Raw genomic sequence first — 211,415 nt, 5'->3', positions numbered from 1 at the left:
ATCCAGTCTGCTCTGCTTTGACATCTTTCCTTCTCTCCCTACAGCAAGAGCTTGGGACCATCTCACAGACAGTCTAGTCTGTTCCTGTGAGGTGTCTACCTCTGCTGTGACTACAACACACATCATGAGGTCCCTCAGCTGTAACTTTGACCCATGCAGTCTTCTTCTGTGGGCAGGCACCTGCTGTTGTAGGTGCTGGTGGTGGCCTTTTGTATAATGCTCTGAACATTGGAACCAGTGCCCCAAGACATTATTCTGAGTATTGGTGCAAATAAGGAATTGTTGCCATGACTAGAAAGAGTTGGGTCATGCTGGCAGGATATCAACTTCTGGTGTGAATGTGATTTTCCAGGCTCTTTATTTTTGCCAGGTCCACAGAAACTGTTCGAGCAATTCTTCCCAGAAGACTTGGCTAAAGCCTTAACCAAGGATGTTCAAAGTGTCCTGTGTCCATTGGGAAGTAGAAACCACAACCTCAGAGTGTGTCCCAGTGACTTGACTAAGTCATATCCATAGGGGCGTTGCCACTCCATCTAACTCCTGAAGGCAGACATGCAAGAGACAGAGAGCAGACAAGATTCATCTGGCTGAGTATTCAGCCATGAAAAATCCAATATGCTCAGGATAATGTCTCTGTTCCTTTGTCATGGTAGTCTGCTGCTCAACGTGGACCTAAGGTCTGAGAGCCTTGATTACCCACCTTCTCAATTAGATTTCCCATTGCTCATTTTCTATGTTGTTCCAATGAGTCTTGCTGGCCAGGGATAGGCAAGGGATGCAAATGGGACAGTTGGTGCTTTTGCTGTCTGACAACTTGATGATTTTAGTGTCAGACTGGGGGTTGTTCAAGCAAAATCTGTACTCTAATCTTCCTGCAGAGCAGAGTAAAATTCAACAATACAAGGTACTTCTGGGCTGCAAGTGAGCACTGAAATCAAATGCTGTCTACTGTGAAGGCTGTTTCTCCTCTCTCTTTTTCAGCTTCTGTAGTGCTGGAGATTGAGCAGATGATCAGTCTTGCAAAATGTTTGCCTGATATGTTTCAGAAGGCTTACTCTCAGCTGCTAAATTTGGCTGATTTCCTTCCTAGTATTTAGTAACAGTATTTTTAACAAATGCTAGAAAAATGAAAATTCCCACATTTCAGAGCTGAAGGCAACATAACAACTGTTATGTATCCTTTATTCATAAAAACATAAAATCATAGAATATTCTGAGTTGGAAAGGACCCACAAGAATCATCAAGTCCAAATCCTGGCCCTGCACAGGACATCCCAAGAATCACACCATATGCCTGAGAGCATTGTCCAAACACTTGAATACTGGCAGGCTTGGTGTGGTGGGGAAGCTGTTTCAGTGCCCTGTCACACTCTGGGTGAATAATCTTTTCCTAATATGGAACCTAAACCTCCCCTGACACAGTTTTGTGGTGTTCCCATGGGGCCTATTATTGGTCACCAGCAAGAAGATAAAAGCTCCTGCCCCTCCTCTTCACCTTATAAGGAATCTGTAGACCACTATGAAGTCTCCCCCCACTCTCCCCTTCTCTAGGCTGAAGAAGCAAGTCACTTGAGCTCCTCCGCCTAAGTCTTGCTCTTGAGGCCATTTACAATCTTGGTCCCATTCCTCTGGACATATTGTAATAGTTTGATGTCCTTCTTATATTATGTCACCCAAAACTGCCCACAGCACTTGAGGTGAGGCCCAACAGTGCAACCCCACTTGGTCAGCTGGTGATGCTGTGCCTGACACCCTCCAGGATGGGTTTGACCTCCTGGCTACCAGGACTCACAGGTACGAGTCACTAATATGAGTCACACTGCAGACTTATATTCAGCTTGCCACTGACATTTTCTGTGGCGCTGCTCTCCAGCAGAACCTGACAGACCTGCAGTTATCAGGGTCATCCTTCTTGCCCTCCTTGAAGCCTAGGACATTAGCCAGATTCCAGCTGAGTGGGATGTCTCCAGATTCATGCTTGTGCTCCCCAGGGGGCTCCTGGCTCTGTCTCATGTTGAGTCAGCCTCTCTTGTGCAAGCTGCTGGTTCCATGTAAGCCTCTCTTGGGTTTCCCCTGGTTCTAGAAACTCGCCCTATTCTTCACACTCTGCTGTGAGATGTGCTTGTACCAGAGCTGTTTGCCTCAGTGAGTAATGGTTGAATGCCAATGATAAATTTGGCCTCACATATGCCACCCACTACTCAGGACATACCAAGACCTAAGATTCTGGTATGAAGAGATCATATTGCCTGCAGGATAGATTTTTGCCTGGGACAGACCTGTGGCTGTTTGTCCAGCCACAGCATCTAAACTACTCTTCAAAGGTAGTTTGCATCCTACTGCGTGTTGCAAATTGCATGGTAGTAGTACACACACACACACACACACACACACACAGACACACAGACACACAGACACACAGACACACAAAAAAGTCAAGTACATTCCATGCAGCTCTCCCCTTCACATATGCATTTTCCTTCTGTCCAGATATTCCAATTTATGTGTTTAGACTGTCCAGTTCCAAGCACAAGCTTCCTACTATACCTTCCTTCTGCTTTATGGGAATAGCTGCTTCTTCTTTCTTCCCCATATCTCTCTGCTAGGGTCTTTCCATTCCACATCTCATCTCTCCCTGACCTTAACATATCAAAGAGTGAAAAGAGATTAGGAGCAAATTTTCAGGTTTGGCCTCCCTGGTCACTTGAGTGGATCACGAGCTGGTGACATCTGTTGGAGAAGGAAGAAGCTATGGCTTGCCAAAGAAATGTGGTCTTTGGAGGGCCATGACTGAATGCAGCTGTGATGTAGGAGGTGTGAAGATGATGGGGAGGAACTGGTGTGGCACGGCTGCTGAGCTTGCGATTGGGTTCACATCATCCCAGACTCAGCATGTACTCAGCACTGGGTTGGCCAAAGGCAGGCACAAACTGTTCCCTGAGGTCCTTCCACAGGGGAGTCCTTGCTCCTAGGAGGTCTAAGCTGTCAGGATGCTCAGTGTCCTAGTTCTTGTTGGCCTGTCCTCCCTGGCTGACTGTTTTCCCAGCTGCTATCCTCTCCAGTGGAGGAGGTGACTTCGTGTGAGTCATCCTCTTCGGGAAAGAAACCTCTGGGTTCTTCCCCCATGGTGTGAGCAGCTGAGGGGAAGGTATCCATAGCTATTTTATTTTCAAGGTCTCAGCTGGGGGCAGGAAGATTGGAAAATACAGACTTAAATTTGTATCTTAGGGCGTAATTTATGAACGGGAGTTGAACAGACGCGTGCAGGAAATATTCTCACAGACTTTAAAGTTAAACAGTTCTCAAGTTAAAAACAACATCAACTTCTTTTTTTTTTTCTTGCACAGGATGGTCTGGTGGGACATGGGAGGTCTGAGTTCTATTTGTGTCTTCTGTCACCAGCTTCCTATGACCTTGAACTAGCTGCCTAACCTCTCTATGCGCCTCCATTTCCTTCTCTGTAAGAGGGGGATGATCACATTTACCTGCCTCATGCAGACATTCTTGTGACTTATTTCATAGTATAAAAATATAGAAAGGGCCACAGTGGGTCAAACTGAAGACCTGACTCATGCAACAGCCTTTCTTCTGGCTACACAGGAAAAAAAGTGGAAACACAGGCCTTGAGTTTTGCTGTCATGGGCTCTCTGCTGATCTTTCACGAAATAAAACATATATGGGAAACGTGGTATGTGCATGGGTGGGGGGAGAAATGTATTTCCAGCGCTGCTCTGGATGTTATAGACTCAGTGAAGGCCAGCAGGGGAGCTGGCAGGGCAGACTCCCTAAGCATCCTTAGCCAGTGCTGCCCCTTCCTGGCTTTCCTGCTCTGAGCGCTCTCAGTGCTGCTGGCTGGGGACCCGTGGTGGTCTGGGTCAGGCCCCGCACAGACCGGTCTGCCCCGCGGCTCCTTCTCCCCAAGGAAGGTGGGGAGAGGACTCTCGGGCCCCTGGGGCACAGACAGCGCTTTGGGCACTCCGAGCATCGCGCCGGGCAGACGGGAACGGCTGTAAATGGCCCCCGCCCGACCTGGCACCCGGCTCGGAAGACGGTGGCGGGACGTGCCGCTGTCGAAGTTTTCCTGCGGAGCAGGAGAGGGTCTCCGCAACACCGGGACCCCACCGCTCAGCATTTCATCCAGGAATCGCAAGTCCGCTTCATCCCCTGCCTAGAGGAGCCCGGCGACGTGCGAGCGACGAGTCCCGCAGCCCGCCCCGGCAGCGCTGCGGCCGCGGCGGCTGGAAGCAGCCCAGAGCCGGGCTCCGGCACGACGGCACGGCCGGGCTCCCTGGGGGCCGGGGGTGTCCGGGACTGGGAGACCCGCGGGGCAGCGACACCGTGCCCGCCGAGCGGGCGGGGGACGCGTCCCGGGGAGGGCGTGCTCCCGGCGGAGGATGTGGGCGGGGGGGCGGAGGGGTGCGCGGCGAGGGGTGGAGAAGTTATAAATCAGCGAGGCTGGGGCTGGCGGGTATCTGATGCCCGCGGGAGGTGAAGCTGGCAGGGCGGCCCGCAGCGGATACTCCGTTTCCGCAGGTCGGGCCGGGCCGGGGCGGGCGGGTAGGACTCGGGGGCTGCTGGATGCGGATTCCGCGCCTCGCTTTGCCGTTATCTCCTCCACCGCGGGAAGCGGCCGGCACCGAGGAGAGCCCGTCGGAGCCCAGCCGGCGCCTCTGCCCCTGCCTCGCTGCTGTCGGCAGGGAAAAAGCCCTGCGCTCCCGCAGGCAGGACCATGCCCCGCCAGCTGCTCCCGGGGACCGTGCTGCTGGGAGCCGCCCTCCTGCTCGCAGGTAAGGGACCGCTGGTACGCGCTGCCCCAGTCAGACCCCGTTCTGCGCCGAGCTCTCCGCGACGGGCCCCCAGTGATGTGCCTCGTCTGCTGCACCTCCCGCGCCCCTGACCGGTCCCGCCACACCCCGCTTGTCGGCTGGAGCCGTCAGGCACCTGCCTCTCCTTCGCCCTTGTCCTCTGAGCAGGGCCGGGGAAGTGATCCCTGCTTTCCAGGGAGTGGAGAAACGCCGCATCCCCGAGCTGTCGTTATGCTCCGGATCCCCATCGGCGTGCCCGGGGAGCAGCTCCCCAGACGGTCCGGCGGTGCGGAGCCGTGGTGCCTCTCCTCCTCCATCAAGGCAGTGGTGGCGTGGAGGCCAGTCTCTCCCAGGCACAGGGCACCGCCGTACATCATCGGGAGTTGTCCGAACCGGTGCATCACGGAACGAGAGCATGTCTTGGCTGCAGGGCACGCTTCTTTCCTCCGCACTTTGTTTTTAAGTGTCCCAGCTCTGCCCGTGAAGCGGCAAAGTTGTACCTTTTCTTCGCAAAAATCGAGGTCCTGCTGCCTCCCGCCCGAGCAGGTCGGCGGAGTAACCCGTGGCATTCCCTGTGGGGCTGGCTGCCGGGTCTTACTGGAGAGTGGGATGGAGCTGCTCTCCGGCGCCTGCATCCCGCATTGATGGGGATGGATCATTGCAGATTTGTTGTTCTTAACTGAGTTTTATTTTACTTTGAGACAAGAGCCAGTCCCCGTGGGCTGGAGCGCCGCGGTGGGCAGTGTGTCCCAGCGTTGTGTGGCAGGTCACCTGAGAACAGGGGTGCGTAGTGGCCGGGCAAAGGCCGGTCCCGTGTGGGCTCGTCGCTCGGCAGGGCCGGTAACCTGCGGGGATGCCCCGCGGAGAGGGGCGGATCGGCGCTCCCGCAGCCTGCCCGCGCACGGGCTCCGCGTGTCCCGCCCCGGGGCAGCGCGCACGGCCGCGGGCCGCTCCCGCGGGGACGGCGCTGGGCAGAAAGGGGCCGTCGGCCGGCGGGGAGCGAGAACAAACCCCGGGTGGGGAAGCGAAAAGCCGAGCTCCCCGCGGAACAGCCGTCGAGGCCAGCGTTCCTGCGGTCAGCGGCGCACCCGCCCGGCCACACTGCCCCTCGCGAGTGGCCGGGGGCTCGCTGTGCTCCGCGCCGCTGAGCCCAGGGGAGCCGTCCCGCTGCCTGAGGCTGCCCGGGAGGAGAGCTGGCGGGGCTGCTCCGACGAGACGTTTTCCTGCTCGGGAAGTGCTGATTCATCAGCTTTGATACAGATATATAGGTATTCTACTTTTTTCCTTTCTCTTTTCCCCAGGAAAGTGCTAATTTCCCCACATTATTTGTCTCTGCCTAGGAGGTTCTTATGCCCAAGATGAAATAGGCACAGGCATGGGACACCCACCCTGGATACAGGAAATGTGGATTCAGATCCTTGCCAGGCTTCCTTCACAGCTTGAGTCTGAACTTCAGCGTCCTGCTCCTGCATGGGCTCCTGCAGTGACCAGCTCCGCTAGGGGACTGGCTTCCTCCTTCCTGTCGGAAAGGTTTTCCATTGTGCAGATCATGGCAAGCCCACTGCCCAGGGAGAGGGTGGACTCTCTGAGCCAGGGGCGGTGAAAGAGACCCTGGTTCACCTTCCTGTTCATGTGCACCCTAGACCAATCCCAGTGGGAAAAGCTTGGCTTGCTTAGGGGACAAGCAGGGGCTCTGGGTACTGGGGACAAACATCCCAATGTCTGGCTCAAGTGCTGTAGGCGTTAGAAAGTTTCTTCTCTAGTTTGGCTGGGTGCCCTTACAACCATTTTGCTGGAAGTTCATATCTTCCTCATGTACAAGAGATTGTACTCAAATCAGAATTTAAATGTTTTCAGACTCATTGGCTTTCTTGGGTTTTTTGTTTGTTTCCTAGAAAAGCATTCTTGCTCAGCTTTGTTTGGACATCTTAAATAGGTTGATCATGCTTCTTCTGGACCACTGGCAGAACTCTTCATAGTTGCATTTGCATGGAGAGTTTGAAAGTTATTGTTGAAGTGGTGGGATGTTTTGTACCATACATCTCTCTGTGCTTTTCCTCCTATTTCACCCTCCTTCACTGCTTATTTACCTACATTTCTTACTCAGGCTGCCCAGCACTTTCCATTTCCAGTGCTCTTGATGAAATTCAATTAATCACTGGTCCCCTCTTGTAATTCAATCTCTGCAGGTGCCTGCTGAGCTTCCATTTACTGACAGGTTCTAGGGGAGATTCTCAGAAATAGTCAGTGGTTCAGAAAGAACGTAAAAAGACCTCCACAAGGAGGAGACAGAAGGAGGTCTTTCAGCCCATATAAGTCTACTTAATAATTTAAAATTACCCAAAGCACCATGCAGCCTACAAGCTTTGAGAGTACCCATTTGAAAAATAAGATTAAGGAAATTAAATTCATTTGACATGTGAGTGTTGGGCACTTCAGCTCTCTTGTGCACACACATATTTTGTTAACTTGGGAAAGAACAGTACTTTTTTTTCTGGGTTTTGCATAGAAATCACATATGTTTTCTTTATATCTTATAATTATTTATTCCACAAATTGTATTGCATATGCTTGCTAATGATTATGCGCATAACAGTCAACATGAATATGTGGTTGCTGTATTCAGCTCAATCTCCCAGTCCTCAACTTTATTACCATAATTATAATTATTACTATAGTATTGCTATCATTTTAATCACTAGCATTTGGGATTGTGAAGGACTGTGTTTAAACCCTGGAAACATCAGACTCTGCAGCCTGGATCAAGGCATATGAGCTATGTTTCCAGAAACATAAACTGATGGCTTAGCTGTATTTCCGGCTTTCCACACAGAAGTGGAATCTCACAATTTGCAGTTAGAAGGAGGTAGACTCTACTACAGTCTTATCTGTGAACAGCACTATATGATCTCACTTTTATTTCAGTTGCAACTAGAACATCAAAATCCCCAATGGACTTTTCAACTTCATGGCCAGCTGGAAAAAGTGAAGGAAGAAATTCCAGGTCAAATCTAATCAGTGCTGAGGTTAATTTCTTGCAATGACTAACCTGACTTCTCTGAAAGTGCTGTTCAGATGGAAGTTCATATATTAAGGTTTCAATTTGATTTGAGTACTTGCTGAAGCAATGACACAGATGGAATGGTCCGATTTGGGATAAGGGCTGGAGTTATTAACAAAGTTGAGAAAAACTGGCTTTCCCACTTCTTCATAGAAACAGGGCTCCCTAAAAAATTCTGAACTGTAGTCACATAAAGGAGAAGAGTTAGAAACTGTAATATAACAGGGATTTAAAAAAATGTATGGCATGTATGGGGTTAAAGCATCAAACTTTCTGACATAGTTAAAGAAAATCACTTACACAGCTAACTGATGTTTTACCAGACAGATGTTTTGCCCATGTGCTCCACACAAAGCTAGATTTCATTATCTTACAGCTGGTGTAAATCTGGTGCAACTCCTTTGGGCTGGGTAGCATCTTCTAGATTACACTTTGTGTTGGATGAAATCAGGACTTGGCATGTGCTGTAGTAAAGATCTTCATATCCAGAAGCACCCAATATATCTAGAACCCTAAAACCTTGCCTTTGAGGAGATTTGAGAGGCTTTTTGGTGGTGTTTGGAGGTTTTTTTTGCATCCAAACAATGACAAACAAGCTGTCTATTTTTTGTCAGATGATTCAAAGTCTGAAACCAATAGCCTTCCACACTGTGTGGGTATATAGGACAAAAGGAAATTGTCCAGCTTTGCAGGACAGTTGATAAGTCCTTACACTTTTATGTGGTTTGGAAACTCCCAGCACTTTGTTTATCACCTTGCTAGTTTCCATGTCCAACTAAGATTGGGAAAGGAGGAATCTCGGCAGAAGCAGATGAGGGTTAAGGTTTGGTGTTTCAGAAATCTGTGTCCAGAGGGGCTGTGATGGGACTTCAGTGGCAAAATTGTTCCTTTGAATCCCCCAGAGTCAGGGTTTGAGACATCCCGCTGCAGGCCCAGAGGGAATGGAAAGCAATACTGCTGCAAGAGTAGGTTTTGCATGAAATGTCCAATCACAGTCACCTCTGCTCTTGCAGACAAGTCTCTCCTGATGGTGTGAGACCTTCAAGGAGCAAACTGCTCCCTCCATGACATGCTTCATCTTTAGATCTCATCCCTGCACCCAGTAGTGTCTTTTTTTCCCCTTTATCAATATTTGTGAGAATGTAGAGAAACATTTCTGTACATTTTTGTGCATGAATTCTACCCACAGACAGAACCAGGCTCTTCTCTCTTTGCCCTTGTGATGCATCCTCACTGCATATATTCCTGCAACTGGGAAGCAACCTTTCCCAAGCATCCTCAGCTGGAAATGGTCGGACTTCTTGATGCATCATGGGAAACTGCTTATCCTAAAATTGATCCAGTGATTGTCAGGGAGGTACCCACACAGTTTTTTCTTACTGAGATGCAGAAGTTCAATTTCATTCTCCTATGGTTGGAGATCAGTACTGCATAAATCCTGATGCTTAAAAGAAAGAACTGTGCTGCAAGTAGGAGTTGGAAAGTGAAAATGCAGTCATTAGTGCTCACTCCAGATCCAGGCATAGCTTAATATCATGCCTTTGTGACCAGCATGATGAGCTCATGATGGAACTAAGTAAAATGCTAACAGATTGAGAAACCAACAACAAGGGCAAAGAGATTTGAAAGTATAGATTTCAGAGGTACTTTTGTCTGAAACTTAAGTCTTGAGCCATTAAGATGCATGGAGAAATTTGGACAGGGAATGTGGACTGTTTCTTCTGCATTAAGATATGTTTGCATTTGGGGTGTTTCTTGTGTGGCACAATGAGTGTAGATGTACCAGACTAAAGATGAAGAGGAGGATGATTTATCTTGTGGTGCATCAGTGTATTCAAGACCATTATAGATGTTTATGCAATAGTTAATAGATTCATTAAGCATCTTTCTCAGACTTTGGTTTGTCTTGTGTTAATGCTGAAGCCAAAGGTTCATGTTCATGGTGAGCTGGTTTTACTCTCTCTGTTGTTTTTCCCTCAAATCACAGTTGATTTTTCATTACTGAAATCCATGTCCACAATGTTGTTACCCCAGTAACATATTTAGAGCATAATTCAGTGAGATGTTGTTGACACTGATTTCTCCTGGCATGACTTTTCTGGGTGGTGGGGCTGCTTTTCCAGCAGTCACTGGTATGTGGCACTAAGCACTTGAACTTCTTTTTCAGTTGTATTCCTTCTTTTGGAGTTATGGCCTTGAGACAAGGTTCTCTTTGCTGTTGGAGCAGCTGAAGGATGGGCAAGGGATTAGAGGGTAGTTGCTTCTAGGATTTCAGTGGGTTGAAGATGCTGTGGCAATGCGGTGCCATTATTCCTACTCCAGGGCTGGAAGTGGGTGAAGCAGGCAGGGCACAGTGGTCCTTGAGAGCCAGGGACCTGTGAGCAGATGTCTCTGCTCCTCAGATGTTCTCTCAGGAAGCCAGTGCTCTGGGAACAGACCCCCTGCTTAGTGCGTGGGGTGCGAAAAGGGATGAGTGCGAGGGCATTTCATGAGAGGAATTTCACAATTTCACATAGCTCACTTAAGCGTCCTTCCTGTGGGATTCTTCCTTGACACAGAGTGAAGGAATTCACCCCTTTTGTTCCCATTGTCATTCCTCTATGGAAAAACCTCTCATCAGGATCACCATATACTAATGTTAACAGAAGCGTGAGAGTTGCCATCCTGGATCAGACAAGGGCTTTTTTAGCTTTATGTCATGTTTTTAGTGGTGTCCAGCATCTCATCTTCAGGAAAGGTTCATGAAGCCTTGCAGGAAGCAGTTATCTGATAAAATTCTTAAGAGGGATTTTTTTGTTTTGTTTTGTTTTGTAGTATGATCTAAAATTGAATAGTATTTCATAAGAAACCATGGGATTGAGGGGCAAGGAAAGTAAAATTTAGTTGTAGTCTATGTTTATGCAAGTGATATTACATAGTGGAAATAAGTCACATTAAACTATATAAGGCAGAACTTTTTTGTTCTGTTGTGCTGGAAGTGTTTGGGGCACCTTTCTTTGTCTCATGCAGTGCTGCAATTGACAATCATCCTAATCTATCTTGTAAGCATGAATAATTGTCATTTCCCAATGTAATTGAGCCATAAGCAATCTTGCCAGAAGATTTCTGCATGTGCATCTACCTCCTTAGACTGGGTACTTTAGATGTTATTTAACAGCAAAGTGGGTTTTGCTCCTAAGACATTGCCAGAGATTCCTCTATGCAGACTGTTCCAGTTCTTCTCACCTCTCTATTTTAAATTGTTGTGCTGCATTATTTACTTGCTCTTGTTTTAAACCCAGGGGCTTTACTTATAGCTCTGCTTTATAGGTTTAAGTGGGGTGGATAGAAAGTTGGTTCCTGACTTTTCTTTTTGTCTTGGAGCACTACAGGACAGTTCAGCTGTAACAATGGAAATAATAACCAGCAGCCTTCAGCAAAGTGTAACTCCTTCAACTTTGCTTTACATTTTCTTTTAATAGTTCCTAATTTGTTTCTGTGCTTTACAGCTTAGTGATTACTACAGCCTCAGATGAATTTGACAGGTCTGTGTTGCTGGCTGAGCAGGTAGATTGCTGGCAGGTAGGCAGTTTGCCTGTCTTTATGAAAGTCTTCCAATTCAGTTTTATATTGCTTCACTTGTCCTGCCAAGTAGTCTGTTACAAATTTTAAGTGTCACACTGGTGAATAAATTTAGTTTGGCCAAGAAAATCTACACCTTTACTCTAAATGCCTAGGAATTCTAAATTGTTTTTGTGTCAATTTTAGTGTACTTGCTTTCTCTTTATACCATATCAATACTTTTCTATTCACTTATTAATGGGATAAACTTTTCTGAAGAATATTGAACTGCTCATTATATACTAGGTTCTGTCACGGTGAAATTAGAGCAGAGGCACCATGGTTGCTGACACATGTCAGCAGGTAGATTTAATGACTCACAGGCATAGTCTGGATGGGGCTCTCTACACTGTGTGAGCAGCACAGGCTGAATCATGTGTGGAGGCATGAAAAGGCACTCCTGGGTGAGTGCCGCTGGCTGATCACATGGCGTCCCTTTGGCTGGGCAGATGACAGAGTCACAACCACTCCTCATCTGAATGGCCTGAGCAGGATCTCCATGCAGGGGCCAGGACAGGCACACCAAGGTGGGGAGGGGTATGAGAGCCACGTGGATTTGTGCTGAATGTGGCTGTGAAAGTGTTGCTATAGGCTAGCTCTGGTGTTACCAGCCTCAGCTGACCTGTTTTGTTTTTAAGCTGGGCATTTACTCCGTTGGAGTGAAGACCAGACTAAGGTGGACACAACTGTGGTATTTCTCTTCTTGTCTCAATGCACATCACATGTATGTGTGTCTTTTGCCTTCTGGGTGTGGTTTACCAAAGTGGTCCCACGAGGCTTCATAATGGAGGTGTTAGACTGTGCATTTGGATATCCATTTTCAATTCCATGTCCTCAGTGGGAAAGAAAATGTTTGCACTTATGGCTGGTTTTATTTCTTCTCTGTAAATATGTCCTCCTTATATAGTTGATTAAAAGAGCATTTTTGTTAGGCTAGATATTGGCTAAGAGGCTTATTTCAGATCCTATATTTCTAGAGATAGTTAAACTTGATGGATACAACAGGAAACCAAAATTATTTTTCTCTCAGATCTTTGTCTGTTAAATATTGAAATTTATTTTTCATTGGTATTATATAAAGTGCCTATGCTCATGCATGGAAGTTACCTGGTGAGTTTAGGGCAAACAAGGCACAACCTTTTGATGAACTGGTGAAGCAAGGGCCTTCAAGTGGGTCTTGTGGGGCACAAAACATGGAACTGCATGGCCCTGGTTGCCCAGGTATGATGGGAAATGTCAATGATTTCAATTGGTAATAACTGGAATGAGATTTATGTCAAATAACCAGCTGAGGTTTCAGTTTGTTTAATTTCTACATCTAATTTTTTAAATGAACAACCCCTCCCCGCTCTTTGTTAGAAAGACTTCACCACAAATGTCTATAAAACCAACCTGACCTAACTAGGGCAAGTGTTGACAAAACATTTGACAGTTATTGGGGAAATATATATTTGTTTACATTTGCAGCTATTTGCTATATTGGCATGACAGTGTCTACTGCTCACAAGTGTTAATGAAGAACAGAACTATTGCATTATTTTTAGCAACTGGATATTTTGCTTTGGCTCTATAACATTTAGTCTTACATCAGTTTGTATAGTCATCTAGGAACAGCAAATTCATAGAGAATAAATAAATTATAACTTGCTCTGAGATCTAGAACTAAAAAGGAAGGGACACACTTGTTCAAATACCTTTCTATGCCTATGAAGGCCTCTTTTGGGCAGTTACACATCATTTTCCCTACTGGCTGATTTTAATTCCACAGCACAGAGTCATGGACAAGGCTTTTAGTCTGCCCAGAGATAATTTAACCTACTGTTACCAACCTTATGCTATTCAGATTCTACTATGGTATTATAAAGCATTCCAGCTTTACCATCCACTAACCTTTTTTTTTTTTTTTTTTTGCTGACTCTTATGTCCTAATTGTACTTTAAATTCTTACATTATAATTGAGATTGATGAAACGTAAGCCTTTGATCCAGAAATCACTTGGCATGTGTTGCAATGGAATATCTCTTTTGGACCTGAAAGGGATGAACCAATGAACTGGTAATTTTAGTGCCTCTGTGTGTACATAGTAAGTAAATAACATCCAATAGTTTTCTTGGTCTTGAATGCAAAAGAAAGGAAAGTTTCAGTCACCACAGGGATATGTGCAAGTGATGGCTCTGTTAAGAAGTGATACAGCTTGAGCTGTTGCTTCTACCCTGAGTGGGTTTCTGTCTGCTAGCTGTGTACACATGGTGCCTCTCTTTGCACAGGAACCAAGAGGAAACAAGTACAAAACTACCTCTGAGTCCAGGGACCCGTATCTATTAACACTTGTAAATCCCCATGGTGCTTAATTGGCATGCAGATTTCTGCTTCAATAGAAATAGTGGTTACATTTTGCTGCTTCAGATCATGAGTTTGCTCATCTGCCCCATTGTCAATGTCAGCTTGGGACAAAGTCACACCTCCTTGCTCTCTCACAGTTAGGCTGCCCTAGTTTCTCTTCTGCAGGCTTCAGCTGTGAAGTTTGGATTTACTTCAGAGAAATGCTGTGAAATTAGATGACTGAATTTCCTTTAGAATGGGGACTTAGATGGCATCTGAAAGACCTGAAAATACCACTTTGAGTCTCAGGATGGCTCATGGTTTGGCACTGTAGGTCTTTTCTGGAGCCTGTTTCTAAGTACAGGCAATGGAGAGGGTGCTTTTACCCCTAGGAGCAGGAACCAGGCTGTGTTGACTTCTTTACCTGTACTTGAGCATCAGAAACCCAGGTGACAGATGAGATGGGAGCTATTGATGCTATGGGGACAGAAGGGTGTCTCCTTCCAGCAGCAGTTCTTCCTAGCCACCAGCACTCACAGAAGCAGAAAGCTTCATTATCTAGGGTGGTCCCTTCTCCCTCTAGTCCTGCAGCAGAACCAGGCCAGACAGTTACACATCGAACAGGAAAACAAAATTTTCTTTTCTGTTCACCACACAAGTTTTAAAACAATTCTCCCTAAAAGTTCTCCTGTCTTTATAAATGCAAGTATTAATGCTGAAGAGAGACTCAGTGTTGATTAAACTAGAAGGACCTGTAGGTCTAGACTTCTTCATATGGTCAGATGTAAATTGAAACTTTAAGTGGCTCTTAAGAGTTGATCATGAGTTTTTCTTCTTTATATATACCTTTTTCTTTTTTAATAGAGTGAATTGGTGTAATGATGTAATTGCAATTATTATGGGTAGGTACAACTGTTTGACAAAAAAAATATTTATATTTACTTACAGAATGGATTGAAGAACCTTGTAAAGAAATGGTAATACAATAGCTTGTCAGGAATAGCTCTGAAAAAAATAAAACTACTGATATCCCAGGTTTCCTTACAGAATGGAATAAACCCATATACTCCATTTGAGGTTAGCTAGAGGCCATGCTCTGGTTAAAGTGCTGCTGCAAGGCAGAGTCAGCTCATTTTCACTGGAAATGCACTAAATGTCAACCCACTGGGTATTGTCGTGTTCCTTTACCTTTTGTCTGGATTCTGCAATTGCTTATTAGTTGTACACATGTGGGCATTCCGATTCCCTTCAGTGGATTGACTCATAGGGAAGTGCTCAGAAGCAAGAGTAAAGTCCTGGGATGCACCTGAACTGAATGACAGATGTTTTAAGCAGCACAGAGAGGTGGAGACCCTGTTAAGAAATAACTTGCCCTCTCTTTGTAGAGTGTCCTCTACAAAGTACATTTTAGCTGAATGTTTGAATCAGCAGGAAATTATATTTGATGGTAAAACCCTCAAATACTCAGTTATGTTTCACAAGGGGTAAAACGTGCAAATCCAACAGTGACTGAAACAATTACTTCATGATGGATAACTTCATTGCCCACAGATGGCACTTTAAACCCAGAAGGTCAGATTCTTTGTACACACTGAAGTTGCAAAGATAAACTGATCATTCTCCTCAACCTCTCATTGTGCAGGTGAAAAAAAGACTAGTCAACATGTTGATGATAACATGAGTGGCTGGAAGACAGCCACAGCCCCAAATTATGGAAAAGATGTTAGGAAGTCATCAAACCTGTTAACTTAAAGGAAATTTATAATAACTTCTAATATTTTAATTTTAAAATTTTGATCTTAAAACCAGCTTTTGGATTTCCTTTCTTTAGTCAAAGGTAGCAGAAATTCTCTGAGTATGAAAAGAAATTTAAAAGTAGAAGCTGGGAAAATTGGAATGGGAATAATAACCCAGATGATGGTCCCAATTTTGAGTTCAGCCAATCTATCATTTTTAAGGGAATCCAAGATTTAGCAGAAATCAGTGGAAGGTTCATCATGTGTACATGGTTACTCATTTGTCTGTAGAAGTGGACACATATCATATTGGAAAAATACATGCATGTTCATTTATTTTATCTTTCTATCATGACTTGTGATCAGAGGGGTTTTTGGTTATCAGTAGTTCATATTTTTCTTTACTTGATTCAGAAGAGGATCAGCTTTTTCTGCAGGGCAGAAGTTAATGGAAGAAAACTTTCTTTCTTTTTTTTTTTCCCTTGAAAATCACAGATTACTCTCTGCTTTCATAAAAAAAAATATTTGTCCTCCCCTTACTTTACCTAGAACGGCTAACTTTTGCAATCTAAATTAACATTTGCTCATTAATTAAGCAACCCCATCGACTGACTTGCACATGCATCTAATAAGCCTTCCATAACAAACAAAATGGGTCCGAAAAAATCACCCCTTTCCCCATGGAAGGAGATTCCTCAGTTATCAGGATTAATTAGTTCTCTTGTTGTCACATGAAAAGAAGCTGCACCCCTCAATGTAGGTCAGTGTGAGGGTAGGCTGCTGATGGTCGCTTAGTGACAGGCACAATGATAAGTGAATGTGTCCTGTTGAGCCATGACCCTTCAGAAAAGACAGTGTCAAGTAAAATGCCCACAGAAGGTACATAGAAGGCATAATCTGCTTCTAAATATTGACAGTAGGAATTTCCCTGCTATTCTCCTTCCTTTTTCTTTCCTGGTAAACACGTCAAACTCTATTGCATTTGTACTCTGCATTGGTTTTGAAGCATTTAAAAATGTAAGGAAGCTAATGACCCATGAATAGATAGGATGTCAAATAAAGCTATTTTTCTTCAAGACATAGCATCTTGCTGGTAAAAGCATTGTGTCCCATACTTGTAAAAAGCAACAATATTGGCTTGAAATAGGACTTCAGCTTTTTGTTAGTGAAAAACTAAATAAATTAATATATAACCTGACTTGTATCTCTTGCCAAATGCACTGACATTAAGTCTTGAATGTGAATAATACAATTAACTACTGGAGTTAAGTGCCTAAAATCTACTTGAAATCAATGATGAAATGCTGGCTTGTGTCAATGGGAGCAGAGTTATACAAACACTAAGCACTCCTTAAGATCCCACACACAATATTTATAAATACTGTGCTGTCTTTTAGATATATGTAAAATGTGTAAAAGGGCAAAAGCTTGAATATGTGTCCAGTATATTTGGGGTTCTTTTTTGCCTACAAGATGGGGTGAAAAGGTAGATGGTTTTGTTATTTTTTTTCTTTGATTTTAGTAACTCTGAGGCAGATCTGACATACAGGCTTCCAGGCTGACTTGTTTCATATGCTTCATTTAAGTTAGAGCTTAAGGTTTTCACGTCTTTGTTTGTATCACTGTAAAGTTATGAAGAGAAAAACCTTGTAACATTTATGATGGTTTCTTGCTCATCACCTTTGGCAGACCTTGAAAACAGCAGCAGCCCACATTCCCAGGGCTGGTCTCAGCATGGGTCAGGTGTGGGCATGATGCTGCAGGACTGGCTTTGCTCCTGGGCACGGTGCAGTGCCAGTGCCGAGCAAAGCCAAGCCCTCAGCACTGCAGGCATGACCAGGCACTGAAGACTCACTCTCCTGTCTTGCTGTCAATACCTGTCACTCACATGGATTTTTCCACTTTCCCACAAGTTTTACATAGGAAACAACCTACATGTTGCTCTCTAGCAACTAGGTTGAGTGTTGCAGCTTTAGCAGCTGGGCTTTGATCCCGATGGTTTCCTCTGGCAGACCATCACTGATGTTTTTTTCATACATATTGAACTACTTGTAAACACTGTTGCATGCTTTCAGCTTTTCCAGGGCCTCAAATAAGGAGCAGTTCAGGGAAGCTTGAGGTCAACTTTTCCCCGAAGTAAAAATCAAGATTCATGAAGCTGGATATAAACTCTGCCTTCTTGGGAGAGCATCTGACCCTTCAATTCTGGGATGACAAGAGGAATGCAAATGAAATTAGGAAATGTGGGAATTTCACAAAACCATCAGATTGTTTGGCTGGAGGATGTTGACAAACCCTCTCAACCAGAGTGCCTGGGTTGCTCTCCAAGAAGCTGCCTAGGCTGTTGTAACATCTTATCTCAATTTCTCAGTGATTAGCCTCAGAGGCATTGTTTCAGAAAGGTGAATGAGAAGACTCATAGACTGTAAGCATCTATGGGAGACTATCCCATAAAAGCACAGAGCACTCTTTGGGGGAATCAGCCCTTGAAAGTTGAGATTCCTAAAGGCCAGGCATGAGAAATCTATGTTTGCAATGCATATCACATAAAAATTACTTCTTCAAAGATTTGCTACACCTTTATTCTCCCCTCTTTTACCAGCTGCCAGAATATATTAATTTCTAGTTAGAAATATGATTGTGTAGACAAATCACAGAGGAAGTCTGTGTATACATATAGTCTCACCATTCAAATCTATGGTGTTATTTGAGGTGCAGTCCAGAAGACCTCTTTATTCTGAGAAGTTGTTATGCCCTTGCTTGCAGCTTGTGCAAGCGAGCTATAATTTTGTTTATGTCTGTGTTCAAGTGTACCCTTTAAATCTTGTTTTGAATTGGTGCAGATGATAGAATATATTAAAATCTACTGGACCCACATCTTAAGTAAGATACCCAGGGCTAAAAAGAAAACTTCTGAATTTGGAGCAGCCATTGACTTTGATGTGTTTATACATCCAAATTTTAATCACCAATCTCAGCAGGAACTGGTGTCCAAAAGTTCCTTCTCTAGTCAGCAAAAGAGGGAGGTGTTCCTGATGGGTGATATGTAGCCCCAAGAAAGATTCATGTATTTCTACTATGTTCGGTGCATACAGCTCTTCATACTTGGCTGTGGCAGGGACCTCTTGGTAGGACTTAAAATAGCTAAGCTAAAACTGTACTTGACTGAGTTCTAGAAGAAAAATCTGCATTACCCTTTACTATGAGATGGGGTTTCTCCCATAGGTTGACAAGGTTATACTTTCTCTTGGAGTAAAGTGGTTTGGGGTAGTTGCTGTTGCTCTCTCTCAACACTGAAATCTTTACAAATTACACTTGAGTTCCGATCGGACTACAACTGGTTTTCAGCTTCTAACTGTTTTGAAATACAACTTCTGGAACATTTTGCTGTCAATGCAAGGGCAGTGGGATGGATCAAGCAGTGCTTCTTCCCTAAGGCATGTTCTTCTGTCAGCTTGCCATGAAAGCTTTTGTGGCCATAGCCTATTACAGGGCAAAGATAAATCATTATGTCTTTGCAGCCAGCACCTCTTGACCTGATGAGAGGGAAGATCTCATATTTTTCTGGTTTTCTGACCATGGGGCTTTTTCATGGTCTTCTTAAAAAATACCTCCATGTAGACTTTGCAAAGCCCACCTGGATGTTTTCAACTGTCCTAAGCCAGCTCATGTTATACTGACACCAAAGGTTTCACCTATGCCAGAATGGCCTGGCCACAACAACATGCTTGCTTTCTCAAATAAGCAACAAATCTGGTCTGGAAGGTGTCTTGATCTTGTTCTCAAAATTTACTGTAAAGCTCTACCTTTTGACATTACTTTGTTGACAGGAAGCCCACAGCTGGTGAGGGACCATAAGTAAGTGCGCTGTCACCTTCAGTCAGAAAGGGAAGATCCTTAATGCATTTCACTCCTTCCACATCAGTTTCAGCTTTGCAGCAAGTTGTTTGAGTGGGATTTCGGTATCTTAGGAGTCAGTACGTGGCTCTTGCCATGGGAGTGGCTGAATTTACCCTTCCCATTGAAGGGGCTGACATGGCCGTGTTTCCTGAGGAAATGCAGCCATGTGGTGCTGGGGGCACACTTCCTTGGTTAGATGCGGATCCATGAGGTCCTTAAGTTTCTTCATGACATGTTCAGTGAAAAATTTGAGAGCAAAGTCATTGACTGATAGCTTTCAATTCTGTTTTCTTTCCTGAGTAATGCTGCTGGAAGGTTATTTGAGTCCTGAGTCAGGGCAACAGGACTTTGCTCAAAGGAAGAGAGTATGTGTGATGAGAGAGGCACAATTTTCTTTTTTTTTCCTTTCCAGTATAACAGCATAAATGCGAGCGGACTGGAAGCAGAATTATTTGACTTTGTTAATGTTTTGTTTTTTTTCTTTGTTTTTCTAGGATCTAGTTCAGGATCAAAACTAAAAGTTCCTCAGCTGAGTATAAATGGCATACAGCACATTGTTCAAGCTGGCCAGACTTTAAATCTCACCTGCAGGTAACCAACTGAGTTGGATTATGATAATTTGGCAGGGACTTTATACACCTGACACTTTCCTTTTTTTGTAACTGAAATTAGAAAAAAAATTAAACCTTATGTTGTGGGGAAAGGTGGGGAGTGAACTTCAATGGCAATTGTTTAATAGTTCTTTGTTGTTTCTGTTGTTGTTTTTGGAAAACAAGATAAAAGAGAACCCCATAAATAGCCTGATATAATAAAAAAGAAAGCTTGGGAACTGGAGCTATATAATTGCAGCCCAACATAATTGTTTCTGCTTCCTTATCTGTGTTTGCAGGGGGGAAATGGTTCATTCATGGTCTTTGCCTGAAACTCTTAGCAAGGATAGCAAAAGGCTGAAAGTAATTAAATATGCCTGTGGAAGGAATGGGAAGCAGTCCTGCAGCAGTCTGACCTTGAGCAGAACTCAAGCAAGTGACACTGGAAATTATAGCTGCAAATACCCAACAAGTCCAGCAAAAAAGAAGAAGGAATCTACAGTCTATGTATTTATTAACGGTAAGATTAAGTTTTTTTTAACACTTTGTGGTACTTGCTCTGCAATACAGCAAAGTGGAAAAGGAAGGCAGTTCAGCTGTGGCTGCATTTTGAATGACATTTTCAGCCTTGCATAATGTTAATTTGCCAATTAATGTATAAAATCTGCTTTCTCAGAACTTGCAAATACAAATGGTAGTCTTTTATCTGTTAGAAAAAAAATGAAGCAAAAAAACAGACCCAATCCATCCATCTGCCTAGAGAAAACATGAGTCCAGATGGAAGTGGACTACAAGCAAATATGTGAAATAGGTATCAGAAGCCATATCCTACGTGATGGGGTGGGATGTGATTTCTAGGCAGCTGAAGGATGCTAAAGCTGTCTGTCAGATCACAGACTTGCCTCAGAAAATGACTATTTGCATGTGAAGTCGTATTTAAAAATGTCCTCTGTAATCCATGCCACACAGATTGAAAAAATCTAGAATAAATTGAATCAAATTAAATGTAGAGTTGTGTTCAGCAAACAAATATTGTGTAATGTATGGGAAGTGCTGGAATTAGGTCAGTTAGACTATAAAAGAAACTTCTTTCTGATCCTGTTTCCTTCCAGGGTATTAATCAGACACTTCTGAGAAAAGTTGAATTCAATAGACACAACAATAAAAGAACGAATTATTGACACTTTATGGATTTAATTATCACTTTAGTTTTTCCTTATTTTTACAGAGTAAAATTAATAGATTACTGTAGTATTTCAGGACTCACAGATTTTGAAAGCCCATATAACAGAGAATGTGCAACTGGAAGTTTTCCAAATTCTGGGTCTGCTGCATCTAATGAGTTCACATCAGAGTGAATTAGCCTTTGTTTTCATTTTGTGATATGAAGAGTGAGACAGGCGCTGTGGAAAAGCAGAATGAAGTGGACCTCTCACTACACTGATAGAAAATAAGATAGCTCTCCACATTACTGTGTGTTGCTTTATTGAGCACTATTGGCTGTTCATGCTGTTCATCCTACTTTCCTTCATCTGAAATATGCTGCAGAGTGTTTTCATCACCCAGCTCTTTTCATATAATTCTCTGTAAATCCAACAACAGATGCATCCATGGAAGAATAGCTAAAATAGGATATTCATTTAGTGACCAACAGCCTGCAGGCTAGGGAAATGTACAATTTCCTTGGATGCCTTTTGCAAGTTTTCCATCACGGGACCTTCTTGAACCTCCCACCTTGGATATCATCCCTGTCTGAGACCTACCCACAATCCTCTCCACTCACTGCACGAGAAGGACCTCTCTGCTAAACTGAATTTACCATACAAGGGTTGCCTTTTCATTCTCTTGGTCTCTTACCTGTTTGAAGAGTTAATTTTTCTGGATCCTTAATTTTTACAAATGAGAGACACAACCAGTCTTCTACCTATTCACTGCTTCCCAACTTGTATGTGGCTTCCCTGCATCTAAAAGGCACCTTCAATCAGATGACTGTAGTAAACCAAGGTTATCTGCAGAATTCACATGGCGATGGAAGAGAAATGTATCATTGCGGAAATTGTTTTAGGACAGTCCCACGCCAATCCCTGTCCTTCCATCCCCTCTAATCATTTAAAGAAGGCTGCCTAAGTGTCTTGGTTTTGTTGGTTTTTCAAGGACATTCAGTCAAAAATCTTGATGTTACTGTTGAAGAGAAGGCTGGATTTTATAACTCCTCCTACCTTAATTGCTAAAAAAGTAGTAAAATGTTTAAGGAACAAACCTGTAGCAACCTTAGACCACTCTGGCATGTTAATTTTCTGAATTTGACAATCATTTTGATTGAAAACCAATTTCTTAACATTGAAGTGTTAATTGTGTCCCAGGGTAACAAAATCCTCTGTGAAGACTTTCTTTCCTGAGTTTAGTTTTACTTCGCATTAATTTGTGGGTGTTTAGGAAATAAACATTTGTGAAATTTGGGTCCCTCCTAGTTTTGTATTGTTTCCTGTGACAGGACGTTGTGTCAATCCATTTCCCATATTAGCTCCATGTGGATCACCAAGGTGCCTGTTTCCCATGTCTTAGCATGCTGCAGATGAGAACAAATAGTTGCTATTTACAAACACAGAATCTGAATCAGGAAAGTTGATATTGTTTGTACAGGAAGTCATCACTTATTGTTTTAAAAATGTTCTTCATTTCCGTAATTGGAGTGATACTGAATATGAACTGGATTTAAAAAAAAAAATAAATAAAAGACCCAAAGACGAGACCACAATAAACCCAGTAAAGTAGTTTCGTTCAGTGATGAATGTATGCTACAGCAGAAAATTATCTGGAATAGACAAAAACAAGATACAAGGCAATGAGAAGGAGACTGCAAGTCCCATAGGCCCCAGGATGACTTGAAGCATTTCTGAAGTCCTGCTTTTGGGGGTCAAGGAGAAGCAGGCTGGTGACTTGCCTTGGAGGAGCTAGCCCTGACACCACCCTTCTTTCAGCTGGAGAGGTCACTACTGAGTTGCAGAGGGGAGTGAGTTCACAGTGTCTTGGCAACTCTTGACCCCACACGGCTCAGGAATTGAGACATTAAGCAAGGGAAATTAATTCTCTTAAGAGTCTTCATCTTTGCCTCAAGAAAACTGGTGGCCTGACTTCCCCCACAAGCCATGGGAAAAATCTGAAATGAAGCAAAGCCTCTTTGCCAATTTCTCCACTGTCTTGGACCCAAAACTGCTCAGAGCTTTGTTTTGTAAGGGAAAATATGGCCTAACAGTAAAAAGGAAAGATTTGCATACATTGCAGTGAGGCATGGGGAATTTTCTGCTTGAAAAGAGATAATGATGGAATAAAGACATTTAAGAAACACCAAATTATCAGCAGGCTGTTCTGAATCCTATGTAAATTTCCCTGGGGACAATACTAAGGGCTTTTCTTTCTGTCTGCTTTGTCCCAATATCTCCAAGGCACTTTTCAATTGCTGGAGCTCATTCACTGTCTTCAAAAATGTGTAGTACTCTTAATTCTCTACTGTCATAATTTCTTGCCTTTGAACAATTGCTCCCATTGTATGACAGAGGAAATCTTGTAAGTTCAATTACATTGATATATCAAAGTTAGATTTTTGCATGAATTTTAGCAAACTGTGATTCAAGTTGAAGTGTTGCTATTTTCTGTGATGAAGACCACTTGTGGCTAGTAATATACAAGAGTGAAATCTTAATTCTTCTGCAACAGAGAACAGAATTCTTCTCAAAGTAAAACTATTTGGCTTTAGGGCAGTAGCTCATTTCCTAGTCAGTGTTCTCCCTCTCCTTGTCTTTTCTCATAATCCTGTAGTATATGTCTTCTGGTTACTTACTTTTCCTTGCAGAATGAGACATGTTTTAAAATCAGACCTCTAGGCTGGGTTAGTTGTCTATTCTCTTTCAATACTTAACAGAGAACAAAAGAAGCTTCTGGTATGTACTGTTCATCACCTACTTTTCAAGAAAACTGTAGAACAAGCTTAGAATAAATTTCTTGCTTTGAGAGGATTTAAGCAAGGTGAGGCAAATCAGAGCTGTATAATTAAAGGTACAGGTCCTGAGAGTCCTTGTGCTCAGCAATGCCTAGAATGTCAAATATGCCCACTAGTTGTATGTATTTGGTTTGATGTGTGTCTTGGTCTCAGCAGTCCAAAATGAAGGGCTTTATCATTAGGGAATTGTTCAAAATGTAAGTCTTTGAAATCCCAAAACATCTGGGATTCTGAGCTCATTTACAAAGACTAAAGTTGTATGCTGCAGATTTTGAGTGTATTACAACTTCCTGGGCACCTCCCTGGGAGGTCCTCCTGCTGACAGATAGCTGGATCCAGACCCAGAACTGACATGCATTTAGAGATTTAGCTTGAATGGATTGACTCCTGTAATCCTAAAGATACTATTGTTGCAGAACATGGAGGGTATCCAAAGAGTTCTGCAAAAGGGTCTCTTTAAATCAGAAGCATCACAGTCAAAATAATTCAAAGTGTAAAAAAAGCAGTAAGACAAAACACCCTGAGAGCTAGCAGAAAGGGAGATTTTTCTTCTTTTTCCTTTTTCTTCTTATTTATAAATAACACACTGATAAAAGAACCTGCTCAGGCCTGGGAAACTCCTCCTCTCCATGCCTTTTTTTGTCTTTGCTTTTGGCACAGTTTTAACATATAAGCGGTATGGTTTTGGCTTAAACCATCGGAGTCAATACTATGATAGTGCTTCTGTTATGAAGAGGAAACTCGTTGGAATTAAACTATGTTGCAGCTGTATCAAGTATGCGGACACATTTTTATTTCCTAATGAGGTTCCCGTTACAAAACAGAGACCTCTAGGACTTGCTGACGTCAATGGCCTATAATTGCCGCGCTTTTGTCATTGCGTGTACATGGACTCCGTATCACAGGACACCGTGAGGAGTGGAGCATGTGCAGACACTTTGGCAGCATCCAACGCTCTGCACTGACCCCTCCATGGTCCTGCTCCCTCACCAAGGCTCATAGCTCCTACTGAAACAAACACTTTTCCAGTGTGATCCACCACAATGGAGGGGTACATCTGAAAGAGCATTCCTAATATCCATTAGCCTTTCTAGGGATTGCTTGCTGAACATAGTAATAGCTCTGTTGTGGATTTCCTGGCTAATATGACTATTTTTCCTGAAGATTTTTAACTGTGTTTTATTTGTGTCATGGTCCTACGTTGACGATAGCGTAGTGTAACTAGTCTCAAAGTAAAACAAACCTTGCCTAAAAATTGTTGTACAATTGTATTAGGAATTCTTTGTGTCAGAATGTGCCCTAGATATAAATTAATAATCATATAAGTCCAGATAAAAGAAAGAAAAACAAAAAAGGAGGTGAATACTTTATGTCTCAGGTTTTCTTTCAACGTTTATACATACATTGTATTTGAAGAGTGTTATTTAGCAGGTGTACAAGAGGCAAGACTGGAACAACCTTTCTTCTAGAATAAGACATACAAAATGGGATTATTTTTCATTAAGGAAATTAGGCATATGAGCCAGTTCAACAGACACATTTCCTAGGGCATGATTCATCTCATGGTAAAGCAGATGTCTAAAACAGGTCAGATGAATCCCATTGCAAAATTCCCCTTTTCTCACCAGGGACAACACTAATGGTTTGGCTCCTAGATCAGTGAGAAATGTCTGCTTTGTAGATGTGCAAGTGAGGCTGGAATGACTCTTAGTGTGCAAAATTCTTTTGGAATTTGTTCTGAACAGCCCCAATAATTTATCTGGGATAAATAAAGTTAAGGAGGTTTAATCCCCTCAATGGAGAGGGAATGTGGCAATTGGCCCATGAACTTCAATGAAGTCTGCATGTCTGTTCTTTACTAAAGACTGTGGTCCTTTTCACATGAGGGAAAAGGCTGTTATGTGAATATGATGAAAATATTTCACCTCTTTTAGCTTGAAAAGAATCTTAAGGATGAGCCAAGTGTAAGCAGGTATTTTGGAAGAACTTCAGAGGATAAGCTTTTAGAGATTTCAAGGAGCTTAGATTTTCCTGCAGAGACTTTTTTTCTTGCAAATGTATGTGTAAGTCCTCTGACTTACATAGCTCAGATTATTAAAAACAAAACAAAACCAAGAACAGTAGCTGAAGCTTGTGGAAAGAAAAACCCTCTCCACCATTTCTGAATTTGGCATCTTGGTGTTGGCTAATTTAGTTGTTTGTGCAAACCCCATAAATAGCCTAGACAGGTTACTGATACCAGACATAATATTGCTTGTGCTAAGTCTCTTATCAAGTTTTTATCTGGCTGCCAACCAGCTTAGCAAAAAAAAAAATCTGCTATTTATGCTCTTTAACAATATAGCAAATGACCTTCATGGATTTTGTGATTTCATGAGTGCTCTTTGTGGTTTCATGTTGATTGCAACTGAGAGATATTGTAAGGAACACAGCCAACCCAGCACACAGTCATTCATTCTAAGCATAATTTAAAAATACACTAAACTGATTTTTTAAGTAACCTTTAACATATGTAAATATTCTGGCTATCCAGCTTTCATTTTTCTAACCTCGCAGGCTGCTCTGAAGAAAAAAAAAACCTAACAAAATAAACCAACAACCCAGATCCATAATTCATAAAAAAAAGGTCAACCTTTAGATCTTCCATTCGAAATCCCAATGAAGCTGAATGTGTAACCTGGATGGGGTCTTCAAGATAGGTCTGTCTGTGATCTTCCTTTCACATCTAGAGCTTTCTGAACATAGAATTGAGTGGAGCTGGCCCAAAAGACTGCTGGTGGGAAATTAAATCATGCCAGATGTGCTGCAAACCAGCTGTGTGGAGAAGGTTCATTTACCTCCCCTCAGGAAGAAATTGAGAGGAAATGTAGTGGGAGCTAATGGCAGTAGCTGGTGGTGTGATGGGAAGAAAAGAGGAAAAGAAAAGGCAAGGAGAGCTATTGCTTGGGGGACAGAAGAATTCCATGTTGTTGGCAAACTCTGCCCTGGTACTGCTGTATGTTCAGCTTTGCCTGATCCAGACTGGTAAAGGCTGCACCAGATTCTGATCTTGAGGCACCAAGAATATCCCGTTAGGGCCTTTATGATGGAAGGAGAATAAAATCAAAGGGAATCAGGAAAAGCCTCCACGCTCATTATGAAAACAAAATTGTGCTAGGAAACATGATGCATATTTCTTTTAATCAAAAGCAGGAAGACATTTGGAGCACTTGGGGCCATCAATTGCCCTCTGGCCCATGGCGGAAGTCCCCGGTGATGTCAATGGGAGCTCTGCACGCGAATAGCGGGGGCACGGCGACGCCTTGGCGCACACGGCAGGGAGTGTACCAGGAGAGGCTGTGACCAAGCCTTGGAGCCCACCAAGGGCAACCAGAGTGCTTTGGCCACTTTCATACAGCACTTTGTTGGCTTCTTCACACGTGGACGTGCATTTCCACTGAAGAAGAAAGAAAAGTGAAACATGGTGTTTTATGCTGGTTTCCTGTCCCTGCCTTTGGATGGGCAGGAATCCTGCGAGGTCTGAGCTGCACAACCCCCACTGCCCCGATACTGGCATCAGTCAGTGGTGATGCTGTCTGCAGACAGCACCGGCAGTCTCCAGAACGGGCTCTTCCTCACACTTACAATGATCTGGAGATTATGGTACAGGAAACCACTTTGCAAAGCTTGCTGGTTTTGGGCAGAAGCTCTTAATTTTGTGACAAAGACAAATGAGTCTTCGGGGAGTTTTGGTCATGTTAAGGGGCAGGTGACCTCTTCTGTGGCTGCAGTCCCTGAAACAAAAAAGGTTCTTTTCCCTGTGCTACAAACAGGTTAATTCTTGGTCTTTCCTTGAATCGTCCTGCAGAGGAAACGTCAGCCTAACAAGTCCTCAGGGCATTTTTTATTGCATATGCATCCTCTATTAGTCATAAGTTCCTTTTGCTATCTCAGTGAACCTTTAATACCTACTATTAAATAATACTTTGTGGGTTTCATTTCAGAAAGTTTGTGTAACAGTTTCATTAAACCACTTTAGCAAAACTTTTTCTGTATCCTGGAGTACATTTGAGATCCTCTGCCTTAGGAGTCTCACTGGTATAAATTAGAGCAGAATCCATTTGTCTTCCTGTTTGATGTCTCGAACAAAAATATTATTGCATATAGTAAGAAAAGAGGATCCTAAGGGCAGAACATTTTGATGACCCTGGGAAGTGCATGTCATACTTTTGAAAGACAAGCAAAAGTAACTTACTTGAAGAACTACTTGAGTGAACATAGGTCAACATGCAGAAGTTTGGGGCCAGAACACTTAAATCAAGTGTTGTAGTTTGAGGTTTTACAAGGGATTGGTTCTTGCTAACTTTACTAAACTCTTATCCAAGAAAGATTTCCATTGTTATTTCTAAGATTTTTGACTGAGTGAAAATAATGGGATTTGCCTGAAAAAACATTAGAGTTGTAGATAAGCACAGAATTAAGATCTTAATGTTCTGCTTTTTTTAGGAGTTAAAAACCAAACCTTATGTGAATTTGGAGGTAGTCTATCTGCCATATGAGTCAAACTGAAACTTCAGATCTGAACACCTGCAAAGAAGATTTGGAGCCAGAGCCTGTGGCTTAAGCCCCTCTTTGTTAAGTGGTCCAAACAATAGCTGCAGCAATGTTCCCTGTTCCCAGCGCAAGCTATTTATGACAATGCCCTTTGTTAAAGGGATTGTTCAAGGGACGGTAAATTACTCTGCCAAGCTTTAGCTTTGAGTCAAGAGGAATTAATGTTTTCCTGGCATTTTCATTTACCTTGTCACATAAAAAAGAGACACATAGGTATTGTGATAGTGGGAAGGAGGAGAAGAATTAACTCTCTCTAGTCCATATTCTCAGAGGTGAAAAAATAGCTGGATAATCATGATAGATTCTTTCCCCTGATGGAGTCAGTGTGAATTTTTCCTATCAATTTATTTGCAGACAGACAGAAGATGTGCTTTATAGGGTGTTCCTAATAAGTGAATTTCAGCTCACTTCCCATATATTTACTTTTCCTGGTGCTAAAAAGATGCAAATGCCATGAAATAAGAAGCACATATCTCAGCAGTAGAGGTGTTGCTGTAATGGAAAAAATGGACTTCAATTGTCCTGAAATTTAAAGAAGATTTCAAAGTACTGATACTGTTATTGAATGATACATATATCTTCAAATACTTTGTAATAGTTTGATGAATGTGTTTAGACAAAAGTAAATGGAAGATTGATTTCAGGACTTTGTTTAGCTTTCATTACAAACAGGGCTAGTCTGTTTTTTTATGTCTGTATGCAGTGTTACAATTCCTGTACACTGCCTTAAGATTTCACATATTAACCTTTATTTTTCTTCTTTTGCAGATACAAGCAATCCATTTGTACAGATGCACAGTGATATCCCTAAAATAATAAACATGGCTGTAGGAAGAGAAATGATTATTCCATGCAGAGTCACAGATCCAAACATTGCTGTTACTTTAAAGAAGGTACCTCTATACAAACATGTTCTGAAAGTGTTATTGTGGATGATGTTTTTCTTTGTTTATTTACAGCTATTGTCATGCTTTTGAAATATTTTAACAATTTAATATTTCTTATGCAATGTTGCTGGGTGTCAGTGTGTTCAGAAATATTTCAACCCTTCATTTTGAGTCTCACAGAAGGGCTTCATCAAATCTCCTACAAAGGGTGGGATTTTCTGAAGAAACTTAAACTTTTCATACTAATTCATTAAATTCTCACTGGCAAAGGTTTCTGAAGCCCAAGAAGGAATTTCTTGTTAGGAGAAGAGATTTCCTCCCACCTCTTCCCCTGCCCTTCCTCCCTTTTCCTCTCCTGTCCTCTGGAACAGCCAGTGAGTCCCTGGGGACTTGCTGTGGCTGTACAAGGACCTTTGCAAGCCTTTGCCCTACCTCACTCCCACTAGAGACTTCGCTGCTTCCTTTTACATATGAGCACACTTAGACAAGGCATGGCTTTTCTTTGTGGGAAAACTTTGCAGAGAAACTGCAAAGTTTGATGTGATGGGACTAGTTTTAGGGGAAAAAAAAGACATTTCCATGTTTTGGGAAAACATTTGTCTCTTAGATGCCTTAAGAGTTACATGAACAGCTAACTGAACCATATGTACATATTACCTTTTTTTGCTGAAAAATTAGGTGGAGGTGGCAAAGAAGTTTTATTTCTAAATAAAGGGAGTTATGTACATAGTGGCAATGAAAGTTCATCACTGTTAAAAGGAAAAGAGGTTTGTCTCTTTATAGAATAGCATGCAATTGCCAAACAATACCACTGTAAGATGCTTATCTAGTGCAACACAAGTCTTTGATTATTCTTTGACTGCAGAGCTTTACACCAACCACAAATTTTATCAATTCTTTCAAGTGCTGCTTTGCTAATATAGATACTGATTTTGCTGCTCGGTTTTCACCTGTTAAATCCCATGAAAGAGAGCAAAATACAGAGAAAAGAAAGTGATCTGACCCAGGATGTTACCCTATGTGTGTAGGTACACACACACACAAACACACACACAGTTCTCCTGCAAGAAGATGCACAAGGCTGTGTGGCAATAGAATCAAAAGCAAGTGAGACTTAGCTTTCCATAGAAGGCGTGTTGTAAAGTGGGAATTTATTTGGGCACCTTAGTGTTGCATCTGAAATCTCAGCATATTAGATTTCTAGCTGAGAAAATTCCTGTCAGGTTTCTCTCATTAAACAAAACAAAGCAAAAAATTCTCCTTATTTGTAGAAGATTGAAACATAGCTACTCTCTTTTTTTTCATATCAACTTGCCTTTAGCTTGGGCTTGTAGTGTAAGGCACAGCTTTATACCATCAAAAACAGATGAAATACTCTCAGAAGGAGAATGAGGAGGTAGAGCCAAGTCTTGAAAGAAAGGATTGGTTGCTTACATGTTTTGCATTCCAGGAAAAATAAATGTGTTCCCTAATTAATCCTAGAATTTCCTGAAGCATGTAAGCTACAATGCATTACATCATATCTTACTTTATTTATCTTCTATGACACCCTTATATGAAGATTCCAGCACAGTTTTACTCACAGAGCAATTAAGAGAAGTCTTAAATGCATTCCACAGCTGCAGGCATACTACTTCTGGAGAAATGGCAAGAGCTGTTTTGTGTTTTCCATCAGTGATAAAGGAAGAATTTGGTGTCCCCATAATGCAGTCCTCTGGAATTGGAAAGAATATACCAGCTTTAATGTCATCTGCCTTCTATATTGCCAGGAAGTAAAAATACAAAATATTTTTTATAATCTCTCTCTTCTGGAAGGACTCCCTACAGTTGCACTGCCTCTGGCATTTGTTTCTTTGCAGTGCTACTTCTTAGTTTTAGTGAACCAATGTGGGAAATGTTTATTATCCATCTTCAACACTACAAACTATTTTTTTAACTCAAACTTCATCTTTACCTTAGTCAAACCTTTTTAGATACTGTCTCCATTCATTTTCAGGCTGAACATCTGTGCAGATTGTATTTTATAGCATAGCAATCATATAGGATGGGGGGTCTTCAAAAATCAAGAAGCTAATAAAATGTGGACTGGGAAATGGGGATGAAGCTTTTAATTCCTATTTCAAATTCAGCCTTCAAGTCCCAATATAAACTTTATCTGCAGCAGCTGATGGCCTTTTCCTTATCATATGAAGAATTGTGAAATCAGTTAATAGTTTTGATCTAATGCTTAATAATTAGATATTCAGAGCCTCTGAAACCATCATTCCTATCAATATGATTCTGGCAGCCTCATTCAGGATCCATAAAATAAGATAAACCTTATTGCAAATAAGCTGTGCACTTCTCTTACCTCTTCATTTGCTCTTATCTTGATAAATGGAAAAAGTATCACCTTTTGATACAATGATTTAATCCGTTTGCTTAATGAGAATTCTTTTGGACTCTCTCTCATAAAAACAATGATGTTCATAGGAATAGAAGCAAATAAGCTTCAGTACAAGGAATAAAAAGTGTAAAAAAACCCAAGGGATGTTGTAAATCACATAGGCAGACAATCTGAATTCTTAATAATGCCACCTCATCCTTCCCAAACTGGTGGAAGGAGAAACCTGAAAGAAAAGCCAAACATTCAAGAAGCTAATGTACATTTTTATTAAACTTTTAGTTGTCTCTTTCCAATACAATCTGCCTTTGGAGATGTGGGGGACCACAGCTTGACTATAACTCTTGACCATATGTATATACACAGTATGTGGCTGTACTGTGTTAATGCCACCAGGTACCAAAAACATTCAGCAAAGAAGGAGGCACAGGCTATACCAAAATTGTTGCATTTGAAACAAAGTACAAAGAAGGTAAAAGGCCAAGAATGCACTGGGAGCCACAGTGATATGGTTCACACAGATTAGTATGCAGACAATAAATTCCATGTTTACTGCAGCCGGCGCAACAAGCTGATTCTTTGAATGCCTCTGACTCACTGATGGTTCTCATCTGAAAGCTATTATTGTGGCTGAATTTATCTTCTGCTATTTCAGTGGAAGTCTCACTGTTACAGCACGGTGTTTCTTCGTAGGTTTTCTACTTCTCTCTGTGATGACTAAATGGCCAAGATTTTTGACAAGGCCTTGAACTACACTCTGTAGTAGGCCGTGCTCTGCACAAGGGCAGGACCAGATGACCTCTGGAAGTCCCTTCCAACCTAAATTACTGTGTTAGTCTTGGATCCTCTGTCTTGTACTATCCACGCAGTGATCAGCATGGTGATGACAATACCATGTTTCTAGTTGGTGGTCTGAAGGCTGGTTTAGGGCAGAGCAAAACAGCTGTGGTTCTCTGAGGGTGGGAAACAGGTAATCTGAGCCAGTGAGGTCGGCAGAGAACGGCATGGAGGATAGCTGTGTAAGAAGCTGAAGCAAGCAGGGAGAGAGGGAAGAGCTGTGAAGGGCTGTAGGCTGAGCACTCAGCCTCCATCCATCTTCTCATCTGAGACAAAGTCCTGGTATTTCCATCCTCCAAAAGGGACTTGTTGCAACATCTTGGGTTTTTCCCCTTCAACAGATTTGGTCAGAGACCAGCTATGTCACAGTGGTCTTTTGCTAGTCAGAGACATCAGTTTTCTGAAGTTTTCCTTCATGTAACTTAGTGTTGTGTTATGCTTTCACAGGTCACTGGGTGTAACTTCTTAGTCTCAGATATGCAAAAAAAAATATATGAAAAAGATGTAGCTCTAGTGATTTTGAGGAGTGTCAGATGAGTAAACTGTACCAGCAAATATTTGCCTCCAGGATAAGTAAGCCTAGTGGATATCCAGAAACCTCACAAAATTGCAAGTTGAAAATAGGACTCTTTTGGGTGTTTTGGTTACTTTTATATTCCTGGAGTAAGGCTAATAAAAAGTCAGTAATACATCAATTAAGTAATGCATATGCAATGAATGCATTCCATGGGAAATACCAGTCTAGGAAGACTCTCACCCTCTGGCTTCACTTTCTTCATGAAAACTTGTACAGAAATATGCTCAGAAATAGTTTGATTTTCACCAAAGCAGGAAGAGGATAAATCCAATTGAAGCTCATGAAAACATAACTAAGAACTAGTTACGCCAAAGTTGAAAATGTGTTTTGTTTAGAACAGGATTGGCAACAGAGCTCGTAGGGACCAAGATATTGTTGAATGGTAGCCAGCAGGCTGTAACGTATTGAGCTTTACTTGTGTGTGTGCTGCACACACTTCCCTGTGATTTGCATGCTTATTATAGCATCTTATCAGCTGTTGCAAAGATAAGGAGTTCTACCACGTCATTTTGTGCTCTGCATTTATTGCTCATTTGATTCATCATGAACTTAGTTGTTTTGGAGGAAATGGCATGAGATGAGCGAATGTGATCTCAAGGGTGTCTGTCTGTATAGGCAGAGCAGGCAGCATCGAGGGTGCCCTGTTGTAGGGAGAAGCTGTACGGGAAGGAGACAGACATTCATGCTTCCCCCAGCCTCTGACAGCCATCTATGCTGGCCTTGCTTGTAGGAAGGAAAAGGCTGTCCAGCACATAAGTCTTCTGCTCAAATAAAGGGGAAGAAAGAGATGAAGGGACACAGTGAGACTGGTGCACAGTGGGAAGTGATGGGCTGCAAGGTGCTTAGTTGATCCAGGGATCTTTCCTTATGACCGTAATTCATTTAAACTGTACTCTGTGTTTCTTTAAAAATATCTTATTTTTACCATTAAAACAGGTGTTGTCAAAGTAGAGTCATATCCAGGCTTTGTACTCATGGCTGATCTCTGTTCTATCCAAATGGTGGTATTTATTCCATCAGTAAGGTGTAACAAAATAGCATGATCTGAAAATGAGAGGTTTTGTCTGACCTTCAATGGCTATGTTAGGCTTTACTTTTTCAGGGTTTTCTTGATACCTTATTAAAATGGGGCTTAAAGTGCAAAGGATCATAATGTAAAAGATAACTCGTGCTGCTGACAAAGTGAACGCTTGATCCCACATGGCAATAATTTTTTTGTTTGTTTTTCAAGTCTTTTAGGCAAAATAAATTTGACATGCATGGAATTGAATCCTGGCAGGAATTTCTTAAAGCCACAAAATGACAGCAAATTAAGCCCATTTGTCATCTCCATTGAAAAGTGTGTATTTGTTTCTCTGTGTTGAAACCAGGATACTTAATTGCAAAGGTTCCTGGAGATGAGCACTTTAGCTGCCAACCAGGAGCCAACAGAATAGCAGTCAAACTGCTGAAGCTAATGGTAGTGTCAATCTATTGTGTCATAAATTACATCCTGTTATAAATAATGAAATCCTGGAAACAAATGCAAGATTTGCATTCTTCACCCAGGTTTTTCATCTATTTTGTGATGAAAATGTGACTTGAAAAACCCACATCATTAAATGTCATCCTTTTCATGTTGATTGGCGTTCTTTTGGGATGAGCTGTTTTCCTGATGTGTGTTTGGCGCTTCCAGATTCCACGAGAAACCCTAATTCCTGATGGCAAGACAATAATCTGGGACAGCAAGCAAGGCTTCAGAATACCTAAGGCAACTTACAAATTCATCGGGCTCCTGAGCTGTGAGACAACTGTTGGTGGGCAAACGTACAGCACCAAGTACCTAACGCACAGAGAAAGTAGGTGGCATTCTCCACTCCCTGTCTCTCAGAAAGCACCGTGCCCTGCTGGCATTATTAATTGTTCTCCCTCTTTGTCACACGCAGCCAACACCATTTTTGATGTTCAGCTAAGCACCCCACGTCTTGTCAAGCTGCTGAAGGGAGACAGCCTAGCAATTAACTGCACTGTCACCGCAGCCTGGAACACCAGAGTGCAGATGACATGGACTTACCCTGGAGAGGTGAGTGCTGTAGCTGGAAAGAAAAAACCAGAGGTTTCCCATAGATCACGCTGCATCTAGCATCCCAGGAGGAATTCTGCTTTGGAATGCTTGCCATTGTTTGCATTCCATCATTTTGACCCTTGCTGACATGTCTCTTAAGGTTTCTTTTTTTTTTTTCCTTCTGATGCTTAATTTCATAAGTAAACATGTTTACACAATGTGCTCTGGTTATATTGCATAATCACAAGAAAACGCTAGAATTGTTTCATCTCAGCGAGCTTCTTTTTGACCTGATGAAACGAGAAATTTATCACCCTGTCTCAGCCAGGGGCTCTCTCTTGTGACAAAAAAGTTTTCAGTGAGGTTGTCTTCTCAATACATTCATTTCAAAGAATGGCAGACAGTCAGGCACCCGATTTGAGCATGTTTAGAGAAGATATTTTGATTTAGCTAGCCAAAATCTCATTTGTTACATGTCACACGAACAATCCTCTTGTTTTGACAAGTACAGGAATGATCTTGAATGTGCTTCTCCACCCCCCACATTGGGAGCATCCTCATAAATAGTTGTCACTTGCAGAATAACTGCCAAGGAGTCCGTGTAAAACTGATAAGAAATTTGACATTAGCTTAAGGTTTACAACTCCCATTCCTTTCATGTCAGTTTGATTTATGCTGGTGATTCAAGTCAAGATCATTTATTATGTCACTCATTGTACCTAATCACAGGCTGAAATTATGATTGCATTATATAGGGAAGATTAATGCAATTGTTTATTGCTTACTGTAGCCATTTTCCCTGGCATTTTTTCACCTCAGAAATAAACAACTTAGCAACAAGAAATGCTCCACATATATTATATTGCTCGTTGCTGCCCTACCAAGCCCTATCTGGGCACCACACTTGTGAAATTGTGCTTTGTTTTTATTTAGATGGTAACTGAAGGGTGCTCAGTGTTTATAAGACATCAACAATGTCCTGGGTTAAATAAACTTTGAGGCCAAATGCTGAGGGGGAGTTGCAGGAAATAACTCCTCTAAGTCACATTATCTTCAGTTCCACCCTGCTATTCCCTTGCCAAATCTAGTCCCTTTTCCGTCTGTAGCGTTTCCAGAATTCTCCCCTCCTTGTGTTAATGTCCTTTTCTTCTGTGTGTCTGTTCCCTATGGCACTGAATTCAGGCACCAAACTATGTGCTGCTCTTCATATCATGGCTTCAGGGATTTTTAGGAGCAGTGCTGGACAATGGCAATGGGGAGCTGGGCATGTTGATATGACAGGCTATACAAAAGGGAGGATCTTCCTCTGGAAAGTACTAGTTTGGATGCCATGACACCTTGGGTGAACACAGGGATGAATTGCCCTATAAGGTTGTTTATATTTTTTATTGTTGACCCTCTGGAAATGTTAAGCATCTTTTGCTTATCTGTGCTCTACAAAGACATCTGGGATTTTTTTATTAAGTTATGGTGGCAGTACAGGAAAATAAAAATCCTAATAATAATGAAAATTGGTTTGATTAAACTCTTTGTTGTTCATTTCTTTGGCTCTTATAGACAAGGAAAAGAGGTTCTGTAATGCAGCGTATTGACCAGAAGAATTCAGAGGCCAACATTTTTTACAGCATCCTCGTTGTCGACAGAGTGCGGGATATTGATAAAGGCCAGTACACCTGCCACGTGAAGAGCGGGCCATCCATCAAAGCTGTCAACACAACAGTCATTGTTTATGGTAAGAAGTGGTGCATGTTTGTGGAATATTCAGTGCTCATGTACCAAGGTCAGTCGTGTGATAGCTTTACATTGTGACACAAAGTGGAAGCCATCATGGGCAGAAAAAGACAAATGAGGGAGGGACGCGCTCCAGGAGGGAGCGCCTTCAGTCTTCCATGACTGTTTTCTATTGTTGGCAATAGACATGTTAATGTTCAATTTCATCACTTTTGTATGCTAAATATTGTGATGGCGCTGTCCTCGGTCAGTTTTAGCAGATACAATCAGTCAAACTCTAGTTTGGGGGGGAAAAAGAAGGTGCAAGCATAATTTAAATAGAGGAAACCCACTTCCTCTTCTATGGTACTTATGCATTTCTATGACAAAGTAAAGAAGAAATAAATACCCTAGCTCTACATGGATCTAGTAGCTGGTAGGCCATTCAAAAAACGCAAATCATTAATATGGTTTTACAGCAGGACCCTTGATCAAGTTCCCTATGGTTTGTCTGGGTCTTCTGTGAAATCTGGAAATTTCTGATATTATTTCAAATATATATGATTAAGGACTTTTTTTGCATTGGGACTCTTTGGGAAGAGATCTTCTTTGGGACACCCTGTTACAATTAGAACTATCCAGGATCTTTGGAGCACCATCGGTGTTAAAGAACAAGTGACTGGTGGGTGTCCTCTACAACAGATGACTCATGATCAGAATATGCATTTATTACATATTTTCAGTGGCGTATCTTTTCTTTCCTATCTGGAAGTGTGGACTAAGCACTCTGTGTTCGTATTCTTAGAGAGAATTTCAGCTCGGTTTCTCTGTTTAAGCTCTTGAATAAGGCACTGGGAACATAGGATGAATCACGATAACCAGTTACTGTATCTTAAACAGATAAACCTCATCTTTCAGAAACTGAGGTTTAGATGAAAATTAAAGTCAGAGAAGTTGGAGGTTAAAATTAGAGTCAGAGAAGCTGGGACTGTTGAAGTCATCCTGCATTCACATAAGCAGACCCATCTATTGGAAACCCATATTAGAAAGAGCCTGTATAAATAAAGGTTTGCAGAATCAGGCCTGTATCTTTATAACATGACTCATGTAATTAAACTACTTGTGTTGTGCATATTATTTTCAATGTGCATGGTAAGTGTGATTAAATGTTAAACTTATTTAATGGATGTCCATCATCCTTGTGCAATTCATATGAGTAAACACTGCACCATAGGTACCAAAAAAGGACACACAAACATGTTTTTTATACTTTGAATATTTTATTTTGCACACTTTTATTTTATTTTGCAGGGGAGAAAGAGATATTTTCCAATGTATTGTATGAATTTTATGGTTTTTTGCCTCTGGTAAAAGCCATCAACTTGGCAGAGAATTGGAGATAGGAGGCAGAGCAAATGGAAAAGAATGAATCCCAGCAGGTTGCTATCATTCCAGTGAAGTGACAACGACTTGTTGGTTTGATGAAACAGCTGTTTACCAGTGATACAGAAAGTTTCTGCCTTTTCCTTTGCTATTTCTCTGAAGGTCCCTTAAATCCTCTCTGGAAAAATACTTTCTTTTGGAACATTCATTGATTCTTGGCCTGTAAGAGAGGAAAGGTCATCTGATCATCCTCAGTTCAGCCTCCCACATACTGCAGACCACTTTATATCTTGTGACTTTTTTTCTAGCTGGATACAATGTGAATTTGGCTAGAGTGTATCTTCTCCAAGCAGATTCATGCCCTGGGAACTGCCTCTCCATTTCTTGTATACTTGTGGTATTCCTTTCTACTTTATAGATCTCTAGGAGATTAGGCTCTATTCCTGCTGTTAACATGTGGGAGCATCAAAATTACTAAAGATAATTTTTATTTTTTACATTTTTTTTAGTTGAGATACTCATTTTGCAGGGTGAAAATCAGTAATACAGAGCACTTTTTTATTTTGTTTAAGATAAAATGTTCATTAATTTGAAACGTCGAAGAAAAACTGCGCTGGAGGCTGTAGCTGGAAGAAAATCCTATCGTTTGTCAATGAAAGTGAAGGCATTTCCCTCTCCAGAGGTTATATGGTAGGACAACATTTACTTCCACAAATACATCCTGGACCTGTTTTTATAATAGAGTTGGGGAGGATTTCTTTGAAGTTTCAGAGCTGCCTGGGGTTCTAACAAGTTATGAGAACATTACTTCCATTTCGCAAGTGTGAGAAAGGAGATATGGAAAGTTTAAAGCTGAGATCCTCAAAGAGGTTGGATACATCTCCTCTTGAAATCCATGGATGCTCTACAGCTAAATATCTCTACCAGCTTTGACTGAAGTGTTGCATCCAGCTTTAGTCAGACCTAGATAGGAAACCTGAACTTGCTTTTCAGACAGTAAGAGAAAGAAAAGAAGGCTTTCATTAAAATAAATTATTGACTTGAATCATACAGACATGCACTATTGCAAAAATATGGAAGTTGGTATTATTTTGCAGTGATCTGCAGGTTGTAGACCTACTTCAGCACAGCATTCACTGCGTCATTCATTTTGTCTCATGTAAGTTGTGTTAAGAATTTTTTGGAGCAGGTTTTTTTTTATTAATCCAAACCACTTTCATATGCAACCATGTTATCTATTCATTATCTCAAGGGTTTTATTTTTAAAATAATTTAAACCACCAATAGTTCTGGCTCAAGTAATTGCACTTTAACAAAGGGTCTATGACAAGACTGATTAAGAACACAAACCATACGTACATGAACAGTGGGAGTTCAGGTTACAGCCAGGAATTAATTTTGCTCCAAAAGCATTGTTTTGTTTTACAAACTTTTACACTTATGGCTTCATATAGAAAACTGAGGGGTGAGTGTGATGCTGATGCCAGCCATTTATACATCATTTTCTGGTTTTCCAGTGTTTGGGTTTATTGACTACACATATAGATCCAAAACTTCTGAACTAAAAAAATCTTCAAACACTGTGACAAATTTTTAATTTTTTTAAATTTAAAATTGAAGTTGGTCAAACATTAGAATAAATAGTCCAGAGTGGTGGTGGAGTCTCCATTCTTGGAGATACACAAAACCATACTGAAAATGGTCTTGGGAAACCTTCTGGCCTTGCTTTGTATAGGACATTAGACTAAATGACTTCCAAAGGCTCTTTCAGCTGCAGCTATTTTGTGGTTCTGTAAAATACACATACAGTGAAGTGCCTAAATCCATAAGTCCTTTGACCAAATTTTAGTGCTCCTCTAATAACAGTAGGAGTTGTTTCTAAAAACTTACTAAAAGCTGTGAATCATTTAGATCAAATCCATCATCCTAATGAATATGTGTTGCATCCTTCTACTAGCATCATGTTAACCTTCTTGCAGCTTGTTAAAATTCACTTTACGCTGTATTTTAGACTTCGAAGAAAAATCTTTTGCTTCAGGAATCTGTATGTGAGCAACAGTTAGTACTTTCTATGTTGATTTTCTGTTATCTTTAAAAACATTCACTTGATATCTGGTTCTTAAGTGCTTATCTAATCTACTTACTCTTCCTCTTCCTAAAATCACAGCTGTGCTTAGGGTACTGTAATACTTTGTCCCAGGATGTATTCTGAGGTCGTAGAGAAATGGCCCATGAAAGATGACGCAACCTTTATTTCTGTGACCAACCCTTAGCCAAAATGGTTGTCTTTTAGACTAAATGGCGGTCACAGCCATGGACAACTGGGATCTTCAGAGATAGAGTGGCAATTTTCAGCAACTCTCAAATACCATAGAGCCCCCTCAGATTCCTATCAATTTTAAGATATAGAATAGTATTCTCTAAAGTGGTTTACAAATATCAGCAATCTTATTTGAAAGGAAAGGACAAGCCTGTGGTAAACAGAATCTCAGACTGGAAATCTCTTCCCAAAGTTTGAAGGATATGATGTAACATGGGTGGTTTAAGCAGAAATATTTTTCAGAATTTTGATTTCTGAAATTCCATGAAACAGGTTAAAAGATGGGCTACCTGCTGCTGAAAAATGTGCCCGGTACGTGGTTAAAGACTATTCGTTAGTCATCAAGGATGTTGCTGAGGAGGATGCTGGAAACTACACCATAATACTGAGCATTCGACAGTGGAACTTGTCGAAGAATCTTACAGTCACTCTTACTGTAAATGGTAAGTTCTCAACATGTTCCCATGCTTCCCCTGAACATGTAAATGCTCAGTTTTCTTTGAGCTGGATTGTCACCAATCTTGCACTGACTTCATGGAGCCAATTTTCTTACTGACTTCATGGACCCAAACCCAAGCCTCAAATGTAGGGTGAAAGACTCATCTTTGAACCAGAAGATGGACGCTGCCTTTCATTAGAAGTGTTTCTGTCCTCTGCAGCCACATATTTGCTCCTGATGACTTAAATGTGTTACTAACCACTCATAGGACTGCTGTTTTCCTTTGTTCTCCTGGGGATTTTTCTTGTTACTCACACTGCAAGAATGTAGTATTTTAATAATAATGCAATACATTGGAAATAAGCTGGCTTTAACAGCTTTCCAATTTTTACCCTTTCCAGTGAAACCGCAGATATACGAAAAGGCCGTGTCATCATTCCCTGATCCCAATCTGCATTTACTAGGCAGCAAACAAGTGCTGACATGCACTGTGTATGGTATTCCTCCACCTAAAATTATGTGGATGTGGTATCCCTGCAAACAAAACCATTCTAAAACAAGGTAGGACAACGTCTTTACTTTTATTTAATATGTCTTCTTTTACTACTACGCTTAAATGTTTTTTGTAAGAGTAAAGCTTGTCTACTTTTTATCGATATATTTTTCAGTATTTCTCCGTCCTTATTTGAAAATGGAGGACAGACTGGTTATTTGGTATTACTATTTGGGTTTATTTACAGTTCACTACTATTCATGCATGCAATATTAGTCCAGAAGTGATAATTGCTTCTGCATTTTCATGAGAGAAGACAATGTCTTGCAAAGTTCACATGCTTTCACATGAAGTTTTCCTCCATGCTTTTCTCCATGCACAGTGCCTCCTATGTGTGGTTTCTTTTGAAATCAACAGAAAACATCATAGAAACTTCTTCCATTATGAAGAAGTGATATGTTTAGTCACAAATTCAGTTTGTGACTGTTCTGTGATATGTTTAGTCACAAATTCAGTTCAGCAAGCTAAATGTGCCCATCATTCTCCAGATGATATTTAAACAGGGTAAAGAATAAATGCCACCATGCAGGCTTACTTGACGCTGATGTGGTGCTGAACTAATCCTGTGTTTACATTTTGTTTTCTTTTGAACTCTGTTTCTTATGATTAGGAGTTTATGTTGACTCACTTATCCACAGCTCTTCCTGCATAATGAAATCTGACACAAACTTAATGATTGACACTCAACCTCCACAACAGCATTATCATTAATTTGCTATTGGAGGGTTCAAACAGGCAAGGTACTTGCCTTGGATCACAGCCCAGTGAAGATATTTAAAAACCCGACAAGTTTAAGACACAACATTTTCTCAGTTCCACAGGATTTCACTTTTTTAATGCTTTCATAGAATTGGGATTTAGCACCAGGCAAATATTTAAGTACATGCTTAATTGCAAGGGTACAAGACACGTCCTTCAACTAAACACGACATCTCAATACTGAGGGTCTCAATACTAAAGATCTCAAACTAAGGATACTTGTACGTGCTTTGATATCAGTGAGAGAGTGGTGAGCACCTCCTAGAAGCAGGAGTTATTTTTCCTGCTATGTCCTTGGGATTATGCTAATGACTGTCTTTCTGTGCCCTTCTCACCAAGAGGTGGCACTAGCAATCTCTCCTCTTGCTGGAATAAGTATTACCTGAAATCCTCCATTTCAAGGACAGGTGAGAGCTGCATTTCCTCTGTCTGGTATGTTACCTTGCAAGGACAAGTTGCAAAACTTATTTTTGCTAATAGATGTAAGAGAAGAGAAATCACAACATCTTTTAACTAGAGAAACCTCGAGAAAGGTATATATGAAAATTTTCAGTCTTTTAGTCTTTCAAGAGTTTATGCAGCTATGAATAATCTGGTTTGAAATCCAGTACAGCACTGAAGAAACTGTTGGTTCTTCCTTGGGAGTCGAGGTGGTGTTCATCTGTTGTCAGGTATTTCCTTCTGTTAGCAAGCACAGGTCTACACTCCAGCACAGGACATCGAGTCTTCAGAAAGAGGAATGGACTTTTGCATGCAGGTGTTCAGTAATGTGCTGAACTGTAGACTCCATTAAATGCTAATTAGGAGTGTGTTTGAGCAGGTGATCAAAGGAGAAATGTAACAATTTGAGTCATCTATTGGCTCTGTTACAATGTTGTTTCCAGACTGGCTTCCAAATTGCCTTCATAATTGTTCTGTGATGATTCCCTTTAACCCTCTCCCCTTCCTTCTCCTTTAAGTACTCATTGAAGAAGTAGCCTGGAGAACACCATTTTTAAGGCTTTGCCTAAAAGGAGTGTTTCCCTCTGAATAATATGACAATTAACTATTGCAGAAAGGCAGAAATACATGAGTAATTACATTTTGTCTCCTGCTTCAGATAGGGAGCAGAGTGGAGTACCTCAGCAGCTGGCACACTTTGCTCAGGCTGATGTCTGTGCAGGTTCAGGTTTTCTCCCTGAAGAACAGGAAAACCCTTTAATCCCACCTATTTCACTATACTTCCCTCTTTGTGTGATGGGAAATTTGCCTATACAACAGATTTAATGTTCATGTACCTTGTGCAGGAGATAAGAAACATATCTTATTCTGCCATTACAGCATTTTTTTATATTTATCTGCCCAACATTAGGTTTCCAATACTAAAATGTTGCTCTATTTGTGCTCAAGTAATGCTTGTTCCTGTACACAGATAAACCTTGTACTTTAATTCAATGAACCCCCATAGGCTGCCCTTCAGTGTGAGATTCTCAGGAAATTTCTGAGTCCCATGTCATAGACAGAGTGTGCACTCTGAACAAAAAGATGCTGTTGCTGCAAAGACCTTGCAGTGCACTATTGGCTCCAAGATCTGTTTGCTCTAATATTTCTTTATATGTGTGCTTAACTTCACACCACTTGAGCACTGTCACTGGGCTGGGGACTGACTGCTTAAGTTAGATGCTTTTATTTTTGAAGGACTGTTGCCTATGGCCTCCTTTATTAGCCACCATTAGGTTTTGTGGATACTTCTTTCACTTTACAATTGCTTTGCTTAAACCAACTCTTGCCATTAATCAACCTTTTTAGCTAACTAGGTAACTAGCTAGCTCGTAGGTGGAAAGATTATCTTCTGATATTCACCCAAACAAGGAAACATAGAAAAGTCAAGGAAATCTGTCTGGGGCAAAAAAAGCACAATATTCTGGTTTTTTTTTTTTTTTTTAAGCTTATGCAGAGCTATTAAATTTAGAGATGGCAGTCAAAAGACAGTAGAAGACACAATGCAAAATAAAACTAAAATTCATTAAAAAAAAAAACCAAAAAATTAGTCTTTCTTAAGTGATTGAGAAACTGCTTTTTCAGGGCTATCTTACTGCAGTGTATGCTGCTGCTCTGTAGCAGACACATTCCCAGGCTGGGCAGCCGCAAGGTGTTCAGTGGATATAGAAGAGCACAGCCCTGTGGGACACTTATCCTGAAGTGCCCAGCAGCCTCCTTAGCCACTTTTCTACCACTCTGGAGCCATCCTATCCATCCTGAATTTGTCTCAGGCTGGGTTGTCAGCAGAGGTGTATGGGGGCAGACAGCAGCAGGACTTGCTGAGAGTCTCCAGAGCCAGACAGGCTGGGATCCACCTAAAACAGATCAGTTCTGAGGCTGCAGAACAAGCATCTGCATGCAGGGAACGTGCTTGATGTTAATGGTTCTTGACCTGAATCTCTTCAGTAGATTTTGTTTATCTTAAACTGACCTGGCAGAAATTGCCAAGAAAGGCATGTGGGATACTGGTATTGCTCACTGGAAGCACTGGCTTGCTCAGCAGCTGTGCGATGTTTTTTGGGGCCAGTTTCTCTCTCTGGACATTTCTATGTGGGTAGTTCAAGAGAGATATTCAACCTCTGCCCAAGGTTTGACTGATTGACCCTTCAGAAATGGCAGACAGTTGCAACACTGAAATTTTATCACGGGTGTTTCAACTCTCCCATCACCTTGCTGCCTCCCTCCTCTTGAGCTATGAGTTTTGTTTAGCCTCATACTGAATGCTATGTTATTATTTTACAGCCCTGCCATCACATCAACCTATGGTTTTTTGGCTTTTGTTATTTTTTGGGGGTTTTCCCCCTCTGCATGTGTTTGCTTGAGGAAGAGAGAAATGTAACAGTACTATGGAGCTCCTTACAAAAACAAAGTAGCTGGGAACACTGGTACATCATTCTCTGCTCTCCTGACTACAGTGTCAAGATATGAACTTTACTTGGTAGTAAAACCACCTGATGGTGGGATTGGAGATGGAGGGCTGAATACATGAAGTATCTGAGAGGAAAAAAACTTGAGGTGTTCCTTGAAACTTCTGCAGAGATACAGAAAGACTGAAACTATCATAATGACAGTGCATGGCCAGACTCCCAGCAGCTTCTGTGAAAGAGGAGGCAGGCCATGTTTGCATAGCAGTCTAATTGCATTTCTGCCTTGCTTGTGTCAGGGTATTAATAAGGGATTGAAAGGCAGAATCATTAGGATGTGCTTGGATAGATGATCAGGGGAAACCAGATTTGGGACATCAGTGAGGTGTGTAAAATGAACAAGTAAAGAACAAATGTTAATTGTACATAATTAGGAATGTACTGAACCACCCACATTTAGTTGTTGGGTGTCTGCAAACACTGATGCCCATTAGCTTGTCCACAGCAACTGGTTTTGTTCCCTGTGCCACCTTCTATTTTCAGGAAGGGAAAGGCTGAGTCTTTGGAGCTGGTATAAGTAGACCAGATGCCATTAACAAACAGGTAGTTCTAAAATGCCTTTGTTTAATTTGACATGTGGCTGAATCCTCAGCTCTACCTTCACACTAGCTGAGGATCTCTGGCTGGTGGCCTTTGTTGCTTCCACCCTGTGCTACAAGAAAATCATCTTACAGCAATCTAGTAATGTAAAGGTACTTATGGGTGCAACAAAAATCATACTAGCTATTCCCTTATTTTGGTTTAGTTGGGGAAATAGATTAGTATGAATAAAAGTCAAACCCCGTGGTTTTTTACATAACCTTAAAAAATGCATAGGAACTGTCACAGGTATGCGTTGCCGCAGCATGGACTTCCAGGGAAGTTGAAACCAAAGGAAAAAGAGGAGTGAAACAGCATCTGATCTGCTTAAGCCTGAGTAAGGAATATGCTCAAGTATCTCATTCTGCACTTTCACTGGGAGCCAAAAGCCAATGCTTGCTTGTGAACACATTCTTTCCTCTGAGTAGAGCTAAGTCCTTGTTTTCAGTCACTATTATGGAATTTATAATGTTTTATAATATTTTGTTTGTTTAATATTTTGCTTGCAAAATGCCTTTTGAATAATATCTGGCACATCCATATGTTTACATAAGCTTGACAAATACATGCTTTATACTGAGTACAGTTTGCCCCAGTCTGTCCAGAGGGTTACTCATTGATGAATTTATTCTGCAAGTATAAATTACTTCATTATGGATCTTAGTTGAATCAGAACCTTAAGCTTTCAAGTTTCAATATTGCTAGTTTTCAAATCACTTTAAATCATTTTTTTAAAAAAATTAAAACAAGAAGCATTGTATTATTTATTTTGTCATTGATCAATCTTCAAAGAAGAGCTACAGCAGGATCCAGATGGTCAGGGATACTCTGCTTAGTACCACGCTTTTATTCTCACTTGCCTATGTTGGGTTTTTTTCACTTGCTCTTTCTTCCTTTTATTTTTTTCCCAGTTTCTTTTTTTTTCTTCTTGTTGCCTTCACAGGGTGGTCTCTTGGCTTTACTATGTGCAGTCTGACACCCAGCCTTAAGGAAAAACACTTAAGGGTCACGTAGGTGGTGGCATGTTTCTGCTTGATCTTTTGCTCCGTGTGGCCCAGCCCATACGAAACAAAGTGTGTGACAGGCTGTACGTGGGGACTGCACGACGTGAGCGAGGCCCCGCACGCTGGCGGTGTCCGAGCCAGTGGGGAGCCCCAGCCTGTAGCCAGAAGCCTGCTCCTGCACTAGCAGGGGCTCCTGGCCAAAGGAAGGCACGGGGTCAAACTCTGTGTGTGCTTAGGAGTGATTATGAATGGAGTACTATTACTGGATCAAGTACACCTTTTACAAAAATATACAAACTTTAGTTAGCATCCTCTTTCCTTTTATGTGTATGCCTTTCAAAAAGCCTTTGCAGAAGGCTTTGAACAGGCATGTGAGGTAGGATTGTGCTCAGAAAAAAATACTCCGTTAAAAAATAGAAAACAGAGGTTAAGAGGGAACAACCAGTTCTTGCAGCGTAGGGAGGTGATCAGTGAAGTTTTTCAGGAGCTGGTGCTGGGGTCTGTACTTGTCAACACATTCAGAAATAACCTGGAAAAGGTGGTAAGGAGGTGACAGTGTTTGCTGATGATGACAAGTTATTCAGATTTGTAAGGATGAGGGGCTGATTGCAATGAAATGCAGAACTCTATGAATCCAGGTATCTGAGTGAAAAAGTGTCAGGTGAAATTCACTGGAGATGAATGCATATGATATACATAGGGAAAAAAAAATCTTGCTTTTGTATGTAAAATACATGTTAAAAAGCTGTTGGCTGATCATTACTACTACAAAGAGGGATCTAAGTGCTGTGATAGATGAGTTTGTGAAAGTGAACAGCACCTTGAACAACTCAAAAAGAAAATCAAATGTTGGGAATTACCAGGAAAGAAACAAAGACCACAGTACAGAACACCATGTTAACTCCACAAATCCATAAATTATCAACATCCTTTATGCTATGAGCATTTCTGATCTTTTCATTTCAAAGGATGCAGCTAAACTGGGAGGTACACCAGGAACAGCATCTAAAAGGATCAAAGGAATTTCAGAGAATGAGAGGAATGTGTGAAGGATCAGTGAGGAGGGAGATCAAGACTCTTGCAGACTGAAAAAGATGTGACTTGGGTGCTACAGGATAGAGACTTACAGACTTGTGAAAGGCACATGTCTGAGGATCAGTTGTGTATATCTTTTTCAACTCAAGAGGTAGGGGCCATTAGATGAAGACAGGAGGAGCAGAATTTGGAACTGAAAAAGGATATAGCTCTTCATGTAGTGGATAGCATATCTGTGAATCTCCTTGCCAGAAGATTTTAGGGGATTGAAGACTTTCTACAGTCTTGGAAGAGAAGTGTAGAAACAGTCTATATTGCGGGAAGTGCCTGAGCTGATAATAATTGGTGACTGGGGGAGTATTAGAAGGAAATATCTGAAGTTAGTCCTGCTCTTACTCATCCCCAGCCATCTGCATATGGTCATTGTTGGGACAGGATATGGGGTAGATGGATCCTTGGTCTTACATCCATGCCTGTCAGTATTTTCCCTTCCTGTTTTCCCTCTAATCAACTCCCCTCTCTCCTTAAAAATGTTTCCCTCCATTCTTTCTCGTCCTTTCCTTGTTTTCTGCCTGGACTTCAGTCATTCACTCCAGTCAGCCCAGAGTTGCTCCCAGACCCCTACTTGAAGAGAAGTTGAAAACAAATCACCTTGAAAAATACAACCTCAGTGGATCAACAGCTCCTCTGTCTCTTGCTAATCACTGGAACATGGAAAGAGTGAGAGTTGTGCTTCCAGCTGGTCAGCAAGATGGGCAGTGAGAAGGACTGTGTAAATAGGCTACTGAGGAGTTACTCCTTTCTAGAACCAAGAGGATCCAGATAGGATGGAAAAGGGAAAAAGGGGAATTTTGGCATTCTGAGAAGGAAGGAGTTGTGGATACATGGATCTCGGAATATAATAGACGTAAGGTTATGTCTAGAAGTTGAGTGAGCTATTAGAAGTGAGTTGTGCAAGGAAAATAACTTACACTAGAAGGGTCTGAACAATATCTTGGACTTTATTTATAGGGAACATAAATTGGAAATAAAAAGAAACTGAGTGCAAGAGTGGACATTGTATATAGCGGTTTTGTGGACTTTCTCTTTAGGATTCTAACTGTTCAATCAAATTGCAAGACCTCTTCCTTGCAGTACTACAGACTCTCAACATCAAACACTTTTTTCCCCTGAAAGAAATTTTAGGTGCTTGTGAAAATCTCATGTGATAATTCTATAGTTCCAGCCAACATCCTGCTTCTCAGTGCAGGACATGGTGTTTGCTTTTGCGCAGAGAAAGTGGAGGCTGAATCACAGTGGCTTCATGGGAGTTGAGAGTGAACACAGTTTAGTAAAGGAGGGAAGAGAGTAGTGTAACAAGGAAGGAAGGTAGGTTTGGCTGAAATATGTGATGGTATTCTGTGTCCATGAAGAACGTTGAGCAGTGTGAAGCAGAAAATTAAGGATAAAGAAGCAAAATATAGTTTTCTGATAAGACAAGGTGAGAAAATTTCAGGTAACCTCAGTATGTGTAGACACCGGAAAAATGCTGTTATGTTCCCTAGTGGTCAGAGGTTTCAAGTAACGGCAAAGAAATTGGAAGCAAAATGTGTTTTTTTGGTGACCCTCAGCCTCAGTCATCTGCATTTTTTGTTGCGAGTAACTGGTGTTGCCGGGTGCTCAGGTGGGCAGTTATAGAAGTGATTTTTTTCCTGTGGAAATCTGAGTGTGGGCTGATGAAATACTGAAAGTTGGGGTAGATAACATTGCTGTTGATCTTGCTGCTTCTTTTGAGATAGCTCAGATCAATCAGCTTTCCAGGCAGCAAACTGGAATAGTTAAGGGCAAGTCATAATGTTTGAAAAGGATGAGTGTGAAAGAGAAACACCATCCAGTTATCTAGTTGCATATCAGTAATAGCAAGAAAGGCAATGTGCAGCTATCAAAGGCTTCCTTTTTTTGATAGAGCCATGAAAGTACACAACAAAGCTCTAAATGCCATCTACCCTACTCTTTTCAAAGATATGCCCCCCAGGAGAATGAGGCTTTTGGAACATCAGGGACCTGATCCTAAATAAATAAATAGAAATAAACAAATAAACAATGTAAAATATATTCAGTTCCTCCCACCTGTAGTTTTCCTCCTAGCTCCACCAATGCACATATTGCATTGGGATGAGCAATGTTTGGGATGAGCTCCCAGCTGCAGTTTTGCCAGTATTTTGAGCTCTAACTGATTGGTTTTGACCTAGAGCAGGAGCACCTGGACCATAGCTTCTTAGAATCATAGAATCACATGCATAGACAAAGCTGGCAGGGGGCCAGCACATGTTCTCCTTCCCCCACCCCCATTAAGCACGTTTTACAAACTGTACATGCTCCCTGCTACTATTTTTCCTCTCAGTTTCCTGCTTCAAATTGACTCAATATTCCCAAGGACACGTGGTTACACCAGCCCTGTGCTATCAATCACACGACACTGGACGCTGAGGCACAGAGCAGCCATGGCCCATGCCATTCAGATTTTTTTTGGTAACTTGCACGTAAAAACCAGTTCCTATGTATTCTTTACAATTCCAGGAATTTCCAGAGTTCCTGTCTTAATGTTAGTGTCATTGCCATTGCCTCTTAAAAGATATGAGTCAGCCCAACTTGAATTTGTAGTAACATTGCCCTCACGCTGCTAGGAATTGCTGCCCTAAAAAAAGGATAGCTGCTGAGAAAAGTATAGTGCCTGCCAATAATCACTCTAAAAAATGGGCACTGTTGGTGACAGAATGGTTTCCTCTCCCTCCCAATAAATACTACCCCAATGAATGAGAGTGTGAGTGAGGCTGCCAGGGGCTTTGCCAAGAGGAATGCTTACTTAGAGAGTTGTATGAAATGTTACACGAGGTAATGATTGCAATGGCCTCTGGAATCACACAGGAGGGCTTGGGACAGAGAAGCTGGGAAGACAAGGAGACAGAAGATGGGTATTTTTCCAACTGATCTGTGGATTACGGCTCTTTCACTGATATTTTTTGTTGCACTGCTTGAACTGAAAACTGCAGTACTGTCTTTGTCATGGGGAAGATGTGTCTGGATGGGCTAGAACTGCGGCTTTCAATCAGAACTGACTGTCATACATGAGGTCAAACCATCCTATGAATAATTGGACGAATTGCTTACCTCAGCTCCCATGCTCTGCTATAAATTATCAAGCAGCTTTTCTTCTGAGACCAGTAGTTTCATCGTCAGGACTTTAGCTTGGAGCTGGTCTGTAGTGTGATTTCAGTGAAATACATCAAGATGACATGAAGTACACTCTTACCCTGGAAACTTTTCCCTGTTGATAGTTATAAATACACTATGCTATTGTGCTTGGCATGCTGCATGCTAACAGAAGTGAGGGCTCTGAAACTCATTAGGAAAGGGCCGTGGAGCAGAGTGAGGACAGTGTGAAGCGAAGGCTGATCACCACAGCCTTGTCCAGAATAGGCCATGGGAGTTTTCTTATCTCGCTTTGGCAGGAGGTGCTGCTCGCTTCCTGTGCGAAATCACGAGCATATGCTGCTTTCCTCTTGTTGTTTGGCTTCCTCCACTACACAAGACGGTTCCCAGCACTGTGATTATCTTTGCATCTTCAAACATGGCACACTCTGCTTCCTCAAGGGCTTGATGTGTTCTCGAGTATCAGGCTGCCTCCCCTCCCCCCGGCCATTTCTCCAGGGCCCCCACGGGTGCCAACTCCGCACATCACAGACCTTTTATAAAGCTGGACTTACTTCTGGTTGCATAAACCTCCCCCAGCTTCTCCAAATTTGTGTAAATTCACGAAGCTCTGGGTGAGGAGCAGGTCTGACAGCAGAACTCACCCTGCCACAGGCAGAGCCACTATCACCCTCTTTCCCCCTGTGCTGGGCTTCTTTGAAAATCTTTCAGAGAATTAGTGGCTCCTGTTTTTACAAAAGAATAACCTTTTTCTCAGGCTCTTGACACAAAGGCCGATGTGTGCCTGTGTGGGTGCACACCTGCAAATGTGCATGCCAGCACGCATGCAGGCACATGGGAAAAACTACTTAGAGTGTGATTAACCGGAGTGCTCTGCTTCTACCAGCGCTCCACTAAGGCAGCGGAGTCTGATTGCCTCACTTTGAGGTTGTGTAACTTCTATAAACTTAGGTTTGTGCACACCCCCGTTAGCATTTGTTATGTGGGATCTCTACACATGCAGAATTGCACCCACAAAGTAGAAATGTGAAAGGGTCTGCAGGGACACAGGTGAAAGAAACGCGTAGAAATGTGCTGGCAGAGATCAGCTTGTTTATCAATCCCTGCGCACGCTGTGTGCTCGTTTGTTAACCCGGCAGTAACCCTGCTCTAAGATTTCCTGAAGATGCAAAGCACCGAGGCTCATCCCACAACAAAACATTTCAGGAATTCATGTACTCTGGAGATATCTGGAGTAAGATTCAAATACCTAAAATGCAGTGGGATTTCCCTGCAAACACAGACAGTTCTTGCTAAAAATGCAATACCCTTGTTATTTTACTGAGTGGGTAGTTTGAAGAAATTGGTAATTTGCTTGAAATCAGAAAAATATGCAGCTGATGTTATGTGAGGACACTCTCTATGAAAGATCAGTCAAGTTAACAGGAAGATGATTGCCTATTTTGGTTCCAGCCAGTATGATTTTTTCTGTTTTCATTTTTCGCTCTTTCTCTCCAAGCATCTGTGCTTAACACAAACATTTAGTTTGATGATTACATCTAAGTTCAGCAGAACCTTTTCTCTTTCTGTTACAAAATGCCAGTTGTCAGAAGCTGAGGTTGGGTTAAGAGGCAGGATTTTTGACTATTTTTTCCTATCTCTACCTGATGCTGTTGGCCTAGGCAGCATCTTTCACATGGCACCCCTGGCAGCAGTAAGAGGTAGGATGACTTGGAGTATTAACCTGAGTAGCCAGCTCAGGATAGTGGACACACCTCGTGTGTTGTCCCTGAGCTATTTTAGTGTATTTGAGGTTAAAGTGAAGGGATTTGGCAGCTGATGAGAGGAAGCATCTGGTTCTGCATCCAAAGGGATGAGTCTGAGTCTTGTCCCAGACTCTGCCTGGCAACCGTGCTGCAGCTGATCCGTAAACGTTTGCTGATCCAGCAGTCAGTGGAGCCGATGCTGTGAGTACAACAGTACTCACACCTCCAGCTGTGTGCTGTTGGATGTAGCATTCTCAGCTCGATTGTAACTCCTTTTTTATTAAAACCATGGACAACAGCTATGAAGTGTATTCGATTTTCTACTCTAATTGCATTAATGTTGTAATCACCAGTTTGGATACAGAATGGAATGTGATGTCCGTAGAGTTCACATATGTGCCTCCAGGGCTAATCTAATACTTTGCATGTGTTTTTCTTGTTATTGTGATGTTATTGTAGTTATGATGGTGGTTTGCATTCTGGTATTAATGAGTAATCAGCATCTCATTGTGCTAAGCATCAACAAAGACATAACACTTTCCTCATCCCTAAGACATGGCAAACTAAATATATACAGTCTTTTTAAGGAATTGTGAGGAAAAGTATAATAATAGCAACTGAGTCCAGAGGCTCCAGAGCTGTAAGAAAGGAAATTGGAGATGCTTTTCAGAGATGCCCAAGCAGCTTCTGAATATGCCTTATGCCTTCTTTCTGTTCTTTACCAAAATATGTGTAAGGACCTCTATGGTAAAAAGTACAAAATTTCAGCACTGTAACAAAGAAACATAAATGCATTCTGTGGGGATAAGAAAAAATAAATTAGGAGGCACCTTCTAATACACATGAAGTGGGATTTTGGTCGCTGTTTTCCTGTACAGATTGCATCCAGTCACAAATGTGATTTTAATACTGCTTGTTTGTATGCCTGGCATCACAAAATGAGTTTTGATACCTTCTATGGCATGAAAATGTTACCATCTTAGCCAAATTATCATGCCTTCTGTGTTTTATTCTTGTTACAGAGCCAGACTTCTTAAAGCTTTAAATGTGCCAAGTAAATGGCATCTACCTTTCTGAATAATTTTACCCATTTTTCCCCATCTGAGTGCAATAGGTGCCCTTATTAATGCACCTGTCTTTCATTCACTCTGGTATCAAAAAAAAAATTATTAGAAGTTGGCCTTCAAACCACCATCTGAAAGATGTGGTTGTGTAGATAGGGCTTTCCTGCCATGCTCTCGCTCTCTGTCCTCTCTCCATGCATGAATCTCCATTGCCTTCTCCTGGCTTTTTTTTTTTTTTTTTGTCTTTTCAACACACTGATCCTTTCAGTGCACATTGTTCAATTTGGGCAGCCCAAGTTAGTTTCCATGTCATTATTTCTTTAAGCTGTAATATCTGCTAAGTCATTGGCCAGTTTGACGCAAAGCTACACAATTAAAAACAAGCATGTAAAGTTGGTGTACCATTGGTATTCTAAACAACACAACGTTTACTGTGCAAAGCCAACTGCACAGTTGGCTGAAGGGAAATGAACCTCAGTCTTTGGTCAGGATTGCATCATATTCTGTTTTTCAGTTACTGAGCTTTAAAGTTCATTTCTCCAAACAACTGTTATAAAGTCAGAACTATTTGATTACAGATATGACAGCCATTATCTTTCAAATCCAAGTAACATAGTGTATTTGAAAGAACATCATTAAGCTGAAGGGTTAATCTCTGCCAATGATGCTGGAATTGAACAAGCAACAACTAAATTCTGGATGAAAAACTGAACTAGATAGTCTCAAAGAACAGGGTCAGGCAGCACTTAAGAAGCATTCCAATGTGTTTATATCCATGTGTACCAAATCAGACTTTAAGAAACAAATTATCTCTACCATGACCACACCTGAATGTTCTGATTACAAGCCAATTTGTTGCATAAGGCAAAAACATTTTTCCTCTGGGACTTCTATTCATTAAGATGCATTTGATTTTCTTCCAGTAAAACAATCATTTAAATCCCTTTGTCATTTGAGTATAATTCTGTTTAACTTCATTTTGTTCATTTGCAGGATTATGCTTATTTTTATTGTGTGTCTTGTAATCATTGAACCTCAGTATTAATATCTTACTGTTTTGTAAATTGAACTAAAAAATATATTCAGAAATGAAAACCAGCATAATCTTTTGTTAAAACAAAAAGAACCTGCACAGAGTAAAAGAGCATCCAATGTGCTATGGAATGCATCTTGAAACAAATATAATTTGAGTTAAAGGCTAAAAATAGTATGAACTCATGTTTTGGCCATGTCTGAAAACAGGAGCATTGGAAATGGTATGTTAGTCTTGTATAGATCTATATTTAGGCTGTGACTGTAAATTCTGGCCTCACAGTTTGCAGTGGCTTAAATGTGAACATTTACTCCAGAGAGCTAATACTCAAGGAGTAGATGTGGAAGTGAATCCAATTATCAGGCACCAAACCTCAAGATTTAATGAAAAACAATTACACTTTCCTGGTCATCACAGCACCTGTAGTTTTCCTGACTGATCACTGATTTCAAAACAATTGTTTTGTCTTATGTGTTGAATTTCTATCCAATTTCTATCACCAAATCAATAACATTTCAATTTTTGTTGTTTTTAGGCATGGATTTTGCTTTTATACTGAAGGATCTTTCATCCTGAAAGCTGGCAGCAATGTAGGAAACAGGATCCAGAGCATCACTGAGAGAACAGCTGTAATAGAGGGCAAAAATAAGGTATGATTTGTAGGAGCAGATAACCTTTTCTTGTGTTGAAAAAGCACTGTAAGATGCTATCAAGGTAACAGAGAAGAAGCCAGCATTTTTATACTGTGTAGATTTGAGGACCTGCATGCTTGTAGATAAGTTTCATACTTGGTATTTATCTGCTGAGAGTATTTTTTTTCTGGTGACAGTCATATAAAGGCAAGTGACATGCCAATAGAGTGTATCAGTGGGATTCGCAATATCTGCTCTCTTATCCATGCTCTGAATATCTTGGGGTATCTCAGGAGCATGGGGCAGGATTCCAGGCCATCTTTGCCTCATTTTGTGCAATTGCACAATGTCATGTTGTTTTTCCTATGAGAATTAAACTATTTACATGCATTAGTCAGTTTATTCACAGATGTGGTCCTAGTTGATTAGATGGCCATGTCTTTTTTGGAATAAATTCTAAAGAGCCAAAAGAATCCAGATTATGGAAGCAAAGTTTAAGAGAAATATCAGTCAGAGACAGCAAGACGGGATTTATCCCAGCAGGGTTAGCCATCTAAAATTAGGTGTTAGTCCAAGCCAAGCATCCCTTTATGGGTCATGGGGACATACAGATAATTCTGAAGGGCATGTGGGCCTGTTACCTATTGGTGTCTAATGTGGAAGAGAAAGCCCATGAGATTAACTTGCCAAGGGCTAAGGAGGTTTGTCCATCAGTTAAAGCATCAAATCAAGGATACCCTAGGTCAACTGCACTTCCCTAAGATAGACATGAGACTGATTTGGTGTGGTTGGGTGGCCTGTGCTATAGAGCATCTCAGGTGTCATAACACCGTCATAGTCTGTTTTCACAGGCTAGCTTTGTTTGTGGCAGTAACAGCTAGATAGATTATAAATTTTAAAGCCTATCTTACTCTAGGCTGTTCATTTTTAATGACACCAAAATGCTTTTTGTAATTCTAAGGGCGCTGGGGTTAAAGGTCTCTTTTCCTTGATGGCTGCCTTCAGTTTCCTGCAAATGAAAATGGGTATAAACTGTAGTTATTCTCATGTCAAGGCCCTTTCACACACCACAGAATAAATAGGGTTTTACGTGCAGCCAAAAATCAGATCTGGGACTGCATTTTCTCCGGTTGTTTTACTATTTAGAAAGTATCACAGGTGTCCATGGCACCATTCCAGCGCGTGGGAACAGGCTGGATCCCAGGGAGACATTTGCTCTATTTAGCTGTCCTGCTCTACGTGCTTAAAGATCAAGGCAAAGATGGGAGCTAACAGTTTCCTAGGGTACACTATCATAAGAAAGCACATGAAAAATGAAACATAAGGAGGGATTTGAAGGAGGAAAGGGAAATCATTTCAGGCACAGGAAGACACAGTCTATTCCACAGGGGGAATGATGAACAAGATGATAAGAATCAATTATTTTCCAGCAGTCATATAGCCGTGCTATGAGTGCAGTCCTACCTGAAGGAGCTGTCTAATGACCAGATCTCATTCTCCTTGTGTACCGTGCATTTTGGAGACAGCAGAAGAGGAGTGGCTAGAATATCAAAGCAACTTCCAGTCAACAGCAAATAAATTCCTCCCTGGAGGAAGATGCTAATAATGGGTCCTTGCAGCAGAACTGCAAGTCTTTGGCAAGCAGCCCTTTTTAAAAATGTGCCCAGAAATGATCCAAGGAATGGTCCTCGCATGGGAGGATTTGCAGTGAAACTTACTGGTCCTCCCTGGTATTCCTTGTCTTTTTGTTCTTTAGTTCAACTAAGAAAGGTCTACCTTGCTTTGCTTTACTCCTCCTGGTCCCTATGGGGAGGGGGAGGTAAGTGAAACAAACTCTGTACTCATCTTTTTCACAGCTTTTCTAATGTTTCTCTATTTCTGCTGCTCTTCCGTAGCTTTTCAAGCACTGCTGGACTGCTATTGTAAGTAAAAAAATACTCTCTAAGCCCAGGCTCCTGGCCAAGCTGAGAGTTGCATGATTAGTGCACACACAGCTGCTCTAGAGCATCCGGGACTGTTCTTTTAAATCCATGGGAGTCTATGGCTTTTCACTCTTCGCAGCCCAAGACTCATTCTCAGTGTCCCTGAGAAAACTCAAAGAGACAGCTCAGACAGAACCCGTGCCCATCTGCAGTGATATTGTCGGAGCGTTAATAGCACTGAGCTCACTGAATGCAGCACGTCATCGCAAGTGTCTGTCTCTGATGGACTGCTACTGTGAGCAGTTCTATTCCTGCAAGCAGCTGTGAGCAGCTCGTTGAGGCACTTCCACATCGGTGGTGCCCTGCTAAATAAACAGTGTCTACCCCACTTCCACATCCCAACACAGCAAGAGTGGTAAAAACAATCTCAGAGCTCAATGGAAACAACAAAGATGTAGGAGACAAAGCGGTAGGAAATGAATGAAGAAACTCAGAAAGTTTCACATTTGGGTTAGCATGAAAGGAGAAATGCGTGTGGTCACAGGATGAGATTATTGTAAGCAAGGAAAGAGATGAACAAGGAATGATCAACAGGTTTCTTTAGCAATGAGGGTAGCTGTTTTCACCTTCCTAAAGACATTGTGCCAGTTCCACATGTTTCCTGTATGTGCAACATCTAAGTGCTTCTAGTTTGGCTCTTTGCTGTGGTAGGTTGTTTGTTTGTCTGTGGTTATCAAGGTAGCTACAAGTATATTTTAAAGTTAGAAAAAACTCAAGCCCTGTGCCTGTGCAGTTAAAGTAGTGCAGGAAGCCTGCACTATGCTATTCTTTGGTGACAGAGAAACCGTGACAACAGTGTTTTAGTAACATTTCCGCTAAAGCCTCTCTAAGCAGACATTGAGAAACTTGAGTGGTACAATGGAAGAACTTCGTAACATAAGCCATAATACTTAATCATAAGACAGCTCTTGAAGTGATTTGATTCCCCCACCCAGTTTTGATTCTCGTTTTGTTGGACATCTCAGCAACTTCCTACAAAGTTGCGCTATTCTTAGGCCTATTGTGTAAACAGGTCAGACACTCTCCTGTCATTCAGCTAACTAATGCCCATCACTTCTCAGTGTTTCCCATTAAAGCTGACTGCTGGGTCTAACTGAGGGCTGACACTGATTATTACTCTTTGCATGGTCAGTTTTCATTAGAATGTCAGTCAGTCAATGACCTGCAATAATAAGGTACAAAGAGCTGGTGTGTTCATTGTGCCTTTGCATACAGTTGTTAGCGGTGCATGCATTCAGTGTGTTCTGTCCCAGGTGTGCAGGCACACACTGTCTTATCAACAGCTTTGAAGGCACTTGGTACTCCTGCTACAGGGGTACAAGGGACAGGGCTCTGTAGGAGAAGTCAACAAGGATCTTGGGCATGCAGCACTGTGCTTAGAAGACCACTAAGAAGGCAAGTTCAGATGAGGGAAAGCAAAAAGTGTGGGCCAAGAAGAAAGGATTATAAATCCAAGGGAAGAAGACAGTAGACAGGAGGGCAGTTGAGTACAAGGAAAAGTTGGTGGGAGTGAGACAAAACCCTCTTGTTTTTGGGAACTAACCTACTGAGAACCTGAAATGGAACAGAATGTCCCTGACTGCCTCATGCCTCTGCTGCTAGTATATGTTGGAGTACCACTGACCAATAGCAGGTACCACGAAAGCTGGGTCTGTGTCACAGGGTATGGTGTATAAGGTATGGTGTATAAAGGGTAATAATGCATGAAATTGGAGCTTACCATGCATATGTGTGTGTGTGTGTCTGTGTGTGTGCGTAAAAGTACATCTATATATGTATGTGTATACATACATATATATATATGTATGGCTTTGTTTTCCACTGCATGAATACCTAACTGACACAGGTTTTTAGTGGTTCCAGCACTAGTGAATGACAAAGCCACTTTGCTTCATGCGAACTGGAAAGTAATGGCCCTGTAACATGATTCTGGAAGACAAAATTTAGACTCACCCTTGTGTATCTCTGGCTTGGCTGACAAAGATGGGTCAGACTGACTGGTGGTAGTAATAAAAAGTGTAACCCTCCAAAGTGGAGTGCTAAATAGTCAGAAGAGTCAATCCTTCCTGGACATGACTGATAAGTGTAATCACACAAAATAAAAGAGTTCCATCTCTACTGCATCTTCTATGCCAAGCCCTAAACATTTACCTCTCTTCCGAGTTCCCACATTACTGATAACATGGAGAAGCATGTGCTGTGTCTGCTCTCAGTCCTGACACATGCCAGCTGTCTGGCCAGTACATCTGTGCAGATTGGCCATCTGGAACCCAAAGAGGAAGAGAAAGCTGTTTAGCTCACTACAGCAGCATCTTGATCTTTCTCCTCTACCCAACAGCTGGTTTTCATTAAATGCGTGAGATCTCATAGGCTTTGAGTTGTCAATAAATCTTGGTTGAAACTGGACAATGGATTCAAAAATTACTGAGCACATGGAGGAAGAGAGGATACTGGCAGACAGATGGACAGGCTAGCAGACAGATGAACATAAGGACAGTAAGATCTTCTTCAGAACCCAGGCTAAAGATAGCCATGGGAGCCCCACTTGGCTCCTAACAGCACATTGTAACTTCTCCTGGAGCCTTCCCAAGTGCTACTAGAATTGGTGTCAACATTTTTAAGTGAATCTTTGGGAGGTACCAGCAGAACCAAGCCCTTGGTGAGATTAAAACCATCAGCACTTGGGGCTTGCTGCTGCTGAGCTGAGGGACAGCACGGGATGCAGAGGGAAAACACAGCTCAGTTTGATATACAGCAGCAACTCATAGAGATTTTTCTGTCTGACCCCAGGAGGAAAGTGGGTGCTCTCCTGTGTGTACTCATGTCCTCCCATTGATGGTACTTTGGTGGGTACAAATTTTCAGGTACACATGGTGGTCCTGAAGGTGAAATGTGTTGACCAGATGTTTTGCACTGCTGTTCCTTGCTAACATGTGAGGAATGCAGATTGTATGTCTTTGGCACAAGCAGACCAATCCAGCAGTGCACTACCAAAATTTAGAAATGGATCTTCCTAAATGACATTCCATTAGACTAAGATAAACCCAAGAGCGTAAAGAGAGCGTATTTTTATTTATTTCCTTTTTTTTAACCAATAATTCTTCTTAAAAGCATAACTAGAAGAGAATCAACAATAACTGACAGACTTGCTCTATGTTGAAAGGGCAGTATTTTGCTTCTTAATACATGGGTTGCTTCAAGAAGTCAAGGTAGCAATCTCTGAACATAGCAAGTTCATGTCAGTGTCTTAAGAGGCCTTCTGGGAGTCACATAAGAGCCAGGTTGCCAAACATTTTCTGAAAACTTATTTTCCTTCTCTGCCATCAGCTGGAGCATTGAGAATCCTCTATCTCAGCTGCTTTGAGAAGGGAGAAATTTGAGCAGACCCTCCAGGGGAAAGACCAGCCCACCGTGGCTCCGACAGCAATGATCTTGTCAGCTGCTTTGCATTCTCTTTGCCTCCCCAGCCTTTTCCTCATCAGTTTCCACCACAAACAAATCTGTGAATTTCTCTTCCATCTCTTAGTATTTCTGCCTTATGCCTCTTTTATTTGCCCAGCAAAGCAGCAGCAGTGTGGGACTTACTTCCCTAGCCCCTAGCTTTGAGATGAGCTTGTAACATGGTGCTTCAGCAGAGATGATGGGAGTAAAAAAAAGGCATAAAGGGCCAAAACTTTGGTGGTAAATGGGGTTTGTGGAGAGATGATGCTGAAGATATTGAGCATGCCAGAGGGATTTGCCTGTTCTGTCTGATCCTGCCAACTCACTTTAGACTTTCTGTCTATAATGTAGTTGCAAATCCAGGGACTGAAACTCCCTGTTGTGATGCCAGATGATACAAGATTGTGAAAACTTTTGCTTGTTTTGTAGTAATAGCTGTACAGAGGGACCATGCTGCACAAACTGATCTCAAACAGCCATAGTTTCTCCATAAACAATATGCCAGGCTTCGTTTTGTACACACTGTTTCTCTGGTGGGTTTTGGCTAGCATCCACAATATAAAACACAGACTGCACCACTGGAGGGCTCACAAACTATTTAAAGAGATGTTATCTTATCCTTGTGACTAATTTATAAGCTAAAAGATTTATACAGAGACGTGCTGTCTCTAAAATAGTCTGTTCTGTTGCAAAGGCAGTCTTGCTTCCTCCTCTGCCTTAGTAGAGTAAACATACCAGCGTGTGCTCTCCAGCACTAAGGCCTCCTGTGTTCACAGCATTTAATTCCCTTGCCTTCCAAAGATCCATTGCTTGCATGGGAGTTGCCTGTTGGAAGGGATCCTTGGCCCATGCTAAAGAAGTATTTGGGACAGTGTAAGTTGGTCAAAACCAAAACACTGCTAGAGGGAAAAGCTGGCAATTTAAATCACTGGCTTTCAGTGCCAATGAATGCTCTCTCAGGCAATTTAATACACAAGAAAAGGCATCATCCGTAAGTCACTGCAGTCATACTCCTTTAGCTTAACTCTATGCACCATCCTCAGTGTGACAACAGTAATAATGTCACAGTGGGCTGAGGCAGTAAAACTCAAGATAGTATGCACAATTTTCCGTTAAAAAGTAATACCTAATGATATAAGGACAAAATGCAGTCTGATACTTCCAAAAACCTTTCAAACCTTTGGAGTAGTTGTGGGAGGAATAGTCAGCACATGTTTTTCAGGCTTAGAAATGCTCTGCCTTGGTGTGTAGTAAAGACAGGTGTAGTGTAGTCACAGAGCAAGAGCTTCATTCTCCTTCACAGTGCGTGTTAGGTCACAGTTGCTTCCTGGACAAAGTTGCTGTGAGGTAATACCAACTGGCAGAAAAAAAGCTATTTTTTGGTGGAAAGTCTGGCATAGCAGAAGCAGTTTTTAACCACCCACATCAGCCTTCTGTGGCAGATATTGTGGGACTTCCTTCTGGTCTGAGTTAGTGTTGAAAAAACACTATTCAGGAATACAGGAATCCTGGTGCTGTGCTCTGTGTCCACACTTTAAAAAATTGTGCTTAGAACCTGGAAGAAATTTAAAGAGAATTACAAAATATGGACAGGGCTGCACCCACCCTTTATAATTAGAAATTTGTAGAAGTCAGCCTACTGAATTTAGAAAAACAGGATGATTTTTTCCTAAGGGCTGTAATTATCTATCCGGTATTACTGATCCTTTTTTAATCTCACAGAAGATCCAAAAAGGTAATTTATAAAAATTATAGCTAGAAATATTGTGTAGTGTGTTAGCAAACAGGTAGTTGACCACTGAGACAATTTAACAGGGTAGAGGTGCTGTTAGCATTACTTGTAGGGAATTTACCATAGTGAAGTCTTCTAAAACAAATAAGTCAAAACCAAATTATTTGCCTCAACGGTGTTTGCTTGAGTAGTAGGAAAAGTAATAGGCTCTTTCTACTAAAGAATGATTTTGGGAAACCAGAAGATCTACGTCATTTAGGGGCTCAACAAGAGTTTGGGGATAGCTATGCTTTCTCCCAGCAAGAGACAAAAGCAGTGCAAATGTTCAGTCAGTGTTTATGTAAAAATGTAGATAACTGGTCCTTATTTATTACTGCCTCACCCTCTTGTGCTTGTCTCTGAACTCCAGCAATCAGGCAGACTTAAAAGAATGTATTAATTGCACAGAATTTATTTTTAGGGTTTTTAGAGAAGCCAAATAATTCCAAACAGTGGAATTCTGAAGCCCCACAATTTCTTTTCATCACTGTCCCAGCTCTGCCTGTAATTCCAGCCAAACCATGTTTTACTGAGCAAGTAAAATGGCAACAGAAAAACAGAAAATTAAGCTACCAAAATGTAACTGGGAGCACATTACACTGATTAAGTCCATGTCCATGCCTCATGTCTGAGCTCCATAACAGAATTACATGTCATTTGTTTCTGCATAACTTTCCTCTTCTGCCTAGTGCAAAAGCCCTTAGACAATGGCTTTCCATCACCCTAAAAGTATAACTCTTCTTATTACAGTGGTTTTTGTGTTTCTAAGTGCACATTAGGTGTTTTTGGTCCCTGGTCTTTGAAGGTCTTATCTTTCAAGTTATATAATTCTGAGAAAATATTTAGTGTGCTGGACCTCTTAAGATGGTGATAGAATATAACATAAATAAAACTGACATATCATTATTTAATAATAGAAATATTAACTCCAAGAACAGAGAAGAGTACAAAAGAAGATGAGTAAACAACTCTTTTGCCACTGTTCTGTCTCACCTGACACATATGTGGGAAAATGAAAGAAATCAAATTAGTTGAGTGCTAAATTGAGCTACTTTTTCCCCCCAGGATTGTCCAAATGCCTGAGGCATGCCTCACCTATTCCCTTTGCAGTCTGGCTCTCCTACAGGCTGCTTATCTCCTTGTGTGAAGCACATTGTGTCATGTTTCATGTCTTGTAGCTTACCATTACATCACCAGTGAGAGAGAAATCAATCTGAAAGAGATGTTCAAAGATTTTTGGTCATGATGGCTTTGATGATATAAGGGTCACCCAAGGAGCTTGTTTCCTGTTATTCTTCTATCCTTTGCAAAACTGTTTATAGTGACATCTCTTTTAAATAGCCCCAGAGGTGCCCATCACTGATGGGAAATGGAAAGAGTGGATCATGGGACGGCCAGTGGTGACTTGGAGAAGGCAAGTTTAAATAAGTTCTTGTGCCAATGAGAACTAAACCTCTTCTTTCTTTTGCAGACTGCTAGCACTCTTGTTGTAGCTGAAGCCAAATCCTCAGGAATCTACAGCTGTGTGGCATCCAATAAAGTGGGAAAATCTGAAAGAAATGTCAGTTTTATTGTAACAGGTAAGATCTACTCCTCTATAGAGTCAAACATGTTTCCTGATCCTGGAATTATAACTGTTAGGTTGTTGTGGCTTTTTAATATACCACTGTTTCAGAATTGCTGTAATGTATGCACTTGTAAGCTCATACTATGCTTTTGGGTGATGCTGGTAGGTTTCACAGCAGCTGGTCTGGATTTCTAGGGATGCCAAATTGTTGAATGATTCATTCCTCTCTCAAGCATCAAACATGACAGAAATTACTCACAAATACAGCAATGAGTAATTCCCCATTTTGGTTCATCTCTGCAGTCATTTCATGCATGAAATTTTAGTGCATTTTCGCCCACCAATAAGCCAGTTTCATGTGTGACATTGACAGTGTCTACAGCCTCATTCTGTTGCCCACCAGGATATCTCACAACACAGAACCTAGAACAGTGTCAGTGTCTGCAGGCAGCAGGGTCTTAGAGATGTCTGGAGTACCTCTCACAGATCTCAGGGAAAACGGCAAATTATGGGTGGAAAAGTGTCAGGATACAGACTACAGAATTTTGTTTCCTCTTCTGAGAAAGACAGCCTGGAATGTCATTTGCGCCATGGCACTGAGAATTCCTATCTTGTTATCTTCATGTATGAGTATGCTTTCTGTTAATTTTGCATTATGAGATGTGTTTGGAGTTTTCACAAACAAATGACTTAATGTTTTACTTCGGGAATTACTAAAAAAAGCCCACAGTGTGGTTTTGGGAATAACTACTGCATTATTCAGTAACATAAAGTCTGCATATGCAATTACAAAGCATTTGTTTTTTGTCAAAAGTTTGTTTTGTTTATAAAGCAGTAGTTTTATAAACTTAGGCTGTTGGCAATTTTCAGGGTAGATTATTAAAGAAATATAATTCATTCAAAAATATGAGAAAAAGCAAAAAAGCTAAAATATTTAGATGCTTTAATCCCCAAATCATAATCTCTGGGGTTTTTATGTTGTCATTCTCTTGCTTATAATTCTGATGAGTAATTTTAGAGAAACTCATTCTATTTCTATCTCTATTCTACAGATATCAAAAGAGAATAGACACACACTCACTAGACCTGGTTAAAAAAAAAAAAAAAAAGCTACTTTAAAAAATGTTCCATCTCCCAAACTTTGTATTTTTAAAATATTCTGACTAGCTGAATCATAGAATACCAAGTTGGAATATCTGGTCCAACCTGTCCTGGGAAAATCACAGCATCTTGTGCAGATGGATCTTAAAAGAGTCCAGTGTTGGGGAATCCACCACTTCCCTGGGGAGATCATTCCAATGACTGTCCACATAGTGAAAAATTTCTTCTGGTGCCCAATCAGAATTTCCCCAGGAGTAACTTGTACCCACTACCCCTCATATTTTCCATGTGTCTCCTTGTAAAATAGGAGTCTCCAGCTTCTTTGTAGCCACCCTCTAAATACTGGAACACGTTGATAAAGTCTCCCCATAGCCTTTCCTCAAGGCTGAACAAACCCAATTCTCTCAGCCTCTCCACATACAGCAGACTTTCCAGTCCTTTGATCATCTTTGTGGCACCTCTGGACCCTTTCCAGACTTTCCACATCTGTTTTGTATAGAGGGGACCCAAACCGAATGCAGTATTCTGGAAATGGCCTGACAAGTTCTGAGTAGAGTGTAATGACTTCTTTATCTCTGCTGGTGATGCCTGATGCCCTTGCTGTTACCCCAGCAGCCTGTTGACTTTTATTTACCACAGCAACAGCCTTTCCATTCATGCTGAGCTTGTTGTCCACCACAGGTCCCTTTCCACAGAGCTGGTCCCCAACTGTGTAGATCTGTTGACCCAGATGAACTGGTTTTGTGCTTCCAGGAGAGTGCCCTTTCCTGTAACTGGTAAAAGAGAAGAAAAGATAGCTTAGGCATCAATACCTTTTACTGGCACCTCCAGGATTTTGTAGTCTTCCTTGAATCTGCCCAGATTCCATCTGGCTTCCATCCAGCTTGCGGTATCACTCCTGCCCACACAGAAGAGTAGCAATGAGTAGTAGTCAGTGCTCTTGACAAGTTGTGGCACTGTCTCACCAACATTTCAGCTACCAGAAGGCAGCATAACTCCCTATCACGCCAGCAGATGGGCACTACTGCAAGCACTTGCCATTTCTTTTTTAGGTATCCACTGTTGTGCTTCTTGTACGGTTTCACCTGGCAGACTTCGTTTGTGGGTGTCTACAGCTGTTAAAGCTCCATGTCATAACACACTTTCACATTTAGAAAGTTCCACTTATCTATAAATACAGAAAATTGGTATGAAGCATGAGAAGTATAAACAGATAAGTGATACATAGGCAGGTTGTTTGTTAAAGTACAGAAACAAGAAAGATGTCTCCATGTTCTATTAATGGAAGTGACAAGAACATTTGCCACCTTGAAGATGACTCTTGTCCCCACTCTCAGTTTTGCTTTCATCCCTATCTTCACATTGTGTGTGTTTGGACAGAAAGCTGAACACCACATAGTTCTCCATAAATTAACATGCCAATGAAAGTTTCATCTTTGTGTGGGTACTTCACATGAAACTTTGAGAAGTCACTGAGAATCATTCACTGAGAATGCTGCTCTTTCAATGTGCAAGATGCTGAATTTGGCCTTCTTTAACTCTTACTCCTCAGTTTTCACAATATGACATGGAAGATCCTGAAACCAAATGAAGCTGTACTTTGATGGACCCCATTCACTGTATCCAATCCCCCTTTCAAAGTTTTGAAGGTGGTTTCAAGTATTTTAATGCAGTGGCATGAAGGATGTAGTTTTCCTATTTAGACCTAGCATTCTCAGATCTTAAACAAAGATGGAAAGAAATCCTTCTCCTTGTTACTAAAACTGGCAGGAGAACATGAAGAATGTTATGACTTCCCTTTGAAGAATCTTATATTTTCTGGTGTTCAGAAAGAGGAGTGTCAGCTTTATTATGTCTTGGAATTTCTTAACATCTTGACTATTGGTAAACATTCTTTATAGGGTAGTGGAGTTGAAATGCATTTGTCCTATGAGTTCCTGGAACTGAGCACTTCAGTTGCATGACATGGAAAGTCCTGATCATCCTCTGACACTCACTTGCATTGATTGAAAGCAGTATAAACAATACTGTTGTTTGGTCCCTACAAAAATCAGTTATACTCACCATAATTCTCCTCCATCAGGCTAAGACCAAACTGCTGTGGCTTGCTACAGCCTGTGTTTCACATCAAGAAACAAACATGTCCAGAATGTGCTGAAAAATGCACTGAGGGAGTAAAAACCTGAGAGCTTTACATGCTGATGGATGTGAACAGGACACTGAAAAGTATTTCCTTCTGATGAATCCAAAACCAATACTTCAGGGTTTGTGTGACAGCTTAGGGCTAGTTTATCTTATGTTGTTGAGTCTGCTGGCGCCATTTGAAGTCAGCCTGAGCACAAAAAAGTATCTAAAAGTAAGAGAAGTGTCTAAGCAGGAGAAGATGATTCCTTGTAGGAAAAAGAGCTGCTGCCCTCTGTAAAAGGGACACGCCAAAAATTACACTAAAGAGCAGATGCAGGCAAAGACTGTTCTGAACAGGGAGATTCCTTTGCTTGAAGACAATTTCCCTCAGCCCTTGTCCTGGGGAAGAGAAATTGCACATGTTCCAGTAAAGTGGAGGCAGTGCTGTGAAAGGTCTCTTTTTTTGTAGGCAGAAACCATTAGGAAGGTGGTAGAAGGCAGAACATGACCCAGCAGCCCTAGTTTGGAGTTGACAAGTTCCACTCCTTTAGGGAAAGGTGAACATAAGGAAATTAGTGTCAACAGAGAGAACCTAGGAAGAACAAGCACTTTCTTTAGTTACTGTAAATATCATTATTTCTGGGCCTAAAGTGAAATCTGCCTATCTTTTCCTAGGAAGTTTGAGAGTAGTATACATGATTTTATACACTGTGCCTGAGGGTGTATGACACAAAGACCATGGACTTTGGAGTAGTATTCCAATGGCTTCTGTCAAATAAAGGGCATTTTTGGTGTATTGTAACTGTCTTAAGTCTAAAAGCAAATCATTGTTCAAGACCCAAAAGTAGCCATGAAACTTACATGTGATTTCTGAAAGCTCTCCTGCTCACTGGTATGGAAGCAGTCTCTGTAACAACACCTTTATGCCATATTTAATTGTATTAGCACCCTTTCCTCTAGCCTGCCCCTTTCCCTATATTTTGGGCTGTTTTGCTGGCACACAGCAGGCCTATGGGTGTGTTTGCAATTACAGAGGGTGAAACAGGAACAGCTCTGCCTTATCTCCCTGGTTTCCCAATGTCACTAAGCGCATTTTATTTTGAGATTCCTGATGGTGCTTGGCAAAGATAAACAAAATCTTCCATCAGGAAACCTGGGAGCTATTTCCACAGGAAGCTTCAAATCACTAAAGTAAATAAAACCCTTTTACATTATTCCCAGCCATGTTATTTAGCTAGCCTGAGCCTGTAACAATTGGTGAGATAGGTGTCATATATTAGAAGGCTCATAACCTTTAAAAAAATGATTATTTTGGAATCCTGTGCATTTTGCTTCTGTTCCTAGATTTATTCAGAAAATAGTCTTCACTGAAGGCACACTGAGGAAGAGCTCCAGACCTGACAACATAAAAGTAGTTGTAACTGTATTATTCTGTTGGCATGCTATCCTTTTAAGCTAAAAATAGTTCATTTGCCTCAGTCCCCAGGGATCTTTAGTTTCATCTTTAGAGTTTTGCTTGGCTCTTCATAGCTTTTACTGATTACTGGCATCTTCAAAAGGAAAAATTACCACTATTCCTAGCCAATACCTGGCTTTCCCAACACACATCAGAACAATTTGAAATGTACTGTGAGTAAGATGCAGCATCTTCGTTCTTCCAAGTACTTATCCATATTCAAAATGTTGGCCATCTGATTGTTTTTAAGTGTGTCTGAATTTAATGCTTTTTAACAAAATCAAGTATAGGATTCATGTAATCTAACTTTAATCTTGCAGTTAGGTACCTAAGCCTAAGCTGATCATGTAGGATCTCTTCATAATTAAGTGTGACGGATCAGGATCTCTGGAATTTGACCCATCTTAAAGGGATGGTTTGCACTGCCCTCTGGAGAAGCCTGTGTCACCCCATGGACTGTAAACGTTTGTCCACACACAGAACACAAAACATCTATATTCAAGTAGATGTCTCCATTTTGGCAGCTGAGGCTAAATATTATGTATTCAATGCATGGAAGTGTTTCATCTTAATAGCACTTCCAGTCAATATGATCTTAATTAAGATTAGAATCTGACACCACACACTCTTACGTATCAGTCCTGATGGATCCTGATGGTTGTCAGTCAGAGATGTGTTCATGGAGTTTGAAGGTTTTCTTATAGCTTTGTTTGCCAGAGAGAGAAAAGTGGTACCCCAATGGAACGTAAGTAGAACAATTTAACCCCTAGGCTTTAATACCCAGTCTAATATTTTAGTGTCACTGCCTCCACTAGGTTGATCTTTGGACTGCACCCCTGAACTACAGTTGATGACAGGCACACACTTTGCTCCCACTGCAGAGGCACAATGAGTTCAACCAGCAGAAATCAGGCCTCTCCCTGGGAAGCATCTACTGTCAGGAGAAATTTCAATCCAGGACTAGCAGGAGCTCATTTACCCTCTGTTTAACTCAGGACTAGATGTGGAAAAGAGGATGTTAAGGGGAACAACTGATGCCAGGCTTCCAGTAGGCAGAGAGCAGTGAGCAGGTTATGCTCATGGTCCCCTGGAAGATAAGGCAGGTCAGTTTGCAATGTGAGGATTTAGGAAGAAGCTTTCTGATTGATTGGTCAGTCAGTGAGAGAGGTTAATGAAAAAATATGTGGGATATTATTCACTTGAGAGGTTCTTTTTACACATTCCTGCTGAAATGACATTAAACCTGAAGCAACACCGGTAAGAATGAACTGAATGGAAGTCAGTGTCAAGCTGTTCATGATCTGAGAAACAAGAAAAGAAGGTATAATTCTCCCTTATGAAAGAAGAAGCCATTCTTAGGATTTCAAGTCAAGTTATTATGGCCAAGTGCCGTAGCAATTAGTAATGAAAGAACAATTGAAAATGGCCACAGTCTATGTCACTTGACCAAGAAGAAGGAAATGACTTTATCAGAATATTGGCTACAAATAAACCAATAGAGGCTGCATTCTAGGAGCAAAACTTGGAAGTGCTTTCTCTCAGGAACTTCTACTTTCACTGAGGTCAGCGGTGTAAGCGCCTCACTGGAGGGATGAGCCCCAGGTGGAGGCAGCTGGGAGGCAGCTGACACCACCACAGCTTTGCACCACTCTCCAAGTGGAGGAAGTTGCAAGTGACATTACAAAAAACTGCAAACAGGACCTATTCAAGTAGGGCTTTCTACATTGGTGGCTAAAATACTCCTGCCTGAACCATCTGCTATGAAATGCAAACTTAACCCATGTCTACACTTAGTAAATTAGTGCAATGATCTTTGGCTTCTCTCAGGTGAAAATATTTTTCATCTGTGATAATGCCAAGCCACCTAAACAAAATACCTTCATCCTAGTGCTGCCCACACACAGCCGGGTACCCAGGACAGTGGGTACTGCTTCTGCTTACCTCTTGGGTGGCTGGTAGGCTTTAAATGCAGGGAGGGTAAACACCTCTGCTCCAAGGGAAATCTCAGGCATGTGATCACAGATGTTGTAATTTCTCAGGACTAGAAGCATTTTTAAGAAATAGACATAATTTGTCTGAATACTTGTGGATCATAAGAAAACAGTACAACCAAGCAAGTGATGAAATGCGGTATTTTTATACTGCCCTCTTGAGATTCCTTTTCTCTTATACAGTTCACAAGCTGAAGCTGTGATCAGAATATTTCTCCTTTTTCATAGTCCCTCTGTGTTGTCTTTAAATAATTCTGCTTTTGGTACCTTGTCCCAGTCTGTCATAACTTGGCATAACATTTATACAAACTCATTACTTCCAAGAACAGCTCAGTTTACACTAACTGATGTCTGAGGCCAAGTGTATCATAGCTCCAAGAAAAATTGTAAGAATAGCTGGAGCTGAGTGTGTGAAAGATTACACACCTGAGCAGGAAGACAATGACATTGATTAGTTCAAAGGCTTCCTGATAAAGGGGGAAATATATGCTGTGTTAATTTTGGCTCATTAGTTTCATATAAACTAAAAAGTGTTCTTGACTTTTGACAGATGTACCAAGTGGATTCCATATTAGTTTGGAAAAAATGCCCATTGAAGGAGAGAATTTGGTATTGTCCTGTTCGGCCAACAAATTCCTGTACAAAGACATTGCTTGGATTTTACCTAGGACAGTCAACAATCAAACGAAAGCAAAGAAGTCTCACAACAGGGAGTACTCCATCACCCTCACTCTGACCATCAAAAACGTTTCCCTGGCACACTCAGGCACCTATGCCTGCCGAGCAAGGAACATATACACGGGGAAAGAAGTGCTTCAAAAGAAAGACGTTACAATCAGAGGTGAGCACTGCAACAAAAAGGCTGTTTACTCTCGGATCCTCAAATATAAAAGCACAAGGAATGATTGTACAACACAAAGCAATGTAAAACATTAAAGGACTCATTAAACAGTAAGAGATGTCTCATATCATCTTGATTTTTGTATTACTGTTGCTACCTTTCAAGCCCTGAGGTGGTGCTCATTTCCCCATGGGTTGGAAATAGGAGGAATAGCAAACAAAATCCTAACGCGTGAGCTTCCAGTTGAGTTCAGACGGGTGTTTTCTGCTTTGAAAAGGCACGTGGAAGCTGGGGTTTGGAAGATCCCCCGTGCTACATTTTACATGCCGTTATTTTTTCTCTTGCTGTCTCCTACTGAGCAAAAAGGAAAACTTTGGATCAATCTTTTCTTCCGCTTTGATATCAGCCTCATCAAAAGTGTCAAAGCTGAATAAACTGATTAACTTTAAAAACTGCTGTTTTCAGTCAACAATGGACATTTAATAAGCTAACTTGAATGTGCAGAATGAGCACAATTCAGTTTGAGATTGACTGGACTACATATTTTTTATTTTAATCTGATCTTGATGGACTTATAAATATTACCTGCTGAGCAAGTTCTAATACTTATTTATTTGAAATTATTTTCTACACTAAAGTACATTAATCTTAAAAAAGTATCTTCTAAAAGAAGTATGCAGGGAAGAAATAAAAATGTTGATATAATGCACAGACCTATCAGATCATTTATAATAATGATGATTTTACAACTGACAGACATGAACCATGTTTCTCCAAATAAATCCAGGTAGACTTCCAGTTGTTGTGTTGGTCAATTTTTAAAGTCAGTTCTGCACTAATGTAAAAACTACTGATAAAAGTGTGAGTGTTGCTTCTGGCCTAAAGATTCAGGAGTTTGTAATGTTGTAATTATTTTATTAAATGAGGAATGTTACACTAACATGACTGACAAGGTTTTAGCCAGCACAGTTAGTTAATACATTTTTAAAATACAAATTCAAAATTGAAGCCATTAAAAATATTCATTGCTTTTGGTATGCAAATGACAATTGGATTTATTATGGGGATTAAAAACCAGCAAAACTGCTGAAGGACAATTAAGGGCAACCTAAGAATTCCTTGTGAGCATTTCCCCTTTTCTTTTCCTTTGTCATGATTTTGCTATGAGATGTTTCTGTGTGCTATAAGTTCTGTGTAAGGAAAAAGTTACTATTTTTAATAGATCTGATAACTTTATTTTTTTACAATTACATAACTTTTATTATTTTTGGTTTCATTTATGATTGATCACTTATATAGCATTTACATAAGCCATAACAAAACAGACCACAATGACCAAAATAGCTACAGCACAGGAACAAAGTGGCTGTGCTTTTAAAATAGAGGGTGACAACATGACAGTTTCTTGCGCTTGGGAACTCACCAGACTATTTCCTCCTTTAGGTATTGAGACCCTGTCCCACGGCTAAACTTGCCTTTCACGTGGGAATTGCTTTTGTCAAGTGTGAAAGGGTAAACAATAGCATTTCCCCATAATGCCAGTTTCATGGAGCCTAAAATGCTTAGAAAACAATTGATAACCTGGAAGTTGTCAGAGTAAAGAAAAGAATAATCATTTATATCTTGAAATGTCACCTATAGCCTGCTTGTATACAGTTACTCTTTTGTTCATTATTAGCATGATGGCTTCCAGAAACAATGTGTTCTTGCAAAGGGATCAGGCTCTCTTTTTTTCCTAAAACATGCCTAAAATGCAAGTGAAGTAGTTGGCTACTGCTTAAAAATGGAGCAAGCTCACTCTTTAGCATTTGCAATTCTTCAGAAAAACTACAATACAGAATCCCCTTTTTTCCTAGGGTATTTTGTGGGAAGACATTTGATGGTGAGGTGGGCGGTGATGACAGGACATTATGAATTTTCCATGGCCTTGGGAGCCAAAGCATGATGATTTGTAGCAGCCAGTTGCCAGGCAATATGAGTTTGGGTAAAAAAAAAAAAAAAAAAAAAAAAGGAGATGTGTCAATTAGACTGCTCTTCTGTGAAGTTGTTGTGCATTGCAATGATGTATGTCACTGCTGAGTGGAGGTCCCACCAGCCTGGGCTCGACCAGCACTCAGAGGGCCACGCTGTGCAAGGATGTCCTAACATCCCAATGTGGATGTCCGTGTTGGAGGGCACAGAGAAAGCTCACTGGAAACCTTTGAGGAAAGCAGTTCTTGGTGGCAGGATAAAAACTACTGATGTCACTTTTGTTGTCCTTGGATGACTGGAGAATCTCATGGGTTTGGGGAGTTTCTCTGCCTTCTGTTGTGTAATATATTATTTAGGGAGAAAGGTGTGAATTATATTTTTTCTTTTTTTTTAAGTGTTTAAAATAAAGCTTGTATTTATATTTTTGTACTGATTAATAAAAAATAAGTGAACAGACAACATAATCCTAACAAAGGGCAAAAATGGATGGAATACAAATGTAAATCCAAAAATTAACAAATTGTAATATTTTCCCTTTGTTTGCTTTTAAAAATGCAAATTTCCCGTCCCTACCACTCCAGGTCAGACAAATACTCTGATACCAGTGTCCTCTTCTCCCCTCTGCGACCCCCCTGTCACTCCCCTGGACCAAATTCTGCCTACAATGAAGTTCCTCAGAGTAACTGAGAGCAGAGTTTGGCCATCAAGGCAGCATTTGTGGGCAAGCATGAAGGCTGGGGTCACATTTGGGGAGCTGCCCTGGGAGCGGAGCCCCACACCGTGATGGTGGCCAGGCTAGCCCCTCAGCTTTGGAGTGAGCAGAATAGGACATTGGAAACTGTCCCCCTTGGCTTCACTGCAAAAATAAATGGGAGAAAACAGGTGGTTTGCAAAAGAGAATAATCCTCAGGTTGACCAAGTCCTTGAAAAATCAGCTGATTGTAGCAGAGAAATTATTGAAAGTATGTGAATGATGACTTAAGTTTTAAGCAAAAAAGTTTTTCTTAATATGAAATCCCATCTTTAGTGTATGGCTATAAACAAATTAAAATTAATCACAACTCACAGAACGTGTGATTTGCCTTTGTTGTGTCATCTTGTCCGCCTTCATTTTGGATGTCTGGGCTGGGGTGTCTGTCAGGGACTGCTGAGAAATGTCGAGTTCTTCTCATCATGTGTATGTGGACACGCCTCAGACTGTGCCTGTTCATAGTGTTGTGAAAAATTAGAACTGAATAAAAATTGAGGTGAGCTATCGAGGAGAAGAGGGCAGTGTTCTTGGCTGCAAGGCAAATATAGTTGACTATGCCATTGTGTAGGTGTGTGATGAAGAATTTACAGTGCCTCTCATAAACAATGCTGTTTGGGAAGAGAGAAAAAATTGTCTACCAGGCTGTAAACAACAAATATCATTGCCTGTAAAAATTACTGGCTTGCAGCTCAGAAAAGCCCAAAAGCCATAGTCATTGCACAGTCAGGACTATGTTGGAATTAATTTCAAGGGGTAAGGGCATTGCAAAGATAGCCCACTTTAAAGGTGTTTTTAGTGCTGTGGGGCTCATGAACACTGAAAAAGTTGGTGGTACATCGGGGTTTAATATTTCTGGAGAGTTTTTTTTTATGGCTGGTAACAGAATAATTATAAAGATGGAAATGTCTGATGGCCAGTTTTTCTGTAAGGATAAAGAACAATCTTCCAAACACAGAATATCAGAAATTCAGCTGATACTGAACTTGGTGTATTGGTATCTGTTGCAGCTTGAAAGAAAATACTTGCAAATTGTTGGTTTCTGCTTTTTTTTTGTTTTGTTTTGTTTCATATTTGGAATCTGTGTATTACCATGTTAGTAATTGCTGATTCTGGCAGTGTTCTGGAAGGGAAAGATTGCAAATAATTGGAGAGGGAGTCTGAGAGTATTTGAGGGAGTCTGCAAAGTATTTCCACCTGTGACACTGCTCAGGAGCTCCCTGAATTCTCTGTGACTACTTTAAATGGACCAAAATACCAAAAATAATTATCTGAGAGTTGCACATGTGAATGAAAGATGTTGCCATATAATGTGCATAAACGTTGTAAATATCTTGACGTTTGTTAGAACAGCCTTTGGCACTGTATGAAATGAGGGAAGGAGTGGCAAAGGGTTGAATTAATAATGAGATTGTTTTGTTTCTTTCAGAGATGACTTTAACATGATGTTTGTAGTGTGTTTTTGAAATGCTGTGGTGTGGTTTGGCCAGGCCTGGTTATGTTCAGCCAAATATGTGAAATGCAGAAGTGAAATAATTTATGAAGGCTTTGGTACAATGCTTCTGTGCTCCTGATTACTGGTTTTTGATTATGTGAGATTACCAAATATGATTTGTAACTGTACTCTTTAAAAGAAGTAAATTATCAAGGTCATATTCATGGATATCACGGTGTCCAGAGCTGCAAAGTGCTATCAGCGACACAGAGATTCTCTGCTACAAGGGTGTTCTGATGATTCTTCAAATCTTTGGTGTCACACTTTGTTTCTTTTGATGATGAAACACTGAGCTTTCATAGAAAGTCATTGCTTTCAATATAAACAAACATGATTGGTCATAGAATTGAGAAAATCTTTTGAACACTGTCATCACTGGGTCACCATAGCATGCTATTGCTGAGTAATGGGAGTTCTCTGCACACACCAAACCCTCCTGAGCTAAGCAGAACAGTAAATAAAATCAGTGAAAAATGAGCTTGGTAGAAGAGCCATAGCAACCTCTAACACCAGTAAAATGAGTGTAGGGGAGATAATTAAATCCCCACCATTACAAGAATGTAAAACAAAGGTGTTGTTTTGTCTTATAGCTCAAGAGGCACCAGCCCTGCTGCGGCAGCTTACGGATCAGACAGTGAACGCCAGTAACTCTGCCATGTTGGAGTGCCAGGCTCGTGGTATTCCTGAGCCCCAGATATCCTGGTTTAAAAACCATGAGGAAATACAGCAAGAACCAGGTGAGAGCTTTGTGTACTCACCTACCTCTTACAGCAGGCTTTTTATTTACCCATCTGCCTTAGGTAGCCATTAGCAGAGTCATTGGTCCCAGCACCTAGATGTAAGGAAGGCAGGCAGCAATCCAGGTGCTCCAGGTAATTCGGTCTCACTCCAAAACATGAGCCAGGCTGGAGATCCAGACACAACAGGTCTTTATGGAATCAGTGAAACATTTTTCATCTTAAAAGAGTAATCTCCAGAGAAACATATTTCCCTCCATTTGTTATAGAGGGAGGCCAAGGATCAGGTGTCTTGGCCAGCAGGTATGGAAGTACCAGCAGGAGTCTGTGGTCAGGCACTCAAAGTCTGTTCATGAGTAAAAAACTATCCAGGAGACTAAATCCATGTCTGGGGTGTCCAAAATCCAAATGCATCTACGAGTGGCAGAGGAATCCATGTCTCATGCAACAGAAAGGAACAGCTTCCCAGGTGGCATGTTGCAACAACAGGAAAACTTTGGGAGCTGTTTACTGATGTTTCTGGAATGTGGCTTCAAAGATCAGCTAAGGCTACATGTCCAGCTGCTGGCACCATGGTCATGGAAGTGTTCCTTGGATATTTCAAATGGAAATGAATGATGGAGGAAAAGGCAAAACCTTTCTCATGGGAATTCATGCACATTTGGTTCAGAAGCACACACTGAGATAGTGTTAAAACACTCAGCAAAGATGTTCAAGGAGGTCTGGTCCATAGGAACTTGAACTTAAAAAAAAAACTTGTTCTCTAGTCTTCTAGAGAACATTTTAGAAAGTCTGTAGCTATGATTGTGTCCTGAATTATTGGGAATTACTATAGCATGAATAAAAACAACTGGAAAAAATTCTGAGGATTTCTCCAACTGAATTATAAGCCTGTGCAGACTTGCAGCCCAGGCACTAAGATTAATCTAGAGACAGATTCCATAAAGCTTTACAGTGATCACATTGCTGCAGTGTGCATTAATAACACTATCTTCCAAAATGAACTTTATGCGTCTAACTTGGGTGTAATGCAACAGATACAATTGGGAGCCGGGGAGATGTCTCCAGAGGGTAGGTCAGAGCACTTCAGTTAGGTGCCTGAAATAGATGACGGGAATACATTTTCATGGGACTGTGGTTCTGATGGAGCCAAACACAAGTGTGTACTTGACTGCACATTTCCTGGCTAGAAGGTGCCTCAGCAGCAGTCCTAAGGCCAAATCTGCTCCCTGCCTCTTCCTTGCTTCTTGGAATATTGTCAAGGCTGTCTTCTGGGTTGACCTATCTGGAATAAACAAGATGTTTAAAACTTCAGGTAACTCCTATGCTTTAGGATACCCCTCATGGGCATTCTCTTTGCACTATCTGGAGCCCCTTTGCGGAGGAGCCCATCGTTCCATGCTACATGGGCAGGTGAGATTTGGAGCAAGTCTGCTGCCCATAGGGACAGTCTGAATGGTTTTTGGAAGGGCTTTAAGCTTCAGCTGCTTCTGGGACAGACCTGGGCCTGTAAGTGCAGTAATCAGATTATCCTTTTTCCAAAAGCTGCAGACATGCTAAAGTGCTCACCTGGATGAAAGCATAGGCACAGTGCTATCAACATAAACAGTACCAAGTACTTCCAATATTATTCCCTTAGGCTGAGCTTTTTGACTTACACAAGTGCTTTGTAAACACTGATTTCCAAGAGACTCACAAGGTGTCCAAGTGTATTTGGCTTTCCTGCAAACAGTCTATGGCTCAGATTTCTTTTGAGAAGAACTTGAAGCAGATACTATTACACAAGGGCCAGGTTTTGTTTATATCCTGGCTCCCTCTCATTGCAAAATATTTCATTTCACAGGAATAATTTTAGGGCCTGGAAGCCGAATGCTGTTTATTGAAAGAGTAAAAGAGGAGGATGAAGGACTTTACCAGTGTATAGCCACCAACTTGAAAGGGTCCGTGGAGAGTGCGGCGTATGTCACGGTACAAGGTAAAGCACCACGCTAAATGGGAAGAGCAAACCTTCCAGAGTGATGTTCTTAGGCTGGAAGGGCAGGGCTGTGACCTGGGACTCCTCTGGTAATCTCTGAAGCAATTTGAAGGAAGTCCTAGCAAGGGAAGCATACCAGGTTGGAAAGGAAGCCCAGCAGGAAATGCTAACTCAGAGTGTGTTTACACTGACCTAAAAAGAAGAATTGCTTCAACTCAATAAAGATCAGGTCAGGGTAGAAGACAAATGTAAATTTAGTATCATCAAAACAAACAGAAAACAGAGTAAGTAGCACTCTCCTACCCACACATTTTCCCATTTCAGGTTAATTCCATAGAAATTAGAGGCCTGGGATATTCTCATTTGTTTATTTTTCAGTGTAAAGTGAACTGCCAAATCAGACTGGAAGATTTTAGCCTAGCAATAGCTACATATGCAAAGGTACTACTACAAGGAAGTAGTTTGATTTAGTTGTTTCTGTAACCATTACTTGAGTTATCATGCTAATAATTTAAATGTCCAGCATTGTTCTGCTTTCTAGCAATCTCGACTCATGCCTGTGGTAGTGAAATAAATTAATTATACATTGAATAAAAATAAAGTTTATTAAGTGACCTTTCAATTTCATTGAGTACCCTTTTGGCTCATGAATTATGAGATTAGAGAAATAGGTTGACATTCTCCATATAGGTCAGTGTCGTGCATGTATTAAATTTGACATAATCTATTTTACTGACCTGGTGTTAAGTAAGTAGTCCTAGATGCATTTAGTTGCTCCTTACAGAACACAATCTGACCATAACCAGGCCTCTTAGGCAGAGATTATATGTTTGTGGATATTTTCATATAATTGTTAAATGTGTCTGAATACTTCTCAGTATTTGTAGCATCCTGCAGCACAAGACACTTACAACCAGTATTGATTTTTTGCCATGAGTGTGTTAGCAGTCTGAGTTAATAGTGGTGATACAATGATGTTTTTGCTTTAAAAGGTCAGGGATAAGTATATGCACGTGTGGGCTGGACTAACTGGTGAAATTGAGCAGATAAAACACCTATCCCCTTATGAATAATTATAGAATCATAGAATGGTCTGGGTTGGAAGGATCATTAAATATCCTCTAGCTCCAGCCTGGTCTAGTGGAAGGCAGGAGCACCTCCACCAAACCGGGTTTCTCAAAGCCCACTCCAACTCATCCATGAACACTTCCAGGGATGTGGCACCCAGGACTTCCCTGGGAAACCTGTGCCAGGGCCTCATCATGCTCAGAGTAAAAAATTGCTTCCTAATATCTAATCAAAACCTGTCTTCTTTCAGTGTGAAAGCATTCTCCCCTGTCCTATCTCTCCATGCCCTTGGAAGAAGTGACTTTCCAGCTCTCTATTAGACCCCCTTTAAGTAATGGAAGGCTGCCAGATGATCTCCCTGGAGCCTTCTCCTCTCCAGGCTGAACAATTCCAGCTGTTCTCAATCTGTTCAAAGGAGAGGTGCTTCAGCCCTCTGCTCATCTTTGTGGCCTTCCTCTGGACTCGCTCCAGAAGATCACAACATTCTTATGTTGGAGGCCCCAGAGGTGGATACAGCACTCCAGGTGGGGTCTCAAAACTGTAGAGTAGAGAGGCAGAATCACCTCCCTCTAAGTGCCTTGATAATACTAAGGCTTTTACAGCTGCTGTAACAGCTAAATGAATAACTTGTGCCAGCTGCTTGCTGTCCAAATCATCCTACTAATTCATAGTCCTGGACAATGTAATTCATTATTGTATTGATTTTTAGCGTAATTGAAGCTTGGCTGTTTATTACAACCGCAAGCATTCTGTCAGAGGGCTTCTAGGAAGTCATATATCCTAGTCCAGAGGAGAGGAAAGAGAGCAGCCAGGAAGGCTTCTTCTGTGATTATGTGTCCTGAGGGACCAGGAACAATGTTCTTGTACGACTTCTATGGGAGCAGGAGATGAAGATTACCACAGTAAAATTTATGGCTTTGAGACTGGATGATGAAAAGAGAGACAGTTTGTCTTATCTACTACAATCAAGGAAAATGTCTTTCCACTCTTTTCCTACTACATGAAGGGATGTCACTAGAGGTTTTTTTACTCATTCCTACACTGCTCTGGAGCAAGTGTCCCTCTCCCAGGAAATAGCAGCCTCCCACCTCATTCCTGAGCCTGGAGGGACAAGATCAGAGCTTGAATGTGTGGCTTTCTCTAAGTTTTGCCACTTTCTTGTCTCTCTGAGAAACACAGGCCCTGTGCCTGCTGCTGTGAGCACCAAAGCCTTGCCTCTGTCCTGGGACTCTCGGAACACGGGGCTGCAGATCAAAGGGAACAGAGCAGTGCCTCATGACGATGGCCATGTTTAGCAAATTCAAAAAGTAGTTTGTGAATGAATCAGGAAGGAAACTGTCTGCTCTCTTTATTTCCTCTGAAAAAACATTCTTATACTCACAGATAAAACAATGTGTTATTTTTGTGTCCAAGATGGATGAATGGATGGTGGAATCAAAGGGCCTTTTTCAAATAATTGCAGGCTGTGCTTGGTTTGGAACCAGGGGTTGCTGAGCTCTCTGTGGAGAAGGGCCACATCTGTGGGCATGTCAGAGCAATCTCTCTGCTTACTCTTGGCTGGGGAACCAAAGAGACAGCCTCCTCACCCCTCTGCAGTCCTGCAGACATGGGGTGGTGCAGGGGGGCTTTTGATGGGGCTCAGGGGAGAAAGGGGGCAGCTGCTTGGGGCAGTCAGGCAGATGGGACAGAGCTGCACACAGGGAAAAAAAAGTCTTTGTCTAATGAGATGTCTGGGTGAGTAAAGCTCTGGGATGGAGGTGTAAGGGGATGCCTGAAATCTTCAGCTACCAGGCAGAGAGAGGGATTTAGTACTGATTAAATCCTCACCAAACTCTGCTAATCCTAAGGCCTCTTCTGAGTGTTTCTGCCTGTTCTGCCTCAAATTAAACCTTTTTCTACCCAGCTGAGAGACACTCAGAGAGCTCTGACTTCAAGGCTTTCAGCAAGACTAGGACTCTGGCATTTGATAACCCAGCCCAGCTGGAGAAATGCTTTCTGGTTGCCTACATTTGCTCCAACATTTCAAAGACAGCACCTTTGCATCTCTTTGCTGGCTCCTGGGCAGCTGCTGTAGTGGTTAGAGGGTTGCTGTCTTCCACCCCAGGCCTGGCTGTACCTCCTGGGTGTTCCGTGTCCTGCCCTATGAAGCTGTGGCAACCAATGAACCTTCAGCCCCTCCAGGTTTTGCTGAATAGATATCAGAAACTATTATCTGCCATCTGCAGGAGTGCTGCCCAGAAGCAAGTGGAGACTATCTATATGTAAAAGGAAATGCTGATGCCAGAGAGTAGGCAAGCTGCATTAGGCTGTATTATTTATGCTATCACTATATTCTATATCTAAATCAAGTACTTGAAAAAAATACTTGTGAAAAGAGAACTCTCTTGGTATTTCTGGAGACTATTGTATCTCCATTCATAGTTGCAGTCATGTTTTTCCTCAATGAGCTTTATTCTCAAAGCTCCAAAATATGATATGGGGCATTAATACAATCTGATTATCTCATTTTTAGGGAGACAAGACATTATGCTAATAAAGCAGCACATCCTCTAAACAAAGCTTTGTAGCCTTTTGTCTAAAACCAGTGCAATCCCTCTGGGTTACCCAGTAAACTCACCAGTGAGACACACTAACACCTTTTTCATTTGTTAGGAGTAACACCAAGCTGCCGGGTTCTGAAACTCTGCAAGTGCAGTTGACAAAACTACTGTGAAATCATGTTCAGAATTACTCCTCCTTCTCCTCTCATTTACCTTCTCTAGAGGGTATATCAGAATATGAGGCAGGATATGATGGTTCTTTTTGTATTTTCTACCAATCAGATGGAAAACATCTTGTGGGAAGTGTAGGATTTTGATGCAATCACAGGATTTGCAAAACAAACTGCCCTGAAACTATTTTACAGATCCCTAAATAGCAGTCTGAAATTGGTTTTATTTTGGCATTTTTAAAGATTTGTCAGTGGGCTCTAATACTTTCCAGATTTCTAATGTTCATGCTGCTTTCTTTTCAGTTGTTGATGGTTTTGTTTTTCCCTTTCTGTGCTTAATCAATTCCCTGGTTTCTAGAGCTCTCCCAGCTCCCTGCCACCTTGGTTCTGTGGGGTGCTGCTGGGAAAGAAGGGGGTCCCGTGTTCCCTCAGGGAGCCTGGCCATGTGCTGCTGGTGTTACTGGAAGGAGACCTGAGGCCACAGAGCCTGCCAAGGGAGCAGTGGATTGGAGGGAGTTCTAGGCCATATGCCCTGGATTTCTGCCCAGTGGGAATGAGGGTCAAGACCCTGGTACCATGCTGTGTATGAGCTGAGCCCCTAGATCAGATCCATCCAAGCCATGGGAAGACAAGCTCATGGAATTCTGCTGGCGGCACCATGAGTCTCCAAGAGAATCCCCAGGTCACCCCCAGTGATGGCTTTGGTGAGGGCTGGAGGGTTTACAGCATGTCTGGGATGGAGGTGCAGGCTGCAGGGCTCAGCTACCAGCAGGGAAGAGCTCTCTGAGAAGTGGATAAGGAAAGGCATCAGGTCCTGGACAGCAAACCCCAAGCAGCAGCACTGCAATGTGCCCTGGGTGACACTTGGAGTCACTGGTGCCTACACCAGCACAAAACCCCCCCCAGGAGCTTCTCCTGCATGTTAGCAGCAGCTCTCACACCACAGTACCGCCTGTGGGAAAGGCCCAGCAGAGTCATCCCCTCTGTGCAGCTCTGTCCTCTCCTGAGGCTGCAGGAGACCTTTTTTTTTTGGCTCTGTGAGCCAGTCCAAACAGAGATTAATACCCCATTGAAAAGAGCTGGTCCTTCCTGGTATTTTATTTTAATGGCAAAAAAAACCCCATGAAGTTCCCTTGGTTTGCAGGTCATTTTCTAATGTGTTTCCCACTTGATTTTCCCAGGCAAATCAGAGAGGTCAAACCTGGAACTGATAACTCTGACCTGTACCTGTGTGGCTGCGACGCTGTTCTGGCTCCTGTTGACCCTCTTCATTCGCAAGCTGAAGAGGGTAAGAACAGACAGGGATCTATCTCCCTGTGGTACCTGCCTGCCTCTCCTTGGCAGTCCTTTGCTCATGTCAGAAAATTTTTCCCAGGCTGCTGGGACTGCCGAGTCTACCAAAGAAAAATTCTGTTTCACTTTTACAGCACCAAGTCTGCCAGAGTTCAAGGAGTGTTTGGACAACCCTCTCAGGCACATGGCATGACTCTTGGGACTGCCCTGTGCAAGGCCAGGAATTGAGCTTTGATGATCCTTGTGGGTCCCTTCCAACTCACAATATCCTATGATTCTATGATGCTTTGATACTGCTCACCCTTGTTCCTAGTGAAATAACCAGGCTGTTGATGGATGCTGGAGAACTGTGACTTGCAAGCCTGAGTATGAATAAGCCAGAAAGAAAAGCCCGGGTGGGGACAAGGCTCTGAGGCTCACAAGAACTTGGGTGCCTGACTCACACCAAAGGCATCCTCATTCCCTTATAAAAAACTGTGGGAGTTTGGCATCCTAATGTCTTTGAAGATCTGAGTGAGTGGGAATGACAGATCTTCACAGAATGTGCTGGGGTCTGGTTTGCACAGTGTCTGGTATAATTACATCACTTCCAAAGTGATAGTTTGCTGAAGGAGTTTTGATGGTGCAGCTTCTAGAGCAGTTGATCGTGTACCAACATGATAAATTTAACTGCTCCTGCAGCTGACCCTCCTTCTTGTCCAAGGCTGACTGTGATGGTTTAAAACACATTTTTGCTGACAGCACCCTGTCTGCATTGTATGGTGTGTGCAGGCTAAGCCATGGCAGATTTGCCGAGCACACAATACAACTCCTCAGTCATGCAGGAAGATCTCAGTGTCACCTGCAGGAGCAGGAGCAGATGGATTTGAGGGAAGGTATTGGGGCACTGCAAGACATAAGCTTGAGAAATGGCCGTGTGCCCCCTGTCCTCATTCCCACACCACCACCAGCCCAGGGGTATCACAGCAGAGCACCACAGGGATCTGCTCACAGCCACCACAGCTGGGTGTGTCCCAGCTGGCTGAGGGATGGTTGCTGAAAATCCACTGCAGCCTGACAGACCATGTCATCTCAACCTGCATTAAGGCCTGCCAGTGTCTTAGGCTGAGTACTAAGAAATGTTATTGACTGGTGGGAAAGCAGCACTAGACCTGCAAATCAGGGCAGTGTGGCAGTGTGGCGCTGCCTGTATTCCTACTTTGGCAAGGAGAAATGTGTGGGAGTTTGGGGGGAAAGGAAAGCAGAGGTCAGTTGAAGCTGTGGAGAAACTTCATAGCTGTAAGGGAAATTACAAGGCAAGAGGGACCATTACTGAATGCTCAACAGTAATGATGAAGCAAGTCATAATGTGACTGCAAATCTTGGGAAAAAGTAAGGTTTAAGTGTAGCAAGGGGTTGCAGATCTTTTTTATTTTTTTATGTGACCAAAACTTGTTAGATTGTTAAAAGATAATAAAAATATCATCAGATAATAAAAATATCATGTAGAACAAGGGACTTTAACTAAATGACATGTTGAGGCAACTTTCCAACTAGTGTTAGTCTATGTTTATGATCTTCTCTGTGTTTCTCTTATAAACCCTTACTCTCAAAGATTTATGTCTGGAATTAGCTCTGAATTAAATTTTATATACAAATTATGTTGCCACAACAGAAATAAAATATGCTCTCCAAGAGCATTTACTTAAAACCTCTCTGTGATGCACACAGGGACAGATTATATCCTTAACAATTTTTCATCATTGAAAATGTTGCTTCAAATCTCTGTTTGTGCCAAAAATTTGATATTAAGTGCATCTGAAGAAAGAACAGTGGGAAACTGCCTGAATTTTCCACTCCCCTATTGCTTTTTCTGGGATGGATCCACTTAAAAACTCTTCTAATTTGATGGGTAGGAGCACTCTGGTACACACATCTCTAGCTAGAAATGTCCTTTCTGGACCACCACACAGGTTTCTGTTTCTACTCATATCCCACTTATCCATGTTCTTTCCACACTTAGTGGATGCTTTGGAGCCAGGCTTTAAGCCTCCTGACTTTTCCCCAGGCATCAATGCATCCTTCTTGGGAGAAATTTTATGGGTTTGGGGCAGATGAAAAGCAACCAGAACAGCAGTTGTTAATTAATGTAATTTTAATCTAGTTCTGTTTGTAATCAAGGCATGCACTGCTGGGAATATCCTTCTCAAAAAACATGCCTAGAAATGCAGGTATTAGGGACATATTTCCAAGTTGTAGGGGAGGGAAGTTGAAAGTATGAGGAGGCAGTTGAAGCAAATAATAGAAAACAGAATATGTGGTTATATCTGTATGTTTGTGGTATCTGTAAGTCTTTGTCCATGTGCTACTTCCACAAGTTTAGGAAAAGTAACACCTTCAGGTTCAGTTCTGCAGATTTGCCATAAATTCCAACTAATAGCCAGGAAATTATGGCAAACATTAGACCTTTTCTATAGAAAGACACTCCTGTGTCAAGAAAAGTCCAGTGGATTAGAATGGAAATCTTGATGCTCTTTGAAGGAACATATATTGCAGGAAAATTCCAGATCAGATTCATCTTTCTTTATGTTTCTCACATGAAGTGGATAATCCATTTGCCCAGGAGAAACTAAACTGGCAAATTAATTTGAAATTTTATGGTTTAAATTATGTGTTTGAGTCCAGCTGTTTATAAATTCCTCCAGACTCAAATGGCTTGAGCAAATTTTTCAGAAATTATATCAAAGAAATAAAAAATCCTATAAATTTGTCAGCATTTTGTTAAGTGTACAATGTCCAATGTCCTGACGACTTGTCTTGCACAATTTCTAACCACATATGACCTATCTTTGCGGGATATATGGAACAAATAAACACTGGCAGTAGAACTCCATCTGTTGCATGTGGCCACTTCTTCCTTTGCACAATCATGAAGGAAAGTTATTTTTATCAGCAGTGTTTAGTCACTTGCTGAAAGTATTTCTCCTGACTGTGCAGAGGGCCTGTGTCATAACACCATATGTTAATAGAGACCCACATGGATTTCATTGAAGAAACTGGTATGTCCAGATGGGAGGAAAGCTAGAGGAAGGAGTTTCTTTTATATAAAAACTCTTGCAATATATAGAAAAGCCAAAGGGAACTTAACCAAACCATCCAGTGTGCAGTGAAACACGCAGCCTTGTGAACAGAATTAACTTGGAGCCCTTGACCCAAACAAGAAGATGCTGACAGATACTCTAATCCTCTTTTTCATTTTGCAATCTCTTTGTTTTCTAGCCTCGTTCCTCTGAAATGAAGACCAACCATTACCTGTCAATCATAATGGATCCTGATGAAGTCCCCTTAGATGAGCAATGTGAACGTCTACCTTATGATGCCAGCAAGTGGGAAATTGCAAGAGAAAGGCTAAAACTAGGTAATATTGGAATAGTTCATAGAGTTTGGATTGATTGTATCTGTAACTATGGGTAAAGAGGAGCTGGATGTGTTCTAGGCACTCAGCACAATGTACTGCGAGGTTTGGTGTGATCTGTTCCACACTGAGAGTGCTGATCTGTGAATGCGTTACAGCCTTTAGGACTGGCTGACCATGTCTACTTGGCTTTTGACATGTATATTTGGACTTCATGTAGGAAAGAGAAAATAGAACCACAAGATCATTTAGACTGGAAAAGACTCTTAAGATGAAGTCCAACCATGAATAATCTACCTGTTCACTCCAGGAAAAAGCTGTGGAAGACAATGACAAAGGCTTTACTGAGGTCTGGGTAGACAACATCCACAGCCTTTCCCTCATCTATCAAGTTGGTCACCTGGCCACAGAAGGAGAATATAGACAAGAATGATGCATTCTATATTTTGGAAACTGATTTACTTAAAACATGACACAAAAAGAGCAACCAAAGAATTCCAAATCAGACTGACAACTTTGATGTTTCTCTCTCTAGACTCAGGAACCTGACCTTTGGCATTTACTGTAATTTTGGTGATTCACTATAATAATGGTGAAGGGTCTGGAGAGGAAGCTGTTTGAGGAGCAGCTGAGGTCACTTGGTCTGTTCAGCCTGGAGAAGAGGAGTAGAGAGGAGACCTCACTGCAGTTACAACTTCCTCGTGAGGGGAGGAGAAGGGCAGACACTGATCTCTTCTCTGTGGTGCCAGTGACAGGACCTGAGGAAATGACCTGAATTTGTGTCAGGGGAGGTTTAGGTTCGATATTAGAAAAAGGTTCTTCACCCAAAGGGTGGTTGGGCACTGGAACAGGCTCCTCAGGTCACAGCACCAGCCTGACAGAGTTCAATAAGCATCTAGACAATACTCACAGGCACATGGTGTGCTGCTGGGAATTGTGCTGTCCAGGGCCAGGATCATCCACAAGGATCATCCTTGTGAGTCCCTTCCAACTCAGGATATTCTATGATTCGATGGTTTTCTTCCCTTTCTTCAACCTGGAAAGTTGGAAAAAAGCCTGTGCAGAAATGGGTCCTCATAATCCATCTTGCACTCCTTCCCATTTCTCCCTCTCCTTTTTTTCCCAGCACAATCTCCTTGTTTTCCCTCTGTGCTGCAGTTTTATAAATATTCTGTTATTGCACCATAAAGAGCAAGAATGTGACATGTAAGTCCACACATAAATAAATAAATACCCTTGAAAACTTTAAACCTATAACCAGTTCCTCAATAGATGTCCCAGCAAAAGGCATGGGTTTGGGACCATTCTTTATTAAGCCTAGTGTGGGGCTGATGAGAAGGGAAGGGGGAAAGGGATCTTATTTTGAAGTTGATTAATCCATCCAGAAGCCACACAGATTTTAGCAAGAAGGTCAACATTAAAATGTCAGTGATAAGCTCAGCCTCGTTGCTATAGTGCTGTTTGTTCTTTCAGGCATGCATTACATTTGTCCTACAGCAAGGTCTAGAAAATCCTTTCATTTTAGTTAGAAGCTGTAACAGATTCCTCCTGTCTCCCGGGTATCAGGGATAGAGCTTGGTTAACATGTGCAAAATTAGGACCACACTTAATTTGCCTGCCAGAAGACACAAAGTGGCCAGATGTGGATAAGCACAGCTGAAATACATTGATCTCGATTTATAATTGTCATACATAATTCTGGGAATGCTGGAACCTTGTGCTGGAGTGACTTCAATCTTCAGACAATTTTCTTATAGCGATGGACCAAGAGCCCAATGTGCAGACAATGTGACCACTGGGAAAAAAACAAATATAAATGGAATGTAAACACCAAGGGAAAACCCATGCCTTTCAGGGTTAGTGTTTGGAGTCCAGAGGTGATGAACGATGACCAGAGAATGAGTTAAAAGTGGAAGAACTGGTGTAAACAAATAAAGAATGCTGACAATGAATGAGAACCAGACTTGAAGAAGTTGTGTATGTGCAGTATGCTAGATTAGCTCAGTGCAAGTCCTGCTTACATGGCAGTTGGCTCAGTCTTTGAGTAACCTTGGCAGTCTCTGAGGATTAGTGTCTCACAAGCACAAAATGTGCTTCTATGGTTTTTAAAAAATATTTTTACTTAGAAATGCAACCCTTCCAGCATCTGATGTGACTGTTTTTCTCTTCCCACTTACTTATCCTCCAGGACACATATTTATTATAACTTTTTCAAAGAAGTCTCTCCTTTCAGCCCACATCCCTTTTGCTGTGTGTTTCACAAACTTGCATACACACAGCCCACGGCTGTAATGCAATGCTTATATAACAGGACTCTCCCTTCGTCTGTAAGAGGTACAGACATTACAGGAAATTTCATATGGGCATCACTGAAGTCAGGGTAATTAACATTCAGCTTAGATTAGTCTCACTGAGAATAAAATGTCATCTTTTCATTAGGCAGAAAACCGCTGGTGCCATAAATCACTGTCAGTGTGGTCGGCGATAACACACTGTGTTAGCTGAGCTGTCACGCGTTTCTCCCCTTCCGCTTGGGCTTGACCTTCCCAATCTGGAGAGGTGGCACAGTGCTGATGCCAGGATGCAGAGCCCGGGGAGTGTGGCTGCTGGCTCCAGCACGGTGTCACAGGTGCTGGTGGCAGCAGGCTTCCCGAGCCCGCTCCCTCCTGTGCACTGCAAGCCCACGGCGCTGGCACCAAGCACAGCACTTCCCACTCTCCTGCACGTGCACAGCTGTCCTGTGAAACATAATGGAAAACGTGAAGCCACCCGTGGGGAAAACCCAGATGACTCAAACAGCGCCAAAGAACCTGAGAAATGAGCACACTTTCGAGCCTGTGCCTTCCCACAGACATGGGGTGCGGTGTCTGCAAATGCTTTTTGCTAATGCTCCAGCTCCAGCAACTGACATGCTTGAAGGACCCTGCTAAAATGGGACTGAAAGGAAAATCTCCTGATCCAAAACTCCTTGACTGAGGCGTATGTTCACTTTAATGCATTCTGAGCAGCCCAGTAAATCCAAGTCAAGTGTGGAAAACTTAAGTAGAGCACTTTGCTTCACTGGTCTGGATCTAAATGCTGCAGCATTACATACCTGAGCATTACCCCAAACATATCCAGTGTAGCTGCTCAAAGGCTATGGCAAACTGACTGCTCAGACAGTTGGGCAACTTAATATTACTCTGATTAATAATTTTGTAGTTACTTTGTATGTCAACAGAAGGGACTTTTGCAAGAACAACCACAGCCACAATTGCATACTAAACTGTGGAGTTTTGAGCACGTGATGTAAAGTTAAAGCAGCCCTCTCCTGTGCTACTATTCAGCAGGGTACAAACAGCAGCAGAGCAGCAAGACTGAGCGTTGTTGCAGTTTCCCATTGAATCACACCACTGTTTAGAGAAGGAAGTGCTGTTTCCAGAGCTCATTCTCCTTTCTGAAAGGTTAGCAGCTTTGTGCAGCTTTATGAGCTGGTGTGTTTTCCAAGTGGTGACTAAGTAGGTTATCACAATGTGGGAAGTGAATTAACAGCAATGGAAACAGATTAAAGCTACGGATTAAACAAAGGTATGGCGGGTTTCATAGGACCTCAAACTGCAAGTTCTTTGTGTAGAAACCATGGAAGGTCAAAATGTTAAGGACTAAAACCATCAATTCACTAAGAAAACTGCGACCTGGGTCTTAATGATGCTTCCCTTACACATCTGCTGAACGAAGAATCTGTATTCAGTAACTGAAAAAGGTGACAGTAGGTTTTTAGATGCACACTGATTCATCTGTATTTCTCTATCAAACACTAAGCCCTTCACAAACCAAGGTCTGTTTGTTAATGCTTTTCAGTCATGTAGATCAAGTTATTTGTGGTTTATATTTGCTGTAAAAAAATGACAAGGCTTTTGTGCATCTAGGGTGGAAATAATTTTCTGGGTTTTTTTTTTGGCTTAGCATATTCCACTTCATGTTTCCATTGCTTTTATAACATATGTTATTTGCTTCTACTGACAGACATACTGAGAATTACAGTTTAGATACGACCTAAAAGGCAGTATTGATTTAAACTATTATAGACAGCAGCTCTTTTTCTCTCCTTGCAAGTATCTGAGTGGGATTAATCTCTCACTCAGATACCAACAAGATAGATGTCCACATGAGAGCTAGTCAAACAGGTGTTCATCATAGGAAAAGGAAATTGTCCTGTGGAGATGGTCATGCCACATGTGCATATCTGAGAAACAAATATATGGTACATGTGATACTTTGTTTTTATATGAAAAGCTAACTGTTATTTTCTGCTCTTCTCTACACGGCAGATCCTGTTGCCATACTCTTGTTAGCCACTTTGGTACCTGGGTTCTGCTGAAAGTGAAACACAAAAGCAATCTGAAAAGCTACTTGGGAATAAAACTTATTGCTAGAGCTGATATATTGACGAGATCTCCCTGACCAAGCCTTGACAGCCTCTGTAGCAGGGCAGAGGCAGCCAGAGCTGTCCATGTGAACGCATTGTAAAAGGGCAAGTGGGTCTGTGTTATTAAGGACATAACTGGCAGCACCACAGGCTGCTGCATGGTGCAGTGTGCTCAGGGAAAAGAGGAGTTAAATCTTTCTCTGGCAGAGCTAGACTGAAAAAATCAAGTTTGAAGCTAGTATACCTCCACAGTATGGTTGCATTTATTTATTGACATTTTCACTCCTATCACTTGCTCCCTCTGATGACACTGTCTCCTAGTTTGACTGCTTACTTTTTTAAAAAAAACCAATAAACCAAAAAAACCTAAACCAGCTATATGTTGGAAATATACCTACGGGATTCATTGGAAAGTACGTTTTTCAGTTCATCATCTATGAAGCCATTTGCTGATGGGATTCCTTTTTTTTACCAAGATGTCTCTCCCCACTTTATTCTCTTTACAGGAAAGTCTCTTGGACACGGAGCTTTCGGAAAGGTGGTACAAGCATCTGCCTTTGGAATTAGGAAATCACCAACGTGCAGAACAGTTGCTGTGAAAATGTTGAAAGGTATCTTGCTGCAAAGCTGCATTGGAAAAAATGATGCCCTATATAGTGGGGCATTTTTTAATACAATTCTGCCAAAAGCAAAAGCTTTCCCCAATAACTTTTTGAGGCCTCCAAAATGTGTATAAATCAAGTTGCAGGACCACCACAAATGAAATGGCAGAACTATGAAATAAGAACTGCATTCTCAGTAAAATATCATACCATTATGCATCATACCATTATGACTCTATACCAAATGCTGTAATTGAAATTTAGCTGGAGTATAAGGTATCCACCTTGATGTAAAGACACTTGGATAGAAGCTTTCATATTTTCCTTGGTCATTCATTCCAAGGAATGATCATCTTACTGTTAAAACCAGATGCCTTATGTCTCATTCACATATGACTGACTTTTGCGTCTCATTCTAACCTTCTCCATTAGATTTTATAATGATTTTCCTTCATGAAGGCCCTTTTATTAAGCTAAACACATTAAGCAGTTTAAATCTTGGTGGTGTTGTGCAGCTGTGTCCCCTCTGAACCAGCTACAGGCTCATCACACAGTGCTTCAGATGCTGACACCCAGGTTGTGCAATGGATTTGCCAGCACTCTTTATACACCAGTGCTCATCTGAAAGTAAAATTATCCCCCAGCTATTCACTGCCACCTTTCTCATTGGAGCAGAACGGACAAAACCCCCTCGTTAATTTGAAGAGGGCGCTTGGGATGTTAGCAAGCAGGATGATATTCAGTCATAGCCTGCAGCAGCTGTAATTGAATTCCCTAACCCAGAGTCCTGGTGGCATCCCTCCTATGTCATCCCTCCTATGAAAGCTAAGAAGCTTTCCCTTCTTAATATACGTAAGGATCAGAGCAGGATTTTTTTTTTTTTTTTTTTTTTTTTTTTTTTTTTTTGCATTGTCCCAGGAGTTTATGCTGCTGCACTGCTTATCTGTCTTAATCCCTGAATCCTTTCTGGTGTTGTTTCTCTGCCAGGACACATCCCCTGTTCTGCCAGTATGGCTTGGAACCCCAATGCTCTCCATTGGCTCTGTTCGGGGGTAGTTTTAATGAATCCATCTCAGCCAGTGGCTCCCAGCTTCACATATGCTTACTTATCATTTGTCAGGAGATGTCTACATGTAAATTCTGACCCTTGGAGTGGACTGTTGGGTTCAGGATTTCTTTATATAAATCAGCAGGCTTCTTGTGCCAGCCAGCACCACCAACAAGCAGTGGGTGCTCCTGGAATGGATGGGAGCAGAAGGCAGCTACCAGAAGTCTTCCTGATGGGATTCGCATGTGCATGTGCAGAGTAGATGCTTGTATCTGAGTCAGTCACTCAAATGCCCTTCATTGGCAGGGGTGAGAGACAACAGCTCATCCCAAGGCAGACTCCTGTATATGGGGAGCTGAGTCCTGTTCAGCTCTGCTGACAATGAAGAGAGCCAGTGGTGACCAGATCCTCTGTAGGTATCTTTAGAATCTCACCTAAAGCACAGGGAAATCTGCCTCATTCCTTGTGTCCTCACTAGATTATCCAGGAACTCAGCAGTCATTCATTAGGCCTTATCCTCACAGAATTCCCATGTGGTGGAGGAGATGTGTCACCACCCATACAAGCAAATAGTGGATCACCAAGTAGAAGACAAGTTTTGTCTGGGACACCAAGAAAAACTGTTTCCATTCAGATGTTGAAACCAAGCCCTTTAAGATCCAGCTCGAGGGTTTTTTCCACAGGACTGTTCTTGCTCTTGGTGTCACTAAACTGAAGAATTCCTTTTGGGTCTACACAAAGCAATATGGTTTTTTCTTGTTTTCTTAACAAAATCAAATCCTGCAGGAAAAAAATTTGTTCAGGGGGAATGAGAAGTTTCACTCAACACTAAATAGAATGTTTTGGATCTATTTGAGGGAATTCTTATGTAATTCCTATTATTATTGACCATGACTGGTAAGGGTGAGATGCATTCACTTCATTTTAACCAGTTAATATTTACTTTCCTGGTCTATCTCCATGCTTCCTACATAATTAATAGAACCAGGCAGGCATCACCCAGGGGTAGTTCATCTTTCCCTTATACAGATAGCTAAACTTGATGGCTGCATCAGCTTCTGGAAATACTTTGCTCTTGCCACTGATCCCTTAAAATGTTGATTAGTTAACCCTTAGATAGCTGAAGTCAGGTCAAATGAAACCAATTCTAGATAGAATTAATTACCATCTTGAAATCCCTTTTTATTTGTTCTTTCAATTTGTGGCTGAAACGTCAAAACTATTCATGTAAAAAAAAAAAATCTCTCAGTTCTGAATAGGATAGAGTCTACTGGGAGGAAGTTGAGTGCCTGACTCTTTTTATGGGTTTAATTGCAACCAAGAGGATGCTGAGCAGGGAGGAACAGAGAGAGAACATCAACACAAGAAGTACATCCAGTAACGGAGATTATTTCAATGGAAAGTAACGAGAAGTGGTAAATCTCAGCAGGACCAGTACTTTGCTTTTTCACATTGACTTTTTATTTTGTATTTACAGAAGGGGCCACAGCAAGTGAGTACAAAGCACTGATGACAGAGCTGAAAATCCTAATACACATTGGTCATCATCTCAACATTGTGAATTTGTTGGGAGCTTGCACAAAAAATGGAGGTAAAAAAATCTGCACTGCTCTGAAAATGGGTTTGGATTATCTCCCAATAACAGCCAGCGACCCACATTGTTTTTCATCCAGAGGCCAAGTTAGGAGCTTTTATATTCAAGCTAATCCTGTACTTGGTGGAAAAAAACAAAAAAAGAGGAAAAGAAAAAGAGCTTTTCAGTCATTTAATGAAGTGATTAAACATTTCCACTCTTTAAACTCTCTTTTAGTATTAATATATGAAGTGTGAATTTAGAAATATGCCACTTGCCATCCTTTATCTCATTCACTCCACTGCTCAAGCTCAAGTTAAACATGATCTGGAGAGGCTGGGAACAAGGGATATCAGCTGCTGGCCCTGAACTATGAGTCACAATGCAGCTGTTGTAAAATCCTCCATGATACCACACTAAGAAAATCAAAAGACCAGTATGGGATATTGTTTGTTTTAGATATGTCACCTATTTTAGTTCAACAAGTGTGTGTGGGCTGTGAGACTCCAGTCTGAACTGCCTGAAGAGGAAACAGAGTGTCCCTCAGGACCCAGACTCAAGACCCAGCTTTCCAAAATTAGGCCCTGCCCTAATTTCCAGAAGCAGTATTGTTTTGATTATGTGCAGTGTCCTTCAAGCAGCCTTCTAGTTCTTAGGACAAGTTGCCAGTTATTCTGGACTCAAGTTGTAGTTATGGGCATGTAGTTATGGGCAGTTCTCAGAACTGATGACACCTTTTATTGCTTTATGCTGCTTAAAATGTTTTGGTTTTTTTTTTTGTTTTTTTTTTTTTTTTCTTTTTTTTAATTTAATTTCCCAGGGCCTCTGATGGTGATTGTTGAATACTGCAAGTACGGGAATTTATCAAACTATCTGAAGAGCAAAAGGAATCTTTTCTGCCCTAACAAGGTGAGGAGGCAGATGGTCTTGGTAGGGTTCATCTTGCTTTATGTAAGTGGTGGTAATGTAGATGTCAACTCTGAGCTAGTCTCCTCAGACTCTCTTCTACCAAAGGAGAGAAATGGCTTTTGGATGAAGTTCACCTGACCTATATTAATATTTGGCGTGGGATGTGTTGTGCCAAGAAAGGATTCACCTCTCCCTCCCTGACTGTGCAAGGAGACTGCTGTAACTAATTTGGCTGGAGCCATCTACAGCGAGGGGAAGTGGATCATATCCAAAGTGTCCCCACGTGCTCTTGCCCTGCTTTTGATGAACCCATTCCTGGTGAGCTTGAGGTCAGCAAAGACAAAGGAAGTGGTTTTGCCCACTTATTTCAGTACTGCTGGGAGCACAAACAAAATTATACCAATTAAATCTCATGTCCCAAGACACTCTAATATTCAGAGATTTACAAGTAATCTTATTATTGTGTGAGGAGAAGAGCTATCAAGAGGAAAAGAAATTAGAGTTTTGTCCTCACATCCCACAGCCCTCTGAATCAAATTCATGATGGGTTTCTTATTACAAACCTAAATCCAAATGCCCCAGAAAATTCAAATTGCTCCAGAAAAAATCCTCCAAATGATCCAGGGCTCTGACATGAGACTTAGGAGCCTGGATACAGAACATCAGGTCTCAAAACCTCTGCTCAGCTGTGCCAAAAATTCAGCAGCATCTCAGAGATTTTTTTTTCGGGAGGGATCTGTGGGAGAGCTCCCTTGAGAGGACATCCCCCTCTGAAAGGCTGTCCATGTTGTACTCCACATGAGACACAGCAACTGGATCCTCCTACATGTGGCTGTTGGAGTGGGATGCTCAGCAGGGAGCATGGCTGGGCAGGGTCCATGCTGAGTGGAGTCATTCCCAAACCCTGTTCCCACACCCAGTGCTCCAGCACCCTTGGGAATGTTGCCTGGGCAGGAAGGAGGTGGAAGTTTGGCTCTGCACCAGCATGCACAGGGAATACAGATGGTTGCAGGACAAGAGGAAAAGTAAGAGGGGGCAAGAGTATGGCCAGGCAGCCAGGCTGCTCTACAGGTAGCAGTGAGAGAGCTTTTTCCAAACAGTGTTGCATGTGTTCCATTAAACCATCACAAGATTGTCCATAAGAAGGAAGTATTGGATTAAGGCATTGAAGAGAGGCAATCACTTCCAACAGCAGCTGTTTCAAACACCAAGTGCCCTTGCTCCTCATGGAAAGGGTTTACAAGCCCATACCAAATCCTGTGCAGGGACATAGAGACAGGTGTCTTAAGCAGGTTGGGACCAAAAGCTGCTGATGTTTGAGAGGTCTGCGATGCCTCCATTGTGGGCACAACCTTCCCAACCCACTTCTTCATGCTCCTTCTCTGTCTGCTGGAGAGAAATGGGCCCTTCCAGATGTCTCATTTCAGGCTGAGATGAGGCACAGCTCAGCAGACAGGCCCATCCATACACCCTGCAAATCCTCGCTGTGGCAGAGATAGCCCGCTGCCCTGGTTACCCCAAAATCATCTGCTGGTGCTTCCAAGTCACCAAATTTCTGCCCTCTGGGGATGATGACCTGTGGAGCACAGCTCTGCCACCAGCCCCTGCATGCCACAGTGGCACTGGACACCCCTGCCCATGAGAGATGTGACCACCCATGAGAGAGACCACCAGCCTGGCAGAAGGGCATCAGCAGTCTGACTCAGTTCCTCCCCACCCCCTCCACTGCTCTGATGTAGAACCTCTTCTCTTTTTCTTTGAAGGACTCCTCTCTGCAGGGAGAGCAAATGAAAGAGAAAAAGGATATTGAGCCAGTGGAAAGCAAAAAACAAAGGCTGGCCAGTGTCACCAGCAGGGAGAGCTTTGCGAGCTCTGGGTTCCAGGAAGATAAAAGTCTGAGTGATGTGGAGGAGGACGAGGAGGGTAGGTATTAATTCCTTCCTGTCCCTACACGGACTGTGATATTTTTACAACATACTGTGAATCCCTGAAATTTTTGTCCTCATTTATCACCCTAATAAACATCCGTGGGAGATGCTCAGAGGGTCATGTCCAGAGGGTAGAAGATTTAAAAAAAGATTATTTCCAGGGTTACTAAATCTGACAGGAAAATGTGTGATTGTTTGTTCTGACTGCTCCTTATCTGTGGGGAAAACACAGCAGTGTCCAAAGCATGGGGTGTAAAGCAAGCACTATTTTTGTTTTCAGTGACAGTGGGTTGACCTTCAAATACCCCTCCATAAAGACTGAATTTATGGGAATAATGAGGTCTGTAAGAAAGGGGGAAAACAACTGCCTGTGAGCTATCTTTGTTACAAACCCTGCTTTCCACCTCTGCAGATGCTGATGACCTGTACAAGCTGCCTCTCACTATGGAGGACCTGATCTCTTACAGCTTTCAGGTGGCCAGAGGCATGGAGTTCCTCTCCTCCAGAAAGGTGAGTTTTGCACTGAGGGTTTTTCACTGCAGAAGGACAGGATTCAGAGGTGAAATCATGTCTACATTGTAGTGACACCTTCCTTGGGAGAGGTCCCAAAGGAAGAGCTGTTTTCCTCTTGGCATTATAAATATAACTGTGTTTATCCAAGTATCCATAGTCCATAAACACAGGATCATGACTGAAGGCAGTGGGTCAAGCTCATTCATTTGGGCAAGATCTTTTGGGTGTGGTAGGTTTTTCCTTAATTTCAATATATATTAGGGAGCTCCAAATGATTCAGCTCTTTCCCTGCAAATGTCAAAGGGCTTACAAATTTGTCACTTTCTGGACTTAGTAATTTTTTTTTAAATAATTACTGCTGTTTACAGTAACTTCATGTAAACTGCAAGCAACTTCTCTAAAAATTATATTTATTAATAATAATAATAATAAAATTTTAAAGGATATGGGAGACAGGAAATTTGTGGGCAGGAATAAGGAAATGCAATTTGATTGTGAAACTGTTTTATTATAGTGCATTCATCGTGACCTGGCAGCCAGAAACATCCTTTTATCTGAGAACAATGTTGTGAAGATCTGTGATTTTGGCCTTGCAAGAGATATTTATAAGAATCCTGATTATGTGAGAAAAGGAGATGTAAGTCAAGATGCTGTTTATTTACTCAAATGTTTATAACATGTCATTTCAAACTGTCCACCAAAAATTTCTGTCAATGTTCACATTTCCCAAATTTAAGAGCTCAAAAGCTGTCATGGTTTTTATGTGAAGACAAGCTGTCCAGATGTGTTGTGGGTCTGGGAAGCATTTCAATCCTCAGCCATAAGGCTTAGACATGCTAACTGCTTCACAGCTTTGCCCGGTTCATACTTTGGTTTTAGACATTTCTTGGCTGGCTCACCATAACCCCCTTACTCCGTAAACTTCCTTCAAGGAAAACAGCCCCTCCAAAAGAAGGTGTGTACCCCCCCAGTGCTCGTGGTACCCTTGTGGAGCAGCTGAGCAGGAATTGCTCCTCCAGCACCTATTTGTTGTTTTTTTGCCCCTGCTGCAGAGAGCAGGCAGTGACTGCCCTGTCAGCCCTGCTGTGAAGGGCTGGGCCAGCAAACTGCACTTGCACCCAGCCATGCCATGGGAATTTGGTGTAGACATTGCAGTCATGCAGAAAGTCTCTTTGTGGAGGTCTCAGCCACCTGCCAGCTATTCCCACATCTGTAAATAGCTTCCAGGGTCTACAGCATTGCAAAATAGCTGGGAAATGTTCACATAGCTTTGGTACTGCTCAGGAGACCCTAACAAGCTGTGCTGAGGGGGTTTCGAGGGTTGCTGATGTGCTCCTGCAATTCTGGCTCTGAAATTTTCCCCCAGAATATCTCCAATATCATTACAGAAAGTTGGTGCTTGGATGCAGGGCTTTCTGCCCTGTCTCTATGATGCTGGCAAGAGACCACTGCTCCTACACACTCCCACATCCCTGTAAAGAAAAGGCCTGGCCACAGGTTTCCAATGTCTGGTGTTTTGTGCCACATGTTTTTTAAAAACAGTCTTTTACTCCAACAATTTATTAAGCGTATGAATGAAGGTGGGTTTATCTTGACTGCCTGTAAGGAAATCCCACAGGTTCCTGCCTGAATGGTAATTATTTACATAACAATATATAGTTGATTCATCTATGATTAAAATCTTTCAGGCTTTGAAAATAATAGTCAGATTTGTCCCTTTTACTCCAGGCTCGACTTCCTCTCAAGTGGATGGCTCCTGAATCCATATTTGATAAAATCTACAATACAAAAAGTGACGTGTGGTCCTTCGGGGTCTTGCTGTGGGAGATATTTTCCTTGGGTATGTTAACTCTGCACCCCAGGAGCTTGACAGGAGTGGGGACTGCAGCTTGGGAGAAACATCCATTACCTTCAATGATCTTTTGGCAGGTGTTTCAGAAAGACCTAAATCAGAAGCAGAGGGATTATCATGCCCCTGTGAACTAGAAATTTTGGTGCTTTTAAGAGTGCTGAAAGCTCATTTGCCAAGCTGAAAGCCTCAAAGGATAGCACAGCTGTCTGAGAACTTTACCAGTTACTTCTGCCATGGGCAATACCTAAGCTTCTCACTTTTCCCTGTAGAAAGCCTTGGCAGAAGAAGCAGAGCAGCATAGCCAGAGCAGTCACAGTGCTTTGTCTGACTGATGGCATTAGCCAGGAAAATCAGGCAATTTTAAAGCATTTTAATTGAATATGGAAACCTGTGGGATAACACAGAGCTGTGATTCTGGGTCACCAGCTGCCCAAGACCCAGGCACCACCTCTGTGCCACAGACAGCATTCAAGACACCGAGTGCCATAAGCTGAGTGCTCTCTCAAAAGCTTCTTATTCCTCTTGTGGGAGCAAGGAGGCCAAACCCACAGTTTGCATGTCTCAGATCCTGTCACTCCCCTTGCCAGCCTGAGTCCAGGAGGTCCCCCCAGCCCAGGAGGGATCCAGCACCCCCCTCACCCAGGCTACTGGACACAGCAGGCAAAAAGCATCTGCACTGATGCTGCAGGATGAACTAGAGCATGCAATCTGAAATTAAAACCTGGTGAAGCCTTTTTTTCCCCTTTCTTTCATGTGGAAAAGGCAGGATACAAATGTACACTGAGTGGGAACAACAATGACTGTCAGAATAGAAGAATCTTAATTGAGTTCAACACAGAGGCTGACAAAAGAGGCAAACAGTAGAGGAAACAATACTATACAATTCTCAGGACAATCAATCATTTATTAGTTTAAATACATGTTGTTGGTCAGCCTGCCAGCTCTTGTGATTTTATGGTCAGCCTCATAATACTTGCTATTTTTTTCTTAAAGCCCCAGCTCCTTGAACCTGGTAACTCTCTGACTCTGTGAAAGGTCCTTTTTTATCCCCCTTTCGTTTTCCCTTTTCCTGACTTTTTTTTTTGTCTACAGAAAAAAAAAAAAAACCAATACAATCAAGCTGCATCTGAAAAAACACAGAAAATAGAAAAGCAATGCAAATGTACTGTGACCTCATTTAAAACAATTATTTCAATTTTTTTCAAGGTGATTTTGGGCATTTGAGGTTTGTTAATACTGTGCTAACTAGAATTTGGAGTTGTCCAAATTGGCTTTTCAAGGGATAGTGTTCAAATCAAATTCATGTGCGTTTCTTCTATTCAGGCCAGGAAAGAACCACCAATAGCTGTGGTCTTGATCTTACCCCCCCTCCAAAGACTGGGGCTTGGAGCACAACCAGCAGTAATTCCCTGCCTGTGGCAGCCAGAAGGGCCAGACCCTGCAGGGGGGCACCCCCTGGCCCCCAGCTCTGCAGCCTGATGAGGCACACCCCAAGCGATTTGAGGGAGATGCAGAGGGCCACAGCGAGGTCACAGGTACCCAAGGCATGTATCTATTCTCCCAATGTCACTTGCAGGAGCCTCTCCTTACCCCGGAGTCCAAATAGACGAGGATTTCTGCAGCAGGCTGAAGGAAGGCACAAGAATGCGAGCCCCAGAGCAAGCGACTGCAGAGATGTAAGATGTCTTTGCTTGCCTTGTGTACCACTGCCCGCCCTCCCGGGCTGCCCTGCTGAGGATGTACCAGCCTCTAAAAGTACCTGTGCTAGCCTAAGGAAAAACAACCCAATCCTCCATTGATATCTTCTTGTGCACACCCCATCCTGGCCCCTGGCTCTCCCAGAGGGTAGGAGAGGGTAGGGGGCAGCAAGAACCTGAGCCCAGCGCATCACTCAGTGCTCTGAGGGAAGCTGAGCAAGGAGGAGGAAGAGGAGGAGGAGGAGGAAGGTCATTCATTCCTGGCTAGGTTTAATATTTACCAACATGCACAGAGATAAGTGCTGGAGGAATGTGACATTATTAACATCATCTTGACTTAGGAAGTGACAGTGGAGGCTTCCTCGCAATCACTCGGGTAATGAGGGTCCACCCTTTCCTGTACACCGTGTCTGATGGCAGAGGAAGGGGACGGGGACCCGCAGCCACCCCGCCCGGGTTGTCTGAGTCCTTACTGCCACGTCAGCCGTCACTCCCTGCTCCCCTGCCTTCAGGTGCAGTCTCAAGCTGCTACTGCATGGCCAACACCTTTTTGGAGACCAAGGTGGACCAGGACAGAGCACCTTGCCTGGGAAGGCACATACAGCACACTGAACATTCACCCTGTGATACAAATCATTGAGGACCATGAACATGTCCAGGGTATTTTACCTCCGGAGGCAAAATCAAGTACAAGTGGGTGTCTTGGTGTCCTCCCGAGTGCTATGTCACGACTCTAAATAGCAACACTTACAAAAAAATAGTTCGAGCAGAAGAAAAGGATGCAAGCCAGCCATGCTTATCTGGGAGTATTGCCCATTGACTAATTTTATTATCCTAGTGACAGTAGATAAGAGCTTTTTTTTTTTTTTTTTTTGTCTCTTCCACATATTTTATTGCAGGAAGGAAAGCTCGGCTCAACCAATACAAGGAAGTGACACATCTATATAAGTCATCTTAGGATGCCTTTAGGATACTTTAACCTAAACATTGCCAGTTAATAGATGTTTAATACAAAGGTTTAATGCTTAATTAGGAATGAAAAAAAGGAAGTATGACTGGTTGGCTCAATTATCCTTTTGATGTGGTCTTCTAGGATGCTGCAGGAAGGTTTTCTTTTTTTGTGGAAAGTTTACTGCTTTCCTTTTAGGATGAGTGCTCAATGGTGTCAGAGAGAATCTTTGTAAAACCAAGCAGGTTGAGGAGTGACCTACCTATGTCTGTCTATCAATGACAAGATGTCAAAGACTGCGCTGCCTTGGATCAAACAGAGCTGTAACCCCACCATGTGCTCACTTTGCTGTTGTCCTCACAGTTACCAAATCATGCTGGACTGCTGGCAGGGCAATCCCAACGACAGGCCACGGTTCTCCGAGCTGGTGAAAAAGCTGGGCGACTTGCTGCAAGCAAATGTCCAGCAGGTATTAATGTCACAACTGCATGCTGTCACCGAGGTAGGGGCAAGTAGCCATGTGGATGCAGGAATAAGGCTTTTATTTCTTGTTTACGTTTAGGAAGGTAAAGACTACATACCCCTCAGCACAATATTTACAACAGAAAGTGTGACTCCCCCTGCATCTGATCCTTTGTGCAATGAAAATTTTCCTGTTACAAGCTCAAGTTTTGGAAGCACCGAAAATGTCAGGTGAGATCAGCAAGATTAAGACTGTGTTTGTTGGGGGTGGTAGCTCACTGCATAGCCCAGTTTGGACCTGGGTGGGAGAAAACACTCAGAGACAGCCCACAGGTGGCCTGAGTGTCCCACCAGTTACTGAGTCACCCACTGCTGTGGCTTTTTGGAGTGCCCCTGCCCAGGGGGACCTGCAGGTCACAGGGCACAGGCACTGTGAGAAGCACAGCTGTGCGTACCCCGGGACTGGGGAGTGAGATTTGGGTGGGGTCTGGTTAACAAGTCCCTTTTGTATGACCTACCTCAAAGATAGCTGGGAACTGCCTAAAGAAACAGAGAAATACCCAACACTTCCTGCTTGTGCACTTCATACTCTCACCAAAAATTGTCCTCCTTCTCTTGTTGAACAGATACATAAACACTTTCAAAATAAATCCCCCCCAGCGTATAAAGACATTTGAAGAGCTTCCCATGAAGGAAACGCTTGTATTTAATGTAAGTGACTCCTGGGCCAAATGATATACCATGTATTTTTTATTTATGTGACAGATTTATACAGGGATAATCAGGATTGGGGGGGGGGGGTTTACTGCTTTGTCAGCTCTAACTGATACAAGGTGCAGGATTAGCTGTACTTGCAACAGGAGGTTATCCCACTACCCTACAGATTAGGGTCAGAGATCCTTGCTGGCCATGTCATGGGCTGCAAACACTCCTTCCCTGACTCCTTCCCCTGAACTCCTTCAGTTCCAGTAGGTTTGCAAGGTATAGCTACCAGAGTCCCACCTGTATCTCACTGGTGTGGGAGAGACAAAATCCCTTGGATCTGCATTTTCATCTGAATAGTACTGCACAAAGGAGGACTGTGAGTCCCTTTTCCATCAGAGGATTCTTGGTAGGAACAAGACCTGTTAGCAGATGGACAAGCTGGAGCCATGTCTAACAATGGGACAAACACCTAGTCCTGGTAGGGACAGGCATGGCTAAGAGGCTGAGGCAAGCTTTTAGTCACTCAGTAGAAGGCATCAAGCAGCAGGAGGTGAGAAAGGCACAGTGGTCCTCACAGGGTTGAACTGGTGGCTGGCCACAGCCTCAAACTGCATATAGACACTTTTCTTCTAGCACCCTGGATCTGCATTAACATTACCTGTCTGCTGCACCTCAAGGCACGGGTGGTTTGGAAAGGCACCATTAAATACCTGTGCACTGTTGTACACAGAGCTGCTGTCTCCTGGAGCTATCTCAGTATCAATGACCAGAAGGATGCTGGAAATCAGACCAAAGAGGAACTGAGTCCTTTGTAAAATACAGTTAACACCTAACAGGACTGCGTCTATCTTTTTTCTTCAAGGATTATCAAGCAGACAGTGGGATGGTGCTGGCTCCAGAAGAACTGAAACGCTTCACATGGACAGGCAGCAAGCAGAAATGGACACTTTTTGGGTCTGTATTTTACATATCCTTCTCAGGTTTTAGACGGCAAAGGAGAAGTCAAGGTCCTTGTGCTAAATCATGCCTTATGAAAGTAGCTGAGGTGGCCCCAGTTCCTGCGAACTCTTGCTGAGGTGTGTCCTGCTTGGTTTAATCAGTAGTCAATCATCTTCCACACCTATGTGTTTGAGGAAGCAAATAACCCTCAACCCCTTTGATGCACATCAGCAATATGATTTATTAGCACTTATTGATCCGGCTAATGCTCAATTTAATGCCAATGTCAGAGAGCACTGAACTGAGGTAGGAGGCAGGTAACTGTAGGAAAGAAGTCCTGAATAATAGGGGAGGAGGAACGTGTGGCTGTGAAGGATTTGCAGTTGTTTCTGCAAGTCCCAAGGGCACCCCAGCTGGGACAAGGCCCCCTGTGCTTGTTTTTGCCCTTCTTTTCCATGACTCAGCTAAGCACGGCCCATTTAACACCCATGGGCTCAGGATGCTAAAGTGGCAACTTTACAATAGATGGATGTGAGGGCCTCACTTCTCTTCCTGCCTTTAAGCACTTGAATATATTGGCCATCTTCCTCCACCTAATTCCTGACAGCTGCCCAAGCAGGGAACTAGGGCTGCTCTAAGAAATGAGCTGCACTGACATGAACTCTCTGTAAATGGGAAGTGTTTATTTTCTCAGTGCCGGCGCTGTATCAGTTCCCAGTCGCTGTAAGGCTGGCAGTGTCCTGCTTTCAGCTCACTGCTTTCAGCCAGCCTGGAGACTGCCCAGACCCAACCCATCGTTCATCTCATGCTGGCAGGAGGTCAAGGCCAGCCTGCCATCCTGCCAGCGCCAAACTTGTCAGTGCCTTGCAGCTGGGCAGGCTGGGAGGTGTAGCATTGTCTCAAAGAACAATCGGAGCTGGCTGAAACGTGCAGTCAAGGCAGAGAGGCCTCGCTTCACGAAAAATTCCAGCGACTCAGAGGGCGTTGGTTGAACGCACAGAAATACGTGTAGAAGAGCGCGCACGCTCACAGGACTGGAAAGCACGGCTGGGTAAACGTGTTGCTGGCAGCAGCCTGCAGCGGCAAAGCTGCTCATGTGTGGCAAAGCCAGGGTAACACAAGCCACTCCAAACAAATCTGGGAAACTCTTTCTCCTGCCTTGACCTTTCAGAAAATACACTCCTGAGCAGTTTTATGGTACTTCAGCTCTGTTGTGGCATGCTGTCTTTGGAGGAGCCAGAGACTAGAAAGCTTAGAGTGTGTGGATATTACAGGGCTCCAAAGGATGTAATGTTCCCTAGAAGTGGTTTAACTAATTTTTTCTCTATGTATTTCTGAAGGCTGCTGTCAGCCACACAGACAACTAGGCAACCTCCCCAGACAAAATTTATGAAATGCCTTTTTCTTTGCATGGCACAGAATGCATGGTGCGTGTCCCGAGCATCCCTCTGGAAGTGCTTTAAGGGGCATTGTCAAATGCAGAAGGAAAAGGAATGCTTGGATAAGAAAAAGAATTGAACTGAACAGTGGCTGCTAAAATGTAAATCCTTGGGAAAACAGAGTAGTTGACTGAGATCATACAAGGTCATCTGGCCTGCAAGCTAAACAAGTGGCACTGTAGCGCTGTGCCAAAAGGCACTCATGGATGTGAATGCAGGCAGTGACTCTTCAGTCTGCACACATTCCTAAAAGTGGTAGCATCTTAGCTAAGAATCCTTTACTTAAAATTAATTGGAGCAGTAAATAAATATCCCTAAAATTTGTATTGAGCAAGGTGGAGCCTGGAGGGGTTTGAGACATGGAAACTGATCTAAGCAGATGTACAGTCTTGCTTCTTCCCTTGCATTGCAGGCATCCTGCTCTGTGCTCCTGTGCTCACTCTTGTGCTGACATTTCGGCTTGGCTTTTCTTGCAGGGAGCTGATTCAGGTTGCCAGATTGTCAGAACAGTTTCCGAGTGAGCAGTAGCCGCTCATGGTCAGGGCTGCTGGTGCCAGCACCAGGCTGAGGAAGGATTTCACCTCCCTTTGGCAGCAGCTTACCTACAGTTAGATCCCTTCGCTGTAACAAAGCATTGGAAGATTCAGACTGGGCAGAGCTGAAGAACTGCATAGTGTGGAAGGAGCCAAACCCAGACCACCCTACCTGTCTCCAGAAGCACTCCCAGGGTTTGTGTCAGAGGAAACTGATCACTTGACTGCAGGAAAGAGCCAGCATGTGCAGTAGTGCTTGCTCAGTGTGACCAAGCTGAGAGCCAGGCCCAGGGCAGAGCAGAGCAGGGTGCCAACCTGAGAGTGCAGGGGTACCCCACTGACCCTGGCAAGGCACCTCCTCTTGGGCTTCCACTTCTCCTGCCTAGGGAAAGGCACTAATGCCAAAGCTGGTGAGCTCCTTAGGCCCAGATGGTGGCCAGGAGCATGAAACAGAAATGGTTGCAACGTGTCTTGGACTTGCTAATGCCACTGAGATTAAAAATTATATTCTGAACAGCAGGAAGAGAAGTAAGTTTTTCCTAATATAAGGCCTCAGGTAAAAGACCCCAGTAGAAAGATTTGGGGGCAGTTTTCTGAGCTGTGCTCTTTCACAGGTAGAAAGGATCTCAAGTTCAACCCTTTTCTAGCTTTTCAATAGTGGTGAAAATGCCCAACACAAGTAAGTCAAAATCCTTGGGCTAAGGCAAACCCTTGAGTCAGTGTAAATTACAAAGCCAAAAAAACAGCAAGAATTCCACCTCCTGTGAGCTGGAACAAGCATCTCAAGAGCTGCAGCCAGCCTCTAACCTCTCTCTGGTCCTGAGCATGGCAAGAAACCAGCAGCCATTTCCTCCAACAAACAATCCCAATTAAAGACCAACTAAACAGAGTTTCCAATTTACACTCCTAGATTGGCAAGAAGATAGTCCACAGCTACAGAAGCCTTTACTGAGTGTCAACTCAGACTCAAAATGAAGCGTGACTACAGATGCCAAAACCCTTTGAGCTCCCTCAAAGTTTTTTGCGGGAATGCATGCCCAGGTACAGCAGTGCACTCCAGATAAAATTAATAGATGAAGCTCTACCGGTATAAAGGTTTATTAAAGCAGAAGCCAAGTCTAGCTCACAAGAAAAATCTCAGGATGCTAAAGCCTGATGATGATGAAAGGATCAAAGCATGACAGTTTTTAGACTTACAACTTGTCATGCACACTCCACTTTTGCCAGCTCCTGGAGACTCACAATTACAATGTAAATCACAGAGGCATTTCTCTTTAAACCCATCACAAAAAGTCCACTGCATCTGTTATTAACCTTGTCATAGTTATAGAATTTATCCCAAGGCAAGTACTTCTCCATCTGCCAACAGACGCAATATAAAAATATGAGATGCAGCTGCAATCCTCATCACAAGGGCTACTCCTCAGGAACTCCATTCATCTACTAATAAATGTAATGGGGTGGTCTTCTTAGGGAGACCTTCCAATTTCCTACAGTAGGACAGAAGACAGAGACCACACTCCTTAAAAAACCACAAAGGCTTCTGAGTTAAGAATTTGAGAAACTGTAACATCTAAGAGGAACTTGTAATCACAAGTGGTCCTGTGCCACTAGTTCTGTAGTTTGACTAAAAGCCGTAACTGTGCAAAATAAAATGAAAAGCAAAACTCTGGGCTCTGCAAGCCTCAACAATGCTCCGCATGTTTTCTCTACAATTCAAGACTAGGGCTGTCAACATTTCTGACCCTATAAATGGAAAGGAGTGGATTGTCCATGAACTTATAAAAATACAGGGGAGGAAATCTAATTTTAGACACTGTGGTCCAGCATGTTTACTTTAGGAATTCAGATGTAAACAGTAATGGAAAAATGCTCTGGCTTGTCCTTTATCTACAGATAAATCTTTGGCATCCAATTTCCATGGTGTAAAAATTGTCTTTGCCCTAATCTTCTTCATTACTGAAAGAGCCCTTTTAAGCACTGTGATCTCTAAATATGGGTGAGAAAGTACCGTAAGGCAAACAATGCCTTTAAAAGTGGTTTTGCCCAGAAGACATTAAATCCCTCTTAGTAAAGCATATCTTATAAAAGGCAGCCTACAGGGTAACTGGTCCTTTTAAGGGACAGGAAAATTCTAATTCAAAGCATCAGTTCATGGCAGCTGACAAAGAAGCCAAAAATGTCGGAGTCACCCCCAGATTGGGGTGACCCCGGGTGGTGGTAAAGTCTCTCCTCTAACCTGTGCTTTTAAAGAAAGACTCAGTAGTCTTCAGTCATCTGGTCTCAAGGCAGTTTATTACATGTTATTTCAAGGCAAACAGACTCCTTGGTATTCTCTCTGACTCTTTCTCCTTCTGCGTCTCTGTCTCCCCCGCCCAAGGGGCTGGTGCCATCTTTAATATCACACATTACGTATTAAATGTTTATAGTTTTTCCCTAATGCCTACCACTTATATTGAACAGGGACTTTCTACTCTAAACTAATCTGTGAGTGCCAACATCACCATGAGCATTGGGGTTAGGAAGGAGAAAGAAGGAGGACAGGGCACGCCCAAATCCCTCCATCTTAGAACTTCTGACCCCCATGTACAAAACTCAGATCCCTCTGTACAAGGCTTAAAACTCCCCTGTACAGCACTCAAAAATCCTACCTTTTACTTTGTGATTACTTCTATTATAATATTTAAACTTTTGTGATTTCTTGTTCTTCCTGCAAAGTTGGTAAATTGTTCCATGGGTCAAATTCAAAACCACAGGGGTTTCTGGCTGCCTGCCAGGGTCTCAGAGGCTTCTGACCTGGACCCGGAACATCCAAGAGTGTCTGAGGGACACCTTGGGTTCCGACACAAAAAAGAGCAGATAGCCAGACCTCATGCCCTTCCTCACAAACATCAGCCCTTTGTATTAGAAGGTCATCCCAGCATGAGGCTTTGGGAACACCTACACTAGTAGTTTTCTACTTTCGCCTCAAGGTTTGAGACCTTCCATCACTCCTGCTCAAAACCCCCTGTTCCCTTATGAAGAAACATTAGATGTGGGGATACAGTGCCTCAACACCAGCAGAGCTGCCAGACACTCCCCACTACTCCACCTGCAATAAAGTTTCACTCCCCAGCATGTGCCACAAATGAGCAATTAGAGCTTAGGCTGAGCAACCCAGTACTCCCCTCAAGCAGCAAGACTGATACAATGCATGAACACTTCTAACAGCACCTGTTCACCAGATGTTCACTCCCAGCACCTCTGTTTAAAGGGGACTTACAGGGAACACAGCAGGGCTCCTTCATTCCTCTGTTCTGCACTCCCACTGAGCGAGTCCATCGGCATCGGTGCCCTTGCCACCATGTAAGAATTAACTTGTGACCTAGCTTTGCTCAAGTCACTAAAACAAAACATGTTAAGAAAGCTCACAATCACACTGTTCTATTACAGCATTAAAGGTGCCAGCAGGAGCAAGGAGTCAGTGCTTTCTGGAATAACCAAGCCAAGAAACTTCTGCAGTTTCAGCTGTGACCAGCTCAGTGACTCCAAGCGAAGACACACCTGTGGTTATGCAATGCTGGAGAAAATGACTGCCAGCCGTTCTCCTCCTCCCGACTACAATTCTGTTGTCCACTATTCTCAGCCACCAGTTTAAGTACTTCTAGGCCAAGATCTAAACATGCAGGTTCTCATGAAACACTGTCAGTTTAAAAACTCTGACCCAAATTATTTTAATTATCATAAAACTTGAACAGTTATCATTGGCTTAATCCCAGTGATCTGCTTTTCTACAGACTGCCGCACACATATTTAAAATACAGCAAAATATTATTGCTTAAACCTTTACTTTCCCAAATGCTCAACACCAATAGCTTTCGCTAAAAATGCTGAGTGCTTCTGCATCCAGGAAAACCTGGAAGGCCATTATTATAGCCTCTAGTCAGACTTCAGTCACTTCTGTCCTGACTGGGAGAGGCAGCTGGGAGCCCTAGAGAGCCGGGAATCTGCACCAGGCACTGAGGTATTTGCATCTCATGGCTGGGATATGTGCTGTGCTGGAAAATAAAGGAGCCTTCAAGAAGATAGAAACTAGAAACAGACCACAAACTGTATTTTTTATAAAAACTACTTTGTGAAACTTGTGGGAGGGCTGATGCTCTAGGGAAGCTCAATAAGCTAATTGGGGATGGGGCATTATATGCATCTTACTGCTCCAGATGGCAGACGCAGTAGGGAGCCTTGCAAGGCAAGAATTTAAAATGTGTTGCTAAACACAACTGGCAAGGATAGAGAGCTAAGACCAGATCCAGGGCTGTAACAACAGGGAATACATACCAACTCAGTTTGGACAATCCTGCTGAAATCAAGTAAATACTGAAGTTTTGCACTTTTGTCAGTAAGCCAACATGCACACACTGGAACCAAACAACAAGGTAGATAGGTTAAAGCCAAGCTCTGTCCACAAAACCTCATGGACCTTCTAACACTACACTGATTATATTTTATTTATGGAAATCTGTCTGAAAAGACAGGATGGCTAGACTGCACAAACTTTAATTGATCACTACAGAGTTTGAAGACATTAGTTAGAAATTACAAGACAATCGTAAAGTTAGGGCGGCTTTTCTATGAAGACGCCTAAATTTCCATTTTAAGTTACCAGTATGTAGAGGAATAAAAATGTATAATTCATTTGCAGCAGACTTTTGTATAGCATCTCAGAAAGGTCATGAGTGTTCTTTGCTCAAGAAGCATTAGGATGCACCCATTCCCTTTTACCTCTGAATGCAGTACTGAAATGGGAGTTGGACATTTAACACAGTAGCACTGATATCTGCCAAGTTAATTACAGCCCAATGTCAGCTTCTTGTAGTTCACTAAAATATGTATTAACTCAAATGCTACATGTTATATGATCTCTTGTTCTCTCAGAATTCAGCTAAAGAGCCCACTAACAGACTTTAAGGCAGATGACCTTTTGCATATTTACAAATAAAAACTATCTTTGATATTCAAGCAAAATAAATATGTACTACTACTTCTGAGCTAAGTATCTCTGCACAAGAGATCATCAGTTTTAGGTATCTATTGCACTGTCTCTTGTTGGTAAAGTACATTTGACCTTGATCAAGACAAAAGTTTCAGTACTCTTTTGTTACTAGAACTGAGTGAGAATAGTTAGAGGATGATGCATCTCAAAGGACGTGTTTGCACAGTGTAAATATATAAATATGCTTTTGTGCATAAATATTTAAGAAAACTGGACTACTTCTGTATGAACCCCCAAGTGTCTTCAGATGTGAAGAATTCCTATTTTGTCTTGCATTTTCTGTCTTTATATAATGTGTTTGACTACTAAAATCAAATAATAAAGTTTGCTTTTGAAAAAAAAAAAAAAAATCAGAGTTCTGCCAGTGTCAATGACTGCTGTGGCACACAAGTTAACACTGGGCAGCACAAACATCTGGCACACATCCATCCCACAGGCTGATTTTGTAAGCAAAGGAGAACATGGAATAATCACACAGAAAGAAGGCACACTTCTTGCACCACAAACCAGCTACAGTGACACACACCTGTCACTGCTCCCTGTGTGGGTGACATCCCCTAGGTTCAGCATATTTAGGAAGAGCTTACTGCTGTCTAGAGACAAAAATTCAACTCAGCCTCTGGGAGAGGCAAGGTTTCATGGTGGGGGAAGACAAAACAGCACATGGAGACAAACGTCCACCCAACCACCCCACCATTCCTGGTTTCTTCAGCAGCTAGAAGATGCACACCAGAGAAAAGGACAGCAAACAGAGCTAAGGTGTCCCCACCAAAGCCTGTTCTGAAGCTACTGTGACAGCAGGCAGCAGCTTAGGCACCTTAGGGACTCTTTTCTTCAGAGAATCCCCACATCCCCACTCCATCCATCCGAAGCTGGGGATGCTGCCTCCACAGAGATATTCCATCAAGTGTTCTCTGCTAAACAGCATTCAGGCATCTGAGGGGCTTTCCAAGTGCTGGAAGGAAGTGGAGATTAAACTTTCTCTGGGAAAGTAGAACACAATGGGATCATCAATTGCTGCAGGAGTTCTGTAGCTGTTGCTGCACATTACTAAGGAGGAAACTGGAGACTGGATATGTGCATCAATCAAACAATGCAGCTTATATAATAACATTCCTAAAACACTGCAATTTCAGCAATAATGACTCCATGTTAAATACTTGCAGGGATTATTGACAATCCACAATATATTACACAAAATTACATCTTCCATAAGCATGGTCAGCATTGGATGGATACAGGAGACTTTATCCCACCAAAAAAACATTGAACCTTTGCTGGTTAAAAATCCGGAAAAATATTCTGTGAAATGAAGTTATTGTGACTCCATGTGCAAACTCTCAGAGAAATTAATACACTTTGTTACTGAGCAGAAAAAGCTTAAGAAACATGGAAGTAAGGGTACTTGAGCAGAGTTTTCAAAAGTAGGGCTTGTCGAGGAGAGCAGACCTGATCAAACTGATGCAGATGGGATTTGACTTGGGAGTTATGGGAATATGCACTAATACAATTCTAGTGAACAATATATCTCAGTTTTAAGACATCTGATACATTTTAAGTGGCAAGCACTAAACACAATTTGTGACTCCTATTTGTTTAAACTCTGCATTGCAGACAGAATGAATACAAAAGAAATATGAGACAGAATGAAATAAAATTCCTCCACCAAAGTTGAAAAGCCCTGCATCCAAATTCAGAACTTCACAATGTCAAAATAAGGCCACGTTACTTCTGGTATTCTTTATTAAAAATACTGCTGTACACATGAACAATGAAAACAGGATTAAAGATGAGTAACACATACTGGGATCATGACATTAGAACTTAACATACTGGTGCTTTTTAGGGGAAGCAGTTGACACCTGAATTACTGAAACAAGGGCAAATCAAAAATACATAGGTACCCTCAACAAAATATTTACAATATAGTAAATACAGAAACAAAATTTAAAACAGGTACAAAAATTAAAATTACCAACATCAGATGATTTTAAAGGTTGTCCCTTCTGTGCTTTTAGCTGTAAAAAATAGGAAGGTCAGAAATAAATTTCCCATCTGGGAGGGCACATCCTGGTGACTCTTCTTTTAAATACAGTTACACGGTTCTTCCTATGAATGGATGAAACTACAACTTTAGGACAACCTTCTAAATGGAATTAAAATGGGGTAGAAGGGCTCTCCCCAAAAAAACACCCAAGCTGAACTTCAGACTGTTCAAATCATTCCCAAATACAGACCAAATAAAATAAATAGAAAACAAAGCTCAACTTCTTTTTAATTTTATGTATTACCTGACACCAAATATTTTCTGGCTGACATTATGTATGAAAACTTATTAGCTGTCTACCTTTTTATTTTTAAACCAAGTCCTGAGGTTACTAGGGGCTGAAGCAAACTGACATTATGCAAATACATACAGGTTTGCAATTTAGACATGTCTTGCAGAGGGTGTGCTGGTCTAAAAAGGATGAGAATTCAAGCCCTATTTTACCCCCGTCTTACACTCCAAAAAATATTGGTCCACAAATTAAATTTTCAAAGGTTCCCAAACCCCACAACTGAACAGATGATCCCCTTTCATTTTCAAAGAAAACAATACTGGAAAAAACCTCAGCCCGCTTATAAATTAAGCATTCCATATTTCTTCTAGAATACAAGTACTTCTTTTTTTGTACAAAAGAATTACAATATGATTTGTCAAAAAACATAGAAAAGACAGCTGCTCTTCCTCAAATACATGAGCTAATGATAAAAGACTGTTCTGCATGTTCACTTTTCGAAGTTCCTGTTCCTTTTATATTAAAAAGAACATTCTGGCAACTGTTATCGTTTGAATATTAAACATTATGTTCCTTTTAAAATTGCAACAATAATTGATTTTTAAACTCAACAACTGATGCTACTTAATGTGGATTCAACCACATTTTCTAAAATGTGTAAAGCATGTCCCTAGTCTTCAAAGCTTTCGATGTGAAGAGAGTTGCTTTTTTCTTGATGCAAGTCTCAAGGCGGAGAATCATTTTAAAGCTTATAAAAGTGGACAGAGAAATATTAAAAACTTCTCTGAAAACTACAAATATTGAGAATCATTAAAATTGATGTCAGTAACATCAGTTGCAAGTGCTTAAGAGTCTGTCCTGACCTTTTGAGTTTCCACATTTTCTTCATGGTGAGCACCCAGTGCTATTAAAACATTCAGTGCTGGGAAGGATAGATACAGTCTTCACTACTGCTTTAAGAAAGGAAATTCCTACATATTTGGCAGTCTTCAGTATCAAAGTGTAGGTGTTTAACTAGAAATCCCATGAATACCCAAGTTTGGAGACAACTGCATGTCCAAAAATTAGAAAGGTAATTGAGGAGCAAAATTCCAGACTTTTGAAACTGAATTACTTCAGGAATATTCATGTGTTGAGTATTAGTAAAAGTAATATTACTTTGGGCTAAGCAGTGACTGCAAAGGCACAGCAGATCATTATCCCTCCAGATTCAGGCTGTAAAACTTGAAAAGCTCTTGATGCCAGACAACTGCTGTGTTTAGTTAATCTTCTTTTAACAGTGTCTTTGTATCTGTATCCAGTGTAGCGTACCATAATAAAGCTGTGGTTCAAAGAACAGAACTTTATACAAAAATCATACTGTAAATAACCTAAAGTAATACACTCCTGAAACTTCAGGCATTTAAACAATTTCTTTTAAAAAAAAAATCTATTAAAAAAATTGCATAAATGTAAATGCTTCTGACTACCAGGAAAATGTACAAACAGTTTTTAAAAGGCGCTGGTTGTGTTTAGAGCAAGTTTGATATGCTCCTTAAATTAAAGATGTTTCCCATTATGCTGTTTTCGTCACTTCGCTTAGACAAAGTTTAAATCAAATGACAGGGGACTTTCTTTCCTTTTTAGTCAATTCACCAATATTTCAGTTGACTGGTTTTAAAAAGTTGGTTTTTTCTCATATTTCTTTGAACTAACAGTGGGTGGCATACAGAGCTTGCATACAACACACTTTTACAGAGGTTACGAACTAAACGGTCATTAATAGAACACAATTTCTATTAAATTATTTACCTGGTCCTTTATGCTATTCTGGGTGCAAATAATATCAAAAATGAATAAATTTTGCTATATCCTCAGTGACAAAAATGTATCCCAGAAATGTCCTTGCAAAGAGTTTCCCTTAAGTATACAATGTGGCAAAACTTCAGAGATCAGAAAAGTCTTAAAAAAATTAAAATTAGTGCATATACAAGTGGAAAAAATAAAAGTAGGAACATCATGCACCTGATGTGTTCCTTAATCTAAAATAAATTCTTCACAGATAAAGCCTCCAATGGCAGCCTTAGCTCTAGGATAAGTGAAACATTCTTCCCTTCAAGTAACAGTGTACCTGACTGAAGTGCAAGCAGCTTTGCTCATCTCCTGTTTGTTTCCCAAATGTGAAATGAGATGACAACAACAATTCAGCTGTAGTGCAATTTGCTATAGGTTAAGTTCCTCAGCAATGTCCTGCATGCTTTCAGCAAATACTACAACTGACCATTTGCGGCTGCAATCAGTTCTTGAAAAGTATTTTCAAAGCAGCGTTTTAAATCGCTGTAAGTTACCACAAGTACACTCTTCTCATCTCTGGAAATGAGGCTTATTTTTTCTGGCACACCAGCATCTAACTGTAACAAGAATGCAAAAGATAAAATAAAAGAAGTGTGAAAGAAATGGCAAAACATTTCCCCAACAACAAAAGCAATCAATTTCTTGGCAAGTACATTGTTATAGTGCAGTTCAAATCCACTAACAGGACACAAAGGAAGAATCTGAATTGCACCACAACAACGTCCTTGCCAAAAAATCGAGACATTTTGGTCTTAACCTGACGGACATTCCAGACCTTAGGACTAGATTATCATTGCTTCCTTCCCTTTCCACAAAGCTAGTAATCCTGTAATGCTATACTTCCCTGTGTAGAAAGCCTGGCAATTTTTTCATGTACTTCCTGAAGAACAAAACTAAATTTGACATTACATTTGCACATATGATCCACAAGCCTAAACGTCAGGTAGGTAATTTGACAGTAATTTACTTCTTGTCCACACCGAAATGAGATAATGGATTGATCAGCCCCAGGTAGCCTGAAAACTGGTAGAAACCCAAACAAACCTCACATTTTTGACAGTACTGGAAACAAACTAAGCTGTATGGTACATTTAATCCCTGAGAAATAAAAAATTACTTTGGTATAATCCATAACCAAATGGATAATTTGGGGTAGAAGATCAACATTTGTTCCACATTTCTTCTCATGGCTTGTTCTGACTTCTCAAATTCAATATGCACTTTTTTTTAATATACCATTAGATCCTAATTTCTAACAGAGGAATATCCTGCTTTACATGCTGAAGCCTATTACATCACTGTTTCTTATATTCTTCTCACCGTGCAAGAAATCTTCATCAATAGAGAACTGTCAGAATCTCTTATTATGCAGAATTTTTTTAGTTTTGTTTTAGTCAATATGTTTATAGTTCCACCACAGTCTTTCTTATTCCAATACAAAAGGTGGGGCAGAGATAAGTGAGATATGACACTACCAATCCATTCTTTGGAAATACAACCCCAGCAGGTTTATAATTGTTTGTAATATTGTACTGTTATAATATTGTACTATTATTGTATTATAATATTGTACTGAATAGAAAAACAATGAAATTCGTCACAGAGATGTTCCACTAGCTGCTGTCTGGAGCAACACAGCAAGTTAGCATTTTCTTGCATTTCTCTTCTAAAGTAATGTTTTGAGTATAACCTTGAAAGTTGGAACCGCCACATTTTAAAGCTGCTTTGTGAATGGTTTCAGAAGGACAAAAGCAAGCCAATTATCCTCTAATTTTGTAGAGTAGGATAAAACCACCAGTGTCTTCCAACACCCATTACAAAATCTTAATACAATTGAGGTGTTTGTGAAATATTGTCCACCGTTCATTCCCATTATCATCATACAACAAATCAATGAATAATAGAAGGTCTTCCTAATGGAAGATCTGTATTAAGAAAGCCACACTGCTAATTATAAACATCAATATTTATGGCTTTCTTTCCTCCTGTGGATGCATAAATCAATATTCTCAGCTGAAAAGATGCTCAAAACACCACATTGAAAAAGAAAGTTTGTTGGTTTGGTTTTTTTTAAAACAACAGAATAGCTTTCATTCAAAAGGAATGTGTTTGGCAAGTACCAGTAAAGTCCATATAACTCCTACTAGTACTTCTACAGTTTCTGAAGTGCTTTTTAGAGTGTATTTCCAAAGCAGAGTTCTGTAAGTCTTACATTTTTTGTGTGCTGAGCCCACAACCACAGAAGAGAAGAGCCTCTGTTTAAAAAGGTAAGCCATGAACATTTATAGAACAAGGCATTCTTTGACATTGTCTCTTACCTGACCTATGAATTCAGGACTGTCCCCTCTTGCTACAGTACTGTATGAGTCACTGCTTTCAAATCATGATGGCATTTCAATGCCTACTTGAATGTCAACATGCTTTCTTTTTGATTTAGCCTCAATCCCTTTAATGTCCTTTTTAAAGTGATTACAGACACCAACCAGAAAGATAAAAAGGAGGTTAAAAAATGCACAGCAGTGGTCTAATAGGAGGTTAGAAACCCTGACAATTTTAGAAAAATATTTAACTGCATAGTTATTACACATCAAAGGATCTGAACATATTCTACTTTTCTTGGAGGAGAAAGTTGACTGTCCTAGTCCTAGAAAATACTGGGCACTACAACTGTGTATTGTCAGTGTCTGCATCACCATTCTCTACAGAGCAAGTGAAATTACCGAGCAGCTACAAAAGCAAGAACAAAAAAAGTTGCAGCGTCTTAGTCTCCCATGGATTATTGAAGTTTGGCAAAACAATGTAAAATAAGTTGAAATCCGATCTACCAATGAAAAAAATAATCAGCTCACATACTTTTTAATTTATGGAGCAAGACAAGTTCTTCATCTACTGAAGATCTTGTGGTCTCTCACACATCTCCTGCTATTAATCATGAGAGTGCTCAGACAAAATTCTGCTAGAGGTGCAGCTCTTAGAAAACTGCAAATAGCTTTGTTAAGTCAACCTTTGAAAACAAACGGCTGGAGAGGCTAGGGAAGTTATTACAGAAGTGGACTTAACATATTAAGTCACAGAAATTTTCCAGCACCGTCCATGGCAAAGATTTTGCACAAATTTCTGTTGCAGTTTCCCTCCTGTCTCCTACTCGAGTCAGCACAGTTTAGGAATGGATCTTGCCTTATGACCATCCTTTGTGATAACTACCAGCAGAAACCTCCCCCAGTTAAAGGAGTATTATGGATCCTTTATGCTGTGTTGAAAGACCAGAGTAGCATAAAGGGACCAGCATTGCTTATCCACAGTAATCAATGCATTCTAGGATGAAAAGTTAATATTGTATCGCACACTATATTAACAAATTTTTAATATTCATGTACTAGTTTTATTTAAGATATCCATAGATGTTGGAATATTAGCTTAGTGAATACATGGTTTTAATCCAAAATGGGGAAAATAACCGGCAGCTAAGCCAATGGCATTAATTAATGGCACTTCCAGTGCCAACTTGCTTTGCAGTGGAATACTCTTTTAAAGAAAGCTAACCCAATCAAATGTGTAAAAGCTAACTGAAGTACAGTGTACCTTGTTAAGACATGAGATAATGTGACTGAGGTCAATCCAAGGAGTACCCGCTTCTGTCACCTGATGGAAAAGGTGATCTCGAAAGAGCTTTAGTAAATACCTGTCTCCAGTTTCTGACCACGTTGGGTCCTTCTGAAACCTAGTGAAAAACAAATTCTCATATTAAAGCTCAGTAAGTTAAGTAAAATCAAACCCCACAGATATGACACTTCAATCTCAGATGAGTAATCTTATCGCACAGCTAATCTACCTGCTATGAATTGCAATTAAATTAGTCCCCCCCACCATAAACAGAAGATAGCATACACAAAAACATTCTCAGCTGCTTGAGCCCCTAAAGCTAATGCCTTCCAAGAGCCACCAAAAATAATGGAAGAAAGCAAAAATTATCTGCAACAAGTTTACCATGTAAAACACATGTAGAAACCTGCATTATAAACATAACTCTAAGTTTATGCAAAAGGATGGAAAACAGACAATGAATACTTCATTTTGATGTAGTTTGTGAATAAAAAACAAGGTGAAAACTCACTAGCTTAAAACCAGTATCTACATCCTTTGCTTCAGTTAAAGCAAGCTATGGATTTTGTCCAAAACTACTGCCACTCACAAGAGAAACCACACTAAATACAATGAAACAACTTCGGCATATCTACTTGTAGCCTTCTCCTGTCTACTTAAAGATTTGGTCAGAGCTGCTTATCTGATTTTTCTCAAGTCTTCTTAAATACTCATTTCTCTATGGGCAAATATAGGGGAAAAAATTTAGCTTAAATCTATAAAGGAAGAAAGTGCATTGCAAACTGTGTTTTACATACTCTAAACCACAAAAATAAGTATTTCTTACTCTGGCCTCTCATTGATTGTTCCCAATTTTGCTAGGAGCCTAAACAACCTTCCATTTTGCACCTCCTAGAAAACAAGAAAAAGGTTATTAAGAGTCTCTGAAACAAAATTTAGATGTTTACTTGCAAAAGATACATGGTAATAATGCCAGTGAACCACTATGAATTACAAAGACTTATTTATTCAAAGAAGAGGGTATAGTTTTTTCAGACAGAGATCAAATGCATTGTATTATGTATCAGTAGTCCAGTGTTCATTTCAGCACTTCAAATTATAATGTGAAGATTCAGCAACTAGTGATACCTCTCTGTCCCAGCAGGATCTGGACCAGGAAATCTATCTCTTTGTGGAAATGTAAATCTAATCTCCTGCCAGTCTATACAGGTATGCTAAAATACAGTAAGTTAGACAAGAAGAATATGGGTTTTTTATATATACACACACGCACACAGAGTTACCAAGATACACAGAAGTATTCAGTACACCACCTTATTTCAAGTAAAGAGGAGAAGAAACAATCTACCAGATCTGTTTTTCAGAAATGCTTTCTAGGCCATTATTAGTAAATATTTAGCAACAATATAATTGAGCTCAAATGATAATTGATTGCAAAACTAGTTTTGAAACAAGTATTTCAAAGCAGTTCAAAGTCTTAAAAGAGCTGAGTCCATAAATTACATAAATAAAGCAATGACAAATGAGGTCACACAGAGGCAGAACATCAAAATTATAGTTGCTTAGCACACATGCAACTGAAAGTTGCTTTAGCGTGTTTTTCCACATCACTCAGGATGCAGTAAAAACAGTAACATCCTAGCTTACAGTAAACAAAAAATTAATTCACAGTGTAAATCAAAGTTGTCAGGAAAAGATCCTCTCTAATATTATTGACATTCTCCAATGGCTCAGGTCTACAACATTATTCATGCTAAGATGCATCTAATTCCATGCATGATCATATTGATTTCAACTGAATTTAGTCTGGAGTAGATTACTGTGCACAGCTAGGTAAATAAAGTGGGTCAAGGTGATAACAGCCTGACCTTGGACAACCTATGGGTTGCAGAGTTCTATTAATAGTCTAAAACCACACTGGAGAACAGCTTGTACCACAACAGTAGCTGCACTTAAAGAGACTGACATGGAAAACCAACCCTGTCCAGCTAGCCAAGGTCTACTATTTGGTCTAACCACCAAATTTATTTTTGGCATGTGGTCATACTCAAAAGCCAAAACTACATCTGTGTTAAGTTCACTGCCCTGCAGATTCCCAGTGAATGGTGACACAGCTGAGCAACAACACAGGCACTAAGTCTCCAAGAGGCCTCCCAGCAGGCCTAGTAGCCTGTAAGGAGGGAGATACTCTCCACAGGGCTTATAAACTGAGGCTTGGACTGCTATTACATCAATATGATGAATGTAAAAGTGAAGAAGGAAATGAATAGAATAGGGTTACTGCTGTGTGAAAAGTGATTGTTACAAAGATATTAACTACATATAAACAACTTCCTGCATCAGAAGTCCCCAAGCTACAGACAACTCCATGCCTGGAGAATATGAGAAAAAAAAAACCCACACATGGTAGTCTTTTTCTAATATTCCCACTAAAGCATTTGCTTTGGGACAAAAATGAACAGAGGGTACCAGACTAGACTTAAGGGATATTGTATCTCTGATGTTAATGGAGGGGAACTCATAGTATGAACAAGTTACAGTGTGACAGCTAATTAAGAAGTGGTATTTATCACTGTCAGTTAAACAGCTATTGCCAAACTGGGGGCTAAGCAACAACTTGAATTTGTAGTACCTCTGCCCACCTGCCAGCGATAAGCAACTGCTCAGACAATGTGACTAAAAATAAAGAAATTTTAATGCTGATCACAGGGCGGTCTCCATCTTTGCTATGGGAAAGAGTCCATCTACTCAGCTTTGTGCAGGCACATAGGCCACCCTAACAACAAATGATCTCAAACATCTCTGGAGAAGAATTAGTAGTTGATTCTGACAAAGTGAGCATCCAGCATCTAGAGGTACAACAGATACTGCCTGGCTCTTCTACAGCTCCTTGCTTCTGATAGATTTCAGCATCTTTCATCAAGGAGGAGAAAACTGTTCTCCAACAGGACAATACTGGAGAAATCAAGAGAACCGAGTCCATCAGAATCCCAAACACTGGCCTACTATCTCTTAAAAAGTTCTCAACGAGGGGTTATAATGGAGTAGAATCACAGGACTTGATTAAATCCTTGTGTAATACCCTATCCCACACATTTTCAGGGCCATGAAAGCATTCCACAATGTATCTCAGTCCTGGTAGAAACCATGCTGTCAGTCGCTTCTGACTAACAGACACTCCTTCCTGTTGAACAAATACACCCTGACTTGATACATAGTACATATTTCTTTTATAGCTAGGTACTTGATACCTTGACTGAACACCACAGACCCCCACACAGCAAGAGTGCACACTTAGAAAAGCTGAACATGGTATCTCCACGAATTAGAATTCATTCAGAAAGGAAAACATATGAGACCAGGGACACCAAAATCCAAACCTAAAAATTTATGGGGTTTTAGCACACATTACATGATCTACGTGACATACTTTACTCAGAATGGTAATTTTAACCATGCTACAAAGAACGCAATTTCCCCAAAACTACTGGTTGAAATGAAGATGCTACTTCAATTAAAACACAGCTGAGGACATCTTAGAACTAGGAATTCTTGAAGCTTTGGAGCTTTCAAAAGCCTGAGCTTAGAGTTGTCAAGCCTTCAGGCAGATTACTTAGGTTAATAAACAAACAGAAGGAAAAAAAACCCAGAAACAGAAACCAGTAGAAAACATTCCCTTTTAAGGTACAGCTCTAGGAATACTGACTACAGATCTTTCTGCAGGAATTACTACATGATTTACCTTTGCTAGGTCTTCTTCTATAACATCATTTCGCATCTGAGCAGCATCCAACTGAGTATAGAATCGTGCACCAATCATAGGCATGATATCGTTTACACTGCGAAGTCTGTTTTGGTCAGTCAGCAAATACCTGCCAAAATAACCCAACCACCAAAAGATTACTTTCTGCAAATGCCAAACATTATATTCCATTATGATTTTATAACTATTTAACTTTTTGTATTTAATAGACAAAGTTGACAATTCTTATGTTTCTCAGAATAAGATACCATCAAGAAAACACAATTAATTTGCATGTATACATTGAGTCAGTCATTTATACAAGACAGGAGTATACTTCCACGAAACTATGCAGTTCACTCCATTCAAACAGCAAGAACATATACAAGAAGAGAGAAGGATGCAGATTCAGAGGGCAATGCAATTGTTTTTCAAATGAGTAAAGGAGAAAAGGAGACTTCTACTTTTCCCACTCAGGCTGCAAGGGGGAAAAAGGCTGACTATATTGAAACAACACAAAAAGAATATGCAGCCAGAAAAAGCTAGCACTCAACCTTTCAGCCAAAAAGTCAGTGTGGCTATTTCTCAGTACCTTCTGAAACTGTAAGATAAGACTAGCATACTGCTATTGCAGAGAACATGCAATGAAGCCCAGTATTGAAGACAACCTAAAATGCTTGTTTTGTTTACACTCCTAAATCTTAAAAAGAGCTTTACCAGCATTATATAAAAAAAAATTATATCAATGTTTAACAGTGCACCGATCATGAAGACAACTCAACAACAGTAGATTTATCTGTAATCTTTCTTGCCTTTAAAAATACCATTTGACTTTTGCATTTGCATACATAAAAAGCGCTGCATTTTCCTTTAAAAGATTTATTAAACAAACTTACAAAATCAGATTCTTCAGATCAGAGGAATAGTTGATTGTCACCAGTTCCATTGCTTTCTGCAAATTCTCTCTCTGAATTCCTGATAAAGAATTGCAAGCCAAAGCCAACACAACTTTCCCCAGGGAGATCAGATCTGCTTGCTAGTAGGGAAAACACACACAGGTAAGATTCTTAGTATAGACAAATACTACCTATGATACTAGATGGTGTTAAAGAGACAGTTGTTCAATAACCTTAGAAGAATTTGAGCACCTAAAGTAAGTACTATTCAAATCATAGTTCAATATGATTGTTCAAGTTACAGTAGTTAAAATGTACAGAAGAAAATCTGTCCTGACACCTAACAATTTTAAAGTACTATATTTATCTTTGAATTATTAAAATTTACCTATTTTTAGCTTAAGGACAGTACCAGAGAGAACTGTGTACTGAGCAGAAGCTCTGTAATGAGGTTCTCTGAGCCACCCACCTGCTCAATCCTGACAAGTCAAGGAGTTGGTGGTAAACAGAACACATCTTCTCAATATGAGATGTAGAAATAAAAGGATTATTTGTTAAAACTGAAACCAGCATTTTCTGTATTCGTATCTTTTCAGTCTAGCCATCCAGTGTGAATTCTATACTGGGATCTATACCACATTCATCTACATGATATCACCATTTTAACAAATTGCTCAAATATTTTTGTATCTGATGGACAGTGTGAAGAGATCTGAACTGTGCAAAATAACTAGACAGGCCTGTATGGCTGCCAAACCAAACAGCATCGTGTGTTATGAAGAAATCTTTGCATCACTCAACACTTTTGTTAAAAGCAGAACTGCTCTTAAAAGACAAATGCTGGATTATAGCCTGCTTTGCCATAACAGAAAATTCTGCCAGTATTAATAGCCAGCCATGAGAAATGATTTTGAAAAGCTGTAGAAGATTTTAAAGCCCACTGCTAAAAGCAAGAGCTTAATTTAGTAGCAAACGATGACATTCATAGGAAAAGTTAAACTGATTCTTTCCATGGAAAGCTTTCAGCTGCACACAACTTGGCTAAACTTAAAAACACCTGCAGCCTTCCATGCTGGACATGTCTCAGAGTGAATTTAACAGTCAGCTATAGATATGAAATTAGAATTTTCCTGAGGTTTTGGTCTGGTTTTTTTTGGTTTTGTTTTTTTTGAGAAAATAAGATATTTTTACAAAAGTAAAAACATAAAAGCTACTAGTAATTGAGAATGTCAGTTCCATAGCCTAGAGCAAGGCCAAGCCATTTAGCAGAGAATGCAGGCATACCAGGAATCCACGTTCTGTCATTTCTGTAAGAAAGGCTAAAAAATCTGGCAGCATTAAAAGTTCTGGTTAGAATTCAGCAGCTTTAGAAAAGTGCTGTGATGGTGAACATGCCACAGCTCCTCACAGCTCTTCCACCCAGAGGCATAACACACCTGCTGCCTCTGGCTGCAGTAGCTGAGCAGAGCCTTCCCTGAAGCCGCATCTCCCAGGTGCTGAGGGAAGGGAAAAATACCAAACCTTTCCAGGTCTCTCAATGTCCCTGCTGTTCCTATATCAAGTATGATTAAGCAGCACAATTTGAACATGGATACACAATACATCAGAAGTTAAGAAGCTATTATTCTTGTAGCTAATGAAGACAGAAACAGGATGTGGAAAATGAGACAAATAAGGACAAAGTGGTCGAAAAGGACGTGGGACTGGCATATGCTAGAGTATTTCCTAAGCAACACAGAATTTCTGAGTATTAGTATTCCTTTTTTCTCTAGTAAAGATACATTAATCAGAGCAATAAACCCCCTTTTCAGTGTGAACTTGCTTCCACTAACAAATAGTGGATTTCAGCAGCAGGGAACACTGCTATGGTTCTAAACAGAGGATTTCTGCTGGTGCAGTATCTAGAAATGTGTCACCTGAGACAATGGCATTTTCATTATGATTTTTTCCTCCAAAAGGTCTTGGAAGAAATATGCATTTGCATTAACCACAGTTGTACTTCTTTCTGCAGTCCTCTACTTTACACTTAATATCTTTCAACTTTTAGTCATTCATAAGGATATATCCTATATAAATTCTAAATCATCACACAACCCTGAGACAATGAAAACATACAGGCAAGATCCTATGAAAATTCTGTCTTCCTTTGCACAGGTGCTTTCATAATACAGATTGCATTAGATTTTAGAAATGACTGAGAAAGTCTTACATTTAACATCAGACAGGAAATTTTAAATTCTAAATTTGTGGAGTTTTGAGCATTTGACTTGCAACCTTAAATTTTTCTTGTTTCACAAATTTTGTCTACCAGAAGAACTGGCAGAGAGGATACCACACCCCAATGCATCCCCAAACACACAGTTTTCAAATTACAGCCAATGATTAGCTTGTTTTAGACACAAAAGTGTCTTGGATTCATCCCACTTATTTTAGGAACTTCAAGCATTCAGTCAAGAGACGGATCAATTTAAGACACAGCTGTAATTCTGTAAGACAATTCAGATTTTGAGTCAGATGAACTGCTCTCTGGAGGCACTTCACTATTCACTGTTAGCTGAAACCCTGAAAGAAAATGTTATCACAATACCCAATGTTTTAAGTTTTACAGGGGTACAAAGGTAATATTCTTCCCGTGTGACTGGAGAATCAGAGTATCACAAGCTGGAAAGATCCCATCAAGTTCAGGACTTCTGAGAGTCAGATTACTGTTTTAGAGGCAACTAAACTACCATCTGCTGACCCACTCTGTCCATTCAGACATGACTTCCCAGGAGCTGTAAGGAAGCAATCACATATGCCTATTAAGTCCTAACCTATCTTCAGAAAATATCAGCAGATTCAGCTCTTACTGTTCCTAGGCAAAGAAAGGTTAAAGAAGGCACGCAAGAACTACTAGACTTCCTTGCAGCAGGAACACCAGAAATATATTGTTCTGCATTCCTGTAGTAGCCTTGCCAGTGCAAGGTACAGATCTATATTAGGTACAATCATTTCCTTGTTTATACCCTCTGTTGTGTTTGCATGCTCCTATGGATCACTTAAGTTTCTTTTGCCACAGATCTGACAGAAAACTTCTGCTATGGTTAACTGTCAACAGTGACTATGAAGTCATACTAAGTTGATTCTTCAAGGAAAATCTTTACACCTTCTAAGCTGCAGTAGCCTTTTGTTCAAAAATGCACCTTGCATGCAATTAATAACCATTTAATTAGTAATTCAATTCATAACTGTAACCTGTACCAACTTATTTTTTTTTTTTTATCTCTTGAAAGCTTTGTAAGGATTTTAGCAGCATTTAGTTCATTGATAGAGCTATTAAATAACATTCACTAAAAACCAGCACTAGGGGATAAACTCAGAAACAGCCCTCTTCATTAATGTATCCCTGTTACCAAGTCAATTTCAAGCATATCAAGTGAGTAATTTAAATGTTAATTGTATAGGTACCCTTTCTTTTTTTTTTTGTATTAATTAGGTATGTGCCACTATGCCAAATGCCCTAGAGATACCTCAACATTTTATATACTTGATTTTACCAGCCAGATATGTAAGCTATTCAAATAAAACATTTTTTTGACAGGATCCATTTTCCAGAAACACTTTGAAACCAACACTACTTTTTTATTTTGCTTTGTTTATCCTGATCCACTGCCATGCTTGGATCAGTAGCAGCTCATCCATACTTTAGTTCTGTGGATTCACATAAAAGGATAAGCTCTGGAATTGTCCTTAGAAGTACCTTTAAGTTCCTACATTTTGGTGGGTTTTTTAGAGTCAATATTAGTACTTGAGACATCTCTTCAAAGTAGTTTCTTTAAATTTGGGGAGGTGCATATGAAAGTTATTTTGGTTTGCTAAATTGAAAATATTTACTTTAAGCAAAAGTAACCTTATAGCCCTTGTTAAAACAGTAAAACTTACGTTCTCTTATATTTGTAAAGGGGAGGACTTACATGTTATTCCAAATACAGAAGTATTTATTAAATATTTTTACTGTTTCCTGTATCACCATTTACCTTTCCCATCTGTACCTTGCAACTGACTGACACAAGCCTTATGGACTGCGGCAGGGCAGGAAGTCACGTGCTGCAGTTTATCCAGGTTTAACCCCTATTTCAATGCCATTCGTAGTTCATTTACTTCTTTTTTTCAAAGTTGCCATTCGTAGTTCATTTACTTCTTTTTAGCTTCCTTTATTGTTGCCTTTATGTAAGTCTTAAATAACCGTAGAGATTAATGAGTTTAACACAGATTGTAAAGAACAATTGCATTCCTTTTACATAGCCCCTCACTGTTTTGGCCAAAAATCTCTCTTTATATAATCCATGGGAATAGCCAGAAAATGGCAAACTCTAACAAATATAGCTTTCTCCATTAAAGACAACAACAAGGAAATGCATATTAGGTGGGCAGTAAACCAAGAGATAACCTACATTTTTAACAGCCACAGGAGTCCCAGAGGAATTCAGGAACTGGGTCATAGATCGAAAGGAAAAAGGATGAGCAGCTGCTGTTATTTTGTAATTTTATCTGGCTAGGGCAAACAAAGGTAGAGTATGAGAAATGACTCCTAAATTTCAAGGAATGGACCCAGTCTGGCACCTCTGAAGGAAGAAAATGGGCAGTGAAAGCCTAGCCCTTCTAGAAAAAGCAACAAAAGAAAATGCCATACTGTATTTACTAATCACAGTTTAGACCTTCCAAACTAAGTATTTAGGAGTATTTGTTTTCTGGTTTAGCAGAGCAACCTAAACAATTTGAATATTAACAACATATAAAACATGAAAAGCCATTCCCCCTAAAAAAAACTAGGCATTATCAAGCAAGTCAGCTGCCATGTGTTGAGTTGCTATGGTGGTAAGTGCTTTTGACAGACTTGTGTACCTGCAAGTATTTTTAGGTTTGTATCTTCAAGTATTTTAAATGTTTTTCTTTACTTGAATGTCAAAATATCTCAGGAGGATCCCTTTCCAAGCTGAAATTAAAATAGAGAAGTACTTAGATTTAAAAAAAAACCCTCGTTACATTTTTAGGCATGGAATCCCTTACTTACATGTATTTTCATCTTCTCTCAACTGTTTTCCACTAAATTATTACCAAAAGCCCACTGATACACAGCTGAGTGTGTGTGTGTGTGTGTGTGTGTGTGTGGGAGCATGAAATCCTTTGGTGTACTCCTCAAAGCACACTGCAAACTGCTTTACTGTATCATTAAAAAAAAAAAGTTACGTTCTAGGACTCCAACAAGTTAGTTTCTGCTGGCCAAAGTTCAAACATTTCAGTTATTACTTAAAGACTGAATAAGCAGTTCTCACAGTGAATAAAGTCAATTAATGAAAATAAATTAAATCCAACTCCCTACTGTAGTCTTTCACTCCCAGTACAGACAGGGTATGTGATGACTGCTGAAGTAACGTACTTTACCCTGAGGGGAAGTTAGGGAAAGAGGCACTCCTGTACACAGTGATGCTCCAGATGACTGTGGAACAGTTTTTGTTAAGTCTAAAGGGGTTCTTCATAATTCAGGAATTATGCAGAGTCCACGCTTCAGAGAACACCAGGAGAGCACGGAAAAACTAGGAGCCCAAAATAAAGATACACTAGAATCTTTTTGGCACGAGGAGAGGGTCTAAATGCAGTTAATTGAAATATCTTACTCCTCTCAACAGGTATTCAACACTTAGTTATTTATGTTAAAATCACAAAAGACAGAGCAAAAACTATTACTGAATCATTATTTTTTATCTCTAACACTAAATGTAGGATTTTTCTTCTTCTTCCTTTAGAAAATTTTATTTCCAGTCTTTTCTGACTTCAGTTTGTTAAATACTATAGTTCAACCTGTTCGGTGAGCTTGTTGAAATTTTAGAGGCAGAAGATATCAAAGTGAGCATTTACATTTATAAATTACAAGCAAATTTGAATAGTGTATGGGAGAACCAAGACCAAATCAGAATGAAAAAATACAGTCATTTACAGATAGATACACTGGACTACAGTTTAATTAAAGTACTTGTCTTCCAAAAGGAATCACACTGGTTTGCAGTAATCCCTTTGCCAAGCCACCAACCTAACTGGCAGTGTTGTCATACCTGAAACTGAGCCATTAATGCCAGTGGATTATTTTGACTGTTGTCAAATGTCAAAACGTCAAAGATTCCAACACAATTAACTCGTAACCTTTAGGAACAAGAAGAGAAAAGGAAAAATTGCCATTAAACTTTATTGGTTTCTCAGTTTCCCTCCAGCATTCATTGAATTGTTTGATATGATAAAAGCCATCAGTACTTAGCAAATTACTATGCATCAGAAAAGACTGATTTTACTATTTGATAAAATGCACAGACAGTATTCAGTTTACAAATAAATAAACAAATTCTTAAACTGACAGTAGTGGGTCTGATCTGTAGTTTGAGGATAATGTATAAGTCTTCCCAAAATATGTTTCAGAAGACCTTTAAAAAACTGAAGTTACAATCATTAGCACACTGCCTCAGGCCGGTTGAGAGAACTTAGTAGCTCTTTATGTATCAGGGGCACAGACAGCAGCTGCCAGGAGCACAGAGCACAGTGAGACTGAATGCTTTCATTACCTTGTTTTGCCTGTTACCAGAATCTTCGTTGGATCCATAACTCTGCACGCCAGTCCTGCTGTGTGAATGGTCCGTAAGGCAGAGCTGAGCTGCACAATATATGCCCATATCAAAGACTCTGGAAGCAACCCCGCATGCTGCCGTGGCAGAGGTCCATCATGCTGACCTAGAACCAAAACATTGTGAGCATCAATGGAAGGCTGCTGTGCAAAAAGCAAAGTACAACATCTTGAATCATACAATTCACTCACATACTCATTTCATTTAAGAGTCTTTGAAAGACACATCTATGTTGCTTTAAAGGTGAGATTGGAAATAGATTTTTCTTCATTGGTTGGTTTCACATGTGGTTTTTTGAAAATGCTGACAATTCATTAGGCATTATTATTTTCATTCTCATATTCAGGGAAATGATGTTTTGAAGTTGACAATGAGCACTGGTTGGAAATTGCTCAAAGTAGATGGTACATCAAAATATGCAGCTACTTCAGAAGTAAAAACACCAATATCCTGAAACAAAAAGTATGTACCACAATAGCTGCAACATTTTACCTCCTTTATTGCAGGAAGGCTTCCCAATTAAACATTTTCTATCATCTAATAAGATAAAAGCAACAAGCTAATTTCAACTTACATGAGCCAATCAGACAAAGATTTGGAGGCTAAACATCACTGAACACAACTTCACTTATGTTCTGTTGTGACACAGCTCCCTAACAAGTCATCACTGCATGACCCCTATTCCATGGGTCATATGAAAGAAATGCATTACTCCCCTTCCAAACAGATTTGTAGTTCTCCTTTCAAAAGTAAAACTCAATCTTTGCAAACACACACTTAAATCCTACATTGCAAACAGTTTGAGTAACACTGAGTCACACATGAAAAAATGAAGATATAGATAACAAATGTTATTTTAAGTATGATGTGTGTAATTCAAGTAAGCTGGCATTGTTTGCCTTGCACAAAGTTGAAGCAGAAGAAAATACATCCAGAGTAAGACAGTACATCTCAATTTAACAAACCACAAGAGATATTTCAAGAGGTTGCCTAAGTACTGATCTTGCTTATTTTGAGACGATTAATATCATCAGTATTAAGTAAAATCATGTAAGCATTTGACTGGTTTCGCTGTGAACAGACTGCGCTCTTCTCTGAACATTAATTTCTTTTTAGTTTGATTTTTTTTTGTTTGGGGTTTTTGGGTTGTTTTGTTTCTTGTTGATTTTTTGAGGTTGGGGGTTTTTTTTCCCCTTTTCCTACACGACCATATCAACATCTGTGCATTTCATCAAAGTAAGCATGTGTATACTTGCATGCATACACACACACAAAATATATGCACAGTAAAAAAAAGTGGAACACATTCCTGATAACTTTTTACTTGGAAATTTTACTGACTTTGGGGTGATGGGCTGGGAATGTTACAAGCTTTCATTTGTGCTTTGTTTTGTCCATTTTCGAAATTTTAGTTTGCTTTTCAGGTTTAAGGTACTTTGGTTTAGATTATGAAGATCAAAATGCTGACTCCTTTAAAAAGCAATAAGCTTGGCATGTCTACTGAAAGCTGAATATAATGAGATATTGTTTGTTTTTTCTGGCCCCCTGATGAATCATTATGCAAATTGCTTCCCACAAAAAACATCATTCCAAGTCTCATGTAGCAAACTTTTCCTTCATAACTCTCTCTTCATCAGAATGACAAAAATTATAATATAAAATGACTGAGAAGATACAATCTCCTGTACTAGTTGAGAATCTCTTTACTACTTGCTGTAGAATGCACTTTTTATCTGATGAACAGCAACATGAGTAGTAAGTTTAACAGGGATGTGTATGGATACTGTAAGAAAGTTACGTCTGTACAAAGTAAGTCTAAAACAGAAATGTTGCTATCATATCCCAAAGAGAGAGAGAAGCTGAAACTTGTCAGTTATTTTTGTGCATGTATAACAGCACCTGCCCTTTGATTTTCAAATTAAGGCAATGCAACCAAGAAAATATCTAATATACACTGAAAGACCACAATTCGACACAGCTTCTCCTCATCTATCAGAAAATCTCAAGCAACATTATTTTACTACTGCAAAAACTTACTTGAGGCTACAGCCAAATCTAGGCTGCTGTTTTCACACCACTTGGCTGCACCCCACATATACCTACGCTCAACATACAAACTAAAGCATGGGAAGATTCAGCTTTGAAATGCCCTCTTTCATATCTATCTGTACATATCTATCTGTACATATCTATCTGTACATATCTATCTGTACATATCTATCTGTACATATCTATCTGTACATATCTATCTGTACATATCTATCTGTACATATCTATCTGTTGAACAAAGACCCAAGGAGATGAGACCCAAAAGCTTGCTCTTCAGGAGAAACACACAGTTGGAAAGCTTTCCAAACAGTGCTGAACACAAGGAAAAAACATCAGAAGAATATAAGTAAACATCACCCAAATATTCAGAGTATTACTTGAAAAAGTGTTTTTTTTTTAAGAGATGCCATGGTTGATTTGCAAAGGCTTCCCACCACAGGCTGAATCTATGACCACAACAAGCAAAATTTCAGACTGTGTTCTTCCCACCTACTGCATGGCAGATTCACCTCTCCCAGTAATTTCATGTCTGTGATGTAGAACACAGTCACTAATGGAAAAGATTAAAAATTTAAAACCGGCCATTTCAAAAACACAGGTTATGCATTATTTTTCCTTACCACATTGGGATAAACATAAATAAGTAAAAATGCTGACACTTATTTTTAGCTCTGTGGTATGCTGTTGACAACGGAACAAAAAAATTACCTTCTGCACCGGTGTGCATGTGTATGTTAAGTTTTTGCTAATTAGAAAAAGCATTCAAATGAAATTCTATTCTCCAGAGCAAGTATGAATCCAGGAATAGTCCTCGGGTGGGAAGTAAGACCTGGGAACACCAGCAGAAGGACCTGTTTGACATCATCAGGAACACTGAAAGTGTGCCAAGAAACAGCAATTCTCACACAGTTATGAAGAAAAAAAAAAAAAACCCAATGAAAGATTCAGCTGTTTACAAAATTGAACCTCTCAGGCTTGTAAACCAGTCTTTTACATTTAGACTGTGAATTGTTCAGCGTTTACTTGGTGTTCCTAAGTTAAAGTACTGAAAACAAGAGAAATGCAGTAGGCCTTCATCTCTCCTTCAGGGAAACTTGGGGTTTGGTTTTACATTTCCCAGTTTTCAATATACAGGAAAGTTCTGAACTACTAGTGCACAGCAGTATTTTTTTGTGAAAATTCCAAAGCTACTGAAAATTCAAGCTTACTTTGAAAAACTTGCAGCTTTTGGCAAAGGTATATTAGGATAATTATTAGTCAGATACTTTGTCTTCAAAAACATCATGCTGACTTTCAATATTCATATATTCTTACTCCTCATCACACACTATTCATCTACTCATCACACAACTTATTTCTTTTTCAATGGAAGGGGTATTTTATGAAAAATCATTCAGCACATGGGGATGCAAAAACTGTGAAGTCAGCAGTGAAGTCCATTTTTGTGCATGACATACTACTATTAATGTGTCAAAAGCAAAGCAAGTTTCCCAGACCGTGCTTATCTTTATCAGAAAGTACTTGTTTGCTGAAAAACAGACTGTGCTGCTGAAAACTCCTACTAACAGCATGCACATCAGCATTTAATTGTTCAGTGTTTAAAAGCAGACCAAAGGACATAACAAAGGCATGCTTATCTCTGCCAACCACAAAAACTCATCAGGACAAACCTTTCTGGCAGCTGTCAATAGTTACTGTTAATTTGCCATGATTTTCTGGCTGTTAAGTTTTAAAGTACATACAGTCAGAATTTGGTTTACCATTCAATTATTGGTCTGTTAAGAGCAACATTTCAGTACTTTTGGGTTAGCTTGCTAATGCAAAGAGAACATAATTTTGGCAGACATAAATGCACTAATACGTGCTATAATCTGAAGCTAAGAAATATAAGAAAGGTGGAAGAAAACCAAAAAGTTCCAGAACAACAGATTTAATGTTTAGAGTACAAAGAAGTGTTTTGAGGAAATATAAGAAGTGAGAATAACATAAGAAGAAACTTTTCAAATAAATGTACTTTGAGTAGCAATTAACTGAAAATTCAGATTCCTGATTTTAAAACATGCAAATTTAGTAAAATATGACAGAACAATGTTAGAGTATCACACTGTACCATCTGAAGGAAGACTAGGTATCATTGAATAAAGAACACAAGCAACAAATTCTACTGCATTCAGAAGTTAGAGACATTCAGAAGCATTCAGAAGTTAGAGACATTAGTTTACAGTATAAAAATTAATGTAAGCTGCTATTTTTCTCCTCCACACCAAATCTCTAGCAAAGTAGTCCTGTAACAGGATCTGTAAATAACATGGCAAGAAGAAAACACCCAAGACTGACCACATTGACACCAGTGACATGCAAGACAGCCATGTAAACCATAATCCTCATCTTTTAACTATCAAGGTCTCATGTTGCCAACTGAAGTGTTCAACATAAATAAGGTTGCATACCTGAAATCAAATTCTCTGAGTTCACTGATCAGGTTCACAGTGTTGTGCCTCCTAAAACCTTTATAAGCAATTGTACTAATCTGGGCCTCATGCTGCAGAGTACCCAACTTCCATCCATTCCCCTGCTTCTCTTGGGAGTCTCCTCTAGGCAGGCAGACGGCCAAGAAACTCTGTGAGGGGATGGAGAAAGGATCCGTGAAGGCAGGCAATTCTGAGAAATCAAGTTATAGGTATGCAATCTTATTTTTCTCTCTTAAATTGCTCTTTCTACTGAGGACCAGACTAGAAAGCAGCAGTTATCAAAAAAAAAAAAAAAAAAAAAAGGCTAAAGCAAAGATATGCAGAAAGATCTGGCAAAATTTGGGAATTCGGGTGACTTTTCCCCTAATTTATCTACTGAAAATATTGAAAGAGCAGGTAGTAAGTGCCACAGTCAGGAGACAGTTATCATCCCTACATATCCCTGTAAGTTATGTTGCAACAACTCAATTAAGTAATACTTCGGTTTGAACAGACATTGATGTCTTATTTCCAATTTCCCATAATATTCCTGCCTATAAAAGGAAGCTGAAGTAGGCAAAACAAAGGGTCCAGATAACCCATGAGCCTGTTTCAAAGACACATACACGAAAATCAGCTTGCAATGAATACTGAAGTGTATAAACATAAACAAGTAGAATATTCTATTAGCCTCCAGTGATTTGCATGCCTATGCAGTCCCCAAATATTTCTCATCCATGAGTAAGCCCACTTCCCCCCCTTGAACCTAGGCAAATGTCCACAATAATCTGTGAAAGTTCCATGGCATAATTATCGTTACATAGGTTTTGAATCTGCTACCTGTCTAGTTTCATTGGTAAGTCCTTGGTTTTAGGCTGGAAGAAATAAAGTTTTTTTATTAATTTCTTCATTATTCCAGATGATTTTTCAGGACATATTTCGGTCATTTTTAACCCAATTATATTCCTTTCCATCTTTAAAAGCATGAAAAGCATTATTCCACTCTGCTGCTCTTCATCCAGTTGTTCCACAGTTTTGATAATCCCTGTCACCTCATCTCAACTTTGCTGCTCTTCTACACCCTTCAAAATGCATGAGGAGGAACACAGCTACAGATAGGAGTCTATCAGGCACACACATCTTGAATACAATGTCTACCATTTCACTGCCCTTTTCTTAATAAGCTACATCAACCTATTTCCAGCTATTCAGCAAGAGGACAGTACTTTCTTCAATCTACTTAACTGTGGTCCCAGACCTACTACTGAGCGGCAACAGTCACAACAGAGGCCATCACTTCATGTTTAAAGCTAGTTACATTTTTCCTTTGATCACACTGGTTTACATTACATCACCTGCTGTTATCAGTAGGAGTTCCAGTCTTGTAAGATCCTTCTGCAATCAATCACAATTGGCCTTTGTTTTTAACAATCCAATATTTTTTTGCTTGTATTACCAGCAAACTTTGACAGACCATTTATCTTCAGAGCAAACAAGTGAATGTGTTAAGAAATACAACTCCCAGGACATCTTCTTGTGAGACCCGTCAGTGATCTTCACTGTTCATTCTTTCTGTTTCCAATGTTCTAACCAGGCATTGACCTGAGAACCTTCTCTGCCACGCAACTACTTAGGCTCTTTTAAAGACTCTGTTGGACTTCATTGAAAATTCCAAGGACTTATCTACTGGATCTTCCTTTAAAGAACTTGGATAGATTAATGAGACATGATTGCCCTTTATAGGACCATAACTTAATTGTTTTCCAGTGTGACAAAAGAATGCGTTCCAAAGAATTTTATTGTAACTCCTATTATTTTACCTAGAACAGACATCATTCTACTATGATTCTTTAGTGAGATACAAAAACATAACAAGGACTGATTCACATGGAAATTGAAAACCTTGACTGGGAAAGGCTCAGAAGTCTAGTCCTGCACGTAACAGTCATTAACCTAGCAGTAGATCTTCCAGTTTTATCTCACCAAATTAGTTTTACATCAGGCTCACTGAATCTGTAATTGCACTCTGATTTGCCACAGGATATGACACAGCAAACTAGGATTTCCTCCATCTGAGATATTACCACCAAAATCAGTGGTGGCAATCAAGCTCCATCTGCACTTATAATGGTCAGCTCAGTGCAAAGTCAGTGGGAATTATGCAGTATATAAGGTATCCACAAGTCTTTGAGCGTATATAAGGTTTTCTTCAAGCCTTTGAACATATTCACACACTACCAAACCACTATACTCTGATGTAAAAGATAGCCAAGTGAAGTTCTAGATCTCAACTTTTGAAAGAGTTTGAATTCACAGCTAAAAGCTCTAATTTCAAAAGATATGAGAAAGAAAAAAACCTTAGCTTCTGTTTCTCTTCATATGCTGGCAGCCTAAAGACATTTAGGGAAGATCTTCTCTAATTAAAAAAAAAAAACAGGCCTTGTCAGAGTCATCTGGTTATTCCTAGTGCTGGATGTAATTTCAGGGCTGGTCCTGCATCAAGAGAGAAGTTGGTCCAAAAAAGCCCCGCAGGGTATTTTTCTACCTTAAGTCTTTCTGTGATTCCATTCAGCAGTGACCACCTCTCTTTCTCAGCATGGCACTGTTTGTGTTGCAAACACCTGACTGCAGCTTGTAAGACTGCAGGGGTCACGAACTGGTCCTAACAGGAAGAATGATTGACAGCACACTGCTTTGGAGAGGAAAAGGCTTTAGCCACAAACATATGAGCTCTACTGGGCTACTTGCTGAGCCACAGACCATTCTGTGACAGATCTCATTTAAGAACATTGATGTAGTTGTAGCAATTCCATTGAAGCTATGTATAAACATCATAAAAAACCAATTCAGACCTAAGATGTGAAGTTGGTGTCTGAAAAGAATATGGTACATGGATTTTTCAATTCATTTCTTGTCTGAACTAGTACTTCACATTTTAAATCATCAAATAAAATACTGTCTAATTATTCCTCATAATACACAGTGAGGAAAAAAAACAGAAGGGTAGGACATCTAAACAGTAAGCATCAAATCGGTATAGCTTATCTTTTGAATTTTGGAATCATCACCATTAAATGTTAGGTGTTACTTGGTGACAGACCTGCAATAAGGACACTAGAACTCATGGCTCCCAATTTTGTTCCAACTTATTTTTCTTTCTAAGAATTTTAATTCCCTTACATGCTGACATCAATTTTATACTTATATGACAATTTTAAAAAATTTTACAAATAGGAGGTGAAGAAACTCTCTCATATCAATCAGCTTGCGGTATGACAGAACTGATTAACCAAAAAAATAAGCTAAACAACTATTTGTGACCAATGTTTACTGCTGAAGTATTGGAAACAGCATATAGAAGTATTACATCATGGTGTGGTTTCCTTACCCCATTTCCGTTTTGTGAAATAGGAATCAGCACTAGGGTCATTGAAGTGTCTGCTCATCATAGTCTCTCCTCCAGCATGAAAATCATATGCAAACACCAGAGCTTAAAAATAGAAACAGGTGATATTTACTAACTCAAGCATATTTGGAAAAAGTATCAACACATTAGCTAAGGGGAGTGGGGGGGAAAGGCAGTGGGAAAGAAAAAACTTACAATGTTCTCCAAAAGCTTTAGTGGTAAACACTTCACGCAGAGTTACGATATTTGAGTGCTGAATCTTTTTCCACATGTCAACCAATACCATGCACTTTGTGTTAACAAGACGAAAACCTAGGGAAAAAATGAAACTCATGGTTTAAAGTATAATGTTTAGAATGAGATGTTTTTGCTTTAGCATTTCATCTGCAACTGCTGAGAAGCAACCAGACACTAAAATATGACTGGTATGCTTAGGAATGCTAGTCCTGCTGAGACAACCCAATTTTTCTCACCATGTATCCTCCGAAGGCAATATGGCAGATCATCTTTACTATTTACAGCTTTATAGCACGATGTGATGTACCCAAAGTTGCTCGTTTTCTGTATCCGATTGGGTGGTGGCAGTGGTTCCAAAGGAAAGAGACTGTGGTAGCTGTCCACTTCCGCAGGAACTGCTAAAATACACAGAAACACATGAGGCCTCAGCTGACTTTGAGAAAATTACTGAGTAGCAGAGAAAATTAAAATGACTTTCACTAATATATAAATTATCTCCACCAACTTTTAGATGCATTTGAAGTTAAAATTCACTATTTTTGCTTTAACAACAACATATTGGTAGGTTTCCAGAAATTAAGTCTCTGACCTAAAATTATTGCCCTCAGAAAAAGTGTTACACCAAGTAAAATCAACAGAATAGATGCCATTTCCATTCCATCTGCCATTTTCTCATTTACCTTAGAAATTCACCCTTACAAATGATATTTCTTTGGTGTTTTTCCTTTACTGATTCAATCATAAGCACCAATTTCCATGCAGACTTCATACCATAGTAAGAACCGCATTTTCATCAGAAAAAAAAGCAAGTATCAGTCTTATGTGTTTTATTGTAGTGGTTTATAAAACAGGGAGAGAGAAGTGCTAAAGGTTTTCAAATCAGATTAAGAGATTACCCTCACACTAAACTGCACTATTTTAACTGCATCATTATCATATTATGCACATATTTGAGAAGATACTGCAAACAAAAATTGTTTACATCAAGCTGAATAATGTAAATTCCCCAAAAGCCAAATCACAATATATAGTATATGGTTCTTCTGCCTGACAGCTAGTACAATACCTTCTCTGATATAACAGCCAAGTCACTTCAAAACAAACAAAATGTTTACATCCAACATTTGAAAAATATATGCATCATTTAAAGAAGTACCTAATATCTACAAAGTAATACAAAACTCTTCTTCACAAGGCTTAACTGTCTTAATGATTTTTCCTTTCTCAACAATTTGAACTATTCCTAACCATTATGGAGTTTCAAAACAGAAGAAAATTACAATAGAAGACAGAAAGAATAATTCATATTTCTGAAACACTGCATTTGGTTAACCATGGCCCAGGCTGATGATTAAAGCTCCATGAAAAAATAAAAACAGGTGGCAGTTTTTGCAAGAGCTTGTTAATATAGATGAATGTACATGGTTGCAGAAAAACATGATCACTGTTTAGAGCTTTGAAAAACACTTACTTACCAGGAATATCAGCCTGATCAATCTGGGCCATAGTTATTAAGTGTCTGTTGATGAGTTCCTGAAGAAAAAATTAAGTTAAGTTTTGAACATTGTAATTCAGCTCATTATTTTTGATAATTTAAGAAAACACTGTCTTTGAAGTTCTAGCTACATGTATTAAAATAGAGAATTTATGTGTCTAGGGCAGAGAGGGTCAGAAGATCAATAGCTTCAAATTTTGAATGATAAAATACTTAAATTGTTGAAGGAGCTTCAGAAGACATTTGCTATAGCTGGCACTACTATAGTAAAGCTGAAATTAATAACACTCACAGCGAGCCTTGAGATGATGAACCCTGAGAAGAGCTCTTCAACTAACACCTGCATACACTTCCATTTCAGTGGAAGACTTTAAAACTGAGTAGTATTTCAGCTTAAAATAATGCTACGAAAATAAACCCTTGCACACCAAAAAAAACACATCAGTAATAGTACTGAGCAGAATAGTAAATCATGGCATGCAGATTAGATTGCAGTTATATATGTTGTAATTCACCCCACCCTCTGTTGTATTCCACCTATTAAAAGATTTGATTTTCCAAATTCTCCACAGGGAAAACTGACTGCACAGATTGCAAGTGTCTACTTCTGTTCTACCATTAACAATTTTCTATTTTTGGCCAAGATATTAAATTTTCCTTTAAACTCTCTAACATCTTACCTGTCTGAGCTCATCTGCCATGAAGAAGGAAGGTGCATTTGCTTTTGGCTGCATGTAAGCAACATGAGGTGCAGCTGGATGGTAGATGTGGTAGTTTGGAAAAACCTAAAAATAAAATATTTCAAGAAGTTTTTTAAAGTCCTTAAGGATAAAGTAAATGAAGAGTTTTCTCACTCTTTCAGTTGAAACTATGAAATCCTCACGTACCATACGAGTTACAGATATATTGTCAGATATGTTACCATTTTTTATGTAGTGTTCACTTCTAAAGATTTCAAGGGAGGGGGAGGTGTATGTGTATATATGTATGTACATAATTATTTCCATAGTTTTCCAACTGCCTTTTCCCCATCACTGAAAATATGAGTTATTTAACCTATCAGAAAAAAAATCTGACTTTTTGATGTTTTCTCGTTATGTATGTATCCACTGAGACATATAGAATGCTTTCTTGCTATTGCTGTATTAAAACCCCAGAAAGCTCTACACAGTTGTAGAAATATATAAAAATTTCTCTGGTCCTTATATTTCAGTGATTTTTGGAGAATAACTGAAATAACTAAAAGGCCTCATCTTCATACAGATTAAGTGGTTTATAGTATTAAAAATAACATCTGTAGTATCAACCAACTCAGCACTTACAAACTCCAGACAGCTGTGTATTGAAAGCCAACATACCATTCCTGTGAGAGGTGCTGGAGTCGTATCAGTGTAGAAGTATGTTGTTCCACCCACTGTTTCCTTCTGGATCACCTGGCCAGTAGATGGAGGCTGAGAGACAGCATTAGCGACAGACGCAGAGGCACTAGTAGGCACCATATAGTTTGCTGGGTTAGGAGTATGACTTCTTCTTCGAGGAGCAGGAGATGTATGAGGAGTTATTTTGGGAGAATGAAGAGGAGAAGATCCTGCTGACAGTGACATTCCTTAAAGAAACACAAGACATTCTTGATCAAATCTATCATCAAAAAAATTTAGCAATTTGAGAAAAGCAGCCTCCACTACCAACAACATTCTGAGCAGGTGAGACACTTAACTCTTCATATAGATATAAAAATCCTTGAGAGATAAAACAGTAAGAGCATGACTGAACAGATATCTTTTCCCCAAAATTTTTGCTTATTGTAGGAAACAGGGCTTGGGAACTTACAATAAATACATGAAGAACTGAAATGAAAAACCTAAGTAGCTGAAAAAGGAAGACAAGTCAAAATAAATGCTGTGTCTAAAAGATAGTTCATTAAACTGTAAAAAGATAAAATATTAATGACTATGTGAGTGTTTACTTAACAGTTACATGAGCAGTCAATGGAGTTTGCTTAGCTGTAACTCACTTCACCTAATTATGTATGTACCTTTTATTAGAACTCCACAGCTATAAATATCTCCAGTAATACAGCACACAAATAAGTGTGTTAGTAATACACAAAATGGTACTATTAATAACTTCAGGAGAGTAATTACCTATTTTCCTGCAATTATTAAATTCAAAAGTCATCCTCCAAAAGATCTATTGGATATGTAAAAATAGGTGACATCTCATGATACGAAGTCTATTAAACATTCCTGTTGGAATTTTCTAATTTATTTGAAATTATTTTATTGGCTGTTGTTCACCTTCAACATTACAGGGCCAACTCCGCTGATGCCTAAGAAACTCTGCTTCTAAACAAAGTGCACCAAATGAGAAAAACAAGGGCAACTTTTTTGCATACATACTTTTTAGTTACCAAACAGTCTAATTACTTTAAGAGTTATTGCATGCAGAATTCTCAGATTTGCTTACTTATAAAAATTAGGTGCAAAATAGACATTCCAGGGTGCTGCTGAGGAAGAGAACCCTTCAAAAAAAACTTCTAGAGTTACTTACTAGCAGAAGATCTGACACATTCAGGTGTTCAGATTAACACCAGGGAAAACATCTTTGAAAGGTATTATTGCTCAGTTCAGACTGGGATGTACTTTCTCATCTATATAGTCAGAATTGTATTAGTCATACTAAATCTTTTCCTTGAAAGGATAGAAGGTACACAGTTTTCATATGTAACATTCTATTGACAGCTGAGACTTCTTCTCTCATTAAGAATTGTTAGTTATTACTCAGATACTTGATTAAATTAATTATGTAAACTCTAGTAACCAGAGCAATTTAAGCAAATATCCAACTAATGAAAGCAAGAGGAACCTTTTTTGCATACACACTTTTTAGTTACATAAACCAGTTTATTTAACTTCAATCATGAGTTACTGCATGCAGAGTTCTCAAAATGCATCATCAGTAATGTGTAGGAGTGATTTCACACTCGTATCGTGTCCCTAAAGTAATCTCATCCCTCCTACATTTCATTTTTTTCTTTTTTAAAACAAAAGCAAATAAGTTTCAGTATTAACAAGTAAGCAGTACCTTGGGAAAAATTACTCTGAAGCCATATTATCCTAATGATATTAAAAGAATATTTGTACCCTTTCATTTAGTTCCTCTCATTTACTCATTTGATATCTCAAAAACCATGTTTATTAATTCAGCAAAATTCTCTTTTGTTCCTCAAAAGTGAGTAGTTCCAACAAAATGAACAAGACTTTTTAAAATGTAACTCTGGTAAGATCATATGCCTTTCTTTTTAATTGTGTCTTTTAAGTCATTTACTCTTTTTATAAAACTGTGAAATACAAGAATATGAAAGAAAAAAATCTGCACTTTTGTAGGCTGGAACATTTCTTTGTATTAATACACATCCATGTGTGTACACACACCTTGTAGATAAGCAGTATTGTAGAATATTGCTGATCAGTGCACTAACTTAAAAAATGAAGAATAATAGGCACTGCTAAATGGTAACATAAGTAGTCTTCTAAAAATCTGTATGACTCTAAAATGTTACATATTTTGATAGTACCAATTTATGCTACAGAAGAAAAGTAAGTTTTCATTATGGTAGAAGTTACCTTAAGTGACTGAGTAATACGTCAATATTTCAACAGCTCTGTAAATATTGTTACATTGTTAACAAAAGACTAAAACACAAATGTATTCTTAATCTACTGGGGGAAAAGATCAATTTCAAAGGAAACAATGTATTAGTATTAAAAACTGAAGGATTACTAACGTGGCCATTAAACTGAAGCAACTCTACAGTTTATGATAACTAAGAGTTCTCTTCATCTATGGAAAGCTACTGACGTCTTTTTCACTCTATTCCAATAAAGCAGTTAATAAACTGAAGTCCTCGCAATCACATAATCTCAACCCAGACTAAATGGCTTCAAGAGTAACTCATTAAAACAGCCAACTGTAAGGATCATGAAATAAGAACTCAGCAGCCTTCATATATACTGATGTAAAATTAACTGAAGACCTGTCTGCTTTCAAATAAACACTATAGGTACAAGACAGTAATATCGTACAGAAAAGTGAAGACTTGCAACTCGCTAAAATTATACTGTGACCTTCTACTACAAGTTTCCCAGAAGCAAAAAGACCTCTAGTGACTTTTACAGATACAATTTCAAACAATTTCCACTTCAAGATTTACTTTTTTAAAAAATTGATTCCTGCCAAAGAATAGTTACACACATAAATCCTTAACGTCTTTGCACAGGTATCAATGCAAGATTGAAAGAAAAAGATCACAGCATTACACAAATCCTTTCAGATGGCCTTCCAGTCTAGTTAGGTCTCATTTTAAAAGGACATTGAGAGTTCAGTGAAAATCATCTGGCAGGCAGAATATATGGCCTCCTCATTTGCCAATATGCATAGTGAGTTCAGGAGATAAAAGAAGCTTGACTAGAGTTTGGTATTATTCTACTAGAACAATATATTACACATGCTACAAGAATTTTGCTCCTAGTGCTGTAGTGGGTACAGACAGTTTGAGACAACAAATATTGAAGGTGACAGATTCTTCTGAGAGACTTGCATTACATTCTGCACAATCTAAATAACTACTGAAAGCCCAGCATAACAACAACAACAAAAAAGAAAAACTCTTAATACAGTGAAACTATGCATATTTAAGTACTTCAGGCAGCTAATAGAGTGCACAAACTCAAGCGGATATCACCAACTTCATTAGTATTTCAATCAGTTAAAAGCACTCTAATAATAATATTTAATCATGACAAATGGTATTAGAGGAAAATAAAAGAAAAATAATTTCAAAAACAAGTGATTATATAGTCCTATCGACTCATACTCAAGAAAAAAGATGCTACTAAACATACAGTAGTAACAACAGAACCAGACCTTACAGAATTAGGCTGGTTTTAACAGCACAGTTTATATAAATTGCAATTCACTTAAGGGCCTAAGAAAAAATGAGCTTTTAAAAATCTTCTTATGATTTACATATATATATACACACACATATACATATAGATACACATGTATATATATCTCATTCATATCAGTGATCTCAATAAATAATATTAAACTTTCCCTACAACAGGGTTCAAAATTCCCCTGTATTAAAATTCAAATGCCAACAGGAATACTATGACAGACATCAAAAGCCTGTTTCAAATTGTCCCTCTCCATTCCTTGTCTTGGGGAATCTTAATACACTTAATAAAGCAGTCAAATACAATCTTAAAAGATGAACTGCAAGGGGAAAGAGCTTCTTTCACTTTTCTGTCTAAAAAGAGGTGCCACAGTACGCAGCTGTCATGGTGTTGTCACACCAACATGGAAATTGTGGGATTTGAAGATCCTTTCCCAACATTCACAGTGAATGTGCAGGCTACCTACACACACCGGCAGCTCCGAATGCCTTCTTATTCTGTAAAAAGAGAGATCATATTTACATATCCCTCTTTAGTCTCATATTTTCATTTATTGCCTTGTTTTTTATTTTTGAAGTTTGATTGTGACTAAGGAAAGGGAAATGGCAGACTTTGACACACATTTGAGAGAATGCCCAAAGATATTTTATGAGATTAATGTTTCTAATAAAGCTTTGTAGCACACAGTGTATTTGAATTAAAACTAGGTTGTATTTTGAATCTGATAATTCACACAGATAATCAGGATCAAAGGGCATTAAGCATGATTTCTTAATGACTCAGTATCAACAACTTTTTGATTTAATGAGAATTCACAATTCAGTGAGGCAGGATTTCATTAAGCAAGCTCACATGTATGCAAATCAGCTGGCCTACAGCATTACAGGCTAAAAAAAGACCTTCAAGTTTTGCCTGCAAATTTACTAGTTTACAACCATATCCCTTATGCCTCTAATGCTTGTAACACATTCAGAGGTGAAAAATTAACACTTAGCACATTTAACACTTTATCACTTTAATGTTCTGTACTTTAGAGATATCTCAGACTACTAGGCAAATTTTGAAGAATGACAAAGCAAAGTAAATTATAATATCAGATTATTTCAAGAACTTAAAGTAGCATCCTTAAATTCATTAACTATTTATTTTTATTGTAAGCTTTCTATCAGGTCATTAGCATTGTAGCTGTTTATTTTCAAGTTAATTAAATCTGCTTCATTCCCTAAACAATTTGAATCATCAATTCTTCCTCTTCAGTTTCAGTTGGAAAAAAACATAATTTTAGAGTCTCTTTGCCTTTTTCTGTTCTTACATTATTCTGGAATGGCTGCAGAACTTCCTCCACACCATATTTGATCCAGGAGGATGGAACAAGCTCTTGGGGTCTTCAGCCACACAAACCACCTCAGCTGAAAGTGCTCCATCTCCAGATGGGGCTGTGGGCTCTGAGAACTACAATCCTGCAGCTCATCACAATGGAGATGTGTCAACTGGACACAAGCACAACACCTTCGCACTCGTGGCTCCTAAGCCTGCAGGTTCACAATGGCAGAAATGGGATCTCCTACATTCTGCATAGCTCAGAACCTGACTTGGACTAAATATAAAAGCAACAGCAATTTGCTGTCACTTCTATCAGTGACAAAGGCATCATTCTTTAAGCATAACCTAGACATTTTTCACTACTAGAGTGGGGGCTATACATCTGCTCTCTCTCAAGTTCAACACAGCAATGATGTCTTATCACTTTGATGACATTCATGAATTTCTTTCATACACTGTGTTGCATATTTTAATCATGTTAATACTCTAATACAGCTATGCAGGACTGGGTAAGATAAGCTTGTAAGCAAAAGTGCTATTTGAAGTTTGTCAACTTCTTACTAGATTTCCCACACAAATGACAAACAGGGTATGTTTGCTAGCAAGGAAAGGGAGGAGCAATAAGGCAGTATTCAGGTGAGTTTATGGAAAAAGAGTTTGGAAACAGTAAATGAGATCTGTTTACAACTCTTCAGTGAAACAATTTTCTCCCACCACTTCTGTAAATTGCATTTTATATCACTCTATTTCCATACTCTATTAAAGGCCACCAAGATGAACATGACTCTGTGTTGAGATTACCCTAGAAAGCACTTAGATAAGTAAACATCTGAATATAGGAGTAACCTTCTTCCACGCTACATCCTAATTGATATGTCAAGCATGGATCCAACAAGTTACCCACTAAAGCACTTGAGGTTTCCCCTGTCATATTTTTCACTATTTCTGCAATACTGTTGACAAGACAGGCAGAACAAATATTTTCCAAGGACAAGAAATGTTAGATGCCAAAAGTGGTTTTAATTTGCACCTACCTTTAGGGAAATCTCAGAAATTAGATATGTGAAAGAACTTACAATTTTCATCATCAAGAAGAAAATCAAAGGACTGTTTTCATAATTTACCTACTTTGTTATGGGTGAATAAAACTATGGAAGTCTTAAATACTCCTACTACATTTCCTTAATACTCATGAAATTTTGATTGCCTCCAGTACCCTCTAAATTACAATAAGCAATCTTAATCTCACATAAATACTTAAATCCACAAAGTTATTCTACTGGAAAGTATGCACCCTTTAACTATAGAAGGAGACTTATCTTTATTCAAATTAAAATTCTTATAAACTCTTTATATGGCTTTTATTTGAAACTGTTTTCACTTATTGAAACCTAACATATCTCAACAATTTTTTCATGACAACTTCAGAATTATTTATTCTGTTACCCAGTATGATCTAAGTGGTGAAGTTTCCCCACATGAAGATACTGCTTTCTTATTTAAGAGCTTAATTTTTTAGAAAGACCACCTCCTAGCTGACTTTGAGGTAACAAGAATTTCTGTGGATGGAACCTGTTGACAGCTTTAATGTTGACTTTTAAATAAAAATAAATGTCTGTGAGTAGTATTTACATAGGACACTTAGGTTCAGAGAATTCTGCACTCAGTGAGAGAAGAAAAGCTTCTAGAAAAATTCAGAGAATCCAATCAAGATCACAACTTTGAACTATATTTTCATTTTAGTTATACAGGAAGAGCAAGGGAAACAAGCCAACTCTGCCTGAAGTTACCGCTTATGAATACTCCCCCATCCCTCTTGTCCATAAACAAACAGTAGTATTTGAGGCTAGAAAGTATGCAGCATTGGTATCTATATTTATTTCTAGGAGCTGAAATTGTTGTGTGAACTTCTTTCATCAGTGTTACTTATCCTTTCAAGTATTACTTACAGATAGTAAAGAAATTGGACTGTGAAGGATCCCTCTGAGACCCCACTGGACACTTTCCAAAAGTAGATCATTTTACTGTATTCTATTTAATCCTTTACACACTTTTCAATCCAGGTGACAAGGCTGAGAGGCATATAAACACAACAGTTTTCCAATAAGATGGTACAGCACAATATAGGATCAAGCAGACACAGTTCCACAACATGTTCATTTGGTCAGCAGAAGTATCAATCACTTTCCTAGCCTGCTGTGCTATGTTTATACATGCAAGTTAAATGCTGGCTTCTTTCCCATTGACACTGGCATCAAGAAAGAGTGAAGTTCATTTTAATAAATGGTAATTGCCAATAGATATTTCAAAAAATCATTTATAGCATTTGTCCATCCACCTTTTGGCAATTACCTAATGCTTCTTGGTAGCCACAAGAGACTGCTGGAGGTTTAAGTACATACAGAAACTCATTAAAGAATCTGCAGTGTGAATATCCAGATTTGCTGACGACTATATATTAAAAATACTTTAATTTTATTTAAACAAAATTATTAGAATTAAGTTAACATCTTAAGATCAGAAGACTAAAAGATGCATGAGGGACTTGAACTTATTAAATGTGTAAAAAAAAATCTGTCACTCAATTATATGACTGCATGGAACATATTTCAGAGTTTTAAACCTGGGAAATAACTACAAATTGGTCTTAAAAGTGAGATTACACATGACAGATACAATAAAATTAACACTATTTTGCAAGGCACAGTATTATAGAATTAGCTTGTCTTCTACTTCGTGTTTTTAATCCGCATTTTTAAGTCCTCATATACACTCATTAATACTGAAAAAATTACTTCTACATCACACAGTCTAGAAACAAATAAAAAGAGCACATTGGTGTGTAGTAAACCAAGATCACATGCATTGTACACTACAATGCATTTCTAGACTATGGGTAGTTTAAATCCTTTTCAGGTACTGCTCTGGCAAGAACCACTTAGGACACAGTATGTGATAACTCAGCAACGCTTTTCCCCAAAAAGGGCAAAGTTGTTAATTTCAATGCTGCTGTGGCTGAGGAGATTTCACAGCCTGCAGTGTGATTTCCATACTACTGGAATATAAATCCAAAGTTCCTCTGCTTTTTAATGATTGTCTTAAAATTATGAGCTGAAGTAGGAGGTAGCTACATTCATACCCGATAAATCTGATAACTATATATATATAGGGTTATGTTTGACAAAAAAAACCCCACTCTACTATAAATCATTACTCTCAACTTACCTGGTGCTAACCCAGCAGTAGCAGGACTTCCCATGGAGGGGTGAGAGAACAAGGCTTGAGAGAAGGCAGACATACTTGACTGGGATACATTACTCAGCCTGGAAGTTGATCCTCCTTTAGGAATAAACTCACTTGCAGAAGGATTTGGTGTCTGTTTAAAAAACAATAAATTAAATGTTTATTTCGAATGAGAAGGGTTTATTTGGTAGAAAATACTTTCTAGACAGGCCTACTAGTACAGGGGGCATTTTTAAGGTACATACAGCTTGCTGAAGAGAACAAAGAATACTGGAAGCTGGTCTGCATGAAAAAATTAGACGTGTTTTTAGCTTATGTCTGAAGTGTTATAAGCAAACTTTCCATATGAGCAGCTAGTCTACAAATTCATTCAACATTTTGCAAAAGGCTTTCCATAAGCATTACATTACAAGTTGGAGAACAGACTTGACACTGAGAAAGCTTTGACACAGCTGCAGACTGTTCCCCCGTGACTTCAGCAATTTCATCTCAAACTAACCAGCAATTTCAAATTAAAGGAGTAAAAATTATTCCTACTAGAAAAGTCACCCCTGCCTCCATTTAAAATAGATATGTTATGTTCAGTTTCTTTGTGAAAACTACTGCTTTAATTACCCGTTTCATTTACCCAGCACCCTTAATAATAGTCTAATTTGGTGCAATGGAAAAAAATATAAGCAGAATGATGGTGAAACATACAGTATTTGTTAGAACATAAAATAAACACATGAGCAGTTTTTAATTTCTATTAAAATCAGTGCAGACAGTTTTGTAGTTTGGGATCGTGATATTTGTTTTGAGGGTGAGGTTTTTGTTTGATTTGGGGCAGGGAGAGTTAGAAAAAGAAAATCCCAGTTAGAGCTGAAAAGGCTAAAAGCTTATCATTGAACAGCCAATTACAAATGATAGGAGTGGAACAAAAACTACATTAAGCCAAGAAATAAAATCAGTTATTACATGAACACACCAAAAATCTTGATGATTATTAAATTGCAGGATTTATTTTATTAAGTAACTTGCACAGTACCTCTCCAAAGTGTCTAAAGTTAGGTAAAATAAGAAGACAGCAACAGCTCCCAATAGACAAGGGATACTGTTAAGATAATCCATAATGGTTTTCTACAGAAAATTATATTGGACTACTTTGGTTTCAGGCAGTTTTAAAATAACCAAATACATCAACTGTTAGTTAAATTACCAATACTGATTTTACCAATATAAAGTGGCATCAGAGAAGTAAGGTAGAGCCAAATTAAAAGTGAAGCGTAAGCATCAATTTAGACAGTGAAGAAAGTATTTGAGAAGAGTTTCTGTTAACTGGGTTTTAATACCTTTATTTGACTATTTCTGCCAAATATCATAGTATCAATGTATTTCAATACACTGAAAAAGAAGGTTCTCAAAGTTGTAAAATTGAAGAAGATGCTCAGGTTTAAAAGCAAATAGCAAAAATATTCTACCTTTAATCACACAGTGAATTTTAACTACCATCCACTTTATGATATCAACTACCACTTTATTTGTCACCTTACATGTGCATGTTTCTGAATATTCAAGGAACAGCTATAAGTAAATATGCAGATCATGAAGTAAAACATATTAAAAGGGTAAAGAGTTCACATGAATTTTTAAACGCTTTAATCACAGTTAAGGAAAACATGTTAAAATGTACACTAATACAGCAAAACAAATGATAAGTTGAATTATACAGACTGAAAACACCTAACTGACCCATTTATACTCAAAAGGTAATATTCTGGACTTATCTGAATTTAGGTGCAGGAATAACTAAGAGAATAGTGTTCCTCTACATAAAAACTAGCATGCAACCATTCAGCAAAATCTGCACTGAAACTGGAAAAAATTGCAAAGGTGGTAAAGTACAACTTTTCCAAACAGTGACAGAGCTAAATAGTCATCAAACAGAACAACTGGGAGTGAGGGACAGAATTTGTATCATCTTGCTAAAAGAACTTAATTCCAAGGAACCACAAGATCTACATTTTTCCACTGCTAAAAGTAGCAATGACACATCCACAGCTCTATCACATCTAAATACTGTGTCAACCAGGCAACAAGGGTGGGACGTGCCATTAGAAGCACACAAGCACAGAAAAAGACACCTTCTGAAAGGTAACTCAGACTTCCTAGAGCAACTGAGAGAGTTCCCAAAATCCCATCCACGGTATTCTGGCTAAACTCTTATAATTTTCACCTACTGATTCAAACTCCTACAGCATAGAGATGCTTCTTATTTCTAAATGCATTCTGCAAATTTTCATAGACCAGTTTTCGTGTCTAAAAGTTACTTACTTACTACAATGTTACTTATTTACAAAAAGGTACTTTCTTACTAGAAGTTACCTATAACCATCAAAATTTTTAAATGCAGCTTCACTTTAAGAAAGAGCTCCAGGTTAACTGGTGTTTTAATTTATCCAAGTGAGAGTCAAACCCAGTAATCAGCAAGGACTGATATGGTTTATGCTGTAGAATTACAAACAGCAATGGGTCAAGTCTGATGGAAATTCAGTTTCATTCAATTTTTTGATATCACAATTCAGGATGAGCATCAAAGCCTAATAAGATTAAGCTGTTTTTACATAACTTTGATGAAAATGTTGTATATGAGTAAACAGCATTGATTTATGAAGACAGACCCTATACTCTGAAAGCCTGTTTTACTTCTCTGTGATGCTACCAACATGAAGCTGCAATCCAAGACTCTTCCCACTGGTAAAAAAAGTGATTTAACTTTTGGTTATCATTTTAAAAGACCCTTCCATCTTCAAGTTGCTTTCTAAATACAGAAAAATACTCAAGTTCCACAGTCACTAGCCAGAATAAACTAATCAAAGTGATACAGCCAATTCTAGTGATAGGTGGTCAAAACTAGCAAATATTGTCAGACAATTTGAAGCTTAAGCCCCAAGCCACATTTAAATTCATTACAACTACATGAATCTGCAGTTCTTAAAAACTTCTATGCTTTTGAAAATATTTTATCTGAAGTAAAATATTCATTTTTCTGCAAACAGTTTTCTTCCATGAAAATAATTAAAATAATGAGGCTAGATTAAGTGACTAAACCAAGTGAGGGAATGTAATATTACTATTAGCTCTTTAATACTTAATATCTTAATTAGTTTTGAATCTTTGTAGATAACTATTTTACAGCAATGACCACGCAAATATGCCAAAATTAGAAAGCCATATTCTTAGTGGCCAATGATTCAAAGTATTATATCCTTGGCTTGAAAAATATCCTACTTTCACTCTGTCAACTCATAAAATAAAGTATAAATTCGAGGTTTAGCTTTACATTTGGATCAATGGTAAGCTTGAAAATCTGTTTAAATGGTAACCATGCTTTAGAACCTGAGTATTCTTACAGTTTTTCCATTAGAGTCCTACCAGACTTCCCAAGATGACATTAAAAAATTTAAACTTTTATAAGAATGAAAATAATCTAGATCATCTTAGTGAAAAACATTTTTTTCATTCTGTATTATGTTTAAATTTTGCACAAGTACAGCTTTTAAACATATTTCATTTAATTACTAATTAATTATTCATCTCAGAATAAAGTAATTTATTCATGCTAGATGAGGCTTAAAATTTGTAGTCAGAATAAATCAGGATTGGTATAATACGTAGAGAAAATGGGTCTTGAAAACGGTTATTAATTTTCAAGAGTAACCAGAAGAATGGACATGCAAGAATCACGTAACAATTATGCAATACTGTGATGTCAAAAAGCAGCAAATGTACTTCTAAACCCAAAACAATAAAAATAAGCCTACTAGCACTGTCTGCACTGTGTTAAATAAGTCTAATTTCAGTTTCAAATGTACATGTTCCATTAAAAGTCACACACAAAATTTCAAAATGCTAATAAATATGTTTTCAACAAACAGCATAAAAGAGAAGGAAGTATAGATGTGTCAGCTACATTATGTATTTCTAGCAAACCACCTACGGTGACTTCTGATACCTTTGCTAAAATTGCCATCATTCCCTTTTCCTCTCAACCTTGCCAACTGAAATCTGATCCCCCTTCTTCCAGTATATTAATAAGGATGTGTCAAACTAAAGCAGTGATGCAACTTCCCTAATTATTACCTGAATTCCTATATCATGCATTCTCAGAATGATTCCATGAAGAAATTTCATCTACATACCCTGTTCTCAGATTATTTATGTCCATGTCTCTTTTCAGACAGCTTTGCTAAGAAACTTCCAAAGACAGACCACAAAACTGAGTCCATGTAGCTCCACTTACAGAAACAATTCTTATATTTCTGTACATCAGAGTGAAAAAAACCTTTATAAATACAGTCCAAATGAAGGCTGATTTTAGCCATGATGCAATTACTAAGGATGGAACCAAAAAAGTACAAAAGGAGGCCAGGACCATGAAATTACTCATTTGTGTCACCGATTTTGTCTGGTGGCTTTTTTGCTTTTACAGGTATTAAAAGGAAATAAAATTAAAATACAGCATGGAGGGGAGGAAACAAAATATTCTGTGAGTATCACAAAAAAAAACCTCTCCAGAACAATTCAAGGGTCCTTAAAAGAATGTACAGATGAAAGCAAAGAGCAAGTTTGAGCAAGAGCAAGGATCTAAGCTGAAGATCATCACTGGAAGGACTACACAGCAGCATGTGGCCTTACTGTATGTTAAGGAGTTGCACGTAACAGATTTCTGTAATCCAGAAATAAAATGAAAATTCCTGTTTCATCAACTATAAACTTTGATACTCATGATCTGTCTTTATGCTCCTCAGTGATAAACTTGTAAGGCCTCAATGCTGCACTAATTAATAAGGGAATCCTCAAATTGCCTTTAAAGTACAGAAGTGAGCTGGAATACAGGGATGTACAAGTTACGAAGCCTTTGGAAAGCCATGCAGGGATCCCACAGGATCTCTGGAAACCACTCTTCTCTCACATTTCTTATTCAGCATCTCTCAACACAGCTGTACAGCAGCAGCTTCAGAGGCTGCAATAGTACTTCAATAGCTTGGTTCTGGTTCCTCATTCAACCAAAGCATGCTACCTAGCTCAAAAAGTAGGCCAATCTCATTTGATTTCAGAAGGATGTGCTAATGTACTTAATATGCTAGAAACTGGATACAAGCTTCTTTGTTCTCTTTTTATGCTTCCAAATTTATGCTGATCTGTTCTGACATCCCAAATTACATAATCGTGTAATGGTTACAGAAAACCACCACTAACCCACAACCATGCTATAAAACAGGGCACTCCTTTACCAGTTTATTTTTGGCACAGTTTTCATAATATCTCTTAGGAATACAGAAACATGCAGAAGTCTTTCTTGAGCTTAACATGTTATTGTGTTGTTGTTGGGTTTTGGGGTTTCTTTGTTGTTTTTTAATGGGCAGAGGTTCTATATGAGGAGAGCCACTTTACAGAGCATTGCTGCAATTCCTCCAAGGATTCCTTGCGAGCCATGACATCAGGAAAGGAGTCATTTTATGACGTCAGAGCAACCCAGAAGACATGGGAGGTCACCAAGGATTTCAAAGCAAATCTTTCTATCCCACCACTGAATTTGTGTAACATGCTATATATATAATGTATCCTAATATAAGGTAGGATACATCACTATAAAACAAACTTCGATTTGGGGTTTTTTTTTGCTTTTTTAATGCACAACCCAGAGTACAATTCACTCTGCAGACTTCACTTTTAATCATGTATGTGTAACACCATATTTAAACAAAACAGATTGGGTTTATAAATTCCTAGCCATTCAGGAGTAACAGTTAAACTATTTTACAATGCAAGTTTTAACACCTTTGCTTCTTCAGTCTTGCCAGACCCCACAGTTGCTCTTCAATCCCTCCTGTTTCTCCTCCAATTCTATTTATTATGGCTGGCACATCCTTCTGTTCGTATTTCCACCACATGTGCATATACATGCTTTGTTAAAGCCCATATCACCATGGGAAGTTATGCAACTGTAATATGTAATATAGAATCATAAGCCACATATACTTTAAATCAATTATGTAGCCAGGATTCTGTTGCAATAAAGGAGCCTGGAACTGCACTCTTCAAAAGCTATGTACTCTGCAGCCAGTCCCAAACACTGCCAACCTCAGAAAGCATGGGGACCTTGAGCTTCCTTCCCTGTGCCACACTTTGAACACTACTCCAGAGTGCACAGGTACTGAGAAGACAACTGCTCCTGGCAAGAAGCTTCAAGTTTCAGGCTACTGCCTCTCCAGACTCCAAAAGCATTAAGTTCTTTTGCTTCTAATCTAAATGGAGTAGATTAACAACAAAGTTTGTATCACTGTATAGCAAGAAAACAAGAGAGGCCAGGAGTGCAAACAGGACTTTTTGCCCATTAATGTCCACCTGAAAACTAAAGATCAATTTTCTGCTTCTCTCTTAAAACTGTCTTTAATTATGGCTTACATTCATTGTTACATACACAAAAAAATCAGTTTGTCAATTTTCTCTCCCTTCAAAACAGTACTGCTTCACAGGCTCTCACCACTGTCCTTCAAGCTTACCAAGTCCTTCTACCGATGTTTCCTTTAAGCTTCATCTTTTCTCCATCAGTGGCTGTGCTGCTTCCCCAGCAGCAAAAGGGCAAGACAGACTGAAGGTCCAAATGTCCCTAAACAATGTAGCATCATGCTGCCTACAACACACTGCCCATGACTGCTCATTTCAGCAACACAGAGATGTCCAAATATCAAATAACACAAAACTAGTATCAGTATGGAAAGGAGCTCATACAAGCATCATGTTGGCCCTTACACAGCAGAAATTCAGTGAACTGAAAGAAAATCCTGAAGTGCCACAAGTTCTAATTATAAGTCTATTATCAATTTACCCACTTCCATCACTTTGAAAACACCAAAAATAACATAACCCTCCTAGGAAGACTGAAATAATCTCTGACAAATAAAAAGCACGACACAAGTGAAAACAGTATTAGCAGCAGTGGTGCAGTTCCCACCACTGTAATAATTTCCATCTAAACTCCACTTTAAGGGATATGAAGCAGATTCATCCTAGGCTAGAATTATTCTTCATTTTCATGCCAAGGATTACGTGATACCTTGGTAAAGAGATATTCAAATCTAGTTGAACCACCCCCCCTCTTACTGATCAAGAGCTGAAAAAGATCAAGGAATAAAGTAAAATAATGGTAAGAGTTGCATACATTTCTCAAACAAGTTGAGAAGTATAAATTATCCCAACATAAAAATTAAGAATTTATACTTCTCATCATGATGGCAATGTTTCAAATTCTGTACTGAGGGCATCTATTTTCATTGTGTCAGTCACTTTAATAACAATCACTAATTTTACCAGTAAATATCTTCCTCAGAGGAGAATTAAAGGTTGTGATTGTTTGCTTTTGGAATACATTAAATGATTACTTTTGCTCCTTCTCAGATTATACCAAAATCAAGTAAAGTATATAGTTCAGCAATGGGTGAAGATAATTAAATATCTCCAAATCACTTTCTTAGAGGACCAGAATGCCTATTATGTGAAATAAATATTTTATTTAACTCATACTTGGAGTAACTCTTTCTAACATTTTCCAGAACTGAAAATAAAACATCCAAAATACTGAAAAAAAATGACCAGTAAAAAATAATTTTACCTGTAAATTGTTTTCTGTGACTCTGTTCCACCAAACCATATTGATGGGTACTCCTGTTTTACACCTGTCAGCCAGACAGCCAATAGGGTTCTTTGATTTTCTTGCTTTTGATCCCACCGGAACTATCCTCTCATCCAGCATTCCCAGTCGATACTTCCTGGGCTATGAAAAAGAAGGAGAGAAACCAGGCCACTCCTAACAACCCTCATCTAAAGCTACACTAAGATAGGTATTACACTGTGATATGATTCTGGATTGGTGGAATAGGAAACAATTTGCAAGTAAAATTTAACTGAGACTGTTTCCTTTCAATCCTGACTATTTGGTTATAACAAACAATGCTTTAAAAAAATAAAGAAAATAAACTTCAGGGAATACTAATTATTTGTAAGCAAAACCATCCATCACAAGTCAGCCACTGAAATATGCACATAAATTTGGAAATTCTGTCCTAATGAGAAATTGTTTAAAAATAAAAATCCATATGTTCAAAATAAATACCTTCAATCGCATCATAATAATGAACACCTCCCTTGAAATTCCTACCAAACAAATTTTAAATTCAAATTTGCTATGACTCATCTCCTGAAAATCTGCTTTTAAAAATCAGGTAGAACTGAGTAGCCAATTGCAGCAGAATTCTAAGAAAAACATTTCTGCTCAGTTTGATGTTTAAAAAAAATAACTTCAGCTACTGTCTTAAGTGAAAACAGACAAAAATTACTATGACAAATGCATTGAGAACTATCATAAAATTGAGAAAATAAAACAGATTTGAGGAAGTTAACATGCAGGAATTACTTGCACCTCATTAACAGTGACATTTCTATTACACTGGCAATGATCTCTACAAATGGAACTACTTATAAAGGATTATATGAACATTAAATTCAAAAAGCACACTGTAAAAAAGAAAATTTGTTAAATACTTTCAAACAGGTAAAGTACAGAAGTTTTCTAGATTTCTCTGTGCTTTCAAACCTATGTGTATCTACCTAGATAGTCAATATCATCAAAAGAAATCATTTGTTTTAGCATCTATGCATATTTAGACCAGGGATTTTATGTCAATTATATCAACAATTGGATGAAATTGCAGGGGTTGGCTGGTTTTCTTTAGCTGTGGTGTTTTGTTTGGGCATTTTTTGTGACAGCATAACTATCACCTGGATATAGATCACTCTATGTAATCAAAGCTTAACTTACCTTTATTCAGGTATCTATTTCACCTAGCACCTCAGAAATCTTAGCAACATGTACCTTCATACACAGTATAGAAATTATACTTCAGAAAACATGGCAAGAATCTAACTGGAGAACACTTCCCACTCACACACGAACAATTTGTAAAACACAGGATAAAACTACCATAAAATGGCTGCAAAAACAAAACCTGAATAGATTCTCTCCTCTACTTCCCTGGTACCTTTTAGGCTAAAAACTTTGGAAAACATTAAAACTCAGTAGCGTCAACAGTACCCCATTTGCAAAAAAAAACCCAAACAAACCAACCCCTCCAAAAAACCTGCAAAACCCACAAACAAAACAAGAAAAAATCCCCAAGGATAGCAACATGGACTATGAACTACCAAAGGCAATAAACTCCATGGAAGGGTTAACCAAACTTAGTAACAATAAACAAGGCTGAATTTTAGCATACTAATTAGAAATCTGTGATGGGTAGCACAAAGTCCTCCTGCAGTTCAAACACACACCTGACCATGGTAAATCTAAATATTGGTTGTTTATTAGAAGAAACACTCAACTATTGGGCAACTTGTCTCAGTAAATCAGAAACACTACTAAAATCCTAACCTCCAAAGCCATTATAGCTGAGAAGCTGGACATTCAAGCAAGATGGGACTTTAGGGCAGGGTTTGAACACAGTATGTATTTTTCTTAGGCAACTAGTGTAAACAATATAATGAAGAGTAACAGTTTCCCTGGAAGCTTTCCCCTCTCTCTCTCTCTCTCTCTCTCTCCCTCTCCCCCCATGCTCTACCAAGCATAGGGGCACAGTCTGCCTCAGTCTATTGGAGTACAAGCCAGTGCCCAAACACACTTCCATTCACAAAGGGTTATTCTAATCTTCTATAATAATTGGTTGTCTACAAATATTTTGAAAAGGAGAACCAAAGCAAAAGAGAAATAAGCCAATCTGGAAGAAGGCAATTTTAGTCACAACAGGATTCATATTCCAGACAACAGGATGAAACTCTATTCTAGGCTTTATGAAAGATCATATAGAGACAATATGAATTCATGCTCCAGTAGTTCTTTACTTGTATTAAAAAATGAAATTAAGCACTGGATGAGTCTAAAGAAACACATTTTCCTTTCATTACTTATCATAAAACATTAGGGGATTACTAGGTCAAGATTTCATTATTTAGACAGACATTAGAAGATGGAATAGACAATATTAACATTTGAAAATAAATTTTAGTCTATGTGCACCAAAGTCATTCTAAATAACACTTGTTCTCAAAGAGCAAACTTGGATCTGTTTTAGAACTGCAATCTGAATTTAAAGGTAAGCAGAAAACAGAGTATCTGCGGAGAGGAGAGTTTCAACAGAAGGAAAAGCAAATAGATCAAGAAGTTTGAATAAATGAATGAACCTTACTATATCCCTGACCTCTACAAAGAGCAGGAAACAAAGCAACATAAACAGTTCACTTTAAAATGAGCGAAACTCACCAACCACTGATCATTTCTGAACATATATATATTTATATAAATATGTAAATATATCTACGAAAAGCATAGAGAGCATGACAATTTGGACTAATAAACCAAACTTTTATGCTTGGGGACAATTTCTCTTGGATATTTACAAAAACAATTGGTTTTTTTGCCTTCCCTACAGTCTATGAGGTAAGAAAGCTGTTCATATGTAGTAATTACTGGCTGCAAATGTTTAAATGAGGCAGGGAACAGCTAACTACCCTTAACTGCTAGCAACAGCTTAGCACCCCCAGGGTGAGAAGGATAAGCATTTTCAACCATAGCTAATAATTATAACCCTTGCCCTGCAGAACCAAGCTGATGCCAGCAAGTAATGATAGGAGCCTACTGGTTGGCGCAATTATTAGGAAAGATAAACTCCTAAATTCTGAAAAACATTACACTTGAAGCAAAAAGAGAGTCCTTCCAAAAACAAGTCCTTCCTAAGTAGCATCTTTACATGAGAACACTATTAATGATGATTAACTTCAATAGCACACTAGCCCACTATATTCTCCACTTGAGGAATAATAGAAAGTATTCCTCAAGTCAGTTTAATTACTTGGTTCTCATTCATTCAACAAAAACTTTGTGAATGTGTTCAGCAGTTCTATTTTCTTCCTACTATTTGCTATAACAGTGTCTTTGACCCTAGTTCCTCCTGTTTCAAGGTCAGTGGGCAATATCACACTTCCCTTTTTTAATTCAGGACTAAACTGACCTCTAGTGTAAGATGTTCCATGGCTGTCCTAGAGGAATAAATTTAAGCAAGAAAATATCTACAAACATTCAAACTGTAAAGACTTTCATATAGTATTGTAGTCTAGATAAGCTGACAAATCAAACTACACAATTGCAAAGTTTTCTTCTACTGAAGATCTGCAACTCATTTTTTTTTCAGGATCATTCAGGTCCCAAATTACATTTCTGTTCTTTAAAATGCATTTACCTCTAGCAGGTTTTGAATTTTAGATTTACAAGCCCCTTTTAGTACCAAAACATTCCCAATTAAGTCCAGCACACAAACACACGAGTAGGCTGTTGTGCTTCAAAGTATTGTGAAGAGTCTGAGCTATGGTAATGTTGTCTAAGTGCTTCTACTATCAAACCAAATAGAAGTCATCCTAAGCCTCCTCCACCACAGGCTAAATAAAGTAGCATTACCTTAAATTACTATAGCTAAAATATATCACAGTAGCATTAGCTAGGGCTCATCTGTTGTACAGTGAGTTGACTGTATCTGCATATACAAATAAAATATTACATTATCAGACAGAAAATTTTAAAAAGCTATACAAACTCACACTGTTCCTTTGTACTACTTACTGGACTACCAAAGTTATGTGAGACATACAATTTTAAATTTCAATGCTGACTTTTGAAATACCTTTTTTTTTTTAATTAATGGCAAAGAGACCATTAGAAAAAGAGACTTTAGATATTAGACTCAGCTAGTCCACTAGTCTACTGAAAAAGGAGCAATTCGTTTTATTATGCTTTTAAAGCCAAAACCAAAACAGAAGTTCTTGGTGTCATTATTGCTACTTTCACCCAACAACCATAACTAATTAGCTGGAATAAGCCCATACTTGAAACACCAAATCATAGATATGAACTTCAATATGTTATTGAGCCCCTTTACAGGTACAATCAGCTAAGCAGTACCTTAATTGTGAATACAAATCTCTTACTGTGTATTACTGAACCAAATTAAGTGTTACACCTGAACATGAGTTAGGGTCAACAGGACTATCCTGACATATTTGTGAGATTAAAATATGAAAAAGAAAAGCTGTCTTTTAAGAGAAATTAAACTGTTTAGGTTTCTAGCCAATAAAGCTACAAAACCCCTTTACATGGACTGGGTTAATTGTTAACCAAAATACCTCTACTCTTCCTTTTTTTATTACAACCTCCCACTGGTAGACAGGCAGACTACACTTGTGGTTTTTTGTATCTCAGCTTCTGAAGGCTAGAACCAATTTTTAAATATTTGATATCCACAAAAAATGGAATTGGAGCTTAAAAATAATTGTGTAGTTGGCTGGTTTTTGTTGTGGGGTGGAGGGTTTTTTCCTTTATGAAAAGGAAGACTATGTTAATATTTGTAATGTTATAATTTTGGAGTTTACAACACTATACATTGATATTACCTGCATTTAACAAACTAGACACCCATCCAAATTGCTCATGAAAGCCTGGGTTTGGCTGAGGTCAGAATTTCACTTGTTGAAAAGTATCATACAGAGACAAACAAGATGTATTCTTCTACCCCAAGGAAACTTAAGTGCAACATTTGACATGAAAATGTGTCTTATTCTAGAGCAAAAGTTTATTTCATGAGTATATATGCTGAAGGCATGAAAATCTTGAAGATTTCAGAAGCAGCAAATCTTACATAATTAAGTCAAATGTTTTCTCATCTATTTTGCAGCCTAACTATGTTGGGATGAGGTATGAATTACCACAACTTTAAATCCTGGCATGGATTTAATTATACTGACAAACTTCTTTACTAAGAAATTCCTATCACCTACTGAACTGATGTAAACTGATGGAAAAGCAGACTTTTTTTCTACCACCATTAAAGCAGATAGTTCTAACTATAGTGAAGACTTGTCAGAGTACCACCACCCCAAGATGTACTTCACTGCTAAATGAACACTATGGGCAAACCATAGATTTTCTTCAAGTTTAAAGGTTTCTTTTAACAGAAAAGAAATTTTTGTGTTACTTACAGAAATATGGGAAAATCATGTGCCGTTACCAAATATATAGGTAAGAGGGTTAAAGACTGATGCAGCTTTTACTCTAATCTTTAATAGGCACGATTTCTCAGAAGTGGTATATTTTCTAGATGCTTTAAATATTTGTATAGTGCCTTCAACTAACGTGTGCACAAATCTAAAAAAATTTTAATTATTTTACTGCAAATCACTCTTGAAGACTACATACACCTTGGCACAGCAGGAATCAAACAAAGCTTCTAAATATAAAGAAATGCATCTAGCATGTCAGTTACATTTGAAGTTATTTGACTTCAAATACACAAAAGGATGAGGCAGCAAAATGTAGACGTGCTACATATTTTTAAAGGGGAATGCTTTTATTTATTTTATTTTAAATTTGACTTATGTATCATAATGATCACTAATTCACACACAAAAATAAAAGCAAATAATATATTCTCTCATGACATGTTTAGAAGTGAAAAATATGTATTTATCTAAATAGTAATAACCAAGACAGCAAGGGCACACAACCAAGGAACAATTCCAATAACTAACTATTCAAAACAAAAGTAAAGCAGATTATATTATATTAATTATATATATTATATTATAGTAACAGATTTTAGACCCCAGTACTACCTACAAACATTTATTATTCTTCTCTCAAAGCATAATCCTCCTGCATTGCTGCAACAACTTATTTTAGCATCAACTATTATGCTTTATTACTGCAGTATGGGTGTATAAATCCCAGAGGGAAAACTTAGGTTTAAAATATAAATTTCACCCAGATACATCATAGAGTCTGTGCAGCCATACTTCTGTCTCTTAGAACACAGTGACATAATGCTTGATCATCACCCCTCAACTCATCAGAACATGATTCGTGCTTCTGAGATCATATGCAGGAGGCTCTGAAAGGTGAAAACTGTCTTGACACATTTTCATTCAAAGTAAATTCAGCAAGACCAAAGATGGCACATAGCTTTTCAATGAACACCACTGAACTAGATAATGATCAGGTATCAGAGATGTCAAGATAGAGCTAGATGGAAACAGGAAGCTGGAGAGAAATACAGCTTCCCAAAAGTAACAAAACTAGATGGGAGGCAGGACACTCAAAAATAAATAGCAACCATTTAAGTCTTAAGAATTTAACATCCACAGGACCTGAAGTTATCCTTATTGTTTTCTTTTAACTTGAGAGGTTAAACTCTTCTTACACTCATTAAAAAGCTTGTGTTTATGCAGACTAGGCGTACAGGCAGTCTTTGCTTCAAATAATTTTCCATGCACATTTATGTCTGCTAATCAAAGTAAATGGGTTAAGTCTGCTGTCCAGTCTCACCGTAAATCTCCACAGATGGCACTCAACAGCTGCACCCTGTTTGGGGTGAACTTCAATTCAGATAATCTCCCTTATACTGTCTTTTCTAACCTAGAGGTTTTGTCCTTGCCTTTACTCACCTAAAACCAGTGGAAGGCATTCTAGAAAAAAATTGCTTGAAAATACATAAAAAGCAGTATTAAAATAATGTTTAGAGTTGTTCAGTGCAGCAATTAGTTCATCCCTTGCAGCCCGTGAACTGAAGTTATTCTCACCTTAATGGACCTCCTCTAGGTATGACTGAACAATTAAAAAAATTAAATGGAAATAAGTCAGTGTTAGAAACTTTTCATAGGAGTTCAGTTTTCATGAGGATTGAAGGTATGAAAAAACAAAATAAAATGTAAAAGTAAATGCTTTTCACTATTCTGTAAGGCTGACCAGTGACAAATACAGGAACCTTTTAGCCTGGATTGGTGGCAACAGTCTCAGAACAAATTTAAACACAAGTTTCATAATATATTTTCATCTTAGTGCATTAAGCTGTCATGTCCTTCGCAGCAGATTCTGATCAGTTATGTCACACAAGTTTTTATAAACCGTTTACCAGAAGCATCAAAATGAAAGCAAAAACTTTTCCAAACAGATCATTTCATGTTTAGAGAGGAGCACTTTTCTAGATAATGGCTAAAGTCAACTTGGGAAACACCTAGGAAGTTCAGGTTCAGAATGCCACTCTATTTTTAATAAGCATAACATGTATTTAAAGGAAAAAAATAAGCATGACATCATTATTCTTAGGAAAGGGTGTTAGTCTATTACTAACTCTAGCTTTTGTTCCATGCTTCACAAATCCCATTTGTGCATTGTAGATTAATACTTACCTAAAAATCTCTTATAGGAAATTCACTTTAAGGTTGCTTGTCTTACTGCATGTGGAGTTACAACAACCGGACAGTAAATCCAGAAGGTTTTACAGTTGACAGAACCTCCACCAAGGCTCCATCTACAGAAATACTTAGCTCCTTTGATTTCATTTTAAGTATCCTATAAAAATGTCTTTAAACAGTAATCTTAGCTTTCCTGAAATCTAAAATTGAAATGCAGTTTAATAATTTCTAGACAGAGATAATTATCTCAAGAATGTTCATAAAAGTTCAAGGACTATGTTTACTTTTTGAACAGAAAGCAGAATGGCTCTAAACATCAAATAATCAAAAGCAAATTAAATGGCTCAGTCATACTTACTAGTTTCAAAAATACTGTCTAATTAAAAAGCAAGGATATTCCAAATTACAATCATCAACTTATGTTCAATATTTTATTGATCTCGAATATTTCTCCATACGGCTTGCCCATTGTTAAAGGGCTGCCACCATAACATGATCAGCAACATCCAGAATCAATCAAACTTGCTTAACAGAACTACATAATACATGCTTTCACAGATACTATTCAGTTTTACACAACACAAACATGCATAGTTATTTACACAGTTCCAAATAACTTAATACTTCAAAATATTACAAATTAGAATTTTGATATTTTTAAAGGAAAGCAATTGTTCTTTATTCACTTACCAAGACTGTATTATATCTGTCCTCCAAATCAGTGATAAACGAAGGAAATGCTGGTTTTGCCAGCTAGTTCAGAACAAACAAAACCTTAGACTTGGGCTCTTAGTAAGATAATGGAGACTTTTTCAAACAGTAGATGTTGTAAACATGTACATTTGAACTAGTCACCAAGGCTCCCTTTATAAAGCAGGCACCAAGCACTGGCTTAATAAACCCCATTGTTCAAGCTATAAACAAACTCCAGTTAATGGGGTAGAGAGGAATCACACAAGGTATGAAACACAGGTTTCATACCTGGCACTCAAGCATTTAGTGCTTTTTAGGAAATCACTTCAGACAATTTGGATATTGTAATAAAAGTACTAAAAATATTAAAAAACTACATCATAACTACTTGCCATGTATTGCAATGTATTGACTGGTAGCAAAAGTCAGTCACAAAACTTATTAATTTCTCATAACTTTAGCCATCAATTTTTGTCCACTTACAGCAATCACCAACATCTGGTCATTTCCGAAGTATTTTTTCCCAGAGAGAGCTAAATGTTTCTTTCAACTACTCATCCCCCTGTGCTGACTATAGAGGGAGCCTGGATGCCTAGATTTACACAACTCAAGTAGTATTTTATCAAAACTTCCCCATTACTAGTATTTAACAACCTTTAATACAAGCATAAGTTAAAATATAGCAGTCATAACAAAAATAAATTAATATGCAAAAAAAAATACAAACCTCTTTCAATTAATGCCAGTTATAGCTGAAATGCTAACTAGAAAAAAAAACAAGTTAATCAATTTCACAGCTAAAACTTACTCAATACTATTTTAGCAGCCAATTTGCCTTAATTTCCTTCTTTTTCTTGAGGAAAAAAATGCATTAAGTCAGAAAGCACTCTGAAATACTATTTGAGCTTTGAGGTATTTGTGCTTTACAAGCAAACATTAACTGGTTTGTTTTCATTTTGTACTGCTTAACTTTGAAGTATTTTTAGAGACAGTGGTCATTCAGACACTACTTCTGTTTGATAGCTTATTTCCTTTGGTGCTTGTGGTTCATACACAAGAACAAGTTTACACCCAGGTATATACATATATATGTGTATATATTGGCTTTCAAAGCCTGTGTTAAGGAGGAACGTACAATTATTTTTCATTTTTACCAGCCTTGGCAAGTAGATAAGCAACACATTTATAGTTCTTTACATTCAACTTTCAGCGCACTGTACTGGCATTAAGGAAAAGAGCAATGCAAATATTCCATGTAGTTGGGATACAGCATAATATTAGAAAATTAATGTTCAACAACAGCATTTATATTTAAAAAACAGTGTGATGGGCCAACTATAGCAATTATCTTTAACCTCAATCTTGACCTGCAGGAATAATACAGAACATGCCTATGTAGCTTGCTTTCATTATTTACTACAGGAAAGCTCAGGATAATGTGGCTAATAAGTAGTAGAACATGAAAGTCATCAGTGAAAGCAAAACTTAATAATTGGCTGGGACAAGATAATGTCTGGTTTTGGTAAGTGACAGTTCAAGAAAATGAGAAGGAACTCTCATGTAATCAAACTTTTGTCTCTTATTCCAGCCTCTGAGTGTATAACTGGAAAACACAACTTGCACAGCTGCAGGTCAAAGGTGTTTGAAGATGCTGTCTAGCCCTCAGCAAAATAAAGATTTCTCAATATAAATTAGAGGGCCAGGAAAAAAACCCAAACCCTCACTTCCCAGTGATAAAAGTGTTTTTTAACCTAAATGCATTTCAAGCTGTTATAATTATTATTGCGTAACATGCAAATAAATGGGAAAATTGATTCTTAACGTATTCTGAATTTGCTCCTATAAAGGCTTGCAGGTCACATGTCCCTTAGTAGAATAAAAATTTGTTTTCAAATTCAATGGGCTATGCACTAAGTTTCATATTCTATAAACTTCAATTTACAAGTGCCTGGAGAATTTCTTAATAGTAGCAGCAGTCTGATCTGATGTAGCAAAAGTGAAGAAGTCAGAGCTTATTTATATCAGCAGCAACATATTACAATAAATCTAGTAACATCAGAAGAATTACCCTTATTTCATGCAGCATTTCAAGTTATTCCAGATCTTCTTCCCTGTCAACTCATATATAAATATGCTACTTATGCTTTAGTTGTTACCTACCTTCCTCCTTTGAGACACGCTGAGGGCAGCAAAGTCATTAAACAAGGATGAATTTGGTGAAGTTAGTGGATCTATAAAACCAATGTAAAACCAAGGTGTTATACATATATACACTACTAAAAGAAATTTTAGATTAACTTATTTCTGTATGGAAAAAATCCTTTTGACAAACCTAAGTTTAGCAATCACACTGCTAAAACTCCCAGCATTTATTAGATTCTGTGCAATTGAAATGGTGCTCACTAACATAATTCAGTAAGTTTAATTGCTGTTGACACTATTTAAAGACCACCTAACATTTAACAGCCTTCATCTGATCAGAAAACATTCAAGTACTCCTTACATTTGCGTGCCATTTTTAACCCTGTAGACGATACACTACAATGTTTCCAATTCACCAGAAGATCCTCTGAAAGGCTTGACAAGCATTGGAACAGGTTGCCCAGGGCAAGTGCATGAGTCACCATCCCTAGGGGCATTGTGTAAATGTAGTACTGAAGGAAAGCTTCAGCAGTGCACTTGGCAGCGCTGGGATAACAGTTCGACTGGATCTTAAAAAATCTTTTCCAGCCTGAAAGATCCTATGATTCTCTGATCTCCAGTTACCTGAAATTAGCAATCTTCTGTGTAACAGGTTTTAAAAATAATGATGTGGATTTTGCTTGTCCTGTCACTGTTCTGCGCAACAAATTTAAATCAGATCAAGGACAGCAGAAGTCCACATTCCAATTAATAACTTTTTATTGCTATTTCTCTGTTCGTATTCATCTTTTCCAGAGCTGAAGTATCAAAAACTGTGTAGCATTCACAGATGCAACTTAAAACTCCAAACTACATAGCTAAAACTGTCAAATTAGCAGAAGACTGCCAGCTGTAAACATTGGTGTTTTGATGAAACACTTTCTTCAACATTAAATTCTTAACAGAATTTATCTTGTATTTGTTCAACAATAAATATTCTCTAAAAGGGCAATTCTGCAAATGAAGCACTGCTTGGCAGAGCCAGGGAGAGAGAGAGGGAAGGATCTGAGACAAAATTTAAAACAGTTTCTAAAAGTTGGTGTAGTTTCTCTCCTTGACATGCATCACCATTACTATTTGGCCTGTCACATTCAAACTCTGACTGCATTTAGAACTGGAGACCTCCACTGCCTTGAATAGTTAATTGTTCAGAAGGACAAAAGAAGCAGAGTTAATCTCAAAACCTACTGGAAATAAACTAGGAAGAAAAAACAAGAGAATACCCGCAAATTTTGACTTTCAAGCAAGTTCATGTTATAGTAGTTACTACCATGCTTAAAAAATTATAATACTAGCAAGTAGACTAGCTGCAGGGTCAGACATGCAAATAGAGTTCTAGCATAATTTACACAGCAATTTTCAAAGCAGAAATTTATTTTAAATGTAGGTCCTTGCCATAATGGAGTTCTTCTTTAAAGAACTTAATTTAACAGGTACAGCTGAAATAATCTATAATGATTGTGAAGAGCACGTTACAAAGCTCAATACAGCCTCCACAATAATTTAGTGAGTACAAAGGCCTCCACTATCAAGACATTTTCTTCAGCTGAAAACCATGTATATAAAACACGTTCCTGTAGCAAGGAAAAAATTACAAGAGGCAATGTACTGCCTGCAAGACAAAACTGAATAGCTATTAAAAATCATCAGTTATATGACATTTCACAAAATACACACACACTAAATTTAACGGAAAACACCTGTACACTAATTCCACACAATACCTTATCCAAGAAGCATCATAAAAAGGAATACTATGGTGAAGCAACAGAAATGCTTAAGCTATCAGTGCTTTACAGTGGATTTCCAAACTAACATTTCACTTGAAGTGACAAGACAATGACTAAGTTTTTTCCCCACAGCAAAAAGAAGGCTAAAAATGTGTGAGTTCCTTACACTAACATTAAGAAAAGTACTGCTGTATCTCAAAATCAGAGAACAAGTAACACTCCCTTAAGCCTCAGTTTTGTGAATCTCTCAAATTTTCACAGGCTTTTATATGTATAACTTTAAACATACTTACCATGGCCTGCATACTGCTTGGCACTGTCATTGAGAAGGCTAGGGGAGCTGCTGCTATTTGTCATCCTCTGTAAAAATAAAAGATGGAAGTGTACATGTAAAATAAAGCCTTAACAGATTAAGTGAGGGCATTGGGGATGACCTTTAGAAAGTTTTAAGGACAGACTATGAAACTTGTGCTCATTCCCCATTTAGTAAATACGCTAAACAAACAGACTTGTAATTGACAAAAACGTTTAGTAAAATAAAGGATTTTGCACAACAGAAATGCAAACAAAAAATTATTCTATATTCAAATGAAACACTATCTCCGTTAATTTCTTCTAAATGAGGAGGACCTACCAAGCCTATGGTTCTCTTCCTGCATGTTGTGAAAGTATTAGATAAGACAATTATTTATCTCCTTAAAACAGTCTTTCACACTGCGCTCCTGAAACAACTACTCCCTTTAATATACTACCATCATGACATGAAACTTCTTCAATGAAAAATACTTAAGTATCTGATAGATACTTCTTAAAAACAAAAGAACCTTTTGAGACTTTTCAGCAAAACATCCGATTCCTCCAAGTCAGCAGGACATCCAAAACCCTTTTAGCATTCCTCCTAGGCTCCACTCGCTTCTCCTATATTCCTCTAGAGATACCAGCTAGCAATAAACTAGACTAAAGCGAAGCAGTGCTGCTCTAAGAGCTACTGCTTCTTTCATAAAGAAGTTTTGAAGTGTCTCTTCTTACTCCTGCTTATTATTTTCTTTCACCAGCTTCCCAACAGGAAGAAAAAGTGTGAGAAGAAAAGGAAGGCAAAGTCAGGAAGTGTTCTTCATCACTGAGAGAGACAACCACTAATTTGTTAAAATACTCCCTGTCATGCTTTTGGCCCACATCAACCCAGAGTCTCCCAGCCAATTTCCAGGCACTATTCAGCAGTGAAAAGGTTTGAGAACCCTTCAAACTGACGGTTTGCATGCAGGCTCTGCTTTAGTGGGTGAGCACACACCAGCACAAATAGGTCTTTTTGTGCCAGCTGGCCCTAAGCATCAAGGAAAGTTTCCAGGCATGTTTCATTTAGTAGTCTAGACACAGACTGACTCAGAACTGGTCACTGGAGCTGCTCTTTACAGTTATTTTTCTCCATAGCCAGTCTCAATGTTGGTGGCAAAGGGCCGGAAGCTTACTATGCTATACTTCAATGCCATTTCATCTAATTGTTGACCACAAAGATCAACATTCTGGAGTAATTTTGGTAAGAACAGAGGACAACCAATAGAGGTGGGAGTGCTATCCAATACGGTAGAACTGTAAACCTACTGCAATTCAAGACTCCCATCACTTGCAGTTTTCAGAGCACCACAAACATCACCAGGAGCTGCTGCTTTTAAAACTTGTATCTAAAAGAACAGATGATGTAAAGTAGCTTTTACGTGGAATGCTTCCAACATGCAAATAGCACATAAACCTTCAACTTTTTCAAGACTTCAAGCAAACTTTTTGCTATGTTCTCTCTTTCCTGATTTTGAGGTCACCTGCCTTTTTCCTCTTAAATATACTGACCTGACACAACATAAGTATCACTAACTTAAGTAATAAACAATTCTATACACAAAAGGCATGTGTCTAGTGAAACAAAGCTGACTTATTTTCACAAAACAAGGTACCCCTTTGAGAGAGCCACACTAAATTGACAAACTTTGTCCAAATTCAAGGATGCTCATCCAATTGCTCACAATCATCAAAATAAGAATAAAAATACACCAAAATAATTTCTGGATTATAGTACCTCAAGTAATCATACGCCATTTTCCCTTCCTAAGCAATGGAATGAAGTTGAATCGTTTGTCACAAATGTTTTAAAAGCATCCCTGTTATGCATGTTTTTTTTTTGCATTTGAGATGTCACACCAATCCTCATAAAACAAAGGGGTCTAAGAAGAAATGTCCTAAAGAACCTTTCAGATTTGCACAAGATTAGATAAAAATAGTATTAGTGCCCACTTATAATACCATATTTAGTAATAATTTTAATGCAAAAGGTAATGATTTGTTGAAACAGAAATAAATACAATGCTGAGAACTGTGTTGGTATCAAAGATGGTTAAACACTTAGGTTAAATATGGAACAAAGTACTTTTATTCCATTAATATTCACCATCCTCAGGTACAGGAGTTAAACATTCAACCAGCAGACTTTCAATGTGAACAGGAGCCTGAGATGATGAAAACCAGTGCTGACACAATAACTGAGAACATACAGTGCACACAAGGCAGACTGCAACAGAGCATATTGTTCTAGGTTCTGAAAGCACAGTGCAACCCAAATCTGTGAGCATCAACTGTGCTTTTACAAAGTCAAGTTCCCATTCAAGGTGCTAACATATCTTACACAGGATTCTGAAAAACCAAAGCTTGGGCAGCTCTTGCCTTAACAACTGCTTGTAATCTGTACCTTGAATAGTTAGAAACCTCCACCACATTCATGAAATTTTCATTTTACTCGCTTTTACTACACATGCACAAGCTTCTTACCTTAAACATTATTCACAGAAGACCTGCATGTAATCAGTAAAGGCTTTTTAAACCATTTTAATATTAAGACTTCTGCCACCACCCAAATGCACTTAAGTCTTAATGAAGGCTACTCCTGTATCTGATTTTTATCAACGTGGTCTTGAAAGAAAAAAAAATTAGAAGAACACACAAGTGCTGTTTGTTATTTGTGTTTTCTAGCTTTGATTTTAAATAACACTTCTCAAGCTCTTCTCAAGATGCTGAACTATTTTTCATACAAACTCAATTTCATGAACATTGTAAGCACCTCAAGCCCAAGGGATGAAAGCTCCAGAAAGGCAAAAGCAACGATTAATGAGGTGGAAATTAAATATTAAGCCTGACAGGAAAGGTAAGCAAACACATATGAGAGCTTCAGACTGTTTTACTACATCAGGATTTTTATCACACGGAAGTTAATAAATAAAGACAACTTTGTGATAACCAAGTAAAACACTCAGTTCTACACACTTCTCTTCTCTGCCTGCCTATTGCTATGATTTTCTGAGGTTCTTTAAACAGTACTCAAAATTCAACTAGGATGGCTGGCATACATCCTGCCCCACTCCCTTTAAACAAATTTAAAAGTTGTTTCTGTTTTAGCTTTTCCTCACAGGAGGGATGCTCCAGTACCCACAGCCTCTTTGTGACCCTGTACTGGAATCCTTTCAGTATATCCCTGTCTCTCATGTACTGAGAAGCCCAGCACTCCAGGTGTGACTTCACCACTGCTGGACAGAAAGGAAGGATCACCACCCTTGACCTTTTAGCAATGTTCTATTTCAGGCAGTCCACTTCCTCTGTGCAGTACAGTAAGAAGAGAAGTGTTACAACAAATATTCCCACTTTCTAAAAGGAACACACCACCTTGCCTCCACCCTTCAATACTCAGTAACAAACCCCAAAATTACAGCTGCACTTAAGGCAAGTTTGCTTTACTTTCATCTCCCTCAAGTGTATATTAGAAAGTTCTCATCATAGCATGAATTAAACTTTGATGCAGACAACTAGATCTAGTTTTACATAGCTTATAAGACTTATCTTGAAGTGACTGTTTTTCCTTTATTTCCTCCACCATTTATTTTCTCCAAAATAGCTAAGAGATTATATTTATCCTCCTTTTCTCTATATTCCATGCCCCAATCCTAACAAGTAAGGATCTTCCTAATGGTCATACCACAGTGGTAAGTGTACCATCTCAAAACATTTTGCAGTATGTCACAATCTAGTCTCTTCATCTTACTACTGTTTTTCTGGAACTATATTTCAGAATGTTTCTTTATAATTTTCAGAAACTGGAGTAAAAACAGTCATTCTGCAAAAGATTAAGATTGATTTGTTTGGCTGTGACATTGTTTAGTTGTCAGATTCTGTGACCTACACAGGGTGATATCTTTTGCTTTTCTTTTTAAACAATCCAAAACCTGTCCTTGACAGCACATGTGGCACCATCTACAGAATGACCCACTCAACTGCTGAAACTAAAGCAACTGGATTTCTTCAGAAAGCATTATGAAAACAACAGCATACTTTTATATTTAAAATAGTACATCGGTAGTTCCACTCAGTTCTCAACAATTAAAAACTGAAGACATTTACAAGCTTCTGTGCTTCAAGGAGAGTTTTATTACTCGACTGTTGGCAGATGCAGCAATGGCAACAAAGGTCTTTGTGTTTATTCAGCTGCAAGGCTTTGAAGTGAGCATGGTTGCTACTTCTCAGGCTATTCAAGAATGCTTAGTACACCAACATTTGCATGGTGAAAGCAAGCAAAACAAATTCTTCTCCATTGCTTGGCCTTGCCAATTTTAATGCTGAAGACTGTTACTCCCTTCCTATTTCAATTAGGATGATTTACTGAGAACTTAAGATTCTTCCTTTCTATGTAACCTGAAATCCAATGGATTCCATGTTATAAATCTCATCCCATCAAAATAATGAAAACCAGATTCCTGTGAAGCAACATGGATGAAGGCACCTTCTACTGTTTTATGCTCTTACAACCAAGCTGCTCAGTTCTAATACGACATTAAAAGTTTTAACATAAAGATACTTCTCTGCCTCCTCCTATAATACCATTTGAACAGCCCAACATAATATTATTAAAGCTTCTTTCCATACCACCTGCATCTTGGGTCAAGTTAGTCAAAGGGCAGCACTAGTGCCAGAGGAACAGTGACACCAGCCAACCAAGTGACACACTGAGCAAACAGCCAAGCATTAGAGGCATCCCAGCCAGCCAGCACCTGCCTCTTCACTGCTGGGAAAGCCAAAAGCAGTGAGCTGCTTTTCAAACCACATCTCTGATTGTCCCTTGGCAGCTGCTGCTATGCCAAAAAGAAAAAAACCAGCCTTGAGGACAACATGCAGCCTGTCGGCCATGTGTTGCGCAGGCCTGCTCTGCAGTCAGTTATGATTACTTAGAGAAGGGGAAAATAGAAAAAAAGTGCTTGGATAAGATGGAAAACAAAGCTGTAATATAGTATATGAAAGCATATACAGATTCAGGGAAGAAGAGACAAGTGAAACGAAACAGTCTTATGGAAAAACATAAACCAATGAGGACAGAAGACTACTAGCTAATAGGAAACTAAGTTAGTAACAACAGAAGATGATGAGAGGCAATGAGGCAAGAAAGGCTAGCTAACAGCAAAGACCTTTGAAGCAACAGCAGTGGAAGGATGAGGCAAAGAGGTATTTTTCAGAAAGGAAGAAAAAGGAAGAATTACAGCCACAGCCACTTCAAAAATCCTGCCTCTTCTGAGCCATACCAAGTACTTTTACTCTGTTTTCCCCACTGCAAAGTGAGTATTGCCATTAACTGCATCTTCATCACTAATCTAAGCCCAAAGATATGCTCACGGTCTTGTAAAATATTCTTCCACAGATATAAATGAAATCTATAAATGAAAGTGAGAAATAGCCATTCTACATAAATGTTGACTACTCTTCATCTACATTATTTATGCTCAAAGCAGCACATCTACTCCCAATTCATCATGATATAATCCACCTTCCTCCCTTTTGCTGCTTACTTAACACTGAGCCTTAGAGATCAGACACTGCACACAAAAATGTGGCAATTGCAAACTTTGATATAGCTTTGCTTGATGCAGTCTGGTTCCATTATATATGCATTATGATAACCCAAACATATACAACAACATACTCTTTTCAACAAACCTCGTTTTATGCGCTGCACATGACAAACATATTCTGGAGATTAAATAGGAATAGTCAAGACAACTCATCAGTTGAGTACCTGATGATTACGTTGAGAGGTATGTAGTGAATAGAAGAAGGACAGCAGAAAGATTATTTCATGGTAACAGAAATAAGCAATACCCTGAAGAAACTGACTTTTTAACTATCCTTGCTAGAGTGAGGCCAGTTAAGCAACTTGAACCAAGTATTTCACTGGTGGTCATTAATTCCATTCATGAATTTGCAACTGTAAAGATTAGTTTCTCTTGTTTGCCAGCACTGTTGCAGTATTGTTTGTCTAATTGCCATCCTCTTCTATCTCATGCATCCATAAAATGTAGACTACTTTCCTGTTTCATACAGAAAGCACTGCATGAAGTTTGATGAAATAATTGTAATGGCACCCAAAAGAGCACCACCAACTAAGAGTCTTCACAAGGATGCAAACAGCATGCAGGAATAAAGCACAGAACCATATGATGAACATTTCATCAAATATCAAACAGATGCTCGATACACATGAATGTGCCACACATCTTGTGTTCTGAGTAAGTCCCACTAATAATTTTCCCATTGAAAAAAAAATTACACAACATTATGAGAACTACAACTCTAAATATAACCTCAAGGCTGCACTGGCAACCTAAACTTACCATTTCCTAACATCTTGCTGCATCTTACTACTGTTTTTCTATCAGTGTGTGTGTTTGCGCAATTTCCCAGTTTTAAAAAACTAGCAGAAGAGCTTGCCTCATTGCATCACTGATGCATCTATTTGCAAACTACACAGGTTCACCAGAGATGACAAAGTAACTCTTTGTTTCCAATGTAACCAATGTTTCCATCTGCAAAAGCAGAACTGGGAGTTAATGAAATATTTTACAGAAGACATTTGATGTTTCATTGATGGCAGAACACTAAAGTTTTAGTATCTTTAGTTTGATTCGAGAACCTGGAAAGAAATAGGAACATGGAATTGTTCTCTCCACCCTACTTTGTCCCACCTTTACATCATGAAAACTTGTTTTCAGTTTTTGTGTATTCCATTTGTGCCATTCCAGTCCCCATTCTGTGTGTGTCCCACCAAAATCTCCTCTCTGCTTCAGTCCCTTTGCTCAATCTTTCCTGGATTCTTCTTTACGTATCTTCAGCTCACATTCTCTAAGCCCACAGCGTAAGTTTTTTTTTCCCTTACCAGCCCCTCTGCTCTAATTAACACAGATACAGCTCTCTTTCATTAAACATAGATCCACTTCCATGCTGCTTCAGTCAGAAGTGGAAGAAACGGAAAGAGGGAAATGACGCTGATCAGCGTTCCTGCTCCGAGTTCAGTCAAGGCCTAGATTATGCCAAAGCTGCAACTGCCAAAATGTACTCAAGCTAAAAGATGCCAATGCAGATTATATCTTTGGGAAATGATTTAACATCTAGGAAGTCTCCAGTGGGTCCATATAAACCAGTTCTGCAAAGGTTTAATCAATTGACAAAATCTGTGCAAATTTTCAGAGAAAGCAAGCAAGAGGTATATCCTTGACGCAATAACCAGATGTAATAACAAATAGATATAACAATCTACCAGATTCAAAGTCCCTATTCCAAATCATAAAGGACTAGTATTATTTAAAATCAAACCCACTAAAATTTCTCCTTTGCCTTGCTCTCCACAGGGCTGAATGACACAAAATCTCATTCCACGTGGCTAAACTTTATCAGTGTGTACTTAACAGAAGCTGACACGCAATCAAAACAGACAGCATTACCTATGTAAACAAGAACTTAAATTACAGGATTCAAAGGAAAAAAATCAATACAGGAATGCTTTTCAAATCGTAGTTTGATGCCTGTAAGCACATTCTCAACACTAACAAAATCCTACTTCCAAAGTAATTTTCCTTGTCCTCCAATGGGCAAGAGGCACATTGATTTCTTCTCAAAGAGAAACAACAATGCCTTATCTGTAATCTCAGGCATTAGTAAAGTATTTAAAAATCCCATGAGCACTCATGTTAGATGCATGCCTCATTGTCTTTCTAGAAGAAACAGTTATAATTAAAAATTGGTGTTTAGAAAGACACTAGTGTTTCTGTAGAATACAGTTTAAGGATACAAAACATAATGACTTTGTGTTAAAATTATAGGACCTCAGTTATACAAAAATTTGTAACTGCCAGCTTCAATAGTACACTTTGGAATCAGAGGTTAAAACTGTCTTTTTAAATCATGCATAACTGTCAAGAAAACATTTCCATACTTCCGCAATTCTGTCGAATAAAAAAATCCAGCCTTCTTGAAAACATGCAGCAAAAAAAAAAACAAACAACCAAACAAAAGAAAAAAAGGAACACACCTAATTAATTCCCACCTTTTGCTGAGTTATTTTTCAATCCATTATACAGCCACAATTGAGATCAAAGTAACCTCACAAGGAGAGTTTCCTCGATATAAAAGAAGAGAGTTGTTGTCAGGACTCAGTGTGAACTGTTTGACTTGTACTCTCTCATTTACCAGAAGTTGCTTTGTTTACTACAAGACAGACCATCTTCTTTCAGGGACTGTACTTCTTTTAAAATACATAACACTTTGAGGGAGTTATTATAATACTTCATGTGTTAATTCAGTACTCATTAGGTTTTAAATAAAACAGACTTCTTTTCCATGATACTACCTACACAATAAATTCCACCTCATGGGAGTTCCTATGCCAACCTCTACTGAACACTATAAATACAAGCAAACATTTCAGAAGTTGTAAATATGAATTCAACATACAATCACCGGAATCTGAGTTGACAAATTCTGAAATTTTTGCCTAGTAATTTCAGGTTTGACAGTTCACATTTTTCCTTCAGTGACTTTTGATCTTAGAGAAGTTTCAAATCCTGAAATTTACATATTTAGCAAAAGGCTATCAAAAGGTATGAGCATAAAAAGAAATCTAGAAAGTCATGTTCAGAAAAGAAACTTAACACAGAACTAAGGTATGCAGCAAAGCTCAACAAAACAGCTCAGGTAAGTGCAAATAAAAATAGATTCATTTTAAAACAGTAATACTGTTTCATTTCCATTTGCAAAATTAAAGTTAGAATATACTTTGTATATCATACAAGATGACACATTCCAGAAGGCTCCATTTGTCCTGCCTCTTGAGTAGTTTTCCCTTTTTGGTGTAACACCAGCTGGAACTAATGAAGCACTACACAAATCACTGCTATTACCTGCATCATGGGATACTTCGTTTCAGCAGGACTTCCAAATCCATTAACGCCAATGAAGCTGGTGCTAAAGTATGAATCCGTTAGATTAGCATCAGCTAACCCACCACCATCCATTCCAGGAACTAAAAGGAAAAGAGAAAAAAAAAAAATAATGCTTCAGAAAAAGTTTCCTTAGCCATGGGTTTATTCACTATATCTATTATATATACAGATTTTTTTTTTTTTTTTTTTTGGCAAGGGAATAGAATACGGTACTACTGTCTTCTCAACAAAACAACCAAAAACAAAATAGTGCATACCATGAAAAAGGAAGTTAATGAAAGAAGTTACTAAATGAGAGCATTTGTAGCATGAAGTAACAGCACAAATGCAGAAAGAAGCAATGAGGAGTCAGAACTTTAGAAACAAGAATAACAAGGATAATTATGATATCAAAGAGAAAATACATCAATTAAAAAAACCTATAAGGCAAGCTTATTTTACGAAGACCCATATTCTTGCATGCCCTTCTTGGAAATATATGTGTTAAGTAGAGTTTTGAACAGGATGCACTGGTTCTTTTAAAGGGTAACATATAGAAAACGCACACTTAAAAATATCTCAAACCCTTACACAGAAAGCACAAACACTTTAAATGCTTCTTTAAGAGCTTAAGACAATTTTCATCATCTCATTCTTTGTAAAGTGGCAACAATTTCCTGAAATGTAGCCCAAAAAAATCCTTTAGATTGAAAGCAAGTGTGAAGGATGCAAGAAGAAATTCATCCCCCCTAGAAACAAGGGCCCGACATACAAGACTTTGACCACAAATAAATTAATTCAATACTAAAAAACTACAAAGAACAACAAGCTGCCATAATTTAACATAAAACTCTCAAGCAGATATTACTTCAACAGGGGAAAAAAAATGGCATTTACAATGGTATGCAAGCTGCAGTTCAAATGAACCTTCTGTAAAAGCACCCACAGTAAATTATAAAGACAGTGATCAGTATGGCCAGGCCACTGCAAGCCAACAGGCATGAGTAATGGGTAGCTTCACGGTAGGAAGGCACACATCCAACTCAGAGGAACATCCTGTACCAAACTATCCAACTTGAACTTCTGGGAGGACTCGCAGCCAGGTGGTGACACCCGGAAACAACTTCCTGAACCTAATCCTCAAAGGAAATAAAATGCAACTTAGTGGCACACCTAAAGGAATGCATACTATAAACCCTCAATTTTCAACAGAACAGCAATTTTCCCTCCAAAACAGACTGCATAACCTGGTGAGCCATTTCCATGTGCTAGGCACAGGAAACAGCAAAAGAAATACAGTCATACATAACCACAGGAAGGGCTGGAAGAGAATGATGAGTAGCACGCACACCACAGACAGAAGGAAACACTGTCCAGCTGCGCTCCCCTGAGACTGGAGCTGCATGAATCAGCCCACTGGGGAAAACACCAACACCAGTTCAAATGGAGAACTGTATGTGAGAGACCAAATAAATGGAATATCTCAGTGGCAATAAACATCAGTTTTGCAAGGGAAAAAGATTCTTGAACTTCTGCTGCCAAATCTAGAACATTATTTGTATATTCTATAGGTTTGAAGGAAACACCTAAGAAACTTTAAAGATGCTAATTATTAATGAATTGTTACTTCTTTTTACAAAACTTTTAGAAGTTACCTAAGAGAATAGGAAAATAAAACTCTCTCCACTAGCCATGCTCCAACTCCTCCTTCATAATTTTAAGTAAGTAGCCACAAAAACTTCTGAAGTCCTCTTGCTACAGCCCTAAAAAAGATAAAACTTTTTGGATTTGTCTTTTAAATGACTGTTCCTCTTTTGCCTTCCTTTGGCAAAGTCACATTCAGAAGTCTAGGAAAAGTATTTTATAGTTCAACTACTGTACTATGGAAAACAGTAAAGTCTGCAGTAATGCCAATTACTGTCTCATCCTTCCTGCTACAGTCAGTCCCTAACTTACACTGTCAAGTTTAGCATCTTACTCAGGATTTTCTGGCATCATGAAAAATACTAGGACTCATTCATACTAGAAAACAAAAAAGATAGCAAATCCATGTCTAATTTTAAGCATTTTCAGTCCAGTTTGCCCATAACTGGTTTTAACTGTGGTTTTATTTATTCTAAAAATACATTTCCAATATAGCTTTCTCTGCCTATACTGCAGCTGTTATCAAAAACTCCTCCAGTTTTTATGCTACACCTTAACTGACCAAGAAAAACTGTTTTATTTCCAGGAACAACTGTCATTTCAAGGTACTCCATAAAATTTCAGCAGTATATCTGTTACTTCATTTTATGCTTTTGCCTGAAATTATAAAGTCTATCCAATTTCTAACAAACTAGCAAGATACTCCCTCAGATGACACCATCAGCTTTCCAGATCCTTCAGGCTTAGAGAATTAAGAAAAAGTAATAACTCCTGCTTTTCCCACTGCTCCTCACTAATCTGGAGTCATCGTGAGATTCCAGGTACCTCCAGTTCTCCCTTGAACAAATACAGTCAAATGCACAAAATCCTTCAAACTGGGAAGAAGCAAATGAAAACTTGCAAGTTTTTCCACACTGAGAAACCCCAGAGATTTCCTGCATTAACTCCAGACAGGTGGTACAGCTCAGTCACCCAGTATCCAGACAAAGCACTTGAATCTGTGACAGTACCCTTGCCAGGGCACAAATATAGCACCAGGTGCTCTGCTCCAGCTCTGGCTGAAACACTCTTAGTGCCAGGCAGGTCAAGCTACAGGCAGGAGCAGGCTTTGGGCAGCAACCCCAGAGCTGAACAAGGCTGAGGCTGCTGCTGGGATCTTTGACCTGAAGCCTTTCTACTCCTGGTATTTGCTATGCAAGCCTATCCAAGACACTTAAAGCTGCTCAAAGCTACAATTTAGTGCTATTGGCACAGTGATATCTAACTGGCCAGTTCAAACAGCAGAAGCTACTCAAGAACATTTCCTTTTATCCAGCTTCAGGAAGATCATCTCTGTACCAAAGTGCTATGGTTTGGCCATACCAATCAGCCTCCTTGTGCCACTCCAACAAATTGCCGTACTCCAGTGTTGACCCACCTACACAGCACTAAGTTCCACTGGCACCAGAGCAATTTCAAAATGGCTTTTTATTGTCCTCTTCCAAACAGTCTAGAAACATACTGCTAGCAGAGGGATCCAGAGCACAAGAAAGCATATTCCACAGGATCAAAATCAAAAGAAAACCATCAAAAGTACACTCATTGGAGGACAGTTTTCTTGGCAGTAACTCAGGTTTAGAACAGAATGCTCTAGACATGGCAAGTATAACTATTGCCTTCAAAAGAAAATTCAGTACTACCTTCCTTAAACTGACTTCCCTGTAGCAATTAGGAAGAAAATTAAGCCTGCAGAAAAGAAGAAAAAAGTAATTCTTGCATTACTTATAGAGTGAAAAAAAAAGTGTTTAATACATACTCCATTTGTATTCAAAGGGACATTCAGCTTTTACACTGCTGATAGCCCAGCAAATACCTGAACAGTCAAAGTATTTTTACTGTATTTGCCACCTGGCCTCCTCTATGAGAAGTAGACAACTTTCTCCTCCTTCTGCCAAACATTTAGGAAATCAGAAATTCTCACTTGCTTCTTGAAGACCACAGTAGTTGGGAAAAATTATTTATCATAAGCAATCTATAAATGGTCTGCAGAAGTGGGCATACTTTACCACATGAGCAGTGTAGTATTAAGGAAGTGGAAGCCTAGGCTGGAAAAAAAAATACTCTAGTCCTCAAAGTTTTTATCCTTATGTGTTTACTAATTCACATCAGTTCCTGCATTTAATTTATCCATCCAGATCTTTCCTATAGAACAACTGCAAGCAAACACTTTAAAATATTCCATACACCATGCTATTAAAATACCAATGAACTTCTGATGTTTGTCTTTTCTTTTTCAAGACATTGATTACAACTTTAGTAAGTTTAGGCAATTTTAGGAAAACACTGAATTAGCTGAATTAGCTATTTTTTGTTAGAGGAATAAGCCTTTCTGTTGTGCAGCAAGCACTATCCATGCATTGAAGCTGTACATATTTTCAACAGATTCTTCTTGGACAGAAGCAAAATCTTCCTTATAAAAGCAGAAAGGCTGACCAGGCAGGTCTAAGTAAAGACAGATGTGCAAGCAAACAACAAAGAATCCAGAGGGGGAAAAAAATGCTAATATGTTATGTAAGCAGCTGTGTGAAAACAGAACAAATTTCTAAATTCATCAACATTCAAGACAGAAGGTACATTCGGGCAATTCTGGAAAAAAATTAAATAGAACATATTGAGAAATTAAGACAAAATTTTCTACTTTTTATACACATTATCTAATACTTTTCTTGGTTGGTGAGTAACACTGCAGCTTAATGTGACAACTGCAATTAAAAATAAATATCTTCTTATATAATTCCTCTCCCACAGAATTTTAGCAGAAAGTAGGCTTCCTGCCAGATGCAGACACCAGAGAGGAATAAAAAAAAGAAAAGATAGTTACTTTTGCCTTACTCATTACAATGACATTTTTCAGAAACAAAGCACCTCATCACCGTTTAAGTGCTAGAGTAGTACTGCCACGAACACAGCACACGTGCTTCAACTGAAGGGGTGAGTTTCAGTGAATTTTAGTTCAATGTTTGTCTTGTCTAATACTAACACTATCAGAACACTAATACTATATGAAAAGATTTTCTGGTATTTTTCATTCTATGATTTCACTAACCAGTAAAAAATTACTGTATTATCCTAGACTACTTCTTTTATGAACCCAGTATCAGTACTGATGATCACAGACACTGCTCGTACCACAAAAAAGGATCCTTTCCAATAATGTATTACTCCCAAAGTGAATGGGCTAAAGCAAGGCCACAACAGATTTAGCTGACAATTTTCAAAACAATATTTTAAAGACTTCTGGCAAGGTAATAAAATGTGGATTGAAATAATTCATTTTTGTATTAGTACTTTTTTTCTAAACAATTATTTTTAGGCTGGGTAAAAAGTTTATATGGTATCTTGAGTTAAACTCTCAGCACAGCAACAGCACACTTTTCACATGCTGGTAAACTGAATCATAGGTTCACTGCATACACCTACATCCTAAGGACAAGGTGTTATCTCAGCTAGATATAAAGCAGTAAAAACTACAGTGCCATATCTCCAGAGGAATTTACAGAGATAGCCATCCTAATATTGAGACAAAAATAATAAAACATGTATAGAAAACTTATCTAAGTAATTTAAGATTTGTGTCCTTTTAGTCACCCAGAAGCACCAAGGTGTCAGAGGAGCTTACACTCGTTTTCCTTTTTGTACTGACATGTACATTTCTGTACACCAGGAAATCCTGTGCTAGTGGTGCTAACCTCACTTGTACACCTCAGTGTTATTTTCTCTACAGTGCTCCTACTTGGAACTTGTTAGGGAAATTGGATTCTCTGCTGTTTTTATGCCTCTCTCATTTAATGCTATGTTTTTGAAAGACAGACTAGGAATCTCTGAAATAGAGGCACCAGACAAAGAAAATGAACAATGCTTCCAGGCATAAGAGGCAAAAATAAAAGCACACGCCTGGGTTAGGACACTGTGACAGAGTGCAGTTGGAGGGCAGACAGCACAAATGAACCAAGTTGGCTGAAAGACAGACAGGAAGCAAAACAGTTTGGGAAATGCCGTCTTATTTACAAACACTCCCACTATGCGACAAGATATTCATGGGCAAGCAAAGGAAAACGGCAATCTTTAGCATAACAGTAAATGGCTGGGTTGTCTTTTTATATACCTCACATATCATAAAAGCATCTGATGAAGACAGAAAAACAGCATAGGTGCCATCCCTCTGCTCTGTAAAAGTCTTGTTACAGAGTCGAGAGCAGCTGGACTCCTCCTCATGGACCAAGTCCAAAAGCACAGTGATAATACAAATTAAAGTTGATACTTTCTCAAAGGAGTAATCAGAACTATTCTGTTATCAGAAACAGCAATTTAAAGTGATACAATTACTTAATACCATAGCTTTCACAGCTAACCCTCTCCAAGATCTTTTACAATTACTAAAAAATTGCATTGAACTACTCAAACTGCATCAATTTTTTCAAACATTTAAGCTTTTGTTTTAACAGCCTCCAACTAAAACTCAACTTTTTATAAAAAATAATTGCATGACGCATGTGCAGATAACCTGAAGAGAATATAAGGATATTTTTCACAGCAGCTGGGGAGAATGCACAAAAGAAAGGAAAAGTCTTCCTGCCATTTGTCTCAGCAGTAGACCAACTAAAGTTTAGAGACTCTATGCATAAACTACAGGAATCACACATTGTATGACCAATTTGACAACAACCTGTATAATGCAGGTCTCTGCTCTTCTCACTTTTATATATCTGTGCTTTGTTTCTATAGCTCTATTCTCAAATTTTTAAAAGGTCGGGAGTAAAAGACTGTTAAAAAGCAAATTAAAAAATACAAGTAAGTTCTAAGCACAAAATATCTTTGTGAATCAAACAAGGCAACCACATAATTGGAACTTTTTTAACTACTGAAAGACTCATGAAGCCTACACACACAAAAGAGCACGATCAATTTCAAGTCATGTCCAATACTCATGTACATACATACACAGTGATTCACCACACCATTTTTCTGATGGCATAAAGCATTACATCTTTACTAGAAAGCAACAAATCAGGAAAACATCAGCCACATCAGCTTACTATCTCAATCCTTGCACTGACCCCTTTTCATCAGCTGCCTCACAACCAAGACTATTTTTTCTGCTATGGAGATTCTACAGAAATGCTTGTATCTATCACCCTAGCCTGACTTACCATTTGCCCACTTTTCCCACAGCAGTCTAAATTTGCTTCTAGCTGGTTCCTTACACATGGAAACCTTCCTGAGCTAATCCTCAGAGTCACTATTTTCTGGACATTCAAATCATTCCTGAAGGCCCACTCCTACAGCAATACCTAAAAAAAAAAAAATCCGTTTCTAATACCTGCTAGACAGAAATTAAATAGGGACATCCTCAGTTTTGAAAAATAAGCTTCCCATTACTAAGATATAGCAGAGAGTTTGCTCCTGTAGTTAACTATCCCCACACTCACACTCCTTTCCATGTTTGCCTTTGAAGCCAGAAAACAATGACAAGAGTAACAGTGCTACAGTATTCTTCAGTACCCAACACAAGGTGGGTTCTACCAGAAACAAGTAATTACCAATACTCCTCAGATATCCACAATTCTTGTGAAATATTTGGACTCTGAATGACTTCCTATACAATAAGAAAAAACCATGAGGTATATAAACACAAAATTAAAGCAAATTAATACTGTATTTTTTTTAAGTTTCACTGTCCTCAAAATCCCAAGTAACTTTGCAGATTAAGAAATTTGTCCTTCTCTTTCTTTTTCCTTAACTCTCCCAGATAATTTTCCTCCTATGGGCCATTCACTTAACAGATCCTTGTGGGTCCCTTCCAACCCAGAATATTCTGTGATTCTGTTATTCCCACGTGAAACATATAAAAGCAAAAAAGAAAACCTATGTCTAATTGCCTGATTTCTGGAGCTCATATATGAGACAAAAAGTGATCAAGGGAACTCAGTAACTTTCATTTCCTCTTATGCATCTCTAAGAGGTTATTGGTTTTACTCTTCAATTCTCCATTGTATCAGTCTCCAAATTATAAGAATTTTTTCCCATTTCTTAAAAATATTCAGAGCAAAACAAGATGAAAATTGTATGATCCATCAACTCCTGGAAAAGGCATAATGAAAATTTAAGGGGGAGGTACCTCTAAAGGAAAAAAAAGCCCAAGCGAGGTACTCAACTAATACAGCATCACTCACAGAAAGTACAAACATGTTTGGTAAAAGAATTCTCAACCATACACTTTTACTATAACATGTACTTTCTCCACAGAAGTGGAAAAGAAACAAACCCCAGGAAAACTGAAGAGTATGAAACATACTGCAGCTATACTTGTACTTAAAAGTTTCATGTAACTGTTTCTAAACACTTCAACCTATAAATACTGAAATGCTACCAAAGATAAGAAAAATCCAAATTTAATAACCCTGACCAGTTTCACTGCATTAAGAAACGTAATCCAACAGATTACCTTTAGTATCAGTTTTGATTAATAGCTACCTTTCCATTTTTTCTATATCAGCTGCTTCATCTTGTTTAAAAAGGACCAAACTGGTAAAGAACCAAGCTCCCTTTACAAATCAGAACATTCACAAATGTCTATGTCTTTCCACTCCAAGCCTAGTGATTTAGGGATTTCACAAAACCTAAGATGTAATGCTCACTAAACTAACCATAGAGCAATTGCATATGGAATTGCTACAGCAGTGGTCACTATTGCCCTGACTGGACACAACATGCAGATGGTTGGCTGTGAAAACAGAAATAATGTTTTTATTAGGGCTGTGAAAATAAACATAATGCTTTTATTAGGCCAACCCAACACATGCCAAGTCTTGATGTCCCTTTCCACCTTCTCGCAGGCTGGCAATAAAGTCTATTCACAGATGGGCTGTCTCAGCAGCCATAGAAAAATGCCACCTTGCAGAAACACAGACCTGTTTTCCAACTACAGATTTCCTAGGAGGGTTTTGAAAAAGACTTTCTAGCAGAGAACTAGATCCAAACATGTCACAGTGAGACTGTGGGCTAGGCTCTGGCACTGGAAACTCACACAGCAGCAGCACTGCTGCTGTGGCCAGCTCCTCACATGCTGCCTGGCTGCCACTGGGCCCAGAGCACACCTGGCACTCCTCAGCCCAGCACCCCAGCGTTTTATAGGAATCAGAAGCCAGAAGAAAGGGTGAGTACTTTGTATTACGAACTTCACAGCAAAAAGGGGGGCAGAAATTAGCAAATGTTTGGAGCCATACTTCAGCTTGTATCTATCAATATATAATACGAGATCTACATGCAAAAGAATATTACACCTGTTCAACTACCTGAAAGCTAACAAATACAATGGCAGTTGTCCATGCAACTTTAACTTATCTGACCTAGGTATAGGCATGATACATTTTAACACCACAACACTTCCCTCAGGCAGCACTGAGAAGGGATGGCGGCCTAGGAACCAGCCCACAGCATGCAGCAAAGCAGGCTGCTGGTCTGCTGTTTACAGAAGCTGCAAAGTGCCACAGAGAACAGAGGGCACATACAAGAAAAGAAACTCTTCATGCTATTGTGCTCTCCTTCCATAAGCTACTCATTTAAATCCTGTTAATCAAACCTATATTTTCCCCTAAATAGCAAGTACCAGTCATTGCCCCATCTCTGCTCCTTCTATAGCCTTTAGACATGCGGGACATATATCTATTAGAAAAGTACCATGCACATATTTAAGCAGCTACCAAATTTGGAGAAAATTAGTTATTTTCCTTTCCCCCTTATTTTGTCATAGAAGTTCTATGTAAAGATGATTAATTTTTTAAAATAAAATTTTAGACGGGTAATATCAACTACATTCTCTATTCTGTATGCAGTCAGCTGGCCACCTTACTCTTGGAAGGTGAACCATGCAGAAGGCTAAGCACTCAGCTCTGGTGGAAGAACCAGAAATGGCACTTTGAACACATGCTCCATGTCAAATAGTTTGGGGGCAGCAAGCAGCAGCACTGCCTTCTGAGAGTGGGTGGAGCTCATAGGCATGGCCAGTTTTGCCCCCCAGGAACATAAAAATCCACATCATCAAGCCAAAGCCACATTAAGCCCACTACCTCACCTCTGGCATTGGACAGCAGTAGCTATGTGGACAAAAGCAGAAGTATGAGGCAAGAATAAAGCAGGATTTCCCAGCAGGCTTTCAGTCATATATATGCAAGGGAAGATTAGCCTGATCCAGAGATGGGAAGTTTTTTTGTATTTAATAATCTCAAGCAGAGTTTTCTTCCAAGACTATCTCATCACTTCTGGAATTCTGTCAGATGTTAGCACTCAAAACATCTATGGGCACAGAATAGCTTAATCACATATCACCTGAGAAACTCCTCTTGGTTAGCTTTGAGGATGTCAGCTGCTCATTCCTCTTCATACTCTAATAGTAAAATACTTCCACACAGGAATATTTCTTGCCTTTTCACTGTTAACCAGCTCCTCATCACTCAACATTCCTACCACCCATGTGGGAAAAATAAGTTGGTATTTGGGGAGCCCTTGTGATTACCACAGGAAAACCTCTAAGTAAATTAACAATCCTGTACTCAAAGCAGGATTAGAGTAACACGCATGTTAGAATGAGGCACTGACCCACTTTTAACAATAAATAGGACTACCCAGTTAATTAGTCAATGAGCATTATCTGCTCTGTGCACTGGTGTCCAGTGAGGAAGGAGCAAGAGAAGGTGGCATCCAGAGTCACATTTAAGACTACAAAATACTTCTGAATTAGACAGTCAGTGACTGTACAGGCAGGTGATTTTTGGCAACTCCCACTTTCATATTCTTAACCTCAAAACTGTTTTAATATGACTTTGGGTCTTACTGCCTACATCCACAGAAATAAAACTTTCATTCCATCCACTTGGAAACCATACTGTTAACACCACGGGCCATCAGCAAGGTAAGGAATTTAGATATTAGCTTGTCAGTACCTATACATATAAACTTCAGATTTTGAGGAATTATTTTCTTTATTTTTTTCACAAATGCATCCCAAAGCAAAGTTTAGAAGTGAGATTAGGCCCATTTCCTGGCTTTTCAACTTAAATTTCCCTGACCTTTGTTTCTGGGCTCCTTTTCCTAGCTAGTGTCCCTCAAGATCCACCAGTGGAAGGTTCTGCCCACACAACAAGCAAGTGGTGGCCTTCCCAGGCAACCACTGACAGCATCGGAGTGGATTTCTCCATCCTTGGTGCCCTCACTCCTCAACTGGGTACAATTGCAGCAAGCATATTCAACAGAAGCAAGTGTTTCAAATAATTTAACTGCTCAGCAGTATCAACCCCCAAGCGCACACAAATTCTGAAGGTTTTTGCCTTAGATTCAGGGCTTAGGCAATTTTTTAAACTGTTTCCTGGAAGAGTATCCTTCATATAGGAGCTTTTACCTTCAAACTAAGTTAAACATCCTCTCCCCAAGTCTGAATCCCCTAACCAATTTCTTTCCCACATGGAAAAAGTGTGTTGCACACCAAACTCTGTCCAAATGAAAAATTAACAAAGATTGACTTATTGCCGCTGAATCCCTCCAACATATTTCTATTTAATTAAAAAAAAAAAAAGAAGAAGAAGAAGTCAAGAGAGCCTTCAGCTTGAATAACTTAAGTTCAGCAAAAACCTGAAAGATTTTAATAGAAAGCCTTATGCAGTAGTATAGTAAAGGCTCCTCCTGAAACACATGACAGTGTTGTGTTAATGCAAGACACTGAGAAGCTCCAACTACAGAGATAATACTCAGTAGCACAAGCTCACCATACGTGGCAAAACAATTGCAGGATTCTGAAAGATTTATCAAGCACTAAAAACCTATATACAGGATGTTCAGCATGGTTGCATCTTAATTTCAGAAAAAATATGGTTGTGACCATTTATTAGCTAAAGCATTTAATGTAAATAAATGCCACATTTGTGTCAAAAATCAATAATGCAGCCAAGCTTAATGTACTCATGTAAAGAGGCACGGCTTTTCTTGAGGAGCATGTTTTCTTAGCCTGCCAAATGCTGCTTCACCTACAAAACAAATGGTTACTAAAATCAGTTTACTGCAAGCTCCATCTAACTACCGGCCTGCACATCAGGGGGATGCAACACTGATCAGCAACAGCAGTGCAGCTCTGCATGACATACAAGCTATCTGAGCTCTCACCATTTGAAAAGGGGCTGCAAAAAAAAAAAAGGGGCTGAGAGCTAGAAACCCTCAAAAGAAGATTTTGAGACAATTTCTGCTCACAATAGTAAATAACATAGACATCTATCAGACTCATAGTAACATTACAGTTGGAAGGGATGTGGGGATCATCTAGCTCAATCCCCCTGCCAAGGCAGGATCACCTACAGCAGGTTACAAAGAAATCCATCCAGGTGGGGTTTGAATGCTTCCAGACAGGGAGACTCCATAATCTCCCTGGGCAGTCTGCTCCAATGCTCTGCCACCCTCAACATAAGGCAATTCTTTCTCATGATGAAAAGAATCGTAATCTACAAATTCTTTTCGTAATTTCAACGTTGTATTTTAGCTGGAGCATTTCAAACTTCCAAGAGCCGACAGTCAATATACGCTGTTCGGAAGAGCCTATCGAAGGGTACCGCTCGGGAAAGCGCTGCCTCCCTGCTCCCGGCCTGACTTCGGGCAGGGAATACCTGTGAACCTGCACCAAGCCTAGCTCTAGAGGGATCGATGGACAGCTGCCCGGGAGCCCCTTTAAAGACACACAGGAGGAAACCCATCCCACAAACACCTGCCCGCTCCTTCCCATCGGTACGGGCCGGGTCTCCTCTGGGCAGCCAGCCCAGCCCCGTCCGCCCGGGACGGCCGCAGCCGAGCGGGCGGCCCGGGGTCCGCGGCCACCACCATGGCTGTTGTTATTTGTTTCCGGCAGCACCGCGGCGTGTCGGGGACGAGGAACAACGCGCCGCCCGCCGCCCCCTCCCGGCAGCGCCCCCCCCACCCCACCCCACCCCCGGGCCGCCCCGCCGCACTCACTCGCCAGCCGTGAGCCTTCCAGCCCCCCGCCGCCGCCGCCTCCGCCGCCTCCCGCCCCCAGCTCGGCTTTCTTAGGCCCCACCACCGCTGCCGCCGGGCCCGAGCTGGCCCCGTGAGCCGAGTAGCCCGGCCCGGCGGCGGCGGCGGGTGGGGGGATGCCGAGCGGGAGCCCGCCGAGGGGGGGTGCGGCGGGCCCCGGGCCGGCGGGGGCGGCGCCCGGCTCCTCATGCAGGAACTGGCACTCCTCGCCGTAGAAGCAGGTCTTGTCCTTGGCGTAGTAGCGGCAGAACTTCAGCTTCACGGCCCCGCCGCCGCCGCCGGCCCCCGCCCCGCCGGCCGCCGGCCCAGCCACGCCGACCCCCGCCCCCGGCGGCGGCCCCACCACCGGCGACGGCGACGAGCAGGGCAGGCCGCTGCTGTTCATGGCAACCGCCCCGCCGCCGGGGTCGGCACCATGGGGAAGGGGGCGGGCAGGGGGAAGGGGCGCGGGGACCGCCGTCACCCCGGGTCCGGCTCCGGAAGGGGCAGGAGGAGGAGGAGGAGGAGGAGGAGGGGGCGACTCCGCGCCTCTTAAAGGGGCCGCGCGGCCCGGGGCGGCGGCGCCTCCTCCTCCTCAGCGGTCCCGGCGCTCGGGGTTGTTTATGCCATTTTCCTCTTCCTGAGCGGCCGCGCCTGCGCTGGCGCGGAGCATCCTGGGTAGCGCCGGCGGTCGGGCCGCGGAGGCGGAGGGGGAGCCGGTGCTGCGGGCGGGGGAGGGAGGGAGGGGTGGCGGGACGGAGCGCGGGGCCCGCGGAGCCGCGGGCGGCAGAGCGCCGTGTCCGGCGGGGCCGGGGCGGCGAGGGGCGTTAGCCGCCCGTGGCGGGAGGTGTCAGGCGGCAGGTGACCCCCGGCACACGGCCCGGCCCCGGCCCGGGGCCGCTCGGCTCTCGAGCGCTGTGCCAGGCTGAAGCTCGAGCCTTCTCCCGCTTCGCGGGGTCGAGGTCAAAGCGCCCGCCGTCCCAGCAGGATCTCAACCGGTTTCCCTCCACAAAAGTTTCGTGCCTCTTTCCTACCGTAAAACCTCGCGGCAGCCTGCTGGCCGTGCCTTGCCCGCTGGCACGACGGGAACGCGGCCCGAGGGATTCTCCCTCTCCAGGTGACGACATGCAGTTCTTAAGAAAATGCTTCAAGTCGTTTCCCCGGAGCTTGGAGAACTTTGTTACATTAATTTTAACGGACTCTCTTGCAATGCTACTCAAGATTTTAATTTTTTTCAATTTTTACTCAGTCAAGTTGTTGGCATAGTTTGTGGTGAGGAAATAGCTGAAATAGTGTGTATATGTGTAGTTGAGAAAATATAAGCTAAAGTGTACTTGACATTATTTTGGTAAGAAAAACATTTACTGTAGAATTAAGATTACTTGTTGTCTATCATAGCCTTCTCTCTTATTAAAAATGAAAGGAAAATCAGGGCCTGCCTAGAAGATGCTTCGACAGTTTGTGTAAAAAGAAATTTTAAAATAATGAGTGAGCTTGTCTCAATGGAACAAATCAAAATCTTCCTCAGATAGAGTGTTCAAAGACCTTTAGAAATAAACATGCCTTAAGCTGAAATCTCAAGATCAAAAATTTTGGACAGAAAACTAGAGAAAGGACAAGACTACAACTGTCAGTTTTAGACTGTATACCAAGAAGACAGGGCGAGGATATTATCTCTCTCTCATTCCCCAGCAATTTTTCAGAAGGTTTTTGCCTTAGATTCAGAGCTTGGTCAATTTTTTTAAACTTTCTTAGCAGAGCATCCTTCATATGGGAGCTTTTAGCTGCAAACTAAATTATGCATCCTCCCACCAAGTCTGAATCCCCTAAACATTTTCTTTCACATAGGGAAGAACTTTTACTTTCTTTAAACAGTATGGCAGAGAGCTCACAGCTTCTGTCTTTCTCCAAGCTTGAAAAGTAGGCCAAAGAGTGGAAAAGACCCTGTTGGTTTCTCCATTAAAATCTTGGAGTCAGAGCTCAGACAGACCACAGCAGATTCCACAAGGGAGAAAGACCTCATAAATGACTTAACCGTGGGAAGCATTTCACTCCCAGCTTGCACCTTCTGAGATAACCAAAATCAGTTTTGCTTTAGGTGAGGTGCCCACAGTGCTGCTTGGTTGTGTATCACTCAGCCCCCTGGCATTAGTGTTATGCCTCTGAGGAGTGAAAACAAAGGCTTCCCTGCGCTGCTGCAGCTACGCACAAGTGCCTGCAGGTGACACTTCCCTCAGCTGCTGCAGTGAGGAGGGAGTCTGGGAGTGCATTATTTTCTCCTTTTGTCCTGCAGGTTGGTGCCCAGGGAGAATGCCGGCAGAAGGTGGAGGTCTCAGGCAGATGGGGATTTTAGGATTCATGGGTTCATAGAGGGAAATGGGAGGTAGAAGGTGTTGTGTTGAGGTAATGCCACGTGTGAGGGGGAGACAGGAACCCAATATCATTCTCTGCTTAAGCCTTATTCTCAGTAGTCTATTTATCGCCTCTTTTTCCAGGAATGATGTCCCTTGGAAAAATCCCTTCCCTCCCCAGAGGTTAGACTGGGTAGAAAAGTTGTATGTACATGTGAGATGGTTTGAAAGGGAGGCACAAAAATGTTAGTAAGGGAGAAGAAAAATCTCAGCTTTCACCCAGAGTTTTCCCAAGATCTGTGGGCCTTTTGTCTGGAGGTTTAGTATTGTGGATTTAATGGTATCAAATTATCTTACAAGAGATTTGATGATACACATAGGATAATACCTTTTCTGGGTAAACTGGTTGAACATGAAGTTTATTCTTCCAAGCAAAGACTTGAGATGCATAGCCACTCCCATCACTGAAGTGTATTCTAACCTGTGTTTTCAGCCTTGTGAATCTGCTTTTCCCACAGCTCTTTTGCTGATCTCTGCATATGTCTAATATTACATGTACACGGTGAGGTTAGGAACAAGGACACAAACGGGCTTGTGTACGCACGACCCACATTTATTCTATCCACATGCTGTAGCTCAGGTTCAAAACGTTCCTACTGGATGTGGGAAGAGCTGAGGTAGTGGACTGGGCAGCAGTGCGTGATCCTGCCAGCCTGAGTGCCCAGCTAGCAATGGCGTGTGCAGTATGGTGCCAAGAATTCTCCCCCACTTAAGTCAGCCTAAGTACTGAACCTGAGCCACTAAACAGCAAACCAACTTGGAAATGTCCCTCACATTTTCTACATTGTCTTGGCCAGCAGAGCAGAACCAATGGGAAGATACTCAAGGTGGCATGAGCCTCTTTTTGTGACTCTGGCAAGCTTTCACCTCTCCTGTCTCTTCATTTTTGTTCACTATATAAAAGGACGTGTAGACTGACCAGCAGGAAGTGAGTGTCTATATGGGAGCCTGACATCTTCTCGTTAATCATGTGTTCCCCTCCAGATTCTGATTTTTATTGTCTGTTCTTGCTGGTCAGACAGAGTGCTGAGGAGGACTACAGACCAGTCTCTCTATGCTTCAGCTTGCTCCCCTGCTTCGTGTAGTGCATGGAGATGTACTATGCATTCCTGCAAAGGAGTGATTGATGATGTTATCTCTTTCACAAAACTAGGTCCCCTGATCATCACAGCTGGCACCTGTGTGGAGAGTGTTGCTGTACTTTGCATGAAATTCAGGAAGCAAGAGGAAGGAGAAAGAGATTGATACCCCTGGATCTTGTCCCACTTTGTAAAGTGATAACCGTGGTGTGCTTTTTGACCCAGAAAGGGGGAAATACCACTGTATGCATGCCTGCAGCCATGGCTAAGTGACAGAGTGTCATTGTGTTATGAGCTGTGCCAGAAAGGCAGAACCAAACATTATGAGATGAAAAATCGAGGTGGGGGAGGGAATCCTTGGGAAGGAAACATCTGCCAAGAGCTCTTTTTTTCCAGCCAAATCAGCTTGCAAGTGCCAAGCAGCTCCCCCCTAATATTTGAACCATTCTTGACAAAGTCATGTTTCCTATCAAGAGTGACAGTTTCTCTTTGTGTCAACCCAGAATTAACATGTTTATGAAATCATGTGGAAACAGATCCTTAAGTGCAGGCTGGCATCAGATAATGCAAATGAATAACAATACTTTTTAAGGGAAAGAGTTACTGTAGCTGACTTTTTTTTAAGGTATAGGCAAGACAAGTTTTGTAGGTAGGAATCTTGTTTAATCAACCAAGTAGTTGGAAAAAGTAATGTGTGAACACTGGGGTTTTTCCAACAGTACCAGCAGGGTCTATTAGAAGATACTACTTCTGCTTAGAAAACTAGCCTTACTATTACTGAAAGAGATCAAAGAAAATACTTCTAAACAAAGTTTTCACATAATCCGGATTTAACTTTTAAAGTCTTATTGTTATAGTATATAATTAAGGAAAAAAAAACGGATGTGATCAGGATCCACAGTAATATTAGACAAGAATTTAGCATTTATGAATTTTTCATAATTGCTAATAATTCATATTTCTAGTACTTCAGGCTATGCACCAGCTACTGAAGTCAGAAGGAGATTGCCACTCTTGAGGAGATTATTCCACAAAATCATCTGCCTTTGAAATATTTGAGAATTACTAACATGGCAGTCAGGATATTGGACTGCATGCACTGACCTGCTGTGGCAATACCTATGGGTCCCTAACTGGGCAGTTGTCTGTACTAACAGTATCTGGAAGAAACCAGGTGTGGCTCCCAACCAGACTCCTATTCATGTGCAAAAAGAAATTCATTTCAACTTAGTGAAGTTTTGAATTCAAATCAAGTCACAAATCAGGAGTTGACCCTGAAGTGCTCTTCCTAACACCTACATTAATAATGTATGCTAACATTTATATTAATAATGTATGGAGGGGAGGTCTTAGCCCTAAGCTAGAATTAAAATTAGTACGAGCACTAAAATAAAAGTCTAGTTTCACTGTGGTGGTAATCCAATCATATGGTTCAGCTAGAGAATTTCTTACCATGTGGCTACTCCCACTGGCATAGGCTTTATCTACCCGTTGCAGTGAAGGCCAACCAGGATGTGACATAAGCTGGATAAAATACTTGGTAACAGAAGCCATTTTCTCATGGTGGAAAAAAGCCCTGCTTACTCAAAGAATGCTTTACTGTCATATGCATGTGTATGATACATTCATTGAACCCTTTTGGACCCCAGTCCAGCATCTTTAGGAACAAGTTAATATGGCAGAACTTATAAATATACTTTGGCTTAGTCCAGTAGATGTGAACTGTCCTAGCTGGATCTTTCACAGAAGCATTTACACTGAAAACCTGACATATACGTTAAGGATTCTGATACCAGATCAGCTGAATCATCAGCAACAGATTTTCATTATTAAATGGTAGTTTCTCCTTGTCAGAATCACAAAAAAGCAAAATATCTTCAATGGAATCTTAGCAGCTACCAGTGCTGAGTGCATCAGATGGAAGAGAAAACGAAGCACTTAGGTCACTTGCCAATTTTAAATCAGAGGACAAGAATCCACTTACCTGGTAGAAATGTAAGTGTTTAGACAGGTCTTTGTCAGGCTACCCTACCAACAGTGAGCACTCAGTGGCTGGGATAGATGTCTGTTATTTTCAGAACAGAAGTACAAACTGTCTACCCCTGTTTTCTGAGGGCAAAACCTGTATATGTGTGTAGGGTTGAAAGGAGTACAGGAAAGTACAAAACACATAATTGGTAAAGATGTTGAACTGATTTGGTCCCAAAACCAATCCCTCAGGAACACCTCTTGTCACTGCTCTCCGCTTGGACATGAAGCCATTGACCACAATTCCTTGAGTGTAAGCATCCATCCAATTCCATGTCCACCAATTGGTGCCTCTGTCAAATTCATGTCTGTCCAGTTTAGACACAAAGTTTCATGAAGGACAGTGGCCAATTCTTTGCATGAGTCCAGTTAAATTATGTCAGTCACTCTTCCCTCACACACCAAAGCTGTAACCCCATCATAGAAGGCCACCAGATTTGCCAGGTACCATTTGCCCTTAATGAAGTCATGTTGGCTGTCACCAGTCACCTCCTTATTTTCCATGTGCCTTCTAATTGTTTTTAGGGGAATCTGCGCCAAGATCTTGATAGACACTGAAACTGACTACACTGGTCTGTAGTTCCTTAGGTCTTTTTTTTCCCTAAAGATGATAAGGGATTTGGGTATCCGGTAAGGGAGTGAAATGACTGGGACTGCTTAGCCTGTAGAAGAGAAGGCTTGGGGGGAACCTTATCAATGTGTATAAATATCTGATGGGGGAGCCAGACTCATTTCAGTGACAGAACCAGATGCAATGTGCACAAACTGTAACAGGGGAAGTTCACTCTGAGTATCAAGAAACATTTTTATACTGTGAGGTGGTTTTAAGTGCTGAATAGATTGCTGGGAAAAGTAGTGGGCTCTCCATCCCTGTTGGTATTTAAAACTGTACTGGATGTGCTCTGGGGCAGCCTGTGCTAGCTGATCCCATTTTGAATATAGCACTGGACTAGGCAATCTTCAGAGGTGTCTTAAAACTTCATTCATACTTAGGGACTATGTACCAATGTGAGCAGTGGAAAAAAAAGGGGCAACCTGCCAGCCAAGAAAGCTTGTTGCCAGCGTGGTATTTTCCTGTTTGCATCAATTTCTTTAAAGCCTATGGAATCCTATGCCTCCTTTTCTCATTTTTGCATCCTTGCAAATATGTACCTCCCTAATTTTCATATAATTTCAGCTCCTTCCTTTGCACTGTAAAACACACAAACTTGTGTTGAACACCACAGTACAATGCTACTGACTCCTTCAGTGTGTCTAAGGCAGACTTGTGAGAGATCATGCATTCATATCCATGAACAATGCTGGCCTCTGTGCCCCATTTCCCCTGCACTTACCTTTAGGATGTTTTATGCATCTTCTTTTAGCTATGGTATGTCTGTGTAGTTCTGATCCATCTACATTTTTTTTTACTTCCCTAATGCAAAAGGTATTTTATTACTGATACCAGGCAGGTATCAATAAAAAATCTAAATATAATCTCTGAGATGTTTCTGAGAACACTTTACCAACACTGAGTTTATTTGCTTAGGGATTCTTTTTATTCAGGTTCTGAACAATTGCAGAATCATTGCTCAGCCCTTGGCAAGTAAAAATAACAACTGAATGAATAAAAAATACAACTTAATACAATTACTAAATACAACAGCCAAGCAAATAATAAAAATCCCCCAGTCTGTCCTGGGGGATCATAGAGGGGAAGTTCAAGCTTAATCCTTAGAACTGGGTCTGATTTGTGCTTGGTGATTGTGATGCATAGCTGTGCAAGGCAGGGAGATCTGTCTGCCCCTCTGCCATGTCCTGTTCTGGTACAAATCAGTGGGGCTTGCTGGCCCCAGCAAGTTCATGTACACCTGGACCAGTTCCGCCTCTTACACACCAGCAACCTGGAGCTGATGAGGAGGCAGCTCCTGAAGCACTATGCTCCAAGGAAGGTGGCAAGCAGGGACAGGCTGAGGGCAGAGGGATTCTGCCTCTACAGGCTTGCGTCTCAGCCTGGAGGCCTTTGTTTTCATCCTCTTGACAAGTAATCTGTGTAACAGCTTCAGAACAGCTGTGGCTCCCTTTGAACCTTCCTGCAAACAGTGCTAGTTCCCTGTTCCCCCTGGTATAAGCACAGCCCCATGCCACAAGCCCACTCCCTGCTCAGGTGGCAGCCCCCAGGATCTCAGAGGTGACCGCAGCAGGTCCTCTGTCACCAGCAGAGCAAGTGCTCACCAAGCATGGGAAGCCTCCCTCGGCCCACCATGACAGATGTGGTGGGGTATTCCCATGGTGTTGCACAAACTTCATTTGGATTTTTTTTGAGCTCTTCAGCTTCACAAAACACTTGCTCTTCCCCTCATCAGGACTTGTAGAAGTTATGCTTACTGCCAGCTTGTGAAAGCAGAAATTGTAACTGCTTCAAAAATAAGAGTTGAAGAGAGACAGCACAAATTTACAGGAGAAAATATGTCTTAGTAAGTGTAAGCAAAGGACTCGAGACTGAGCAGCTGAAGTGGAGGCAGCTGCTCAGCTTGGTGGAGGCATCCTCTGACAGAAGGAAGATGCTCCCTGACCCCCAGAGAGGCCCCTCTTCTTCACATCCCACAGCCATTTCCTTGTGGCTCAGGTCTCGAGCCCTCTCATTTGAAGAAGTGGTTTCACTCTGGGCAGTGACATGCACTTAAGGCAACCACCTGCAGGCTCAGTTTCACTTGTGGGGCCAGGGCACTGCAGGGCACCACCAGCCATGACAGCGAGTTGGCCCCACAGCTGCTCCACTGGAACTCCATTTCAGCTCGCAGGTGAGGTCTTCTCATCACACCCCTCAGGCCCTTTCAAATCCATTTCCCACTCTCAATGCATCCCTTCACATCTTTCCTTTCTTTCTCCTTTGATTTCTTCTTCTCTTGAATCTTTTATTTTCTGTCTCACCTTTCTTCTCTCTTCTGGAGATGCTTTTCTTCATCCCATCACCCTAATCTCTCCCAGCCCAGCCTGGCTTTTGCTCTTACTGCATCTGACACATTTTATTCTCAAGGCAAAAAGTATTTAAATTGCTGATATTTTTTTTTGTTCTCTTTCTTCTGATGTAAATTTATTTCCTGCTGTTAATGCTAGCTTGACCTGAACACTTTAAATAATATACCTGCAATTTCCCACATAAATAATCTATGAATCAGATACCTTAGTAGAGTGAAATATAATGATGTATCATTTTCTTACCAGGTTTTGTTGGTTTTGTTTAATGATCTAAATAGAAGAAGGCATGATATTAATATATAGAAAGTACCCTTTGTTTACTGTTAGAGTGAAGAGTTTTGGAATTTAAAGCTTGATTTCCTCTACTGAAAATCAGCCCAGCAATTAACTGTTAAGAAAAAAGGAAATAGCATTTGCTTCCATCTCAAATGCCTGAAACTGTTTTTCTCTAAAATTAATGGCTTGTTCCTATCTAAAATTATCTTGCTGATTCAAAATCCAGGACTGAGTGCATGTTTTTCTCCTGATATAGTTCTAGTGCATACCTGAGAAAGTTTTTTAACAATCTCTGGTCCATTTTCAGCTCCATATACAGAGATAATAATATTTACTTCAAAGAGAAATTGTTAGATATTATTCATTTATGGTTGAAAGTCTTCATGAGCTATTTGAAGAGAAGGTGGAGTAAAAATGAAAATGAATATTTTATGATCTCGTGCTTTGCATGACTGCTGATACTACTAAGCAAACCCTGTCAAAGGGGGATTTCTGTGTTTTCTTCTTTGGCTGAGCTTTGCTATTTTGCAGACTGCCTAACAAAATAAATAAAGATTACTAGCATCTGGAACGTGATGGCGCCCAAAGACCCCTGTCAGCATGGCTAAGAGACAGTTCTGCAGAGAGGGCAAAAGGTGTGAGAGCCCCAAGATATGATTATCCTCTAGGAGGACTGCTGTTCTTTCTGCTGAGATATTATTTACTCAAGGCAAGGTGCACAGGGAGGCAGTGTTTCTTCTCATAAGGCTGGCTGTTGCAGGGGCAAAATGCAAATGCTTTTGGACATACAAAACAGTTAGGACCTGAAGCATCAGAGACAGACTTGACAGCAAAAATCCTGAGAACGGCTAGTTCCACATGTCTCTAACATGTCACTCTTAAAAACAATTTTGATCTAAATAATGTGAAACATTCAATGAATTATATACACTTTCTTAAAAATACTTGTGTTCCCTTTAAGAATCTGTTGTATGGAGATAAGATTGAGTAATAATTGTGCAGACAACAGATGGTATCCGTATGATGAACCAGTGTCATCAGAAATGGCAACACTTAATCAGCAAAGGAAAGCTAAAGAATAATAACACCTGGAGGAAAATCTCAACAGTATCTTTAGACTTAAGGCAGCAGGTCAGTCTTAAAATTACAGGCTCAGAACTGCAAAAGTTTCAAGAAAGAGCAAGCATCTTGCCTGTGTTATTTGCTGTGAATAAATGCTCCTCCCCAGCAGCAAGAAATTTAATCCAAAGAACTTCAGAAAACAATATACACAATACAATATAGATGTAAATACAGCTATATACATTAAAAACACTATTCCAGTTTCTCATCTTACATTCTTCTGGTCATCCCAAACAAGAGTTTGTGTCTAAAGGGAATGTTATCTAGCATACAATTAGCCTTGCATTAGTGGATAAGGTAGGAGCATGGATGGGGCCTGGGAACAGAGGCAGTAGTAGTTGTGTGTTTTACAAATTGGAGAATTTTGCAAAAAGAGACTTTTAGTGACCTTTCTCATCAGAGAAAGTTTTCCACTGACAACCACTCCTGCTCTCTTTTTTTTACCCCTTTCTTTTTGCACCCCTTTCTTACTGAGATATGTTCATGAAACCCAGTTTCAGGGCATCTGAGAGAAATGAAGATATGAGAAGCTGCCTAAGATCTCCCTGTGGCTGGCAAATGAGAGGAAATTGTATATCAGCAAGGACTGCAAACTCAGATCCCAACAAGGTCCAGATTAGATTATGGTGTGTCTGACTGCACAAAAATTATAGGGTAGTACTGTTGAAAATTCCCTCACAGAACATATAAGCGTCCATTAAATTCCTATGACAGAGATCCTGGAAAATACGAGATGGGCCAGCATGTTTCTTTTGGAGGAGAACCCAGAAATGTGTGAGACCCAGCCACCTGCATGATCTGTTCAACTCACAGCAAATTGGATTTCTCTCCAACAAAACAGCTGACAAACATTCCAGAGCAAGTTAAGGCACTGAGCCCTGCCACTGGCAGGAAGGTGAAATCAATGAGCACCCCAGGGGGAAATCAAGTTTGATCTTGTCTCTTTCCCAAAACATGCAAAAACTTGGGTGCAAGCTGGATGTGAATGTTGGATAAGGCCAGTACATGGTCTGCTCACTCAGGGAAACTGTTGTGCCCCACAGACCACATATTCATGGTCATCCATCACCATATATTTCATGGATCAGAAGATAAGGTATCACTTCTGAACATTCCTGAAGGTGAAAGGATTGTGCAGGAAAATAGTTCTTTTCCAGTTGAAGTAAATGCAACTTAAAACTATAGGTGTTTTGTGTTTTTTGACGTTTGGAGCCATTTGCTTTTCCCCTTCCTTTCTTCAGAAAATTCCTCCGGTTACCCATATTTCAAGGTACTGAGAAGCAGGAAGATGCCCAGAGTGCAGCCCAACTTCCAGGGCTGCCCCCACATCTCTGTCCAGTGTTGGATGGCTGCTGCTACTGTGGCTGCTTAGCAGAGGCAGGTTTGTCAGCAGAGCAGAGCTGTGGGCATCCTGTCCTGCTGCAGGAACCCCTCCTATAATGACCCCCAAATTAATATAGCACGAAGCACCTCTTGTTCAAAGGCTTCTGAAAATGTATCTCTCAAAATACCTGAAACTTCGTGAAACTCACATTTCAGCTGAGAAGCTGCTTTAGATCACTGGGTTGATTTCAGTTTTCTGAAAATCTTCCTTTAAAACTGCTGAAAAAAAATGAGCAGGGCAGACAGACAAAAAAGCTAGCTTATTGCCTGGATATTTAGCTCTGTTGCTGTTGTAAGCCCTGTTCCTTTGGTGGTAGATAAGATTTCTAATGTGTGAGATACAAAGGCTAGTTTGAAAAGTGATTTATTGTTGCAACATGCTCTATAAGGAATATGTTGGATTTTACATTTGTACAACTGCTTTGGAGTTTAACCCTAACCTCCTAATGAGACAAATAAGAACAACTAGTATTTATTTTGTTAATTTTTTACCGTATTTAGTTCCAAATGGCAACTGTGATTTTTTTTTTCAAATATCTTAGATTTATTTTTGTCTTTTCTTATTTTGCATCAAAATTGTTCTCTCCCACACTCCCTCTTTTTGTCCATTCTTCCTCCATATACATCTCAGGCCTTCTGTATTCTCTCCTCATTCCCTCTTCGAGGAAAGTAAGGACAATATCATCTAGTCAGTTATAGAAGCCTGCTTTCATTTAAAAGGGAAGTTTTACCATACTAGGATGACAAAGAGTATCAGTTCTTTATCTGCCATCTTCTGTTTTCATTTCTGTTTCAGGCAGATCTTTTTCTCCTTCGTGAATATGTATGAGGGCTCATATACCTTTATCCTTAGATACTTAAGTTAAAGTAGCCTTTGCTTGCAAGAAGTTAATAATTCCACTAATGTCAGTAGAAATGCTATGGCGTGTTGCGTAATGAGACTGGAGTACTTAAACACAGAGCAGTTAAAAAAAAAAAAAAAAAAAAAAAAGAGAAAATAGTTAAAGCAAACTTACTTATGTAATTAGACGAGATGGATCTGTTTACCTTACTTCAGGGTTCTCTATCCAGCTTCTTAATAGCACAAACACCATGCCCATGAGCAAACATCCTCTAGAGAACAGTCAAGGATAAGGACAGCCCAATGCCACTTTTTGATTTGTGGGAGGCCTCTGTGGTGGCATCACACCAGTGCTCCTTTGCCCACAAAATGGTGCGGTTGTTCACACAATCACAGCAGGGTTGAGGAAGGGACCTCTGGATGTCATTTGGTCCAACCGGACTGCTCAAGCAGAGCCGTCTAGAGCCAGCTGCTTAGGATCCTGTTCAGGTAGCATTTCAGCACCTCTGAGGGTAGAGACCACCACCTCTCTGGGCAATGTGTGTCCCTGTTTGGTCACCCATATGGTGGAAAAGTCTGTGCTCTGTGCCTCTGTGTCACTGGGCACAGCCAAGAAGAATCTGGCTCCATCCTCTTTGCACACTCCCTTCAGGGGTGTGTGCATCTGAGCCTTCTCTTCCCTGTGCTGAACAGTCCCAGTTCTCTCAGTCTTTCCTCATAGGAGAGATGTTCCTGTCCCATAATCATCTTTGTGGCACTCCACTGCACTTTCTCCAGTATGCCCATGTCTCTCTTACACTGAGGATCCCACAGCTTGGCACAGGCCTCCAGGTGTGTCCTTGACAGTTCTGGGTAGAGGCAAAGGACCTCTGTCTGCTGGCAAAACACCTCCTAATGTGGCTCATTGTTCACCATACTTAGTGGGGTGGAAAGGTAATGTGGGAGCCAAGAAGAAGCTCCTTTGAGAGGACAGAAGATGTGGACAAGAAGCAGAAGAAGAACCAGCCACAGCATAGGCTCTTCCTCAGAGAGGTTGCCATGGTACCTGAGGTTCACTATATTTTCAGCCACTTTTCAGCCACTTCCTAAAAAAGGGTGTCCTCAGCAGTCCCAGCTGTTCTTTGCAAACTGGATCACAAGTGACTGGAATCACACAAAATGTGGCTAAAGCAGCAGGGATTTCTGTGAGCTCCCTGTGAGCACCAGCCTGAGCAGTCAAACTAGGTTGTTATTCTTCCTGATGTAATGAATGATGAAATCACAATTTTTATCACAAGGCACGGTTTGGATATCAGTCTGCAATAAAATCAATGGCAAATTAATCAATAACACTGGATATGTAATAGTATCATGAGAAAAATACTCCTGCACTTGCTGTCATTGTTGGCTTATTTTTGCTACATAAGGCACTGAATCTGACATACCTGTAAGTAACCAGTAAAAACAGGAGTATTTGTTGACTCCCAGCTACCTGTTCTTTGGGGTAAATTTTTGTTTGGTTTTCCAACAGAGGAGTGTAAAATATATGCCCTGTGTGATACCTTATTTGAAAACTTCAGCCATCTCAATTATTCTTTGATAAAATCTCTATGTAATTTACAAGTTGTCTGCAATGAGCCATAGGCTGGGCTGCTGACTGTCCTCCTCTAAGACAGGTATTAGCACTGAAAAGCATAATTTTATCCAAAAGATGTAGCTTGCTGATATCTGTACCAAAATTTCTTAGGACATAACAAGGCAGAGGAAAAATAGAAAATGGTGACCAAGTTATTAGGTATTTATTAAAAAAAAAAAAAAAAAACAAACAAAAAAAAAACGTGAAAGAGCAAATTTCTTGCAGCTGTTTTCATCTGGGACCTTACAATGGAGGGCTGATGAAAAGATGATGAAAATCTAAAATACAGAAAATGAATTTGTGGACAGAGTTTTCCCTGTTGCTTTTGTCAGGCTCTGTTAGAGTAGGTGGGTCTTGGCAATAATTTTCTGAGGCAGACTGAGGAAACTTCTCCATTTCTCATATGTTGAAGAAGATATTTTTGATTAAGGCATAGATTAAATTTGGGAGAACTAGGGAAGCAAACTTCTTAGGAGAGGCAGTGTGGTTTCACTACAGAAACGGACATAAAATTGATGTTATTAACCAGCAGAACCCTTTGCTAAGACTTGCACTGGATGCATAGAAATGGTTTACTCACTGTGACAACAAGTCCTAGTTTAATATCTCTTCTGAAGAAACAATTTTGAGACCACTTTAATAAAAAGGGGCACAACCTACATGAAGGTGTTCTTCTGAGAAAGAAGATTTTAATGTATGAGTAGTTCTTATGCAAAGAAAACCCAATTTTTTTCTACTTTTCTTTTTTTTTTTTTCAAAATCAGAGAATCATAGAATCACTTAGGTTGGGAAAGACCTCTAAGATCATCAAGTCCAAGCATTAATGCAGCACTGCCAAGTCCACTACTAAATCATGTCCTGAAGTGCTATATCTGCACGTCTTTTAAATACCTCCAAGGATAGTGACTCAGCCACTTCCCTGGACAGCCTGTTCCAATGCATGACCAATTTTTCTTGAAGAAATTGTTCCTGATATCAAATCTAAACTTCCCTTGATGTAATTTGAGTCCATTTCTTTTCATCCTCTGAATTTTTACCTAGGAAAAGAGGCTGATCCTTAGCCCACCACACCTTTCAGGTAGTTGTAGAGAGCAATAAGGTCCCCCATTAGCCTTCTTTCCTCCTCCAGGCTAAACTCCCTCAGCCGCTGCTCATCAGACCTGTGTTCCAGACTCTTCCCTAACTTTTTTGAAGTATTTTTAAGCTTTCTGTCTTTCAATAAAAAAGAGAAAATGTTTGCTTGAGCTTCCATGGGAAAAAAATAATAAAGCCAGTCCTCAGCGATTTAACTGATGCGTGAAAGAATTTACAAGGAACTTCTGGGTCACGTTTCCTTCCCTAAGAATATAAAGAAGCAGGGCATCTCCTCTGCAATCACGCAGGAGCCAGACCTGGGCGCGTTAGGGGCCGGCGCCGCGCCCGTGTCCCGACGGCAGTCCCGCAGGAGCTCGGGATGCGCGGGGCCGCGCGGGGCCGCAGCGCCCCCTGCCGGCCGCACGCCCCGCCGCTGCCGCGGGTCCGTGGCCGCGGTCCCGCACGGACACTGTCCCGGGACAAGCAGCGCGGAGTGCCAGCGCCTGCGCGGGTGGCAGGATTGGAGAGGAGTTCAGGGGGCGGGGAGGTGGTGGTGGCAGATGCAGGTGGGAAAATAATCTGCGTGAAGGGCTGCAGGCCATGGCAAATAAGACTGGTAGGTGACGGTAACATTCCAGGATGTTAGATAGTGTCAGCTTGGACCCCACTATTAATTTTTGACTCCGTACACAGACCCAAATTGAGCATTTTTTGAAACCACATGACCTCCCCTGCTCCATTTTTGTCTCTGCTGTCTTGCTCAGTGATTCAAATCTAGAGATTCTTGTCCCCTCCCTCTAAACACTCCGCATAGAGCCATCACACTCTATAGGCTTCTTTCCACCTCAAATCTCAATCATGCTTGAACACGACTGTGAATAATTAAATCAATTCACGTGACATTTATTGTAAGTGACTGCTAAGACCAGATAAATGACTGTTCCTGACCCAGACATACCTCAGGCAGTGTTACAACAGCTGGTTGCAATTAGCATGAGCTGCAGCAGAGGCATCTTGTCACCCACCTTGCTAATTAAACCCTGTTCTAACATCATTATTATTCCAAAACACAGAGCACCACCTCTGGCCCTATCATCATATGAGAATGAACTCACAAAGTGCATATATTTCTGAGCTGAGAGTTATTTAACCTGAAAGAGTGAAGATGCTGAGGAAGGAAGATGTGGAAAAAGATGAGGAGGGACAAAAGTTAAGTTTGATGGGAAAGAAATTAGATATTATTAAAAGGTAGGAACTAGTTTAAGATCAGTCCTTTTTACCTGTCCTGCCTACCTCTGATTTTTAGCATATTTGTATTGAGTACAATTCTCACTTCAGGATCTGCCACTCTGGGGGTGACTTGAGAAAAAGGCTACCACATGCAAAAGTGGGGGTTTTAAAGAGTAAATGAATGAATATTAAGCTCATCCATGCCACTACTTTGAATTTTTTTTTTCCCCTGGCAAGTCATGACAGACATAACAACAGTTTTCACGGAAGAAAGGGTCCATCTACCGCCCCTGATCACAAAGAAAATTTTGGAAAGTTCATCCAGAGACTCACACCCAGAGGACATAGTCAGAGGACATAGTCAGAAACCAAATAAGACCCAAATCATAGTTTGCTTTATGTAAATCTTCTGAGCTGTAAAGCAGAGTAGAAGATTTTTCTATGTCTAAGAAAGGCCTGACTGCTACCTAAAATATTAAGCACCCTGAGCTGAACACAAATACAAGATGCATCCCTTGGTATGAAGAGAAAGGTTTTCATCTTTCACAATTCTCCAGTTCCCAAGCTACTGTCTTTCTAGTTAACTCAGACTTTCAGCATATTTTGGAGAGGTTTTCCCAGTCTTCCAAAGGCTACTTTTGTGACCCCCCATTGGAAAATAAAATTTCGGAAGTGGTTGCATTCATCTGATAGCTGAACTAGCTTAAACAGAGCTTCTTGGTTTGGTATTTCTCCAGTAGATTCAGACCTTTATTGTAAGCTCCCTTTTTGCCTTTTACAGGCATTTCCCCAAGTATGTGCTAACACATCTTGATGAAGTCTTGGCTCTGTCGATAGCAGCTAGATGTTTGACTGCAGTGAGAACAAGATTTCTCCTACTGCCTCTATTTTTGTATAACATATGAGAAGATAATGAAGATGGAAAGCAGGCATAAACAAACATTGTTCAGAGGCAACAATTTATTTTCATTTCAGCTTCACTCTAGTTCAGTAATAGACAATATGATTATGCATGCTACATATTTGATATTCTTTACCCAGTGCTTTCAGTCTCTGCAGTTCTTAACTTGGGTTTTCAGGAGGATGACTGATGTGCAGACCATAACAGCAGTCCTTGAACAGGCCCGTGGAAGCTGAAAGATCAAGATGGCAAATCAGAACATTACAATTTCCCCAGTGTTTCTTTTCTGGATTTTACTTTTTCTGAAAGTCTCATTCATGCTCTGATTTTCTATTTTGTCCTACACAAGTCTTCAAGACCTACAGATATTTAAGCCACTCAATATCATGTAAATACTTCTTACTATTGTATTACTCATTTGTTTCTCACTGTAAAGCATCTGGAATCATGTCAGGTTCAAAGTATCCTTCCTTACCCTAAAATACTCCACAGGAATAAAGGTACACCACAGCAGTGGCAAGCTGTTGCAGTTCACATGAAAAGGGGTCCCATTTTTACTTACACATGAGGGTATCAGGGTGCTCACTGCTTCCAGCATAGTCTCACATACTGTCCTTTACAGATGCAGTTCCAGCTCATCAGACACTTTGTTTGCATGTCTCACTTACAGTCTGTTTGCTACAGCTGTCTAACTTCTGGCTGCAAATCTGCTCCCTGTTGGTGTTTAAATACACCCTTCCCTTTTCTGCTGTGGCCTTAGGACTCCCTCTGACAAGGCAGTATGAGCAAAGTGGAGTGATGCCATGCTGGGATACACTGTCTTAGCTTGTACAATCAGAAGTTAAAATTATTCACAAATCAGAAACATAAAGCAAGGGAATGCTCATCAAGCCAAATGAGTTGAGTTTTGAGGCCATACTTTCAGGTGGTTTTAGAAATCAGAGGACTTAGGTGGGTTTCCATCAGCTAAATCCCTGGCTGCGAGCCAGGTGAATGGTCTCTGCTTTGAAAAGGGTGAAAGAATCAGCCAACAAACCAACAGATGTGGAGAATGCTGAGCAGAGAAGGACTTGGTGAAAGGCTAGGGAGAGAGCTAGAAACCTGATGCACTGGTGGAAGGAATTCACCGTGCTTGGTGTAGATACCTAATGCACACCTGCCTTTCAGCTGCCTGCTGGCACTCCCTGTCTCAAGAAGTGCCATTATTATTTTTATAGTCAATGGATGGAGATGCATGTCTCCACAAAGAAATCACATTCATCTTTCTTAGGGGTAACACGCAGGGTTTTACTCAGACATCTGCAAAAGCAGACCATTGCCTGTGCATGCTGCGGAAAGGTGCCAACCAAAAAGAAGTGTATGTTGGGTGCTTGAATGAGAAAGACTCAGCCTTAATACACTTTGGCAAGGAGAAGAGGTTGTCAAAGTGTTGCCAGCTCAGAGCTCAGGCAGTTCCAGAAGATACAAATGGCAAGGAGGAGATGGCAACAAGTTTACTCGTTTCTTCCTACTTCCAATTTTGCTCCTTCATTGCCTGTAGAAAGAGATTCACATTCATCCTTCAAGTACTTTGTGATATACTTACCTTCTTTCCTTCTTTCAACTCTGCACCAAGCTTTATGTGCAATCATCTCAGGAACTGAGGGAAAAAAAAGAAAGCAAAGCAGAACACCAAGGCCTGAGGGCAGAAATATTTTAGGTTGCCAGGAGAAAGATGTTATTTTTTGATTCACTGCTTATTTGTACTGTTGATTCTGGCTTTAGGCAATTAATGGAAATCAGACACGTTTCAGCCAGTCAGTTGTATAGCCTTGTTTCTGTTTGGTGCAGTGGTGGGTACGTGGTTACTGTAGCTCCTTTAAGGCTAAAAGGTGACCTTTCAAGCTGCAGTCCTGCAGAAAGGCTTATGGAGACAAGGCCTTTGAGGCATCAGAAGCTTTCCCACACTGCTCTTTACATATAAAGGACTTCTGCTACTTGGGGCATCTGCAGTTCCTCTGGGCAGCCTCATCCAATGCCTCAACACCTTCCTAATGAGGAATTTCTTACTAATATTTAATCTAAACCTGCTCTCTTTCAGTTGAAACATTCCCCTTTGCCCTTGTAAAACATCCCACTCCAGCTCTCTTCTAGCTCCCTTCAGGTGCCTGCAAGATGCTGAAAGGCAGCCTTCTCTTCTCCAGGCTAAACAGCCCCAAATCTCTCAGCCTGTCTCCTTAGGAGATAATCTTTAATAATCCTCTGATAATCTTTGTGGCTCTCCTCTGGACATGCTCCAATGACTCCATATCCTTCTGTACCCCAGAGCTGAACACAGCACTGCAGGTGGGGTCTCACGAGAGCAAAGCAGAGGGGCAGAATCCCCTCCCTTGACCTGCTGCCCATGCTGCTTTTGATGCACCCTAAGATTAAGTTGGCTCCATATGCTGCTCTC

General features: G+C 40.1%; 2 protein-coding genes and 1 long non-coding RNA gene across 9 annotated transcripts; 1 reads left to right on the top strand and 2 right to left on the bottom strand.

Annotated features, from left to right (window-relative positions):
* Positions 1-4,563: 4,563 nt before the first annotated feature.
* Positions 4,564-112,295, top strand: FLT1 (fms related receptor tyrosine kinase 1). Its single transcript, XM_053936174.1, has 30 exons — positions 4,564-4,787; positions 19,919-20,015; positions 20,314-20,534; positions 29,376-29,500; positions 34,967-35,129; positions 35,217-35,353; positions 36,893-37,067; positions 39,001-39,118; positions 41,022-41,191; positions 41,589-41,748; positions 55,632-55,746; positions 64,394-64,502; positions 71,712-72,002; positions 76,807-76,953; positions 78,797-78,928; positions 83,888-83,994; positions 87,258-87,396; positions 92,308-92,412; positions 94,929-95,042; positions 95,845-95,933; positions 97,697-97,856; positions 98,274-98,371; positions 98,889-99,011; positions 100,103-100,214; positions 101,803-101,902; positions 103,236-103,341; positions 103,435-103,565; positions 103,961-104,045; positions 104,902-104,993; positions 110,383-112,295. Exons 1-30 carry the CDS (start codon positions 4,730-4,732, stop codon positions 110,585-110,587), a joined length of 3,984 nt encoding a protein of 1,327 aa, XP_053792149.1. The 5' UTR covers positions 4,564-4,729; the 3' UTR covers positions 110,588-112,295.
* LOC128784510 (uncharacterized) lies at positions 55,638-62,402 on the bottom strand. 2 transcript variants are annotated; one of them, XR_008429508.1, is made up of 4 exons: positions 62,330-62,402; positions 59,862-59,973; positions 57,193-57,268; positions 55,638-55,723 (listed from the first exon to the last, which is right to left on the bottom strand). It is a non-coding gene; the product is annotated as an uncharacterized LOC128784510 (long non-coding RNA). The 2 variants fall into 2 exon arrangements; XR_008429509.1 differs by lacking the exon at positions 55,638-55,723 and adding an exon at positions 56,674-56,737.
* A 1,408-nt stretch (positions 112,296-113,703) lies between the features above and the next one.
* On the bottom strand, positions 113,704-192,590 carry PAN3 (poly(A) specific ribonuclease subunit PAN3). Of its 6 annotated transcripts, none has more exons than XM_053936172.1 (20): positions 192,043-192,590; positions 179,347-179,468; positions 170,383-170,449; positions 168,339-168,409; positions 166,176-166,238; positions 157,810-157,971; positions 150,135-150,285; positions 141,984-142,231; positions 141,306-141,410; positions 140,606-140,663; positions 139,367-139,528; positions 139,089-139,205; positions 138,876-138,977; positions 130,929-131,094; positions 130,428-130,515; positions 124,336-124,475; positions 123,440-123,569; positions 120,524-120,588; positions 119,677-119,815; positions 113,704-116,651 (listed from the first exon to the last, which is right to left on the bottom strand). In XM_053936172.1, exons 1-20 carry the CDS (start codon positions 192,464-192,466, stop codon positions 116,511-116,513), a joined length of 2,721 nt encoding a protein of 906 aa, XP_053792147.1. In that variant the 5' UTR covers positions 192,467-192,590; the 3' UTR covers positions 113,704-116,510. The 6 variants fall into 6 exon arrangements, with proteins under 6 accessions (XP_053792147.1, XP_053792146.1, XP_053792143.1 ...); XM_053936171.1 differs by having other exon boundaries at positions 113,704-115,582; positions 192,043-192,580; XM_053936168.1 differs by having other exon boundaries at positions 139,367-139,525; positions 192,043-192,580.
* Positions 192,591-211,415: the final 18,825 nt, after the last annotated feature.

The sequence above is a fragment of the Vidua chalybeata genome, chromosome 2 (assembly GCF_026979565.1).
Source record: "Vidua chalybeata isolate OUT-0048 chromosome 2, bVidCha1 merged haplotype, whole genome shotgun sequence".
Taxonomy (NCBI): Eukaryota; Metazoa; Chordata; class Aves; order Passeriformes; family Viduidae; genus Vidua; species Vidua chalybeata.
Note: the sequence above shows the minus strand (reverse complement) of the source record. Positions and strands in the feature narration are given on the sequence as shown.

What these genes read in the sequence shown, in the direction of transcription:
- FLT1 (XM_053936174.1), top strand. Translation starts at nt 4,730, where the DNA reads ATGCCCCGCCAGCTGCTCCCGGGGACCGTGCTGCTGGGAGCCGCCCTC. An exon ending in CACAACAGTCATTGTTTATG is followed by an intron (nt 37,068 to 39,000) that starts GTAAGAAGTGGT and finishes ATTTTGTTTAAG; the next exon opens with ATAAAATGTTCATTAATTTG. An exon ending in GAAAGACGTTACAATCAGAG is followed by an intron (nt 72,003 to 76,806) that starts GTGAGCACTGCA and finishes TTTGTCTTATAG; the next exon opens with CTCAAGAGGCACCAGCCCTG.
- PAN3 (XM_053936172.1), bottom strand. Translation starts at nt 192,466, where the DNA reads ATGAACAGCAGCGGCCTGCCCTGCTCGTCGCCGTCGCCGGTGGTGGGG. An exon ending in TGGCAGATGAGCTCAGACAG is followed by an intron (nt 140,664 to 141,305) that starts GTAAGATGTTAG and finishes TTTTTTCTTCAG; the next exon opens with GAACTCATCAACAGACACTT. An exon ending in TTGCCTTCGGAGGATACATG is followed by an intron (nt 139,206 to 139,366) that starts GTGAGAAAAATT and finishes TTTTTTCCCTAG; the next exon opens with GTTTTCGTCTTGTTAACACA.